General features: G+C 36.1%; 2 protein-coding genes and 1 pseudogene across 18 annotated transcripts; 2 read left to right on the top strand and 1 right to left on the bottom strand.

Annotated features, from left to right (window-relative positions):
* Positions 1-10,612: 10,612 nt before the first annotated feature.
* On the bottom strand, positions 10,613-214,890 carry ZEB1 (zinc finger E-box binding homeobox 1). 17 transcript variants are annotated; one of them, XM_055352996.2, is made up of 15 exons: positions 214,602-214,691; positions 178,412-178,457; positions 175,275-175,463; positions 160,594-160,749; positions 158,809-158,960; positions 146,529-146,671; positions 145,990-146,068; positions 78,886-79,086; positions 44,265-44,327; positions 37,587-37,748; positions 28,894-29,096; positions 25,057-25,162; positions 17,859-19,669; positions 15,685-15,865; positions 10,613-13,122 (listed from the first exon to the last, which is right to left on the bottom strand). In XM_055352996.2, exons 11-15 carry the CDS (start codon positions 28,921-28,923, stop codon positions 12,530-12,532), a joined length of 2,721 nt encoding a protein of 906 aa, XP_055208971.1. In that variant the 5' UTR covers positions 28,924-29,096; positions 37,587-37,748; positions 44,265-44,327; positions 78,886-79,086; positions 145,990-146,068; positions 146,529-146,671; positions 158,809-158,960; positions 160,594-160,749; positions 175,275-175,463; positions 178,412-178,457; positions 214,602-214,691; the 3' UTR covers positions 10,613-12,529. The 17 variants fall into 17 exon arrangements, with proteins under 17 accessions (XP_055208971.1, XP_055208966.1, XP_055208967.1 ...); XM_055352991.2 differs by lacking the exon at positions 158,809-158,960; XM_055352992.2 differs by lacking the exon at positions 158,809-158,960 and having other exon boundaries at positions 178,412-178,460; positions 214,602-214,686.
* LOC101127532 (putative UPF0607 protein FLJ37424) lies at positions 167,631-172,178 on the top strand (annotated as a pseudogene).
* Positions 214,891-214,940: 50 nt separating the features above from the next.
* Positions 214,941-215,255, top strand: LOC109028626 (visual system homeobox 1-like). The gene has a single exon (XM_019035176.4). It carries the CDS (start codon positions 214,941-214,943, stop codon positions 215,253-215,255), a length of 315 nt encoding a protein of 104 aa, XP_018890721.1.
* The last annotated feature ends 46,021 nt before the right edge of the window (positions 215,256-261,276 follow it).

Consider the following 261,276-nt stretch of genomic DNA (forward strand, 5'->3'; position numbering starts at 1 on the left):
GAGGCTGAGGCGGGCAGATCACCTGAGGTCAGGAGTTCAAGACCAGCCTGACCAACATGGTGAAACCCCATCTCTACTAAAAATACAAAAATTAGCCAGGCATGGTGGCGGTCGCCTGTAATCCCACCTACTCAGGAGACTGAGGCAGGAGAGTTGCTGGAACCTGGGAGGCAGAGGTTGCAGTGAGCCAAGATCACACCATTGCACTCCAGCCTGGAGCAAGGCTCTGTCTCAAAAAAAAAAAAAAAAAGCCCAGAAATGAATTCTTGTATAATGGTGAATGAATTTTCGAGATCAGATGAGATCAGGCACGTTCGGGGTGGTATCACCATAAATAAATGGATTTTCCACAAGGGTGCCCAGACTATGCAATGTCTTTTCAATGAATGTTCTGGGAAAAATATCCACATGCAAAGAATGAAGTTGAACCCTTACCGTACACCATATACAAAAAAAAACCTCAAAATTGACTAAAGACCTAAATGTAAGAGCTAAAACTATGAAACTCTTAGATGAAACCGATGAAAAGCTTTATGACATTGTATTTGGCAATGATTTATTGGATATGACACCAAAAGCACAGGCAACAACAACAAAAAGGCATAAGCTGGGGCCTCATCACAATTATAAATTTTGTGTATCAAAGGATACTATCAAGAGTGAAAAGACAACTCACAAAATGAGAGAAAATATTTGCAAATCATATATCTGATAATGGATTCATATTCAGAATACATAAAGAACCCCTACAACTTAACAGCAGAGAAAACTCAGACAACCCTATTCAAACATGGGCAAAGGACCTGAATGGACATTTCTCTAAAGAAGACATACAAATGGTCAATAAGCACATGAAAAGATGTTCAACATCACTAGTCAGAAGAAAAATGCAAATCAAAACTACAATATCACTTCACACCCATTAAAATGGCTGTTATCAACAAAACAAAACAGAAAATAACAAGTGTTGGTGAGGACGTGGAGAAACTGATATTCTTGTGCATTACTGAAGGTCAGTAAAATGGTGCAGCCACTGTGGAAGACAGAAGTTCCTCAGAAAATTGAACTTAGAATTATCATATGATCTAGTAATTCCACTTCTGAGTACACATGCCCCAAAATTGAAAGCAGGGACTCAAACAGGTACTTGCAAACCATGTTCGTAACAGCATTATTCACAGTAGTCAAAATGTGGAAAGAATTCAATGTCCATCAAAAAATAAATAAGGCGGCTCACACCTGTAATCCCAGTATTTTGGGAGGCAGAGTTGGGAGGCTTGCTTGAGGCCAGGAGTTCAAGACCAGCCTTGGCAGCATACAGAGACTCGTACAAAAACAAATAAAAAATTAGCTGGGCACGATGGTGTGTACCTGTAGTCCCAGCTACTCAGGAGGCAGGGGCCAGAGAAGTCTGAAGCTGCAGTGAGCTATATAAATAGGTAAACAAGATGTGGTGTATACAAAATGGATGGAAATTCTGACATATGCTACAATGTAAGTGAAGCTGGAAAATATTATGCTAAGTGAAATAATCTAGAACCAAAAAGATATTGTACCATTTTGATACAATATCCTTTTGGTTCTGTTCATGTGAAACATCTTCTGCTTATGTGAAATATCTGGAATAGGCAAATTCGTGCAACAGAAAGTAAAATAGAGGTTACCAGGGCCTGGGGATAGGAGAGAAGGGGTAGTTAGTATTTCAAGGGTACAGAGCTCCTGGGCGGAATCATGAAAAAGTTCTGGAGATGGATGGGGGTGATGAATGCAGAACGCTGATAATGTACTTAGTGCCAATGAAGTGTATACACTTAAAAATGGTTAACATGGTAAATTTTACCACAATAAAAAAAGAATACACAATCCCAAAGAAGAAATAATGGATTTGAGAATCTTTGATCACCTCTGGCCAGCAAGTCTCTTCTCTTTGTTCTGTTGGAGGGTTAAATCTCTTCTGAACTTAGTGACTACCTCAGCGAAGGGGAAAGACATCTATTAGAACATTGTTTGTTTGTCAGCCTTCCCTCGATGACATATGCCAGTGCAAAGCAATCTTTACATTTAATCATAGTCCCCTCAGTGGCTTCTAGAGAGAGCCTTGCTCAAGCAGTCTGCTTTGTGAGTAGTTACTACCTGTGGAATTTGTGTTCCACTACCCTGTCCACTTCATAGGAATGATGTAACTAATTCCTAACACACAGCGATACCTACAGCATTCCAGTACTAACCTTGATGCCTGATGAGGGCTACGTATTTCCACTTTTTTCAGCTTCTGTTTGTGTAGCTGAATCAAAGCCAAGATACGATTGTCCTCTGGGATGGCTAGATGTCCTTATCACCTGTTAGTAGAGAACAATAAGTTGATGTATACTTGTGTATGTGTAAGCACATGTGTATATGTGTGCATAGAGACACACACAGGCACACACATGGTTTTAGAGTTCTTCGTCTACTTTTCCAAGCGTACTTTCATAGATCTTGCCATGTATTTTAGTATATCTCTGAGAAGTAGGTTGGAGCAGAAAATTTCCCCTCATTTAAGTCCGTGAAAAATAAAATTACTGATGAAAACTTACACAAGTTAATACTGACACAAGCTCTATGATTTGTTTACATTGGGAATCATGTTCGTCAGATGAAATTATTGTGCATAATTCATAGGATTTCTGGTGATTTTATATTGATGACCCTGAACATTTTCTAGTCATAATTCCTTATTTTGAAGATCTGGAAAGCAAAAACTTCTTGAGTTTCTAATATTAAAAATGAGTTATGTGCTATCATCATCTAAAATTAACTATACTCTTGAGGAAAGCATTTTCTAAAAGTCACTGTATTTCTAAAATCCTGTCTTTTTCAAATGCATAAGCATCTCAGGTGAATGTCAAGCCAGTATACATTGCCAGGCCTGCCTCAGTAGTCTGGGTGTTCAGATCTTGGCTTACATTTGGGCCAGTCTAGGGCAGGTCTGGAGAAGCTCCAGGACTTGTAAACTCAGTGAACACCCCACCCCCACCCCAGGAACGTTTGCTGTAGGAAACAGTTCTCGAACACGAGCTGCTGGGTTTGGGCTCTGCCCTGTCTCCTTCTCTTCCACCAGAACAGCTCTGCTTGTACATGCTTCACACATTGGATTTCCATCTCTTTTTCAAAAGTTTGAAAATTATTTCCCTCAAGTAAGCCAGGTTTGGACTAGCTCCAGAACTGACCTAATGCTCTGGACAATCTTTGGATCAGAGATGACATGAGGACAACATCAGAGGTCTAGGTTTCAGCAATAGAAGAACACAGCATTTTCTGAAGATACAGATGATTAAACACATATAACTTGTAATTTGCCTTGAAGATGCCTGTACTGAAGATATTTTCTCCCTTCCCACCTTCTAGTATTCTAAGACTGAAAGAAAAGCAAACCTAATCCAATAACAGAAATATGAGTTACTGAACAAAAAAGGGCAACAAAGCTCAAAATGTATTATTAGAACATAAAAGAGTGCTTACTATTATGCTTAGAATATAAAACAAGTACTTTTGGTCTGTTTTTAATTAATAAAGGAAATGAGGGTTATGTGAGGTTGACATCAAAAAGGATAATCTGTCCTCCAAATTATAAATTATGTACCTCTGTTATTCTGATGCACTATAACATTTTCTATAGTTTAGATATTATATAGAATTAAATCTACTTTAGCCAAAAAAAAAAAAAACCAACATCTAAAAGCAGATGTCATTAGAATGTCTGTCTTAGCCAAAGTAACATCCCAACAAGTTATACTCACAAATGCTTAGCTTTCAGAAAGGATAGTTTTCAAAGGTAAGTTGTGAAATGTACAGCAAAGTCACTAAATGAGATAATTCATTGTATGGAATTATTACTTATAAAACAGATTAAAGTTAAAAATGTTTTTCCAAGACTTAACTTTAGAATGACATACCTACCTTCTTTTGAATAAAATCAGATGATTTTTATGTAAAAGTGCATTTGTATTTCTGTTTGAGCTTGGAACTTTTGCTTTCTTATAGCTTCAGGGATTTAATTCATTTTTTGGTTATCTTAATACATTCTCCTGTGTGTTTAAAAATCAGCCCTATTGAGCTATAACCTGCATGCAAAAAAACATGGTTTTAAACACACTAATTTGTTTAGTTTTGACAAATTTGTATACCTATATAGCCACCACACCATCATGTTATACTTAGCATATCTATTTTTGATATTCATCCATGTCATTTGTTGTTATTTATTGTTGTGGTATTCCATTGCATGGATGTAATACAATTTGTTTATTCATTCACTGGCTGATAGACATTTGAGCTATCTCCAGTTTGGCTATTATGACTAAAACTGCTAAAACTGCTGTGAACATATTAATACAATTCTTCAGGTGGATATATGTTTTCATTTATCTTGGATGAATACCAAGGGGTGAGATTTTTGGGTTGTATGTTAAATATGTGGGTTTTTAATAAGAGACTGACAAACTATTTTACCATTTTAAATTCCTACCAGCCATGTACAAAAGTTCTAGTTGCTCTATATCCTGGCCAACATTTGGTGTTTGTTACTGACAGTCTTTTAAATTTCAGCCATTCTATCGGTTGTGTAGTGATAGCATAGTGTTTTGTTTTTTTTTTTTTGTCTATTGGTTGTGTAGTGATAGCACAGTGTATTTTTTTTTTTTTTTTGAGACGGAGTCTTGCTCTGTTGCCCAGGCTGGAATGCAATGGTGTGATCTCGGCTTACTGCAACCTCTGCCTCCTGGGTTCAAGCAGTTCTCTGCCTCAGCCTCCTGAGTAGCTGGGAATACAGGTACCCGCCACCACGCCCAGCTAATTTTTGTATTTTTAATAGAGACTGGGTTTCACCATATTTGCCAGGCTGGTTTTGAGCTCCTGGCATCGTGATCCACCCGCCTCGGCCTCCCATAGTGTTGGGATTACAGGCGTGAGCCACCGCACCCAGGCCAGCGTGTGTTTTAATTTGTCTTTTCCTAGTGACTAATGGTGTTGATCATCTCTTCATATGCTTACTTCTCTCTTGAATGCTTTCTTTGGTAAAGTGTCTGTTTAAAATTCTGCCCAATTAAAAAATAGTGTTTTCTTCTTTTTATTTAGTTGTAAGAGTTTTTAGATATTCTTTATGTATTCAACATGTATAAACACATATTTTTAACAGCTTTATTAAGATACAGTTCACATACCATAGTTAACCCCTTAAAATATATAATTACATGGATTAGTATCCTCACAGAGTTGTGCAGATATCACCACAATCTAATTTAGAACACTTTCATCACCCCCAAAAGAAACTCATACCCATTAGTAGTCAGCCACTCCCCATTCTCTCACCACCTCGGGCACTACGCAGCCACTCATCTACTTTCTGTCTATATCGATTTGCCTATTTTGGACATTTCATATAAATGAATAATAGAATACGTACTCTTGTGATTGGTTTCTTTCACTTAGCATAATGTTTTCAGGATTTGTCTAGGTTGTAGCATGTACAAGAATTTCATTCCTTTTTAAGGCTGCATAGTATTCCATTGTATGGATATACTACATTTTAACTATTCATCAATTGATGGATTTGGGTTGTTTACATTTTTTGGCTATTATAAGTAGTGCTGCAATGAACATTCATATATAGGTTGTGTAGATGTGCTTTAAACGTCTCTTGGGTATATGCACATATGTTTTGCAAATATTTTCTCCCCATCTGTGTATCCCATTCTGATTTTCTTAATGGCATCTTCTTAACAGATTTACATTTTGATGAAGTCCAATCCAACAATTTTAGATTCATGCTTTTAGTGTCTTATCTAGGAAACCTTTGTCTAACTCAAGATCACAAAGAATTTATTTTCCTCTAGAGGTTTTATAATTTTAGCTCTTACATTTAGGTCTATAATCCATTTTGAAACAATTTTTGTATATGGTATGAGTTAAGAATCAAGTTCATATGGATATCTAATGTCATACAGATATCTAATATCAGCATTGCTTTTAGAAAGGACGATCATGTCACCATTTATACCTTGAAACATTTGGCAAAAATCAATTGATTATATATATGTGGGTGTCTTTTCTACTATTATTTGTTTTCTTGATCTATGTGTCTATTCTCACACCCAATGCAACTTTGTCTTGATTACTGTAGCTTAAAAATGTCTCTAGAAATCAGGTAGTGTAAGTCCTCCAACTTTTTTTTTTCAAAATTGCTCTGCCTAATTGAAGTCCTTTGCATTTCCATGTAAGTGTAGAACCAGCCTGTCAATTTCTACAGATACGTTGCTGAGATTTTTAGTGCAATTGCACTGAGTCAATAAATCCTGGGGAGAAGTGACATCTTAATGATATTGAGTCTTCTGATCCATGAACATAGAGTATCTCTCAATTTTCATTGCATCTTTAATTTCTTCCCAGCAACATTTTGTAGTTTTCAGTGTACAGGCTTTGCCCATATTTTATCAAATATAAGTATTTTATACTTTTGATATTTAAAACATTTCCATTCTTATCGCTAGATAGAATATGATTGACTTTTGCATAATGACTATGTATCTTGGAACTTTACATTCACCTTTTCTAGTTTTTTGCAAATTCCTCTGTTTTCCATTCTTATCACTAGATAGTATATGATTGATTTTTGCATAATGGCTGTGTATCTTGCAACCTTACATTTACTTTTCTAGTTTTTTGCAAATTCCTCTGTTTTCCATTCTTATCACTAGATAGTATATGATTGATTTTTGCATAATGGCTGTGTATCTTGTAACCTTACATTTACTTTTCTAGTTTTTTGCAAATTCCTTGTTTTCTACACAGACAGCCACACTATCTGCAAATAAAGTTTTACTTATTTTTTCCCCAATGTATATTTCTTTCATTTATTTTTGTCATGCTTCCCTGGGTGGGATCTCCAGTACAATGTTCAATAAAGGTGTGAGAGCAGATATTCTTGCCTTGTTCCTAATTTTAGGGGGAGAGCATTAGATCCTACACACTGAGTATGATGTTAACTGTAGGTATTTTGTTGATGCTCTTTATTAGGTTGAGAAAACTCCCTTCAATTCCTGGATTGCTGAGAACATTTATGGCTTGGTGTTTAATTTTGTCAGATGCTTCTTCCACACCTATTGAGATGATTGTTTTTTCTTTTTATGCTATAAATATAGTGAATTACACTACAAACCGTCCCTGCCTTATGACGACTTGACTTTATATCTTTCATCTTTATGATGGTGCAAAAGCAATACACATTCAATAGCAACCATATTTTGATCAAAATATTTTTTGATTAACCATAATTCTGATTTTTTTGGGCCAGCAATATGCAGTACAATACTCTTGTGATGTTGCAAAGCAGCAGTGAGCAGCAGCTTCCACTCAGCCACATGATCATGAGGGTAAACGACTGATATGCCACAGTGTACTATGTTGCCAGCATTCAACACTTTCTTATAAAATAGGATTTGTGTGAAATGATTTTGCCCAACTGTGGGCTAATTAAGTGTTTTGAGCATGTTTAAGCTAGGTTAGGCTAGGCTATGATGTTCAGTAGGCATACTAAATGCATTTTTGACATGGTATTTTAAACTTATGATGGGTTTGTCGGGCTGTAACCCCTGGGAAGAAGCATCTGCAACTGATTTTTGAATGCTTAAAAAGCTTGCACTCCTAGGATAAATCTCACTTGGTCATGATCTATTTTCCTTTTGATATATGGTCCAAGTTGATTTCCTAAATTTTGTTAAAAATTTTTGTATCCATGTTTATGAGCAACATCAATGTGTATGTAGATTTGTTTCTTGTAATGTTATTGATTGGTTTTGGTATTAGGTTAATGCTGGCTTTACAGGTGAAGTGGGAAGTGTTTTCTCCTCTTCAATTTTACAGATGAGTTTGTGTAGAATGGGTACAGTTATGTTCCTTACATGTTTGGTAGAATTCACCAGTGAATTTGTTTGGGCTGGGAATTTTCTTTTTGGGAAGATTTTTAACTAGAAATGTAATTTCCATTGATAATAGAAATTTAGGTTATCTATTTCTTCTTGAGTGGATGTTGGTAGTTTGAGTCAAGAAATATGTCATGTTCATCTAAGTTGCCAAATTTACTGGCATAAAGTTCATTAATATTTCCTTATTATTTCTTTATAGGCTCTGTAATGATGTGCCTCTCTCAGTCCTGGTATTAGTAATTTGTATCTCTTTTCTTCTTTCCTTGATCTATCTTGGTAGAGGTTTATCAATTTTACTAATCTTTAAAAAAATAGATTCTGATTTCATTGATTTACTCTTTTGTTTTCTGTGCTATTGTTATTATTTCCTCTTTCCTGCTTGGTTTCGGTTTAATTTTGTTTTGTTTAATTTCTTAAGATGGAAGCTAAGATTCAATCCTTTATTATTTTCTAATATAAGCATTTAATACTATACATTTTCTTATATTCACTGCTTTTGCTGCAAGCTACAAGTTTTGATATGTTGTATTTACCTTTAGCTCATATTTTATAATTTATTTTTAACCACATCTGGGCTAATGTGTTGTCAATTTTCCAATAATTTGGGGGATTTTTCAGATACATTTGATTTACTGATTTCTAGTTTAATAAATTCTTTTGTAGTCAAATAAAATACTTTATTTGCAATTCTTTTAAATCTGAGAGTTGACTTATGGCCCATAATATGGTCCCTCTTCATGAATGTCCCATGTGTTAGGAAAAAAGTGTGTATTCTGCTACTGTTGAATAGAATGTGAACTAGAGCAGAGGACAATGTTCACATATTGAACGTCCTAATATATTCTCCCACTGATAGGACGAGATGAAATCTGTTCTACATTTTCATGTCAACATAATCACTGCACTTTAATAGTATCCTTTTCAAGGTTCTTTTTAAGTTTGCACACAGATTTGAAAAATCTCTTTCCCCATCCATTCTTTTCCACCAGGCTATGAAATGTATATTGGTCTTCTTACATTTTCCATTCATATACTTCAAGGCGAAGATTGAGATACTGTAAACTATTCTCACATGAGATGTGATACAGGCTAGGTAAGAGCATGGATTTCAGGCTGAACATGGTGGCTAAAGCCTATAATCCCAGCACTTTGGGAGGCCAAGGCAGGAGGATTCCTCCAGCCCAGGAGTTCAAGACCAGCCTGGGAAACAGTGAGACTCCCTGACTCTCCAACAAACAAAAACAAACAAACAAACAAACAGCCAGGTGTGGTGGTGTATGCCTGTTGTCCTAGCTACTCAGGAGGCTGAAGTGGGAGAATCACTTGAGCCCAGGAGGTTTGAGGCTGCAGTGAGCCATGTTCACACCACCATACTTCAGCCCAGGCAATAGAGCAAGACCCTGCCTCAAAAAATAAAAAAGAAGCATGGATTTTGGACTCAGATAAGCCTATGTTCATATCCTCATTCTGCTACTTAAGATGTATGTGTTCATGGGCACATTGTCTTTATTTGTATTTTTTATGAGGCTTTTGTGAACATTTTGATAGTAGTGAAATACCTGTGCATGGCATGAATAAATAATATATGGCCCTGCTATTATTTTTGTTGTATGTCATATGAGGGAATACTGGGAAAGGTCCATGTACGTTTTCTTTCTGAAAAGTTCTGGTAATGCCTAAATTCCTTTATTAGTCATTTATCCATACATATCAAGCACTGCCCTCATTGAACTTTATATTACATTGTGGATACCTCCTAAGAAGAGTTTCTTATTTTTAGTTCCTAATCCTTTTCAGTCAATCTGTTTATTGTTAGCTGCTCTCAGTGACAGGGGAAATCAGGCAACATGGTAACGAGCACCTACGAATATGGGGTCCTAGAAAGGGAAGTGAATTCTACAAAAGGAGAGCTGACTAGGATCGGTCCTATTGCTCCTATTGGAGGTAGTCATGTCCACAAGCCAGCAATACCTGTGCCATATACCATGAGGTTAAGCACCAGGAAGACACCTAGAAATACACTTTCAAAAAATCAAAATAGTAAGGCAATAGAAAAAGAAGGCATAATTTATTGTCTATTATGACTAGTGTTTAATAAGACTTATAAGAAAATAATCAAATTATTAGATCATTTAACATATATTCTGGAATTAGAAGCAAAAAAAGTGAGAACATAGCTGAGCTCCATAAACATGCAAATTATATTTTTATTCAACAAATATCTGTTGTCCCAACTTATGCCAGGCACCCTGTTAGGCAGTGAGGAATGTGAGAGTGACTATGACAAATGTGGTTCCTGTTCCTAGTTGGGAAGGAATATAAATAATAGTATCAGAGGTATGATGACAGAAGTGCAGGAGCTGAGAGTCAGAAAGGCATCTAAACCCAGGCTTCCCTGAAATGACCTGAAGCATGAAATGTGGAGGATTAAGGATTTCAGGAAGAAAGAGCAACCTGTGAAGAGGTTTTGTCAACTCTGACCTCTCCAGAAACATTTAGCCACAAGAAAATCCATAATTTTGTGGAGAATGTCTAAAACATTTAGTGTTACCCAAATTCAGCTCAAGATGAATCAAATGCAGGATGACAATGTACCCCATTTCACAGTTTTCCAAAGAAAATACTGATAATGATGAAAAGAATGACAGCAGTTCAGGCTTGTTGATGCATTTTATTGTGAGATGGGGGGAGTCTGGTAAAAAACTAGAAAATGACCATGATGTAACAAGGAACTTAAAAATGAAGAGTCAGATCTGTAACTTACATACATGAATACAGGAACAAATTGGCACAAAATGTTAAACATTGTTCCCAACACTGTTTATAGAAGTTAATCCTAATTTGGCTTACTAAGGAAATGAGAGTTGTATGGTTAGGCTAATTTCTTAATAAAACTGCAGAGCATCATGCTATTAGTCACACAGTGAATTTCAAAATTTAAGTTTTATATTAAAAACTGGGTAAAGGTAAAATGACTTGATTGTAGTTGTAAAACTAATACATTCCGTTTAAGTTCTGTTCTACAGTCCAAGGCAAGTATAAATGTTAACATAACACTGTTAAATCAAATCTCAATGCAGGAGAACCAATTGCATCTCTACTTTAAATCTTATCAACTTTCCAAATTTTCATACTAAAATATATTATTGTATTAATACAAACTACAGTATTATACACTACACTGTGTAATAAATAAAGAAATATAAAAATAAGACACATAAATATAAAAGTTTTCTAAAACTAAAAGTACATATGTCAGTAAGAAGGGTATTAATACTGCCAGGTTTGAAGACATACAGTACAAAAATGTTGCACAGATCTATAAACTAAAAGAAATAAAATAATACTGATAGGTAAAAATCAGCTAATGTTGTTAATAAATTGGGTCCATAATAACTAACATTTGGAAACAGTTATGAGCCAAATAACAATAGCATGTCCATGTCTGAAATGCAAGTACATGGATAAAGCAGATTAGAAAATTTCCCTTTCGTTTCTGTAGAGAAATTCTGAAAATCAATCAACATAAAATCAATACCGAGGAATTGAAGGATGAAATGTCCCAGTGTTTCAGTTTCTCTGACAGAGTCAGTGGTTTTAAGTTTTATTTGGGAATTTTGATACAAGAGACAAATCAACAAATGCTAGTTATTGTAGGCCACACATTGGATGAAGGCGGGTTAGAGCCTTGAAAATACTGAGAAATGGCACTTACAGCACACAGGTCTTGCTTAAGGCCAAAGGAGATACAAAGCTTCACGTCATATCCTTCATATGTTACCACATATTCAAACACAATCACAAACACTGATTCTGATGATTTTGCTGTCCTTATCAGATTGTTAGTCCCTGCAATCAGAACTCAATGGCAATCTTTTGAACTCCATTTTAAACCACGTAAGAAACTTCAGTTCTTCTATCAGCTGCTTTCTTAAGGCTAACAATACACTTTAAATGATAATACGCTCTACTAAGACATCTAAATATTAGAAATTACTACCTTCTAGACTGAATTTATAAAAGGTAGTTAGCACGGGTTGGAACTACATTATACTTCTCTGTGAAGGGAATTTTGTAGTGCAGAAGTTCTCACATTTTAAAAAACATAATAAAATACTGAAGCGGATTTAGCATATGTTTACCAATAAAAAATTATAAAATTTCTCCCAATTGTACAGCTTAATAAACCAACATAAGAGTGATAATTAATACTGATAAGATAAAACAATGCCAGATGCATATCTAATTAATCAGCTTCCTTTAACCTCTTGTATCGTCGCTCTCTGAGTCATTAAGGTTTTCTAATCTGCTGCATGTTACAAACTTGTTCCTAACTTTGAAAACTGGATGAAAAATTACTAGGTCTGAGGTTCAGGCACACCTGGATTTATTTTTTTCTTGTGTGTGTGTGTGTTTTTTTTTTGTATTTTGTATTTTTTTAGTTTTTACTTTACACAGTAGTGAACAGGAATCACAGCATACAGGTTACTGTGTTTCCATGAAAAGCAAGGATAATATTGAACAAAATTCATTATCAATTAGAATTTATTTTCCTTCTAGAAAAACGATTAGGCTTCATTTGTCTTTTCTTCAGACACTTGCTCACTACTCTCGCCTACTTTTTGTCCTAAGCTGCTTGCTTGACTTTCAGCCCTGTCATCCTTCATCAGACCTTCAGTTTTTGCTTCTTCTCCCTCATTCTCTGCCTCTTCTACCTCTTCTTCTTCCACTTCTTCTTCCTCCTCCTCCTCTTCCTCATCCCCTTGTGGTTTTTCACATTCTTTTTCTTCCTGCAATTCTTCCATCTCTTTATCCTCCTCCTCTTCCTCTTTTTCACTGTCTTCATCCTCTTCCCTTGTCAAACTCTCTCTCTCGTCCGAGTCGCCCTGTGAGGGAGACGCCCTGGCACCCACGTGCTCATTCGAGAGGATTTCAGGCCCTGCCTCTTCCTGCTCTGTGCTGTCACGTTCTTCCGCTTCTCTCTTACAGTAGGAGTAGCGATGATTCATGTGTTGAGAATAAGACCCAGAGTGTGAGAAGCGCTTTCCACATTTGTCACATTGATAGGGCTTTTCTCCAGAATGTAATCGCATGTGTTCAATCAAATGATGTTTGTGTTTAAATGCCTTTTTACAGATTCCACACTCATGAGGTCTTTTACCTGCAAAATAAGAATTCTGTTAAATAAAATGGTGGTATTCAGCAAATAAAATCCTTATACGGTTTTTGGGGTACTTCATGTTGTAGAAAGGGGAGGGTTATTAGTTTCATTTTTAAAACATTTCCAGGTCCCAAACTCTTTGTAATATAATATTGCAATTTGGTTTGTTCTTTACATTAAAAAACGTGGTGCTCTACACTCTGCTGTGCAGATGATTAGGTCAATGGGAGCTACATGAGATTGAAATGCCAAAAATACAAGCATCATGACAGCGAGGTGGAAAATGGGCCAAGTGCAGCTGGGAGGAGATGTCTGGTAGTGAACGAGCACAGTGAGGGCAGGCAGGGACAGACGTGCTGCTCACCTTGTGTTCATTATCACTACAAGGTCCCTTTTTAGTCATTTTGTTTTCCTAGTCACAAGCTCTGCCCCCAATGAAATTTTAATGTTTACTAAATACTTTTTATATACGATAAAACTCATAAATATACAGTGTATATACTGAGCTTCTTTAGAAAACCACAGCCATTGTAGTATCTCAGATTTTTTTGCCCCCTAAGAAACAAGTTTTGGCCCGTGAGGGCAATATTGCCCCTCCTGAGAACGCATGGGCTACAGGAGTGCTGCTGCCCAGACATGAAAAGGACTGGCAACAACTGATCATAGTCAGGATCGATAATGTCCAATTTCAGAGCTATCAAGCAGTTAACACTAACAAATGCAGAAATGATTTTTAATTTTAGAAATAGTGTAGTTTTTCATATATATTTTTCACTTTGATATTTGCTAATATTTAACTTTGCCTGAAGAGGAAGGGGATTTTCTAACTCCTCTTAGATCTCTGAAAACCAGAGGACTGAGTTACAAGGGGCTGATTTTGAGAGGTGTGACTTTCTCTTATGTAATACTAGTTTTTAGCTCCAAGAACCTTCCAAGTGTCACTGTATGAATCCACAGATTGAAGAAGGAAAAACAATTCTATCCTTTCTCACAAGAGTAAAAAATACACTGAAACAGTTAAGAATATGAAAGATAAATATGGATACTGTAGTCATAATGGCTGGTAGTGGGGGCAGGGAAGAGCAGGTAGGGGATTAAAGAGCTCAGGATAAACCCAGCCCCTTCTACAGCAACCCATGTTAGAGAGAGACACAGGAGTGTGCTGGAGCCAGTTTGTACTGGCTGGAGAGAGCATACTGCTAAATTTTCAGGACTTCTGCAAGCTGACATCACATTCAAGCTCGAAATCCACCATGATGGGAGTATTTATGCCACAAAAAGCTGCAAACACTACAAATCAGGGCTTCCCCACCCTTCAGAGAACCAGGTGTTAAAATTTATCAGTACTTCACTGATGGAAGGAATGAAATAGGCCAGGAGTTGGCAACTATTTTCTGTAAAGGGTAGTGAGTATTAAAGGCTTTGCAGGCCAAATGGTCTCTGTAGTAGCTTCTCAATCCTGCCATTGTAGAACAGCATGAAAGCTGACATAGATAAAATGTAAATGAATGGGCGATGCTGTCTTCCAACTAATTTTATTTACGGATGCTGATATTTGACTTTCACATAATTTTCATCAGTCATAAATATTCTTTTCATCTTTTCCAATCATTTAAAAATGTAAAAACAAAATCAAAAACTACCATTCTTACCTCATAGAAAAACATGGGTATGCTCACATTTGGCCTGTGAGCTATAGTTTGCCATCCCTGAGTCAACCTAAGGAGGCATATTTTGTGGCAGAATTACAGGATCTCAGAATTACAGGATCTTAGAATCTTCTAGTCCAACCTCTTAGGCAGAACTTCTTACTTAAAACAAAAGATCTTGACTTGCCAGGACAGCTTGCTGCATGCTTATGAAGCAGCTTTTTCTTTTATGAAGCCAGATCCTGTCTCCCTATGACTTTAGCCCACTGGTCTCATATTTTTTATTAATGGGTACTATGTACCATGTTTTTATTAATATAGCATAAGCTTGCATTAAATGAACACGGACAGAATAAATGCTGTGTCAGCTTAAAGGAAATAAGTCATGAAAAAAACAAAAAAAACAGATGAAGCAAAAAACCAAAAGAAAGGCACAGACCTTAAGTACTAGGTAGAAGTGGGCAAACAGGTGAAAATGGCCAGATCAGAGAAGTAAAAAATAAGAAAACTAATTCTGGGTCAAGCGTGGTGGCTCATGCCTATAATCCCAGCACTTTGGGAGGCCGAGGTGGGTAGATGGCTCGAGCTCATTAGTTCAAGACCAGCCTGGGCAACATGGCAAAACCCGTCTATATCAAAATTGGCCGGGTGTGGTGGTATGTGCCTATAGTCCCAGCTACTCAGGAGGCTGAGATGAAAGGATGGCTTGAGCCCGGGAGGCGGAGGTTGCAGTGAGCCGAGATTGAGATTGCGTGCCACTGCACTCCAGCCTGGGTGACCAGAGCCAGACCTTGTCTCAAAACAAAATAAAAAAAAAAAAAAAGAAAGAAAATTCTAAAACTTTAGTTTTTTAATTTTGCATCTTCCAGTATATCATAGCATGGACACTTTATGTTTGTGTTCACTGACATACCTGTGTGTTCGTATTTATGTCTCAATAATGAACTACTCTTTTGGAATATCTTATCACACAAATCACAAGCATACATTCCATTTTCTGTCTTCCGCATTTTCTTTTTGGGCGGTGTAGAATCAGAGTCATTCTGATCCTCTACATTTGATACTCCTTCTGAGCTAGTATCTTGTCTTTCATCCTAGAGGGAGAAAGGTGTGAGAAAATGTAATTTAACATTAAAAGATAAACAAGAGATATACATAAAAGCATGAAATAAAGAACTACTTTAACTTATACTTTTATACTTTCAAGGACTTGACCAAAGCAAGCACACTGATCTTCACTGCACATGTGCCCCAAGGGTGGGGCCAGATCACAGGTGGAGATGACAAAGACAAGAGTGAGGTTGGGGATAACACAGTCAAAACTATAGCAAAGACATATACTCAACTGGTACTGGAAAGAAAGCAAGGACACCGAAAAGAAAGCATGTAAAATATACAGTAACAGAGTTTACCTAGTTTCATGTGAATCATTACTTTACGAGAAATTTGCAGGTTTTAACTTATTAGTTTGCTAATTAATCACTCATTACTAACTGCATCGTTTGCCTTCATTTTTCTCATTCTGGGTTTCACAAAGCAAAAGCTAACATTCTATTTTTAAAACCTGGTCTTTCAATTGTATCCTCCAGAACTTCAGGGTTCTTTAACCTCCACGGTCTCCTTGAAAAGAGAGAGGTGTGCTCTACCACTTGTCTAAGGAGCAAGATGGAAAAACAATGCAGGAGGGTCTATCTTTTTAACAGAAATAATTGCTAATCAAAATGAACCTTTAGAAACTCCAGGCAGTCTCATGGAGATAATTTTGGGCAGCACGTTCTTATGTAAGCCAAATAACCCTGCAGGGAGCCTGTTGTGGAACTGGGTCCCCTAAGATCTTTCTACCTTATCTAGAGTGTTCCATGCCATTGCCTCAAACCCACACATTTTCTAAAAGTTGAAGGTTTTTCACAACATTTCTTATGGCTTTATGAGGCAAGAGAGGTGCAGCCATTTGTCCCTGTCATTTGTGAGTGGCCCTGGTGCTGAAGTAACTTGATTCTACTTTCACTGCTACTTGATCTAGTCACGTGACACGTGAGTCTATGAAATGCTAAGGATGGCTCTTTTTCTATTCAAAGGCATGCAAAGTGTTCTGTACACTAAAAATTTAGAGGAATTCAATGATCATGTAAGAACTTTTTTTCAAGAGTTATCACAATTACAGGAAACCCAATCAGTAGCAATATTTAAGGGAAAACAAAAGCAGCAAATACAAGTTTGAGCAGGATATTGAAATTATTATACTTATAGAAAATATTTGCATAAAATATCAAATTTGTCTCTAGTATTCATTTGATTCCATCAGAAATTGATGGAAAAAATGGGAAAACATCAACATCAGTGACATGGAAAAAGTCTGGACAATGAGGCATACAATAGCTCTATCCAAAACTATTGTGGATTTTGGGGTAAGACCAGTTCAAGGGTTCTTCCTGGACAGAATAAATATTGTTCTGGTAAACACTGTGATAGTTAAGGAGGAACATGCATATGTATTTTTAGGTTCACAGCCACACTTCCTCATATACATTATGACTGAACACTGTTTATGCACAGTTCATAAAATGATCAGTAAATTCACAAGATGCGTTCTTTGTATACTTCATTCCTGTTTATTTAATTAAAACCTTTTATCAACAGATGTATTAGTATATAAAAGTGATAGATAAGTTTGCCTGGTATGAACCTGTGAATGGGAACATATTTTCATTTATTAATGACCATAATCAAGGCAGAAACTATTACTAATTTTAGGAATTTAGCTATAAAAACAGAAACCCAATTAGAGAGTATTTCAATTTTGTTTTTTGATTTCTAACTTCAAACAGGTTTTTAGCTGGGACTTATAAATCATCTTTCACAGTAGAATAGCATTTCAAACTTTAAGCTGGTAACAATACCCTGGATTAGCAAACAACCAACTGAAGACATCATGCCAGAAAAGTTAAAGCAAATATTGATCCTTTTAAAAATGAGTTTGTAATAATCTAGTTGGCTCTACGGGACTGATATTTATTAGACTAACTTAATTGAAATTAGTCAAATAGCATATTACTAGCCAGGTTCAGGATGGGGGTTATTTTTTACCTGATTTCCATTTGGCTGGATCACTTTCAAGGGTGGTTCCTGGACTGCAGGGCTGACCGTAGTTGAGTAGGTGTATGCCACCTGGGGAATCAGAATCGTTTGCTTATTGGCAGCTAGCGCTCGTAAGCATGGAACACTGTTCTGGTCAGCAATGGCCACAATTGTGGGTAACTGGGCAGTGACTGTAGGTATAGCGATATTTATGGGGTTGGCACTTGGTGGGATTACATTTACAACTGGTTCTGAGTCTGTAACACAACTGTCCTTTTGTGGCTCCTTTTTTGCGCAAGACAAGTTCAAGGGTTCTTCCTGGACAGAATAAACACTGTTCTGGTAAACACTAGTGATAGTTGACCTTTCTAATAATTCTCCCTGTTGCTTTGGTAGTGAAAGATCAAGAGGTTCTACTTGTGGCTCTTCTTGTGCACCCTCAGCTGTGTACAAGTAACCCTGTGTATTTCTGGATGAGGAAAGGTTTAGAGGTGATGGGGATGGTGTACTACTTCTGGAACCATTGGTGGTTGATCCCACTGGTAAAACTGGGGAGTTAGTCATCTTCAAAGGACTTTGTAGATTTACTGTGCTGTCCTGGGGTTCATTTGCATTTGCAGATTGAGGCTGATCATTGTTCTTGGCAGGGATATTTACTTTGCCTGGTTCAGGAGAAGATGGTTCAGAAGACTGCACTGAAATCTGTCCAGCTTGCATCTTTTCAAACCACTTTTTTACTACATCCAGTGGTAGGTTTACTGAATCAGCAATTTTTGAGAGCTCTTCTGCACTTGGTTGTGCATTCAAAGCATAATATGCTTTTAGGAGAGACAAGAGGTTCTTTAAAGGTGGCTGACTGGGAGACAAATTGCCATCTCCAGTAGCTGATGAAACAGAGGACTCAGGCTTCTCAGCTTCTGCTGCAGGGAGTGGAGGAGGCTGAGTAGGCTGCTTTAGGTCATAGTGCTTTAATTCTGGAAGTGCATTAATATCTCCTGGACAATCATCACACAGAAGACAAGTGCTATCATTCACCCCCCCTTCAAAGCTTTTGTCCTTCTCAGACTTAACAGTAAGATCTTCTGGTAACTTTTCACTTTTACAACTGTTTGTAGCGACTGGATTTTCTTTTTTTAAATTTTGAGGAACAACTTGAAGTTGGCTAGGCTGCTCAAGACTGTAGTTGATGATAATTTTGGTTGTTCCATCTTGATCAACCAAAGGAAGACTGATGGCTGAAATAACAGAATGGCCACCTTGTTGTATGGGTGAAGCATTGATTGTTTCTTGTTCTTTGGATGCAAGATTGGCTTGATTATTCTCCAACACTTGCCTTATTACATTACCATCTACCGCCACTTTAAGTACATTCTGAATATCACTTAAATTGATACTTATGGGAGACACCAAACCAACTGTTGGCAGAACAACAGCTTGCACCATGCCCTGAGGAGAACTGGTTGCCTGTAATGGGCCACCACCAGTGAAAACCCCATTTTGTAAAGGGGTTGAACAGTTGATTCCTGAAGCAACCACTATGGGTTTGAATTCATAATCCACAGGTTCAGTTTTAATTTGGTTAACAGAAAGTTGTTCTTGAAGGGGTTTATTCTCTATCTTTTGCCGTATCTGTGGTCGTGTGGGACTGCCTGGTGATGCTGAAAGAGACGGTGAAGAACACTGAGATGTCTTGAGTCCTGTTCTTGGTCGCCCATTCACAGGTATCAAGCTGATACATTTCTTACTGCTTATGTGTGAGCTGTAGGAGCCAGAATGGGAAAAGCGTTTCTTGCAGTTTGGGCATTCATATGGCTTCTCTCCTAAACAAACAAACAAACAAATTATATTCACTGAATTATTACATATAAATTTTTATGTATCCTCATTTCCCTAAAACAAGCGGTATCAATTTTAAAAAGAAGACTGCCATGCATGCTTGTGACAGAATTGTATTTAGAATAAACTTTTTAGCTTCAAAACCTATATAGATGTGATGAACGCTAGTAACTAAGTCTGAGGTACATGTTCTGCTAACCAATCATGGAATCTTCTCAGCATATGTGTATAATATTTCCACCAATCTTTATAACTTCAAATAATTCTCAATTATCAAAAGTAATTACATTCTACTCTTTCAAGTATGTTTTTTCTTATCTCGTTTCACCGACTTATATAATTTTCTATATTTTACTCTACTCAACCATCTGTAGGAGAAATATTAAAGAAAAATAAGTAAAATGTCCCATATGACTTAACAAGTATGAATATCTATCTTTGATTAATAAAAATTCCTGTACCCATAGGGCTTTCTTGAAAATAGTTTTTCCCTAATGGGAGGAAAACTTATATAAGAAATTCTATAAGCATTGGCTTATTAAACTGGAATGTATATACTCCCAGGATAAACACTGTAGTGGGTATCAAAGCACCTTGGAGTTTCAATTTTAGTGACAGTGGATATGATAAAACATTATTTTTATATTAAAACAGAGAAAAACACATTTGTGTGACTTGCTAGGAAAAGCCACGCACTGTCAAAGTAGCCTTTGGCTTGCAGAGGCTTCCCTCAAGCTGCTTCCCTAGACTCTGTGGGGTAAAAGGCATTTATTCTCCTTGGCTATTAGGGATACTTTAGTAGAAAATTTTGAAAGCACCGAGCTAAATGGAATATTTTCCTACAAACCTAATGTTTCCTTTGAGTTTTAAGTTATAGTTCACTAATTTATAATTTAAAGGTTACAGACTATAAGCTTCAGTAAGGCAGGAGCCTCTGAGGCTTGTTTGCCATTTATCCCTTGCACCCATCAAAGTACAGGTTGCAAAGATGCTCATTAAACCTTTTTTGGATGAATGAATAGCTAATTGTTGAATGATGAGATGTAATGACACTGATTTGTCTACTTAGTATCAAAATAAAACTCTCCATCTCCTGCTCTTTTTAAGAATTAAAATGAAAGCAGTGAGGAATCAATTTAAGCCCTACTAAAAATTGCTTAATAGTAACTTCAATGCTATAGTTTAAAAATGTGAGTTATATTTTCTAATAAATATGATTATTTGAATCATATATAAGAATTGGAAGAGATTTAAGAAACCCTTGTAGTACAGCCTCCTTTTCAATGAAGAGTTCATTTCATATCATTCTTGACACCAGCTAATCTCTGCTTGAGCTTCTTTAATAAAAGGGGAGTTAGGACCTGCTGGACAGCCCTGCACAAGAGGGTCCTGTCTGGTTCTGCTGAGGTCCATGGATTTGGGTTCAAATCCTGGCTCCATCACATAGTATTTTCTTAACCTGTCCAAGCCTTAGTTTTTCAATGTGCAAATGCAGATACATTCTCATTGGACTGTTATAGGGTTCATATGAGATTATATAGCAAAACTCTTAGTATGCTCTCAACAAATGCTAGTCACTTTTTAAAAAGGCAATTCTACTAAGAGACAGGCTGAGTTTGAGCCAAAGTTGGCTTGCTATGATGCCTATTTCCCTATCCTAGTTTGTCCTGATGCCACACAGAACAAGTGTAACTTTTCTTCTCAAGTCAAACCTTCAAATGGATCAAGAGCTGCTATATGTATTCTGAAACTTCTCTTATATAGGTTAAATATACCTAGGTCCTTCAAACATTCTGCACAGGATGTGGTTTTTAGAACCCTTACCTGCTTGTTAACCCACCTCTGGAGATTCTCCAATTTATCAATATTTTTCCAATGCGATGCCTGGAATAGGATTCATTTCTCAAAATACATCAGACAAAAGTTTCCAGTGGGGGTAAAACAAGGAATATACTCTAGTATATCTCTATTTTAATACTTTTAATTACTTGATAACATTTTTACATGAACTACATGCTTATTTTCCTTCTAGAGACGCTAGAAAGATAAACATCTATAATACAGACTATTTATTTTTTAAAACAGCGGGACAGAAATGGTAGGTAAGGGAATGACTTTGGGTCAGGATGACTATATCACAGCCCTAGCTTTGCCATGTACTACCTGAGTGACCTTGGACAAGTTAATTAAGCCCTCTGAGCCTCAATTTTCTCATCGGTAAAAAGTAGAAAATAATAAAACCTACTCCATAGGGTTATCCTGAGGACTATATGAATTAATGCATACAAATAACTAACATGTGGCTACACATAGCTAAGGATCCAATAAGTGCTAGTTATCATTATTATTGTTAAAAATTATCTTGATATTTTATCATTGCCAGAAACAAAGTTTACACAACAATTATTCTAAAGCCAAAGTCACTATATTTGTTAATTTAAAACTCCTTGTTTCTAGCTTCATAGCTTTATAGTTTATAGCTTAGGCATATCACTAATTTATCTATCGAGGTTAGGGTTTACAAGTAGTTTAGCCTGAAGGTTACATCAGGAAGTTTCACTACTCAAAGTTTGGTATACTATGTATACTGACTTTTTTTTTTTTAATGGCTAAGGTGGGTGTTTGGCTGCATCTGATACAAAATTTTCCAGGCAAAAATTACTAAGACCATGGAAAATTATTTTTGGGGGTGGACCACAGCCATGTGCAGGTGTTCTTTTGTCTCTAATCTGAGTGCAGGTCTGGTAGCCTTTTCCTCATGATAGCTCAATTCCTACATGTAGAATCAACTAATTATTAACACACATGGTTCTGCATAGGGTCATGATCAAAATTTTTTGGGTACCAGTATTTAGCAACAATATAGGTAATTTTAGAGGGTATAATTTTGGATCCTGATTCTCAACATCTTTTAAAAAGTCATGTGAAAAGAAAGTTATGGAGATTTCCTAAAAGATATTCAGCTCTTCCATTATTAGATACCCTAGGCAGAGCTTTTCAAACTATTTGTGGTGAACGACCAATTGGCTTTGTTTGGTTCTTTTTTAAGTTTCCAATCTACTGTGGACCAATATTTTATAAAATATAGTAAAATGTCACAAAGTCTTGGTATAATAAATGCTAAATGCTTACTCTCAATTTCTGTACTTATCTCAAGAATGAGTAACACACGGTTTGCAGACTGGTAGCAGTCCTGAGATGACACTTTGGGTAGCCTTTGCTCAAAAATCTTCTCTTGGAATCAACCAGACTATCAGAGAGCTGTGTACTTAAACTGTATCTACGTGGCCACCCTGGAGCAATGCTTTTCCTAAATAGCACTTTGGTGAACTATGACTGGCTTCTATTGAATAATCTGATTTAAAAAAGAAACCCTATCAAATTCTCTGCTGTGCTATTTTAAGGATATTTCTGAGGATTATATAACTTCTGTTTTGTTCTTTTTTCTTTATGTTGTTCCAAGGAATAACGTTTTCTATGGACTTGGTATCAGGAAGGAAGAATAGTCCTTTTTCTAGCAACTGATTTTTTTTTTTTTTTTTTACTTACAGACACCCTGGGTCTTAGTTACTGATTGTCATTTTCTTCCTAAACCTTAGAGCTTAATTTGTGGTCCACTTCCAGCATATGTATGGCATTTCACAGCATTCATTTTGTCCCCCCAACAATTTACTTCATGTTAGTGTTTCTTAATTTTTCCTACATATTTTTAAATTAAAATTACTTTCTATGTTAAAGGTATACAAGCCTCACATTAGATGTTTTAAAAACAAGATGGAAATAAGTACATAATAAGTGGACAGTGCAGAGTACAGTGGGAGCTTTGTGTTCCATGATCTGGCCTAAATTTGCATTAGCTTTTGAGCAGTATCAGCATACAGTCAGCTCATATTAAGCTCTGGGCCATTCAAATTTACTACTTGATTGAGACTGATTTTTAAATACCAATGCTTAACTTTCAACTTCTTATTTCTAGACCAGTATTTCAATCCTTGTTCTGATTTATACTTTCCAACTCTGTATTATTTATAGATCTGATAAATCTTCCATGACTGCAATATGACAAAATGAATATGACTCATTATATACATGAATCTTACTGTTAGCTTTATTTTCCTTCCTCTGCCCTGATTTCAGCATTTAAAAATCCCTCTTGAATTAGCTATATCTTTATTAACGACTTTAAATCATCTCTGGTAAGAAGGTAGGTTGTTAAAATATATTATTATTGATAAAAATTGTTCAATAGCATAGAAGCTAAGAAACAGAATATTGTGGCAGGCTGCAAAAGACAACCTCTACTTTTTAGAAACAATAATCAATGTGTGAAAATAAATGTTTTGGTAAGGATCTTGGTTTGAGCATTTTCAAGTGGTAACTTCAGCACGTTTAACATTGAGGGTTAGCCTTAATGAGCAATACAGTAAAACTTTTAGAAATGCAGTTCCAAAATAAAACATAAATATCACCAACTATGCTTCACAAAGCTATCCAACTATACTTTTTTTGTAGGAAGATGTTTGTAAAATGTAAATGTCAATACATAATTTTCACAAAATAAGCAATGTGTGAAAACCCATAATTTCCCATTAATGGTTAATAATTTTTTCATTAAAATGATTTAAATCTAAAATAACATATCAAAATTTATCAGGAGATGAACAGATTTCATAGGGCATTGTGGGATACCAGCAAGTTTTCCTTTTGCGCTTTTGTTCAAGTAGTGTCTCCAAAGAAATGCAAATATAGCTCTCTGTTTACTCTGAGTTCCTAAAATAGACACAACACTTTCATCACATAATAGTATTAACCTTGTAAGTAATAATTTACAGAATGACATGGAATAGACAAGTGAATATGGTGGGTGAGCACATTTTTCTTTTAGATTCTCATTAATGCTGTAATCCTTTCACTCCCTCTCATTGCCTCTATATCATCCTCTCCAATATTTTCTAATCTTGAGTTCCATTTCAACTTTTCTCAAATAAAGGATGTCTTCACTTCCCTATTCTCTTGTGCAAATCGTATCTCTATACTCTTTTCCATTCCCCTGCTAATTGTGCAAAGGAGGCAATGACATTTACATTCATCAGAAAGCTAATATGTTTTCAGGTTGTACTTACTAAAACATGCTATATTATCTTCTGATTAGGAAATCTGGAGTATGTCATACTATATTAATTTGATATACTTTAGTCAAAGGTTAAGACTCTAATAAAACATAAAATAAACATAAAATTTCTCCCAATTAGTGTATGCCAAAAGAAATGCAAGGAGTTTCTGATCATGTACGTAGATTACACGTTATGATATTTATTTATTACCACGTATGCTATGATATTCAGGGTATAGAAAGAAAAAAAATATTTACCACTGTGAATTCTTAAGTGCTCTTTTAGGTGATGTTTGTATTTGAAAGCTTTTCCACACTCAGTGCATTTGAATTTACGATTACACCCAGACTGCGTCACATGTCTCTGTAAGAAAAGAATTGGTATTTTATTTGTAAAGCAAAAGATCTTTAGACTAAAGAACATCCAATCTACTAAGAGTGACATTTTTGTGAGCCTAATGGTTGTTTTGTTTCGTTTCTTAAAGACCTCAAATTGCAGCAGTCACAAAAATCTAACTCCTGAAATTATTAGCAGTTGTAGCAGTCACAAAAATGTAACTCTTGAAATTATTACCAAAAAGGATAGTGATAGTGGGGACAGAATTTGATACAGAAAAATACCAACTTTCTAAAGTATCAGAGTTCATCCTTTATTAAACAATATTCAAAATTAATAAAAATAAAGTAATATATACTTTGCTAGGAACTAGAGGTTAACTTGTTTGCTTTCCGATTTATAGATATAGAAACCGCATCCACAAATACTGAATAACCTGTCTAAAGCTCACTCAATAGAACAAGGTCCTGAATAGAAGAAAAGACAGGATTTTTCCTGTACTTTAATCCTGTCTCTTCTATTTGATATTTCCAAAATGTACTTTAATCTGATGATTAAAAAAATACTTCCAGTTTTTTCAGCCAAACGTGGATTATTATAATAGCTTTCTGTCTGGTTTATCAAATTCCCATTTTGACATATTTCAAATGTATTCTTCATACTTAGATTAATCTTACAAAAGCACTGCTTGAATTGCATTCTATCAACTCCTGCTCATAAACTTCTGAAGGATCCCCATTAACCCCTCAATAAAGATTCCAAGTCTACAGATTCCAAGATTATAGTCCCTGAGTTTCCAAGATGATTCTTCACCAGTTTTTTATGACAAGTCTATGCCTCAGTCATTTAGCGAGCCATGGTTTTCTGCACACATATTGCTCCTCTTTATCTTTTGGCTTTGGTTTACATAATTCCTTACTCCTTCACTGTGTTTTCCCATAATTTTGACTACTAAGATTCTACCCAGACTTTAACGGCTTAACTCAACTACTGCTTCATGCTCTTCCAACTGGAATCTCCCTTCCTTTGCCTTTTATACAGGAAGGAAAGAGAATTAGTACTTACTCTGAATCAGGTCCTACTTCATTAAAACCCATGACTTAAAATACCAAATATATGGTGACGACTCCCACATTTGTATCTCTAAACCTCTCCCCTTAACTCCAGACTTTTACAACCAACTGCTTATTTGATATTGCCAGTTGGAAGGTGATAGAGATCTGAAACTTAACATGATTAACACCAAACTCTTAATTTCCCTCCTGCAAGCCAGCTCCGTCTTTAGTATTTCCTATCTCTGTGAATAGCACTATCATTTATTTGGTTACAGCTTCGGCCTTAAACTTTGGAGTTATTCCTGATTACCCTCTTACTCATGTACCCTCACCCAATCCATCAGCAAGCATATGAGCATATTCTGAAGCCAACAATCTTATTTATCTGTCTGCCACCAAAACCTCTGGCCTAGATTACAGCAAAAGCCTCTAAATGATCTCCCTGCTTCCGTTCTTGTCTCTCTTATCTATCATCCAACAGTCAGTGTTCCCCTAAAAATAAAAATTAAAAATTCCTGGATCCTTGACAGGCATCCCCACTGCACTTTAGAACACAATCCAACGTCTTTATCTTGGCCTATAATATGTAGCCCCCAACACCTCTCTGGCCTTACCTTTCTCCCTTTCACACTGGCCTCTGCTGTTCTCAGTGTGTGCCCAGCAGGTTCTGGCCTCAAGGCTTTCTTATGTTTCACTGTTTCCTCTGACTGGAATGCCCTTCTCCAATATTCCATGACTGGCTCCTTTACTGTATTCAGATATCCCATTCTCAGAGAAGTCTCCCTTCTCTGTGAAACCTAGCAGTTTTCATCACTTTCTATCCTCTTATCCTGCTGTATTTTTCTTCATAGTATGTATTATTTTATTTCTGTTTTATATAATCTACTAATGTATGGTCCCTACTATCAGGGACTTCCTTTTTGACTACTGTGCCTTTAACACCCAGAAGAGGGCCTCACATATAAAAGAAACACAAATGTTTGTTGAATAAACAAGTTAATAAGACTTGAAAATGCTTGTTAGTCACAGTATGATTTTCAAGGGCCAGCAAAATATACATTCTACCTTTTAGTTTGCTGCCTTGCAAACTAAATTGTTTCCAAGACCTCCCAGTTATATTTCCTCACATTACTGGTCCCCATATTTATCACAGCTCCTTCCTGACCTTAGTCTGACCCACGGTTTATATGTAAATCCTACTGCATTTGCACCCACTGGAATAATCATCATAGAATTGGTTTTCATGCTCATCAAAGATTTTGGAGTTTGTTTTTATAATGGCATCTTCTGCTTTCACCACCAGTTCAATCTGTCCTCTCCTTTCACGATGGCCCTTGGAGTAGAGGGAATATGGTGGCAGCAGCTGCAGGATGGGTCTGCTTCCTGAATGTCACGTGAGTAGGATCTTTCCCAAGCCTTGTCTACACTGTGGCCACATCACAGCGCTAAGGTATAAAACATACTCTTCTGCTGGTCTCTCTGATAAGACTCATTAATGGGGCACTTGGAAGGAGACGGCGTTTGCCTTCAGTCGTCCCTTCTCTGTATTAATTTCGTCCTTCTCTTGGAGCTCTCACCTGTTTCAAGTGCTCCTTCATGGGCTTATGGACCATAAACCTATAAAATCTTGGTTCTATTCTCCCTGATTGCCACCCTCTTCTTATTATCTTGTTATTTCATGAGTACTGTTGCCAAAGTACTAAGGAAATAGGTTGACTCTGCTCAGTCATTCTTTTTCTGTTACAATTTTTTGTTGTTGTTTGTTTGGCCTAGCCATCACCTTAGCAAATGGTCTAACTTGTTCTCTATGGGATATGTGACACATATTAGGTACATCCATAGGGCAGAGTTCAGGTATGTAGATATACATCATTCTTTGATGTAAGAAACTGGAAATGTGGCCTAACCCCAACATGTACCCTCACAAACCCTGTGTGGCTGAAAATTTATTTAATTTTTAAAGTTAGAATTAAGGCAATATTAATTTCATTGTTGATGGCTGATAGCTATGAGGACCTTTTAAAAGAAGAACAACTGATAAAAGCTTTTTTGACTTTAATCCTAAATATAGAACCAGCAATTTAAATGTAACTTAAGTTACAAAACAGTCTTGGTTTATACTTCTGAAAACTGGGGCACAGTAACACAGAAGTAGAATAAACCATATAAAAATTGAGTCTTCAGAATAAAAAAATCTAAACTTTAGATTTTTAGAGGAGGCAACTCCCTTTACTATGGGGGAAAAAAACCACGTAGCTTATACTGAGAATAAATAGTAACTGGTTCAAAGAAAATTAAACTTTTTAATTTGACTTTCTTGTCAATTTGGTTAGTATAATGTGGTTTATATAGTCAGTACTTATTTTTCCTACACTGAACATTTTAATAGAATGCAATTTAACATCTTCTAAACTTGAAGAATTAACTGTTATGGCATAAGCAAAATAATTAAGTCAAGATGGAAAGGGTCTTACCTGAACAAAATACTGAGTTACCTCTAAAGTAATGTTCATATGTGGTTTTTAATCTCAGGAATGACCAGATAACTCAAATAAATAATCATTTTCACTTTTATAAGGCTGCAGATATAGCACTGTTTAGTACATTCTTTTAACTTTCAAATATATTAAAATCCTTGCCTTCCATTGAGGGCTGAGTTGTCAAAATCTGGAAAGTTAGTGAACTCTCAGTCATTGCACTTACTTGATCTCTTCCTGATTTATGTGATGTCATGTGACGTTCAAGTTGGGTTCTGTATGCAAAGGTGTAACTGCACAGGGAGCAACTAAAGTTATCTTCATTCTTTTCATGACGATATTTAATGTGTTCTTTCAGAGAGGTAAAGCGTTTATAGCCTCTATCACAATATGGACAGGTGAGTAATTGTGAAAATGCATCTGGTGTTCCTGTAAAAGAAAGATCATATATTTTAAACTTAAAACATTCAGAAAATATTACCAAAGTTTCCACTGAGTCCCTATGCTATGTTCCAGATATTGTGCTACCCACTTTATATTTGATCCTCAAAACAATGCAATGATACTCATCTCTATTTTATAAGAGAGAGAACAGTGGTTTCCAGGAAGGTTAAATAACTTAAAAGAAAAGTCACGCAGCCAGAAAATGATGAAGTCAGGGTTCAGATACGGGCTGTCTGACCTTCAAGTCCCATCTTTTTCCCTAAACCATAATTCTTCCCTTTTGTCATGTGATTAGCTAGAAAAGAAAACAAAAGTAAAATTAGAATGTAGGTTGTCTTTGTAAGTGTATACAGATTAAAGGGGAATTTTGTGCTCTACAACAGAGTCTATTGGTAACAATGGTATGTATCATTATTTATTTAATGTTTATTCCTCTGATTTTGAAAATGAAACTACCAAGTCATCATCATCAAAGAGTAAACAGTACACACACACTATGTTTCCAAGAGTCTCTTGCAGGTAGGTGTGGCCATAGGACTGAGTTCAGACCAAAAAAATAGTGTGTAAGGTGGGGAAGGAAAGACTGATGGGGGCCAGATCTAGGCCTGCTACATAAACACATCCCATGCATGACCCTGCTTGTAATTTCCCCTATTGAAATACACTGGCAAATCTGCTATATAACTGTATATGTATGAATATATATAGCTTTTAGAAAACAAAGGCATTCTGAATAAATTAGTTTACCGAATAAACTTTATTTTTACACTTGGAGCTGTCTAAGCCTGACAATCCTAAAATGTAATATTTTGCCAATTAATATTATTTAACTAAGAGTAGTTTTCCATATTTGACATTTCTTCAATGAAAGAAGTTATTAAGTGATATCTTTTTGTAAACATCATCTCTATTTTCATTTTGAATTCACTATAGAAAAACAAACCACCACAGATAATTTCATAAAATCTCCAAGTGCTTTCTGAACATATATTCCTTTATTCAAGTCCATATAAATCAAATGTCTTGCTCAAGGACCAGACTGCAAATAATAGACTGAGCACCTGAATGTTAAATAGTTGGTCAAATATGTTGAGAGAGGGGCTTCAAGATGGCTGAATAGAGGCATCTGGTACTCACCTCCTCTACAAGGAAAAACCAAAATAATGAGGTGATAATCACACTTCACATAGATCATCTAAGAGAGAACACTGGAATTCAACAGAAAAGTGTCAAGAAACACCTCAAGTAAGGAAGAAGGAAGTAAAGCAACCTGCAAAGGCTCTCCAATGCAGGGAAAGAGTAAGTGAGAGACCCCCAGGGGTCCACATTCCCACCATGGACTCCTGCAATCCTAGCCATGGGAGAACCCCTGGACCATCGTGGGCTCTGAGACTAACACGGGGAGGTATGTGGAGACCACATGACAATGCTGCTCTGGAGAGGGAGCTTATGCTGAATCTGTACACCCCCTGAGTTCTAAGTAGCTACAGCACAGCACTATTTTGAGAGCCCAACCCCCAACAGACTACATCCTGTTGAGCCCCACTGACATACCTCCCTTCCCAGTTACCACTAATGCTGGTTGCGGCTGCTAAGGCTGAAATGCAAGCCATTGGCAGTGACCATACCTCCTCCCAGCAGAGGAGCTGCACACATTTTTACATGCCCCAAGGACAGACTCCCCAACAGACTGCTGCCACTGTGGGCTTCCACCGCTGGGGACAAAGTGCTAGCCACTGGCAGTGACCCTAATTTCCTCAGCAGCTGAGCTGCTAAGCATTTATAAGGGACCTGAGGACAGGCTACCGCATCCACAGCCGCTGTCTGGGGCTAAAGTGCACATTTCCCAGCTCCCTCCCTATGGCTGCTGCCACCGAGAGCAACCTTGCCCTCCCCAGTAAGAAGGCCACAGTGCAACCACTGATGTCCTTACCTGAGCACTCTGCTGGTGGCCTGGGATCATCCTGCCCCTGCCATGATAGCCAATGCCTACACACACCACCAAGGGGCCTGAGGACAGGTCCATCTGGCCCAGCTTACCTCCTCCCCAGTTTCCGAGCATACTATTCAGGGATGTGGGGATGACCCAGCCCAGTCCAACACTGTTGTCACCTGAACACTCCTCCTGGAGGCCTGAGGTTGGGTCCACCCAACCTGCTACTATCACTACAGCTGGCACCCTCCTGCATGCACCACCGGTAGGCCTGGGGACTGACTCACCCAGCCCATTGCAGTCACTGCCAACACCAGCGTGAATCACTAGGGAACCAGAGGGTGTCCTGCCACTGCTACTGCCATTGCCCAAGTGACATCCACTGCCCAGGAGCCTGAGAACCTGCCCACCTGCCCAGCTTACCACTGCCACTACCAGCACCCAAGCAAGCCACCTGGAGTTCCAAGGATCAGCCCAACTAGACCTGCTAACACAAGGTGTCAATGTGCCACCCTGTGGTCTAAGGACAGGTACCGTAAGCCCGTTACTACCACCGCTAGGGCCCAAGGAATGGTCCACCTGGCATCCCTGTCCCAGCCAAACTTCACCTCAGCCTCCACTAACAATTGCACCTAAGCCAACGAGGAAATCACGGACCCTACTCACACTATTTATAACGAAAGATATCATACAGAAATTATACTACCACATGTACCCAGAATCAAAGCCAAAGTGCCCTACTCAACCAATGAAAGCAAATCCAAAAAACCAGAATAATTGACTATTATACCAGATGTGTGGATATCAAGGTAAGAATACAAGAAACATGAAAAACGAAGGAAATATGACACCTCCAAAAAATACAATAATTATCCAGCAACAGATTCCAATCAAAATAAATTTATGAAATCCTGGAAAATGATTAAAAATAATGATCTTATAAAAGCTAAGTGAGCCTGTAATCCCAGCACTTTGGGAGGCCGAGGCGGGCGGATCACGAGATCAGGAGATCGAGACCATCCTGGCTAACACAGTGAAACCCCGTCTCTACTAAAAAATACAAAAAATTAGCCGGGCGTGGTGGCGGGCGCCTGTAGTCCCAGCTACGCGGGAGGCTGAGGCAGGAGAATGGCGTGAACCCAGGAGGCAGAGCTTGCAGTGAGCCGAGATCGCGCCACTGCACTCCAGCCTGGGCGACAGAGCGAGACTCCGTCTCAAAAAAAAAAAAAAAAAAGCTAAGTGAGATAGAAGAAAACAGAAAAGCAACACAAAGGAACCAGAAAAACAAATCAGGATATGAATGAGAAATTTACCAAAGAGGTAAGTATCATAAAAAAGAACTAAACAAATTCTGGAATTGAAGAATTCACTGAATGAAAGACAAAAGACAACTGAAAGCTTCAGCAATAGACTAGGTCAAGCAGAAGAAGAATTTTAGAACTTGAAGACAGGTCTTTTAAAATAACCTAGTAAGAGAAAAAAGAATAAAAAAACAATGAACAAAGCCTGTGTGACATATAAGAAACTATAAAGTAACCAAATATTCGAATTTTTGATGTGTTATAAGGCAAAGAGGAAACAAAAGGGATAGAAAACCTATTTAATGAAATAACCCAAAAATTTCCCAAGTCTAGCAAAGGATTTAGACATCCAGATACAGAAAGCTCAGCGAACCCCCAAATAGATACAATTCAAAAAGATCTTCTCCATGGCACATTATATTCACTGTCAAAAGTAAAAGACAAAGAGATATTCTAAAAACAACACGAGAAAAGTGTCCAATCACTTGTAAGGGAACCTCCATACGACTAATAGCAGTTTATCAGCAGAAACTTTATAGGCAAGGAGAGAAAGAAATGATATATTTATTCAAAGTATTGAAAGAAAAAAACCCTGCCAGCCAAGAATATCATACCCAGCAAAATTATCCTTCATAAATGAAAGAGAAATAAAGTCTTTCCTAAACAAGTAAAAGCTGAGAGAATTCATGACCACTAGACTGGCCCTACAAGAAATGTTTAAGGGAGTCTTATCCCTGGAAGTGACAGGAAGATATCTACCATAATGAAAACACATGAAAATATAAAATCCACTGGTAGAACAAGTACAAATTAGAAAGAGAAAGAACTCAAATGTTACCACTATAGAAAACTACCAAACCACAATAATAATCAGTAAGAAAGAAAGGAACAAATGATACACAAAACAACCAGAAATAAAAATGACAGAAATAGGCTCTAACATATCAATAATAATAACATAAATGGATTAAACTTTCCACTTAAAAGATACAGATTAGCTGAATGGATAAAAACTATGACCCAGCTATGTGCTGCCTACAAGAAATTCATCTCACCTGTAAAGATCCATATAGACTGAAAGTAAAGGGACAGAAAAAGATGTCCATGCAAATGGAAACCACAGTGAGCAGGAGTAGCTATAATGAGATAAACTCTTAAATCCAGTAAACAAAACAGTATAAGGGGACAAAGAAGGTCATTAAAGAATGACAAAGGAATCAATTCAGTAAGAGGATATAACAATTCTTAACATATATGTACCCAAGACTGGAGTACCTGGCTATATAAAGGAAATATTATTAGATCTAAAGGGAGAGACAGATTCTAATACAATAATAGTTAGAGACTTCAACACCCCTATCAGCATTACACAGATCATGTAGAAAGACACTTAACAAAGAAACACTGAATTTAAACTGCATTTTATACCGAATGGATGTGAGACACTTAAAGAACATTTTAACCAACTACTAAAGGATACATATTCTTGTCATCAACACACAGAACATACTCTAGGATAGACTGTATGTTGGGACCCATGACAAGTCTCAAACAAATTTTTAAAAATCAAAATCATATCAAGTAGCTTTTAGACCACAAAGTAATACAACTATAGATTTTAATAATAAGAGGAACTTTGGAAACTCTACACACACATGAAAATTAAACAACATGCTTCTGAATAACCACTGGGTCAAGGAAGAAATAAGGAGGAAAATTTAAAATTTCTTTAAATGAAATTAAAATTAAAATTTCTTTAAATGAAAATGAAAATCAAAACAGAACATATCAAAACTTATGAAATATAGCAAAAGCACTAAGAGGAAGTATATAGCAATAAATACCTAAAACAAAAAATAGAAACATTTCAAATAATCTAACAATGTGCCTCAAGAACTTAGAAAAGCAAGAACAAAGCAAACCCTAAATTAGGATTTAAGAAGGAAAGAAATAATAACAATCAGAACAAAATCAATGAAATGAAGACTAAAAAACAACACAAATAACAAAACAAAAAGTTGGTTTTTTTGAAAAGGTAACAAAACTGATAAACCACTAGCTAGACTAAGAAAAGAACAGAGAAGATGCAAATAAAAAATGAAAAAGAAGACTAACAAATGATACCACAGAAATACAAAAGAGACAATTATGAACAACTACACATGAAAAAACTGAAAAACCTAGAGGATATGCATAAATTCCTGGACACAGCCTACCAAGATTAAATTAGAAAGAAATAGAAAACCTGAACAGACCAATAATGAGTAATGAGATTGAATCCATAATGAATATTTCAAGTCCAGGACTGAAAGGGTTCACTGCTGAATTCTACCAAACTATCAAAGAAGAGCTAACACTAGTTCTCCTCAAACTATTCCAAAAAATTGAAGAGGAGGGAATTCTCCCTACTTCATTCTATAAGTTCATCACTATCTTGATACCAAAACCAGAGAAAGATGAAACAAAAAAAGGAAAACTATCCAGGTCAATATCCCTGATGACAACAGATACAAAATCCTCAAAAAAATATTCACAAACTAAATCTAACAGCACGTCAAAAAGATAATGCAATATGATCAAGTGGGATTTATCCCAGGGATGCAAAGATGGTTCACCTCCAATAAAGGACATATATGACAGAACCACAGCATACTGCATGGAACAAGCGGACAGACTTCCCTCTAAGAAGTGTAATCAGAAAAGGATTTCCACTCCTTCACCACTCCTATTCAACACAGTATTGGAAGTCCTAGCCAGAGCAACTGGGCAAGAGAAAGAAATAAAAGCCATCCAATTTGGAAAAGAATATGATCTAATATCTAGAAAAACCTAAAGACACAACCAAAAAACTGCAATCTGCTAAATAAACTGAAAGTTGCAGGATACAAAACTCAACATAAAAATCAGCAGTGTTTCTGTACACCAATAATGAACTAGACGAGAAATAAATCAAGAAGACCATCTCATTTACAGTAGCTACAAAAAAGTAAAATACCTAGGGATAAATTTACCCAAGGAGGTGAAAGACCTCTCCAAGGAAAACTACAAAATATTGATGAAAGAAATTGAAGAAGACAGAAGTAAATGGAAAGACATCCCATGCTCATGGATCAGAAGAATTAACATCATTAAAATGATCATATTGCCCAGAGCAATCTACAGATTCAATCCAATCCCTATCAAAATATCTATGTCATTTTTCACAGAAGCAGAAAAAACAATCCTAAAACTTTTATGGAACCACAAAAGACCAATATAGCCAAAGCAATCCTGAGCAAAAAGAACAAAGCTGGAGACATCGCACTACCTGACTTCAAAATATAATACAAGGTACAGTAAGGAAAACAGCATGGCATTAGTATAAAACAGACACACAGACCAGTGGAAGAGAACAGAGAACCCAGAATTAAATCCACATTATTAACAGCCAACTGATTTCGACAAGGCACCAAAAACATACACCAGGAAAAGGACACACTCTCCAATAAATGGTGCTGGGAAAACTGAGTATTAACATGTGAAGAATGAAACTGGACTCCTATTTCTCACCACATACAAAAATCAACTCAAGATCAATGAAAGACTTAAACATAAGACACAACACCATAAAACTAGAAGAAAACATACAGAAAACACTCAGGACATTTGGGTAAGCAAAGACTTTATTGCTAAGACCTCCAAAGCACAGGCAGCAAAAACAAAAATAGACAAATGTGAACTATATTAAACTAAAAAGCTTTTGCTCAGCAAAGGAAACAACAGAGTGAATATCTGCAAATTACTCATCTGACAAGGGACTAATATGAAGAATACACAAACTATTCAACAGATTTAAAAAACCCAAATAATCCTATTGAAAAGTGGGCAAAGGATATGAATAAACATTTCTTAAAAGAAGACATACAAATAGCCACAGATATACAAAAAAATGCTCACCACCACTAATCATTAGAGAAATGCAAATCAAAACCACAATAATATATCATTTCATCCCAGTTAGTATTGCTATTAAAGACAAAAAAATGCTGGTGAAGATGTGGAGAAAAGGGAACTCTCATACATTCTTGGTGGGAATGAAAATTAGGACAGCCACTGTGAAAATACTATGGAGATTTCTCCAAAAAAACTAAAAATAGAACTATTATATGATCCAGCAATTCCACTACTGGGTATTTATCCAAAGGAAGTCGGTATATCAAAGATATGCCTGGATCTTCATGCTTATTACAGTACTATTCACAATAGCAAAGATATGGAATCAACCTCAGTGTACATCAATGGATGAAGCAAATGTGGCATATACACACGAATGAATACTATTTGGTTATAAAAAGGGATAAATATGTAAACAAATGTCGCTGATATGACAGAATACTTCAAAATGCTTTATTAGCATTTAATTAAATTACATTAAATATCTGAAAGTAATGAATAACAAAACCAACAACTTATTCTATAATTCAAACTAATTCAAAATGGTAGTTCCTCAATTTTTAGATCGTACTGTATGGACTTGACAAACTTTAAAAGGTTTAACCTTTATTAGAACTACATAATGGATCATTTCTTTAGGTTTCATTGTTTCCTTTCAGTGAGGCTTTTTGAAAGCCTTTTGTCACATAAAAATTTTACATAAATACATATATATTTTTAAATTTTGTATTTCCCTTTCATTTCTTTGATAACCTAGTTTCTTCTGGTGAAACAATAACATAGTCTTTTCCTCCCAAACTGTATCACAGCCTATTTCTTCTCAGGAGAGTCTGAACACATTTTTATTGCATTTTCCACACTCTGTACGCTGACTATTCATATCAGAATGGACTAAGGCAGATTCAGAAAAACCACTGTTTCCAAATTAGTATGTTCTGGTATAAAGCAGACAACCGTATTTTTATTTGTTAAAAGAATGGTGGGAAAGAATCCAAAGGGCAGTAAAGGTATAGTTCTCACTTCTACTGCCTGCTACCATGTAAGTAAATGGAATTTCATGTCCAGACACTGTTCTAAGCATTTCACATGCAGTGGCATTACTACCACAATACATGAGCAGCTAGTAATTTATTACTGCATGGTCATCATAGTGTTCCATTAATAAAACAGATTACTCTCTATTGGCACCTGTAATAAAGTTTGGTCTTCAAGAATGTTCCCTATAGTAGAGCAGGTTCCCATAGTAGAATGGTAGAAACAAGAATCCTTTAAAGAGGGAAAGAAACACAACTGTTAAGATCCATTTACCATTTTCATCATGACCACTGGCTTCTGGTGTGCCCTGCCTCTGGTCCTCTTCAGGTGCCTCAGGAAAAATAACAGCAGTGTCTTGTTGTTGTAGAAACTCTTCAACATTAGGATCATGGTTTTGCTCATTTTCTGCATCTGACTCGCATTCATCATCTTTTACTAAAAAAAATGCATACTTTTAAGACAGCAATCTCACCACTAAGTTATTACAAAGGTTTTCTAAATAAGAAATTATTTATCTTGAGAGAACATATGATTGTTCTTGAATCTGCAGAAAATATTTCTTGAAAATTAAAAATGAATTCCACTCATTTTGTTGTAATGTATTAAGATGTATCTTTGCTTTATAAGTTTAAAGTGTTATGAATGTGTGAAATTCTCACAGTATCCCTTTCAAATGTTAAAGTCATACTTCTATTGCATTTTACTAATAAAACACAGAGAAGGCAATATAGTTGACTGAATTCTTTCTCAATTAATGATAAAGCAAGAAAAAAACTTTAGTTCTCAAAGGTCACCTTCTTAGCAACCTATCATATCATAATATTTATTTAAAGTTGGACAATAGACAGCCCCTTATCTGTGGCTTCATTTTCCATGGTTTCAGTTACCTGTGGTCAACTGCAATATGAAATCAGGTGAACACAGTACAAGAAGAATAATTTGAGAGCGAGCGAGGGAGACCACATTCACATAAATTTATTAAAGCATATTGTTATAACCGTATTTTATTATAGTTCTTGTTGCAACTCTGTATAAAATTTATAAATTAAACTCTATCATTATGTATGTATAGGAAACAATATAGTATATATAAGTATTTATTTAAGACACTCAATGGGGGACTCTTGGAATTTATCCCCCACAGATAATGGAGGGGGGGGCTGTACTTTAAATCTGAATAATTCTCATATAAACCACTCTGACGTTCAGTTCAGTTATATGATTTCTTAGAAAATAGTTTTTAATAATTATCTATAGTAAGAAGGATTTCTAATAAGCATCAAAGGGTATCAAATCTATGAAACTGTTTCTTAGCTACGCTAGTATTCATATAAAACAAGGCTATTCTTTCTCTATTTCTGCCTCAGTAAATGTTTAACTGTGGGACTAAGGCAGAGGCAACTTTTCTTGAATTAGAAAGGCTTATGCTTTGAGACGGTAGCCCAGAGTACTGCCAAGTTTCTAAAGCATTATTGCTGCACTATGGTTTTCCTGCATTTCCTCCACTGGCTCCAGAGGAGGGCCTCTACTCCATGCTGGTAACTGCAATGTCTTAGTATGGCTCCCAAATGCCTCAGGGATGACTTCTTTATAGACTCTGACTGAACTGTCAGGTCTAAATTTGTAAAACAGCACTCCCCAGCAGGCTGAAGTTTGGCCAAATTAAAATGGGGATGTATGGGCATCTGTTTGTTTGATGGTTATTAAAACAATCTTGCTACATCTCCTGCACCGTAGCAGTAACCAAACTCATCAGGGTGACTGCTGTTTAAAACCTGAGAACCAATGACAGTAACAAATGGTGATCCTAATTTTTTTCCCCACTTTTCAATAGCTATCAATTATTTAGCATTTGCTATATACCAAGATCTGCATTATTTAGTTCATGTCAGTAGTTACCAAACTGAGATTATTGGATCCAGAGGTAAGTGAAGACTTTTAAAATGTAAGCTGGACTGCTGGGTTTAAAGGAATCAACTCCCGGATCCTCAACTTCCATGTAAACTCTTTCCTAGCATCCTTGAAAATTCTTCTCCCTGCTCTCCCTTTTATACAGTATACCTTGTTCTCACTTTCTTAAAAGAAAAAAAGAGAAAAGGCGTATTCCTCTATCCATCCATGACATGATTATGGTACACTGCTTGGAGTGTAAAGTCCTCCAGGGTGCCAAAGGAGTAAAGTTCAAAATACCGATTAGGGAAAGCCTTCTTTACTGACAAATCAAGGCAACAGAGAATCACTATAGGTTTTCTGGTCTTTCCTGTTTACATGAATTTCTATTAGGCATAAAGCACAACTGAAATGGGGGTATGCTGGTCCTGGTTGGGAAGCTGCAATTAACTATATAATATGGCCAGAGGGAGTGAGGGTTATTTTCCCTTAATGACCTCCCTATTATTTAAAAATTCATTGCTTTTAGGAGACTGATAAGAGCAAAGCAAATAATATTCTTAAACATCATTCCTAGGATTTGTCATTAGGTAGAACAATAAGCATTTCTGAAGAGCTAAAGCAGAACAAATCAGTGGTATTCTTTTCAAAGCAACTTCAATTTTTCAATTTAAACTAGATAAAAGTAAAAAATGAAATTAATATTTTATGTGATTTTACAGATTCCATGTAGAGTTGCTAAGATAGTTAAAATTATTTTTATCAAATTATATTATAAAATATTTATTTCAATTAAGCAATCTCCATCTTATATTTTCTACATCCTAATAAAAATTATAAGTGTGCTAGCTGTTGGAATAATGAGTTTTTAAATAGTATACACTTTTCAGAACTGCATGATCTGTATTTTATATATGAATTTTGCTACTTCAATAAATTCTAGCTTCCCTATACATTGATTAGGTCTAAATATACACATTTGGAGATAAAGATTTTTTTAACATACAAATTAGATTCGATCTACATAATCTTAATCTTGACTTTACTACTTAGTATTATTATAAGATGTATTTACTTATACTTTATGTTTTCTTCATTATTGATAATTTCTATTTTTTTTTTTTTGAGAATGAGTTTCACTCTTGTCGCCCAGGCTGGAGTGCAATGGCGTGATCTTGGCTCACTGCAACCTCCACCTCCTGGGTCCAAGCGATTCTCCCGCCTCAGCCTCCCGAGTAGCTGGGATTACAAGCGTGCATCACCATGCCTGGTTAACTTTTGTATTTTAAATATATCCTTCATACACTTCCTTATTGATGAGATTTTATAGAATTCCTCAAAATATGTATTGACACACTGAGTTCAAAAAATGAAAAAATGCTTTTTTTCCTGACAGAAAGTAAGTCTGACTTGGCTGGCTGGTGTGATGTTGATAACTGGCTTTGCTGGGTAGGTTATTGGAAATTTTCCAGAAACTGGGTGAACCAATAAGGTACTGCTCAAAATACAGTTCATGTAATAAAAGTGTTTTTCATGAAAAATATACTGATAAAAGATACTGAAATTAACATATTTCAGTTTCCTTAATCATTTCTGAATACATTAAACAAAGTGACTGTGAGAAAAAACATTTTAAAGCCCAAAACAGGTATCATTAGTCCTTTGATAAATAACTATTGGTATAGTCTTTCTGGTATACGTCCCAGAAAATGAGGGAATAGATGATTGTAATGACTGGGAAACAAATCTTTTTGCAAATTAGATGGCTTTAAATTTTTGTTTTCAACAAAACTGAAGAAATACTGACAGGACATTAAAATATTTTCATTGACAAATAACTTTTGACATTATATCTGAAGATGCATAAAAACTGAGCAACTCAGTTATAACATAAAATTTTATTTCATTTTTTTATTTGAGAATAAAGGTACCTCAATGTTAAAAAAAAGAAACTGAATGATGAACACTTTTCCTTCTAGAAGTAATATTAAGCTATTACAATTAATTTTTATGAAGTAATTAATATATGTTTGCATAAAATTCTATAGTGTATATAGAATGGAAATATGAGCTCAAAAAGTAAACATTATGACACAACATTTCTTACTCTTAAAGAGCATTTTCATATTTTTAAAAAAGATAATAGGTATTAATATACTATGGATTTCATATGTAATAGTGATGTTAAAATGTCAATGTTTTACTATGCCAGAAATTAAATTGTAACTACTGACATTTAAAATGAAAAATTTTATATGTCCATTAAGAAATTTGTGAGACAGTATATAATCAGCTTACATCCTATAAAATTTATATAACAGTACCTCTTAGGGTTGTTGTAAGAATTAAATTAATTAATACAGTAATGTACTTATTAGTAGGGTACCTGGTATGTAGTCAGTACTATGTAATTGTTAGCTATTTACACCTTAAAGAAGTCCTGCAAGGTGAACATCATAATTTTACAATTAAAATTTTTCCTCAGTAAAAAAATTAGGGTCAGAAAAGCTCTTCTGAGATCACAGAGAGAAAATGTATTACTATTAGAGCAGACAAATTGGTATTAGGTGTCAGGTATAAAATCTGAGCTCTTTCCATTAAACTACACTCTATATCCATGAACCCACATTTACCAGGCCCAATTTCAAACTGAGACCAGAATTTCTGCAGTTTTTTAAAATTCAAAGTGTTGGGAAATGCACATCTTGAAAAGGTCAATTATAAAGCAAATGTCCTGGTCTTTAGATGATAAACTTATATATTTAAATATTAGGGAGATGAGCAAATATACACAGCATAAAAGGTAATTGGGTTTTCTTTAAATATGACAAAACTCAAAATTGACAAAGTATAGAATTAAATGACTATATACATGTATTTGAGAGAGCAAATATTTAATATAAACACTGAATATTTTTAAATCTATCTATCTATCTATCTATCTATCTATCTATCTATCTATCTATCTATCTATTTTTCCATCCTGAATAAAGTATCCTCAGGCTTCCTCTTATCTTTATCCTCCATGTTTGAAACTTTCTAAAATTATCAACTATATAAACAAAAAAAGGGACGCTCAGAAGGAACAAAGGATGTTTTCAATGAATTTTTTACTCTGATTACTGAGTTCAGACTATAGTTCCTTAACTTCACGAGCTGCAGAAGGAAGTCTGCTATAAAAAAGATCTGACAACATTCTGAACTAATGATGGCGACTGCTGTACAATGCTTTTGCTCATTTTGTCAGCATATTATTCCCTAGAAGTCAAGGAAGTAACAAAAGCAAAGGCAGGACATCATTTTACAGTTTAACTGCTCAAAAGTCTCAAAAATTAAATTTCCTTTTAAAGCTACACTCACTGGAGCTTTAATGGAAGTTTGCTTACTCCTAACTCCCCATGTTCCAGGCGAATAATGCAGCAGGGATCATCATCGTGTACGTGGGGGAGATTTTACATTTCAGCAGCAACTTTTGTTAAACACAAATTTGAGAAGGTTACCCTGCCTTCCAGATGCACCTTTTTTGAGGAAATTTACATACTATTCAGTACTTCAAACTGAAAGAATTCATTTATTTTTACAGTGAAGAACAGCATGACAGATAAAATACTGTAAACCTGTAAGCATCTTTTTGGATAGCATTTTACCTAGAAGGGCAAGTTGTCTTCTGTAATTCTGGTAATATAAGTCATCAAAGTTTAACGATTCTAGGTAAAAGTAAATAGCGTACTCTTATGTTTATTAACACTACTGTATTACTACTAACAAATGTCCAGCTTAAATATTTTACATATTCTATAGCTTAGCATGGCAAATATTTGATAACAAGCATATCTGAATACATTATTCACACAAGTTACACAGAACCAAGTTAGGGGCAAAACATAAAATCGCAGGCTATAAGCACCACAAATTATCACATACTCCATTATTATTTAATTAATTTGGAATTCACTTTTAATAACAGCACAAAGATTTACTCTGTTTTACAGAAATGACTGACGAGTACAGGAGTGCTATTGTTTATATTACAGATAAAAATCTAATCTTGACACTTATTAGCCATGAACCATACCTCATCTTACCTAATGAAAGATAATCTGTAAGCCTTTATGGAATATTCCTAAAATGCACAGCAAAGTAAAAAAACAAATCTATAAATGATAACTCATAGAAGAGAAGGAAAAAGAAAATGTAATTAAAACTATATGACAGAAATATCTAATTTATGGTTGAATATACAAAGTACAATTACACTACGTTTAAGTATAATATTTTGAGGAAACGTTTTAAAAATCTGGAATGCATTTTTGAAGTTTACATTCTAACAGTTCTGGCTCTCTTAGGGAACACAATAAAAAGTGACTGGTATTACTATACATAAGATCTGATTTAATTTTTCCACCTACTCTTTTGCTTCTTAAATCTGATCTGAATCCATTACAGAGGAATAGCCTTAAGTTTCAGGGAATATGTACTTTTTAGTCACCTAAAAGCAAATTTCCTTGTTTATTATAATTCAACTTCATTTTACCCTTTTTCAATCACAGAAAATTTAAGAAAAATTTTTGATTCTCGTTTGCTGTGACATGTTCACTCAATTCATTAATATTCATGATTCTCATCTGATTTATACATAAATCCATGCTTTTTCTATTTTCTTCTGCTTTTTGTCTTGTGGGCAATTCAAAGCAGACCCAGGTAACTAATAATGAAACTCAAAAGTTAGATCTGCATTTCTCTAACTTTGGTCAAAAACTTGATAGAAGTTCAAATCATCATTCAAACACTTATTTTTTGGATTATCTGTAGGTTATACTTGTCATTCTTATAGCATGGAGAAATCTGCTATATCATATGAATCTGTAAGTTACTCTGTATTTAAGGAATATATACTTCTTTTTATGTAGTGCACCGTACGCCTAAGTACTTAAACATTTAAGGAAGGTAAGATAAAAGAGAAGGAAACGGACTAAATTCAGGACTCACAAATGCGAAATCAGTGACACAAAAGACCTTCTTTTAAAGGCTATGGTATGAAAGAAAGTCGCAGCAGAGTACCTGTACATCCTGCTTCATCTGCCTGAGCTTCAGGCCCCAGGATTTCTTGCCCTTCCTTTCCTGCTGAAATCAAAGAAGAAATTAAAATAGATCTATAGTGTTCCTAATACAAACGAAAGACAAATGTTTAAAGTTTTGGATATCCCAATTACTCTGATCTGATCATTACACATTGTATACATGTATCAAAATATCACATGTACTCCCCAAATATATACAGCTATTATATATCAATAAAAGATTAAAAAAACAAATCCAGTTGTCACAAACATTTTAACTTCCCGAAATCTGAAAAGGAAACTTTCAGTACAGATTATATTTAATTTGGATTTTTTCCTTTTATGAATATGGTAATGTGTCCTTGAAAAGTAAAGCTGTTTAAAGAAATAAAGTGGACAGTCTTATCAAACTCACGAAGATATCTTAGAGAAGTAAAAGCAGTACAGATTTAGATATTCTGGAATTATAAATATTTTAGGATTATAAGCAAACTGGAATTTTAGTACTATTTTGGGAAAAGAGCTCTACCTATAGACGGTAGAATTATATATTTTTATTTCTTCTCTAAAGCACAAATTTCTATGTTCCAGGCACTGTGCTAGTAACTTACTTCTTTTAAGCTTTGTAACAACATATTTTATAAGTTAAAAAACTTGAGGCTTGGAGAAATTAAATAACTTGCCCAAAGACATGCAGCTATTAGGTGGTAGAAATGAAATATAAATGCAGGTCTGATTGGCTCCAAAGCCCAGTTTCCATCACACTCTTGCTCATTTAACTTGGGTACCAGAAAACTAGAAAGATGACTGGACCAAATGTTACTGTGCCCAAAGTAAACACCTAAGGCATTATGCTTTTTATTTCACTTTATTCGTTATTCTAATTACTGATATGTAGTAATCAACAATATAGTGCTACTAACAAATATTTTTAGATATCTGTCATCTTCCCTTGCTACCTCTACATTTATAGTGGGCTATCATACAGCATAGGTTCAGAATAAATATTTTGTATTATAAATAAATGCATACTTTTTGGACAAGCAAAAAGTATGTTTTATATTTTCAGGTACATTTTATTTATTATAATAGTGTATTAAGAACATGTGCATACATGAAAGGCATGAAGAAGTTAAAAACTGTTCTTTTTCTAACTAGTAGCAGAGTATATGTCATAATTATGATCAGAATACTTATACAGTCACACCGAAATAGTGTACTTATCTGCACCCTAATCAAATTGCACTATGTTAGTCAAAAGTCTTGACTGAGATTTCTCTTAGGTTTGATTGTTAAATTGAGAAATAGAGCACTAATCAAGTAAAATCTTTGCATCCCATTATAGCATGTATTTCTTTTAAGTGCCTTGGATTATCACGTGGATTTATTCAGCAGATTTTCTTTACTCATTAACTTTCATACTAGTACATAAAGATGATCATATAGGAAAAACAATTAAAATATGCACAAACCTCTTTAGATCAATGTAAAAAACACTGTTTTAAGTAGATGATGAGATTAACTTCTGCTGAAGTCTCATTTTACACTTTCCATCAGCAAAATGACAGTTTAAAAATTCTTGGTAAAGTGTTTACAAAGCTGTAGGATAAACACTAGTGTTTGCTAAGTGTCTGCAAACCTCTAGCACCCCCTTTTTCTCGCTTCAATGTGTCTCCTTAAACTAAAATAATAAACAGTATGCCAACTGGGTAATTATATGATGGTAATATAGTTACTGATTATTGTAAACCTATGTTCCTTATTCTTCTAAAATGAAAATCAAAACAGCCAGAGTTACTACCTCGTAAGATGGAATATGACATTGATATTAAAGGTTAAAATGACATTTTTGGACACTGCTAATTTTTCTACTTATAACTATTTTAGGAACTGCAATTTGATTAATTTATTTGTTTCTTCATTTCTTCATCCCCCCTTGGGATAAATTCAAGGCTCTTTAGATGAGTATTTAACATACTTCAGAATCTACTCCCAGACCTATTTCCCACAATTTAAAAACTAGAAGTATATTTTTTTCCCTCATTATTGAGGCTGGAGTTTTGGTTGAGCAACTAAGACCATGGTGCCTAATGAAAACAGACAACATCCTAATGTTGGCCTTTAGCACTGCAAAAAAATGCTGCCTTGGGATAGGCTCCTTTCTGCATCAGCCGTGGACTAGCATGAGTGTGTCTGCAAACAGGCTGTGCTAAGTATTTTTCAAGCAGCAGTATCTCTCATGAGTTCTGATCTTACTTCTGGATTTAGGAATTAAAAGGGGAGTAAAGTAATAAAATCTACTTGTACATATTTTTTTCCTGTAAGATGTAATAATGTCAACAGATTAACTGGTTAACCTAAATGCAATTTTAAAAAGAACACTAGAATGCTCCTAAGGTTTTTGTTTATAGTATAAATTCTAAAGCAAATATATAAGTGAGAAAAATGCCTGAGTAGTAAGACTTTGTTTTTTCAGAATGAAGAATAATGGAAAAAGGTGGGCTAAAAAATAAGTCATGAAATACTACTCAGCAATAAAAAAGAACAAACTATTGATGATACAAGCAACAGCTCAGATGAATTTCCAAGAATTTATAGAGAATGAAAAATCCAGTCTAAAAGGTTACATACTGTATGATTTCATTTATGTAACTTTCTTCAAATAACACAATTGTAAAGATGGAGATTAGTGGTTGCCAGGGGTAAGGAATGCGGCAAGGTAGAGGGACAGGGGTGAACATGTAACGGGAAACGAGAGCCTGTTAGTGACAGAACTGCTCTGTATCTTGACTGTATCAATGTCAATATGCTTGTTGTGACATTATATTATGTTACCATTGGAGGAAACTGGGTAAAGGGTACACAGGATTTCTCTGTATTATTTGTGAATCTATTATTATGTCAAAATAAAAAGTTTAATTTAAAAATAAGTCAAAGGCAAATATCTCAAATTTAGACCAAAAGAGCTTATGGCTTGTTCTTTTTAGTCATAAGATGAAATTCCTAGTAAATAAAAACAAGGATGGAAAATGTGATTCATTCTAATAAAAATCCAGAAGACTTACTATCATTTGCAGGATAACATAGTTTAAGCTGAAGGACTGATTATTTAGCATATGTGTTAAATTCAAAAACTTGTATTTTTTGAAATTCACACCCATGTGTTTCTAACCATTTCAAATATGTTCATGGGAATATCTTACTGCAACCTCTAAGAAGGCACGGTAAATGCCTAACTGAATCATATTTCCCTTTCCTGGTTTGTCTACTCCTCTTTGACACACATTCACACATGCCATGCACATTTATACCTGTATAGATACTCCTTGACTTATGATGAGGTTAAATATTGATAAACCCCGTTATAAATGGAAAATATCATGTCAAAATGCATTTAATACGCCGGTCCTACTGAACAACACAGTTCAGCCTAGTCTACCCTAATGCTCAGGACAATTACAGTATCCTACAATTGGGCAAAATCATCTAACATGAAGCCCATTTTATAATAAAGTATTAAAATCTCATATAATTTATTGAGCACTATATTGAAAATGAGAAACGATTACATGGGTCCTTGGAGTGTGGTTTCTGTTGAATACATATTTCTTTCACACCACTGTAAAGCTGAAAAGTCTTAAGTCAATGTTGTAAGTTGGGGACCTTCTCTATACCTTTCCTGAAGTTGCTCCCTCTGCCTAGAAAGCCGTTACCCAGTCCAAATGAGTAACTTCCACAGATTTTTAAAAGGCCAATTCACATCCCTCTCATTCTGTAAGTCATCGCTGAGCCAGCTTTCTGCTATTCCTACCCTATTCTCTGCTAAGGGAAAACTATCAAAAAAGCGAATGCCAACAGATTCCTAAATTCAGACCTACATGTGTTCAAACTTTAGAGATGAAATGTTTCACTGTATACTTTTCCAGATAGTTTCATTTTCCTGCTCCTGTATCTTCCAATTTATAATATGTATGTGAATATTTGGGGTATAACTGTATAGCAAAGTTAAAACAAATACAACTCACAACCTCCATGAACACCCATTAACTTAGATAATGATTAAAAATATATACCTGAGGTCAGATCCAGTTAATATGGAGAATCCACAAACTGTTTATATCTGCTACTGAATCTAGCTAATAAAACTTGAGAATGAAGGAAACGGTTATTTAAAGACTCTAAAGGGTAAGTCACAGCAGGTGGACTGGAGAAGATGACATGACAAGAATTCAGAGTAGCACAGGGTGATTCCCCTTACCTTTTTCTTTCTTCTTTTTTTAAAAGGTACCCCTGGCCTGGATTCAAGGGAGCTTAAAACCTGAAAGTGGGCCCTGGGGCATGGCAGTGAAGGTTCTAGGAGAATCCTTATAGTTTAGGCTCAAGGAGCAGGAAAAGTCTTAAAGAAGAGAAAAATTGCCCTTTTCTCCTTTATTCTCTTGCATCCTAGCCTTCAAGGTAGTAGCAGAGATAATGATAACTGCAAGAATTTAAAACTTTGAGGGAGGGAAAACTTCCTCTCCAGTAGGAGGAGCTGTGGCCCTAAGAGTATAATATAAACTCCACTGAGCTCTTTCTCTCCCTGTCTTCTTTCAGCTCTTCTACAGGCATAGATGCAGGAAGCATGTGGCAAAGTAGGGTAAATAAAGTCCCAGAGTTTTGGCTAGAGGACTGAAAAGCAGAGTCTCCAGGAACTCAAAGTACTGAGATCATGAAAGAGAGAGGCTCAGGAAAGTGACCTCATAAGGCTGTTTATGAACTCTTGGGTTTATGCTCAAACTTCTCATGTGTGAATCTGATCACAGACTGTGAGAAACTAAGTATAGACAGACAATTACCCATGTTCTAGATTGGACCCTGGGTGGTACATGAAGGACAGATCTGAACAGCATTTCAAAGGCTTTGAAAAGTGAACCAGTTGTGGAATCACAACCTATATACTGGCTGGAGACTGCATCCCGAATACAACTGGATAAATTGCCTGTTAAGTAAAAAATATCAAAATTCTCAATAGGATTTAAATAAGACGAAGTATTAGTCTTATTTAACTTATTAATCTCACAACATAATACTTGAAATGTCCAGGATATAATCTCAAATTACTTGGCATGTGAAGAATCAGAAAAAGTCTCAAGTCACATAGGAAAAGATGATCAAAAAATGGCAACATTGGGAAAATAAGATGTTAGAATTATTAAACTAAGACATTAAGACAACTATTATAAAAATGCTCCAAGAAGTAAGGGTAAACACTGTTGAAAAGAATGGAAAGATAGAATGTCTCAGCAAATGGAAGATATTTAAATAAAAACTAAAAGAAAATTTTAGAACTAAACATACAGTAACCAAAGTTTAAAAATCACTGGATGGGCTTAATAGTAAAATGGAGATAAGAGAGCAAAGACTGGTGAACTTGACAGTACATCAATGGAAACTATCCACTTTGAATAAGACAGAGTAAAAATATTTATTAAAAAATAAAGAGTCTCAGGATAATGCAGGACAATAATAAAATATCTAACTTTCATGTCACTGGAGTCCCAGAAGGAAAAGAGCTGTAGTGCAGAAAAAAAACTGAATAATGTTTAAAAATTTCCCAAATTTAGTGAAAGACATAAACCAACAGATTTAAGAACTGAACCTCAAATAGTAACCTCCTAACCCCCCAAATCTAGGCTCGAACCCATCAATCAAACACTAGGCTCAAATCCATCAATCAAACTAGTTTAAAAAAATATTAAAAAGAGCCAGAGGAAATAATATATAATTATAGGGGATCAATGGACTACAGAGTTATAATCAGAAATCATAGATTCCATAAGAAAGTGGAACATGTTTAAAACAAAAAATATCTGTCAGCTCAAAATTCTAAATTCAATGAGAATATCCTTTAAAAAATGAAGGTAAAATAAAGACATTCTCAGATTTAAAAGTATAGTTCATTGCTGGCAGATCTGTTCTAAAAGAATTACTAAAGGAAGACTGTCATAAAGAAGGTGAAATGAGGGACACTTGGAATGTCGGGAATAAAAGAAGAAGAGAAATGATGTAGTACATATAAAAACTATAAAATAAAGGAGGGAGAATAACAAGACTTACATGAAAGATTTATACAATCCACTTGGCAGGGTAAAAGATTGATTCTAAATAGACTGTGAAAAGTTAGGATGTACATTCTAATCCATAGAGCAACCACTAAAAGAAATCTATACAAAGATACATAGTCAAAACTAAATTAAAATGGAATACTAAAAAATATTCAAATGATCCAAAGCAAGGCAGAAAAAGAGGACCAGAAGAGTGAAAATACAGAGAGAAAAACAAAAAACAAATAATAAAATGATAAACCCAAATCTAAACATCAAACATTTTATGAAATATAAATGGCCTAAACAAACCAATTAAGGGCAGAGATGATCAGAATAGACCAAAAATAATAAAAACAATCTTCATTAATATCCTATCTACAAAAATTTCTTCAATTATAATTACATAGTTTAAAAGTAAAAGGATAAAAAATTCTATCATGAAAAATTATATCATTAACCAGAAGAAAGCTAGCGTGATTATAGTAATATCAGACAAAGTAGACTTCAGTGATAAGAAAATTATCAGAGATCAAGAAAAACATTGCATAATGATAAGAGGGTCAATTTGCCAAGAGAACAGAGCGATCTTAAATGTGTATGCCTTTAACAACAGAGCTTTAAAATAAAGCAAAAATGAACAGAACAAAAAGTAGAGACAAATCTACAATATTCTTGCAGACTTCTAATACTCCTCTTGCATTAACTGACAGAACAAGTAGACAAAAAATTAGCAAGGATATAGAACCAGGCAACATTAACAACTAGATCCAAATAACACTTATAGATTTATAGAACACACCCCAATGACGGAATTCACATTCTTTTCAAATGTACACAAAATATTCATGTAGACACACCACTTCCAAGATCATAAAACAAAACAAATTTTAAAGGATTGAAATTCTATAAAGTATGTTCTATGATCATAATGACCAGATGTCAATAGGAAAAAGATAAGAAAATCTCCAAACACTGGAAACTAATAAACTGATTTAGAGAGAATCTATGGATCAAAAAGGGAAATAAAAAACATCAAAATCTGTGGAGTGTCCCTAAAACGCTGTATAGAGGGGAATTTATAGCATTAACTGCTTGTGCTAGAAAAGAAGGTCTCAGATCAAAATTCTGAATTGTGTATTAAAACAACAGTAAACGAGGAGCAAAATAAACCCAAAGCAAGCAGAAAGAAGTAATAAAAATCAAAAAGCAATAAAATTTAAAAAAACCAGTGAGACAAAAAGCTGGTTCTTTGTAAAGATCAATGCAATGGACAAAACTTTAGTAGGATTGGTAAGCAAAAAAAGAAGCCACAAATTGCTACTATCAGGAATGAAAAGAGAATACCACTGTAGAACCAGCAGATATTAGAAGGATATAAAGGAATGCTCTGAACAATTGTGTAAACATAAACCTAAAGAAGTGAAATAAGTAAATTCCTTGAAAATCAGACACTAAACACATCCAAGATGAATACAAAACCTGAATATTCCTGTAAATATTTTTAAATTGAATTAGAAAATCTTCCTCCCAAGCAAAACAAAACTCCAGGACCAACTTTCGCTTGCAAATTTTATCAGATATTTAAAGAAGAAATAACACCAATTTAAATATTTTTTTTCAAGGCCAGGATTATTCTAATACCAAAACCATAGGACAATAGTACAAAGAAAATAAAAGAAAAAGAAAAAGAAAAAAAAATTATAGACTAACATCCCTTATGAACATTGACACAAAAATCTTCAACAAAATATTAGCAATATACAAAAAGAAAATGATGAAGTGAGGCTTTTCAGAGAATAAAGCCTCATTCAATATTTGAAATTGATCAGTGCATTCCTCCATATTCACAGATTAAAGAAGTAAAACCATATGATCATTTCAATTGATGCAGAAAAAGCATTTGAAAAAAAGCAACATTTATTCATGATGAAAACTTGCAGCGAACCAGGAATAGAAGGGAAGTTACTCAATTTGATAAAGCGTATCTACAAGAAACCTACAGTTAACATTACACTTAAAGGAGAAAGACTATGCTTTCTTCTCAAGATTAAGAAAAAGCCAAGAATGTCCATTATCACCACTCTTGATGTCTTGCAATAAGTCAATAAAAGAATTACAGGCATACACATTAGAAAGGAAGAAATAAAAATGTCCCTATTTGCAGAAAACAAGACTGTCTACATAGGCAATGAACTGGAAACCAAATTAAAAGAAAAAAACTTCAAGCCATTCACAGTTCTTATCTCCAAAGAAGAAATACATAGGTGTAAATTTAACAAATTATGTACATGATCTGTATTCTGAAATTATGAAACACTGATGTAAGAAAAAGAAAACCTAAATAAATGTAAACACGCACCATGTTCATTAATTGGAAGACTCCTCAACACTTTAAGGAAGAAGTCAGTTCTCTCCAAATTGATCTGCATATTTAACACAAATCAAATCAAAATTTCAGCATGATTATTTTTAATATAAATAGATTATCTAAAATTTATATGAAAAGGCAAAGGAACTATAATAGCCAAAATGATTTTGAAAAATAAAATTAGAGAAATAACATCCTCCAATTTTAAGACTTACTATCAAGCTACAGTAATCAGGATTACGTGGTATTGGCAAAAGGATGGATGTACAGATCAACAGAACAGAACAAAGTCCAGAAACTGACCCGCATAAATATAGACAATTAATTTCTGACAAAAATGCAAATATATTCAATACAGAAAGAATAGTCTTTTCAACAAGCAGTATTGGAACAACTGGACATCCATATTGAAGAAATGAAACTTCACCTCAATCTAACATCTTATAAAAAAATTAGGTCAAAATACAACAAGCCCTAATAAAAAGGTGAAGAAAACAAAGAGAAAATCCTGATGATCTGGAGTTAAGCAGAGTTCCTGCACATGACACCAAGCATGATGAAAATCATGATCCATAAAAAGAAAAAGTGATAAACTAAATCTCAATTAAAACTTTTGTTCTGTGAAAGACTACGATAAGAGAATGAAAAGACAAGCTACAGTAGTCTTTACTACAACTCTAAAGAACTCTCAAAATTTAATAAAATAAGTAACTCAAATAGAAAATACATGTATACATATGTAACAAACCTGCACATTGTGAACATGTACCCTAGAACTTAAAGTATAATTAAAAAAAGAAAAAAAAAACACTACAGAAAAAAAAAGAAAAGAAAATACACAAAAGGTGTTAAGCAGACACTTCACTGAAGAGGACATAATAAACACATGATAAAATGTTTAACTTCATTAGCCATTAGGGGAATGCAAATGAAAACCAAACCTATTATGAAAACACACCTATTAGAATGGTTAAAGTAAAAAATATCTGATAAAACAAAATGCCTGTGGCCATGTAGAGAAAGTGGATCATCTCTTATTTATTACTGGTGGGATGGTACAACCACTCTGGAAAAGTTTGGCAGTTTCTTGAAACATTAAATATATACAACATATTATGCAGCAATCACACTTCTAAATATTTACCCTAGAGAAATGAAAACTTAACTTCACCCCCCAAAACCTGTATACTAATGTTTATAGCAACTTTACTCATAATCTCCGTAAATTGGAAACAACCCAAATGTCCTTCCACTAATGAATGGATAAACTGTGGCACACCCATACAACGAAATACTACTCAATAAAAAGGATCAAACTATTGATACACGCAACAACTTGAATACATCTGAGTGAAATAGAAATGTTTCCTATCGTATGCTGAGTGACACAGATTACGTTTCATGTTGTATGATTTCATTTTTATAACATTCTCAAGAAGAGAAAATGATAGCAAAAGATCACAGTTGCCAGGATTTGTGGTGGAATGAAAATGTGACTAAAAAGGGGTAGCACGATAGTGCTCTGATGATGCAACTGTTCTGTGCCCTGATTGTCATGGCTGCTACATGAATACACTTATGTGTGTGTCTGTTTGTGTGTGTGTGTGTATTAAAGCTCAAATAAATGAATATCAAGTCAATTTTATAGTATGTTAATTAAAAAAATATTTCCTGAGGTCTTAACACTCAGAAAAAAAAAAAGAAACTTACTTTTCTAGTTCTAGGTGCTAATTCTGTAAGTAGAAATCCAGAAGAGTAGGAGTGTTTACAGATTTTTAAAACTATTTTAATGTTTTGGTCTCAGTTATTTGAAAGACCAACTGATAATAATACACAATAATGTTTTTGTATTTAATCAATCCACAAGTAGTACAGAAATCAGATCCAGAAATCTTATGAGTAGTTTTACTTTAGGAATAAAAAGAAATGAGGCAGTAGATAAGGGCAAACGCTTTAGAGTCAATTATTCCTAGGTGAAGACATTGGCTCTACTGGGTCCGTGAGTAGACTTTGGGGAGTGATACAACTCAGTTAGTCCTTAGTTTCCACATGTATACGACTAGAGCATTACATCATAGGATTGTTGTGAATACTGAGCTCTCGTTTAGCCCAATGCTTAGCACAGTGCAAATGACCATTATTAGGGATTCTATAAATATACAAATTGTTTTGAGACTCTTAAAATTATCTTTATTACATGTAGAATTTGAAGATCATCTTGTCTGAAACATTTTCACCTCAAATTAATTCATTAAATTTTAAGAGCAGGGTATAAATGGATTGACAATTATAGGAATGATTTAATTAATTAACTAATCCATTCATCCAATTCACTATTGGAGGATCCATCAGCCAGAAATTCTACAGATGTTGAAATACAAAATTGGAAAGACCACTAACATCAAAGAACAAAGGTTGGGGGAGAGAGAGACAGAGAATTACAACATCATTGCAAGTGCTGCAACAGAGATGTATGTCATTGGATTACATGATAACCTAATTACCATATTTTTCTCTAAGTTGTTCTGAAGGAACTTATTTAACAAACAGTGACATATTCTTATACAATAGTGATAATGAGTAAAATAATCTAAGGAAATAACATTCAATTTCAGTCATCCGTGTACCCTCATTATCATTCCTTTTCTGTCAGCCAGCAAGAAAAAAATATTCATTTACCGTAAAAACTAAGAATTACCAGCCCACATACAGTATAGGCTTGCTAAACATTTTGACCCTAATCAGTTAAGTAAAATATCCGAAGTCCTGAATCATCTGAGTGACTTATGATAGTACAGAAGTTAATGGCATAGTTTACAGACTCAGACCGCCTGGTTGAAATTACAGATAATACTTACTATCAGTGACTCTGGTAAATTACCTAATGTCTTTTGTACTTATTTTTTCTCATCCATAAAATAGGGCTAAGTAACCTGCTTCATTACAGTATTGCAAGGATTAGATTAATATATAAAACACAATTTAGAACATTACTTGACACAAACTGCTCAGTATAGTTATGATTATTAATATTAGCCAGTGGTTTATGAACTTGTGTGACTTTTTTTACATTGTGGTCTGCAGAATAAGGCATCCATGAAGATGTCCACATCCTAGTACTCTGACCCTGTGACTATATTACTTTAAATGGTGAAATGGACTTTGCAGATGTGATTAAAATTATGGACCTCAAGGTGGGGAGATTATCCTGGATTATTTGGATGGGCCAGTTAATCACATGAGCTCTTAAAAGTGAAAGAGAGGGAGGCAGGAGTGGAGATACGATATGAAAGAAACTTGACCTGTTTTCCCGGCTTTAAAGTTAGAGAAAAGAAGTCACAAGCCAAGGAATGCAGGTACCCTCTAGAAGCTGGGAATGGCCTTCAGCCAGCAAGGAAATGGGGTCCTTGTATGCTCAAAAGGATCTGACTATGCCACCATCTGAGGAAGAAAATGAATCTTCCCCATGAATTTACAGAAAGGAATACAACACTTAGATTTTAGCCCAGTGAGACCTGGGATGGACTCACAACCCACAGAGCCAAAAGAAAATAAATTTGTGTTGTTTAAATCGTAAGTGTGTTGTCATTTGTTATGGCAGCAACAGAAAACCAATACAGGTGGTTAAATATTTATAGAACAGAGAGAAGAATGAAGATAACAGCAATCTGCCAGCTAGCTACAGATAAGATTGCCCTGCAGAGGTCAATATTTTTTTCTTTTTGCTGTTTTACTTTCATCAGATACTACGAATCTGAAAATCACCAGTAATGTAGTAATTACCGGATTCTACCTTATTGGAGGCCATGGGAAATTAAAAAGAATATATGATATGGTAACTTCTCTTAAGATGTTTCTATATGGATGGGCATTGATACTGACAGAATTACCTCTGCACTGCTCTATTATATGTATGGATGTCATATTTAATGTATATGTATTTTTCTGTTGGACCTATAAGAAAAAAAGAATAGCATGCTTTAGAATCAAATAGACCTGGGTTTGAATCTTGGCTTTCCATTACTTAATGTACCATCTTGGCAAGATATTTAACCTTTCTGAGCCTCATTTTCCTTATTTTTAAAAAGGAGCCAACATCTACCTCACAGAGCTATTCTAAGTACGAAAATAAATAATATTTGGGAAAGCAATTAGCATTAGGTCTGTACAGGTACACTCAGTATTATTTTTCTTACCAAATATATGAAATGTGGGATTGCCACTGATTGTTAATTTATTGTGTCAGCCTTCCCAGTCCTCCAGTGTTTTAGAGAAGAGGCATATTCTCTCAAACCCCAACCAGGCCTGAACAGAAAAGCCTAATGAAAGCAGAATTAGCCTGATTTATCCTTGCCCCTGAAGTTCAAGGTATCGCGACCAGGTCTGAAATGTGCGGAAGTAAGCTGGCACTCTGCAACATGGAGGCAGATCAGGAAAAGTACAAAAAACTTTCCTTTGGGGCAAGATATCTGACATTCTTTTAGGCTAACAGAATGGGACAAGAGTCAGAGATCTAGGAATGATCCTCTGACCTACTATGCATTTTGTAAACTGAATTATTATTATATTCCAATATTTTTCCTTTTGTTTTATTACTGCTTATTAAAATATTTTTGAAAATTCCAACTTTTTTCAGATAATACATACTAACAAAGCCCAAGGAAAGGATTTTGCTTCATTTTGATCAGAAATTTTCAAAGTATCTCAATTTGAAAAATTTCAGACTTACAGAAAAGCTGTAAAAAATCAACATTCTTGTATACCCTTTAACCAGTATCCCCTAAAGAGAACATGACATAATCACAGCAGTGTTACGAAAGATATAAAATTAACATTATACAATGCTATTAACTTATCTAGGGACCTTATTTGCCCTTTTCCAGTTTCCCCGCTAATAATCCTTTTTTTTTTTTTTCTGGCCCAGGAGCCAATTTAGTATGCCACACTGTATCATGTGTCCATAACCTCCTGTAACTTCTACCAAAATTTGATAATCCAATCTGTTTGCCTTTGACAAGTTGCTTCTGTCTTTATTTGTATTTTATGACCTTGACACTTTTGAAGAGTACTGGGCACTGATTTTGTCGTATGCCCCTCAACTTGGATTCCTCTGATGTTTTCTAATTATTAGATTGAGGTGATGCATTTTGAGCAAAAATAGAACTAAAGCAATAGGTGCCCTTGTCAATATACCACACTAGTGGCACATGGTATGTCACTATGTCTTATTACTGGTGATATTATCATCTGTAATTGATCATCTGGTTAAGGTGGTGCCTGCCAGGTTTATTTTTCCACACCAGTTGTGATGTTTCTCTTAGCAATTATTAATTATCTTCTGGGAAAATACTTCAAAATTATGCAAAAAATCTTTTTTCTCATGACACTTTCACCCACTTATTTTAATATCCATTGATAGTTCTTTTAAACAATTATTACCATGATATTTGCCTAATGGTGAGTCTCCATTTCCATATTTACTTATTAATTTATAATTGGATTTCTACTGTAAGGAAGACCTGTCCTTTCCCTCCCAGGTGTTTAAGTATTTATGTCAATACAGATGGATGGATATTTCTTTTATTTTCTGGATTATAATAATGCTATCATTATTTATTTTGCTGCTAAAATTGTTCCAGAATTGGCTATTGGGAACTCCTTCAAGTTGGCTCCTGTGTTTTTTTGACATGCTCTCATCATTCATTCATTTAGTCATTCATTTTTTGAGATGGAGTCTTGCTAAGTTGCCCAGGTTGGTCTCAAACTCTTGGTCTCAAGCGATCCTCCTGCCTCAGCCTCCCAAGTAGTTGGGATTACAAAGCCTCCTGAGTAGCAGGGATTGCAGGTGCATGCCGCTGCACCTGAAATTTATTTATTTTTTTACTTATTTATGTGCACTTACTATTCTAGGCTCATCTTCCATTTTCCCTGCCCTAGATATAGAATCAGCCATCTCTCCAAGGAGGCATAGTACCTTCTACTGGAGAATGGTATTTAAATCCTAGATCTGGGTATTATCTATGTTCACTACTACTGGGTGTCACTGCTTTCATGTCTTGTTAGTAGGCAGGGCTTGGAAATACATGTATGTACACTAACATACCCCATCTATATTTTCATATTTATCTGTTTTTATATATATTCAGAACCATAAGTTCATACTGATACTTCCAATTCCAAGTGAACACCATAGCCCTGAACACACTAGCCTTTTATCTTACGGTGAGAAATCTGGGTCTTATTATCTGAAACATATTTACTTACTTGTTATATCCCAGTATACACTTAAGTAGTTTCAGAACAACCCAAATCTCTATGACAAATTTAATAACTGGAAGGGGAATGGAAACAAGGTAGTAGGCATAGGGGGAGGATTGACATTTCCCTGAGTACACCTTTTTGTAGAGCTTATTTATATAACTATGGCAATGTTTCCTATTCCCTCAAAAAATAAATAATTTAAATCATCCAGCAGATAGGGAGAATGAAAAATACAATACCAACAGTAATAAAACTATTATGAATGAGGTATGGAAAACAAGAAATTACCTAAGTAACTTTGGAAAATATTTTAAATGACTATTATAAGGCTAATGACCAAAAGACCTATGCACACTGTACTCTAGGTAGCAAATTTGTTTGATTGGTTTTTTAAGAGGACAGAATGTACACCAAGGTTCAACATTGCAGGGAAAGCCTACACTCCTTCATTAGTGCCACCTCTGAATACTCAAGATACCCAGAAATACTTAAATATTCATACAGTATATTTAGTGCAAATGGGTGTTCCCTTATAAGTAGAGCTAAAAAATAAAACAACACTCAGGGATCATCTGGCCCATTGCTTTCATTTTACATATGTACAAGTGGAACTCAAGAGACGGTACAGCGAAGACTAGAAGCCATGCGCTCAACCTTTTCTAAATCATACACCACCTCTGGTTGAAACTGATTCCAAAGAGTAGGTTCAACTGAATCTTGAAGGATGAATACAATTTGCTTCAAGGCTTAGATAGTGACTGATACATTCTTTACATGTATTACTTATAGTATTTTATTATAATTTATGCCCAAGAAAGCATTATTACTATGTGCTATATGATCAGAGTTTTAAACATTTTTAACATAAAAAGTTTAATTGTCTTGGCAGTTTTGTAAACATGTCAATTTCTAGAGAGCTTTAAAAACTACATGTGAGAAAAATGTTTTTAAATCGCTGTTAACTTGGGACAGTTTTAAAACTCACCAATTGCAAAATATTAAGAAATAGCTAACATGTTGAACAATATTTCACATTATCAGATCAGTTTTATATATGTTTTAAAAACTGAAAGCATAAGGACGCCTTTAAGACAGGTGTTTCAAAAGTTATACTTAAAAAGTTTAACTGACACAAGCATGAGAGTTTTTGGCTGAACCACAAGATCTTGTAAGATTAATACAGACATGTTGGAACATTGCCAACTTATACTTTCTTCTCTACAGAGAATAAAGTTGATAGTATTTTAAGTCAATAGCACTTACTGTATAAATTTTATTTTTAATAACAAACATGTCCTAGTTTAATATTTACAATAAAATACTCCTTTTTCCATATAATTCTTTTAAGAACTTAATCCTAATTTGGAGTTTCATTCACAGATAATAGCTTTTTAAAGGTACTTATTACATACTTAACAATTTCAATAGCATATTATATTTCCCAATATAATTTAGATCTTTGACATTATGTTGCAGATCTGTGAATATCAGAATATTGATGTCTTATGTCACATTTTTTATCTGCATAGGTTAAACCATTCTTGCATCCCAGGAGTAAGTCCCAGTTGTTCATGGTGTATGATATTTTAAATTTCCTACTGAATTCAATTTGCTATTATCTTGTTGAGGATTTTTGCATTTACCTTCACCAGAGATGCTGGCCTATAATTTTCTTGTGTTCTTATTTGAATTTGATATCATAACAATGCTGGTCTTACAGAATGAGTTTGGCAGTATTCCTTTATCTTCAAATTTCTAGAAGAATTTGAGAAGAACTGATTCTACAAGTTGACCACTTGTCATTAATTCTTCCTTAAATGATTAGTACAATTAACCAATGAAGCCATCTCATCTTGAGTTTTCTTTGTTGGGAGATTTTTGATTACAGCTTCAATCTCCTTCCTTGGTCTGTTATATTTTCTGTTTCTTCATGGTATATCTTGGTAGGTTGTACGTTTCTATTTATTTATCCATATCTTCAGGATTATCCAATCTGTTAGTGTATAACTGTTCATAACAGTCTCCTATCATCCTGTCTTTGTTTAGTATCAGTTGTAGTGTACCCTTTTCCTTATGAATATCTTTTTTTAAGATTTTAGATTTGGGGGGCACATGTGCAGGTTTATCACATGGATATATTACATAATAGTGAGGTTTGGGCTTCTAATGTACCCATAATCCAAACAGTGAACAAGCTGTACCCAATTGTAAAATTGTAAATTCGAATTGTAAAAATCCGAATTCCCCTTTTACCTTCCCCCTTTTTGGAGTCTCCAGCGTCTGATATTTACATCTTTACATCTATATGTACCCACTGTTTAGCTTCCACTTACAAGTGAGAATGTGCAGTATTCGCTTTTCTGTTACTGAGTTATTTCACTTAGTATAATGGCCTCCAGCTCCATCCATGTAGAAACTTCTAAAAAGGACATAATTTCATTTGTTTTTATGACTGCATAGTATTTCATGGTATATATGGACCACATTTTCTTTATCCAATTATCCACTGATACACACTTAGGTTGATTCCATGACTCTGCTATTGTGAGTAGTTCTGCGATAAACATACATAAAGGTGTCTTTCTTATATAATGATTTCTTCTCCTTTGGGTAGAAGCCCAGTAGTGGCATTGCTGAATTGAATGGTAATTCCATTTTTAGTTCTTTCAGGAATCTCCAAACTGTTTTCCATAGCGGTTGTACTAATTTGCATTCCCACCAACAGTGTATAAGAATACCCTTCTCTCTGCATCCATGCCAACATCTGTTGTTTTCTGACTTTTAATCATAGCCATTCTGACTGGTATAAGATAATATCTCATTGAGGCTTCAATTTGCACTTCTCTGATGATTAGTGATATTAAGCATTTTTAAAATGTTTGTTGGAAACTTTATGTCTTCTTTTAAGAAATGTCTGTCCATGTCCTTTGACCAATATTTAATGGGGTTGTTTTTCTCTTGCTGAGTTATTTGGGTTCATTGTAGATTCTGGATATTAGTTCTTTGTCGGAGGTATGACTTGCAAATGTTTTCTCTCATTCTGTAGGTTGTCTGCTTACTCTGTTATTTCTTTTGCTGTGAACAGGCTTTTTGGTTTAATTAAGTCCCACCTGTGTACTTTTGTTCTTGTTTTATTTTCTTTTGGGGTCTTAGTCATAAATTCTTTGCCTAAGCCAAAGTCCAGAATAGTTTTTCCTAGGTTTTCTTTCAGGATTTTAAGTTTCACATCTTACATTTATGGGTCTTTAATCTATCTTGAGTTAATTTTTGAATATGATGAGACACAGAGGTCCAGTTTCATTTTTCTGCATGTGGTTGGCCAATTTCCCAGCACCACTTACTGAATAGGATGTCCTTTCCCCATTGTTTATTTTTGTTGAATCTGCTGAAAGTCAGTTGGTTGTAGGTATGTCACTTTATTTATGAGTTCTTTGTTCTATTCCTCTGATCTATGTGTCCATCTTTATCATGGTATCATGATATCAGTATCATGCTGTTCAGCCTTGTAGTATAATCTGAAGTTAGGTAATCTGATGTCTCTGGCTTTGTTCTTTTTGCTTAAGATTTCTTTGGCAATTCAGGCTCTTTTTTTGGTCCATATGGACTTCAGATTGTTTTTTCTAATTCTGTGAAGAATGACATTGGTAATTAGGGATTGCTTTGAATCTGCAGATTCCTTTGGGCATTATGGTCATTTTTAACAATATTGAGTCTTCCAATCCATGAGCATGAGATATTTTTCCATTTGTGTAATCTTCCTGTAGAGATCTTTCACCTCTTTGGTTCAATGTATTCCTAGTTATTTTATTTTTGTGTGTGACTACTGTAAATGGGATGGAGTTCGTGATTTGGTTCTCAGATTCAGTAACAGTATACAGAAATGCTACTGGTTTATGTACATTCATTCTATATCCTAAAACTTTACTGAAGTTGTTTATCAAGTCTAGGAGTCTTTAGGATTTTCTAGGTATGGGGGCATGTCATCAGTGACCAAGAGATAATTTGATTTCCTCTTTTCCAATCTGGATGCCTTTTGTTTCTTTCTCTTGCCCAACTGTTCTGTCTAGGACTTCCAGTACTATGTTGAATAGAAGTGGTGTGAGTAGGCATCCTTGTCTTGTTCCAGTTCTTAGGGTGAATGCTTTCAACGTTTCCCCATTCAATATGATGTTGGCTGTGACTTTGTCATATATGATTCTTATTATTTTTAGGTATGTTCCTTCAATGCCTAGTTTTTGAGGGTTTTTAACATAAAGTGACGTTGAATTTTACCAACAGCCTCTTCTGCATCTATTGATTGACATGATCATATCGTTTTTCTTTTTAATTCTGCATATATGGTGAATCACATTTACTGACTTGCAAATGTTGAACCATCTTTGCATCCCTGGAATAAAACACACTTGATTGTGATACATTTTGTTTTTGATGTGCTGATAAATCTGGTTTGCTAGTATTTTGTTGAGGATTGATACATTTATATTCATCAGGGAGATAACAAGTATCACAGAAAGAGTTAGGGAGGTATCCTTCCTGCCTTGGTATTTTGGAATAGTTTCTGTAAGACTGGTACCTGCTCTCCTTTGTAGATATGGCAAAACTGTCCTGTAAATCTCTCTGGTCCTGGGCTTTTTTGTTGTTGGAAAGTTTTTTTTACTATTGATTCAATTTCCTTACTCATAATTTGTCTGTTCAGGATTTCTATTTCTTCCTGATTCAATCTCAGGAAGTTGTGTGTTCCAGGAATTCACATATTTCTTCTAGGTTATCTAGTTTGTGCACATAGAGATGCTCATAGTAACCCCTGATGAGCTTTCGCATTTTTGTTGTATCAGCAATACTGTCACCTTTATCATTTCTGATTGTGCTTACTTGAATTTTCTCTCTTTTTTCTTCATTAAACTAGTTAGTGGTCTACCAATTTTGTTTATCCATTCAAAGAACAAACTCTTCATTATGTTGATCCTTTTCATCATTTTTTTTGGGTCTCAATCTCATTTAGTTCTGCTCTTTGTTATTTCTCTTCTTCTGCTAGTCCCTTTACTTTGAGTCTGTAGTTGTCTTTTGCCATTAGGTGGGTCTCTGGTAGGCAGCAGATGGTTAAGTCCTGCTTCTTTTATCCAATTTGCTAGTGTTTATTTTTTAAATGGAATATTTAGGCCATTTATGTTCAAGGTTAATATTAATATGTATGTTTTTTTCCCATCGTAGTTTTGTTAGCTAGGTGCCTTGGAGTCTCAGTTGTGTAACTGCTTTATTGGATCTCTGAGGTTTCTACTTACCTGTGCTTTTTATGATGGTGTGAGTATTATCCTTTCATTGCCATGTTCAGAACTCCTTTGAGCATTTCTTGTAAGATGGTGTAGTGGTGATGAATTCTCTCTATGTGTGCTTATCTGGGAAAGACTATTTCTCCTTCAATTATGAAGCTTAGTTTGGCAGGATATAAAATTCTTGGCTGACATTTTTTCAAGGTGGTTAAAAATAGGCCTCTAATCTCTTATGTTTTACAAGGTTGCTGCTGAGACATCTACCATTAGGTTGATGAGCTTCCTTCATAGGTGATTTGACACTTCTCTCTAGCTGCCTTTAAGATTTTTCTTTCATATTGACTTTGAATAGCCTAATGACTATATGCCTTGGTCATGTTAATGTTGTACAGTATTTTTCAGGTGCTCTCTGAATTTCTTGTCTCTTGATGTCTACATCTCTAGAAGATTGGGAGATTTTCCTAAATTATCCCCTCAAATATTTTTCCAAGCTTTTTACTTTTTCCTCTTCTCCATCCAGAATGCCTGTAAGTCATAGTTTTGGTAGCTTTACATAATCCCGTATTTCTTGAAGACTTTGTTCATTTACAAAACTTATTTCTTGTCTGATTGGGTTAATTTGTTTTTTTTTTCTTTTATTATTATACTTTAAGTTTTAGGGTACATGTGCACATTGTGCAGGTTAGTTACATATGTACACATGTGCCACGCTGGTGCACTGCACCCACTAACTCGTCATCTAGCATTAGGTATATCTCCCAATGCTATCCCTCCCCCCTCCCCCCACCGCACAACAGTCCCCAGAGTGTGATGTTCCCCTTCCTGTGTCCATGTGATCTCATTGTTCAATTCCCACCTATGAGTGAGAATATGCGGTGTTTGATTTTTTGTTCTTGCGACAGTTTACTGAGAATGATGATTTCCAATTTCATCCATGTCCCTACAAAGGACATGGACTCATCATTTTTTTATGGCTGCATAGTATTCCATGGTGTATATGTGCCACATTTTCTTAATCCAGTCTATCATTGTTGGACATTTGGGTTGGTTCCAAGTCTTTGCTATTGTGAATAGTGCCGCAATAAACATACGTGTGCATGTGTCTTTATAGCAGCATGATTTATAGTCCTTTGGGTATATACCCAGTAATGGGATGGCTGGGTCAAATGGTATTTCTAGTTCTAGATCCTTGAGGAATCGCCATACTGACTTCCACAATGGTTGAACTAGTTTACAGTCCCACCAACAGTGTAAAAGTGTTCCTATTTCTCCACATCCTCTCCAGTACCTGTTGTTTCCTGACTTTTTAATGATTGCCATTCTAACTGGTGTGAGATGGTATCTCATTGTGGTTTTGATTTGCATTTCTCTGATGGCCAGTGATGATGAGCATTTTTTCATGTGCTTTTTGGCTGCATAAATGTCTTCTTTTGAGAAGTGTCTGTTCATGTCCTTTGCCCATTTTTTGATGGGGTTGTTTGTTTTTTTCTTGTAAATTTGTTTGAGTTCATTGTAGATTCTGGATATTAGCCCTTTGTCAGATGAGTAGGTTGAGAAAATTTTCTCCCATTTTGTAGGTTGCCTGTTCACTCTGATGGTAGTTTCTTTTGCTGTACAGAAGCTCTTTAGTTTAATTAGATCGCATTTGTCAATTTTGGCTTTTGTTGCCATTGCTTTTGGTGTTTTAGACATGAAGTCCTTGCCCATGCCTATGTCCTGAATGGTATTGCCTAGGTTTTCTTCTAGGGTTTTTATGGTTTTAGGTCTAACGTTTAAGTCTTTAATCCATCTTGAATTGATTTTTGTATAAGGTGTAAGGAAGGGATCCAGTTTCAGCTTTCTACATATGGCTAGCCAGTTTTCCCAGCACCATTTATTAAATAGGGAATCCTTTCCCCATTGCTTGTTTTTCTCAGGTTTGTCAAAGATCAGATAGTTGTAGATACGCGGCGTTATTTCTGAGGGCTCTGTTCAGTTCCATTGATCTATATCTCTGTTTTGGTACCAGTACCATGCTGTTTTGGTTACTGTAGCCTTGTAGTATAGTTTGAAGTCAGGTAGTGTGATGCCTCCAGCTTTGTTCTTTTGGCTTAGGATTGACTTGGCGATGCGGGCTCTTTTTTGGTGCCATATGAACTTTAAAGTAGTTTTTTCCAATTCTGTGAAGAAAGGCATTGGTAGCTTGATGGGGATGGCATTGAATCTGTAAATTACCTTGGGCAGTATGGCCATTTTCATGATATTGATTCTTCCTACCCATGAGCATGGAATGTTCTTCCATTTGTTTGTATCCTCTTTTATTTCCTTGAGCAGTAGTTTGTAGTTCTCCTTGAAGAGGTCCTTCACGTCCCTTGTAAGTTGGATTCCTAGGTATTTTATTCTCTTTGAAGCAATTGTGAACGGGAGTTCACTCATGATTTGGCTCTCTGTTTGTCTGTTACTGGTGTATAAGAATGCTTGTGATTTTTGTACATTGATTTTGTATCCTGAGACTTTGCTGAAGTTGCTTATCAGCTTAAGGAGATTTGGGGCTGAGACAATGGGGTTTTCTAGATATACAATCATGTCGTCTGCAAACAGGGACAATTTGACTTCCTCTTTTCCTAATTGAATACCCTTTATTTCCTTCTCCTGCCTAATTGCCCTGGCCAGAACTTCCAACACTATGTTCAATAGGAGTGGTGAGAGAGGGCATCCCTGTCTTGTGCCAGTTTTCAAAGGGAATGCTTCCAGTTTTTGCCCATTCAGTATGATATTGGCTGTGGTTTATCATAGATAGCTCTTATTATTTTGAAATACGTCCCATCAATACCTAACTTATTGAGAGTTTTTAGCATGAAGGGTTGTTGAATTTTGTCAAAGGCCTTTTCTGCATCTATTGAGATAATCATGTGGTTTTTGTCTTTGGCTCTGTTTATATGCTGGATTACATTTATTGATTTGCGTATATTGAACCAGCCTTGCATCCCAGGGATGAAGCCCACTTGATCATGGTGGATAAGCTTTTTGATGTGCTGCTGGATTCGTTTTGCCAGTATTTTATTGAGGATTTTTGCATTAATGTTCATCAAGGATATTGGTCTAAAATTCTCTTTTTTGGTTGTGTCTCTGCCAGGCTTTGGTATCAGAATGATGCTGGCCTCATAAAATGAGTTAGGGAGGATTCCCTCTTTTGCTATTGATTGGAATAGTTTCAGAAGCAATGGTACCAGTTCCTCCTTGTACCTCTGGTAGAATTCGGCTGTGAATCCATCGGTCCTGGACTCTTTTTGGTTGGTAAGCTATTGATTATTGCCACAATTTCAGATCCTGTTATCGGTCTATTCAGAGATTCAACTTCTTCCTGGTTTAGTCTTGGGAGAGTGTATGTGTCCAGGAATTTATCCATTTCTTCTAGATTTTCTAGTTTATTTGCATAGAGGTGTTTGTAATATTCTCTGATGGTAGTTTGTATTTCTGTGGGATTGGTGGTGATATCCCCTTTATCATTTTTTATTGCGTCTATTTGATTCTTCTTTTTTTCTTTATTAGTCTTGCTAGTGGTCTATCTATTTTGTTGATCCTTTCAAAAAACCAGCTCCTGGATTCATTAATTTTTTGGAGGGTTTTTTGTGTCTCTATTTCCTTCAGTTCTGCTCTGATTTTAGTTATTTCTTGCCTTCTGCTAGCTTTTGAATGTGTTTGCTCTTGCTTTTCTAGTTCTTTTAATTGTGATGTTAGGGTGTCAATTTTGGATCTTTCCGGCTTTCTCTTGTGGGCATTTAGTGCTATAAATTTCCTTCTACACACTGCTTCGAATGTGTCCCAGAGATTCTGGTATGTTGTGTCTTTGTTCTCGTTGGTTTCAAAGAACATCTTTATTTCTGCCTTCATTTCGTTATGTACCCAGTAGTCGCTCAGGAGCAGGTTGTTCAGTTTCCATGTAGTTGAGCAGTTTTGAGTGAGATTCTTAATCCTGAGTTCTAGTTTGATTGCACTGTGGTCTGAGAGATAGTTTGTTATAATTTCTGTTCTTTTACATTTGCTGAGGAGAGCTTTACTTCCAAGTATTTGGTCAATTTTGGAATAGGTGTGGTGTGGTGCTGAAAAAAATGTATATTCTTTTGATTTGGGGTGGAGAGTTCTGTAGATGTCTATTAGGTCAGCTTGGTGCGGAGCTGAGTTCAATTCCTGGGTATCCTTGTTGACTTTCTGTCTCGTTGATCTGTCTAATGTTGACAGTGGGGTGTTAAAGTCTCCCATTATTAATGTGTGGGAGTGTAAGTCTCTTTGAAGGTCACTCAGGACTTGCTTTATGAATCTGGGTGCTCCTGTATTGGGCGCATATATATTTAGGATAGTTAGCTCTTCTTGTTGAATTGATCCCTTTACCATTATGTAATGGCCTTCTTTGTCTCTTTTGATCTTTATTGGTTTAAAGTCTGTTTTATCAGAGACTAGGATTGCAACCCCTGCCTTTTTTTGTTTTCCATTTGCTTGGTAGATCTTCCTCCATCCTTTTATTTTGAGCCTATGTGTGTCTCTGCACATGAGATGGGTTTCCTGAATACAGCACACTGATGGGTCTTGACTCTTTATCCAATTTGCCAGTCTGTGTCTTTTAATTGGAGCATTTAGTCCATTTACATTTAAAGTTAGTATTGTTATGTGTGAATTTGATCCTGTCATTATGATGTTAGCTGGTGATTTTGCTCGTTAGTTGATGCAGTTTCTTCCTAGTCTCGATGGTCTTTACATTTTGGCATGATTTTGCAGCGGCTGGTATCGGTTGTTCCTTTCCATGTTTAGCGCTTCCTTCAGGAGCTCTTTTAGGGCAGGCCTGGTGGTGACAAAATCTCTCAGCATTTGCTTGTCTGTAAAGGATTTTATTTCTCCTTCACTTATGAAGCTTACTTTGGCTGGATATGAAATTCTGGGTTGAAAATTCTTTTCTTTAAGAATGTTGAATATTGGCCCCCACTCTCTTCTGGCTTGTAGGGTTTCTGCCGAGAGATCCGCTGTTAGTCTGATGGGCTTCCCTTTGAGGGTAATCCGACCTTTCTCTCTGGCTGCCCTTAACATTTTTTCCTTCATTTCAACTTTGGTGAATCTGACAATTATGTGTCTTGGAGTTGCTTTTCTCGAGGAGTATCTTTGTGGCATTCTCTGTATTTCCTGAATCTGAACGTTGGCCTGCCTTGCTAGATTGGGGAAGTTCTCCTGGATAATATCCTGCAGAGTGTTTTCCAACTTGGTTCCATTCTCCCCGTCACTTTCAGGTATACCAATCAGACGTAGATTTGGTCTTTTCACATAGTCCCATATTTCTTGGAGGCTTTGCTCATTTCTTTTTATTCTTTTTTCTCTAAACTTTCCTTCTCGCTTCATTTCATTCATCTTCCATCGCAGATATCCTTTCTTCCAGTTGATCGCATCGGCTCCTGAGGCTTCTGCATTCTTCACGTAGTTCTCGAGCCTTGGTTTTCAGCTCCATCAGCTCCTTTAAGCACTTCTCTGTATTGGTTATTCTAGTTATACATTCTTCTAAATTTTTTTCAGTTTTCAACTTCTTTGCCTTTGGTTTGAATGTCCTCCCGTAGCTCAGAGTAATTTGGTAGTCTGAAGCCTTCTTCTCTCAGCTTGTCAAAGTCGTTCTCCGTGCAGCTTTGTTCCATTGCTGGTGAGGAATTGCGTTCCTTTGGAGGAGGAGAGGCGCTCTGCTTTTTAGAGTTTCCACTTTTTCTGTTCTGTTTTTTCCCCATCTTTGTGGTTTTATCTACTTTTGGTCTTTGATGATGGTGATGTACAGATGGGTTTTTGGTGTGGATGTCCTTTCTGTTTGTTAGTTTTCCTTCTAACAGACAGGACCCTCAGCTGTAGGTCTGTTGGAGTACCCTGCCGTGTGAGGTGTCAGTGTGCCCCTGCTGGGGCTTGCCTCCCAGTAGGCTGCTCGGGGGTTAGGGGTCACTGACCCACTTGAGGAGGCACTCTGCCCGTTCTCAGATCTCCAGCTGCGTACTGGGAGAACCACTGCTCTCTTCAAAGCTGTCAGACAGGGACATTTAAGTCTGCAGAGGTTACTGCTGTGTTTTTGTTTGTCTGTGCCCTGCCCCCAGAGGTGGAGCCTACAGAGGCAGGCAGGCCTCCTTGAGCTGTGGTGGGCTCCACCCAGTTCGAGCTTCCGGGCTGCTTTGTTTACCTAAGCAAGCCTGGGCAATGGCGGGCGCCCCTCCCCCAGCCTCGCTGCCGCCTTGCAGTTTGATCTCAGACTGCAGTAATAGCAATCAGCGAGACTCCATGGGCGTAGGACCCTCCGAGCCACGTGTGGGATATAATCTCGTGGTGCACCCTTTTTTAAGCCCGTTGGAAAAGCGCAGTATTCGGGTGGGAGTGACCCGATTTTCCAGATGCTGTCCGTCACCCCTTTCTTTGACTAGGAAAGGGAACTCCCTGACCCCTTGCGCTTCCCAAGTAAGGCAATGCCTCACCCTGCTTTGGCTCGCGCACGGTGCGCGCACCCACTGACCTGCGCCCACTCTCTGGCACTCCCTAGTGAGATGAACCCAGTACCTCAGATGGAAATGCAGAAATCACCCGTCTTCTGCGTCGCTCACGCTGGGAGCTGTAGACCGGAGCTGTTCCTATTCGGCCATTTTCTGATTGGGTTAATTTGAAAGACTAGTCGTCAAGCTCTGAAATCTTTCTTCTGGTTTGTCTAGTCTATTGTTAAGGCTTTCAACAGTGTTTTGACGTTCCTTCAGCAAATTTATCATTTTCAGATATTCCATTTGTTTTTTAAGAAATATATCTATGTTGTCTTTCATCTCTTAGATTGTTTCTCTAGTTGCTTTGGTTTTCAACTTTCTCTTGGATCTCACTAGGCTTCTTTACGGTCCATATCTTAAATTCTTTATCTGTCATTTCAAAGTTTTCATTTTCATTAGGATTCATTGCTAGAGAGCTAATGTGGTCCTTTAGGGGTGTCACAACATTCTATTTCTTCCTGGTGTTGGAGCTGTTGTGCTGGTTCCTTCTCATGTGTAGAAGCTGGCACTTATTATTTTTGGATTTATCTTAATTTGGGTGGGATTATTTTTCATTGCCCCTTGAGGGTGTGACTCTTGCATACGTTGGGTTGTGTCCTTTGGCTTTGCTTCTACGTGCTTTTAGGGGGCCAAGGCTCTGTATAAATTCCTTGGTTACAGATAGCCTTAGTGTAGTTGTTTTCTCAAATGTTAATTGTTTGTAGTTTGTAGTAGTGGTATGCTGTATATGCGGTAAGGCTCACTGTCTCCTATAGAGATGCAAAGTTGGAGGTCTTTTGGGGGAAACTTACCTCATTCCTTAGCGCTGTGTACTTGTCAGCAAGAATTATATTGGGTTGTGCAGTTCACCCTACAGGCCAGCAGGTGATGCCTGCAGGTAAGAGCTGTCTGAGTGCTGTGCGATGATATCAACAGTTGCTGCGCGATGATATCAACAGTTGCTGCAACAGGACATGCAGTTTGACCTCCTGGCCAGTAGGTGATGCTGGCAGGTGAGAGGCAGCTGCAGTGATGACAGTGGGATTTTTACTTGGCCTTTGTTGATAAGGAATACAAGAGTGTTCTTGGTGATGGGTGGGGGGTGTGGAGCTCTCAGTGGTCCCATCCCATGCTCTGCTCCTAAGGCTGGCTAGAGGGGGCAAAGCTGGGTGGGATTGGGTCTGGTGAACCCGTGATCAGGCTGAGGCAGATGTGACCTTGGTAGGGCTGTAGGGGCAGTTCTCAGGCAGCTGGAACAACACTCTAGGGAGGGGTGGAGGCACCTCTTCTGTGCCACAAGAGCTGGTTCAGGGTAAGAGGGCTAGCCCCGGGTTTTCATTCCAGCAGATGGCCATGAGGCCCACCCAGCTTCTACACCCCTGACTGGTGGGTCTCCCTCCAGTGTCCACCCTGGCAGCCGGCCCAATTAGTTATGCAAATCCCAAACCACCTGTGCCCAGACTGCCATGCCATCCCAGGCATTCCAGAATGCAAGACTCCCTGCAGCAGAAAGCAAGGCTATGAGGCTACACCCTTCCTAGTCTATTCTCATGAAGGGAGGGGTGCCCAGCTTCTGTACCACCTGAAAAACCCGCACCACACTCTTCCCTGTGTTCTGACAGTGGGGGTTCCTCCCCTGCTTGAGATCAGGCCACAGATCTCATCCCCATATTCCTGGGTGGTATGCTTGAGTCCTGGCAAACTGAGACCAGGCCAGTGGATTTGTCCTCTGGCTCCTTAGGATCAACCACTGGCAGTGATAGGAGGAGTAAAGTGTTCCCAGGTAGCCAATAAACCACTCAGGTGGGGCAATGGAGGCTATGCTGTGGGTCCCACTCCACAGCAATGGCCAGGCAGGCAATCTTAGGAGGGACTGGCAGGCATGGTTGTGTGTGGTTTAGATTCACCTCAGTCCTGCAGGAATGGTGGTGGATCCTGAATTGGTCATGTGAGCATGCATGGGCCCCACTCTATCCTGGTGTGGCAGACAGCAGATGTAGCCGCTCGGATGCAGGGCACTGGGGGGTGGGTGCCCAGAGTCATGTTTTGCTGCAGCTGCCTAGCACACTGAAGCCTTTTGGGCTCCTTGTGGCTTCAAGTAGTGCCTCTGTATGGTCTCCAGGCAGCTTCTCCTACCAATCCAAACGTATTCAGGGGTTGTGGGAACTCCTCTAGAATTTCAGAGGTCGACAGTGGGAAAGTGGTGTTCCCGGGTTTCTTCACTCACACCTTCCTTGGGTCCATTCTGGTCCTAAGGTGCCTGGCAATACTGAGCCAGCAGTGTTGCTTCCTACTTCTTCAATCATGTCTGTCATGGCCTATATATTAAATTTCAGTGTTTTCTCTCAAAAGATCTGTTCAAAGTGTGAAGGTTTACTCAATATTTTGGTTCCTCTCTGTAGAAGAGGTGCATCCCAGATCCATCTAGTTGGCCATCTTTAATCCCTCTCCTCATTTTTCATTTATTATTCTATTTGGATATTCCCTCCTTTTTTAAATTCTAGCTAAATGTTTGTTGATTTTATCTTCTCAAAAAACTAACTCAGTTTTGTTGATCTTTTGTATTGTTTTTCTACTCTTTATTTCATTTATTTGTGCTCTAATCTTTATTATTTCATTCCTTCTTCTAACTTTGGTTTTACTTTGTTCTTATTTTTCTAGTTCCATGAGGTGCAATATTAAGTTGTTTATTTAAGATCATTCCTTAGTCTTAATGTAGGCATTTATTGCTATAAAATTCTCTTTTAGAACTGCTTTTGCTGCATTCCATGTTTTGGTATGTTATGTTTCCATTTTTGTTTGTTTCAAGATATTTTTTACTTCCCCTTTCATTTCTTCTTTGACCTTTGGTTGTTCAGGAGTGTGTTGCTTAATTTCCACATATTTGTGAATTTTCCAATTTTCCTCCTGTTACGGATTTATGGTTTCATGCCACTGTTGACAGAAAACATACTTGATATAATTTTAATCTTAAATTTGTTAAAACTTATTTTGTGGCCTAACAAATGATCTGTCCTGGAGAATGTTACATGTTTGAGTGAGAAGAATATGCATATTCTGCTACTGTTGAATGGAATGTTCTGTATATCAGGTCCATTTTGTCTAGTGTTGTTCAAATCCACTGTTTCTTTATTGATTTTCTGTCTAGATGATTTCTCCATTATTGAAAGCACTGAAGACCCCTATGATTACTGTACTGCTATCTGTTTCTCCCTTCAGTTATATTAATATTTTCTTTACATATTTATGTGCTCCAAAATTGGTGGCAAATATATTTAGAATTGTATCATCTTGATAAATTGACCTCTTTATCATTATACAATGACCTTCATTGCCTCTTGTGACAATTTTTTACTTAAAATTTATTTTGCCTGGTGTAAATATGGCCACCACTGCTCTCTTTTGGTTCCACTTACATGGAACATATTTTTCCAACCTTCCTCTTTCATCTTATCTGTATCTTTAAAGGTAAAATAAGTCTCCTGTAGGCAGCTTGTAGTTGGGTCAGTTTTAAAAAATGCATTTATAGCCTGAGCAACATAGCAAGACCCCATCTTTCCATAAAAGTTTTTTTTTTTTTTTTAAATTAGCCACATGTGGTGGCATATGCCTGTAGTCCTAGCTACTTAGGAGACTAAAGCAAGAAGACTGCTTGAGTCCAGGAGGCTGAAGTTACAGTGGGCTGTGACTGCATCATTGCACTCTACCCTGGTGACACAGCAAGGCCCTATCTCTGTATTAAAAATATGCATAGTAACAATGTATTTTGATTACTGAGTTTAATCCATTTGCATTTAAAGTAATTATTGATAAGTCAAAACTACTGCCATTTTATTGTTTTCTGAAAAGTTTTAAGTGCCTTTGTTCCTTCTGCTGCTTCCATTGATATTTTATATACATATATATTTTTTGCAATCGCATGGTTTGATTTATCTTTTGTGTATCTAACACAGTTTTTTTCTTTTAATTATCAAGAGGCTTACAAAAGCCATTTTATAGTCATAACAATCTATTTTAAACGGATAAGAACTTAATTTCCATCACATATAAAAACTACACTTTTACCTCTCCCCTCCCACATTCTGTGTTAATTTATACCACAATTTACATACTTGTATATTGTATATCTATTAAAATTATTGTAGCTATATTTTAATACCTTGTTTTTTATTTTTATATTAGAGTTACAAGACATTTACACAACATCATTATAGTATCACAGCATTCTGAATTTATTTCTTTTTTAACTATCCCCTCAGGTATTTATCCTTTGAGTTACAAACAATCCAATTATACTCTTTTATTTTAAAATGTAAAATTAAGTTATTATTGACTGCAGTCACCCTATTGTGCTATCAAATAGTAGGTCTTATTCATTCTTTCTCACTATATAGAATAGTATTTATAGTTTGGAACTTCTTTACTAGTGAGTTTTATTCTTCCATGTTTTCATGTTGATAATTAGTGTTCTTTTGTTTCAACTTGAAAAACTGCCTTCAGTTTTTCTTACGAAGCAGGTTTAACAGTGACAAAATCCCTCAGCTTTTGTTTTTGGGAAAGTATTTCTTCTTCATTTCTGAAGTATAACTTTGCTGGGTATAGTATGCTTGGTCAGCAGTGTTTTTCTTTCGGCACTTTGAATATATCATCCCACTTTCTCCTTGCTTGACAGGTTTCTGCACAGAAATCTGCCTACAGTCTTATGGAGTCTGCAACTTTTCTTTTGCTGCTTTCAAAACTGTCGTTGACTTTTCATAATTTGATTGTAATGTGCCTTAGTGAAGACCTTTTTATGTTCAATCTATTGGACTTCTTTGATCTTTACAGATCTGAATGTCCATTTGGGCTTTTTGAATCTGTAGTATGGTGTTTTTCACTGATTATAAATAAAAACCTCAGCCATTATTTCTTCAACTATGGCTGCTGCCCTAGTATCTTTTCTCCTGGCATAAGATGTATTGAATCTTCATGTATCTTAACCTGTTTTTCATATCTTTTCTTTTTTCTTTTTTTTCTGAGATAGAGTCTTGCTCTGTCGCCCAGGCTGGAGTGCAGTGGCGTCATCTCGGCTCACTGCAAGCTCTGCCTCCCGGGTTCACGCCATTCTCCTGCCTCAGCCTCCTGAGTAGCTGGGACTACAGGCACCTGTTTTTCATATTTTTTCTATGTGTCTCTCTGAGTTCCATTTAGTGTAATTTTTCTATCTTCCAAATTATTAATTTTTCTTTAACCCTGTTTAATTTGTTGTTAAATGTATCCTCTGAATTTCAAATTCCTACTATTCAATTTTTTATTTTTAGTTCTATTAAATTATTCTTAAAACACACTGGTTTTATTTTATCATATCATAGCAGATAACCATCTGATTTTTCTTTAAACAAGACAGTAGTCATTTTATAAATCTGTATGACATAACTCTAGTAATTAGCCTTTATGGGTCAGTTTCTGCTTCCTTTTGTTTCTGGTAATTCTCACTCATGTTTCTACCTTCTTGCTAAATTATTTGGGAGACTTCTATAGTACTAGGATGAAGGTATATTTCTCCAAAAGACTTGTGTTTACTTCTGCCTGGTGCCAATAGATATTTGTAGCAGTTCCACTTTAAACTCAAATATGGCTTGAGATTTTTCAGGCTACACAGCAATGTAAACTTGGACTTCAAATCAGTGCGAGACAGCTTGTGGTTACTACTTCTCAAAGACAATCCTCCATTCTCTGAATACCTAACCAGGGAAACTTTGCTTGTTCACTCTCAAGGATGGTAGAGATGGAAAATGGTTTGCTTTTACTTCATCCTCACAGTCGAGACATAATCCATACTGCTATTAAACTATCTTTGGTGGTCTTGGGCTTTGTTTCCTCTCAGAAGCCTGAAAATCACCTTACATTTCACTGGCTAGGCAAATGTATTCAGGACCAAAGTGTCTTCTATGATCTGCTCTGTTTACTTCTATGGGTTCCTTTTTTCACTTAGATTTTGACAAGGTAATGTCTTACTTAGCTCTTTAGAAGTGCTAAGAAGTTTTTTGTTTTTGTTTTTAATCTAGCACCATTAGTTGTTTTCAGTAGAAAGGGTTAGTTCAAATAATCGAACCCAACATATTCTCAGAAGCAGAACCTGTTCACTGATTTTTTCACCTTCCTTTCTCCCTTCATCTACCTTATTCTTCTTATTGCCCCCTTTTTTCCCCAGACAGATCATTTCCTTCTTGATTACCTATTAAGACTCTGGATCAACTATGTAATTCAGGCCACAGATAAGAAATACATAAGAAACCCTTGCTCCAAAAATGTTTGAGCTTAGTATTAACATTAACAGGTTCATAGCTCTACAATTAACCAGCTGTCATAAGTCAGCAAGTCAACTTCTCTGAGTCTCACTTTCTAGAAACCTGGGACTGTATCTAAAAACAGCCCTTTCCAATTCTTATATATTCTATCTCCTTTCTGTCTTTCAATTATCTCCCTTCTATTCCCATCCCATGGGCAACTACTTTAACTCAAAAACCCTTAACACTGCCTGATTATTAGAGTCTCCTCGTTGAAGACACTACCTCAGCCTCCCTCCCTCTAAAATTCTTTTTCCATATTACACCAGCCTTATTTATAAATTACTTTAATGATGTTCTTCTCATAGCTTCCATGATAAGGTTCAAATTCCTTGACATAGTACACAAATCACTTCATATTTTTTCCCTTGTTTACTTCTCTGATCTCATTTTCTGTGAACACTTTGCTCAAGCCTCTGTGGCTTCATGTATGTTGCCTCTTTTGCCTGAAAACCTTATATTCACTCTACTCTGTCTAATTAAACTCCATCGGTCCTTAAGAACTAAAGACCAACTCTGTTTCACTCAGAACTCTTCTACGACTTCTTCCTTCCTTCTCTAATTCGGATGCTCCTCCTTGATGCTGCCACATAATGTATACCTAAATAAAACTATAATGTATTTGTGACTTATTTATCTCTCTTCTCCATTAAGCCATATAAACATCATTCATGCAGAGAGTCTTATCCACAGTTGCAACCAATTTCTACAGAGGTTGCTGAACGGACAAATGAACAACACTATAAAATGAGAGGGCTGATTACATTATTTCAAAAGTCCCTTGTTAACCATTAGATTTGTCATATTGTAGAAATCTTAACTTCTGCCAATCTGTGCCTATTATCTGAGCTTTTATCTACACTTCCATATTTCATTATCCAGATAATATCCTGACCTGAATGCCTGACCCACTTTTCCAGATTTTAGTTTTGATATCTTGTCTAGACGACCTCTTTGAACTTGAACTCTTGCTGGGAAGCTTCTCCTTTGACTGGTCTTGGATTCGATTTATTGCATGTACTTGTTTACCTTTTCTGATGCCCTTGTTCCTGATCCCCAACCTCTCTAATTAATACTATGCCACTTCCATATCCTATTTTTATATCATTGGTGCTTAACCTGGCAAGACAGGCTAAATAATTTAATTAGTTTATTAGGAAAAGTAGAAAGAAGAAATTTTAGAGCTAGAATAAAAGACTAGGTCCAATTTCTCCATTTGACAGATGAGGAAGAAGATTAAACTTTCAGTGTTTACTCACTGAAAGTGCAGCAAGTAGAGGGTCTCTTTACTTTCACTGCTCCTTCCACTCAGCCATGCTTTGAGTAAAAGTAAAAATTTAAAGTGAAAAAACCACCTTACTTAAAGGATTCTGATGTATGTATAGAGAGGTTTACAAGCACTAAAAATACCTCCATGATTTATATGTGTTTGGGATTTTTGCATATTGAATTATAATTTCACTATATCTATATGATATTTATTGGTTTCTAAGTAGAGTATTCATTCGGGGTTACAATAAAAAATTAAAGGTAGGTTCAATTATATCAACAATATTTGGAAAGCTTGATCCTGGTTAATAAATTCTACTAAATTTCAATACATTATATGCATTGTAAATATGGTCAAAATAACTTGCTTATTCTGCTTCATAATCTACTTTTTAGTAAGTAGGACACCTAATATTTATTGATAGCCAAATTTACTATTGATTTCAAACTTTTCATCCAATTTATCTTTTCAGTTAATATATATCTTAAAAAACGAATCATGAGAATACAATATTACAAAAAAAAATCAGACTTACTGTCATCCTCCCAGCAGTTCTTAGCATTCCCTTCTCTTTCACTGCTCCTCCCTGGTAACACTGTCTGGTCTGTTGGCAGGTCATCCTCTGGTACACCTTCACAGTCAGCTGCATCTGTAACACTTTCTTCTTCCACAATATGCAGTTTGTCTTCATCATCTGAATCTGAATTTGTTTCTACCACAGTATTATAATTTGTAACTGTAATACAAACAAGAAACAAATAATCAAAACCAACTAGTAAAAAAATCAGTTTTTACATCTCAGAAAAATAAAAAAGATGCTTAAAACAGATTGTAATTCAATGTTTTCTTTTAAATAATATGTAAACAACTAATTTATTTGACAACACACATATGTAACACTAGATATTACATGACCAAAATGACAAATAGTAGCTACCCTTATTGAACACTTACTATATATAGACCTGCTTTATAAATATTAACCCATTAAATTCTTACAACAATCTTATAACAGCCTTATGAAATAAGAGTTCTACCACTTACTACTTATATCCTTGTTTTATATGTAAGAAAATCAAGGCAGAGAGAGAGTAACTTGTCTAAGATCACAGCTAGGAAGTGGCAGAGCCAGGATTTTAACAGCAACAGTGTGATTCCATATTTTGTGCTCTTAAACTCTATATTAAACCTCCCCTCCAATGATAATGAGCCTAACAGCATACGATATTGCTTATGTACAATTAGGGCTTTGAATCCTTAAAGGATTGCAACTTAAGAAAAGAGGCCATCTTTCCTAACAAAATAGCATTACATCATCAAGTTTACCACAAGTATTTTTAAGCTGTCAATGATCCATGCATTACATTATTAATCCCACACTGACTTTAGAAAGAATCAACCAAATTAGTCAATTTCTATATAATTAAGTTTGTCATTCTGAATAACTGACATTTGGAAGTTTTCAAATGAGCACCTTTTTCTATAATTTTTAATGAATTTCAATAAAATATAACATCAGCATTTTATTATTCTGAGTGAGTTCTATAGTTCATAGAACCAGGAGTATAAGCTGAGAATAAAATTCTATAAAATAAATAATCTAGTATAATCAATGTTTTCCTTTAGAGTCCTTGTAATAATCACTCTAACAGGATGAATATTTAGTACTTCATTGGGTATGGTCACTAGAATATCTCTTTTAAACTACTTTCAGAGTGATTCTTATTTGCTAAGAAAAGATTCGGAAGAAGGGAGAAAAAGAAGCTTCACTTTTATTTAGATAACTAGGCAGTAATTACTATCAGTTATTCTTTCCATTGCTTCCTTAAATTTTCCAACAATTCTTGAAAAATAATCACCTAAATGCTTAAATAATATGTATATATATCCCTCTACACACACACACACACACACACACACACACACACACTCCTGAGAACACGAAGGAAGAAATACAATTGAAAATATGGGTAGATATTTAAAGGTGAAAACAAATAACCAAAACTCCAAAACAGCTTTTATAGACTTTAGGAAGACTCCTTGTCCAAAAGAGTACCAGAGGTCACCACTGTGCTCACATATTAGGAGTTCTTCAATATCTTGTGTCAGAAGAAAAACGTCAAGTTTTGTTATGCCATTAATATTTTAGTATGAATATGCTTTTCCAGATCTTTTCCCAAGAATAAATGGTTTTCTCTCTTATTTTATTATAAAAGTAATGCATGTAAAATCAGTCAATGCAAAACATGTAAAGTTAGTAAAGGCAGCCCTATTTTTCCTTCCTCAATCCACTCCATAAAGATAAAAATAATGGCAAATTTTATTAATTATTTCAATGCACTAAGTAGGCATGATGTAACTCATTTTATATACCTTTTCTTACTTAGTTGTAACACAAACCTCACCTTATCTTATATTTAATATAAATCAAGCATCACCTATATACAAATGTGTGTATATATAATTCAAAATACACATGATCACATCATACTGCTTTGCCACTTATATTATGCGACTTTATAACATGTCTTGGAAGCCTTTCTATGTCAGTACAGACAGTCCCTGACTAATTATGGCTTGATTTACAATGTTTTGACTTTATGATGGTGCAACACCATTCTGTTTTTCACCCTCGGTACAGTATTCAATAAATGACAAGAGATATTCAACATCATATTAAAACATAGGCTTCATGTTATGATTTGCCCAACTGTAAGCTATAAGTGTTGCAGGCATATTTAAGGCAGGCTAAGCTCAGCTATGATGTTTGATAGGTTAAGTATATTAAATGCATTTTCGATTTCACAGTGTTTTCAACTTACGATGAATTTATCAGGACATAACACCATCATAATTCATAAGTCGAGGGGCATCTGTATACATAAAGCTTTCTTATTTCCCTCTGGATAGCTACACAGCATTCTATCATACAGATATACTTCAACCTATGATCTATTGATAATTTTTTTGCCTGTGTTAAGCACTAGCAACAATGCCATAATTTTTCTTGTAAATATGCATAATTTTGGCCATTCCTTATATATACTTATCAGATTAGTAGGGGTGAAACTTTTGAATAAAAGGGAAGACTTATGAAGTAGATACTGTTAAACTGCCTTCCAGAATGGTTTTATGTTTCCATAAATATTATCTGAGGAGGTCTATTCAGTATATCAATACAATAAAGAAAAAAGTCACTTTAATATAGTAATGAGAAAATACGTGTCAAGATGGAAAAACAGCCACACTATGAGCAGCCACACTATAAGCAGAGTGAAGTCCGTGTGTGGGTAAGGGGAACGATTTTTAAAAGGCGGTTTCACAGCTGACTATAAGCTTAAGTTTCCTGACAGTAAGAGTTTCCTGATGGGCCTTTAACTCATAGTAAGAGGCAAATACACACACACACACACACACACACACACACACACACACACTTGGAATGGAGATGCTTACTGGCAAATGATGCACAATGCTATTAACTTTCATTTTTACTTTCACTACTTATTAGCAACCTACTTGTTAAAGTCATTTTAAGTTGGCATTTATATATGACAAGCTAAAATTAGAACATGGTAAGTATTTGCTGAGGATTAATCAATTCTATACTCCACTAAGATCTGGCTATCATGTAAGGTCTGGCTCACTGCAAGGCTCTCAAATATGCTTGACCAGTGAAACTGCATGCCTAGATAGCTGACATTCCTGCTGTTTTGCGAAGGGAGGCTTCTGGACATCTTTGGTATCTTGAGTTGGCCATGGTTTTATGCTGGTGCCATTCTTACCTTTTAATGATGCAATATTGCAGCCTAGCATTATATTATCAATTTTGTTAGCTGTAGGTTCTCTGGTTGACCTTGGATTGCACATTTAACACATTTATATCTAGAGTATTTTGGGCTTGAAAACTTCCCCCAAATTAGGCTTTAAAACATATATGCATTCTGGTTCAAAAGCTTGCTTGCATGGTTCATATTTTTTTACTGAGTTCTTTTTAACCAGAGATACTGGGTGTTCTATTCTGCCCAAGTCAATCATAGCTCAAAGCACTCTTAAAGACTGCCTATCACTTTCTGGGACTCTAGCAAAACTCCTTCCTGTCCCCTGTATAAGCTGCCATTGTAAGGTAGATTATGTCATAAATCCAAAACACAGAGATTGTATATATTTTTTAACTATCTTGTGAAATTTCCCAGAGCATGTTTGATATGTGTCATAAAATGGGAAAAATCCAAAAAATCAATGTATTTTATCTGCTGAGATGGAAAAAAAGACCAATAACTATTTTCCAAGATTTTTACTGTCTTTTGCTTCTGTCACTTAGCTGAGAGAAAAAAACAGTGAAAACTGCTGATATTAATGACTGAAACTTAATAGTCAAGCTTACTTGTATTTCTGAATCTATCATTTTGTTTGTGGATCTACACAGCTTATTTAAAAGATGGCCCACCACCAAAAGCATACAGAGTAATGCAGGCCCTTGATAAATTCTAGTAGCCAATGAGGGCTTCAGTTATCTAAATGTTCTGTCCAAAGATCTCTATACCCCTGAACTGTTTAGCCTGTGGCTGAAAATATAGTATAATTTATCTGAAAATAGCAATCATAGGTGATCATCACATCTTGATTCTGATTTTAATTAAAATATCAAGAAAGGGTAAAAAATATAGTAAACAGTTTTAAAAATCTTTAAACATGACTTAAGATAGATAATATGAATTTAAACTTCAATAGAAGATGGTAACATTTTCAATGCATGCTTATTGTCATCAGAATGTAGTTAAAGACATGTTGACTTCTTGATGGTGGTAGTTGTTGGTATTATTTGCTAATATTTAATGCCAGACACAGCAGTAACCACTGCATACAGTGGTTGTGAAGATATAATGATTTTTAAATGTATGGTGCTTAGATCAGTGTCTGGTACACAGTAAGGACTAGATAAGTGTTTTCTGCTACTACTATTAGCTTTGTAAATCTTTACAGCAGCTCCAAAGAAGTAGGTATTATTATATATCCCTCTGACAGACAAAGAAAAATAGAGTACCTAAGTAGCCTGTCTGAGGTTATGTAGCTACTAAGTAGAAGAGTAAAAGCCAGGTTGGCTAGATTCCACAGCCTACATACTTCATTATGTGCAAAGGCTCCTGACTGAAAATCGTTACACTGATGAAAAATATTCTTAAACTTTTGTGTGTATACTTATTTTGGGGTGCTGAAATTCCATACTTAACAATTTACCACTGCAGATATTTTCAAATGACTAAACAATTTTAACCATTAGAATCTCATAATATGTGAACAGTGTATTACAGCATAATATCATCCTTATAGTCAATAAATCTTTTTATTATTATACTTTAAGTTCTGGGGTACATCGCAGAACGTGCAGGTTACATAGGTATACACATGCCACGGTGATGTGCTGCTCCATCAACCCATCACCTACATTAGGTATTTCTTCTAATGCTATTCTCCCCTACACCCCCACCCTGCCAACAGGCCCTGGTGTGTGATGCTGCCCTTCCTATGTCCATGTGTTCTTATTGTTCACCTCCCACCTATGAGTGAGAACATGCGGTGTTTGGTTTTCTGTTCTTGTGATAGTTTGCTGAGAATGATGGTTTCTGGCTTCATCCATGTCCCTGCAAAGGAGAGGAACTCATCCTGTTTTAGGGCTGCATAGTATTTCATGGTGCATATGTGCCACATTTTCTTTATCCAGTCTATTATTGATGGACATTTAGGGTTGGTTCCAAGTCTTTGCTATTGCAAATAGTGCCGCAATAAACATACGTGTGCATGTGTCTTTATAGCAGCATGATTTATAATCCTTTGGGTATATACCCAGTAATGGGATGGCTGGGTCAAACGGTATTTCTAGTTCTAGATCCTTGAGGAATCGCCACATTGTCTTCCACAATGGTTGAACTAATTTACAAACTAATTTACACTCCCACAACAGTGTAAAAGTGTTCCTATTTCTCCACATCCTCTCCAGCACCTGTTGTTTCCTGACTTTTTAATGACCACCATTCTAACTGGCGTGAGATGGTATCTCATTGTGGTTTTGATTTGCATTTCTCTAACGACCAGTGATGATGAGCATTTTTTCATATGTCTGTTGGCTGCATAAATGTCTTCTTTTGAGAAGTGTCTGTTCATATCCTTTGCCCACTTTTTGATGGGGTTTTTTCTTGTAAATTTGTTTAAGTTCTTTGTAGATTCTGGATATTAGCCCTTTGTCAGATGGACAGATTGCAAAAATTTTCTCCCATTCTGTAGGTTGCCTATTCACTCTGATGATAGTTTCTTTTGCTGTGCAGAAGCTCTTTAGTTTAATTAGATCCCATTTGTCAATTTTGGCTTTTGTTGCCATTGCTTTTGGTGTTTTAGATATGAAGTCTTTGCCCACGCCTATGACCTGAATGGATTACTCAGGTTTTCTTCTAGGGTTTTCATGGTTTTAGGTCTTACGTTTCAGTCTTTGATCCGTCTTGAGTTGATTTTTGTATAAAGTGTAAGGAAGGGGTCCAGTTTCAGTTTTCTGCATATGGCTAGCCAGTTTTCCCAACACCATTTATTAAACAGGGACTCTTTTCCCCATTTCTTGTTTGTGTCAGGTTTGTCAAAGATCAGATGGTTGTAGATGTGTGGTGTTATTTCTGAGGCCTCTGTTCTGTTCCATTGGTCTATATATCTATTTTGATACCAGTACCATGCTGTTTTGGTTACTGTAGCCGGGTAGTATAGTTTGAAGTCAGGTAGTGTGATGCCTCCAGCTTTGTTCTTCTTGCCCAGGATTGTCTTGGCTATGTGGGCTCTTTTTTGGTTCCACATGATGTTTAAAGTAGTTTTTTCCAATTCTGTGAAGAAAGTCAGTGGTCGCTTGATGGGGATGGCATTGAATCTGTAAATTACTTTCGGCAGTATGGCCATTTTCACTATATTGTGATTCTTCTTATCCATGAGCATGGAATGTTCTTCCATTTGTTGTGTCCTCTCTTATTTCCTTGAGAAGTGGTTTGTAGTTCTCCTTGAAGAGGTCCTTCACATCCCTTGTAAGCTGTATTCCTAGGTACTTTATTCTCTTAATAGTAATTGTGAATGGGAGTTCACTCATGATTTGGTTCTCTGTTATTGGTGTACAGGAATGCTTGTGATTTTTGCACATTGATTTTGTATCCTGAGACTGCTGAAGTTGTTTATCAGCTTAAGGAGATTTGGGGCTGAGACAAAGGGGTTTTCTAAATATACAATCATATCATCTGCAAACAGAGACAATTTGACTTCCTCTCTTCCTATCTGAATACCCTTTCGTTCTCTTGCCTGATTGCCCTGGCCAGAACTTCCAATACTATGTTGAATAGGAGTGGTGAGAGAGGACATCCTTGTCTTGTGCTAGTTTTCAAAGGGAATGCTTGCAGTTTTCACCCATTCAGTAAGATATTGGCTGTGGGTTTGTCATAAATAGCTTTTATTATTTTGAGATACATTCCATCAATACCTAGAGCTCGTGGAGAGTTTCTAGCATGAAGGGGTGTTGAATTTTATCAAAGGCTTTTTCTGCATCTATTGAGATAATAATGTGGTTTTTGTGATTGGTTCTGTTTATACAATGGATTACGTTTGTTGATTTGTGTATGTTGAGCCAGCCTTGCATCCCAGGTATGAAGCTGATTTGATCGTGGTAGATAAGCTTTTTGATGTCCTGCTAGATTTAGTTTGCCAGTATTTTATTGAGGATTTTCACATAGATGTTCATCAGGGATACTGGCCTGAAATTTTCCTTTTTTGTTGTGTCTCTGCCAGGTTTTGGTATCAGGATGATGCTGGCCTCATAAAATGAGTTCGGGAGGATTCCCTCTTTTTCTATTATTTGGAATAGTTTCAGAAGGAATGGTACCAGCTCCTCTTTGTACCTCTGGTAGAATTCGGCTGTGAATCCGTCTGATCCTGGACATTTTTTTTTTATTGGGAGGCTATTAATTACTGCCTCAATTTCAGAACTTGTTATTGGTCTATTCAGGGATTCGACTTCTTCTGGGTTTAGACTTGGGAGGGTGTATGTGTCCAGGAATTTATCCATTTCTTCTAGATTTTCTAGTTTATTTGCGAGGTCAATAAATCTTTACAAGAACTTTCACATATTATTTTTAGCACATGATTGCATGCAGCACTGTATCAACTATAGTAATTAAAGTCTCATGTAAATATCTGTTTCTTAAGTAATGTACAATCATAAAAAAGCATTAGATAACTTATATGAGTATGGTTCCAAAACCAATACATTCTCAATTTTTTATTCATTGGTATGAAAGCAAGATCACCTAAATGCTTCATAAAGAATCTCACTATCATCATTTATTGTGACTTGGAATAGCAGGATAGGGCCATGTAGAGGAAGAAACTTAGGGAAGTGGGGAAGAAGGATGGAAAAGATTAACTTTGAGGGCTTCAATTCTTGTCCGATGGTAACTGTGGCATGTATTGATTAAAGCCACAGGCGAAGGCCACATTTTTTACCTATTTTGGGTTGTGTAAAGGCTTTTCTTTCCAGAGGACACCCTTTACCTTATTATGTTATGCCTTTAATATGTGCTTAACTATATCCCACTCATTGCCATCAAACCCCTAAGCATGCACTCATTTGCATGTTAGAAAAGAAAGAGAAAATCTTTCTTAGAAAAGAAGACTAATCCTTAAAAACTAACAGACTACTTTTAACAAACTGGTTCCACATATATCAGATAAGCATATTGTCATAATTTAAGAAATACCTAGAAAAATACATACACTTTGAGTTGTGTTCTACAGAGCCAACAGACTGTACTCATATTAAGTATTAGAATATTTTACACATTAACACAATGCTGAGAACACCACAAATTTAGGCATGAATGCTGAGTGATGCAAAGATCGGTGGAAACACTGACCAAGTGTTTCCATCCATTATTCTTTAACATCAATTGGGACTACAATAACATCTCTCTCTCTCTCTCACACACACACACACACACACACACATTTTATCCTAAATACAGTCACTGGCATACTGCCTTCTACATAGTAGGTATAGAATTATTTGCTGAATTGAATATGGGACCACACTTTTTTCTTTTCTCAGTGAAGAAACAAGTCAATATACTTAAGTGTTAGCAACAATTCAGGAAAATGAAAACAAAACTGCAGTCATAACCAGACCAGGCAAATAGGCACACAAAATGGAAAGGAGAGGTCATGTGGTAATTCATAGGATCAGAGAAAACTTCTGCATATAATATTACTCCAGGAAAGACGAGCTTAAGTTGTCTATAAATACTAAGCATGTACTGTAAATTTTTGTTAATCTGACTTTTGACCGAACTGATAATGTTAGCTTACTGTCTATATATATTTTACTGTATAATGAAGGATATAATGTAATATACACATGTAATGTTATATAATAATGTACAATGTGTATATTATCTAATTTTAATTTAAATAATCTGAAAATAGGTATCATAATGGTTTTAGAGTACCCCAAGTACCATGAACATGTTAGATTTTAGTAATTCTAATGATTCAGTAAATTTTGGGTGAAATTTTTAAATCCTTCTCTAGGTAAAATCTTCATAAACTCTTTTTATATTTTCAAAATATATTTTAAAACGTAACTCCAATAAAAGTCAATCATTCTAAATTTTAGCCCTGCAAAAGGGTTGGTGGTTTTTAATATCTTCAGATACATGCTATTAATAGAATGAAAACTGATACGCAAACGCAGGGAAAGGGTTGTCATTGCTCACAGAATGCTAGTTCTTATTTTCTCCTGTCTCTCATTACATGAAAGTTACTAAGGATTCGTAGGATTTCTTTGTTACTCTCTCAGTTCTTGTTCTGGCCTTTCTCTCTTCCTCCACAGATCCTGTATCTATCTGCCCCCAACAAGAGCCATCCTCCCAAATTACCTTCCCCTTTTCCTGCTTTATCTAAACTCCCATCCACTCAATGAGCTAATTTCAGCCAGTGTTCGTACAACTCACAGATAGATGAAACAGTGAAAAAGCAAAGTCCTCAAGAGATTAAATTAAATTCAGTCCCAAAAAAGATGATTCCTTTTTGTGTTGAGGAAAGTATTTGGAGTAAAATAATTCACACTAAATTACCTATAACTAATATTTCCTTCATAAGTAAAGTCTGCATTTATAAAAGGATGCTTTTTAATTCATAGAAACTGTTACTTATGGAAGATAGGTAGTATGACAAAATCTAAGTGTGAAGACAAAATCAAAAATACAAATGCGGAAAGTACTTAGTCAAAAAATAGAGAAGCCATGTAATTGATGTATCAGTCCAAAAGCCCAAACTTTAAAGAATCAAGAAAAAAGATAAATTACCAGCCTACTTAATCCTAGAGAAAAAAATTAAGCAGCATGAATGTTCAATATTAAAATGCAAATGGAGTTAACTACAACTATAAAGAAATTTAGGAAACTTACTTTTTAAATATTTTGTCCAAACCTAAGCAAATAAATTTGAAAACCTAGATGAAAACCCTTTCTAGGAAAATGTAAATAATTGTCACTATATTATAGAACTTGGAAAATTATTTAAGAGACATAGACAGACACATCATAGAATAAATTTAGGAAGATAGTAGTTAACCACCCAAAACTGCCAGGTGTTTTCACAGGTAAATTTCTTCAGATCTTTAAAGGACTGATAATTTTGTAACTTTTTAAAGAGAGAGGAAAATGAAAAGTCTGAATTCTAGGAAGTCAACATAATAATTAAAATCTGAGGAAGGATATACATGCATGTGCACACACACACAGGCACATGCGCGCGCGCACACGCACACACACACGCTCAGTCCTAAATAAAATATGCAATGGTCCTAAATAAAATATTAAATTCAAAGAATGAAGCAAACATTACTTAACATTAGAAAATATATGAGCTTTTACTATATTAACATAAAGGACAAACGACATCTATAGATACAGAAAGGCATTTGAAAAAAATTCACCATTCCCTTGCTGATACTTTTGCATGAAAAGAAAACTGAAGTTAGTATCATAATAAATGATTATGAATGACAGGCATTTGTAAGATAAAGATGCTTACTTTCATCATTAGTTAACAATGTTTTAAAAGAATAAACCAATTTTTAAAAAGAATAAAAGAGAAAGTATAAATATTAGAAAGGAGAAGCAAAATTATTTGCAGAATAACATTTATAGAAAATTCAGGAAAAATCAATAAAAAAACTATTAGCAGTAAGGACATTTGGTAAATGGTTAATTACAAATTTAAAAGAAAAAATCAATATCTTTCCAACAGAAAAAAATCAACAGCTTTCCAATAATCAACAATAACCAGCTAAAAACATGAAAGAGGAAAAAAATTCTATTACTAGCAACACAAATGAAATACATGAAGGAAAAAGCTTAAAATAAAACATGGAGGACCTACATGAAGAAAACTAGCATTCTATGTAAAAGTCATCAAATATTTGAATAAATGAAAAGCTATATCTTGGTTTTGAATAGAATGATTTTGTGTCATAAATATGTCAATTCTACCTAAATTTTTCTATAAATTCAATGCAATTTTGATCCAAATGCTACACATGGTATCTTGGACTCTAAATCTAAATGACTTAGATCAATATGTCTACAGTTTATATAGAGAAGTAGGAGCATGGTCTCTGGAACCTAACTGCCTGGCTCAAATCACAGCTTCACTGCTTACTAGCCTTGTCACCTTGAGCATGTTATATATTCTTCTAATGTCTCAGTTTCCTCATTGCCAAGATTGAAATAATAATAGTATACCCCTGACATGGTTATCACAATGATGAAAATAGGTATATATGCAAAACACTTGGTAATACTGCACATATATTCTTGATACATACTGTTGGTATTATTATCTGAGAAAATAAACACATTAAAATATTCAGGAAAATTCAGAAAAATAATAGTAATGGTGGTGGTAGGAGAACATAAACTAGATATACCAGAAAGTAAACTTTATCTTGAAGCTACAGAAATGGAAATACATTTGTACTATTACAGGGATGGGCAATCAATGGACTTGAACATAATACAAAATAGACCCTAAACAAATAGGAGTCTTGCAAATTAGTGGGGGGAAAAATGCATTATTTAATAAAAATCATTTGGAAAAAAATCAGATCCCCACCCCATGGCTTTCACCAAAATGAAACCCACACGAATCAAAGACTTTAACTTAGAAAAAAAACTGAAACCATAAAAGTATTAGAAGAAAATGTAGGCAAATCCTTTTACAAACCTGGAATAAGAAGGCCGTTATAAGCATGAAATGAAACCCATAACTATACACAGAAAAAAATCAAGTCAAAAGACAAACGACAAATTGTGAAAAATATGTGCAACACATATGACTAAAGGCTGACATCTTTATTATACAGAGAATTCTTAAACACTCCTAAGATGAACCACCCAGTAAGAATATGCACAAGCAATTCGCACACACAGAAATGAATGCCCAATAAACATGTAAAAAGATGCTCAACCTCAGTAACAGAAGAAATATCCATTTTAATCTTATATTTTTATAATCACTTCTCACATACACTCTCAACTTTCTTGCTCTCTCTGGCTTCAAAATCTCTATTCTGGCTAACCTCTTACCTTGATTAAACTCCAGCACTCCTAATTCTATAATCTCAGTCCCTCTATACTTCAAAGCTTTTTGGAAAAGTTGCCTACATGTGTCTCCAATTTGTTTCTTCCTATTTTATCTTAAATTACTCCAATTACAACACTCCACCAACACTGTTCTTGTCATGACTGTGAGCACTGCTAAATGCAATGACAATTATCAGTCCTCATTTGACTTGATCTTTTAGCAGCATTTGACATAATTCATTACTCTCTCCTTTTCAAAACAATCTCTTCTCTTGACTATCAGTTTTCCTCTTAACTCACCAACTGCTTCTTTTTCGTTTCTTTCCTCCACTTCCTCAATCTGTCTCATGGCTCTAAATACCATTTGTTGACTCCCAGTTTTATATTCCAGGTGACTTCTCCTATGAATCACAGACTTACATAGCGAAGTCTGTCTACTTGATAGCTCCACTTGGATTTCTTTTTTTTATTATTATTATACTTTTAAGTTCTAGGGTACATGTGCACAACGTGCAACTTTGTTACATATGTATACATGTGCCATGCTGGTATGCTGCACCCATTAACTCGTCATTTACATTAGGTATATCTCCTAACGCTATCCCTCCCCCCTACCCCCATGCCACGACAGACCCCGGTGTGTGATGTTCCCCACCCTGTGTCCAAGTGTTCTCATTGTTCAATTCCCACCTATGAGTGAGAACGTACAGTGTTTGGTTTTTTGTCCTTGCGATAGTTTGCTGAGAACGATGGTTTCCAGCTTCATCCATGTCCCTACAAAGGACATGAATTCATCATTTCTTATGGCTGCATAGTATTCCATGGTGTATATGTGCCACCTTTTCTTAATCCAGTCTATCACTGATGGACATTTGGGTTGGTTCCAAGTCTTTGATATTGTGAATAGTGCCGCAATAAACATACATGTGCATGTGTCTTTATAGCAGCATGATTTATAATCCTTTGGGTATATACCCAGTAATGGGATGGCTGGGTCAAATGGTATTTCTAGTTCTAGATCCTTGAGGAATCACCACACTGTCTTCCACAATGGTTGAACTAGTTTACAGTCCCACCAACAGTGTAAAAGTGTTCCTATTTCTCCACATCCTCTCCAGTACCTGTTGTTTCCTGACATTTTAATGATTGCCATTCTAACTGGTGTGAAATGGTATCTCATTGTGGTTTTGATTTGCATTTCTCTGATGGCCAGTGATAATGAGCATTTTTTCATGTGTCTTTCGGCTGCATAAATAAATGTCTTCTTTTGAGAAGTGTCTGTTCATATCCTTCACCTACTTTTTGATGGGGTTGTTTTTTTCTTGTAAATTTGTTTGAGTTCATTGTAGATTCTGGATATTAGCCCTTTGTCAGATGAGTAGGTTGAGAAAATTTTCTCCCATTTTGTAGGTTGCCTGTTCACTCTGATGGTAGTTTATTTTGCTGTGCAGAAGGTCTTTAGTTTAATTAGATCCCATTTGTCAATTTTGGCTTTTGTTGCCATTGCTTTTGCTGTTTTAGACATGAAGTCCTTGCCCGTGCCTATGTCCTGAATGGTATTGCCTAGGTTTTCTTCTAGGTTTTTTATGGTTTCAGGTCTAACATTTAAATCTTTAATCCATCTTGAATTAATTTTTGTATAAGGTGTAAGGAAGGGATCCAGTTTCAGCTTTCTACATATGGCTAGCCAGTTTTCCCAGCACCATTTATTAAACAGGGAATCCTTTCCCCATTTCTTCTTTTTGTCAGGTTTGTCAAACATCAGATGGTTGTAGATGTGTGGCATTATTTCTGAGGGCTCTGTTCTGTTCCATTGGTCTGTATCTCTGTTTTGGTACCAGTACCATGCTGTTTTGGTTACTGTAGCCTTGTAGTATAGTTTGAAGTCAGGTAGTGTGATGCCTCCAGCTTTGTTCTTTTGGTTTAGGATTGTCTTGGCAATGTGGGCTCTTTTTTGGTTCCATATGAACTTTAAAGTAGTTTTTTCCAATTCTGTGAAGAAAGTCACTGGTAGCTTGATGGGGATGGCATTGAATCTATAAATTGCCTTGGGCAGTATGGCCATTTTCACGATATTGATTCTTCCTATCCATGAGCATGGAATGTTCTTCCATTTGTTTGTATCCTCTTTTATTTCCTTGAGCAGTGGTTTGTAGTTCTCCTTGAAGAGGTCCTTCACGTCCCTTTTAAGTTGGATTTCTAGGTATTTTATTCTCTTTGAAGCAATTGTGAATGGGAGTTCACTCATGATTTGGCTTTCTGTTTGTCTGTTATTGGTGTATAAGAAAGCTTGTGATTTTGCACATAGATTTTGTATCCTGAGACTTTGCTGAAGTTGCTTATCAGCTTAAGGAGATTTTGGGCTGAGAAAATGGGGTTTTCTAAATATACAATCATGTCATCTGCAAACAGGGACAATTTGACTCCCTCTTTTCCTAACTGAATACACTTTATTTCTTTCTCCTGCCTGATTGTCCTGGCCAGAATTTTCAACAATATGTTGAATAGGAGTGGTGAGAAAGGGCACCCCTGTCTTGCGCCAGTTTTCAAAGGGAATGCTTCCAATTTTTGCCCATTCAGTATGATATTGGTTGTGGATTTGTCATAAATAGCTCTTATTATTTTGAGATACGTCCCATCAATACCTAATTTATTGAGTTTTTTAGCATGAAGGGTTGTTGAATTTTGTCAAAGGCCTTTTCTGCATCTATTGAGATAATCATGTGGCTTTTGTCTTTGGTGATATCACCACTTGGATTTCTAATGGGAAATTTTTTACCATAGCCAAATACAATCCCTGGTCTCTCAGTCTTCTCTATTTCAGTAAACGGCAATTCCATTCCTCCAGTTGTTCAGGCCAAAAGTCTCAGTGATAGTTTTGACTCCTCTTTTTCTCTCATATCCCATGCATCTAATCTGGAAGGAAATACCTATAAAAATATATTCAAGATCTGACCACTCACTACCAATTCCCTGCCACTAACTACCTGGTGGTACCATCATCTCTCACTTCGAGTACTGTCACTGGTTCCTATCTGGTCTCCGTGTTGCCACCTTTGTCTTCCTGTAGTCAGTTCTCAACACAGCAGACAAAGAAAACCTTCTAAAGCATCAGTGGAATCTTGTCAAACCATCTAATGACTTCCCATCCTATTCACTGTAATCCAAGGCCCTTCATGGGCTGACTCTCCTCACCTGTCTCTCTCAGACTTTGTCTTCTACTTTACCCCGGCTCACTGCATTCCAGGTATACTGGCCTCTTGCTTCATATCACTCTACCTGTAATATTCTTTATGAACTGCCCAATTCCACCTCCTCAGGGAGGTCTCCTATGACTGCTCTATTTAAATACCACCCCCCAACCCCATTGCACTCCCTACTCTCCCTCAATTTATTTCTTTTAAAAATACTTGTCACTATAATATCTTATTGATTGATTATCTACTACACTACAATGCAAGTTCCATTCGGACAGGAATTTTTTCTGTTTTGATCACCACTGTTCCCCTCATCTAGAACACTGGCTGTAGATACTAATCCCTAGATAAATGATGTTTAGTAAATTGGCAAAAAAGTCCCAGTAACGCCTGACATATGCAAGGTTTAAATAAAAGAGTACACTCTTATATGCTGTGTTACTTTGGCAATATTTATCAAAATTTAAAATGCCGACCTGTCGATCTAACAATTTCTTGGCACCCTGCAAATTAACACATGTATGCAAATATGCATACGTATGTTTATCTGAAAACTTGTTTTTAATTATAAAAAAACTTAATAGTCATCTAAGATATACTGTTTGGTACTGATATAGAAAGTCTTCCAAAATAGTTTGATTCCATCCTTGCAGAAAATACAGTAGATGCAGTATAGTATCCATACTATACATGTGCCTTAACATTAATTCATGATGTCTAGGACACACAAATGAGGAAATCAGGTACCAAAGGAGTGACTTGTTTTTCTGGCTTATTCCTTTGATATTATTTTAATGTTTATATTACTTTAAAAAATTTTAAAGATATATTTTAAATGTGCAAAGAAAAAGCCAAATAACTTTCAGCATAATGTTGCTAGTGGCAAACTTTAGAAAACTGAACTGGGATTGGGCAAAATATTTGCTGGCTCTCTATGTATGCATGTATGTACGTATGTATATGTGTATATTTCTATAGATGTATGTATATTTTAGACACGAGGTCTCACTCTGTCACCCAGGCTGGAGCGCAGTGGCATGATCGTAGCTCACTGCACCTGTGTACTGCTAGGCTCAAGCGATCCTCTGTGCCTTAGTCTCTCTCAAGTAGCTGGGACTAAAGGCCTGTGCCACCACACCCAGGTAATTTAAATAATTTTTTTTTTTTTATAGAGACAGGGTCTCACTATGTTGCCTATGGTGGTCTTGAGCCCCTGGCCTCAAGCAATCCTCCGGCCTGGGCTTCCAAAGTGTTAGGATTACTGGTATGTGCCACTGCACCCAGCTCTCTTCCTTAACATTTTTATGTTATTTGAATTTGTTATCACGGTGAATAGGAGGTATAATTAAAAACACTAATCAGGATACTGAAATAAAATCTAAAGAATAATGAAAGGTAAAAAGGACATTTATTAGTTGATGAATACTATGTTGTAAATAAATATCTGTGGATTTTGAAATAAAACAATTTTTATTTTATGGTTTTATGAGACAATAATAAGATCTGTTTTCTTATTTTTGAAAGATAGTAGTCTATTTAAAGTATGAAAAACATTTACCTTTCCTATTCATGGCTACATAACATTATATAAAATGAAAAGGAAGGTAATACTTGCTGAACACCAGCACAAGTGACTTCTCCTTCCAGCTAGTGCTGAGGGAAGCTGCTCTCTTACTGCACAGACGCCAGGAGGGAGGCCTCGTGGAGAGCGCACACTTTCACTTGTCAAGGGCAATGAGCATCCCCAAAGTACAGGTTATAGTATCTCACATACACCCAAACACACAGTCAATTATTTAAATAGTTTCAACCACAGGAGTTGGCATAATTTTCAGCTTTTCTCATCTTATGAAAAAATTTTAAGAAATATTTTGACATTTACTAATCCCAGAAGGTAATTCTCCTTTGATTGGCTTTGAGGCTTATCGATTAGTAGCAGAACTGGTTGTGAAAAATAAGATGAAGGAAGAGGACAAGAATTATATTCTAATTCATTTTATTTGGTTCTCCAAGATTCCTTCAAACTAGTAATGCTGTATGTGTAATTTAAAACTCCTGACCATGGGAAGAGAAATCATAGGAAAAGTGAAAAGAAAAAGATCATGAACCCTAAGGATGTAGTTTGAGGATGGATCCTCCCTTACTTCCATGGGAATGACAACATATAGTAATCTAAGTAAGGCTTATTGGTTGCCAACTAGGAGACTTCCTTTCTGGGAGCTTTCCTGAGAGCCAAATTTCAACATGGGGTACTAATTCCCTGAGCCTAGTTTTGTAAAGAAAGTCTTTCTACTCCTTCATTGGAAAGACATGAAAGAACAAGGGGGATAATTAACGAAATTTTAATTGGAATTTATTTCCTGATGAAGTATTAAAAACAAACAATTTATAGGTAACTAGAGTTTAGTTTTACTGAGCTTTTCTAAGCATTATAATATGTTACAAGCTTGTGAGTTGTCAAATTAGAATGAATAATTTAGTTCCTCTGACTTAAGTGCTTCAGAAGATAGGAGAATGAAGACATTTAATATCTAGTCTCCACCTCTGAGATATATGTAATCTTTGCAAATATGAGTAATATACATAAAGTATTATATAGAGAAATGTCATAGTACATAATTAAATGCTAAATTAAAAGTGATGCAGAAAATAAATACTATAAGAATCCTTACCTAATTATATTAATCTCTCTTTTATGCCTTGCTAATGTGCAACAGAGGTAAAATCGAGTATTTTGTTTCTTTTTTATTTGAAATATATTGTTGGGAAGTTAAATAAATTTGAACTGTAGTACCAAAAAATCCTGATGTTTTGTTTTACCTAAGTTACCTGAGTAGCAGTGTGAATTAAAATCATCTGTGGACATAACTTATTCCAGAAAATAAATAATATCCAATAAAGCAGAAGATCATGCAAACTAACTACCCATTTTCTTATATAAACTTTTTGGAGAATAAGTGGGCTTTGTGATGAAAGAAGTGGACATTCTTGGAAAACACATACAAATAGCAAATTTAATACCATATATAAAAATGAAGTGGGAAATAGGTATTTTAAATGTACTTTAAAGAAATTATGACCTGTCACATTTCTACTACTGATATATAGAAAAGCTTACAACCAATGCTCCTCGTGTACTTCTGCACCCTGCTCCAACCCTGCTCCACAAAGTGCTTATTACATATTCAGTGCTTTATATGCACTGAATCCATTAATCCTTACAGAAGCCACTTGAAGTAAGAATTTTTATTATCCTTATTTTATAGAAAATGAAACTAAGACTTAGATTACATAACTTGCCAAAGGTTGACCAGTTAGTACTGGTAACCAGGATTGCACCCTAGGCCATGTGGCTCCGGACATGCTCTGAACAGGTTACTGTGCTGTCTCTCCAAAGACAGCAGAAGAGTAGAGCCCATAAATGAAAAAAAGTCCTTACAAAAAAACAAAACAGAATAAAAGTGTGGTTCCCAATGAATTATTAAAGACTTCATTGACAAGTACTTAATCAAATCTTTCTGAACTTCTCAGAATCTAAGATGATAAAACTTAAAGCACCCTTATTATTCTCCTTTACTTCAGAATGAAAATGAAGGACATACATAATAATCACAAAACTTCAGGTCAAGAGATTGTTTTGTTCTCTTGATTCGAAATTTCAGATGGCTCTCCACTGCATATGCCATAAATTCCAAACTCCCATACACGGCAAATAAGGGTCTCCCGACTGCATACATTATCGCTTAAACAATCTCTTCATCGTCACTTGCTACTGTTCTGCAAAGTATATTCAATTTCCCAGACATCCTGAACTTTCATGCTTCTGCTATGTATTCTTCCTCTTCTCCAGGGGCAAATTCCTACTCATCTTTTGGAGCTCATATCCCGTCTATCATCAACAATCCTCTCCAGGCACCAATGCCACTAGTTTGCTTCCGCCTGTGAACTTCCTCCTCAGGACTACAATACCATGTCATTGGTCCCTTGTTTCCATTTACCACACAGCAGCCGGGGTGATCTTTCAAAAATGTAAAGCAAAATGTATCACTCTCCTTCTTAAAACCTTTCAATGGCTTTCCATTGTTCCATCATTCCTGCAAGGCTCCACATTTTTGGGCCTGCACCTTTTCCACTATTCTATTCATTCTCGCTAAATGACCTGTTTTCGTTCTTTCTAAATGGCAAGCCTTCTCTACTCCATGCCCCTGCACTTGCCTTTCCCTCGGCCTGAGATTCTGTTTCCAACTCCACACAGCTGGGTCTTTCTTTTCCACTCCAGTGTCATAGTTCCAAAGAAGACTTCCATGATCACCTAAACTAACATGCTTTATCCTTTACTCTTTCACATCATCCTATTTATTTCCTTCAAAGCATCCATCGCAGTCTGTAATTATCTTGTTTAGTTACTTGTTTACTTTCTTTTACTCTGTATTAGTTTTCTATTGTTGATGTAACAAACTGACATATCCCTAAGAGGCTTAAAATAGCATACATTTATTATTTCACAATTAGATGCCCAATATGGGTCTCACTGGACTAAAATCAAGATGTTGGCAGAACTGTGTTCTTTCTGGAGACTCTAGGGGAGAATCCACTTTCCTGCCTTTTCCAGCTTGTAGAGGCTGCTGCATTCCTTGGCACATGGCCCCTTCCATCTTCAAAGCCAGAAATGGCCAGCTGAAACTTTCTTATGTCGCATCATTCTGCCACTGACCCTTCTTCAAACTCCAGCTTCCACTTTTAACACTGCATTTTGCCTAGCCACATAACCCGAAGTAATCTCCCTATTCCTTTGCTACTTAATAATATTTTGTTAAGTAATGTAACATATTCACAGGTTTTAGGGATTAGGACATGGACATATTTGGGAGGCCACTATCCTACCTACCACACTCGCCCACTAAAATGTAAGCTCCATGAGGGCAAGGACATCATTTTGTTCCCTCCAGTAGTCTAAATTCCAAGCTTTACAGGGCATAACAAAGGCATATAAGACATCTGTTGAACTAATGAACAAACTAAAACACTGCTGCTTTATTGATGCTCTTCTTGACCTTTCCTGACTCTTGTTCTTTGCGCTTTTGTATTATTTTTTATTCCGCTACAATAGTGACTATATCCCTTCATGTTTACATTATGTTCACATCTATCATTAGGTCTTTGGTCAAGCATTCAGTGTTCTGATCATGTGTCAGTAAAGGATTAAGTGTCATGAAAAATGTATTGACTCAATGAATTTTAAAATGAAAGGGACATAAAGTTTCAAAACGTTTATGTTAATTATTTGGTAATTGTTTTTATGGCTTCCTAATAAAATTCAGAGTATTCTGATAATGTGTCAATAAAGGGTTATCCTGCTGTGAAATATATGTTTATTTAATGAATTTTAAGCCTGGTAAGCATCTGAAGATATGTCTTAGCTTCGTATTTTATACTTGAGAAAACTGAAATCCAAAGAAGCTAAGTAATTTATCTAGTTATATAAAAATTGTGAGCTGGCACTAATTCCAGTTAACTTTCTATAAAACCTACCTCCTAAGGTTACCATGAAGATTCCATGAATGCATTTAAAAGCACATAAACACAGTGCCCAGCACATAGCAGTGCTTTATAGTGGGGGCACAGATGCTTTATTGGCATGATCATTATTCTAAACATTACATATTGCCCACTTATCAACAACAAAAATAACTTATGCAAAATAGTTAATAAATAATTGCTGAATCAAAGAATGATTTTAAAAGTAACATGGTTAAATAATTTTTAACATGCTAATTGCTTTCCTACTTTTATTTTTATAGAAAAAAGCAGGTAAAGAAAAATAAAGTCGGGCATGCATATTACATTGATCTTTATCATGGAGTCTTCTTTAACTTATTCGAACTAAAAGCAATTTCTTGCCTCCATTATTGTCTTTTCAGCAAGGTCAAAACCATTTTTATAATAATACTAAGGCAGTACTTGTCCTTTTCACTTCTTTGGCATTTGCACTGATGATACAAAGACAATGGTAGGTAAAACTGTTGGCATCTTAGCACTTACCAAGGCAGCAGCAGCAAACTATATCCTTGCAGCCCTCACTGCCACTCATTTCCAGATAAAAAATTTGCCAGTTTCACTTAAGTACATCCTTGATGAAGTAGTAAAAATTACTTTAATAAGTTTTGACCCTGTAGTGTATGTCTTTTTAGTGTTCTGTACAACAAAATGGGATGTATACACAAAACACTTCTGCTGGACATCAAAGTATAACAGATGTCTTATGGAAAATCACTCCTGGAATTAAGTTGCTACCGAAGTAGCTGCTTTTTTTTTATGGTACATCTATTTAACTTGAAAGAATAAGCAACTGACAAACAATGGTTATTCAGGTTTGAGTATTTGGCAGATATTTTCTCAAAAATAAGCCAAATAAGCCTGTCATTTAAAGGAAAACAAATTGGCCAAATTTGTTGCCAATAAAATTTGAGCTTTCAGATGTAAATGAGAATTTTGGAAAACATGTTAACTGCAGCTGAGTTGAATTTTGCAATTTCCTAATTTTGAAGACCCTTCTGAAGAGATTGGTGCTGCTATTAGCGATTTTTTGATTGAGTAAAATGGAATGTGTCAACATTTGGAAGATCTGGACAATTCAGTGAACCAATATCTTCCAAATAACTAATGCATGATGTTGCAAATTAATAAGTGGGTAAAAGGCCCACTCAAAGTTCAAGAGAGCAGTGATTTTTTAATGTAACTATAAAATTCATTGATATGGTTTTATATTTTACATCACAACTAAACTTTAAGAAACTGCTACTTCGTGAGTTTTGGTATAGTAATCAAAGAATATCCACAATTATCTAAAAAGGCTAATTCCAACTAAGTATCTATGTGAGGTTAGGTTTTAATACAGTTCAACACATTGCAACAGCTAGAATATAGAAGCAGATATGAGAATTCAACTGCCTTCTATTAACCCACACATTGAAGAGATTTGTAAACATGTAAAACAATGCCACTCTTTTTTAAAAATAGCTTTTCCTCAAAGATATTTTATGTTAACATGTAGTAACTATTATTAAGAATGAATAAATATTTAAAATTTTTCTATTTTTAATGCTGTAAATATCAGTAAATATAACCCACATAGTCAAAAGCACTCTGGGGCCATAAATCACTTTTAAATGAAGGGTTCCTGAGACAAGCATCTTTTGAGAATTGTAGAATTTAATAAGGTTAGCCACTAATCAAATGTATCTATTCACACTGAATTAAAAAAAAATTGAGACAGGGTATTGCACTCTGTTGCTCACTCTGGAGTGCAGTGGCATGATCACAGCTCATTGCAGCCTCAACCTTCCAGGCTCAAGACATCCTCCTTCCTCAGCCTCCTGAGTAGCTGGGACCACAGGCACACAATACCACACCTGGCTAATTTTTAAATTTTCTGTAGAGACAGGGTTTTGCCATATTGCCAAGGCTAGTCTCAAACTCCTGGGCTTAAGCAATCCACCTGCCTTGGCCTCCCAAACTGCTAGGATTACAGGTGTGAGCCACCATGTCTATCCTTAAATTAGTTAATTAAATTTCTAAATAAAATATAAAATTAAATTCCTCATTCATACAGCATACATTTCAAGTGCTCAAATAACCACAGGTAGCCAGTGGCTATTAGATAAAACAGAGAACATTTCTTTCATCCAAGAAAGTTCTACCGGACAGTGTTGGTCTATACTATATTCTGAAGGTAGTTATTAGCACTTACTAAGTATCACTGGTATTATTCTTTCAGTATTTTATCATATCTTTGTTAACTCCTTAAAAAGAACATATGCTTTTTGAGGGCAGGAACCAGAATACTGATATCTGTATCCACATACACATGATATTTCAATATATTCCTGTCCAAATTTACAACCACCGAGTCTCCACCTTTTCTGTTCTTATGTGTTTAAAATAAACTATTTTGTCAATGAATTAATGTTTATGTTGCTTCATTTCACGTTTTCATAAAGATTTAAAGACAATCCTTTTATCTGTTAGTTATATTACGTAGGTCTTACAGTTATAATTAAGAATTTTCAAGTTTTCCTATGAGTTCTGTACATCTGATTGAAAGTAATGTTTTCATTAAAGTATTAAAATTATTCCATTAGATTATATCCATAAATAATAAAATGATTAAATTTATCTTGAGTGAATTAGTAGCACCTAGGTTCAGAGGATTTTATTTTCTGTATGGCCTTTGTAGGGTTTCTAACTTTTTGAAGTGTGATTTAATAACCCTTATATCCCACTAAAAGTAGGATGTGGAGTTTAAAAAAGCTTATTAAAACTAAAATTTAAAATAAATTTTGTTTATGCTTCTGAGATTTTTACATACTAGGATCCCTGCAACATACTCTGGGATGTCAAAATACTAGGCATGTCCTGTAGTGATATATCTGCCCTCTATTACTCCTCATACAATAGAGATTTATAGTATAATGAATGATTGCTTCTTGGCCTTTTGGCTAAGATCAAGTGTATAGTATAATGAATGCTGCTTCTTATTTCCAGTTTAGTTTAAGGCAATGCTCCCTGGCAGGCAAGGCCACATTTATAGGAAAGAAAATAACAGGAGAGGTATGTGGACTTCTGGTCATGCACTTTTCTGGTCAACAACAAAGATATGTACCTGGAACTAGGTGAGAGATTAGCTGCTTATATATACACCCAAGCTCTCTGCCAGTTTAGGGTTGTGGATCAACCCCTCCACATACCCCAATAGTTCCTTTTGGAAACAGAAGAAAATTTTTCCTTTTAAAGTTTTATTCTGGGTGAAAAAACCAGAAACATGATCCATAAAACAAATACACTCTTTGTACTGATTTAAGCAGTACTGATTTGGGCCTTACAAAATCATCCCTCCATGCAAAAAGACTGTATACTGTAAGTTGAATCACAGGATTTTATTTCTTCAATGAAAGTAAGTAAAAATAACTGCTATTTAAATGAATTTTTGTAAATTGTAAACTTTATATTACACTAGCTTCTAAAGCCTCTGTTTTCAATTTTGTCTTGCTATGTAAGTTCATTCTAAACAATTTTGTTTCTGTAGCTAAAAAGGCTTATAATCTAAATATATTTCCATAGACTGATTTATTTCCTATATAAATTATGTGTGTAAATGTGTAGCAATTTATTTCCAAAGTAACATTAATCTTAAGCTAAGCTTAAAAATTTTATATTGTATTAGCAGTGGTAGAAATTATTTTTATTAAAGTAAATTCAAAGTTCATAGTTCAAATAGGTTTACATTTTAACATGGCAAAATTAGGAAATTTAGATAAAGGCCATATTACTAAGTAACTATTAAACTGAAAAAAGACAATATTTAATAAGTTCTAGTCATGTCTGCAGGTAGTGGCAGTCTAAGATGCTAAGTTTAAAGGCAGTGTTTGGTTTGCAAAAGGAAGCAGTTTCTTGTATTTTCCTCACATATAATGGGAGAATAATAACTACTTATAAGATTTTTTAAGGACTGAATGAGCAATTTATATAAACTGCCTATCTCAGTAACTAATTAACAGATGACCCTATAAGCCACCACTACACACAGTTTCCCCAGTACACAAACACACACAGTTTACCCTGAATTCATTCTAACAGTCTATACCTTAACTAGTATGAAATCTTAAATTGCCTACGATTACAAACATCATTTAGAAGTTTAATAAGAAATTTAAAAGATTTATATTTCAAAATCATATGCAATTATATACAAAGAACATAAAAAACAGAATGTCAGAAACTTATATCAATCCTTCCCTCAAGTAAAAGTTCTGCCTATGGCTGGGCGTGGTGGCTCATGCCTGTAATCTCAGCACTTTGGGAGGCCAAGGCGGGTGGATCACCTGACGTCAGGAGTTCGAGACCAGCCTGTCCAACATGGTGAAACCCTGTCTCTGCTAGAAATACAAAAATTAGCCAGGCATGGTGGCAGGCTGTAATCCCAGCTACTCAGGAGGCTGAGGCAGGAGAATCACTTGAACCCGGGAGGTGGAGGTTGCAGTGAGCCGAGATTATGCCATTGCACTCCAGCCTGGGGGACAAGAGTGAGACCTCGTCTCAAAAAAAAAAAAAAAAAAAAAAAGTTCTGCCTGTAGGTATTCACAACAGATTCACTGGCTTTTTTTTTTTTTTTAACTTTTAAATTCAGGGGTACAAGTGCAGGTTTGTTACATAGTTAAACTTGTGTCATGAGGGTTTGTTGTGCAGATTATTTCATCACCCACGTATTAGGCCCAGTACCCATTAGTTATTTTTTCTGATCCTCTCCTTCCACCCTCCACCACTGGTAGGCCCCAGTGTCTGTTGTTCCCCTCTGTGTGCCCATGTGTTCTCATCATTTAGTTCCTACTTACATGTGAGAACATGCAGTATGGCTGTGTTAGTTTGCTAAGGATAATGGCCTCCGAAACCCTACAAGCCAGAAGAGATTGGGAGTCAATATTCAACATTCTTAAATAAATTCTAACCCAGAATTTCATATTTAGCCAAACTAAGCTTCATAAGTGAAGGAAAAATAAGATCCTTTTCAGACAAGCAAATGCTGAATTTGTTACCACCACATCTGCCTTACAAGAGCCCCTAAAGGAAACATTAAATAGGGAAAGGAAAGACCGTTACCAGATCCTACAAAACCATACTGAAGTACACAGACCAGTGGCACTATAAAGTCAACCACATAAACAAGTCTGCAAAGTAACTAGCTAACATCATTATGACAGCATCAAATCCACACATATCACTATTAACCTTAAATGTAAATGGGCTCAATGCCCCAATTAAAAGACACAGGATGGCAAACTGGATTAAAAAACCAAGATCCATTGGTATGCTGTATTCAAGAGATCCATCTCACATGCAGTGACACACATAGGCTCAAAATAAAGGGAATGAGGAAAATCTACTAAGCAAACGGAAAACAAAACAAAAAGCAGGGGTTGCAATTCTAGTTTCTGACAAAACAGACTTTAAACCAAACAAAGATTTAAAAAAGGCAAAGAAGGGCATTATACAATGGTAAAGGTTTACATTCAACAAGATTAAACTATCCTAAATATGTATGTGCCCAACACAGGAGCACCCAGATTCATAAAGTAACTTCTTAAGAGACCTTCAAAGAGACTGAGACTCTCACACAGTAATACTGGGAAACTTAACACTCTACTCACAATATGATCACTGAGACAGAAAATTAACAAAGATATTCAGGACCTGAACTCAGCACTGGATCAAATGGACCTGATAGATATTTACAGAACTCTCCACCCAAAAACAACAGAATGTACATTCTTTTCATTGCCACATGGCACTTTCTCTCTAAAACTGCTCACATAATTGGAAGTAAAACCCTCCTCAGCAAATGTAAAAGAACTGAAATCTTAACAGTCTCTTGGACCACAGTGCAATCAAATTCAAAATCAAGACTAAGAAATTCACTCACTCATACAATTACATGGAAACTGAATAACCTACTCCTGAATGACTTTTGGGTAAATAATGAAATTAAGGATGTAATCAAAAAGTTCTTTAAAACTAATGGGAACAAAGAGACAATGTACCAGAATCTCTGGGACACAGCTAAGGCAGTGTTAAGAGGGAGATTTATAGCACCAAATGCCCACATCGAAAAGATAGATCTCGAGTTAACAACCTGACATCACAACTAAAATAACTAGATAATCAAGAGCACACAAATCCCAAAGCTAGCAAAAGACAAGAAATAACCAAAATCAGAGCTGAACTGAAGGAGACAGAGACAAGAAAAACCATTCAAAAGATCAACGAATCCAGGAGCTAGTTTTTTTGAAAAAAATTAATGAAACAGACTGCTAGCTAGACAAATAAAGACCAAAAATTCAAATAAACACAATCAGAAACAACAAAGGGGGATATTACCACTGACCCCACAGAAATACAGTCAACCATTAGAGATTCGTTGCCTTTTTTTTTTTTTTTTTTGAGATGGAGTCTTGCTCAGTTGCCCAGGCTGGAGTGCAGTGGCGCAATCTCGGCTCACTGCAAGCTCCACCTCCTGGGTTCACGCCATTCTCCTGCCTCAGCCTCTCGAGTAGCTGGGACTACAGGGGCCCGCCACCATGCCCGGCTAATTTTTTTTTGTTTGTATTTTTAGTAGAGATGGGGTTTCACCATGTTAGAAAGGATGGTCTGGATCTCCTGACCTCGTGATCCACCCGCCTTGGCCTCCCAAAGTGCTGGGATTACAGGCGTTGAGCCACTGCGCCCGGCCAAGATTCATTGCCTTTTAAAGCAATCAGTTCAAGCCCTATGTCTCAGACAGAGGAAAGGGAGGAAGAAATACAAGGGAGGTGGAGGGAGAGAAAGAGAGTGAGTCATAATATAATTTGAGCCCTGGTATCAACCAGGGCTCACTGAAGCTATCACTTTTTATACTTTTCAGTCCTTCCCTTTTTTGGCTTATACCTACTAACTGAGTTGGGGTTCCAAAACAAATTATTAATTTTGAAGAATTCACAAATTATGGCTAAGAATATGGCAATTAGAAGAAAGGTTTTATTTTTGCCATGCCTGGTAGAATTCTTCAGTAAGTGGTGGATTTAGCATTTATATCCAGGATACTGACTCTAGAGCTTGTGCCCTTTATCACAGTGCTGTAGTAAATGCTAGCACTATTACACGTCTTTGAAATTTAACAATGGATTTTTTTTCTGAATTACGACAAGCTTGCACACACCTATATGCATCCGGGTTTTTTTTTTTAAACATATTTTGATATTTTGTAAAGAGACCCCAAGAAGTAAGAGAGACTACAATGATGCAAATGGTATTTTCCTATTCTTAATAATTTAGATAAAAAAGATAATTTAAGAAGAAATTATTTCTTTTCCTACAAAGCTGTCTTCTATATTCATGGGAAGAGGTATACAACTCAAAATCTACTGCTTCAGTTATACAGAAAAACAACACCCTGAAATTGTATTTTACATATGTCTCTGATCCAGATCAATGGGAGTACCATCCAAAGCATGACTATGGAAACAAGAACTAGGGATCTATGTTATATAATCTTGCCTTTTTGAGAATAGAGGCTCACCTATGAGAGGTGTTTGTTTAGGCAGAGGGTAAATCAATTCAAACTACAGATTTCTGTTGTAAAGGCACTATACAGTCTGGCACTAGATTTTCCAGGCATCCATCCAATTACTCACAAACAGGATATGGGTGGGATTAGCTTGTGCACTAGGAACAGTCAGATCACAGGATGTCCCCAGTTGGAAAACCTAAACAACATGAGAGTTCTCTGTACTACTCTAGCGTTATAAAGTTAGACTGACTCTATAATCAGAATGTGCTATTATTCTACAGACTTTAGAGTGAGGTTACCGATATAAAACTGTCTTTTAAGAAAAGTGTCTGAGAAGACCAAAAGGAACTACGAGTCAATGAATACCTACAGGAAGTTCTCTAAACTGTCCTCTTTTCCCCAAGTATCTCTTAACTAAGAATAGCTGTCCACCTGAGTCATGGGGGTGGGATGAGGGTAGGGGGCAGAGTAATGTTTTCTCTAGGTCACATACTTTGTATTCAACTTATAGCTTGAATCTTCAGATTGGCAACAAGTGCAACATTAGCAAATCTTACAATTCCCTTGCAATTCACAAGTTACAAAGCACTTTAACCAGAACATCCTTAGAACAATATACCGTAACATTGGTAGAGTTGGTATTATCATCACTTTTTAAGGAAAAGATATAGGAAGCTTAGTAAAGCTAAGCAAACTATTCAAATTCACACAGAGAGTAATCAGAAGAAAAGGATTAAAAACAGGTCTCTAGAGTTCTCTCCAAAGTACCATGGTACTCCAAAAATAAATTATTGCAGCGTTCTTTGAATATATCATCACACTTCATTTTTATAAAACATCTGGGCTATTTATTTGTATGCATATACAACTGATACTTTCAAACAATTATACCATCCTTTCATAAACACTTGTATTCCAACTTTTTAACAAATGAAGTCAGGTCTAGAAAAATATACCCTTAAGTTCCACCAAAATATAGACTGCTACACAATAATTTCTCAGACTTGAAAAATAAAACAAGAGGAAATCAAGAGAAAAATTAGGTTTCAAGCCAGATAGTTCAAAAACTTTAAAATGGGTGTAATTTACATAATTCAAAATTTGTGTGTGACTAACGCTAAAATCACAACTGAGTAAATGGGTCCAGTGATGAATTAGTCTAGGAAGTTTTTCATGTTGAGAAATGTGGTTAATTTTGGATTTTTTAATAAAGAATTTCTCAGGTTTATTGTAGAATATATACACAGTAATTTTTACTTTTATTTCTCTAACCTTTGTTGTATATGAGGCCTGATTTTCTCTGTCACAGTTTTCCCAACCACATTCTTTTTAGAAACATTACCTCCTGGCTGGTTAGGGAAAACTGAATTGTGATTATTAAAATGCATTTTAGTAAATCTTGAGAATACTTGAGAGTACTACCAAATGACAATGCTCTGAATCCATGAGAACAGTGGAAACTCATTAAGTAATGGTTTCAAAATTTTAAAAATGCTTTCCTAGATTTCTTTTTATTCTAAATAAAAAGGCTGTCTAACTCAAATTCAATTGATTCAAATTCGTGGTTTTCTGGTCTTTGTATTTAAAATTAGTAAAGATTTAATGAAATACCAAATACGCACCTCTTCTTTTTATGGATATATTGGCTATCCCAAATTTCTTCAGGAGTTCTAACATTCCTCCCAGAGTAACAACTGCTGAATATTAACCTACCAAATGTTTTCAAATTTTCTGTAAGAAAAGAGTTTTTTTCCCATTAAAAAAAAATTTGATTGTATTTATTTTATAGGATAGCTTGAAATGGAAGGCTGATGCTCCACTTAAGGACCGTACTCTGTCTATACTGACTGTTTTGTTTATAGCCTGTACCAAGGTTATTCTTATTAAGCATAAAATGTTGATTCATGAAGCTGAAAATGTAAAATAAGGCAATAAAATATCAAGATTTGGTAAACCACTTAAAAGAGAAAAACCTATGCAATATATTATATCAACAAACCACATGTCAAAACAGAAATTCTCACCTAAGGAAAATAAGGTACATCTGAGCAGCATAAATGTTCTAACACTAGTTTAGCAAACTATCAGCTGTCAAGTTCCAATAACCTATTATTCACACCTCTTTAATCACTTCCAGAGTTGATTATAAATAGCCTCATACACTTTTAAATAAGGTCATTCTGAAATGAAACAAAGAAGGTAGTAAATATTTTTGTATATAAGGGACTCAAATCCTAACGTACAACAGAACTGTGTATTACTCAAATATTCAATATAAGAAAAGTAACAAAACCTTTTCTTAACTATGTCAAGTATGCACTATATGTAGATTCAATGGAATACCTAAATTGCAGCACCATTTAAATATAGCAGCTTAAATAAAATATCATCCCCAGTAAGTTTCACTCATATTACTAAGCCTTTGGGCATTATTCATGATATAGTAAAATATAATAATCAATTTGTTGATCTAGCTGGAACAATGTTATGCAAAGTCATGATGAAAAGACTAGTCTGCAAAAAAAAATTTATAGTCTCACTGATGATGGCACTGGTTTGCAATAACTCCATAAAGCTGATGGTATAAATGCATTTCTTCAAAGTGAATTTACATAAACACATATTAGAGAAAATGTAAAATGTTGTAATGAAATGGAAGAACATTTTTCAAAACAAATTAAAATTGAGTATAATGGGGTAAATGGGGTTGGCTGAAATCAACCAAACAAAAGAAAAACAACAACAACAAAAAAACAAAAGCAAATATTTGGCTTTGTATGAAGTGTACTTTCTAAACATTGATCATTACAGAATCTCTAAGAAACATATAAACTATCCTTATTATTCTGGAGTTGTTTTCTATCATGACAGCATCTTAAATGATTATCTGTTGAAATTAGAGTAGCATACTCCTAAAATTTCTCTTTTAAGAACTAGGCCTGAAGAACAACTGATAACAAGTAGCTACAATTACAGTTGCTTTTAACTATTTAAAAATTTCTAATGAAGGTTTCAAACTAAAAACCCTGAAGTTTTCTGGATGAACAAACTTGCTATATAGCCAGCTTTTCTCATTTTTTCCTACAACTAGCCGCTTATAGATAACTCAAGAGATAATACATTACGTTTGGGAAGAGGTAAATTAGAGGTTTTGACTAATTGCTTAAACACTGATCCTCATGCATTTGCATTATATAGTAACACAACCTTTTGGGAGTATACCTATTGCATAAACCTTTGTTACTGGAATAATTTGAAAATAGAAAAGAAGTTGGACACATGCATAATATTAACAAGTTTCACAATCTTTTAAAAAATTACATGCAAGTCCCAATTTCTACTTGATCATTTCCTTCACCTGGTTGTAGAAATGTTTACTTAAAAACATTTACTGCACACAAAAAATTAGTCACCTCTGTTCTGTTTTCCATAAGACATACTTTTTAAACAAAAGCTTTCAGTTAATTGTGGTAAATTAAATATCTTCTGACAAGGTGAGTATAATAGAAAATGGTTGACCATAGAGAAAACCATGAGACTAATTTGCCCACATTCCAGAAGAGCTGCATGAAGATTTCTGAAATGTAGGCATTGTATCCATATGAAGCACTTCTAATTTTACACTCCTATGCCACAGTCATCAATATTTTATTGGAAGAATTCTCACATGAAAAAGTACATTTATATATACATTTATATATATACATGTATATATATATATACACACACACCATGAAATGCTACGCAGCCATTAAAAAGAATGATATCATGTCCTTTGCGGCAGCATGGATGCAGCTGGAGTCTGTCATCCTAAACAAATTAACACTGGCACAGAAAACCAAATACTACATGTTTTCACTTCTAAGTGGGAGCTAAGCATTGGGCACACATAGACATAAAGATTGGAACAGACACTGGGGACAACCAAAGGGGGAGCAAAAGAAAAGGAGTAAGGTCTGGAAAGGTACCTATTGGGCACTATGCTCAGTATTTGAGTGACAGGATCATTTGCACCCAAAACCTTAGCATCACACAATATATCCACATAGCAAACCTACACATGTACCCCCAACTCTAAAATGAAAGCTGAGATTATAAAATTATTTAAAAGCAAATATATATTTTTTGAAAAGTACATTTCTGATATGAAAGCTATGTTCTTCCAAGGCCATACATCTAATGATGCTACTGCACCATCTTTAATGCTGTTTAACTCAACAGTTTAATTTTACTGTTTAATTCAACAGTAAAACCAGGTAAGGGTCTTTGGGGGAAACAATAATCTGAAGATACTGTCTCTAACTTAGTTCTCTTTTAAGAATGAATATAAAATTCTCCTTAGAGCCAATATTCTACAACCTTAAACATGTACTGCACATTTCACAATATGAAGATTCCTGAACATTTTCTTTGGTCCACACATCAAAACTAAGGTAACTGAGATGATAATTCCTACTTTCTATTTCATAGCTTCAGAACTTCACTCAAATGTGAAGAACTATAATTAAGATCCTCTGCTACTACCGTACCCTATGCCAAGCACTTTGCTTTTCCCACACTCTCTGGAGTGACTTACAGGGCTTCAAGATGAAAAGGCTTTGCCCCACTCAAAACATCTATTTGAAAGACTGGTCTTGTGACTTTAATACATGCTGGTCAGTGGGGAGAAAAAGAATAAAGAACTGTAGGCCAGAGTAACAAAACCCCCTCCAGAAAGGATGGCCTGTAGTTCAAATGTGTATCTATGGATCAAAGCAAACACAGGTTTAATCAGGGTCAATGTTTGTGTCTAAGGGGATCAGAGGTGGTCACTTGAAATCAGCGGGGAGGGGAGGAATACTGTGATTTGAGTTGGTGCAGTGATTGATTTACTCAAAACATGTATTGAGCTTTTGTCACATGTCAGGCACTTTATAGTTAAGAAAATTAATAAATCAGTTTCTATCCCCAAGGATCTCACTAGTAGAGGAGACTGGCATGTAAATAAATTATAATAAAATGTGGTAGTTTTAATTGACAGAAACAACTTCAATCCAGGTAGAGAACAAAGAGAGAAAAGAAGGATTGACTTTCTCAAGGATGGACACTGGAGATAGGTTTCTAGAAATGGAAAGGCTTTAGCAGGGAGGCAATGTCTAAGCTTTTTTTTTTCCTAAGCTGGGTTTTAATGGATAAACCAATCAGATAAAAAGAGAGATGAAGGTCATTTCAGAAAGAGAAAAGAGAACTGCTCCCTCCATGCAAATTCCACCAAGCTATCCTTAAATTGGCAGCAGACGCCTGACAGCCTTAAGTTTGCAAGATACTGAATTTTGCTAGATAGCAGATGGTTGAATTCAGGTGTAAAGGCTACACTTGAATTGTAAGAATGTATTTGTTTTATCAATATAACTTGAAACCATTGGTAGATTAATACCACATGGTTGTCCCAACCCATGCATGTGTAGCCCCTCTCATAAGTCACATCCCACACCCATACTCTTCTAAGGTACCCTGGCATAAAAGGACAATACTCCTCCATGCCATGGAGGGTGCATCTGCTAGAACTCACAGACACAACTGCCTGTCCCCCATCTAGTAAGGTTCTCCCAATCATCCATGCACAGTTTTCCCTACCTGGAGTGGCTGGAGCTAAAACCAGTCATTCTCCCCTAGGCTTCTCCCTAAATTGGTACAAGGCAGGCAAGAAACAGCATTTGTTTTATTATCTGATGAGTTTATGTTTTTCAGCAAATGACTGGAGAAAAAAGTGCCTGCTCTTAGCTTTATTTTTAGAACAAGAAAATTGGTCCTCAGCCAATGAAAAATAAGAGGTACAGGGTCAAGAAACAGGCTGGACTGTTGATGAGATGTTTTGAGAAATCTCGATATCTACGGAATGAAGGAAGAGAAAGAATGGTGAAGAAGTCATCAAAGATATGATGAGACTGAGACAAGCATCACTTGTTGGAAACTAAAAGATGTGAGAGTTTTTACTAAAAAGCAAGTGAGGTGGCCACAATTCTAAGATGACTGACCTCCACTGATCCATGGTCTTCTATCATCCCCTTCCCTTGAGTATAAGTAGGACCTGAGAATATGATGGAATATTACTGTTGTGATTATGTTATCTGGCAAATGTGAAGTGATTCTGCATATGTAATTAAGGTACCCAAACAGCTATTTGTGTTTATCAAAGGAGATTATCCTGGGAGAGCCTGATTTAATCAAGTGAACCCTTAAAAGAGGAGTTAGGCCTTCCCTGAATTCAGAGAGGCAAAGCAGTAGACTCTCTCTATTCTGCCACTTGTGAAAAGGTGAAGAGCCATATTGTGAACTGCCTGTGGAGAGAAGCAACCTTCCTACAAGTGCAAGGGAACAAATTCTGTCAAGAACCTGAATGATCTTGGAAGAGGACCCTGAGCTAGATATGAGAATGTAGCCTGGCTGGTACCTTGATTGCTGCCTTAAGCAGAGGAGCCAGCTAAGCAGTGCCTGGACTCCTGACCCACGGAAGCACGAGACAATAAATACGTGTTGCTTAAATCACTAAATTTCTTGTCATTTGTTATGCAGCAGTAGAAGGTTAATCCATTAAGGAAGGTCCCAGCTTTTCTAAGAGTAAAGAAGAATCAGGATTTAATTTTTAGGTTGTCCGGTCCTGGGCACATGTGTTATAGGACTTAAGAGTGGCTGTATTTTCAGCAAAGGTCATAAAAGTAGAAATTTAGTAGTATACATTAGAACAAAGAGGAGGTAGGAGAAAATGTAATTAAATTGTTAAGAGATCTCATCTTCACCTAGGATATTCCAGATACTGAGGCTGGGACTACAGACAGGCTAATTCCAGACATACTACTTCGGAGGTATGAGGCCAACATACCGCCTGCTCTACTCAGCTCTGGTTACCCAGACTACAAGCCACTTGATGGCAGATATCATGCCTAACTTATTCATTCAGTCTGTATCCTCAGCTCTCATCCAGTACCTGGCACAGCTTAAGCACTTCTCGAATGAATGAATAAATGCTTTGTTTTCACCCTTGGCAAGATGAAGCAGCAGTTCAAAATATCTAAAGTTTTATGAGGAAAAATTAGTACAAATCAGCAACACTTCATGATTCCTCAAAAATATCCAACTTAACTCATGGTTAAAGTGCAAATAATTTGAGATGTTACAACAGAGGCAGTGATCTAGTCATCATTCAGCTAACCACAAAATGGTGAATGAGTGCCCACTATGTGGCGGATATGAGAATATGACTCCTGTAACTGATGTCCCCGTACTCACTCATTCTACCTGTTCTCTTAGCCAATCTCCACACATTAGCCATAGTATAATTAATATTTTAATAAAAAAGTCATATTATTCCACTATTCAAAACCTTTCGATGATTTTTTCATTACACTGAGGATAAAATCGAAATCCCTAACTTGGCTGTCCATAATCTGGGTTCTACCTCCCTCTCCAGCTTTACTGCTGCCACAAACCTTATCCCCCCAGGGCATTCATGCATATTACAGCCTCTGCCTACACCACTGTCTACCACCAGCTCATTGTTCAGATCTCCACTTAAGTTTCTATCTAAATGTCATTTCTTTACAGATCTCTCAATGTAAGTGACTTCTTCTGTACAGCATTTATCTCTCAGCTTATAGTTACAGGATTACTTTTTAATATCCATCTCTGGCATTATACTGGAAACTCCATGAGGTCAGGGATTGTGTCTATTTTGCTCAGAGAAACATTACTAATACTAAGAATACAGGATGAGCATACCTTATCCAAAATCCTTGAGAAAAGAAGTGTTTGGATATCAGATTTTTTTTTGAATATGTACATTATACTTACTGGTTCAGCATCCCTAGTCTGAAAATCTGAAATCTAAAAATGTTCCACTGAGCATTTCCTTTGAGCATCATATTGGCACTCAAAAAGTTTCAGATTTTGGAGCATTTCAGATTTGGGACGCTCGACCTGTATACACATTTTTGTTGAATAGATGAAAGTAAATTCCTAGGAGACTACTCAATCACAAAGGGTGAAACCTATTGCTACTACCAGTCAGAACACAGAGCCCCAGTTAGTAACATGATGTGACTCTAGAACACAATTCCTAACCTCAGTAGAGTACAGAGAGAAGCAAGCAACCAAGGAAACTAACACTTCTACCACCCCACCAAAACACGCAACAAAATAAACCTTAAACAACATCAAAACCAAACTAGTTCTGTTTTTATTATTTTTTAAATATTGAGCTAAAGTTAAAATTTTCAAATTCTTAAGAATTCTGTTAAGAAAATAAAGGTTTTAAAAAATCACTGATTTAAAATCCTTTAAGACCTGGCTCCTGCCTTCTTCTGCAGCTCAAAGACTGTGCCTATATCCCCCCATCCACTCCGTCCAACCAAATCTACATTCTGGCCTTGGAAAATGACTTCTTCCAACTCCCCTTGGTGTTTTGTTTTGTTTTTGCCACCGGGCATTTGTTCATATTCCCCTTGCAGGAATCCTCCTGCTCTTGTCTGCTGCTTGCCTCTGTTTAGCCATCCCTTCCTCTCAGAGGTGGCGCTGGCATTCCTACATGGGAAGGTTTAGGGTGGCACTCTTTAGGGAGTGCATGCTGGATATTTGACTTCCAGGTGTATTCCCATAGCAAACACACACTGTTACTTTGTTTCATTTGGTGTAATTTAGGAGACTGAAGGAGATTATCAGGCACTAAAATTTCCTAATTCCCTCCTTGGTGCAGAGGCTGCTTCTACTAAAAAAGTTTGCTTGACACTCCTAGAAGAGACTAGGTACCCTATACTCTTGTATTTACCTGTATTCAAGAACTTATACTATATTAGGGCTGTCTGTCAACCTATCTTTCCCACTAGACTATAAGCAGGCTGAGAGAATAGACTGTCTTTTCATGATTGTAGTCCAGAAATCCAGCAAAATGTCTGGAACATAGTAGATGTTCAATTTTTTTTTGACTGAATCAAGAACTTTATAAAACCCTATTATGTTCAAAGTACCATATTAGGTGTTCAGAATGAGGAATAGAGATACTGCCTGGTTAAAAATATGAAATGCAAAATATTTAAAATAGCTTAAAATAAACAAAACATCAGGAAATATGGAAGACAGTAAATATTAGAAACTTCTATTAACCAGCATTCCTACAAATCTAAATTTCTAAGTAGAACACCTTATATATCACTGAAGAAGCACTAAATACATTACAATATATTTTCTTATGGTGTGAACTTTTACTGAATAAAGGCTTAGTGTTGTTAAGACAGTATGTGATAAGCCACTCATTAACCAGAATACGCAATTTCCTCTAGATACTCTCAGGATCCAGAATAAAAAGAATGATCCAAGTCAGATGACTACACCAACCTAAACCTCACACCTCACAGGGTAGTTTTAGCTATGATTTTTAAAATTTTAAGGAGGAGAAGGAGTACATCCTTGAAGAGGAAAGATGATGCACTAGGACAAGAAGTGGGAACAGACACACATTGTGCTAAGAATGAATGTTACCATAAGGAGACTGGCATGAAAGAACAAGAATAAGTGAGATTTGGAGAACTCTAAATTTTTAGGCTGTGTTTAGTTTAGATTTGATAACCAACTGGGGACTATAAGTCCTAGCCTGGGGATGGAAAATATACAAATATTGTTTAAATAAATTGTTGGCACATTGTAGGTCCTCAAAGGTCTGCTGAATAAATAAGTTCATGACTAAATGTATTTGAGCAGTGCAAGACTGAGGCATGGTTCTCAGCATGGATGCTGATGTGGTAAACCAGGTATAAAAAAGATGAGAGCCAGGGACTAGGGTAGCAGCTATAGAACTGGACAATAATGGTTTTGTAAGTATTCTAACAGCCCAAGTTTTTGCCCTGAAGCTCATTTCATTAATCAGAGCAATGCTACCAATAAAAACTTTGGGGGCTTTTATGGTATAATCAAGAAGATGTTTGATGAAAGCGTTTAATTTGGTAAATATGTGCCCATGTTGTTGAGTCATTGGATTAAATACAAAATGTGCAACTGAATTTATTCCTTCTATGCGCTTCTATTTTTCTCTCTGGTGCTCTAAAACAGGACTTAGGTACATTGTAATATCTTTATAAAGCACTTTGATATCTTTAGTCAAATGGCATATTTTAAAATTTGCTTCAATATCTAATAGGAAGAATGACTAAAGAGTTGAGGATTCACATTCCACATTTTACACAAAAACCTACATAATAGTCTTGCACCACACTAATTAAAATGGAAGACCAGAAATGTTGTCTTCCATTTAATTGTTTGGTTCAAGACCATTATGTAGGTAATTGTGAGCTTATGACAAGACTGGAAAATATACATCAGCACAACATCATCTGAGGGTAAGAAATAAATTAGTATTTTATTCCGCTTTGCACTAAAGTAGTAAGCCATAAAAAATGAAAATGCTTAACATTCAATTATATCAATTTTAGCTTAGAAGTCTACAGCACACAAAAAATTAGGAACTCACTTATAAATATATTTAGAACTAAATCGTCTTTCCTAAAATATGAAGTATTAAATCATAATCAAGAACACCAAAAATAGTCACGATAGTCTTTGTAACTATATGTTAGTATTAAACAATACTTCATATTTGAAATCTGAAAAAAAATCACTTCTTAGATAATCACACTTCTACACAGGGCATAACTGTAACTGAGAAAATAATTTCAAATGTTTCAACCATTTTTATACCAGCAAAGATAAGAAGACTAATAAGACATTAGTATTTACTTCTAAGATTATTAGAAATAATTCCAGTCTCAATTAACAATTAGATATCCCATGTTCTAACGCTCTCTTAAATTTCTGGATGTCAACCTGGACAGCTCTTAAAACACTGGAGAAATTCTGAGTAACTTTTTTATTATTGTATTACAATGAAAGAGAAATCAACCATTTTCGCCAAGAATCAGCTATAAAGTATTATGAAACAAAATAACCAATCAATATTAGTGTTTCTAGATTGCCCTTTAGAAGGCAAAAAAGACAACAAATATCCCAAATACAGATTTTGCTTTCAAACGAAGTTTTCCCTTTATATATATTTAGAACAATCCTTTCGAACTGTATTTATAAAACTGATAAACGTATGTTAAAGCAGAGCAAATGATAAAAGTCTATGTATGCCAGAAACCAATTACATAACTGAAAAATATCTGATAATTTAAACAAGTCCAATAAGATTTTTTTTAAATTATAATTTTTTTAAAAGTATAGAAGAATCTTTTACTTGAGAAAAATTAGAAAACGAACATGGTCGAAAAGACTTTAAAATATATGTGATTCCACCACCCATAGATAATGGCTTCTCCCAAAACCTTACCACCACACACACAGGATCAAAGAGATATTTTTCTATACTCGTGATTAGTAGAAGTAGTAGTAGCAATAGTTGCAGCAGCATCAACAGCAGCAGCTAGAATTCTTAGGGTATCATCCTTGCTTAATGTATACAGTAAAGGGGCTATATATTTTACTAGCACCGCACCATCTTTGCACAGAAATCCTGTTCTCTCTCTGTCGAACAGTTAATTCTATTGAAAACATAGACTTTATATTCCAAAGGGAAACCTTAAAGGCATGGCATTCTACCATCAGCAGTGCCTAGCAGATGAAAGTTCTTTGTAATGTAAGGAAGATGGAGGTGGGCAAAGTGGATTGTAAAATGATTTTGAACAAGCAACAATGTACAACTGATAATTTGAATTGAATGAAATCTATGATTCCTGGTTCTCAATAACCTTCTGTGAGTGAGTCTGATCCCTTCATGTTGTTTCAGTTTTAATCTATAATCAATGATTAAGTTTTACAAAGTATGAACAATGCTTTTATCATTCTTTGAGATTTGTGTCCTTTATTTAAATCAAAAATATGGTTTATAATGCTATTTATAACCAAGTGAGGACTGAATTTGACTTTGCTGAGGGAATTTGCAAAACAGAAAGGAGACAGTTATGACAGGTAAAGGGTTTAGCAGAAATATCATGAAGTGTCCACTATGATGCTACACAGAACAGGATATCACGATCAGACATTCTGTAATGAGTTACCATAGGTAGAAATGTGAAAATATCAACTCACAACCTCTAAAATCACTGAGTCATCAATGCAGATACAGAATTAGAGATTGTGCCTTAGTTGAGAAGTAAATTTCATAACTAAAATTAGAACTATAACCAGTTGCATGTAGTAGCCCCTCTAATTTTCAAATTTATTTTAAAGTATTTATGTTTTTATAGGAGCTACATAAGATAGTGATGCATTTGTTATGCTCCAGTTAACCTTTTAACAAAACAACTAAAGAGAAAACACCTGACAATCAATTTCATGAGGACAAATTTATAAAACTGTAATCCAGTGTATACATACAAACCAAAAATTTTGGCAAACACCACAATGTATTTAATTTTTTTCATTAAATTACTACCTTTTCAGTAGAGTTATTATTACCAGTTGAGAAGATAGAAAAAACAAGTAACATATACAATTAAAGCTCAACTATTATGTGCCATGCACTATGTTGTGTGCTTTTACACATTAACTTATTGAATTCTGAAAATGGCAATATTGTTTTATTAACTCCATGTTATATATGAAAAAACTAAGGTCAGAGAGATAAAGCAACTTGCAAAAGATTGTACCTACGATTAAAAAGGGTAAAAGGAAACGATAAGTCAAAAATGATTCCGAATTTGCTAGTGCTTGGATGTGCCATCAAGAGGAGAAGGCAATTTGGAAGGGGCGGTCTTTGCAGGGCTGACAGGAAAAGAGGGGCTTGTGGCTATGGACAAGCTCTAATGCATGAGCAGGAAACCAACAGAGCTGTTTAGGGTCAGTTAGAAACACAGATTGGCAGAAAGACCAAGAAATTTTCCCTTTTTTGTTTATCAAGTTAATAGCTATGAAATTATAAAAATGTTTAGCCTATAAACAAAATTAAATTGTACTAAATTGCAGTCTTAAACATACAGACTGTTTCTATATTCTTAATAGTCAACATTTTTTATGAGTAGCCCTATTTAGAGATCATATTTTTCTCTTTCAAACTTTTTGCCCTGAAGGAAAACCACTAAATGCCTCTTGGTGGACTCTGCTATCAGTGAGCTCACCAGCCTGTATCAGCTTACTCCTTATCTTTCATATCTGTTTGTCTCATTCCTTTTTGACAAATCTGTTCAGTTCCTTTGTCCAATAGGTTTTGCTTTCTATTTCTACACCACTACCAGTCTACGACCAACTACCAGCGTTTCTCTCCCTCTCTATCTGCAATGACACATTCCCTTCCTTTTTCACTGAAGCTTATCAAAAGCAATTTCTCCCATCATCTACACAATACCTAAAACTCCATCTCCTGTGAAAAGTTTCCCTAGGCTAAAGAAAAAAATGCATTTTTTGCTAGACTATTCTGGCAGATACAAGGGCTTATTACCTAAGAAGCCCAAAAGGCACTTACCACTTTATCAGTATAATCTTTGATTTACGCTACTTGTTTAGTTGCTTGCAGGTCCTTCTACATGTCTATACTAATGTTGTATGTTTTAGGCATCTGGTGAACAGATATTATATTTACTTCATTTTTACAGTTAATATCTTGTAATAATGTCACGCAAATAAGGTGTAGAACTAATGCTTCTAATGCTGATTTTCCATATAACCTAAGTATATAATCAATGTTGTGATTTTGGATTAAGATAAATGAAAATCATTTTGTCCATCGATTCTATGGCATTTAAAAATTCCTAAATATATGAGTCTTTAAAAATTGTCTGTTTGCCAGACAAGCAATTGCAGGGTAAGTCAGCTGGCTTTATATAGGGCCTCTCTCTCTCAGTTAGTTATACTTCGAGGATACAGGAGAGTTTTACCACCTTCGCTGGATGAATAACAATACTCCCTGCTTAAACTTTCAGCCAGATGCTTTCTGATATCTGTTGGTATTCTTTACACATCCAGGAGAAACTTTCTGAAAAGCTTATTACACTTTGGACTGAAACCAAGGAAATAAAAAACCAAGCCAATGAGTCCATAGCATTCTATAAGCAGTCTTAAAGAGGTGTGTTTTATCCCATCAATGATAGGCTGGATTAAGAAAATGTGGCACATATACACCATGGAATACTATGCAGCCATAAAAAAGGATGAATTGACATCCTCTGTAGGGACATGGATGAAGCTGGACACCATCATTCTCAGCAAACTATCGCAAGGACAGAAAACCAAACACCGCACGTTCTCATTCATAGGTAGGAATTGAACAATGAGAACACTTGGACACAGAAAGGGGAACATCACACACCAGGGCCTGTCATGGGGTAGGGGGAGTGGGGAGGGATAGCATCAGGAAATATACCTAATGTAAATGATGAGTTAATGGGTGCAGCACACCAACATGGCCATTTATATATATGTAACAAACCTGCATGTTGTGCACATGTAGCCTAGAACTTAAAGTATAATAATAAAAAAAGAGGTGTATTTTATCAATTTTAAAACAAATTCTACAAGTGACATCATAATTTAAAAATTAGTATTCCCTTCTCATTTAGTTTATAAAAGTTAGTTCTCTATTATATGTGTAAAAAAGAGAGGAAAATAAGACATTTTGTAAAAGTAGGACATACTTTCACTAAATCTGCAAAGAAATAAGTAATGTTGTAAATATTTCTCTGCATCCTTTTTACAATTGTGCTCCTGAAAAAATGTTTTAGTCTATATCAGGTGGTTTAAACATAATGAATTCTGGTTGAGATCGTGAAATGGGATTACAAATTTTCAAAAAAAACTTGTATCGACACATTCAAGTTTGCAAGAATCCTTACGAACTTAAGCAATTCCCTCCCCAACCCCAGTTATTCCACAGTTTATTAGAATAAAAGGTAACTCTCAAATGAAATGATGTAAAAAATTTGGTTTTAGTTGGATTGTGCTGTAAATAAAATAAGCAAAACTTTAGCAAGAAAGAGACCTAGAAAAAGAGCCTAGGTTAGGGTGTCGATTTTAGTTATTTCCTGCTTTCTCTTGTGGGCATTTAGTGCTATAAATTTCTCTCCTAACGCTGCTTTAACTGTGTCCCAGAGATTCTGGTATGGTGTGTCTTTGTTCTCATTGGTTTCAAAGAACTTATTTATTTCTGCCTTAATTTAATTATTTACCCAGTAGTCATTCAGGAGCAGGTTGTTCAGTTTCCATGCAGTTGTGAGGTTGTGAGTGAGTTTCTTAATCCTGAGTTCTAATTTGATTGCACTGTGGTCTGATATACTGTTATGATTTCCGTTCTTTTGCATTTGCTGAGGAGTGTTTTACTTCCAACTATGTGGTTGATTTTAGAATAAGTGCATCACAATTAAAAGAACTAGAGAAGCAAGAGCAAACAAATTCAAAAGCTAGCAGAGGACAAGAAATAACTAAGATCAGAGCAGAACTGAAAAAGATAGAGACACGAAAAACCCTTTAAAATAATCAATGAATCCAGAAGCTGGTTTTTTGAAAAGATTAACAAAATAGATAGACTGCTAGCCAGACTAATAGAGAAGAATCAAACAGACACAATAAAAAATGATAAAGGGGATATCACCACTGATCCCACAGAAATACAAACTACCATCAGAGAATACTATAAACACCTCTATGCAAATAAACTAGAAAATCTAGAAAAAAATGAATAAATTCCTGGACACATATACCCTCCCAAGACTAAACCAGGAAGATGTCAAATCCCTGAATAGATCAATAACAAGTTCTGAAACTGAGGCAGTAATTAATAGCCTACCAACCAAAAAAAGCCCAGGACCAAATGGATTCACAGCTGAATTCTACCAGAGATACAAAAAGGAGCTGCTACCATTCCTTCTGAAACTATCTCAAACAACAGAAAAAGAGGGACTCCTCCCTAACTCATTTTATGAGGCCAGCATCATCCTGATACCAAAACCTGGTAGATACACAACAAAAAAAGAGAATTTCAGGCCAATATCCCTCATGAACATTGGGGCAAAAATCCTCAATAAAATATTGGCAAACTGAATCCGGCAGCATATCAAAAAGCTTATCCACCACGATTAGGTCAGCTTCATACCTGGGATGCAAGGCTGGTTCAACACATGCAAATCAATCAACATAATCCATCACATAAACAGAACCAATGACAAAAACGACATAATTATCTCAATAGATGCAGAAAAGGCCTTTGATAAAATTCAACACCCTTCATGCCAAAAACTCTCCACAAACTAGGTATTGATGGAATGTAACTCAAAATAGTAACAGCCATTTATGACAAACCCACAGCCAATATCATGCTGAATGGGCAAAAGCTAGAAGCATTCCCTTTGAAAACCGGCACAAGACAAGGATGCCCTCTCTCACCACTCCTATTCAACATAGTATTGGAAGTCTGGCTTGGGCAATCACGCAAGAGAAAGAAATAAAAGGTATTCAAATAGGAAGAGGGGAAGTCAAATTGTCTCTGTTTGCAGATGACATGATTGCATATTTAGAAAACCTCATTGTCTCAGCCCCAAATCTCCTTAAGCTGATAAGCAACTTCAGCAAAGTCTCAGGATACAAAATCAATGTGCAAAAATCACAAGCATTCCTATACACTAATAATAAACAAACAGAGCCAAATCATGAGTGAACTCCCATTTAGAACTGCTACAAAGAGAATAAAGTACTTAGGAATACAACTTACAAGGGATGTGAACGACCTCTTCAAGGAGAACTAAAAACCACTATTTAAGGAAATAAGAGAGGACACAAACAAATGGAAAAACATTCCATGCTCATGGATAGGAAAAATCAATATCGTGAAAATGGCCATACTGCCCAAAGTAATTTACAAATTGAACGTTATCCCCATCAAGCTACCAGTGACTCTCTTCACAGAATTAGAAAAAACCACTTTAAACTTCATACGGAACCAAAAAAGAGCCCGTATAGCCAAGACAATCCTAAGCCAAAAGAACAAAGCTGAAGGCATCATGCTACCAGACTTCAAACTATACTACAAGGCTACAGTAACCAAAACAGCATGGTACTGGTATCAAAACATACAGACCATTTCTAGTTCTAGATCCCTGAGGAATCGCCACACTGACTTCCACAATGGTTGAACTAGTTTACAGTCCCACCAAAAGTGTAAAAGTGTTCCTATTTCTCCACATCCTCTCCAGTACCTGTTGTTTCCTGACTTTTTAATGATTGCCATTCTAACTGGTGTGAAATGGTATCTCATTGTGGTTTTGATTTGCATTTCTCTGATGGCCAGTGATGGTGAGCATTTTTTCATGTGTTTGCTGGCTGCATAAATGTCTTCTTTTCAGAAGTGTCTGTTCATGTCCTTTGCCCACTTTTTGATGGGGTTGTATGTTTTTTTCTTGTAAATTTGTTTGAGTTCATTGTAGATTCTGGATATTAGCCCTTTGTCAGATGAGTAGGTTGCAAAAATTTTCTCCCATTTTGTAGGTTGCCTGTTCACTCTGATGGTAGTTTCTTTTGCTGTACAGAAGTTCTTTAGTTTAATTAGATCCCATTTGTCAATTTTGTCTTTTGTTGCCATTGCTTTTGGTGTTTTAGACATGAAGTCCTTGCCCATGCCTATGTCCTGAATGTTATTGCTTAGGTTTTCTTCTAGGGTTTTTATGGTTTTAGGTCTAACGTTTAAGTCTTTAATCCATCTTAATTGATTTTTGTATAAGGTGTAAGGAAGGGATCCAGTTTCAGCTTTCTACATATGGCTAGCCAGTTTTCCCAGCACCATTTATTAAATAGGGAATCCTTTCTCCATTGCTTGTTTTTCTCAGGTTTTTCAAAGATCAGATAGTTGTAGATATGCGGTGTTATTTCTGAGGGCTCTGTTCAGTTCCATTGATCTATATCTCTGTTTTGGTACCAGTACCATGCTGTTTTGGTTACTGTAGCCTTGTAGTATAGTTTGAAGTCAGGTAGTGTGATGCCTCCAGCTTTGTTCTTTTGGCTCAGGATTGACTTGGCGATGAGGGCTCTTTTCTGGTTCCATATGAACTTTAAAGTAGTTTTTTCCAATTCTGTGAAGAAAGGCATCGGTAGCTTGATGGGGATGGCATTGAATCTGTAAATTACCTTGGGCAGTATGGCCATTTTCACGATATTGATTCTTCCTACCCAGGAGCATGGAATGTTCTTCCATTTGTTTGTATCCTCTTTTATTTCCTTGAGCAGTGGTTTGTAGTTCTCCTTGAAGAGGTCCTTCACACCCCTTGTAAGTTGGATTCATAGGTATTTTATTCTCTTTGAAGCAATTGTGAATGGGAGTTCACTCATGATTTGGCTCTCTGTCTGTCTGTTGTTGGCGTGTAAGAATGCTTGTGATTTTTGTACATTGATTTTGTATCCTGAGACTTTGCTGAAGTTGCTTATCAGCTTAAGGAGATTTGGGGCTGAGACAATGGGGTTTTCTAGATATACAATCATGTCGTCTGCAAACAGGGACAATTTGACTTCCTCTTTTCCTAATTGAATACCCTTTATTTCCTTCTCCTGCCTAATTGCCCTGGCCAGAACTTCCAACACTATGTTGAATAGGAGTGGTGAGAGAGGGCATCCCTGTCTTGTGCCAGTTTTCAAAGGGAATGCTTCCAGTTTTTGCCCATTCAGTATGATACTGGCTGTGGGTTTGTCATAGATAGCTCTTATTATTTTGAGATATGTCCCAGCAATACCTAATTTATTGAGAATTTTTAGCATGAAGCGTTGTTGAATTTTGTCAAAGGCCTTTTCTGCATCTATTGAGATAATCATGTGGTTTTTGTCTTTGTCCCAGCCATCCCATTACTGGGTATATACCCAAAGGACTATAAATCATGCTGCTATAAAGACACATGCACATGTATGTTTATTGCAGCACTATTCACAATAGCAAAGACTTGGAACCAACCCAAATGTCCAACAATGAAAGACTGGATTAAGAAAATGTGGCACATATACACCATGGAATACTATGCAGCCATAAAAAATGATGAGGTCATGTCCTTTGTAGGGACATGGATGAAATTGGAAATCATCATTCTCAGTAAACTATTGCAATAACAAAAAACCAAACACCGCATGTTCTCACTCATAGGTGGGAATTGAACAATGAGAACACATGGACACAGGAAGGGGAACATCACACTCTGGGGACTGTTGTGGGGTGGGGGGAGGGGGGAGGGATAGCATTGGGAGATATACCTAATGCTAGATGACGAGTTAGTGGGTGCAGCGCACCAGCATGGCACATGTATACATATGTAACTAACCTGCACATTGTGCACATGTACCCTAAAACTTAAAGTATAATAATAATAAATAAATAAATAAATAAAAAGCTAAAAAAAAACAAAACATATAGACCAATGGAACAGAACAGAGGCCTCGGAAATAACACCACACATCTACAACCATCTGATCTTTGACAAACCTGACAAAAAACAAGCAATGGGGAAAGGATTCCCTATTTAATAAATGGTGTTCGGAAAACTGGCTAGCCATATGCAGAAAACTGAAACTGGACCCCTTCCTTACACCTCATACAAAAATTAACTCAATATGGATTAAACACTTAAACATAAGACCTAAAACCATAAAAAACTCCAGAAGAAAAACTAGGCAATACCATTCAGGACACAGACATGAGCAAACACTTCATAAACAAAACACCAAAAGCAATGGCAACAAAAGCCAAAATTGACAAATGAATCTAATTAAACTAAAGAGCTTCTGCACAGCAAAAGAAACTATTATCAGAGTGAACAGGCAACTGAGAGAATGGGAGAAGATTTTTGCAACCTATCCATCTGACAAAAGGCTAATATCCAGAATCTACAAGGAACTTAAACAAATTTACAAGAAAAAACAACTCCATCAAAAAGTGGGCAAAGGATATGAACAGACACTTCTCAAAAGACGACATTTATGCGGCCAACAAATATATGAAAAAAAAAACTCATCATCACTGGTCATTAGAGAAATGCAAATCAAAGCCACAATGAGAGATCATCATGCTAGTTAGAATGGCGATCATTAAAAAGTCAGGAAACAACAGATGCTGGAGAGGATGTACAGAACTAAGAATGCTTTTACACTGTTGGTGGGAGTGTAAATTAGTTCAACCATTATGGAAGACAGTGTGGCGATTCTTCAAGGATCTACAACTAGAAATACCATTTGACCCAGCAATCCCATTATTGAGTATATACCCAAAGGATTATAAATCATTCTACTTATAAAGACACACGCCTATGTATGTTTACTGCAGCACTGTTCACAATAGCAAAAACTTGGAACCAATCCAAATGTCCATCAATGATAGACAGGATAAAGAAAATGTGGCACATATACAGCATGGAATACTATGCAGCCATAAAAAGGATGAGTTCATGTCCTGTGCAGGGACATGGATGAAGTTGGAAACCATCATTCTCAGCAAACTAACACAGGAACAGAAAACCAGACACCGCATGTTCTCACTCATAAGTGGGAGCTGAACAATGAGAACACATGGACACAGGGAGGGGAACATCACACACTGGGGCCTGTTGAGGTGTGGGAGGCTAGGTGTGGGATAGCATTAGGAGAAATACCTAATGTAGATGACGGGTTGATGGGTGCAACAAACCACCATGACACATGTATACCTATGTAACAAACTGCAGATGTATCCCAGAACTTAAATTAAAAAAAAAAAAAAAAGAGCCTAGGTGTAATAGAAACACGTTCCACTTTAAACAGGTGCGTATTAGATAGCTATCAAATAAAACTAGTAAACTGACAGGACTGTGTAAAAATAACAATGTTTGGGCTTATAAATTTCTAAATTTTAACTTCCAAAATCTTTAAAAAATAAAGTTTACAAGCACTGTAAAGGCAAGAAACAATTACCACTTTAGAAATAATACTAGGAAGGAATAATTACTAAATAATAAAGTACTGTACTGAATATAAAGCATCAGGCTTTATGGGTAAAGAAACACTTTTCTGGGTAAAGCCCAGCACGTAGTAGGTAATTCAGACATACAATTCTGTAATACCAATTGTTTTTACTTCTCAAACTATGTATATTACATATTGACTTGGTAAAGTCTATTGGAAGTTTGACCACCTTTGACACTTCCATAAGAAAATTTAACAAGCTCCTTTTTCCCCTCTCCAATACTTGGGTAAATTACTAAATAACATACATACACACACAACTGCTTTCAAATTAATTTTCCACATTTTTTTTAATGTCCGTAAGTCATCATTTAAAAAATAATTCCCATTTTGGCTAATCTGGGAAAAGGAATTAATAACCAAAAAGACAAGAAATTTCTGCTTCCTGTTATTTCTCATCTGCAGAACAGGCTAGATAATTTGTGAGACTCAGTGCAAAATAAAAATTCAGGGCCTCTTGTGTGAAATTGATTAAGAATTTCAACATAGCAGTAGCAGAACATTTAAAAAGCTGAGCCTTGTGTAACTGTACAGGTTGCACACCCATGAAGCCAGCCTGCTCTTTTTCTCCCTGTGACCTTGACTTTGGTTCACACCATCACCCAGTCCAGTCTCCTGTCAAACACTTACTTCCTCTGAAGTCATCCATCTCTGCCTTCTCTATCTTAGCTACCACATGGCTTACATTCATGCTCTAAGCATGCTACTATCTTCAGATTGAAAAAAATAAAAGGAGAGGTGCAGTTTGAACAAGACAAAAGGCAAGATCCAACCCACAGTTTAATGCAGTACCTCCCAATGATCTTTGAATTATTTTAATTGTAACCTAATCTTTACAAGAAAAGAATAGGAGATATAAAATGCATACAAAGATGAACTTGCTAGAAAACTATAAAGTGATTACTATGTCAAAATAAGTAGTGTTTAAAATACAACTAAATATGTATTTTTTTCAGTAAAGGTGAAAACAAATTCCTTCAAGTAGAAGGTATGCATTTTGCTTCTAACCAGAGTATTCAAGTCAGTTAACATATTTTTTAAATGATTTCAAGGCTACAAAGTTGGTAACTTTTTCAGTAAATGAACACTTGCATAGGCAAGTGCTACGTACAGGCAGGTAAACAATGTATAAAGCAGGTAAGCAGAGGCCTACATTAATTATTAACAAAAAACTATTCATTTATTCTTTTAGAAACAAGAAAAAGAATCACTGTAATAGAGCACAGACTTTAAGAGTTAAAAAAAAAACGGCTGCGGAAAAGGGTACACAGCAATCAGAAAAGCAAGGATTATACTGATATATAATCTTCAATCATAAATTTGTTGCTTCAAGTACATTGTTCCTGCTCTTAAAAAGAATGTGTTTTACTATTTTTTAAATTTCCAAAAGGATAATATACTGAATCTTTATAACTTGGTGAAAATTTAATATAGTAAATATACACTAGTCTGTTCATAGCCAACACGTACATAGTTTATTCCTTAAAGACTATGTGAATTTCCAGCAGCAATCTACCTTTCACATTTTCTGCATCTGTTTTAAAATGTATTTTTATTATTTCAGAAATAAAATATGACTTCTGCAGACCTAACAGTTTTACCATATAATTAGCATTATCAATGTGTTTTTATTTAAGGCAAAAGTATAAGAGATGTTAAGAAGTACCTAGTTTGAAACTATTTCTTGGAAATGTTTAAAATCAATTTACAAAAGGAAAGCTGAATATATAATATACATAATATACTAGTAATCACTCTTTAATATCCACAGTATTGGGCATCTTTTAAAGGAGGCAGTGTAAACCAAAATCTGTAAGAATGTTGATTCTATTATTTTGTGTTAGCTAGCAGATAATTAGGATGAAGATTCTTACTTTTAAAAATGAACTTTTTACATACTAGTCTCATCTCTTTAAAGATCATTATTCCATCTAAGAATTGAATATGTTGACACTCTAAATATTTTTAAAATAATTCTTTAGTTTTGTCAGATGTTTTAATCTGCCAGAAAACTGAATATTAGAGAACCCATCATTACACACATGCACACGAGATTCTGATTACAAGAGGAGAATGTAGGGTAAGTGTTTAATACAGGTAAGAATTTGAAAAAGTTTTAACCAAGTCCTCATACTGCAACAATAACTATTACCTGGTAACTGATAAAGGTTACTCTTTATTAAGTATCAGGTTATATACTCAGTTCTTTACAAACATTCTCTCTAATCCTTACAACAATTCTGAAACTTAGTATTACTATTTCCATTTTACACAGAAAGAAATAAAATCATCCTCCAAAATAAAGCTTTTCATTTCTGTTTACCTAAGGTTACACAGCTAGTAGAGTAATAAAACTAATATTCGAATTCAAGCTAATTCCAAAGCCTGCACCTTTTCTATGGTAAGCCTCTCCTAGATTATATTTACTATATACATATACTTCTATAACATTATTATATTTGTACTGAATTTCTTTCTAAATAATTTATTGGGATTTCTGACAGCTAACAACAAATAGAGCCCCAAAAGATTGTATTAAGAAAAATTGCAGAATGCTTTTCCCAAGTTTGGCTTTATACATCCAATTCTCCTTGCTCCCAATTTTGATCTGCAAGAAGCTTCCTTTGGCAGAAAAAAGATAAACTGAGATGGCAGTTGTGGCACTTCCGGTGTCAAGTCAAGCATTTCAGGAGCCAGGAAAGTTTAATCTCCAACAGACTCAAGACTGAGCACTTTATCCTTGTTTCATTATAAACCAAAGTCTTCATAAAAGGTCACTAGACAGCAATCATGAAGAAACAGTAATAAAGTTCAAATAAAAAAAAACACACAGCAATTGTTTCAAAGCTGGAAGAAACTTCAGCAGTCACTAGTAGTTCAATACTTATTTTACAGGTGAGAAAACTGAAAGCCAGAGAAGTATACTACTGTCCAGGGCCCCATCAGTAATTAATCAAAAATTTTCTTAATGCTCAATCAGGGGCTGTGTCCACTCAGTCAGGCTTCCTTTCAAACTAAACTCATCATTTCAGGAATACCTTCTCCTCCCACTCATACAGCTCTTCTTCCTGATCATCAATTTTTTTTTTTCTAGGATCGCTATTCTTTAGCCACTCAGGATAATACTTTGGAGTAATCTTAGACAAACATTTATTTTACATCTTCTTTATCATTTAATCAGGAGGCAAATACTACTGCTAACAAAACCCTTACATTTATACTTTCTTTTCTGTTCTTATTGGATGGTAACCATACCATCTCCAACCTACACTTTTCCTATGTCCTCCTCCTTGGCCTTTCTTCCTTATCTGGTCTTTCATCTTTCCTGTTAACAACAACAACAACAACAACAACAACGGCAACAACAACAACAACAAAATACTGACTTTTGGTTGCCTTCCGGAAGTTGAAACTTTAATCTGGTATTCAAGGCACTGCTCTACCTAGGTACAAACTCCCTTTGCAGGTTTTAGGGTTTTTTTTTCTTCTTCTTCTTCTTCTATTTTCTCTAACCTCTATTCTGGCTTCAGTCATTCTTGGAAGAAACCTGTCCTCCATTTTTTCTTGTCTCTGTGCAATTAACCAAGCTTTATTATTATTTTAAAATAACATCTCCACTGCCTATTATGGTTGGAGTTATATCTGTAAGACTGCACCAAACTGTATTCTAAAGGCATTTGGTTAAAAATATATCAGAAAAATTACCATATAAAAGCTCAAAAACCTAGCACGATGTTAAAATTGCAGTAAAATTGGTGGGATAACAAATTAGTGGAGTCTCTTCTGCCATAACACTTATTTTGAAAATGCAAATTTGTTTCAGTGCAGTTGGTTTATTAGAGAACTACATGAGCATAAAGAGAATGTCACCTTTGCTTATGCATGATTTTATCTGCGAGAAACACTAAGCGAACACAGAAAATTGCTGCCAGCTTAACTAAGTCACATAAGAATAAACAAAAAGCACACCTGCACACATCTCAAGTTACCAGCCACTTCAGTTCACTGTGCTTCTGTTACGAGCCACACCCATCACATGCAATGTTACAACTTTCCTTCTGATTTCAGATAATCCTCCTTCTACCACTTCACATTAACTTGGAGATCACAATTCCATACCTACTTCCACAAGCAAACATCAGGGTTTGTTCAAGGTAAAAAGTGTCACATGTATAATAGTAATTATGTATTTCTTAACCATTTAACATATGTAAAACTGTGCTGCACTTGTTATTAGTTTTCTGTCTTTTTAAAAATTTGTCACTGACAAAATTATTGTGGGCTGTACTCCAACCCCATTTTCCTCATAAGCCCTATGGTTTTTATTGCCCAATCTAATTCTGGGTAATTAGCTAAAGGAAATAATTTAGGCAAATGCAAGAAGTTATATGCACAAATATATCACCTACCATATTATTAATAACAGTAAAACAAAACAGCCTTAAGATGTCCAACAGGAAGAAAACAATTTATTAATAATGATACATCAGCAAGATGGTCTATTATTAGTCATTTAAAAAGACTATAATGAAACATGAAGAAATGTATGTCATAATTGAGAGAATTTGGATTATGACTCTATTTAAATCAGTTATGCATATAGTCAAGAAAAAATTCATATGAAATTTGAAAATAATTATTTGGTAGCTTTATGTATTTAAAAATTATTTTAAAAAGCAGTTACTTTAGCAAAAGCTATGTTGGTAGGCTGAATTAGTATTTGTTCCATGCTTTTTGAAGATGTAAACTTATAAGACACAGAACAAGGATCCTGAAAAGTTCAGTCTCTGTACTGCCTTTGAAACTCTTCTGGAAATTTAAATTATTTTATAAGTTTTTTTGTAAAAAAATTCCTACTGTACTAAATGACTACTTTTAATGATAAAAGATTCTTTTAAAAAGTATTCACATCATAGCATACTCAAATCGTAATCATATTTAAGTTCAAATAATATTTTTTTTTAGTATTCCACACTTTAAAAATAGAATAAATGGTCAAAGCTAAGGATCTGTGCAAAAAAGAAAGTTCTACATATATAATGATACCAATGTATACAGTCATATTTCTAATACCTTTAGCTCCATGCATGTCATTTACTGGAATATTTGAATGCTTATTCAATGATCCCAGGAGCTCTCAAAAATCCCTGAACTATGTTAAAATTTTGTGTTGGCTATTTTTAAATTCCACTTATTTATTAATTCATCAATATTAACTAAGTGTATAACGTGGGCCAAACACTATATTTCTATGTGCTGAGGACAGACCAGTGAACAAAGGAAACAAAAAGCCTTTATATTCTAGTGCAAGAAGGCAAAAAATAAATGAAAAAAGTAGGTAAAATTATGGGATGGTAGATGGTAATAGGTCTTCAAGAAAAGAAACATAAAGCAGGAAGGAGAATTGGGGTGAAGTAGGGGAAATCTGCAATTTTAGATCAAGTGGCTAAAAAAAGCTTCATTAAATTGACATTTAAGTAAAAATCTCAAGTAATGAGAGATTGATCCCTGTAGATATACAGGGAAAGAGTATTACAGAGAACAGCCAGTGCAAAGGCTCTAAAAGCAAGAACTTGCCTGGCATGTTCTAAGAACAGCAAAGAAGCCAGTGTGGATGACTAGAGCAAAGTGGGTGTGAGCAGGCAGGAGTGGTTGGCAGTGGTTGTCTGGGAATGACGGCCCAGAGCACAGAGCCTGGTAGGCTATTTTAAGAACTTTAGTTTTTATTCTGGTTGAGATGAAAAGTCAATGGAGGATTTTCATCAAAAGAGTGACATAATATGGCTTATATTTAAATATAACTACTTTACCTGCTATATTAAGAATGGACTGAAGTTAAGTCAACAGGAAAAAACAGGAAGACCAATTACAGGAGGCTTTTTGCATCAATACAGGTAAGAGATGAAGGTGATTTGGATCAGGGTTGTAGGAGTAGAGATGGTAAGCAATAACTGAATCTCAGAAATATTTTTGGGACAGAAGCAAGATAATAGTTTGGTAACAGAAATGTGAAGAATTATCATATGTGGAATGAAAGGAGGACAGGCATGCTTGGTGACACCAAGGCTGATTAAAAGACAGCAGCTGCTGTTACTCAGATGGGAAAAACTGCCGGAGGAGGTTTTGGTGGGGGAAAGATGAGGAATTCAGTTTACTATATTACATTCTAAGAAGACTACAGGGGCCAGGCACGGTGGCTCACACCTGTAATCCCAGCACTTTGGGAGGCCGTGGCAGGCAGATCACCTGAGGTCAGGAGTTCAAAACCAGCCGGGCAGACATGGTGAAACCCCATTTCTACTAAAATTACAAAAATTAGCCAGGTGTGCTGGCACACGCCTGTAATCCCCGCTACACGGGAGGCTAAGGCAGGAGAATCGCTTGAACCCAGGAGGAGGAGGTCGCAGTGAGCTGAGATCGTGCCATTGCACTCACTCCAGCTTGGGAGACAGAGCAAAACTCCATATCAAAAAAAAAAAAAAAAAGACTAAAGGACTTCTGATCATTAGCAAATGGATGATCATATAAAGCCATGGTACTATATGAAGTCACTAAGGGAGTGAACGTGCAGTTTTAAAGGCCTCAAAATTCCAAATGTTGGAGAATTCCCAATTTGGAGATGGGGAGGCAAGAAGAAATCAGCAAGAGATTGAAAAAGCAGCAGCCAGAGGGGTAGGAGAAAAAAAACAGGACAGTGTAGTATAGTATCTAAAAGGCCAAACAAGGAGTGTTAAACACTGTTGCCAGGTCAAATAAGAGGAAGACTGAGATGACCATCTGATTGGCAGCATGGCAGTCATTAAGAAGTACAATTCTGGTGAAATGGCAGGGGTTATAGGAACTGAATTCAGACAGCACAGGCAACTACATACTTCAGAGATAGAGGCTTTAAATGAAAGACATGGGGTAGTAACTAAAGGAGGAACTGGGAGTAAGATTTTTTTTAAGATGGGGGAAAAAACTCAACATTATTTGTATGTTGGTGGAAAAGATCCAGTAGTGAAAGAAAAATAATGATGCAGAGAGAGAAGGCAGAATTGCCCCAATTTTTTGAGACTCACTAATTATGACATATCCCCCATTAAAAATAATTTCAATATTTATCCAAAATTTAGAATCACAGTATCTCATACAATAATATTAATAAAATATAATACAAAGAAGCCAATATATATAATGGTTCTAAAAATAAGTATAAATTTTGAATAAACCAATGAATAGTATAATTTTTAATAGCTGCCCTTCCCAACACATTAACAGGTACACATGTTTTCTTTTGCCTTATTTGCCTTAAGTGGTGTCTTCTAAAACAAAGACTATATTTTAATATTTTTCTTGATCTGAATTGTGGTTGCTGTGTAATATATTCATGAAAAACAAAATTTACTTTCATATTCACATAGTTCTTTGAAGTAGATAGTACTAAGTCCACATTTTGTTCATACACTTTCAAATCCAGACTTTAGAAAGCGAAACTATTAGCTGAATATTCAGTATAGAAAACAGGTTGTCTTATTTAGTCAACTTTGCTAAAATTATATAAATATACTCCCAACTTCAAAACTAATATCTATCCACAAGCATTGTATCTGCTTGTAGAATAACACATGCATCTAGGAGAACTTAAAAACTGTACTTTAAACCACGGATTGGCATTTTAAAAAATGGCCAGTTAGTAAATACCATAGACTTTGAGGGCCACATAAAATCTCTGTTGCATATTCTCCTTTTTATAACCCTAATCCCTTACAATCCTTTTTTAAATTTAACAATTTTAAAATGTAAAAACAATTCTTAGGTCATAGGCCAACAAAAATAGGTTGAGGGCTGGATTTGGCCCATGGGCTATATATAATTTGTTGACTCCTGCTTTAAACAGTTGTGCAAAAGATTAAATATGATCCAGGTAAGTCAAATTTCAGGACTGAAGCTGGACGCATTGAAAATTCTTTGTATTCTGCAGAAAGTAGACATATGCCTGTCCAAAAATAGGAAGGAATTTCTACTTGAAATAGCATATTCAGAAACATTCTGTATCTAAAAAGGCAATTGAGCTGTCCTTTTACTGAAAGCCACGGAATTGATAAAATAGCCACTATCTCTGGTTATATAATCAACCCAACTGATATACTTTTCAGGATTATCTCTTAAATACCGTATCAGTAAATAGTGAAATAAAGGGAAAGTATTTAACATGTTTTAATTTCCCCATTTTAATTTACTGCATTAAAAAAACCCCAAGATGTTGTGCACATGTACCCTAGAACTTAAAGAATAATAATAATAATAATAATAATAATAAACCCAAGATGAAGCTTCTCGGGAGGCTGAGGCAGAACTGCTTGAACCTGGGAGGTGGAGGTTGCAGTGAGTCGAGATCACGCCACTGCACTCCAGCCTGGGTGACAGAGCGAGACTCCATCTTTACAAAAAAAAAAAATAATAATAATAATAAATAAAAAAGTTTTAAGTTAGGAGAGCTCGAGCTATTTTATTAACTTCTTCTGGACTGTTACATACTCATAAAGGCAATGGATCCTTCCTCCAGAAAAAGAAATACATCCAAACTTTTGCTTTAATTTCAAAGAGATCCAGATTCTCTGAAGCCTATCCATGGATACTGAGTGAAGATATTCTTAACTTAAAGGACACTAACTTCATTCCTTCAGGTAATTTCACATTAGGTTTCTAAAAAGATAAAACCCTACATAATTATCACATGGTGGTGAGTAAAGTAAAATTACATTTATAGGTAATCTAAACAGCAAGACAATAATCCATGCTCTTATGACTGGTGAATTTTTCAGTAATTCAAAACTTCCTTAATGAAGCTTTTCTCTCTCTCCTCACACCAGCTTGTGATTTCTGCTACAGTCTGGCCAGTTTCTCACTCTGCCAATATATGCTGTATTTTTTTCTGCATCAATTCTCATGAGATGTTACCCTTGCCTGCAGTGTTCTTGCCATACATGTTCAAATCCTACCTATTTGTCAGGACCCAAATTAAATTCTACCACTTCCATCATTTCTTTTTTGATATTGTAGCCAATAGTTTATTTTCCTGGGATTCACTGCTTTTGTAAACACTATTAAAACAGCAAGTCATATAATAATTTGTGTTATCACACTATTTTTGTTTGTTCTGAGTATCGCCACCATCGTGCCAGTAACAAAAGGTAGGAGTACTTCTCACCATCATCATCTTAGGCTATAGCACTATTATTATACATGACGTATTTCATAAGTAATTATTAAATAAATGAATTAACTTCAATGGTTTCTGAAAATACTGATTTGGTTGCTCAATGTAAACCTGAATTAGAGGCAAAAATTTAAAAGAAAAAACAACTTACTGTATACTTACAATGTTGTGCAACAACAAAAAACCTCAGTGAAATGAAATTGAGCATTTAATTTTTAAAATTGTATTGTCTGTTAAGTGACAATGCCCAAAGCTAGAGAAAACGCTATAAACTGAAGTGCATGATCATGATTACTTAGTTGTTCCTCTCCACCCCATGGACATGATGAGATAAGAATAAACTGCCTTGATTTTAGTTCAAATTTTGTGGTCTAAATATAGCACGGAATCATAACTGGCTGGCATAAAAGTCTATTTAATGTTCCAGTAGGTCTCAGGCATTTGTTTCATTCAGTGCTAGAATTATTAGTTATCTTCACATAAAATTTTCCAGAAGTATAACTAGTCCCAGGCAGCATCGAAAAGAGGTGAAGTCCCTCCTTTACAGCTCCTACGTCACTCTTTTGGCATAATCTTCCTTTAAAATCAGGTGCATTCAACCTGCTCTCTGATGTTCAGGGTTCCCCCCGTGGCACCCTGCCTAGGTTTGTGCTCAGGTCAGACCTCATCCCTATCTTTCTTTTCTTTCCCTGCCCAAATCTCACGAATATTTACTTCAGTCCATTAAAGTCTTACTAAATAAGTAGGTTATTTCCTATAAACAAACTCATTTTAAGGTGTCTTTATTGTGCTAAAGGAAAGACCATAATGTTGGAAAAACAATGCTTTTAAGTATGAAGGCATTTCACCAATGCCTTTCATATCATATACCTACGAAGTGCTACTCTTCTTGCATAAAGTTAGCACTAGTTTAGATGAAGTATATTCTATAAATAAAAAGAAAAAAAAGCATGAGATGCAACAAAACCACTCCTAACACATTTAGGAAAAGAGTAGCTCGTGAGATTCAGAGGTGAAGAACAGTGAGACTAGACAAGATTTGCAGTTTTCCATATGTAGAACTATTTGTTAGCACACTGTTGTTAATGAAGGTAAGGTTATTCATTAATTCAGTTAATAAAACAGTTAGTTGTATAAAGCAGATCTATGCAATGTTTCACAGATGCCTTAACTGTATCAGAAATTGAATTCGTTAATCCCCTGTATCACTAAAGCACAAGCAACAACCCACTTCCTCTCCAGTATTTGGACTTAATGAAGGGCACTGCTATTAACCCCTGCCCAAGTCAGGACCCAGGAGTTATCTCTGGTGTATCTGATTCTTCATCCCCTCATCCAATTAAGTTCTAACTTGTAAATATCTCTCTATATACCCACCTCTCTTCATCCTCATTGTCACCACACTAGCTCAAGCCCCAGTATCTCTTTCCTAGATTTACTGCGAAGCTTACTAAATTCACACCCTCCCATCCTTCATGATGCAGATTCGGCAATCTCAGAAAAATGCAAATCTGTAGTACATGCATACGACGGAACATTATACAGCTATGAGAACAATTAGCAACCATAGTCAACAATATGGATAAATCTCATAATCATAATGCTTCACCCAAGTGAATACACATTGTATGCCCCTATTTATATTAAGTACAATGTAGGCAATACCCTCCATATACAGTGAGAAGTCAGGCAAGAGGTCTCCCTTGGTGGGCAAGAGACAGGACTGACTGGAAGGAAAATGAAGGGGAACTTTTAGGATGCTGATATTGTTATTTTTCTTCATCTAGGTGTTCATCACATAGGTGGGCTAAGTCTGTGAAAATTCACAAAGCAGTATGCTCATGCTTCTATATGTATTAGGCATTAATAAAAAATTTTAGAAAAAAAAAATCTGAGCGTCAATGTCTTCCCACTGTTCTCAAGCTAAAGCCCAAAGGCTAGTATCTAATATTGACTTGCAAGATATTTCACCGTACAGTGTCATCTTTCCCTCTCTCCGTGTCTTTTATCTTGAATGTGTTTTGTTCTTCTTCCTTTATGACTCTCACATCTGCTGTGCCCTCAGCTCAAAACACCACCTTGCCTTCTCATTTGGTTTGATTAAATCTAATGTCCCTCAGATTCAGTTAAAATTTCATTTGTGCAACCTGAAATAGATTGTAGTTTTGTTTTCTGACCTCAGATTGGGTTCTGATCACTTCCACTTTCCCACCACCACTCCTCTTTAGCTGTGAGGGCAGGCAATGTGTTTTGTTTACCACTCTATTCTCACAGTTCTCTATAGATTTGATGACTGAATATATTTACTTATATCCTATACAAGGACGTGGCAGGTAGCTGTGGTAAAGTTTCAAAGTCTAAGTACTCCAGTATAAATGATGAGATTGCTAAGAGTGTTTGAATATGCAAACTTAAAGGAAATAAAAGTTAAACGTTAAATTGTTTATACACAAAAAGATATAAGCCATGCATGTATCTTTCAAGCACAGGGAGAAGTCACTTTTAATGGTTCTAAAATGTATTTGAAAGTTCTATTTTAAACAATATCTATGGTAATAAAACTCTGAAACAAAATCATAAAGTTTTAGTCATTGTCTACACACAGATGTTGAATTATTTTTAATGTCACGAAAACCAGGAACCTAGCACTGTTTTAATGAATTGAGTGAGGTCAACTAATTGCTTCAGTTTCTTTTAAGGAGAAGTCACAAAAATATTTAATATCTGTCTACCTCAACTTTTTTGAAAAAAACTATTTACAAATATTTGCAAATATTCCTAAGAAGAATTTAAGCTTTTCTAAATTAAACATAAAATAATTTGATAAATACAAAGTAAAAATATAACGTTTTATTTGTTAGAAATACCCATGGAAAATAACACAGGTGGCCTATCAAGTCGCATTCACAAACTGTTCTTCCTGGATAAAAAAGCAAAATCTGGTCACTTTTTATAATAGCAGAAAAGCATGAGTGATAACTACCTTAAGTGAAAATGTCCGAAGGAATAAAAACAAAACCAAAACTATAATGTTTCAGAAGTCAATACCATTTTCTATAATGAGATTTATACTATACATTTTAGAATCTTTAAGCACAATTTAATTTAAATAAAAAATATAAATAGTACAGCTGGGCATGGTGGCTCATGCCTGATAGTCCCAGCTCTTTGGGAGACCAAGGTGGGAGGATTGCTTGAGCTCAGGGGTTTGAGACCAGCCTGGGCAACATGATGAGACCCCCGTCTCAACAAAAAACACAGAAAAATTAGCTCAGCATCTTGGTGCACACCTGTGGTTCCAGCTACTCGGGAGGCTGAAACAGGAGGATGGCTTGAGCCTCAGAGGTCGAGGCTCCAGTGAGCTGTGGTTGTGCCACTGCACTCTAGGCTGGGTGACAGAGTGAGACCTTGTCTCAAACAAACAAACAAACAAAAAAATATATATATATGGATATATAATATCATCTGTATAAAAGTATATTAATATATTTTACATTTATATATATGTAGTGTTCCAAGTTGCCTTGTTTTCTACTCCTTTCAGAAAATAATTGTCTTTTATATAACATCCTCTATATTTCTTTTTATTCTAATATTCAGTTTATGGTATAAATGCACTATTTTTATTCTAATATTCAGTTTATGGTATAAATGCATCTTAAACTAGGCAGACTTTACTGGTTAGTACCAAGAAAAAGAAAAAATAATATTTCCTTCATTTTGAGAAAAAGGTATTAGTTTCCCTAATTAATACAGAACTTGCTTACTTACCATTTCTAAAGTCCTACTGTAACATTAAAAGCATCTTATGATCAAAAAGACCTTAAAATGCCCTTATCACTGAAAAACAACAGGAAGTGTATATAGGCTACTGAAGAATTTCTTTAACTAGGGTTCAGAACCTAAAACTGTCCCAATAATGCCCAGTGTAATGTTTATTAAGGCCATTACCTACTTTTTTAATATTCTGGAAATACAAAAATAACATTATTCACCTATTTTCTTGAGTTTTAGTTTTGGAGACAGAATTTGAGAAGAGACAAAGGGATTTAAATTATAATGGATAATTCCTTTTCTTTTTAATCTACCTTCAAGAACTTATCACACAGTCTCATACTTTATTGGAAGGCCATTTTAATGTTAACTAGTAGAGTCCACTCAAAGGGCAGAACAGAAGAAACCATTAGCAAACTAACTGCTCCCATTTAGGCTGGTATTTTCAAGTTTAATTAGTTGAAGTTAAATGTATTTTTCTTTTAAAAATCAGTATGAATTTTAAAGAAATAAACTTTAATTTTCACAAGTATTAAATTTCAAATGAAGATAAGTTAAATTCTTTCAACTTCAGTTTATCAGTAAAATGATCACATTAGACTAGATCACAGTGCTTGTTGACCAAATTTTTTGTTATGAAATCCTCTGAGAATATGATGAAAATTATGGACATTCTCCCCAGTAAAAACACATATATACAAAATATGACTGTAATTTTAGGGGATTCACAGAATCTCTGAAATCCATCCAAGGATCCCCAGGTAAAAAGGGTACTAGATTATATTTCAGGTCTTTCGTAGCTTTAAATTATGGTTTCAGAAATAAGGCAAAAGCCTTTAAACAAAAGGAAGTCAGTCTTGAGAATAAAAGTGAAAATGCAGACACAACTCATTAGTTTACTCATTGCTGTTGAAGACATTAGCTAAGCAAGGCTGAACATCTTACTTATATAGATGTGTTAATCTGACAAAATAATTCATACCTGAGACATTAGAGGTTAGGCAAAATCAGATTCTTACATAAACCCAGGATATTTCTAGACATGAAAATGTGTGACATTCACAGCTTTCAAATGACAGTAAATTGTCTCCCTCATCCCAACTCCACCATCACCACCAACTCCAATACCTTCCTTCTTAGAGTGAGGAAGAAAAATATATACCGAAAGCTATATTTGAGACCTTTCAGGTGACTGTTTTGGGGGAGGGGCAATATTTTCAAATTCTGAAATTTCTTATTTAGAAATAATTATTGGATCACACACACACACACATACAAACTTACCTGTGGTTCTTGTTCTCTGAAGGAAATGCAGTAATTGAAAACATCCCCACACTCTTGGGTACATTCTCCTAAGTGTGAATGGATTTGGAATGCACCATAGCTTAACTTTGGAACTGCTAACTTATGCCACCCTGCACTGGCAGTTGGCATCCACCTGCCTACATAAATAACAATGTAAGCCTGTCATCTTGAGTCATGCACCTTGTGAAGGAAAAGTATTCTCTGGAGAGAGGTGGTGCAATGACTGTCTTTCGAGACAAACAGTCTCTTCTATAGCACTTAAGGAGGGTAGATCCACACTACTAAGGAGGTGATTGTATGCTTCAAAAATGTACTAAAATCAATACATTAAAAATGTTAAAGAATGAAAATGGAAAGATGTTCCTCTGTAAAAGAAGCACTTAGGAGACTGATTGCTGAACTGGTCAGGATCCAATGGTCAACACCAGAGCTAAGAATTACAAGTACTTAAATACTTGTAACGAAGTAAGCCTAATCCTGGCATTCAGTAGCCTTGTATTTTGTGTTCATGCTTGACTACCAGAGGTTTATGTGACCGACGCAATGGAAACCAATGGTAGGAAAATACCTTGAAATGGCCAAGACTCTGAAAACTGCTGTGGTTACTGTCAAAGGAGAATTAGTTTTCAAGAGAAATGATAGCAGCGTTGTGCTGTTAGATGATCTACATTTTATAAATTCAAGTAATCATTCAAATTGTAAAATTTCGTAAACCTTATATCTTAATGTAATAATTTAGATTTAAAATGTTTAAATATGTATGGACTAAATCCTTGCCATTTGAGCCCCTCTTCTGTCTTAAACATACTACGTCATTAGGAAGAAATGGGCTAGAGATATCTTCTAGTTTACAGGCTGATTTTCGGAGGATTATTAAAATCCTGCGCAGAGAAATAGATGCTCTATTTTCTAGTCCTCCAAGATTCCAGGCAGCCTGATGATGTCTTCTTCTCAAGTTAAACCAGAGAAGGGTTGTCAAATAAAATATACGACACCCAGTCAAATTTGAATTTCGAATAAGCAGTAACTTCTTTGGTAAAAGTTTGCCTCAAATATAGCATGGGACATAATTACACTAAACCACTATTTGTTATTTACTTGAAATTCAAATTACACTGGACATCCTGTTTTGTTTTGTTTTTTCCTTCTGCTAAATTTGGAAACTCTAAACAAGGGGAGTTCGCAGGGTCATCCAGTGGATTTTAGCATGTATGAGGCTAAAATGAGAATTCCACTCATCGTCTAGATCTGAACTGTGGAATATGGTACCTACTAGCCACGTGCGGCTATTGAGCACTTGAACTGTGGCTAGTCCAATATAAGATGTGCTGTGAGTATAAAATACACAGATTTTGAATGCTGAGTATGAAAAAAATCTCATAAAACATTCTATTAATTATATGTTGGAATAATATCTTTGTATATATTGGGTTAAATAAAATGTAATGAAAACTAGTTTTCCCTCTTTTTATTTTCTTAATATGGCCATTAAGAACTTAAAATTACATATGTAGCTTCTATTTATGGCTCAAATTATCTTTGTACCATATAGTGCTGGTCTAGATGTCTCCAAAGGCTAGAATTTCTTTGTTGTCCCATCTCTAAAAAAAAATCAGTATGGTAAACACATAAGACTGCTTCTCTCACCTCCCTCCAGCTACCAGAGTAGGTAAAGAGCATGATCATGCCAGGGAAACAAAATTTCTAGTAGGGACTAGCATGAACTGGCTAGGAACACTTCAAAAACAAAAACAAAATGTGGCATACAGATACCAATGCAAGACAAATCAGAAACCTGATCTTTGACAAATTCTTACATGATTAGAAAAAAGAAATAAACACTAATATAGGTATGTGTATATGTACACATGAAAATCAAATCTTCTCCCAGATATTAGTTTCAATGGAAGAAGCCCTCAGTACCATTATTTTGGGGTTTTCCCTCCTACCTATGATCAAAATCATAGAACAATAGTTGATTTTGTCACCTCCTATGAATTGAGATGGATAAGTTATTAATAAGAATTGTTAAGGAAATGATCTTATTTTTGATACTGTAGATACAGACAGCAAGATCTCATAGATCTCATAGGTCCCCATTTTATTTATACATCCTACAAAACTGATCTGAAATTAGAACACGAGTTCTAGGATAGTGAAATAAACTTTTCTTTTCTAAAATATGTTGCTAAAATATGTACTATCATAAAACAAAGCTCACTTTAAAAAAGATGTATGTTTAGGGAGACTTCTTAGATTACAAGTATTTTAGTTAGAATAAACCTTTAGTTTGGTTAAGAAATAATAACCTGTTTAGTTATTTCTATAACCCACATTATAATTTTCATTAGGTTGGAGATTTAATTCAAAGTGTTTTCTCAACTGGCAAAAAGGGATAACACATTTGTCCATTCTATTCTATGCTATTATAAAGGCTAAGATATTTAGCATGCTCTTGCAAATAAAAATTTAAAAAAACTGTACATATATATAGATTATCTCTATACACCCAATAATCTATATTTCTTTTCTAATAAAACCTACATGATATCTGTTTTGAAGATTTAAATCTTTTAAGTTTACCTGCAGTTATAATAACCAAGACTAGTTCTAACTCCTCGACCATTTACATACAAAAAAAGTAAATTCGTTCTCAAGGTTTTTCAAAAAGGTCCAATTTGTATTTTTTCCTCATTCTAACAGCAAACACACAAGTATTTTTCCTCTTTAATATCTTTTATTATACAGCTATAGGAAGAACAACGGTTTTGAAAAGACAAAAAATTCTCCTGCATCAGAGGTAGGGTTGCTAGACAAAAATCAGCAGATTACTCCCCACTTTAATGGTCCATAAGAAGTTCACATTTTGTAGAACTAAAGTCTTCAGGATCACTTTAGGAGCTTTAAGAAAAGATGAATGAAATGAAATGGACAAATTTAATTTCTTCACCAGTACTTTAAGTCTCATTGTTAATACTAAAGAATACTGGGAATTACAATCTAAAATGTTTTACTAGACATTTAGTCTCTTGTTATTCAAAGTATTCTTGTCTAAGACTGACCTAATCCTAATATTAATGACATTTTCGAAATCAGCATGCTTCTGCTCTTCTCCATAGTCAATTAATGATATCCAAATGACATTTTAATTTAAGACTGGTCATTTTGAGAGACATCTATAGATTATATTAGTTAACAATAAGGTTTTCTGATGTCAGAATTTGGAAGTAAAGCACAGACATTAATTTGTTTATCCTTCATAAGGTTTCCCTGATGGAATCAACGTATTTATTCTTCATTTCCTGAAGACAGGAAGAAGTTGTAAGATGAAAAAGAAATTGCCAATTTTAAGTAATTTTTTCAAGTTTTAAGTAATATTTTTCAATTAAGATCTGACATAAAAAATTTTATGATTACATACCTTTTAAAGATTAGATGACCTTTGCTTCCACACTTTCTGAAGTGTAATACAGAATACAAAATGGTTTGAGGGGCTTTCCCTGAAGTAAAGATAAGATACAGCTTCAAAAAGATCATTAAAAGTAATTCTTCACAGCTGGCTCTATCAACTGAAGCTATTATGTCACTAGATTGCCTAAATGGTGTCATTGTTTCAAAATTCTTAATCCATATCTCAAGACATACAAGAAAAATTTTTGATTGACCCCAGCAGTTATTAACTGAATAAATGCAGACTAAACTGGAAGGTTTTATTATGACTGGGATTTTTTTTTAAGTAAAACAAAACAAAAATATCCATACATCCCCAGGACATGCTTCACTTCTAAATAACGAAAAGCACCTCTTGATGAATGTGTGATGTCCTACCCACAAGTAGCTGTCTGGGCCTCCCTTCTGTGAGAACATCTGAAGGTCTCACACCCTCAATGGAGCATTCCAAAACCAGTCTTAGGTTAGGAGCCTGGGCCCACGAGTGTGCACTCACTACACAGTGCTTACCTTTAGAGAACAAGGTGGCTGACACAAACTGATCAAGTTCTCACACCCCACACCTCCAAGAACACTGAAAAAAATCTGCAGATCTTTCTTGGTGCAGGAGGGACCTCTTTATATTCCTCTTGTGGTGGAAGTTTAAGGTTGTCCTAAGGGAGGAGAGAAGAGTAAAAGATTATACTGGGATCAAACTATTTTGATCAAGCTTATCTTCTATATTACAAAATGAAGTTTTGAGAACAGAAATTAGATAAAATCATGAGTATTCTTAAAATCACATTCTCTTCATTCACAAAAATATCTCCTCTAAATACTGCATGCTTCAAATATTACTCCTTAGACCCAAAACCTTAAGTGACTAGTTCAACATCCACCCTCATCACTGGGAAGTTGAGAAGTTGAAAAAATACAGAAAAACTGTAGGTTGCCAAATGATCATAATTATAAATTCCATTTTAAAAAATATATATAGCTAAACTCATTAAAAAGCAATGAGTTAGAGCCAGCGGAAATTCTGTCCTCCCTTTGTATTTCCAAGATAATGGCATATGCTATTTCCTAACAACAGAAAAGTAGCCCTTCGAATTCTGTTAAATGCCACAGAATAATCTACTATAATTAATAAATTATTTTGGTATGAATCAACAGTAGAATCAATCTACTAGAATGTAAAACTCCATGAGGAAAGGAATTTTGGTTTTGTTTTTTGACACACTGATTATCTGTAGTACCTTAAATAGGTCCTGGTACATAGTAAGCATTTAAAAAAAATTGTGATGATTAAGAATATTAACCGATTAGTCAATATTCTCAAGGTGAAACTTACATAAAATTAAACAAAAACCTAAAATGTTCTGACGAGTTTGAAAATATGTTATATAAAATAATACTAATATAGATGTTTAATTATATATTAAATAACTGTTAGGAATACAATATTTTAAGATACCATATCCTAAAATATTAATGACAAAATACTATAAATAAATTATTATAATCCAAATTCCTTGAAAGGAATGGAATGCTTTAAGATCAGGAAATCATGCAGAGTATTTTAAAATATATTATTAAATATCAAATATCAAAAGAAGAATATTAATACAGATGAAAAGCAATATACCTTCTTAATGCTTTAGTATTAACTGTTTTCATCCATAGAGAGTAGATCGATATAAATAAAGTGATAAAATGGTTGTCTACAGCTATAATTCTGCCTAAGTAAATCATTACCATAATATTAAATTGAAATCAGAAGATGCCATTCTATATTTCCTTATGTATTTTAATATGTACATTTTTGTCTGACTGTAATAAACAGAATATTATTCATTTGTTTTCCTTTAACTTTTAAACTATTATTAAAAACACAGAGACTTATTTCCTTTAAATGTTTTCCAACTGTTTCCAAATTTGATAAATTAGAGAGAAAAAGAAGAAACGCTGGCCGGGTGTGGTGGCTCATGCCTGTAATTCCAGCACTTTGAGAGGCTGAGGCTGGCGGATTACGAGGTCAGGAGTTCGAGACCAGATTGGCCAACATGGTGAAACCCCATCTCTACTAAAACTACAAAAATTAGTTGGACGTGGTGGCAAGCGCCTGTAATCCCAGTTACTTGGGGGACTAAGGCAGGAGAACTGCTTGAACCTGGGAGGTGGAAGTTGCAGTGAGCTGAGACTGTGCCACTGCACTCCAGCCTGGGTGACAGAGCTAGACTCCGTCTCAAAAAAAATAAAAAAGAAAAGAAAAGAAAAGAAAAAAGAAAACAAAATGAAGAAATGCTGAAATCAACATTAGATTAATGGTACTGATAAAGGACTGAATGTGTATACTTTAAAAAAATCTAACATGTAAGGCCAGTAGAATCAGAAGAAACAACTATTTATAAAGTACTTGATTCCATCTGACCCCAAAATCTGAAAATATAGAATTAAAACTCAAAACATACTGGACAATGTGTATGGTGCATTTCATTTCAGAGTATAAAATACCATTTGCTGTATGGTCAAAACCACAGTAAGAAAACAGGTAGTAAACTTGGGATGTATGTCCACCCTTCATCACTAAAATAATGCTTTAATGGACAGATTATGCTTTGATTACAGGCAGTAAAAGCCTTTCCACATTTCACAAATAATTCAATTTTATATCTTGTCTCAGGGAATCAGGTTTAAATGTGAAAAAGAGATTTAAAACAAAACTTTAGACTAAAGAAATAAGTGTACACAAAAACTCACTTAATTTAAAAACAATTTTCCTATTTTCAACATGCTGTAAGCCTTTGGAACTAACTTTGGGGGGAAGGGGTGAAAACAGTTTCAAAGTACTAAATGCAGATAATATGACAAAAAGAGCTAAAAAGGGGTAAAGACCAACACAAAGTTGGAAATCTTACTGAAAGGAAAAGACTACTAAGCTGGTTGAATCTCCCAGGCCAACAAGGGCGAAAAGGGAAAACAAACTCCCTAGACAGAGGAACTGACTAGAAACTTACTCATGCTGTGGATAATGGATCCCTTGCCTCATTTCCACCTGCAGAAGATGAAGTCTAAGTTTACCATATTCAGAGATTTAGGGCTGAATTTTTCATTTCACCTGCAAATACAGATTACTAAGCCATACTAACATCTCATTTTAAGTTCCCTACAAAACTTCCCTGAGCAATCTACTTTCCTTCTTTAATGCTGGCCAATGTTTCTCATGCAATCTGTAGTGAAAGACTGTTTTTTCCCTATTGGGGACCCAGGTTCATGGACTACCGTCATGACTATACTCAGCTCACTCTGCATAAAACTCTCCAGGCAACTGCGTTAAAACTACTGGCCTGAACTTCAACCAGGGAGACAGGTGATGTGCCTGAATGACACAAATATCACATGACTATAAGAGTTTCTAAACCAATACAGAAATTGAGAGTAAGCATTTAGTCATGGATTGATTAACAAACCAGCACGAGTTCATAGCCCATTCTTCAAGGAGCACTGGTGTAGGTCATGCGCAGTGGCTCAAGCCTGTAATCCTAGCACTTCGGGAGGCCAAGGCAAGTGAATTATTTGAGATCAGGAATTCCAGACCAGCCTGGGAAACATGGAGAAACCCCGTCTCTACCAAAAGTACAAAAATTAGTCAGGAGTGGTGGAAGATGCCTGTAATTCCAGCTACTTGGGTAGCTGAGGCAGGACAATCACTTGAATACAGGAGGTGGTGAGGCTGCAGTGAGCTGAAATCACACTACTGCTCTCCAGTCTGGGCGACAGAGTAAGACTCTATCTCAAAAAAAAAAAAAAAAAAAAAAAGCACTAATCTAAGTTACAGGAGTAGGATCTTATGTTACTCTTCCTTTATACTTTTTACTGAATCCAATTTCCAGTTTTAATTCTCATGTGCCCTTAGAAACTACTGACAAATAAACTATCAGTGACTGATTCCAGTATATTCCTTTTACCAGTTCTACAACGCTGTACAATAGAACTTTTGGCAATGGCAAAAATGTTCTACAGCTTCATTGTTCGAAAAGGCAAACATTAGCCATATATGACTACTGCTCATTTGGAATGTGGCTAGTGTGATTAAGGTACTGAATTTTTAATTTTACTTAAACAGATGTAAGTTTAAATTGCACATCAGGCTGGTGGCTACCATACTGAACAGTACCAGTACAATGCTGAAGTGTTACATTATTGTCATGTAACCTTTTAAAAATTTAGCATTTTAAAAAAATTACCTATTTCCTTCAATCCTAACACAAATATTTTAATTATGACTATCACTTTCCATACGTACATTTAGTTATGTACATACTTGTAATCATGGCATATAAATTTACTATTTTATTTTCACTTATAGCAAACATTTCTCTTTATTTCTGGAACTACACTATCTAAAATTGTGGCCACTAGCCCCATTTATCTATTTAAATTTAAATAATTAACATTAAATTAAAAATTCAGTTTCTCAGTTGCCCTAGCCACATTTTAAGGGCTCAGCAGCCACATGTGCCAAATGGCTACATATTGGATAGTGCAATCATAGAATATTTCTATCACCACAAAGCTCTCCTGAACAGCGTTGTTCTATAGTCTCCAAAAATAATCATTTAAATGTAATATTTTATGTTGCTGTTCTATAATTAGTTTTTAAGCTGGGCTATATATATATATAAAATAATTAGCATAGTGTTTCCTAATATGTTATTATGAAATTTCTAAACATTATTGTGACTCTCAGCATGTATTACTGCATTATTTCCCAAAAGGGTCTGTTAGCACTGCTTACTTGCAAATATTAGATTTCTCTTTTTAAAAATTTATGTCCTTTAATACAATGAAAAAAACCTCATATTTCTTTATTACTCATGTGTCTTTACTTTCATATTCTTAATCTGTCATATTCATTTCTCACTTATGTATTATAATCTTGATATCTAAACTTGCATATTTACAACAATATACAACTTATACCTATTATCACTTTCCTTATAATTTTTAATGTAGTTTCCACAATTTTCTATTATCCTTTTAATCATAATATTTTGGTCCAACAAAAATTTTTAATATTCAAGTATCTTCTGGGTGAGTTTTACTAATTCTTCAAATATGAGATGTAAAAGTATTCTCTCTGCTACCTTTTCTTTTTTATTCCTATGGTTGTGTAATATACGGATGATTTTTGTCTAATTAGTTTTAAGACATATCACTGAATAGTACTATCCAACACCACTGAACAAATATCCTTTAAGTGCCCCTCTCTTAGGAAAGATTATTTTGTCATACATTTAGTTATTGTATATGATAACAGATGGGACAAATTTTGTATTCCTCATAGTGCTCCAGTAATCTATGTTTTACAAAATGAAAACAAGCTTATTTGTTCAGTATTCCTCTTAAGAAAACAACTGTATTAATTCAGGAAAGTATGAGTAGAAGAAAAGAATGAACATAGATAGCATGTTCCACTCAAAAATTAAGAAAACCATTTGCTGGTCTATCACCTATTCAGGATTTCTTAACTCACAAAATGTTAAATGTTTGAAACTAGTAAAGGGGCTGGTTTCACATATGTATTGACACTGGCAGAAACCAAGGTGGCATGCAAGCAGAGACAGAGAAACTAAGGTCTGAGTCAGCCACAGGGATTTGTGTAAGTCACGGGATGCAGGCCATGTCTCCTGACTCTCACCGGCCATGAAGTCAGGCTTCAAGGGAAATTTACTTCTTTTTTTTTTTTTTTTTTTTTTTTTTGAGACAGTCTCACTGTCACCCAGTCTGGAGTGCAGTGGCACAATCTCATCTCACTGCAACCCCTGCCACCTGGGGTCAAGTGACTCTTCTGCCTTAGCCTCCCGAGTAGCTGAGACTACAGGCATGCACCACCACACCCAGCTAATTTCTCTATTTTTAGTAGAGATGGGGTTTTACCATGTTGGCCAGGCTGGTCTTGAACCCCTGATCTCAAGTGATCTGACCTCCTTGGCCTCCCAAAGTGCTGGGATTACAAGCGTGAGCCACTGGGCCTGGCCAGAAAATGTATACTTAAATCTCCAACAGACAGAGAAGTCTCTTCTGGTATCTGGGTAACACACCTATTCTTACATCATCATCACTGTTTTAGACACTCTTGCTTTAAAACCTTTTGATATTTAGTAGGACGAGACTTCTCATTACAGAATCACTATAAAATAAATCACTAGAAATTTTGGAAGTTAGAGGTTAAACCCAAAAATCTTACTTTTAGTCAAATAATTTGCCAATATTCTTGATTTAGAAACAGTTTCTCTGCTTTTATTTGAATCTTAAAATTGTTTCAAATACACTGGATGTTAATTTATTTTCCAAAGATCTAACATCTCCCTAAAATGTACTGCTAGATATTACATCTTGTTTGTTGCAATTCTGAATGGGATATTTTCCCAGAATGATTTTCACATGGTATAAAGATACAGTATATCTGGTACTTTATTAAATTTTTATTATTTAATAAATGATTTTAGAGCTGATTGCTGTAGATTTTTCTAGATAATTAATCATGTCATCTACAAATGAAATATTTTAGTTTTATTTCTTCTTCAGGTTTTGTTCATTACCAGTATTAAATAAAAATGGGGTTAGTGATGACGGGTGGACAAATTTGTAACAAAAATGGTGATTGTTTCATTCCTGAATTTAAGTTTATCACCATTTATTCTACAGCTTTGGTTAGATGATACTGTTCAGCTTGTTGATTTAATGAAGTATCATGTTCTTTGAGGCTCAACTCATCACTCACAGTTATTTCATCACAAAATAATGTATTTGACCAAATAAAACTGGGAAAAGGTCTCCAACTCCTATAGGACCAACACTGTATATATGTTGACTACATAAAATTATCCTGATACTGACAATGTTCATTAAAATAAGAAATATCTTTATTCTGTGAAAGTCCTCAGAGTCACATGTAAAATAGGTACTCAAGGTGCTATGTGGTCCTTGCAGTATCTCAAGTTACCTTTGGAATGTTACACTAGGTATTAACAGATGATATTTAAGACACCAGGCTTCTTTCCAGTATACATTGTTTCAGATAAATCAAAAAGGTGTAATTTATGAAGGAAACTTCTTCTTATAGAAGAATTTCCACTAATAAATGTGTAAGGGGTGGCAGATTTAAAAATTCATTCTCTTGCAAACCCTAATGACAGAATTGATTTGGAGAACAGTCAGCAACTTTTCCCACGGGAGGAAAGATTGGCAGAAAACTCTCAATAGAGAGATTGGGCTGGCACCACTGCCCAATTTTAGCATTGATAAGAGTATGACAAGCAGACATTATATGCTCCTTGATATGATGCAGTATGAAGAAACAGTTCCATGTGCAAAGTATTCCTGCATGCCTTCCATCCTCAACACCAAAACCAAAGCTGAACCTGAAACTAATTAAGTCCTTCAAGCCAACTTTTAGTTTGCAGGAAATTCAGAGGCTACAGGAACAAGTTAGAAGGCAACAGAGAAATCCAGAATGGAGGATATTCTACAGGATAGTTTACCCAGTTTTTTCATTAACACATTAAAGGGAAAAGGGGAGGGAAGGAGGAAGGACGGGGTTTGGGGGTGAGTGAGGTAAACAAGTGGTGGGAAAGAAAAGAGCTTTTAATTATACAGCAGTCCAAACAACCAAATGCTATACAGATCTTGGTTGGATTCTGAAAGAACAATCTAAACGTAAAAATGACGTTTTTCAGTTAAAAGCAGAGAAATTGAATAGAGAGAGAATATGAGGTGGTTAGTAGTTATTGTTAATTTTGTTGGATGTAATAAAGGTATTGTGGTTATATAAGAAAAATTCCTTCTTTTAAAGAAATGCATATGAAAGAATGCAGGAGTGAAAAGACTTGAAGTCTGGGATCTACTTTAAAAATAGTTGAGGAAAAAGAAGAGAGTAGATGAAGCAAATGTGGCAAAATTTTGCTGATTGTTAAATCTAGGCCATGGGGTTTATTACGCTAGTCTCTCTTAAGTGTATGCCTGAAATTTTTTACACTAAGGTTTTTTTTTTTTTTAATTCAAGCCTTTGGAACACCATCTATTAAGCCAGATATATTCTAGTACAAGTAAATATGGAATTACCTACTCTACTATATAACGAACATTCACGAGCAATACAAAACAAGGATGCAAAAGATACGACAGACTGCCCTGTGTGTGACTGGCACAGATTCACCCACGTTTTAAAAGATTTATTTTAAAATTAAATTTGACTTGCACATACTGTTACTGTGTGTGTGTAGAAAGAATATATGTGTATATATATGTATATATATACACAGAGAGAGAGAGAGACAGACAGACAGAGACAGAAAAAGAGGAGAATTTGTTAAGTTTCAGTCCAACAATACCTTAGGAAAGAGAATATCAGAAAATGAAATAATTTGTACCCTCAAAACAAACAAACAAAACAGATGACAGTTTATGGGGTATACTGAACCAGTACAAAGTAGGTTATTTTATGTTGTTACCTTCCTACCTCCATGTCTCAACAAAAGCATGCTGCCTTCTGATTTTATTAGAGCATATTACTTGGGTCTGCATTCTCACAAATTATCTCATGATTCAAATGAGTCCTTCTGTAACTAACTGATACTCCCTTCTCTAAAAGAGACCAACTGGTCTCAGCTACATAATAGGAGTATAAACTGTTACAACCTCACTGTGCCAAACATAAAATAATGGGGTATTTTATACTTAGTAGGTACTCAGGTATTTAAGTGAATGATAGGTATATATATCAACAGAAATATTTGAAAGATTTATACGCTCCTCTTAAAAATGTAAATGCATTTCTACTGGGTAAAGTACATGGCAGAAATACATTTGAACTAGAAAGACTTTCTTATATCCCTTGTGTATCTACCACCTACACATCCACCACTGTTCTAGTGGTTATCATGTATCCCCTCTTATACAAAGTATGTTACAGCGTAAGATGGGATTGTCTATTTGTCACCTTATTTTCACAACAATTAGGTTATTTTTTGCTGGTCCTTGACTTTACTTTTACCGTGTTAATGATTACTTAATGATATATAAGATTTTTTCCCCAATACACCGCAGTAAGCAAATCCTCCCAAGAAAAAAAATGTTTTTCTTTACGCTAATTGAATTTTCTTATAAACTTCAGTCTTCTTTCATATCATTGCATGTTAATATTTAATATTATATATTTAATGTTATATAATTGTATCCTTTCCCTAAAAATGTTTGCATTCAAAACCCTTGAAAATATTTTAACATTTAAAATACAGTAATTCAAAACATAGGTAGTCTTAAATCTTCTACTAAGCCTATAAAGGGCATCTATTTTAACTCATTTTTTATCTGAAAAATTATTCTAATTATGACTATGTTAGCATCTAGTAGTTCAATAAGCACAGCAACTTCTGATGAGTATGTATGTATGAGTATATACATATACATTTTTTACTCAATGTTCACTTGATGCTAAACCTATCAGAGCATAGACCTCCACGACACTAATAAACAACTGGATAATATAGTGGTGCTTCAATGAGCAGATCACAAATACTCCCCCACCTTTTTAGGAGTAGTGATTCAGTGAGAACATTTGGTAAAGCAGACGTGTGTATACATACATCCAATATATATGTATTATCCATATATTATATAATGTATATATTATATATGGATATTTATATTATCTGTCTATGCATAATATATACATACTATATATATGTATGATATATGTATTGTGCTTGTTTTAGTTCCTTTCCCTTAAAATGCTAGTCTGCTGTTTAATGAATTGGTAAATTATTCTGAGAACTCATGACACTGTCTGAAGAACTAGAAATGCCTTCTAGTGTTGCCAACAGCAGAGTTTGTAATGACTGCTGTCATTATTTAAAATTCATTCATAAAAAGTTAATTCAAAGGTAAACAAATTATTTAGTACATGTTGAAACTTTATTTAAAAAAGGAATTTTAATCAACATGAAAATGTCTGAAAATGAGGCACACTAAAGGAATTTCATGTTTCCCTTGTGAAGTTAAAAAACATTACACTTGACATTAATGAAAAGATCGCAAAGTGATGCAGAAACACTAGATAATTTATGTGGGAATATCTGAGAAGCCTTGAAATAGTACATGTAAAACTCAATTTGAAGGGCATCATACAAAATAATTTTTAGAACAGAATTCTTTTACTCAGTAAATTTGGAAATTAAAACAACCTTAATGAATTCCTCTCATTTCAATTTGGGAAAGAAATATTGGATGGCCATGTGTGTATACACACGATATATATAATAAGGGTACTGAGATGCTAAGATGGCCTCATAATTGTAACAGGTTCATATATCTAAGATACCTCTGTTTATTAGTGGCAGAGCAGGAACTAGTGGCAGAGCAGTCTCACATTTTGTGCTTTAAGTATTCTTTACATGGCTCTTGTCTCCCTAGAGCCTAAGTAGAAGGATAGCATAATTCTTTTAGGCTACCATGATACTATATTAATAGCTAGTGGTTTTCAATAGACAACTGTTGACTGGTTACATTAGAACTAACTGTGGTCATGGGAAACCATACTTGTAGTACTGAAATAATTTTCTCTCATTCAGCATCTTACAATGAAAAAAAAAATTCTGTATTGCAAAAAAAAAAAAAAAAAGACACTAGGTTATAAAGTATCTCTAGATGGCATCTCTAGAAAGCCTTTGAGTGACTGCTGAAATTCAGCTAAAGAGGCCCCAAAGCTTAGATGAGAATTTCACGGACTTTTTTTTTGTTTAGCAGTAATAATAAAAGCTCTTTACATACCACTCTGAAATATATATTGTATGTATTTTAAGCATCATCTGCAATTATTTCCGTTGGCACAACTTTATGAATGAAGCAGGATACTTTTAAGATGAAGAAATTATTATTGTAATTATTAACTAAAACAACATATGGAGCCCTTTCTATGCACTTTCCATATGCTAGATACTCTTCTAGCATTTTCATATATCAAATAATATATTTTTCCACAAGATATATACTCTTATTATCCCCATTTTACAGGTAAGGAAACTGAAGCACAGTAGAGTTATGCAGCTTTCCTAAGATTGCAAAGCTGGTAAGTGTCAGAGTTAATACTCACACCCAACCAGTATGACTCTGGAGCCCAACTTCTTAACTATTACAACTTGGCAGTTTTAAATGTAAAACTGCTTCATATAATTGTCTTAAATGACGTTTATAATGTATATAATATGCATGTGTTTGTTCTGCTCATATTCACGTTTCTTGGTATCTCAGAAACCTGCAGATCTTTCCACAGCAGTTTCTCATTTTAAATAAGTTATACAAATAATAAGACCTTTTTCAGTCTCTACTAACTGTAAAGAACGTCAGTCTAATTTTTATATCAAAATGAACAACCTCATTTCATGAGGAATATGAGCGGATTAAAATTAATATACTACAGATCAATTTCAAGGTATACTTAAGGACTGCTTTGTTTTTATAATATTATAAGCCACTATACTTTATTGTAATTACTTGCTTAATGTCTACATTCCCTGCAAAACCTATGGGATCACATCAGTCTTATGCAATGACTGACATACAGCAGGTTGTTGGTAAGAATATATTGAATGAATAAATGTGATTTGCTATTCTATCTGTTAAATTTATTTAATAATGATCTCACTATAAATAGTAGCTCAGTATTTTTAGTAATAACTATTGCACATAAAGTTTTACATATTTATAATTGTCAATATGATGATTTTACAAGATGTGACATAAATTTCCTTCAAATAATCCTCGTGACTTATATCAGCAGGAACTCCTTCTTTTTAACTTCTTCATAACTTCTGCCAAATTCTTAAGAATGGATGTAGAAAGGCACCCCATTTTATTTCTACATTTAAAAGGTTCTTTCTCATATTGAACTAAAAACATTATTTTCCTTTCCATATCTATAAACAATAACTTTTATTTAAATTTTTCTCATTCGAACTTCCAATTCATTTCTTCTAACACCACTGTAACTCGCAACTCATTTCTTCTGACAGTAGAAACTGCCAAATTCAAAACAAAAGCCATTACACTCCAACATACACAGCCAATCAGACACTGATTATTTCCTATATTGAGAAGTTATATAATTAAAAACTGATGACTACTGGTAGAATTTTGTTTTAGAAAGAAGTCAATTCAAATTCATTTCGATAAAAGAAATGCTATGTATCATCCTCCATCTGCAATATTTACTTAATTATGTGTCTTAAATATCTTTTTGTGGCTAAATACCAAATTCTCCACTGGGCATCATGAACCCATCAAAGCCAACTAAACAGAACCAAAAAGAGCTGTCAAAGAAAAATGAATATCATGTACATTCCAAAGCACGTTACCCAGGAAGGAATATATTTCTTCAAGACACTCTTTCTGGAAGGTATGGGGAGGACATCTTTCTCCTAGCACTGACAAGGGGGACTGCCTGGATCTCTAAGTTGAGATCTTCAAATCAGGATACTTGAACTCAGGTTGGTGACTTTGAGTATATCCAGAAAAAAACTAAATTTAGAAGTCACTGCAGAGATGAAGCATAAACATTCAGACATCCAAATGCTCTTTGGATTTTATTTTCCAAAACTTAATCAACATGTATGCTTCTCTGTGTGTGTGTGTGTGTGTGTGTGTGTGTGTGTGTGTGTGTGTGTGTGTATGAAAAACATAAATGTCACATTCCCTTCTTTGAAAAGATAAAAAGATATAAAGTTGACTTGATTAATGAAAATCATACTACCTTTAAAAATGTCTGCATGTAACAATTTTAAATTCAGTTGAGGAAATCAGTGTCCCTCTCCTTCTTGAAATCCTGTAAGAACTCTCCCATAAGTGAAATTCTCACGTAAGAATGCTGCTTTGACAGGGTTTTGTTGTAAATTCTTAAGAAATCTAAGAAAATAGAATAGCAGCATAAAAAATGTATTTCTCTATGGTTAGAATTTAGTCTTTCTGATGCCTAGCTTAGCAGATATTAATAGAATTAACTTTAAAAGTTCAAAAGCAAGTTATCAATTCAATCTAATAAATAAATGTGTAGGTTCTGTGCTTTATTTATACACTAACTTTATTGTTCCTACCCTTATAGGAACTTATGCCATTTTATAGTATTGGTTCCAGTTGCAGTGTGTAATTATATCTACACTGTAATTACCATTGGCACTGGAAGTTCAATAACAGTTAGGGAATATCTGTTTTTAACCCCACCATTTTATTCTCAGCACCTACCTAAATGGGTGACACATAGTAGACAGACTATACAAGTATGAATTACTAGACAGAGGGACTAAAGTATGAATGTTGCCATCTCAAGTACTTAGTTCACTGTAAACACTGGAATGATTACATAATGACAGATGCTGTGCTGGGTGCTTGTCACAAGAGCTCTTCCTGATATGTTTGTTATTAAGCTCTAGAAAACAGCTAAGAACATGGCCAGATTCAATTAACATAATTTTGACATCTCTAATTGGGCATGAAAAATTACTTAAACTATGTGAATCGCAAAAATCACATATTTGACAATAGAATGGTTAACAGAATTACAATCTATTATTAATATGCTAATCTTCATCAGCCATTACCTTGTTATCACAAAACTACTATGTCCATGGACATGCTGGAATAATCTCAGATAAACATCAATCTTAAAGATTTCAAACTTGCTAAGATCCTACCTCCACTCTTGTCCAAAGCTAACATGACTAATCATGGATCTGATTGGACACAGATGCCCAAAAAAGGGATATGCAGGAATCAAATATATTCAGGAGAAAAATATAAATTTAAGGTCATCTGAAGTATATGAAAATGTAACCAAATTTAGAAATTATTTTCTCAGTGGGAGTATGTGTAAGGCAGGAGAGAGATGTCTGATTTTATCACCAAAATTTGATTCTGCGCCATATTATGAACAGCTACTTCACTTTGTTTTGGGTATACAGTATAAACGTCTTATCCTACAAATTTAATAGTTTCTGCCAAAGTATAGTAGCAATTATACATTTTTAAAGAACTAATGTTAAACTAAATGGATTTTGTCATATGATATTATACTTTTTTCTTTCCTATTTTACAATGAAAGTAAAAAACAAAACAGCATTCAACAGACTACCACAAAATTTATGTCTATTTTAAGAAGCACTTATGAAACTGAACAGAAAAACTCAGTTTAGTACAAATTTTTTAGAAGTTAAACTTCAGTCAAGCAATTTTATAATATACTATTTTAAGTAACTACAATAAAACTACAAAAATTGAATTTTTAAACCAGACATGAACTATATAATTGATTTTCCATACTTTTATACTATTTATCAACATTAAGTATGTAAAATCTCTTATCTATAAAACCATTCTTTGCATATATTTTATTAAAATATAAGTGACAGACATATACAATTCAAACACTTGTCATTATGTCCTAGATTTTAAAAGTTCTAAAATTTTAATTCAAATATAATAAATTGGTAGGCTTTACACACACACACACACACACACACACAATTTAAATGAAAACTCTTACCATTGACTTCCTTTTGATAGTCACTCCATTAGTCTTTCTTGATAGTGCTTTCCTATGTCAAGCAGACAGTAGCCAAATCACAAAATGACATTTGGATGATCATGTCTTCAGATGGGAGTTTTCGGCCAATTGCCAGTTGAGAATTTAAACTGAAAACTAAATTACCCAAACTTTATTAAGTTGTTCCCACACCCACCAACTGATAAGAGCAATAACTCTAAACTGGAAAATAACGTGAATATGATTTACCTCCTGTTCAAGCAGTCCTAATATTATATTTGAGAAGACATGCTATAACAAAAGAATCCCAGAAAATTCTAGTATCTTCTGAAAACACTTTTAAGAAAATTTCAATCCCTCACCAAAAAGTTACCCCAATTATCCTATAACCCAAATTAATACAAGATAAAGATGGTATTAGATGATATAATAAATTATTGAGTCACAAACTTAGGTTCTGTCAAGCACTGCCTTCATCTAAAAGCTAACTGTAATGTCTGGAAACACTCTGACAGTATCATCTATATTTATATTTATTAAATCATCAACTACTTGTAATAGTACATACCACAAGAAGTTAGAGGCTACACTTTAGCGTAATCCTGCCTGATCATGATACTTTTTGTACTGGGAAGACAAAATTTATCATTACCAACTTCTAATTATAATATTAAAATGACTCAGCTCCTTTTCTGTACCAATTTAGGCTCGTTTTCTCTTGATTCTTACAGCTACTCTTCATAGGGCCTGTCATTTATATACGATTTTTGACCATAGGCTTTATGATTATTGGGTTGTACAGTCTGTTTTGATCCTTCTCAAATATTAGACACATTAAATTATTCCCAAATGTTAAGATATATCTCAGTGTCCTAACATACTTTGTGCTCAGCTATAAGTTGGCCCATTTCAATAGTTATTGACAATTTAAGTCTTTAGCAAAAATACAATCAAATAAAGCTAAACTGAAAACATGAAGGAAAGAAAAACACGTCCTTATTTTCCTTAAAAAATGTTTCTGAATTTCAACTATAAAAGGTGCAAAATTAAGTGTACATAACTAGATAGCTATGTAAGACTCAGCTGAGTTATAAACATTACACACACCTCAAATTCTCATATATTCTATGTGTAATCCTTCTCTCTCTCTCTCACATACATGTGCATGTGTACACATGCATGCATATCTATCCAACCTATTTCTGATGTTTACCTATCAATAACCTGATACCAAGGCATTATATAAGAGAATATAAAGTGAATAATCCACTTATGATTAAGAGAAACTGACTTCAGAAACAAAGCCTAGAGCTTAATAAAACTGCTATGTCTTTGAGTTAATAACACTGACCCTCAGTTAGATATACTAGAAATAGCATTATTCTATTCATTCCAATAATTTAAATCCAAAATTCTCAATAGCAATAACACTTATAAACTATTCAGAGACTAACAAAGTTCTTTCCTGGGTGCTATGAGATATAAAGGAAAGGAGCTTATAACCTAAAATATGATGGGGGAGAGTGAGTGGTACATAAAGACACAGAAATGGATAGACTTCCAAGAGAGAAACAAGCACATTGGGGCAGTTTAATAGTTTGAATAGATTTATCACATGTGGGACTGATCTGAGAAGACTTTATATCAATAAGCATTTTTTAAAGCAGAAAATACATAACTATGTTTTTCTTATTTAGCCTAATGAAACCCACAAAGCAAACTGTGATTAATACGGAATATAGCTATGGAAGTATTCATGTCCTCACTCTGGGAGAAGACCAAAGATAAATTCCTTAGTCAAATGAAATTACAGAACACAGAGATATCTCCTCCATCAACCCCCACCAAAAAATAAGGCTTTCTGTATTTCAGAAACAATTCTAAATTGCTCATTTCAACTCTTCCCAATGATTCCAATCATAATGGCTGTGATGTAATTATAAATCAGGAGACATAATGAAAAGTCACTATCAGATTACAAAACCACAGAATGATCCTCTTGGTGTGAATAACATTACTGATAACACATCTACACAAGAAAGCTGGTTTCATGTTCCAGCAGATGATGATCATGAAGTGACTTGTGTTTTTATATAATCTTAAATATATTCTACTCATCCATTATAAGAGTCTTACAATTTGGCCAGGCATGGAGGCTCACGCCTGTAATCCCAGCAGTTTGTGAGGTCAAGGTGGGGAAGACTGCTTGAAACCAGGAGTTCAGACCAGCCTTGGCAACAAAGCAAGACCCAGTCTCCACAAAAATTTTTTTAAAAACAGTCTTAGAATTTAACACCACACACAATTTTACAAATAAAGAAACAGGTCCAGTCATATGACATTATTTACCCAAAGTCACACAACTAGCTGGCAGAAAAATCAAGACCTCTTAAGAACCACAGATGCTCCTTTTACTATAATCAAAGAAAGAAATAGTTACACCTTAGAAAGAGATACAATTTTATTAGGAAAATTTCAACTTTTTAACCTACATACTCAATTTCAGACATTCACCTCATTAGCTCCTGAAATTGCAAAAAGTCAATTCATAAAGTTAGGGAAAGAAAGTTGTATGATTAACTTAAATTTTACACTTCTCTTTTTATACTATTAGCTTTAAGACATACATTCAACCTTATTTCCAACTCTTCAGACTAAGAATATGAGTTTTAAAAATACGTAAAATTTTTATCAAAACTCTCTCTAAAAATGGTAATTCCCTAGAATGTTCCACGGCATCACATCTATTTTTCGATCTCCTGACCTCGTGATCCACCTGACTTGGCCTCCCAAAGTGCTGGGATTACAGGCGTGAACCACTGCGCCCGGCCATCACATCTATTTTTCTTTCACATCCTGGCACCCTTTTTCATTGGATTGGGTAACAAAGTAAGCCTGCCACATGGATAGCAGTAGAAACAGTCTTATCTTGACTGCTTCAGGTGACATAACTCATCCCAATTCTATATAAATGAGCAGCCAGAGAAGTTCAGAAAATTTGTAAACAGGAAATATAAAAAGAAATATCTGCAAATCATACATTTAGTAAGGGGTTAATATCTAAAATATTTAAGTAACTCCAACATCTCAATAACAAAACAACAAATAACCCAATTTTTAAAAATGGGCAAAGAACCTAAACAGGCATTTCTCAGAAGACACACGAATGGCCAACTGGTACAAGAAAAAATGCTCGGCATCACTAATTACCAGAGAATTACAAATTAAAACCACAATGCGTTATTACTTTACACCTGTTAGAGTAGCTTTTATCAAAAAGATCAAAGGTAAATGTTGGACAGTGTGTGAAGAAATGATAACTCTTATACAGTACATTGTTGGTAGGAATGCAAATTAGTTCAGCCATTATGGTAAATAGTATGGAAGTTTCCCCCCAAAAAACTAAAAATAGAACTACTGTATGATCCAGTGATCCCACTTCTGGTTATATAGCCAAAGGAACTGGAGTCAGTATGTCAAAGGGATATCTGCACTCCTATGTTCATTGTTGCATTATTTACAATAGCCAGGATACGGAAACACCTAAGTGTCTATCAATGGATGAATCAAGGAAATGTGGTATATACAGACAATGGAATACTATTCAGCATTTAAAAAGGGGAAAATTCTGTCATTTGCAACAACATGGATCAATCTGGAGGATATTATGCTAAGTGAAATAAGTCAGGCAGAGAAAAACAAATACCATATGATCTCACTTGCATGTGGAATCTAATAAGATTAAATTCATAGAAGTAGAGAATAGAACAATGGTTACCAGAGGCTAGGGTAGGAGGGTGGTGGGGGGAGTTGATCAAGGGGTATGAAGTTTCAGGTAGAGAGGAAGAATAAGTTTGAGATCTATTCCGTAGCAAGTTGACAAGAGTCAATAATAATGTATTAAGTATTTCAAAATAATAAAAGTAAATTTCAAATGTCTCAATATGAAATATTATAGGTGAGGTGACAGATATATTAATTAGCATAAGCACATCACACTGTATACATATATCAAAACATCACATTGTACCCCATAAATGTATGCAATTATGATTGGTCAATCAAAAATATTAATTCTACAAGAAAAATAAACAGGAGATTAAAAAAAGAAATAGTTGAAACACTTTAGATTTAGTTGTAAAGATATGTCCTCCACTAACTCAATTTAGATTCCACTGTCTATTCAAAGTCAGAACTTACAAGATGTTTCTAGTAAAGCACAACATGCTTGTTAGTTCAACTGGTTTCAAAAGTCAGAGCACTTATTAGGCAACACCTAAAATCATTCATCAAAATTATTTTGGACAGGCAGTGATGGTAAACAAATTACTTCCACCATACCACCACCACAGCCACCACTTTCACTCCCTACTCCACTTCCCATAGTCTATGAACTAAAAGGGAACAAAATATTCTTATCATTTATTATTAAAAAGATAAAATATTTTAGCATATAAAACCAAATTTATCTTATGCTACTAAAACAGAAAATAAATGCTTAACGAGTTTTACTTGAATTACATTAAATCACAAAGTAACATCTCAATACACACACACATAATATTCAGGAAAAAAATCAAAAAACAACAAAACAACAAAAAATAATACAAATAAAAATCAATATAACAGCTACTTACATAGCATTTGTATTGTATTAGGTATTATAAGTAAGCTAGAGATGATTTAACGTATACAAGAGGATGGGTGGGTGCAGTGACTTATGCCTGTAATCCCAACACTTTGAGAGGTCAAGGTGGGAGGATCGCTTGAGCCCAGGAGTTTAAGACCAGCCTGGGCGACACAATGAAACTCTATCTCTACAAAAAAGTTCAAAAGTTAGCTGGGCATGGTGGTGTGTGCCTGTGGTCCCAGCTACTTGGGAGGCTGAAGTGGGGGGATCGATTGAGCCCAGGAGGTCGAGGCTGCAGTAAGCCATGATTGTACCAGTGCACTCAAGCCTGCGTGACAGAGCAAGACCATGTCTCAATAAATAAATAAATAAATAAATAAATAAATAAATAAATAAATAAAGTACATGAGAGGATACGCATAGCTTATATGCAAATACTGTGGGACAGTATTTGGATTTTGGTATCTGAGGGTGTCCTGGCACCAACCACCTGAGGATACTGAAGAATGACTATACATATAGACACACATCCATATAGAGTAAATATACATGCATCTACGTGTGTATGTCTATGTATATATATATATATATATAGTATATAATAAAGCACTCTTCCTAAAATCATGTATTTTAGAAAGTGTAATTATTTAAAAATTTTCCTCAATGTTCTAAGTTTTTGGGTGCATGCCTACTTTTTCACCAAGAATTGTGACAGGCTTCCTAAAAGCAAGAGCAAGTATCTATATTTAGGTCTAGTTGTTGAAGTATTCTATATAGAGTCAGCATATTGATAACTTCAATTTATATAAGAACCAGTTTACATGCATATTATTCACATCACTTAAAGCAATCCTTTAGAAAGTGAGTTTAAAAACTATCAACCAAAAAAATATGCCTCATCCTTTTCATGGATTCTTGACCTATTTATAAGAAAGTCGTTTTGGCGACAAGTTACTTAATTTATATCTGCCACAGTTTCTCCATTTGTATAATGAAGATAATAGCGTATTACCACATAGGCTTGCTGTGAACATTAGGTTAATAGCTGCAAACTGCCTAGAAAAGTGCAGTAAGTACATCATAAGCCTTCGAAAGCAGAGCTATTACAATCACCATCATCATCACTACCATTATCACTACTACCACCACCTTCATAAGCATCTCAACTGATTGTTAGTAAAAGTGTAGAGTCCTAGGCCACACTCCCAGAGATTTCAATTCAGTATCACACCAAAGTTCGAGAATATTGTGTTAAACAGAAAGGGGAATAGATAAATAGCCAGGACACTACATATACCAGTATCATCTTATAAATACAGTAACGGGAAGCAAAATACTTTAAAACAGAAAAAGCTTCAGTTTTAAAAGTCCAGTAACACCTTTACTTCCTCCTCTAAAATACACACAACTTATCCCCAAACCCAGTGGTTGCTTTCCAATGACCCTACTACTCAAGAGTAGATAGGATACAGAAATAAGTAAGAGGTCCCGGGCTCAACAAAGAGTTGAAGCTTATATACTTCATTACTTCTTGGATAGAGAATAGCTAGCAATTTCCCACAAAAATATTTGTGAGTAGAGCAAATATCAAATATTTGAGCACTAACTGTATGTGGAATGCTAAAGGGGACTGAACTATAAGACATTAAACTTTCCTGGAATCTCATTGGGAAAATAACCTCCCACTTTCTTCCAAGGATCACTGAAGTCTTGCTCCAGCTCAAGCAGTATAAGCTGGGAACTCAGAGAAGAGATTTTAGTTAGGGTCGATAGGAAGGCTTCATAGAAGAAAAAGATCTTTGCTAGACCTCATAATGACTAAGATTTTTATAGATAGAAATTGCATTTCAGGTCAAAGAAAACAGTGTGAGCGCAAAGCAGAAACTTGGAAGTACTACAGGTATTTCAGGACAGTACGTTGAGTATTTGCCAACACTGGAAAGGATGGTTTTATTCTCTGCTCAAAAATCTAATTAGTACTTCAGGAAGATTGTTTTAGCAATGGTATACATCATGGGGTATGTTATGATAGTGTAACCCTGGCTTTGAAAATGGACAGAGACAGGAATCTAAAGGATTATTTAAATTATGGCCAGGAGCAGTGGCTCACGGCTTCTAATCCTAGCACTTTGAGAGGCTGAGGTGGGAGGATCACTTGAGTCCAGGAGTTTGAGAGGAGCCTGTGTGACACAGCAAGACCCTGTCTTTACAAAATTAAATGAAACAAAAAAAAATTAATTAATTGGCAGTGAGGACAAATTAGGTATCAAAGATGATTTAAGTATTATGTCTGTTTTTTTCTGGAACTTCCCAGTCTGTCCTGGTATATTCAAGATGAAGGAGATGGTAGACAGTGAGAGCTATAAAAAGTAAGTTCAAGGCTAGTCAGAGAGAGTTTATATTGGGGGAAAGGACTAACCTGTGGGAGCAAAGGTAGAGAGCAGTTTGAGCAAAGACTTGGAAGCGGGAAAGTGCAAACATTATCCTCAGGTTGATTAGCTCTGATTTGCTAGAGCCAGCAGCTCGCAACTGCCTTTTCTTTCCAATGCATCAAAAGGCCCTAAACGTGTTACTGAGGAAGAAAGAAGAGGCAAAACGGTTTAATGCACAGAATGCCTGTAAATGATGGTAACCTGGAGTTTAAATTAAATATTAAATTATGTTCCCTATATTCAGTAGAGCATACAAATGTATTTTGATATAGCTGATCACGTAAAATGTTCACAAATTTGGCGTGGCCAACAACAAAAATCAACAATAAAGCTTTGCTATATTCAATCTCACCCCTACTTTTTCAAAAAATTTTAATAGGCAATTTTTGTGGAATTCATTATATTACACATATGGATCTTCTCAATCAAGTGATTCATATGACTGTTAAATAGCTCCTTAAAGATAGAGGCCATGCTTTTCTTCTTTTTTCCCTCTGGTACTATCAAAACTCAACGGTATAAGGTATGGATTTAGTATACTTATTAAATGAAAGATATCCTATAATATGACCTGTGAATGGATTAAATAAAAGGTATGAACAGTTACAAAATTCCATAATAACAGACATGCAATTTATTTATTTTTTATTTTTTAACTTCTTGCCTTTTAATAATATCTTTGAATATAGATGGTTTCAACTCTCCAATAACAAGATGTAGAGTGGCCAAATGGTTTTTCATACATGTTTCCCTAGTCCAGACACCCAAGAGTATGTCCCTCTCTTGGGCATAAGAAAACCTAGAGTTATATTTAGGGCATCATGTGTGGTGAATAGTTGACCAAGCTGGCATGCTCACAACGACCAAATTATGTTTGTCATATTTTAATCCAATACATTGATCTACTATGAACTTGTAAATAATGTATTTGCTTTCTAGACACATTCCAGGAAGACCAGAGAAACTGACTTTTATCCATATGGAATAATCCACTGGCAAATTTCTTTTAGGACAGACCAAAGCTGATCTAGAACATAATCTTTACATACTTGGATCCTTCCCATCAGACGAGAAAGAACATCTGGGGTGAAAGGCTCCATTAGAAGAGCAATGTGGGATGGTGCTGTGCTGACAACTGGTAGTTCCTGCCCTACATCTTTGTAGAGGACTGGAGTCCAGAGCATGCCATGGTCAACTTGTATGTTGAAGTGAAGACCTCCTTCGAGGTGTGCATGTGCTTATTACAGATATGTCACGGTGCTAAGTACCCCAGGACTACATGAAAAAGTAAGAATAGATGCTGTGTCCATGATCATGAGGCACACAGGCCAGAGCGCCAGCTGTGGAATTGCACAGCCCGGGTTCAAAGCCTGGCTGGGCCATGACCACCTGAATGACCTGAGGAATGGTCTCAGGCAAATTTGTAAAAAGTGGAGACCCTGCCTGCCAGGGAGGCATGTGGTAAGAGGTGCATCCAGTCAGGTCAGGGTACCGCGTCCTCTCTTTGGAAACCTGCGGAGCAAGGCTGGTGGCCCTTGAGGCCACGGCAGCCATGGAGAAGGCGGGCCTGGCTCCAGGTGGCACAGAGGCACTGGAGAGGCCCCGGGGGAGCCTGGCAGGATCTGGCTGGTCCTGCGCTCTGCTTCCAGGTTCTGGCCCTGTAACCCGGGGGACAGGCCGGCCAAGACAGGGCCACTGGGTGCTAGCCAGCACCTGGGCCAGGTGCCAGGTGGAAGGGCTCTGGCGGATCAGCCCCGCACCAACAGCCCCACAGGGGGGCCCATCCAGGGCCACACACTTGCCCCCAGGAGCAGGATATCCCTGAGGCTAGAGTCCAGCTGGACCGGTGGAAGGGCTCACCCTTTGCCCTTTGACTCCTCTTGTAGGCACCCTCGCTGGGCTCCTAAGCACTCCTCCACACCTTGGCTCTGTCACCAGCCCCATAGTGATGTCATAAACTCCCAGATGCCCAGTGTGCACCCAGCCACAGAGAAGTGGGTGACTTAGGAGTATCCTCTCCGCTTCTGACCCTTAGTTTCGTCTGTGCACAACTCGCTCAAAATGGGCAACTCGCTAAGCGTATTTTGTTCCTGGTTCCGCCGCAGGTCCTGGCCATGCCATCGGCAACCTGCTCGTCTTGTCCGTGAGGCCTTCCCAGCTGGCCAGGCTCACCCCGCAGCTCCTGCACCTGTGCCTGCCCAGGCAACTGTGGGCCATTTCCCACTCCTCTTCAACCGTCAGCGACATCTTGGGCCTTCTTTTCCAGTCAGGTGGGACGGCGCCCCTATGAGGCTGTCTCTTATCCCTCGGAACACGGGCACCCCACAGAGGGTCCTGCGTCCTGTGGTCTGGAGCCTGCCCTCAAGTAAGAAACCCGTGCTGTCTGCTCACAACTCCATAATGTTTGGACACCTCAGCCCCATAAGGATCCCTTGTCTCAGAGGCAAGTTTAACCTTCAACTTCCTTCATTAGATGACCAGGTGATCCCAGCCAGGCTCCCGAAGACGGAGGTGAGGGCAGAAGAGCCCAAAGAAGCAACGGAGGTGAAAGACCAAGTAGAGACCCAGGGGCAGGAGGACAGTAAAAGGGACCCCTGTAGCAATGGGGAAGCAGCCTCCACCTCTAGGCCCCTGGAGACTCAGGGAAACCTCACTTCCTCCTGGTATAATCCCAGGCCCTTGGAGGGAAATGTCCACCTCAAGAGCTTGACAGAAAAGAATCAGACTGACAAGGCCCAGGTGCATGCAGTGAGTTTCTACTCCAAGGGCCATGGAGTCGCCAGTTCACACGGCCCTGCTGGAGGCATCCTTCCCTTTGGGAAGCCTGACCCACTTCCAACAGTGCTCCCTGCCCTAGTTCCGGGCTGCTCCCTGTGGCCAGAGAAGGCGGCCTTGAAGGTGCTGGGTAAAGACCACCTGCCCAGCTCTCCAGGCTTGCTGATGGTGGGGGAGGACATGCAGCCCAAGGATCCTGCAGCTCTTGGATCAAGTAGGTCTTCTCCACCCACAGCTGCTGGCCACAGGTCCCACAAAAGAAAACTGTCGGGGCCACCGCTGCAGCTGCAACCGACCCCTCCCCTGCAACTGAGGTGGGATAGAGACGAGCAGCCCCCACCGGCAAAGCTTCCATGTCTATCTCCTGAGGCACTGTTGGTGGGTCAGGCTTCCCAAAGAGAAGGACACCTCCAGCAGGGCAACATGCGTAAGAACATGAGGGTGTTAAGTAGAACATCAAAATTCAGGAGACTAAGACAGCTGCTTAGGAGGAGAAAGAAGACACGGCAGGGCAGGCGTGGTGGCTCACGCCTGTAATCCAGCACTTTGGGAGGCCCAGGTGGGCGGATTAGGAGATCAAGAGATTGAGACCTGAGGAGCATCTCTGCCTGCACCATCTGGGAAGCGACGAGCACCTCTGCCCAGCAGCCTCACAGTCTGGGAAGTGAGGAGTGCCTCTGCCCAGGCCCTGCCCCGTCTGGGCAGTGAGGAGTGCCTCCGCCCAGCCACCGTCCCGTCTGCAAAGCGAGGAGTGCCTCTGCCTGGCCCCCCTACACTCTGGGAAGTGAGCAGCGCCTCTGCCCGGCCACCACCCCATCTGGGAAGTGAGGCGCGCCTCTGCCCAGCCGCCCACTATCTGGAAATTGAGGAGGAGCACGGCCTCTGCCTGGCCTCCACCCCATCTGGGAAGTGAGGAGCACCTCTGCCCAGCCGCCTCATGGTATGGGAAGTGAGGAGCGCCTCTGCCCAGCTGCCGCCCCATCTGGGAAACAAGGAGCGCCTCTGCCCCGCCGCCGTCCTGTCTGCGAAGTGAGGAGTGCCCCTGCCCGGCCTCCTCACCGTCTGGGAAATGAGGAGCGCCTCTGCCCGCCGCCGTCCCGTCTAAGAAGTGAGGAGTGCCCCTGCCCGGCCTCCTCACCGTCTGGGAAATGAGGAGCGCCTCTGTCCTGCTGCCGTCCTGTCTGCGAAGCGAGGAGTGCCCCTGCCCGGCCTCCTCACCGTCTGGGAAATGAGGAGCGCCCCTGCCTCGCCGCCGTCCTGTCTGCGAAGCGAGGAGTGCCTCTGCCCCGCCGCCATCCTGTCTGCAAAGCGAGGAGTGCCCCTGCCCAGCCTCCTCACCGTCTGGGAAATGAGGAGCGCCTCTGCCCTGCTGCCGTCCTGTCTGCGAAGCGAGGAGTGCCTCTGCCTGGCCTCCTCACCGTCTGGGAAATGAGGAGCGCCTCTGCCCGGCCACCGTCCCATCTGGGAAGTGAGGAGCACCCCTGCCCAGCCGCCGCCCCCTCTGGAAAGTGAGGAGCACCTCTGCCCAGCCCCCTCACCGTTTGTAAGGGAGGAGTGCCTCTGCCCAGCCCCTGCACCGTCTGGGAAGTAAGGAGTGCCCCCACCCAGCCCCCCTCACCATCTGGGAAGTGAGGAGGGTCTCTGCCTGGCTGCTGTGCAACCTTCCAAGTGTGAAGTGACAGCCTTGTGTGTGATCTTTCTGCCCTCCCCAAGTCTGCATTTTCGACATTAAAGTTTACTTTTTAATTTAAAAAAAGGAGTTCAAGATCATTCTGGCCAACATGGTGAAACTCCGTCTCTACTGAAAATACAAAAATTAGGCGGGCATGGTGGCTTGTGCCTGTAGTCCCAGCTACTCAGGAGGCTGAGGTAGGAGAATGGCTTGAACCTGGGAGGTGGAGGTTGCAGTGAGCCGAGATTGCACCACTGCACTCCAGCCTGGTGACAGAGCAAGACTGCATCCTGAAACGATGTTGTAGTTGAGAGCAGGATGGTCTTTTGGGACAGGAGGAACAAGAGGTTCTGGTTGCCACTCTTCAATCAGTTCTTCTTTTTCCTTGACTGTAAGATCAGATCGTTCTTGTAATTTGTAAGTCTTAGAGAAAAGAAGTCTGATTATCCAGAGTATCAGAATCCCTTCCAAAATAAGATGGTAAGCAGGAGCCTCGTAAAGCGCCTGTACCATCTCCACCAGAACCCACTGCTCCGTGGCGGTCACCATAGTTAGCCGCTTCCTCCAGACATGCAATTTATTAGAGCATCCATGCAGTACTGTTTCAGGTTACTGCAGCTCACTGTAACGCCACTACTGTGGCACTAGTAAATGCAAAATGGCCTTGAGAACTCTGTGAGATTTTACTTTAAGTGTATATATGATTTCTAGGTATTTACCTTTGCATTTAAAAAAATCACTCACTAATTTATGAACTCTCTGGGGATATTCATAAAATATTTCAACATGATTAGACTCGGATAAAAAAACTGTTTTCCATGTTTATTTAAAATATATTTCTTGCATCTAAATTTATATTTTCAGTCTCCAAAATATTTCAGCACATTTTATTCATCTGATCCACTGAATTAACCAATAATATCTTGTCACATACCATTCATTTCTGAATAATTAAAGAGATCTTAACAGCTATCATATTTTATGGATACTGACCCTTTAAACCTTATAGCATCATACTAAAATAGGCAAATACCCTTTCCAAAGTAAGTGGGTCATTTATCTTAAAGTATAAGGAAAGGAACTAGCATTTGTTAAAATACCTCCTAAACTATATCCATTATATTTAATCCTTACAACCGTGAGAGATAGTATATACAAACCCATTTTGCAGTTGTGAACTTGCTTAAGGTCCCACAGCTATTAAATTATCCTGTTTTAATTCCCATCATGTTTGTCTAGCTCCAAGTCTAAGCTCATCCTTCTTACAATAACTACCTGGAACACTGCCAAGTACCATGTTAAAAAAGAGACTAGGGCATAAAGGGGCAGGAGCAGGGGCACAGGGCAGGACTTAGTGAAGTAAAAGCAAACATTGTAAAGTCCAAGTACTTTACTCATTGAAGTGCTCTTCAAATCTATTATGAACATTCTTTCTCTTACTTTATTCACAGACACCCTTCTCTGTACACTAGTAGCTATGAGAATTAATATCAAGCTTTGAAAAAACAGACACTTTATAAAAATGCAAAGCAACAATAGCTACTGAGAATTATTTTTGAAAGGACAAATGGCCCTATGACATACCTCAGTAGCCCTGAGGCAGTGTCTTCCTGAAGACACTGTCTTAAGAAATTTTCACCAACAATCCACAGTCATTATATTTTATAACAAGAGGGGTTGAGATTAACTATTCTAGCAATCAAAGAAGATAGGTGTTTGTTATCTGGAAAATTTACTAACTGAATGTCCAATGATGCTATGAATAAAGATGAATAAAATTTTCATTTTTCTAAAAAAATTCAGGAAGTATCTATGGTATCATTTTGTACTTTCCAAACAGAATAGAGTGTACAAATTATAAATATAGTTAATAACATCAGTTAGTAATAAACATAATTAAAAGCATTGTAAACAGAGAGAAAAATATTAAAAATTCCAAAAGGTATAAGGTTCTTAATTTTAAGAACAGAAAAACCATGGTTCCTGTGTTAACAGAAGCTGGCAGTAAACATACCCCTTTCAAAGTTAAAAGAGTATTTCAGAATGGAGTTTTAGAGCCTATAGCACTTTATAAATGAAGGTGGAATTTTTGTTACTCCAGTGTACTCCTTTCTTCTTTCCCTCTCTTTCCCTGCCCTTACCTCTATATCATAACACGTAAGAGTTCTCATTTTACTTTAAGAAAAATGCTATCTCATCTAGTATAAAAAGGTGAGACAACTTTGCATTTTAAATTAACACAGGGTCTTTAGGAGTTTTGAGGATTTCAATACCAAAATGCATACAGGTTGGATCTTTAAAAACTGTTACAGCAGAAGAGCCAAAACACAGTCTCTCTAGCATTTTGAACAAGGTTTCACAATAATTAGCACTGCAGTAGGTAATGTAACATGTGTGACCTTTTGTATAGTAACAATTCTAAATAACAGCCAAGAGCACAGTCATTTATTTGTTTGTTACCTTGATTTGGGGCAAAACGACACAAGAAGACCAGTTCTACACAAAGAATTAACACAGTACTGTGCTAATATAAGTAAATAAAGTTTAGTTCAAAGAGAAACAAATAATAAAAAGTCAAAGAGAGAACTGAGCTGGCAACTGAGAAGCATAAACCATTTTGGCCTAGATTTGTTTGTAATGACTATGTGACCCAGATACTAAAATATTTGGCTAACATTCAGAAATCTAGCAACTGAAAGAAATAAGATATATGGTTGGCTGGTTAAATATTTTAGCCAAAATAACAGATTCTTAAAATTATGCATTATTATAGTATTTTCTACACAGAAAATTTTTATACTTTAAAAATAAGTATTTCTTTTTTGCTTTGTAAGTTATCCCATAAATTATACTTCACCTTTATAATCAGACAATAAAGATGACACTATTTACTACAGAGGTTATGATACAAAACTCCTTTGGAGAGAAGAGCTGAGAGAAAATATACTTTTTAAAAGTAATTTATTTAAGAAACTGTATTTTCCTAAACTATCTTTGTTCCATTTATGGCCTGCATAGTTTACTCTACAGACAGGTGTCTATTAAATGAGAAGAGAATTTTTGGGAAAAAAAAAATTCTTCAACTCCGAAGCTATATAAGCTCTGCTAATGAGGGTGCTTGAAACACAGGAGTCAGAGAGTAGATTCACTAGGGACTCGACTTCATACTTACAGGCTTGATGGGGGAAGGTGGTGTTTCACGTAAGTAAAAAACGTAATACACAATCCTTAATGCACCTGTGGTGGACCATGCTGAGTGCCTATCCAACGCTTCCTTCTTCCTAATGATCCATGATTGGATTTCTATATCCACATCTCTCCCAGTGGTCAATGCACCTCAGGGTAAGCTGACTGTCCTGAGCTGCAAGGGTAGACCACAATTAATCTAATCCATTATGGTAAGCTCATCCCTTTTGCCAACGATTAGTTTAGGCATATTTAGAATTAAGCTAATTTAGGACAATAAGGAGCAAGTTGGGGGCAGGAGTGCATAAGGACTTCTCAGGGAAAAGAACCTATATTGCCCATGAGAACGCCAAGAGAAGTTTATTTCTCTCTTTGGATCTGAAGGAGGAAACACACAATCCTGATTGCAGCCAGCAGCCATTTGGCAACTACAGTGTTGGGATAAAGGAAATATTGTGGATAAAGAGTAGAGTAGACGACAAACTGAGTCCTTGAAAAAAATCACTGAGCCACTGGCGTTAACTAATCCTAATATATGTACTTTCTTATGTGAGCTAACCAATATTCTTTTTATTTAAGCCAAATTAGACTAATTTGGAAACTAATTAGCTATTAGGAAACTAACAATTGCCAAGTTCTATTTTCATTACTTTTAGAAAACCTTAGAATTTTACCCATTCCTAGCTTTAAAAAAGACCACATGCTACTTTTTGTATATTTTCCTGATTTCCTACAGTGATTGTGTATTACATGTGCTATTGGGAGCAGAGTTATTCAATCTTAGTGTACCAATATGACCTCTTCTTGATCATCAGTATAAAAAATTATGCTTTTAGTCTAGTAATGCTTTCAGGGGCCCATGATGTACTCAGATCGCTATGTTCTTATAGTCTGATTTTGCTCCAATATCAACTGTCTCTTGTTCCTGCTGTACTCTGCTCACGACAGTTTCAGAGAACCACTACACTCTCATCTACAGTTCATTGGTTCTCTACGCCCTGTGCATTCTCATCCTACTCCGAGTTCCCAGTTATACACACGCAGATGGCTGAAGTTGCTAGAAGTATGTTCTGAAGCATATGAAAATTATTCTCAGGACAGTGAATTTCTTTTTGAACTTAGTTTAAAAATATAACCTAGATAACTAGTTTTGTACTTCTTTTAAAAAGTATCTCATTTATGCCTTCCCTTCCTCCCTTCTTTTGGCATTCACTTTTCCTAGAAATACTTTTGACCTCTTACTTTTAAATAGATATTGAAGATTTCTATATGGTCAAGGCTATAAAACAACAGCCTATGGGCCAAATATATTTAACAGGTCGATTTTGCCCTGTAGAGTTATTGTCATAGAGTTATCTTAAAAACACCTAAATTAATTACCAACTAATTTACATAAAAATCTGTATTTTAGGATCCTTTGGAAAAACTGAGATATTGGGTAACAATCAGCCTGAATACTCCCATGATCATCATCAGATGGGGCAGAATATTAGCTGTCCCTCTACTCAGTTAGATGAGCACAAATTCTCTAAAGCCCTAGTCTCATTATTATTTCCGTAAATGGCCTAATTCTTTATAGTTAAGGCCCGTATAGGTAGTTGACTATGGTATCCCTGATACAACAGGCTAGTAACAGCCATAGGTACATGAAAGAAATAAGATTGGTTAAGAAAGTACAGAAGTTCATAAGGAATTCTGTAAAGTCTGTTTCCAAAATGTTTCCTCCGGCATCTTTTAATTTAACCAGCAGTCTATTTCTAGAGCCAATGATCCAGCAATAAATTCTCTGAATAATCATGAAAAAAGTGTTTCTTAATAGAAAGCTATTTGAAACAAAAGGGTTAAATTCTTCATGTAAGTTTCAATCAATCAACCAATAGGAAAATCCTAAAGAGCCACCTTCCAAATCTGATATTCATTAATAAGTGGTGTAAACAAGATGACCTGCACTATATATATACATCATATATGTACAAAATTACTTATGTGTTTTATGTATAAATCAGGAAGTCAAATTATCTTTTAAAACTAAGTTCTCCCTATACTCCCTATATTAGTTAATGAAGTCAAACAATAACAAGAATTAGCACAATTCAAAAATTATTTTTTAAGGAACGATGTTTTCTAAATTGTATTTATAATATAGTCACTTCCTCCTAACGTTAAGTACAAGTTACCTGAAAGTATTTTAGAGATAATCTTATAATCAGATTCTATAGGTGGAACAATAACAATACTATTAATAGTTTTACATTTCTGTCAAATACAAGGCTTTGTCCACATCCCAAATTTCAAATCTATTCCCTTCTCTCCAGCTCCACTGCTGTAACCATCATCTCCAACCTGGCCTACCGAAATAGCATCTAACAACAATGCTTCTATATATACTACAGTCAGACTCATGATTTTCAAATGAAAAATTTAATCATGGCATACCCCGATGCTTAAAACCTTTCCATGGTTTCCCAATATCCCTTAGGATATAGGTCAAAAAATCCTGAAGAATGCATAATCTCTTTCCTACATTCTTCTCTACATTTACTTATCCTTCTTTTCAACGCTCACACTGGAATCTTTTCAGTTCTTCCTTTTACTTTTGTAGATGCTATTTCTGTTGCCTGCAATGTTCCATCCTAACCCTTCTCCTAATTCCTAGGCTTAAGCTAACTCATGCTGATTCTTCCAATCTCAGCCCAAAAGTTGTTTCTCATGTCCTACCCTCAGTTCACATTCAACACTCCCCCACCATCCCAGAGCAGGTTAAGTCGGCCTGTTATATTCTTTCCTATCATCTTACGATTTCTCCCTTAATGCTCATCTTAGTTATAATTATTTGTTTAGTTCCAAAGCTGCTGGTTTCGTGAGGACATGGAAAGATATCTGTCTTGTTTACTGTCTTACACTATCATTTAACACAATGACTGGCAATAATAGCATTTAATAAATATTTGTTGAATAAATGAGTCTCATTAAATTGGATTTAACCCACAGATAAATGAATTATTGTTGAAAATGCAGCATAGTATACAGCACAAATATCTGGAAGTCCTGAAGACCTGGTTCATGATTCCAGGTGGACTACTTGCTGTGTGACTTTAGGGCTCAAACACCCAGATTCTTTACCTTAATAAGAATATTATCCAATGCCTGCTCTGTCTTCCTTAAACAGCTGCTGAGAGAAAAAAAGGAATAATTTACTTTCTCAACTCTTAAAGCACATTTTTTTCACAGTAACATTTTTCAAATCAATAGGAGTCTTACCAAAGATATCAAAAGAACTTTTAATAACAAAAGAGATATTATACAAAATACTATAATGCTTTGTATTACACCCACGTGTATTATTGTATCTCTGTGTGAACTTAGACATGACTAAGAATTTACCTTCTGTCACTTATCAGCATCAACAGAACTATGCACAGCTAAATTTTAACTTAATTTGAAATCCCTAAATTACCTCTTAAAATGTCTTTTAAAGATCACTATAATGCAGCATTGAAACAAAAAGTTACTATACATGCAGAACTTTCTGTGACATGTGGCTGAATTATGTTTAATGAAGGTTTCACAAGTGATAATTCTGAGCAGATACCAAATATCTGGCTGTTAAAGTCTTCTGGATGACTTTCAAGAGAAGTTATTTAACTTCTAGTGAAATGTAATATAATTAGTAAAAAAATTTTAATTAAATAGGAAATGGAAACCTCGCCAAAGTAATTCCTGGACATGGCTCAGAACGACACTATCAATCCTAAAAGTGTTAAAGATCAGGAAGAGCAGCATTTGCTACAGTGCCTATGGCCCAAAGGAATTCAGAATAATCCTTAGAAAAATGCTCCTCCTCCCCCAAGAAAAGTGTTTTATTTTTCCAAAAAGAGACATTAAAAAGTTGTTATGAAATCAAAGAATGTGCCTTACAATTGATGAGCTTTTAGAATCGAGAAAATATAGTAATATGCATGAACATATTCTTTAAATTAACTGCTATACAAACAGGTAATTTTAAAGGTGCCCACTTTGTGCTAAGTACAAAAAAAGTGCTTTATATAAAACTTAAAAGCTTCTCCCAAAGTCACTTATAAAGTCAGTGTTTGAAAATGAAAAGATGAAATGGGATTTCAATATCATTGTTTCAGAAGAAATAAAATGTTCCCCCTAACGCTGAATAGACAGACTTGACAAAACTAAATCCACTTCTTTTGCTCTGTTCCCACTTTAAGCACTGCCCACATAATTCATAACACTGTCATTTGTTAAATTCTTTAAAATATTCTGAGAAACTAATTCTAATATCTAATCACTAGCATCCAAAAGTTCTTCTTTATGTCTATCCTCATTCTTTCAATTGTTATATTCAATGTAACATTTCACTTGATTTTGTATTTTGCTGATACTGTTTTAAGCAATATTCACCTCAGTCTTATCTTCAAGAACAAATCAGGACATGTGCTTTCAGTTAATCTTCTGTAAGTAGTAGTACTGGTTTTCTGTGACTCCTTCTCCTGGTGACCAAAACTATGTATTGCCAATATGACAGGTTGGTGGTGCTGGTGACTAATGAGACTAAAACCAACAAAGCTGACTCATAATCAAACCTTTGACTGTGACTATTCAGTACCTGCTTTAAAATATTTTATCTCTATTCCTTCTTTAGAAATGATCATTGGAAAATTATCTCTTTAGACTTCTTTCTCTGATTCAGTATCTTAATCTCTTTGGCTAGGTACCTGTCAATTTGATCATAAACAAATTCTGGAATTGACCTAAAAAGATGGCTTAGGAAAGCTGTAAGATTTTTCTGCAAAATAGAAGGTAGAATAGAATGTAGAACTATGGCAAATAGCCACTTGTTTCTACCAATTAGTAGCTCATTACATTGTGAGTAGCCTATATACAGTGGTTTATAAAGAATTCTAGCATTAGACAGATGCTTGTATTAGAAGATCTATAAATTATGTTAATGTTATAAACTTTATTCAGATTGGAACTACTGAACTATCTTGGTAAGACAAAGACTTTAGATGAATTATGATTTATCTTTAAAACATACCTTTAAGTATTATAATCACAAATATAAAAATTAAACATGAGGGACATGGGAAAAGAAACAGGATGGGAGTAATGGAATTTCCAGCACTATGCTGTGTACTTCCAAATTATCTCACTTAACTGTCAATCCTGTGAGGTTGATACTACTACTGTCATACAGATGAGAAGATAGTGGCTGATAGCTCTTAAGTGACCCTAGTGTAAATCCAGTGCTCAAATCCATGTGTGCTTGACTATACCAGTTTCTGAAATGTGGTAATGGCAAATACCCATGCTCAGCAAAAACTGCACTTCCTTGTGGTAGTTTGCATTTCCATAGATGGCTGCAACAATATATCCCAAACCATTTGCTCTTCTACAGTGTAATCTTGCTACTCCATCTTTAACAAATGAAGCCTATTTCTCTTCCTGTTGATCTGGGCTGGCCTTGTGACTTGTTTTGATCAACAGAATGGGCAGAAGTAATGCTAAGTAACTTCTAAATATGGCCCTTTAAAAGGCTGCAGCTTCTTTGCCCTTGGAACATTTCTTTTTGGAATCCAGCTACCATGTTGTAAGGAAGCCCGACTAACTTCACAGAGAGGCACACTTAAGGAGAGCTGAGGCACCCAGGTCACCCCCAACTGTGCTCCACGCCAGCAGCCTGCATCCACTGCCAGCTATGTAAGTGAGGCCACTGTGGACTGCCCTCTTTCCTAGCACCCCAGCCAAGACCACACAAAGGAGACTCAGTCAACTCTCAAAATTATGAGAAATAATGAATTACTGTTGTTTTAAGCCATTAAACTTTGGGGTGGCTTGTCATGCAGCTACTAATGAAGTGAAACACTCACCATCTTCCTTAGAAATGTATTTCAACAACGCCAGTGTTGGCACTAAAAGGGCCAATAAGAAGCCAAATTTTTGTTTTTTTGTGACTACCGAAATAGAATTATGGAAAATCACAGTAAAGCTTAAATTTCAATAATTACTAAAAGTTACACTCATTTTACATTGAAAAACAACATGGTTCAGCACTTAAAATCACAATGTTTCATAAAATCACAATGACTTTGGATAAATTTAATACTGAGTGAAACACTAAGTCTTATGAAAATAAGGGCAACACTTAAAGTTTGAAAAAGAAAGGCAAATAGGTAACAGAATAAAGTCTGATTATATCAAAATAAAGCTCATATATTTGATTTGTATCCTATGTATTATGAATTATATGCTTTACATGTATTATATAGCCTATGTATTATGATTATGGGCTATATAAAGAATTAGTATACAGTAAAACATACCACATTGAATTTTACTAAACATAATGTTTTGTCTTATTTAGAAACTTCTTTAAAGATAAACATTGTATTTGGTGAAGTATCAGTATACCAGCAAAATACTACTTCATAAAAATTTCCAGTTGACAGAAGTCTGGATTACAGTCCGTTGCCTTATTTTAAATTTCTGTTATACAACTGTAAAAGTCTTGTTATACCATGAAATATGCTGAATACATGCAGACTTAAAGGAATATTTTTAGATAACCTCTAAAGGATATCAGATAATTTATTACAAAAATAAGGATTAGTTAATTTATGAAGGATAAACACAATTTCCAGTAGTGACATTATCAAAGAAGATTATTGTGCTAGAAAGACAATTGCCCTGACCCAATAAAAGAGTCTCTTATGATTTAAACAGCAGAGAGAAAATAATCTAGCATAATTCCAATTTTGGTGCTATAATAAAAGGTAGGAAAAAAAGGAAGTCCACATAAATACCTAATACAGTCTTCAAAATTCTTAGAAAATAAAGAATTCTAAAATAGCAAGTAAAGAATTTTTAAAATTCTATGCTTATCAGACTGATGCTGAAAAGTTATTTAGTCTAGTAAAAAAGAGTTTCTGAAAAAACTAGAAAAAATTAAATGATTTGCTCAATTTTAAAACTTAATTTTGTTTTGAGGCAGACACTACGAAAGATTCTATATCCAGAAATAAAATCCTATTTTGCTAAAAAGAGATTTCCAGAGCAACTGTACCATAAGAGTAAGGTCTAGCAATTTACAGCTACTATATTTCTTTTCAGTTGCTACTGGAAAATATACATTCAAGACAGATTCTTAATTCTCTTCCATGACTCCAGATACTCAGCTAACACTGAGGTTGAAACTATGCCCAAGTCCCTGCATATTCACACAAGGTTGCTATTTGGCTGTAAAGGAGCCTTTTACAAGAGAGAAAGTGAACATAATGGGGGAGAAGGGAACTGAAGAGAAAGAAAAAGCTGCTTTTGTGCCATATGAATTATTTATTCAGTCAAGCAATGAACTCACTACTTCTAACTCTAACAATTTATCAGAGAACTCTAAATAGTGAACTCAAAGGCTAAGTTTGAAAATTATCATTATTCAGCCAAGCTGTAATTTTTTCCACTTGAAAATGTTTTTAAAACATAAATTGTATTTTATCCAGTAATTTCAATTTCCAATTTATAAATTTTATAATCAGAGCCAAAGTGTTAATTTTTAAAACAGACCCAAAAAAACCCCAGATAATAACTTTCATCACAGGCTATTAGGAATTAACAAACTACTCATTTTTTGTTATTCTTAGTTTAGGAAGCTAATTATAGACATGTCAATTCATGAAACTTTAAATTATTACTATTTGTGTTCAACTGATAACCAAGTATCTTAAACTAGTTCAAGAAAACCTTTATTCATCTGGTGAGTGCTGTTGAGATTTATTTTACCAAAGTCTCCATGAGGTAGTCCTGGTTCTTGATCAGTATAGACAGACTAGAGTCAGATTTCTCTTACAATCAGTAATGATGTTTAGTTGCCTAAATTATTAATAGAGATTAAATCACTTTGGAATAAGAATAGAGATAAGGTACTTGCTTCTTGAAAAGAGAAATAATCAGGTCCAATCTGTGCCCAAATGGTCTTTTCTTACATATCAAAAATGATGCAGAATTTTTGCCACCTTTCTCATCATAAAATAATTTACTTAAAAAATATGAATATAATAGACCACACATTTATGGTCAATTGATTTTCAATAAAGATGCCAAGAACACACAATGGGGAAAAAACAGTCTCCTCAATAAATGGTGTTGGGAAAACTGAATGTCCCCATGCAGAAGAATGAAATTAGACCCTCATCTCACATCATTTACGAAAATCAACTCAAAATTGATTAAATACTTAAACATGAAACCCGACACTATAAAACTCCTACAAGAAAACATAGGGAAAAAGCTCTCTGACACTGGTATGGGCAATGACTTTCTAAATATGACCCTAAAAGTATAGGCAACAAAAACAAAAATAGACAAATAGGATTACATCAAACTAAAAATTTCTGCTCAGCAAATAAAACAATCAAGAGTGAAGAGACAACCTGCAGAATGGGAGAAAATATTTGAAAACACACCATACAGCTGATAAGACATTAGTATCCAAAACATGTAAAAAGCTAAAGCAACTAAATAGCAAGAAAATAAATAAACCTAATAAAAAAACAGGCAAAGGGTGCAGACATTTCATAAGGGATGACATACAAATTGCCAACAGGTATATGAAATAGTGCTCAACATGACTAATCATCAGGGAAATGCAAATTAAAACCCAATGAGAGACTACCTCACACCTGTTAGAATGGTGATTATCAAAAAGATGAAACAGAACAAGTGCTGATGAGGATGTAGACAGAAGGAAACCCCTGTACGCTGTTGCTGGGAATGTAAATTGGTACAGCCACTATGGAAAACAGTATGGAGGGTCCTCAAAAACTAACATTGGAGCTATCATATGATCCACCAGTCTCACCGCTAGTTATAAATACAAAAGAAATGAAATCAGTGTGTTGATGAGGTATCTGTACTCCCCTGTTCATTTCAGCATTATTCATAAGAGCCAGGATATGGAATCAACCTAAGTATCCATCAACAGATGAACTGATAGAGAGAATGTAGTATACACACACAACAGAATACTATTCAGCCTTCAAAGAGAAGATAATCCTGTCAGTTGCAACAACACGGATGAACCTGGAGGACATTATAATAAGTGAAATAAGCTAAGGCACAGAAAGAGAAATGCCAATGATCTCACTTATACGTGGAATCTAAAAAAGTCTAAATCATGGAAGCAGAGAGTAGAATGGTGGTAACCAGAGGCTGGGGTGTAGAAGGGCTGGGGAAATGTTGGTCAAAGGATACAAAATTTCATCTAAACAGGAGGAATAAATTCAAGAGATCCATGGTACATCATAGGCCTACAGTTAATATACTGTACACCTGAAAATTGTGAAGAGTAGATTTTAGGTGTTCTCACAACAAAAAGTATGTGAAGTAATGCATATGTTAATTAGCTTGATTTAGCCATTCCACAATGTGTACATATATCAAAAAATAAAGTTGTACAGCATAAATATAATTTTATCAATTTAAACAAATAACAGAAGATAACGAAAATATTTTGCATTTTGTGTAAATGAATGAATAACATACTTTTTTTTTGGCTTGAGTCATTCTGTAACCTAAAACTGACACAGAACACAACTTCTTTTGGAAAGTTACACACTTGTCTCCTTACACTTTCATTTTCTATTTGAAATGGTTTGAAAATCCCTAAGTCTCAGAAGGAGTGTCTATCTGACATAATTTTATGGGACTCTATTTTTTCTTTTCTCTTTTTATTTTTTGAGACCGAGTCTCACTCTGTCACCCAGGCTGGAATGCAATGGTGCAATCTCAGCTCACTGCAACCTCCACCTCCCAGGTTCAAGCGATTCTCCTGTCTCAGCCTCCTGAGTAGCTGGGATTACAGGAGCCCGCCACCACACCCGGCTAATTTTTGTATTTTTAGTAGAGATGGGGTTTCACTATGTTGGCAAGGCTGGTCTCAGACTCCTGACCTCAAGTGATCCACCCACCTCAGCCTCCCAAAGTGCTGGGATTACAGGTGTGAGCCACTGCGCCCAGCCTAGACTCTATTCTTAAAAAAACCAGAAGAGCAAATCATGTTTTGTGCATTTCCCCTAACTTGCTCCTTTTTCTAGGTACATCTGACATTCCCTGCTTCTGCTTTTTTCCCAGACAAATCACTTGGTAATATATAGGCACTGATTCTCCTTGATTATACTCATATTTTACAGAATGAGAATTAAGGCCAGTAGAGTAGTTAAAATTCACCTGAGTTATGGTGAGGAAAGTAAGGCCCACACAACCTATGTTACTAACCCAGATATCTACAACTAGTATGTGGCACAGCAAAGATTAAAAAACATGTTTCCAGACACCATCTGTTGCTCTTTGCAAAATGTCCCCACTAATTCCCCTGAAGGGCCCTGGAATTCATATCTGGGAGTCTATACAACTGATAAAATCTTTGCAACACACTTTAGTAATAATTTACTGTGAGGCTTAAAAGGGTATGCCCAATAATTCTACTCCTGGGATTCTATCCTATCATAAAAATCCAACTTGTCAGACAAGCTTCATATATAATTATTCCCGTCTAGTATTTACGATAAAAATTGTTTTAATTTTTTTTAATTTTTCAAAATGTCCAATAATAAGGGGAGATGCTATTTCCACTATAATGAAGAAATTTAAAATGTTTATGTTAAAGGTTTATGAAAGTGTTAAAAGAGGCACTTTCCTATGTCTAGTGACCTGTCAGGAGGCAACAAGTTATAAAAATACATGAATGTATGCTAAATAAGTGTTTTCAATCAAATAAATCATTAGATCTTACCCAGGCATGGTGGCTCATGCCTGTAGTCCCAGCTACCTAGGAGGCCAAGACAGGAGGATCACTTGAACCCAGGAGTTCAAGGCCAGCCTGGGCAAAATAGCTAGACCTCATCTCTAAAAACATTAAAATTAAAATAACACAGATGTATGCTAAACAAATGTTTTCAATAAAATAAATCCATAGATCTTCACTGAGTGAGAGTCTATCACATTAAGACGGACAGAGGCAAGACTGGAATCTTATTTTAAACAGGTGGCAGTTACACAGGGAGAGAGAATGATCTACTTTATCTAAGAAATACATTGCTTTAGTTTCTTTAAACCGGCATTGCACAATTCATTTTCTTCCTCATAGGGAAGAAAAACCTGCCTCGATAATCACTTGAAGGTAGTTAAAAAATGAGTTTCCTAACACCTCCCCACCACATAAAAAAACTTCAAGGTCCTCATTATTAAAGCTGAGCTTTATCTTACTTTGGAAAACTGTAATAAATATCTTCCAAGTGTTTTTAAGAGACTAAAGGAAAGTCCTCCTTTAAAGCACCACATCTCACTTATCAAAGCTTTAAACCATCCTCAGTAGTTACAGGCCTTAAACTTAAAAATCTGTAAATCTTGTCTTATCTTAACCCCAAGGAAAAGACTGAATTAGCAAAAGTACAGTCTGAAGACGATAACTGACTTAATTGAGCAGGCATGGTTATACTTTTAAGACAGAAATGGGACTTACAATGTATGTAATTTGACAAGATTTAAGTTCCCTTCACACAATAAGAACAACCAGACTAAAGGCAGTGAAAAAACGGTGGTATTTTTCCTAACAGGATATTTTTCTATTTTAGATGATATTTCATTTTTTTTCATCAAGTGGTCTGCTCTTGACTTATCAAGACATGATAAAGAAGGACATTAGATGGCTTTATCTACCTCAAAAAGAAAAAAAAAACTCTACATGCAAAAGTTTCACTTATATATTTATTTTTTGCTAAAAGCAGTATTTTTACTCCCAAAGCCATCTAATTTAAAATAAATCATTAAGGGCAACTACCAAAACACCTCAAAAAGGTACTATTTCATTCAAATTTGTAAGCACTAAACTCACATCATCCTACCTTTATTTTGGGTCTAAAGTTTCCACGTATCAACAACTCATATTCTTTTACTAGTTTCTGTAACTAGAATTCTGAAAACCAACTATCCAGTTACTTAAAATAACCCTGAAGTAGCTGAAACATCCAAGTTAGCAAGAAATTTCCTATAGTTCTGTTCATAGGGAGGTAAGAGTTTTTCCACACAAGACAGAATTTTTCTTCTGAAACAAAGCAGATGAGCTACAGTGAACAAATTGTAAATTAACTAGTAGTTGTCATAAGCTTCCCTATAAACTCCCTACATTTTAATGACGACTATTCATACTTCTAACCAACTGGACACAGTAAGAAAACTGTAGCTTCTGCTTCAAACTAGCTCTTGTGATGTAAGCCAAATTACATAACTTTTTGAGGTTCTCAGTTCTATCTATAAAATGAACCAGACCAGATGGATTTTTAAGGTCCCTTTCCACTTTAAGAATCTATATTTCATTTTCTCTGAGACTTTTAAAAATCTTTTTCAAAGGTGGTAAGGCATCTTTGGAAGAAGGAAAATAATTTCTTTCTTTTTACAGTAAAAGAAAATATTTTCACCTTTTTCTGACAATCTGCACAGAAAAGTTTTCTAGGCTCTCTCCTAGCATTTTCAATACCCCCTTGGGATGTAGGGAAGCTGATTTCCCTTTTAACAAGATGATCTCTATAAATGAATGAGGCTGTTTCTGCTAATGGCCTCCTGTTCACCATTCTCCTTTTAGAGTATCAGTTACTAATTCCAACTGGGCAGGTTTACCTACATATCCTGCTTAGTCAAGGTGGGCCTCATAACCCACACAAGTTGATCTCCCATAAAAGGTGTTAGCGGTTGATTTGGTTTTGTCTTTAGCTCTTTATGGGAACATCAAGGCTTCTGGGAAGTAGTTTTATACAGGTGGACAACTCATAACACTTAGGATCTACATTCCCCACATAAAATGCCACAAACCTACGGAACAAAATGAATTTTAGTTACCAGTTTACTTTCCTGTCATTAAGAAAATTCTAAAACGTAAAATTAATGTTTCTACTTTAAAAGGTTTAATAGGATTTATTACATTATGTAATACAACCCCCGCCCCCGCCAATCTATTTTTTTCTATCACAGTGTATACTTTAATCTTCAGGTAAATGGAGTAACTGACAAATGGAGTGATTTAAGAGCACTATAAATGAAAAGACTAGTCAACAAAAATGCTAAGTACATAAATGGTTTAGTGAAATGTCTGTGAATCTGGATATTCAACATGCTAATTTGGGCTTGACCACCTCCCCAACTCCCTTCTGCCTCTCCCAAATTGTAAAATCCAAACTAATTCTTCCAGTAGAAAACTTCTAGTCAAACATTAACATCTGGATAAATTTTTAAATGTTTTTATTTTCTGTATTTTCCCATATCAAAATATCAGACATCTCCTCTGGTAATATTTTTCATTAATTTAAATTTCAAGTTAAGATTTCTTTTTCATTAAATCTATTAAAAGAATCTTAAGCTTTAATCACTAAACTGCTGATTCAGAAAAACAAACAAACATGAATTAGTTCTCAACTATTCCAGGAGTCCACCGTAATATGTTCAAAATAACCCAGAACAAGTTAAAATGTCCAGGATAGCAAGAAAATTCCCACAATCGGAGTCTAAAAGGAGGTAAGGATCTTTTCACTCAAGGCACTGAATAGAGCTTTTCTTCTAACACAAAGTGTATGAGGTACAGCGAACAAACTGTAAAGGTAACTAGTTCTTTTGTCATATGGTCCCCTACAACCTTCCTATATTTTAACAATTAATGACTATTGGCAGCTTCTAACCAGTAAGGATACAATAGTTTCTGCTGTGGAAATTGAAGTGAGCCTAAGCATATTACTAATTTTCTAACAGATTATCAGAACTCAAATCAGAAAATTTAAATAAGTAACATTCAAGAATTTTCTATTTCATTACTGTAAAGTTGACATTAAATCTTAAATACTTATTTAAGTATATTTATATGTAAGTATTTTATACTTGAGTTGACAAATTGTCAAAATTACCAAATTAATGTAAAAAATACACAAATAATCTTTTAATATATACTACATATATCCATGAACATATGAAAAACTTAATTACTGGGAGACAATCTAATCTAATTATTGACTTTAAAAAGTGAGATTTTAAAAAGCCCATGGCTATATATTTACTTAATATAATTTGTCAGTTAATGTGCCTATTACATAACCAAAGACACCAGATCAAATGGTAACCAAAAATACCAACCAGCAACCCATCTAGTCTGCTCTGCATTTATGTATGATATCACCAGGATCCAGTGAGGCTGTCAGAAAAAGTATGGAGAAGACAGAAAGTCCACCTACACTTAGCCTGCACCTTTTCCTCGGAAAGAAATGTCACCCCTTCCCCAAGAAACCTCTATAATAGAAAAAGAAAAACGTGGGGATTATGCCAAATTGACCCCAAGCTTTAGTCTCCTCCTCAAGGCACATTCAGTAAAAACATCGAAACACACATCTGATTTGACAGGCATTTGAGTTTACAAAGAACACGGTAAAATGAAATCATACTTGGAGCATTCATGGGTTCTGTGTCAAAGGTCACTTAGTAGTATTTCATCTGCTGCCTACTAAGATTTAAAGCGGGCGGAGAATAGAGAGCAACCAAACCATAGCACACCTGCTCTAAATGGCACCTTCAGAATCATCTCCTCCAATCTTTTCATTATACAAACACATTTTATAACATATTTGATTAACTCTGAATTTCCTAAGAGCTATGACAGAATGATACTAATTTGTGTGAAAGACATACACACACAAAAACAAAGATAAGCAGGCACAACCACAAAATGAAAAATTCTATAAATCAAAGGCCATACTTTAAATGTGTATGATAAAAAATAAAAATAAATAAATAAATGTGTATGATAAATAATGAAATCTTAGGCTTGATACAATACTATAATGGATTACTGGATTTTTATATTTCTCTGAAGAGAAACATTCAGGATACAAATTACAATGCTATGGAAATAGATGAAAAGAAATTAGAGACTTTAAAAGCAAATGAAATATCAGATTGAATCATCTCTAAAAATGAAACAGGATTGCTTATCAAAACATTCTAAAAATGATTAACTTAAAATGTTAACTACAGTTTAGTGCTAAAATGAATAAACTTTTTCCTGTGCGACAATATAACATAGAAAGCTCTCAAGAGCTTCATGAAACAAAACCATTGAAAAAGAAAAATGGGGGAGGGGAAGGGTAAAAGGATTGGCAAGGAAACTGAGAATAAATGCAATCCACTAGCCAGTGGCTAAAGATTTAGAAGAGCAAGTGCATTTTGTTTTTACCGTCCTTGGAATGTGTACCCAACAGCTATGAAACAAAGAGGTGAGATGTGCTGCCACAAACACAAACAAAAATTTTGTTCTGCTACTATATAAAAAGGAGGAGGTAGCTTTTCTTGCAGGGGAGAGATACAAGATTTAGAATTCATACCTTAAGTAGAGCTGGCATGTCAGGTAAAATTTGAAACTTTTGTATTTATATTCTGAATATTTCTGGAGCTTTCCAACAAGCTTATCCATATGGGGGAAATAAATTATATGCAGCAAGCCCAATTTATTCCTGTCTTTTCAGCAAACCAGATCTAACCTCAATCTACGTTTAAAAAGCTAGAATTGAAATAAGAAAGCTTATCTATTCCACTCTCTGCTGCTTCTTATCTATAGATCTCCAATTATACCACTTCATTTATGAGGATGGTATCATAATGTTCCTCTCTATTCAAACTTCTAGTATAACCTTAGGAGCCTTCAACATCTACATAGACGCCTACAGAGATTCAATAATAAACATCCTTTACTCCACTGCTAAGACTTGACCCTTTGTCATAACACTGAACAACCCTATCTCAAAAAATCATAACCTCCACCATTTTACTCTCTGATGATAACTTTCTCCCCTTCTACATCTCTCATGCCTTCATTTCCACTATCCTCAGAGAGATCTCCAGACCTAAAATTTCTCTATTTTCCATCAGCTCCCTAATCCTGGGCTCAATTCCTTTCCTACTGGCTCTACCACTAAATAGTTGTGAATGTAAGTTACTTAATCTCTTCTTACCCAGTTTCCATATCTGTAAAATGGGAATAATAGTATGTATCTCATGTTCTCTCATTTATTCAACAAGTATTTGAGCCTATTCTGTATGTCAGGCACTGAGAATAGCACAGACAACAAAGCATACCCACCTTGCTCTTATGGAACTCACATTCTAGAATCTTCTGTAACAACTATGGTTGTGGTGAAGGTTAAGAGTTAATATATGTAAAGAATAATGTACAGCACATAATTTGCAATATTTGGCACAGCTGATCATCTAAACTGCTCTAACTTCAAACAACTTGGTTTCCCTAAACTCACAACTTTTACTGTACCATCTGGTAAAACCTCAATCCTAGACTAATGTTACATTCTGATCTCCCTCACTAATTTAAGGCTTCTAAGGAAATTATAACGATATAGATTTGTTCCATTAAAAATGTGTGGTTTCTAGTCTTGCTTGGATCTTCAGGTTGGCCCACTGATTATTTCATTTTTTTCAGTTCCTTTTCTTATCTTTGTGGGGCTTCTTTTTCTCTACTTGACTCTGAAACACTTTTGTTCTCCAAGCTCCTGTCTTCTGACCTTTTTTTCTCTTCAGCCCACATACCTTCCCTTGATGGTCTTATGCTTTCAATCACCTCCTGCAAACTGATGAACTCTTCAAGCTGTATTTCCAGCCCAGGACCCCCATCTATATCCCACAGCATCAAGTTCAAAGGTTAAGTGCCTTGTTAGTCCTCCTCCACTAGTGATGTCACAACCATCTTAAACTCAAAATATCCAAAACTGACTTCCGTTTGTCTCCTCAACTGATTATTCATATATTCACTCTGTTTGGTGTCATCACTATCCCTGGAATCACCTCAGCTAGAAACTTTGGAGTTAATCTCGTCTATTTTTTCTCTCCCACTGGTCATTTCCAAGCATCGAGTCCTACTAAATTTACTCTTTATCAACAACAAAAAAAGTACAGACTCTGAAATCTACTCCCTCTTCTCCATTTCTATTAAGTGTCAGTTTAAGCCCTTGTCACCTCTTATCAAGCTAACTACTTCCCAAACGGCCTCTCTGCCTCCAATCTTTTTCCCTTCAAATTTATCCTTCACAACAGCTATCAGAGTACTCTACTCAACCTGAATACAATCAAATTGGGCCCCTACTTAAAACCCTTCAATGACTGTCCAACTCACAAAAAGATGAAGTTCAAGCTCCTAAACATGGCATTTAAAAAGCTTCCATGATTTGGTTTCGTATCTCTCCAGACTCAACTCCAATCACTCCCTTACCCTTATCTCGTACTCCTGCCAACAGAGATCTGCTTGTATGTCCAGAACATTCCATGTTGTTTCTCACCCATGTGCCTTTGCTCCTGTTCTCCTTTAGGCTATTCCTCTCTTCCTATTCCCCTGTGCCCTCTCATTTCAATGCTCATACACCCACAATCAATATCTACCCTTCCTTGTCCTCCCTTTAGTATTCAGTTCAGGCATTATCTTTTCAAGTAAGCTTTCTCTGGCCATTCTTTCCATTCCTCTGTATTATAGTGACCATACTTTATACAAGTGTCTGTTTTGTGACTGTATCCTTCATTTGACTGTGAACTCCCTAAGTACAGACCACAGCTTTACCTACCATTCCATCTCTGGCACTTGGCACAGTGCCTAGAACATGGTAGGCAAACATCACATGTTTGTAACATCACACTCTCCAGTCTCATACCAATACCAAGTCATCAAGTACCAAATTATGACAGTGTACCACCCACATCTCTTATTTGTTTTGCTTCATTTCTCTACTAGTGAGAGGAGGTCATATAATATATGGTATTTTTATGTTATTTTAGATAAATCCATATCAACACAGCACAGGAGAACAAATTATACCCCTGGTAGATTTTGGGGTATAAACTTCATGAAATGTTTCTCAGAAAGTGAGAAATATTTCTTGATTGTATCTTTAAAATTAATGCAAAATTGTTATGTTACTCCATGATTTATTTGTGTGCATTACTGTAAGGTTCATGTGTATTCATATTAAATTTTTTCTTTTACATAAAACTGAAGATCAGAAGCTGGATGATTTGTTTTTCTTTTCTGAATATTAAGTGCTACTACTAAAATGCTATCAATGGGTCTTAAAGATTAGCTGCTACTCCATTCAACAAAAAACAGATTTCTATATTGCTAGAGTTTACCCTCTAAATGATTTCAAGTCTGTCCTAAAAAAGTAAGTTAGTAATTCATAAAATGTATCCCCAGGTGTTTTGACATCTGAAAAAAATATATCCTGTACCAAAAGCAGGATATGCTTGGTATGGAAAGGGAGAAACAACACTTGATGCCACAAACAATGCAATCATCCTAGATAATTCATTGAACCCAATTTTTAAAAGAAAAAATTTAATATGAATACACATGAACCTTACAGTAATGCACACAAATAAATTATGGAGTAACATAACAATTTTGCATTAATTTTAAAGATACAATCAAGAAATATTTCTCACTTTCTGAGAAACATTTCATGAAGTTTATACCCCAAAATCTACCAGGGGTATAATTTGTTCTCCTGTGCTGTGTTGATATGGATTTATCTAAAATAACATAAAAATACCATATATTATATGATCTCCTCTCCCTAGTAGAGAAATGAAGCAAAACAAATAACAGATGTGGGTGGTACACTGTCATAATCACCCAGAGCTCTCTGTGAACATCCCAAATTATCTGACTTGATGGTCACAGCTATAAACTGCTATAAACTATTTTATACAGGTTCTTTTTTTTTTTTAATTTGAGACAGAGTCTCTCTCTGTCGCCGGAGTGAATGGTGCAATCTCAGTTCACTGCAACCTCTGCCTCCCCGGTTCAAGCGATTCTCCTGTCTCAGCCTCCTGAGTAGCTGAGATTACAGGTGTGCACCACCACACCTGTCTAAGTTTTTTGTATTTTTAGTAGAGAAGGGGTTTCACCACATTGGTCAGGCTGGTCTCGAACTCCTGACCTTGTGATCCACCCACCTCAGCCTCCCAAAGTGCTGGGATTACAGATGTGAGCCACGGCGCCTGGCCTTATATAGGTTCTTAACAAAATAAATGTCTACTTCACTGCAAGAGCTTCCTTTTTATTTAAAAGTAAATAAGTCCTTACAATATGCCACACATGTGCAAAGAGACAGGAAATACTCTCTCTCAGAAGAATCTCTAAAAGCGAATTTAGGCCATATAAACCATTTCTGCTCTAAAGAAAAATCATTAACAGTCATGTGTTTTGCCTGTTAAAACCATGTGTCACTGAAAGTTAAGCTATTTAAAGTAGCTAACAAAAAGCACAAAGAGAAGCTGAAATTCTTAGAGATGTTTTATATCTATATATATAGTGAGCATATATGGCTACAGGATGAGATCTTCTCTCAAGAACTTCTACAGTAAATGCTCTAAATGGAGTGTGGGTCTGAATGGGTAAAGAACTATTACACTAAAGGATTTGTCTGATTCTTCTCTCTTTGCCTGGTGCCCCACTTTAGACTACTACTACTAGTTTCTTCACAAATTACTTAGAATTTTCCCTGTTGACAGTCTAACTCTATTTTACTATGAGAATTTCCCAAAGGTATGTCAACATCACTGAATCAAATATCACTCTCCCATAAATGATTTATACATCATTTATGATGTATAAATATCAAATTTATACACGCTACTGTTAAACTCTCTTATTTTAAATCATGACTCCATTAACCCACCTTTGGAAGAAGAAAGTACACTATCACCATTTGTGCATTACGGGTAGATCTGCAATCAGACTAACAGGTACTTTTGCCTATCTATTTTTCTCATCTCATGAACGTATGGACACAAAATTCATTGAAGAGTAAATCTAAGCAATGTCCAGCAGTGTGTAATTTACCAGCACTGCTTTTTACATTCTCAGATCAAACAAAGGGAATAATATAATTATTTCATCATAATCTGACAATATGCTGGCACCGCTCAAAAATAGTACCCTGTTTATTAAAGAACATTGAAATAGATGACACACTCCTCTTAGAGATCTACTTCATATGGTCTCTTACAGCTTAGTGGTTAAGTGCACAGACTGTGGAACCAGACTGCCTAGGTTTGAACACAGGCTCCACTTACTAGCTAAGTGACCTGACCCAACACTTTCTGTGCCTCAGTTTCCCTTGACCTATCAAAGATAGCAGGATCTTTCTCACAGGGTTGCAATGAATACTAAATGAATTAATAGTTTAACAATATTGAGAATAGTGCCTGATACAAAAATGCTATTGTTTGATAAACAAAATAAAATGTAAATATTCTAAAATGAAATGTTATATCCACAAGTGCAATAGTAATACACATATTTTAAGTTAGAAAAAAATATAATAAGGTAATACCTTTCTCAAACTTCCTAAAAGGTGGTCAATAAACAGAAAATATGTAAAGGTAGAAGCCATGTAAATTTAGTGATTAGAAAAATATAAAAGAATTAAAAATGCCTATACCTCTAAAAATAAATGAATACATTTTGGAGTATCACACAACCAGGGTCAGAAATTATTATGCTTAGGCCGGGCGCGGTGTCTCATGCCTGTAATCCCAACACTATGGGATTCAAGACCTGCCTGGCCAAGTTCAAGACCTGCCTGGCCAAGATGGTGAAACCCTGCCTCTACTAAAAATACACAAATTAGCCAGCGTGGTGGTGGGTGCCTGTAATCCCAGCTACTGGGGAGGCTGAGGCAGGAGAATCACTCGACCGGGGAGACGGAGGCAGCAGTGAGCTGAGATTGTGCCACTGCACTCCAGCCTGGGAGACACAGCAAGACTCCATCAAAAAAAAAAAAAAAGAAATAAATTATTATGCTTTATCTGCTATACTAAATACAAAGATAGTATAAAATACTAAAGATACTCAAAAGAAATTGATTACATTTGAGAACTCACAAAAATTAAACATACGTACATAGGAAATACATGGCAAATACTGAGTTCTCCCAAAAATCATTCACTTTTATTTTTTCAGTTACTATTTTAGATTAAATGTTGATTATCAGTATCCATAAATTACTATCAGTAATTATTAATATCAAACATTAAAGAATTCTATAAAATAAATTTAAGGTATAATAAGTAATACAATAAATATCTGAGTTCCACCATCGTTTTTTTCTAAACACACATTATCCTGACCTGTGATATCTACTCTGTGTCCAAATTCACTCACTCCTAAATTTTATGTTTATCATAGACTTGTATTATGTGTATCGGTATCCTTAAACAATATATTACTTAATTTTGCGTGTTCTTTGATTCTATATAAATGGAATCACACTATATTCTTCAGTGATTTGTTTTGTTCGAACATTATTTTCCTAGGATGATCCAAGTTGTTGAGCACAGGTGTAATTCATTCATTTTTCAGTATTGTGTTGCATTCCATTGTATAAATATACTACAATTTACTTATCCTATTATTTTTTTGTTTTGTTATTGTGATCAGTACTGTATAAACAACTACATACATTACCTGGTATGTCTGTATAGAGATTTCTCTAAGACATATACTTAGGAATACTGGGTCATAGTGTTATGTGTATCTTCAACTTTAATAATGTGAAATTATTTCCCAAAGTGAATGTACCTACTTACATTACATCTGCAACGCCTAAGTGTTCAGTTGTTCCATGTCTATACCAACACCAGTATTAGCTGGCTTCTAAGTTTCGAGAATCTAGGAGACGTGAAATGCCTTCTTAATGTGGTTTTAATTTGCATTTCCCTGATTCCTAATGAGGCTGAATATCTTATAATACACTCCTTGGCCAAACGAGTTTATTCTTTTGTGAAGTGCCTATTCAAGCCCAGTTTTCCATCAGATTGTTCGTCTTTATTTCCCTGGGTGGTAGATTTTGATACGTGCTAAATATGGGATTAGGCACTCTACAGTATCTATTAGTGAAACAAAATTCTTAATTTTGATGTAGTCATATTTGCCAATCTTTTGCTCTGTGTTTTATGCCTTTTTATCTTTACTCAAAGTCATAGAGATATTCTAGCCTATCATCTTTAGAAAGTGTTACCATTTTACTTTACCTATACCTTTACCTTACCTACAGATTTAGATCTATAATCCTTCCACTGGTTTCTCTAAATAGTGTGAGGCAGCAGTCCAACCCCAATTTTTTCCATTTAATTAACCAACAACCCCAATTATTGAAAGGGTCATCCTATTTCACTCATTGGCAATCCCAGTGCCATCACAGATCCATTTCATGAATGAGTATCTTGCTATTATCTCTTAGCTCTTCCATATAAGTTTTTGGATTAGCGTGTCAAATTCAACAAAAACCTGTCAATATTTTGATCAGATGGCACAGAACTTACAGATAAAATTGGGGAGAAATGGCACCATTACAATGTTCAAGTCTCCTTTTATAAACATGGTACATTATGCTATTTAATTAGATCTTTATGTCTGCCAGTGTTTTATAATTTCTCCATAAAGATATTGAGCACGTTGTTAGATTTACTCACAGTGTTTTATACTTTTATGATGATATAATGCTACCTTTTAATTGCATTTCTATGCCAGCAAAAACTCTGAAAAATAATTGAATTTGTATAATAATTCTGCATCCAAATTTAAACTTTGAGTAATTCATCTGTGAATTTTTCTGGGTTACACAGATAATCATATAATCTGCAAATAATAATAGCTTTTTCTTTCTAATCATTGTATCTTTGTTTACTGTACTAGCTATACTTGTAATACAATGTTGACCAAAAGTGGCTTTAGCAGGCACACTTGTCCTTTGATATCAAAGGGAACCAATGCCTTCAATACTTTACCATGAAGTGGAAAGAAGGTAGGGCTGGAAATTTTCTTTGGAAAAAAATGCCTTTATCAGGTTAAGAAAGGGGCCTTCTCATTTACTGACTTGCTAAGAGTTTTATCATAGATGGATCTATTGAGATGCTCACATGATTATTTTCCTTTAAACAGATGATGTGGTAAATTCTATTAAGTGACTTTCTAATATAAAACCAACTTTGAAATTCTAGAGTAAACCCAACTTGGTTATGATGGGTTACTTTCTTACACATTATTGGTCAAGTACAGTAATTCCCCTTTATCAACAGGGCATACGTTTCAAGACCCCCTGAGGATGCCTGAAACCATGGATAGCATGGAAGCCCTATAAATACTATGTTTTTTTTTATTATCTGATGACCAAGACGGCTACCAATGGTAACTAATGGGCAGGTAGCATATACAGTGTGGATATGCTGGACAAAGGGAGGATCCACATCCTGGGCGTACAATTTAAAACATATGAATTTTTATTTCTTGAATTTTCCATTTAATATTTTCGGACTGTGATTGAGCATAGGTAACCACCTATAGATGGATAAGGGGGTACTACCATGTGATGATATCTAATCTATGAATTTTTGTACATAGGTCTGAGTTAAAGACAATCATCATTTTTTATACTTAGAGCTTCATAAAAAAAAGTTGGGGACAGTCATTTCTTTTTCCAAACCATGAAATACTCTCTGTAAAACTGGAATTATTGTTCCTTGAATGTTTTGTAGAATTTGCCAGTAAACCTCTCTAGAATTGGTATTTTTTTCTTTGTAAGAATATTTTTCCTTTTTGTTTTAAGGCTATTCCATTTTCTATTACTTCTTGGGCCAGCATGAGCTACATTTTTTTTTAGGAATTGGTCCACTTAGTCTTTCAACTGCATTAAAATAAAGTTGATCATTCAAGAAACACCTGTAGTAACATTCCCATTTTCATTCCAGATACTGCTTTATGACTTCTTTCCCCACCTATTAATCTTGCCAGTGGTTTGCTAAATTTTGTTACTCTTCTCAAATAATCTATTTTTAGTTGCATTGTTTCCTCTTTGAATTACTTTTACTTTCTCTAGTTCATTAATTATTCCCCTGTTATTTCAATCGGGGAGAATGCTTTTTTTCTAATTCTTAAAATTGCATGTTTATTATTCCTCAACCTTTAGTCCCATAATATAAGCATTAAAATCTATAAATTCCCATTTTAGCTATACATAAGTTGTCATGTACAATAATTTACTGCTATCATTACAAGTTTTTCTTTGATCCACAAGTTATTTTGAAATAAACACGTTAATTTCCAAAACACACACACATAAAATTTCTATTTAAGTTAATGGAATTGTAAACAGAAAGTGTAATGTGATGCCAATCCACTGAAATTTGTTAAAACTGGCTGTATTTGACCAGAATGTGATCAGTTTTTCTAAGTGTTCCTCCTCTACTTTAGTTGTGGAATACAATGTTCCATACATGTCCATTACAGCAGGCTTGTAAGTCCTGTTATTAAAATCATCTACATTTTTCTTAATTTTTTTCTGCTTGTTCTCACATTAACAGAGATTTTTTAAATAAGCTATAATAATGATAAATTTACCTATTTCTTCTGCAGTCCTAGTTTCTGCTTAATGTATTTTGAAAGTGTATTATCAGGTAGTCACTTATTTAAAATTATACCTTCCTTTTATAACTATTGAGTGACCCTCACTCTCTCGGACAGGTTTTCTGCCTCAAAGTCAACTTTACATGATATTAATATAGCCATACAACATTTCTATTGGTTAGTAGTGTCAGGAACATCTTTTTAAATCCTTTTCACTTTCAAGCGAGAATATGCTTTTTAAGGTATTGCTTGTAAACAGCATATAAATATATTTTGTTATTTTATCCCATCTAATAACCAGTTTCTGTTAAGTGGAGGATTTTTTCAACTCATAAGCACTGTAATTACTAATATATTTGCACTTATTGCTGCTATGTACTTTTGTGCTTTCTACTTGTCTTCTCTTTTCCATGTTTTCTTTCTTCAGCTTCTTTACCTTTTTTTCAGATTGAATATTTTTTCTTGTTCTACTTCCCTTCTCTACTAGTTTGGAAGGTACACATACCTTCTAGATTTTTATTCCTTATCTTAGAAATTTTAACATGCGTTAACTTACCAAGCCTACCCATAGCTAATCAATAATTTTACCCTCCTCCCAAGTTTTATATAATGTCTGTCTGAAACTAAACATATTTACCACTTCTTGTGTTCTTTATCCTTTTTACATTTCAGACCTTCCATCTACAACTATTTTCCTTATCTGTGAGAATGTGGTGATCAGAAACTCAGAGAATGTAATGGTGGAAGTATGATCCAATACTGTTACTTGCACTGCTGACTTTACATTAAAGATAAATAGCAATTCCCAGGCTCTATACAACTCAGGTGAAAATGAACAAGATGGGAGTGTTGCTGTGAAACCTTAAGATAGCTAACACCTTGCTTTCCTCTCCACATGCTTAATATACTGTCAAAGAATAGACTGTGAAGATCTGCCTTACTGCTTTATACCATTTTTGAAATTAGTACAGTAAAACTCCTTTATCTATTAGCAAGAGGAAGATGATGTTCCCCACCAAAAAAGTCAGCTTAACTTGATAAAATTATATAGCATTTTATAACCATTCAGTTTCATTACTGTCACAGATAATACATAGGCAGGTTAAGCATGTAAACAAGGTATAGTAAAGTATAAACAAATACTAATGAAATGAGGTTAATTTTTAAAGTTTTGGTTAAAAAATACTCTATATAATAACATAGAACACAAAAGTCCCTGAATATACAAAGTAGATCACATGTGAAATGTTTAGAAAATTGATGCATAAATCAAGCACTAATTTTTACATGAGAATTATTAAACTTAAGAGGTTGAAACATGATAAAGGTATTTCCTCAGCAACTGGTCTAAAAAAAGGCACTGGTTTTAATCTATCTTGTAGTATACAGCATAACTTCCAAAAAAACAGTGAACTGTTTCTATTCAAATAAAAACATATACCAGGCCTGAATTACAGCTATTCTGAATGAGAAACATTCAGGTAAATAAAGTTTTATTTTATTTATTAAATATCTACGACACAGAACTGATATCAAAGTACAATAACATGTTCACAAGGTGGAGCTCTATGCAGAACCATTAATAAATGCCAGAAATAATCTAGAAAATTAACTAGTAATAGTGAATGAAGAGTATTTTATGTCTTTGGAGAGCCATACTTGATAGAAGTAAAAACATTTTATTCCATAGGTTTGTAAATCCACAACACATTTGTTTGCACTGATTTACTGATTTGAGAAAAGGAAAAAAAATATACAATTCCCCCTAACAGTGCAGGGACTAGAAATGCACAGCCAAACTTGGTGCATAGATACCAGCCACTGTAACGTAAGGCTGCTTATGCTTCTAGTAGCATAAGTCTTCTACTAATTTATGATGGTGGTAGAAGTGGTAGTGGCAGCACCATTTCGAAGCAATTACTATGCAAATCTATTAGTATTATCAGAATAGATAAGCAAAAACTCAGGAAAGCAGGATACATCAGGTTTTACAACTTTTTTCACTTTTAGTAAAGCAAGCATATATATTCGTAAATTTTTAATCATATTAACACTGAGTATATAAAGAAACATAATATTATAAATTACTGTATATAAATGTAATCATGTCACTCTTTGCTTCAAGACCTGTGGTAATTTCCCATCATGTCCAAGATAAAATCTAAATTCAGGAAAGCAATATAAAGCATTTTTTCTTCATTTGCTTACTATCCAATTCTCCAGCCTCATCTCTAGCCATTCTTCTGCTCACCCTACACAGTTTTACCAAACGTGACTTGAGTCCCACAATATGTGTGTGCATGTGTGTCATGCCTTTGCACATACTATTCCCCCTGTATGGAATATTATTTTCCACTAGGATATTTTACTAGGATAACCCACACACATACTTTAAGACTTGGTTTAAGCACCATCCCCTCTATGCATATAAGACAGAATATCACATCAGTTACCAAACTGTATTCTAAAGGTTTCTTTCCTCATTTTTCTTCCCTACCACACTATAATCTCCTTAGGGCAAGGTACTATATCTCTCATCTTCAGAGTCTCATTACCTTGCATACAATAATCCATCATATTCATCCCACAGATGAACAAACATAGGCCCAGATAAATGGAATTATTTTCTCAATTTCAGAGGCCAAATAATGGCAGATTCAATATTAGAATTTAACACTTCGGGCCAGGCGTAGTGGCTCATGCCTGTAACCCCAGCACTTTGGGAGGCTGAGGCAGGCAGATCACGACGTCAGGAGATGGAGACCATCCTGGCTAACACGGTGAAACCCCATCTCTACTAAAAATACAAAAAATTAGTCGGGCATGGTGGCACGCGCCTGTAATCCCAGCTACTCAGGAGGTTGAGGCAGGAGAATCACTTGAACCCAGGAGGCAGAGGTTGCAGTGAACCGAGATGCCACTGCATTCCAGCCTGGGCAACACAGCAAGACTCCGTCTCAAAAAAAAAAAAAAAAAGAAAGAAAGAAAAAAGAAAAGAAAATGAAATTTAAGACTCCTTCCCAGTTCAATGCTTTTTCTATAAATGCACCTAAGGATACCAGCTCAGAAGGAATTATGCATTAATATACAGAACGTTCAAGACAGACACAGAGCTAAAAGGAGTATTAAAAAGCGAGATCTTTAAAACAAAAATAAGGCACAGGTTACTTATAATGAATTTTCAAGGAATAGGAATAGGTGATAAAATAAAACAGAAAAGTTAAAGTTAAAAAACTATCTTAAAATAAGAATTACATAGGAATAAGTAACATCTATATTTTCTAAGAAATGAAAGAAATAAATATAATAAACCCATCTGTAATCAACTTATCAAAGTTAAAAGTAATTAAAAACTTTTTCTTTAGCTATAACAAAGTGAGGAGGTAAAATATGTAGCGAAAAATCGGTAAGATCAAGCATTTATCTCAAGGAGAAAACTACATCCCTTAAAAACTCAAGATAAATGTTAGGTTTAAACAAACTCCCCATCTAAAGATAAAAGCTACGGAACATGAAAATGAATTGGTATAGTGCTAAATTCCTTAAAACCTTGTAGGAAATAAGAAACCTTGAAGACAACACTCGCATTCCCCTAACTAGGGCCACTCTCCTTAGGCATCTTTCTCTGAAACTGTATCCTCAATAAAGTATATTTCAGTGAATTAAAATGTGTCAAGGACATGAAGAACCTTGAAAACCCCGACTAGGCACAATGTACTCACTCTCAGTCAAAAATGTTCAAAACCAGGGAAGTAGGACTTGTGTTCCTCTATAATCCTGAGCTTTGGGTCTTAGTTGGGCCCTAAGAAACATTTTTAAAAATTTCAAATAAAAATTCTTATGCCAAATTCTGGTGAGTTAAGACCAAACATTAACCTGAAATGGATTACAGACCTAAATGGTAAAGCTATAAGCTTCTAAAAATACATGGGAGAAGTCCTGAAGATCTGGAATAGGCAAAGATTTCTCAGAAAGGACACAAAGCTTAAATGAATAAAATTATGAATTAAACTCCATCAAAATTTAAAGCTTTGGCACTTCAATGGTACCATTAAGAAAACTGATAAGCCAACAGAAAGAGAGAAATATCTTTAATACTTGTATCCAACAAAAAATTTTGGTCCAGAATATACAAAGAACTCTTACAACTGAATAATAAAAAGACAAACAATCCAATTAAAAATGGACAAATTATTTGAACAGACAGTTCACAAAGGAAAATATACAAGTGGCCAATACATACACCAAAAGATCTTCAAACATCATTAGTCACCAGTGAAATCCAGTCAAAACCAAAATGATACTACCACTCATCTACTAGAATGGTTAAAACTAAAAACACGGACAATTGTTTGCAAGGATGTGGAACAACTAGAACTCTCATACATGGATGGTGGAAATGTAAAAATGTTTGTTACAAGCAGTTTGCAATTTTGCAGCTTCTTACCAAGTTAAACATACACTTACTATATGTACTTACAAGTACAGTTACCTGTACTATAACTGTACTCTTAAGTACTGACTCAAGAAAAATGTAAGATATTTTGCATATAAATTTTATGTAAATGTTCACAGTAGCTTTATTCATTAGAGCAAAGAACCAGAAACAACCCAAGTTAATAGTTCCATTGCAGGTGAATGGCGACACAAATTGTGTATTTGGTGATATAATATTCATACAGTGGAATACTACTCAGCAATACAAAAGGAATGAGTTACTGATACTTATTAATTTTGATAATATCCTGTGCAAAAGAAGGTGCACAGAAAGTACATACTGCATGATTCGGTTTATATGAAACTCTAGAAACATTAAATCTAACCTCTAGTGACCAAAAGCAGATCATTGCTAGGGGGCAATAGGTGGGGAAGATTGGCTGAGATTAAGTACACAAGAACTCTTTAGGATGATGGAAATAATGTTCTACTACATCTTGATTGTGGTAGCAGTTACACATGTATGCAAGTATGTCAAAACTCTATCAAAATGTACATGCATAGTGGTATATCTTATTGTATATAAATTATACCTCAATTAAGTTCACACGCACACACACACACACACACCAGGGTATGGTTTTAACTTTTGGCTTAGAATAGTCCTGATCTATACCATAGGAACACAGTAAGACAGCCATCTTCTTAAATACATTCCCAGCCAAATGGATATATGAGAAGGTGCAGACTCCATGTTGCTTAGACTATTCAAATATAGAATGCACAGCTTTTATTCCTTGGACTTGAGTTCTTTGATTTATGTAACAGAATAACAATGGGACATTATCCTTGAAGTTCATGTCAATGTTATACATAAAAGTGATATGATAAGGTCTCTCTCATATAATGGCCCTTAAAAAGAGTCCAAGGAATCCTTCCTAAACCTGAAAGACATACCAAAAGTAGCATTAAGATGAAGCTTCAGTGTCTATTGATCATTTAACAGCTTTGTCCAAGGTCTGAACTAAGCAATGTTAAATGTCAAAGTTACACAAACAATGTACAAATTTTACAGCAACCCCCTTTCAGATGGTAGTTACATTAGCCGGAGTTAATACTGGTCAAAAGGATAAAAAATTGTCAGTTGATCCAAGATATATTTAAAATAAATTAATAAGTAAAATTTTAAATGAACATGTGTTGAAAACTTAAAACATGTATTAGGCACAATGCATCATATGCTTCATTTAAACTTTCCCAATTCTTAGATTGTCATGTCCAATTTACAGGCAGAGAAACTCAAGCATAAAAAGACTAAGTAACCTGGCCAGGGTGATAGGTAGTAAGTTACAGGATCAACCCAAACTCTTAACTGTTATACTTGTTCCTCTTAAGAAAGGGTGTATTCAAAAGGTGAACTCCTGATGCATTAGACATATAAATACAAAAAATACAACTAAGAAACTAATAGAAGAAAATCCAGGAAAATATCTTTATAATCTATAGATTAGGAAGGACTTCTTACTACCCATAAAGTCAAAATTTTGACATTAAAATTAAGGATTCCTGTACCAAAGTCAAATGACTGAAACGTTGGGGATTATCATCTCAAATACACAAGAGAAATGGAAATCTATCCAAAAAGAGGGGTAAAGGGTATGAATAGGCCAGATATGGAAAGGGAAACCCAAACAGCTAGCAAGGATATGAAGAAACGATCAACCTCCCTGATAAACAGAGAAACATAAATTAAAGCAACTATCAGATTATATTTAGCAACTGAAAAATTAGCAAAATGTAGAATGTTGTACGATACCCAAGGCTGGCAAAAACGTGAGAAAATAGTTCTTTTACATTGTTGGTGAGCGTAAAAAATGGTGTTGCTGTTTTTAAAATAATCTGACAGAATTTAGTAATTATTAAATATGTGATTGACCTATACTCAGCAATACTATGTCTGGACAATACCATGTCCCTAGATATGGTAGTGCTGAGAAACTCTTCCACAGCCATTAGCAACACGTAGGAGGATGTTTATTACAGAATTATTGGTATCCAAGAATTGGAGTCAATCTGGGAATCTGCCATTAGGGGAATTGATAGGTAATTTGCGCTTACTACATAAACGAACTACTGCAAGGTTAAAAGCAATGAACTAGCTGTACATATAGCAACATATCTAGCTATCAAACAATGCTAAGTAAAGAAAGTAAATTATATGTCAGGTGCAGTGGCTCACACCTGTAATCCCAGCACTTTGGGAGGCTGAGGCAGGTGGATCAGCTGAGGTCAGGAGTTTGAGACCAGCCTGGCTAACATGGCAAAACCCCATCTTTACTAAAAATACAAAAATCAGCCAGGTATGGCCGTGTGTGCCTGTAATCCCAGCTACTTGGGAGGCTGAAGCGGGAAAATCACTTGAACCTGGGAGACAGAGGTCGCAGTGAGCTGATATCGTGCCATTACACTCCAGCCTGGGTGACAAGAGTCAAACTGTCAAACTGTCTCAAAAAAAAGAAAAAAGAAAGAAAAGAAAAAGTAAATGATAGAGCAAAGTAGCACTTATAGCACTTATGTAAATACAAAACACACAAAAGAGGTACAAAATTTTACAAGGCTAGCTACAAAACCAATAGCATATAAAAAACATATTAGATTGGGTCCAAGGTAGGAAGGATAGAGTGAATGGGAGCTGAAATTGGGAATAATGACCAAAAGTATAATCCAAATGAGAGGATGCCTCTAAATAATACTAACGCTCTGCATCTGAAATATTTTAAGTGATATAACTACATCAACTACTAAATTTGATAGATGTATGCATATGTATTAGAACTTGCCTTTTTTTGAGATGATGAAGCATTCTACACATTTTGGTTTTAACTATAATAAATTTGAAAATTCATGGTAGCTAGTTCTTGCTTGTTACCGTCTTAGATAAATATGCTCAAATGACCTAATGAAAAGAATACCGAACTAGGAACCCAAAAAGCTGTGACCTAGTCCAAGCTAACTAGAAACATAAACTTGGCAAAGTCATCTTATCTCTTTGACTGTCTGCTTTACTGCAAAATGGCTTTGGATGATTCTCCCAAATCTCTCCAGTCCAAAATTATTCCACTTCATTTTCTTAATGAATATTTATTCATATAAAGTTATTGTCTACTCCAATTCCTCCTTCCTTTACTTTCTCCCTCCCAAATAAAGCAAAAGCCAAATGTATCAAAAGAGATTCAGAAAAGTGACATAGCAATAGGAGCAAACAGCAACTTAATTTTAGGGTAGAAAGGAGAAAACATTAAAGAGATACAGTGATTTTGACAGCCTTTTCAAGTATTCAAGGCAGAGCAAGGTTACCCTGAGCCCAGGTTCAGAAAATCTACTCCTTGAAGGATTTCACTACATGTTATTCCATATGTCACTGTATCTGCCTGGCATTACCCCTTCTTAAAACACACATTAAAGTCTCTTCTAGAGTTTCTACTTAAAGACCCTAAATTTCAGTTTATCTGTGTCAGTTTTCAGATAAAAAGTTATTTTGGAAAAGATGAATCTTCCATATTAAAAATATATGATTCCAAGAAAATGAATTTTTTTCATCAGCAAACTAGTTACACTCAGCACTATCTACTTAAAAAAAAAAAAACCAAAACCAAACACTCTGCTAGACCTTAGGAGTAAGGGAAATCAGAGTAAGAGTAAGGAGTAAGAGTAAGGAGTAAGAGTAATGAATACAAAGACCTTAGGAGTAAGGGAAATCAGAATATATTTTAGGCGGTGAGCATGAATAGTAACAGATATATAAATAATGGTGTCACATTTTATTAAAAGAAAACTGAAATCAGAGTACTTAAAATATCTTAAACATTTAAAATTAGAATATTTTAAAAAGAAAACAGAGGACTTTCAATATAGAATAAAACAATAAAAAGAAATTAACATAATTTATAAATTTATCTTCCATTCACATTTAATTTTAAATCTGAATGGAGGAGGGGAAGGGAGAGGGAGGGAATTAAGAGATCACAAAACATCTGTTATGAATAATTTCAGCACAGATGTAGTTGTTACTGCAAAAGAGATGAAGGTTTTCCCAGGTTGCCATACTGTAAGGTTTTCTACAAACATAGTTCATACCTCAACCTCCATGTACCAAGTCTCAATAAATACATAATGTTGATTAGGAGGAGAAATGTGCATATGGACAGATAAATGCAATCCCTATGTATAGAGGGAACATGTATTAAACAACAGGGAGCTGTTTGAAGAAAAAGAAAAGTAACTTTGTAGAGAATGAAAAAAGCTTAAAGTCTCACAGCTATAATACAAATAGACACTTGAATTCAACTTTTTGCTTTTCCTTTCATAATCTTTCCATTTATCTACATCCGTATTATATAATCCAAAAATAATGCTTTAACAAAATTAATGAAGCTCTAAAAATTAAGTTGTTTTCTCTGAAAACAATCATAAAGCAAATTTTACTTATTAGAGAGCATTTTGCTACTTAAGTACTGTATTATATTGCCATCTTTTTAAGCAACCCAGTTTTAAGTTAACAAACAGTGTAACCCACCTCCATCAAGGCTAAAATCCAGACATGCTCATAACATATTGAAATTTTTATTTAGTAAAACTAATGTCCTAAAGATGTTTCCTTTAATGACATAATACTCAAAACACTGCCCCATGCAAAAGAATGATTAGTTTATATGGCAATGCCTACATAATAGATCAAATTTAATTTTAACTAGGGTTGCTACAAAACTTTCTCTACTACATATATTTCTATTTGCTTACTACTTTTAGTTCATACCTAGTTGAATGATTATTTAGCCAGTAATATGTACAACATCTCCCCTTTAAAAAGTAGTTTAAAAAATCATTTTATCATATTTCCTAATCAGGACACTTTTTCTAGTTTAAAATTTTTTGAGTTTTCTTTCAACAATGGACTTTTATTTTAGCTTATATCTCAATTAGAAATAAAGAGCATGCATTTCCACATAAATTAGTGACCGTACTGCAAAGAAACCTTTTTCAATCCTATTTCTACAGCTTCAAGTTTTCTAACCTCTCGTTGTACTCTTGCACACTAATGCATATCTTCTTCCAACATCTGCATGATTTTTCTCCTCCTCTGCTGCAATTCAATACAGGTAGTTAAGAGTAGCTAACAATATAATTCCACGATACTGCATCTGTGTTTACATCTGGCTCTAACCACATGCTTAAAAGTGATTTATACAGGTAAATCCACAAGAGGATAAAGCAAAAGAAAAACACAACTATGAGAAATCATTATGCTCTTATTTTAAAAATATCATTCTCAATTTAACAGAAGTTTCTCAGCACATGCTTCAAAAGCTACTACATAGGAGGTATGCCATTTCAAACATACTAGAGACTAGAGAAAGGAAGAAAACAGTATTAAACAAATATTTCACATGCTTTTTATATCAGGGTCATCTTCATAAATGATTAATACTTTCAATTTATAAGATACTTTAAGTTTTGCTCCATGCTACAATGTATCTCGTGACTTTGTGGCAAAGTTTCTGAGTTCATAAACATTTAAGTGAATCACACCTATTCACTACTGAGCCCTCAGGAATTAGAATACTAAATTTAAGAAATACCTGTCAGGAAATGAAAAACTATTTACACACACACACACACACACACACACACACACACACGAAGAACCATGACATCCTAAAATAAGAAATTAACACAGGCTTACCTGGCAATTCAATACCTACTTAGTTCAAGATAAACAGTATGGCTATTCCATTATGGTACTGATATTGATGCATTTATAGAAACACCACTAAAAATAATTAAGGAAATAAATACTTCTAATGTTCTACCTAATGAGAGGCTTAAAATTTACAGTTATATTAATATACCTATAAGAACACAAAATGAAAAGACATAACTAAATACACTCTCATGCAATTATTTATATGCAATTTATATAGTTTCTTGAAAGGAATTATTTTAATACAAGCATACAGCAACGTACGAACTACAGAGTTTTACTGCATATAAGATCTCAAAGCAAACTTATATTCCTTAATTACAACTGACAAATTTAAAACGTATGCACTCACTGTTTCTTAACTAAAAAGGTGGGGGAGGGCTACCAGTAGGAAAAGATCTGAAGGGGAAGGAAAAGATAAAATCTAAAAATCACTAACATCTAAGTGACTGCTAGTTACCACCTCCGTTAGTAGCTCTCTGCCAACCCATCCATAGACTAAGTCTACATAAATTATATAAAATAATTACACAGTATTATCAATCAATTGTAATTTTCCTTGCTACTCTTAAACTTTGACCATTTTAGATGTATTCTGACATCTAAAATATATATTTTAAGGGATCTTACTATGAATTTTAAAAAGGGGTGATTAAAAAGTATTCTAAATATGCAACATAAATATGGGTCAATTATTACATATTCTTCTCCAAACCTAAGAACATAAAACAAAATCTTTTTAAAATAAGGAGTAATACAACTGCTCTAAAACAAGAATGAATTAATAGCAATCTCAATTAGAGACTTAAAACAACTTAAATTTATAAAATTATTCAAGTTAAAACAGTCCTGCTTCTTTCTAGTTTCGGCAAACTAGAAAATGCTTATGCCTAATTTAACCAAGGCTAGTTTTAAGTAACAATAAGACTTAGAATTATACTGAAGGTCCCAATCAGCACAGTCGATAGAGAGACTTATGATGCTACTACACCAATAATCATTTTTGTTAGCATCCTCTACTGGTGGTTTCCAATGACAGCAAGGGGAAATGGTGCTGATGACAGAAGGATATGTACCTGCTATTCCATCTAAAGAGAATTAATCAGCATGTGGTCATTAGTACAGTACATCTCTCTCGCTCAAAAAAAAAAAAAGGTAGAACAAGAAGAAAACCACATAGAAGAAAGCAGAAAAAGAAAAAGACAGATTTTTAAAAATGCAACAAAGCATGAAATTATAAATGGTAAAAACTAATTCAAGCAATTCTAATGTCACTTCTTTACGGATGACTAACATCATTAAGTTACCACATAAGGTTTGATGCTTTGGCCAAACCTTACTCAATTGGTTTACCCCTGTCAGTTACATTACCTGATACTCCCTTTAATATCCTACCTTCAGACATATTCCAGAAAGGAAATTAAAATATTTTACAGAAGGCTTAGCAGCAAAATCCACGTATCTTATTTCAAAATGAATAAAACATTTACATATATATAACAACATAAACTATCTCTACGACAATCTTCCACTGTATACATCACATATTTCTTCATTAAAAAGATTTGAGAGTTAACATTTTGCCAGGCAATTTTCTCCAATAAACATCTGCAACTTAAATATGACTGCACTGCTAAGAAATATTAACCAGCACATATACTGAGGTTTCACAACACAATGGAATATAACTTCATTTTTAATATGCAAAATATAAGGCTAAATCAAATAGCATGGCTATAATCACCAGCAATGAATGAAATGCATTTGAGAACAAAAAGAAATACAAGGACAGAGCCAAAAGTGATGAAAATGGAAGATACCTGTAGTAGTACAGTGCTATCTTAAACACCTTTTGTTTTCTGAGAGTAATGCATACTGCAGACAAGACGTTTTGTGCTAAACAGACGCAAATCTGTTTTTCTAATATTAAACACAAAGGAAAAACACTGACAGCAAGCGTGGTAAATAAATCCCTCCCTTGAGAATGAAAGCAGCAGACAGGAGGGGGCTGACATACATGCAGGAGAAAACTAAACACCATCTTTTTTTCTACCTGCACAAGTTGCCATTTGCTGCAGCGATCAAGAACCTCTCTTTCCTGTTGATTTCAAGTATCTTTCAGGATCGCTTTTCCCCCCTTAAGTCATCTGTTGATATGCCTTACGAGTGTAATATTCATATCACAGGATCTCAAGGAGAAAAATCCATTCTTTCCTGTTCAGGTAAACATGTTTACAGCAGCTGCACAGACGCTGGGTGGTTCAGACTCACATGTCACACACATGTCGTCAGCAACAAGAAAAGCCCCTTTCTCTGGCGATCAACATTTTAAATAAGGTAAAAAGCGAACAGCTCTTTCCGAACCAACTTACCTTTCATAAAGCCACATCAGCAACAGCGGCAACAGCTCAATATAGAACACACACTATTTGACGCTAAAACAGGAAATTAAAATTGCAATAGCCTATGTTCCACTCCTTGCTATAACAAGTCATCTCTCCACAATGAGAATACCAAAATACCTTTCGATTATAATCAACAGACGTCTTTAAAATGCAAGTGTTTATTTGAATAATTAAAATCACGAAAGCAGTGATTTTAATGATGGCTCGAATATATTAAAAATATAATTATGGATTGGAAGGAAACATCTTGAAACAGCTTAAAAATCTTCGTATCTGCTTCTAGACAGGAAATCCCACACAAAATCTAAAATTGCCAGGAAAGGTTACAAAACCTCGCGTTTCGCATCCCAAAGGGGAGGGAGAAAGGGAGCCCAGGCGCGGGGGGTGGGGCGAGGGGAGCACGAGAGAGTTTTCTCCTAAACACGTATTTCCTCGTTTTCTCGACGCTGCAGCGGTCCCATTATAGACGCATTTATTGCCCCTCTCTTAAAAGTCGTTTTAAAAATAACGCAGGAACCAAAGCGAGCCCCTCGGTCCGAAATGTACGTGTAATTCCTTATATAGCCTGGGCTGCGGCCGGCGGCAGGGCCGTTGCCGCCCATTATTATACAAACAGGTACCGGGGCGGCGCAGGCGGGGGCTGCTCTCCCCGCGCTCCCGCCGCCCCCGGGCGGACAAGTCTCGCCCCTCTCGCCACAGGAACTGTCCAGACAATAACAATCAGCAGACATTTCGCTGCTGCACGAGAGGGAGAGAAAGCACAGCATCGCCCCGAGATAACCAGAAATACAATCAACTTACAACGTCTCTCCAAACTGGAAAAGGCGACTGTGCAACCACCACCACCACATGTTCAGGTCTCGATCCCTCGGGCTGTCTCTCTTTTTTTTAACTCTCACGCCAGGCAGAGAGGTGTGTGTTTCCCTTGGCACAGCAGCACAAATCAATAAACACTGCAGCTGCGGTGCAAGTAGCAGCCCCGCGCGTCCGTCGGTCCGTCCGCCCCCTCCCCCACCCTCCTTCCACCCGAGACCCAGAGCGCCATCCAAGCCCCATTATCCGGCTTCAGCGCTCCGTGCGTCCGGCCCAGGTAACAACTTCCCCAAAAACCGAAAGAGAAAAGCGCGAGGCGCACGCACACCGGCCCATCCCGGCGCAGAGACCGCGTCTGCCCCGGGAGGGGGATCTGTCTGTGGTGCTTCCCGGTCTCTAAGCCCAGGTAACAACTCCGCAAACACACCCGCCGCCCAGCTCGCCCCCATCCGCGCGGCTCCCGGCGGCGTTAAGTGGGTGCCTTTCCTGCCCTGTTCCCCGCGCCGCCCCGCCGCGCCCCGCCAAACGTGGACCCCACTCGCGGGGCTCGCCGCGGAGTCCCCAGGCCGGGGCTCTGGGCCGGGCAGCGGGAGGCGCCAGGGAGGAGGGGCGCTTAGGGACCCGCGCCCCCGCGCCTCTAATCCCCGTTCCGCGAGCGCGCCCGGCCCGCGGGTCCCAACTTTACCGCCGCCGACCGAACCCTGTCCGCCCGCGGCGCGCACAGCCGGCGCCCGCGCACACGCGCGCACAAACCCCACGCAACCCGCGGCCGCCCCGTCCCGCCGCCGCCGCAGCCCGCCCGCCGCGCGCCCACAGCCCGGCCCGAGTCGCGGGGCCCGAGCGACAGTGACGGCGCCGGCCGGGGCCGCGGCGCGCGGAAGCCACTTTGCACGGTCAGCGCCGGGCACAAGTTTGTTCCGCGGCTCCCGGGGGCCTGGGCGCTGAGGGAGAATCGCGCTGAGGGGGCCAGGAGGAGGGGGAGAGGGAGGCGCCGAAGGGCACAAGAGTGGGGAAAAGTGCGGAAAGAAGCAACAGCCGCTCCACCCGGGACCAGAAAAGTGGCCAGCGCGTCCCGGCCGCCCGCCCTGCGCCGGGGATGCGGCGGCGCCGGCGCCGGCTAACGGTCCAGGGAGGCGGCAGGGGCGGCGGGAGCCGCTAGGCGGAGAGAGACCAGGTAAGAGACATAACGGTTCAGGGAGAGCGAGCGGCCGCGGCGCGGCTCCGGCAGCGGCGGCAGCGGAGGGGGGCAGAGAGCACTACTTTCTACTTTCCCACTCCACTTTGCCGTCCCTGCCCCGGCCGCCCCCAGCCCGGCTCGCCCCCCTCACCCCGGGGGCGCCCCGGCTGCCCAGCTCCCCCTGACTCCGCCGCTCCCCGGTCCCGTCCGCCACTCACCGTTATTGCGCCGCGGGTTCGCCTGCTTTCTGCGCTTACACCTGGGGCCATCCGCCATGATCCTCTCGCTTGTGTCTAAATGCTCGAGTCACCTCCTCCCCCTCCCTCCCCCTTCCCCCCCACCCCTCCGCCTCCACCCCTCCCCCCTCCCCACCGCACCTGGTTTACGACACTCCCGGCTTTACGACATCACCTTCCTTACACCTAGAGGCTCTCGCTCTACGGCCGGAACCTTGTTGCTAGGGACCGGGCAGTTTGCGGCAACCGTGGGCACTGCTGAATTTGAATTGAGGGGCGAGAGAAAAGTTTTCCTCAGGTGTGGTGGGGTGAGGGAGGCGGATGCCGGGAAACCGTAGGGACGTGGTCAGAAAGGCGACGGGCTGTCGGAGTTGGAAAGGTAAAGTTGGAGGCTCGTCGGCGTCCTGCCTCCGCGCTGGCCACACCCGCCGCGGCTGCCCGGGGCAGGGAGGGATCTGGCTGATTCTCCCTGTACCCTGTGCCCTCGGAGCTGCCCCTCCGAGCGCCCAGAGGTCCCCGCCTGCCTGCTTCCTGGAGGCAGGGCTACCATCAGTCCCACGCCTCGCGTGTCCGCCCCGCGCACCCCGGGGCCAAGGAAAGGGATCGCGGTCTGGACTCCCCGGGGAGTTCCCTTGATGAGGGGAAGGGCAGGTTTGGGGACGGCGAGGACACGCGGCGACCGGAGAGAGGCTACCTGACCCGCGCAGCCCGGACTCCCTTCCCATCCCTTCCAGGGACGCCTGGTTTCCCCCCAAGCGAACCCGGATGGGAAGTGACTTCAATGAGATTGAACTTCAGCTGGATTGAAAGAGAGGCTAGAAGTTCCGCTTGCCAGCAGCCTCGTTAGTAGAGCGGAATGAGTAATACCCACACGGTGCTTGTCTCACTTCCCCATCCGCACCCGGCCCTCACCTGCTGTCACCTCGGCCTCCCCCACCCGGTCCGCGCTCCCCGCCCTCTTCCTCGCGTAGACCCGTGGGATCCTACGCTGCAGGACTCAGAGCTAAGGTATCCACAGGCCATGAATTCCTTCCTTAAGTGAGCGGTCATCGCCGTGCAGGACCTTAAGGCAAGAAGCATCGGCTGACAGATGTGATCTCTGAACCTGATAGATTGCTGATTGTATCTTCTTTTATCCTTGACTTGGTACAAGTTTTGGGATTTCTGAAAAGACCGTACAGATAACCACAAATATCAAGAAAGTCGTCTTCAGTATTAAGTAGAATTTAGATTTAGGTTTCCTTCCTGCTTCCCACCTCCTTCGAATAAGGAAACGTCTTTGGGACCAACTTTATGGAATAAATAAGCTGAGCTGTATTTCAAGTAATATAGTTATAAATTAACAATGTAGCAGTTATTGATAGAGAAATTGAGAAAACTGAAACGTGACCGGAGTATTGGAAATAACGTAGTACATCACCTAGCACGATGACACATAGTAGGTGCTCAATAAATTTATGCTTATAATTTTTGTCACTTCTATGGCAGGATTTTTTTATTAGGTTAAAATTATCTTTTAAACACCTTCCGGAATTTTAGAATATTCATTAATAATGTCTTCAAACCTTTCAACTGAAATAAATTTACAGCTGAAGTCTGATGATTTAAAGTTAGAAAGTTTAATCTTGAATATAAATGAACATTTTCTCTCCCACATTTTCTTGGGCATTTTGAGAAGTAAATGCGTTATTTATTGGTCCATGAAATGTGACTGTAAATATTCTTTGCTATACATTATGTCTATATATCTGCATTCATCCTCAATGCCAAAACTAAAATCATTAGTCTTAATGATCGTTTTAAGTACAGGCAGTCCTTGCTTTCCTTGATACCATGTTAACCGAAACTTGTCTATGTCAACACGGTGTCCTTGCTTTGCTTGGTTAAGTGTGAGTTCTTCCTCCCTTTTTTAAGAGTTGTACAACGTTTTTCAGTCGCCTACCGAATCAGGTCATAGACTATGGAATTGACCCCACCCCACCAACATTTTTACAGCTACCCTGATTTCTGACCAGAAAGGAAAAAAAAACTTTTCAGCTCTATCACACATTTTACCTACTCTTAAACTTAGGAGGTATTACAAATAGCATTTTCTCATGTTCTCTTTCTGGCCTGTACCTCCCTGCTAAGCTTCCTTCAGTGTTCATCCTCACCTCATAGAGAGATGAAGTGAAGAGACAAACAGAAGTCATTTTCTTCCTTCCTTTAGTGGTTTCTGGTTTAGTTAGTTTGGGACAAACTGTGTGAACAAGTACCTTTTTAGGTAACTTTTTTTTCTTATTTCTATGTCCTCAACACCTAGTGGAGTACGTAGCCAATAGTAGATGCTTAATAAACATTTCTTAAATTAATATTGTTGACCTTTTCTGACCCTGTTCTTGACAGTAAGGTACATAATCTGCCTTCATCCCTTTAGTCCTTAGGAACAGATAAAGTCATGGATATGAAAGTGATCACTGTCATTAATATCCACATTAAAATTGCTCTTGATTTTAGTTTCTCCATAATCATTTTCCCTAAACAATGAACTCTGTTCACCTTTTTTTAAAAAATATGCACAGCGAATATTACTGGTAGCCCAAATCTTCTAACATAAAATTTCCATTTTGTAAAAGCTTCTGATAAGCATATATGTTATGAATTGAATGTTTGATTATTATACTTTAATGTTCTTGAAAATATTGATATCTGGACTGGAAAGAAAACAGACAAAAGTAAATCTCAGAATAAATTACTGCTTTAGACATGATGCATGTGTGACGGTTGCTTCTTATCTCTTAAATACAGCTAAAGAATGGGGGAAAAATCTTTAGAATCAATTTATAAAAGAAGATTATTTAAATTTAGGTTTATTCAAATCAAACGGTAGGGGATACTAATATATGAGTTTAATATGTATCCTGCATTCTTGGTTTTAGTAATTGTAGTGCTGTCATACAGCATACATTCAATATATATGCTTATTTTTAATATGTCAATGAAATGTTAGCACTCTGCTTCTACTGAGCACTGGGATTATATATGCTGAAGGGAAGATATTCTAAAAATGAATTTCTATACTATTCCAAATTTACAGGGAAAAATGTAAATGGATAGAATAGTTCCAATACTGAGTTTTTTCTATAAATTTTTCATAAACCCTTTGTACCTATTTGCTTTTCATATATGATTCATGTATAAATTAGGATAAAATTTGACATAAAATTATCTTAAGTTTAAAATGTAGAGATTTCACGGTGTTCCACATGAAGCATATCATTCCCACATACCTCTTCCAAAACACATTGAGAAGTGCAATGTATAATTCTCTAGTCTTCATCAAAATTTAAAGTTGGTTAATTTCATGGAAGGATAGCATGTAAATGCAACTCTTGAATTCAATACCTAATTTTAATCTTAGAGTTTTTGAAGGAAAAAGAATGTGATACATGTTATCCCTCAAAGTACAGAATGTAGAGGTCCCATAAAGCCGCTACTCAATTCTTGTCTCTGACCATGGCTCCTGACCTACAGTAATTCTGGATTTGCAGTTCACCGTGGAACAAAGGAGGGCAATGGTCATTTCACTGTTGCAGTCTCACCAAATTCTGCAGTCATTGAGTCAGGAAGGAAACATGACTACAGGGTGATGCAGAACCCACAGTTGGCCACAGGACCCATGCCAGCCCTTCGAATACAGCCTCCCAGGAGGTATCACAGGGACAAATGTTTTCTCCATACTTCCATGTGATTTTTGTTACATAGTTTACCACAAAATGGTTCTTACTCCTCTGGGGAATGAGGCTCCTATTTTTAATGTAAGTCAATGAAATGTTAACACGTGTAGTTTCTTATTTACGAGGCGATTTTTCAGGAACGTGTCTAATACAGAGATAGATATAAATATATGGAGAAAGATGTTTGCAGGATGTCGGTGAATATCCAAAAAGTAAAACTAGTATTTTCCATGAAGTCACAATAATTAAAAAGGATTTCTTTCAAAGGCTGCCTCCATAGAAGTTAGATTTTAGTTTCTATTACTAATATTACTTATGAATATGAATAACATTTAATTTTTTCTACACTTGATTATACGTAGGTAACTTGAGAGGAAGCAACACACATATTTTTGATTTAAGTGAATTTTAAGTGTTTACCATGATATCAGTGGTCTGATAACTGGTTTCTACTGCTGTTTTTTCTCTTTTGTATCCACGTATTTCTTTTTTCTGTCATCTTGACTTCTTTTAGCAGCTGATTGATTCTGTTACAGAGTATGGCTGTTTCTTTGACCTACAGTGCTGGTGTTCTGTAAACCACAGATCCTCAGTTACAGTCGTTGCCTCTGTTCAATCCTTGGTGTACATCCATTTAAAATGTTTGCAATCAGTAACAGGTTTTAGATGTTCTACCATTGTATTAAACTCACGTTGAGAAAGGTGGTGATAAATACCCTGTGTCCAATTATATCCACAACTTTAAGATCCCTGGTCACACCCTTCTCATTCTCTTCAGACCTCAGGCCTCTATTTCTTTTCTCTCTCTCTTTATCCTACTTACATAAATAGATCAGACATTGTGCCCCTCCCCACTGTTTTACTTTGTAATCATTCCCTTCCTCTGTCTTTCTTTGTGCCCGCTCTGTTTGGATCATTTCTCTTTCTCTTTTTGTTTAAAATTTTTTGAATCGTTCCAACTCTGTGAAATGCTTTGCTTTTTCATATTATCCTTGTTATGCTCTGTCCTTCAAAGTCCATTCTCTGCCTTTCCATGCTCTGCGAGGCTGACTTCTGTGGAAGTCACATCACCCAGGCTTCTTTGCCCTCTGGTTCCTATTTGGTTTCAGCCAATTTGGAGGCTTTGGCAAATGATCAGAGAAAGGAAAAACAGAGAGGTCAGGATATTTATTCTATTCCCTGCTGCCTGGCTGTGGCTCTAGCTTCGTTCCTCTACCTGAGGTCCCTGGCTCCTGTCCGACACCCTCATCCCATGGCCACAGGTCTTGCCAAGTTCCAGAAACTGCTTCTTCTCTTTGTGTCTTCAGGCCCAGGGTGGTAATGGTTGATTGCTTCATCACTCCTTCCTTTAAAACCTGTCCACACCTCTGTAAATAGTCTCTTCATTAAACTCTCTTCAGAGTATCCTTTGAATGTGCTATATGCTTCCTGCCAGGACCCTGAATAATATGCATATAGAAATAAAGCATTTTAACCTTATTTCTTACCAACCAATAATTCTGCTATTTCCATTAATTACAATACTAATGTTAAATGTGATATAAATGTCTTATGTCATTTGTTGAACAAGTATATACTCACGTTCCAATGTATGTACTTGCAAAATCTGGCAAACACTATCACGTAGTAATTATTCAATAACCTATTTGTGGAATGATGGCCTCTGCCTTAATCTAAAATCTAGGCGAGACAACTTTTACATATTTAAAACAATGAGAGAAAAAAATCATACCACAATATTAAGATAGAGAGAGCTAATTGTCCCTAATATGTTTCTTCCTCTTTTAAAATTATAGAACTGTCCATTTTTATCACACTTGAAATAATTCTTAGCTGGGTGTGGTGGTTCATGCCTATAATCCCAGTGCTTTGGGAAGCCAAGGCAGGAGGATTGCTTAAGGCCAGGTGTTGGAGCCCAGCCTGGGCAACGTAGCAAGATTACTCTCTACAAAAAATTTTAAAATTAGCTAAGCATCGTAAAGCGCACCTACAGTCGCAGCTACTCAAGAAGCTGAGGCAGGAGGATAACTTGAGCCCAGGAGTTCAAGGGTGAAGTGAGCTCTGATCACACAACTGCACTTCAGCCAGGGCAACAGAGTGAGACCTGCCTCTAGGAAAAAAAAAATGGTTCTGTCTCTCTTCTTGTATGTATCTAGGTCTCACTATGCTACTTAGTTCTGGCCAAAGAGATGTAAGTGGTGTGCGCAACATTGACAAAGATCTTCAAAAACATGCTTCACCATCCTTTCCCTTCCTCCTGTGGATTGAAATCCTGCTGGATTTTCTCAACTTGGGCAGAGCTGTCTAGAGCTCCTTAAGTTATGCAGAGCAAAAAGACTGAAGGAGCCTGAGTCCTTGACACTATGGAATACCATTACCAGTCCTGGACTTCCTCCTCCAGATTTCTCTTTCTCTTAGAAAGAAACAAATGTACCTCTTGCTTCAGCTGCCATTCTCTTAGGTTTTCTGTCATATGCAGCCAAAGTTAATCCTGTTCCGTGTGGGAATGTGTATTTGTTTCCTATTGCTGCTGTTAAAAATTACCACAAACTTAGTGGATTAAAACAACATAAATCGGCCAGGCTCAGTGGCTCACACCTTTAATCCCAGCACTTCAGGAGGCTGAGGTTGGCGGATCGCTTGAGCTCAATAGTTCGAGACCAGCCAGGCAACATGGTGAAACCCTATCTCTACAAAAGGTACAAAAATTAGCTGAGCATGGTGGCACAGGCCTGTAATTCCAGCTACCTGGGAGGCTGAGGTGGGAAGATGACTTGAGCCCAAGAGGTGGAGGCTGCAGTGAGCCAGGTTTGCACCACTGCATTCCAGTTTGGGCAACAGAGACCCTGTCTCCAAAAAAAAAAAAAATTGTTTTAATTAAAAGAAAAGTAAATGTATTATCTTACTATTTTGGAAGTGAGAAGTCCAAAGCAGGTCTCACAAGACTCACATCAAGGTTTTGGCAGAATTGAGTTCCTTCAGAAGGGCCTAGGGGAGACTCCATTTCCTGGCCTGTTTCAGCTTCTAGATGCTGCTCACATTCCTTGGTTTTGAGCCTCTTCCTCCGTCCTCAAAGTCAGCAACATCCAACAGAGTCCTTTGCATCTTGCCAGCTCACTCGTTCCTCTATTCTGCCTCCCTCTTCCAGTTATAAGGGCCTTAGTGACTAAACTGGGCCCACCCAGATAATTCAAAATATCTCTTCATTTAAAGGTCAGCTGATTAGCATGCTTAATTCCATCTACAATGTAAATTCCCCTTTGCCATATAACCAAACCTTTTCCCAGGTTTGGGGGATTAGGACGTGGACATCGTTGGGAGCCACTATTCCACCACTCACAGTATGCAAGTTTTGTATTTCATGATTGAGAAATATGTTTTATTTGTTCATCTTTAATTTGCAGATTTATAGCATTATGCTAATTGGTCATTACTCTGTATATAACATTTAGCATTGTGCCATGTAGAAGTTTTAATTGTTCATTAATTCATTTATTCAACTAATATTCTTTTTTTTTTTTTTTTTTTTTGAGACAGAGTCTCCCTCTGTCATCCAGGCTGGAGTGCAGTGGCAGGATCTTGGCTCACTGCAACCTCTGCCTTCCAGGTTCAAGCGATTCTCCTACCTCAGTCTTCTGAGTAGCTGGGATTACAGGCATGCACCACCGTGCTCAGCCAATTTTTTGTATTTTTGGTAGAGACGGGGTTTTACCGTATTGGCCCGGCTGGTCTCGAACTCCTGACCTCAGGTGATCCACCCGCCTTGGCCTCTCAAAGTGCTGGAATTACACGTCTAACATTCTTGAGCATATTATATGTGGCAGACACTGCATGGAACTGTAAATGCCTAATATGGTCCCTGACCTCAAGAAGCTTACAGGTTTGTGGGAGAAACATATATTAAAAGGCTGACACAAATGTCAAGGAAATATGGTTTACCTAAGAGAAAGATCTAAACAAACCCAGAGTCAAGGAAATCTTTCTTGGAGAAGTAATAGTGTTGTCAGAAGAGTAGGAGAAGAGAGTATTAAAGGCAGAAGTTACAGCATATGCAGAAATCTCAAAATGAAAGTATAGTGCTTTGTGGTACAAATCCAATAGCATCAAAGCATTGAATAAAATGGGCTCATAGTTCCAGATGAGGCCTCAGAGGTCAGTAAGCAGGAGCCAACCATACAAAGGTGCCAAGGACGTGGGATGTTGCACTGAAAGCACCTGTAGGCCATGAAGGGCCTTGAAGTTAACAGCGTCTACCGTATAGAAGATGTGAATTAGTGTTCTGTGAGGGAAACGAAAAAGTGAGCAGGACAGCATCAAGAGAACTTAACTTTTTAAAAAATTTCAGTTGTTATTTTAGACACAGGGGATACATGTGCAGGTTTGTTATATGGATATATTGCACCCAGGTAGTCGGCATAGTACCTGGTAGGTAGTTTTTCAACCCACACCCCTCCCTCTCTCTAGTAGTCTGCAGTACCTGTTGTTCCCATGTTTATGTCCACATGTACTCCATGCTTAGCTCCTATTTGTGAGTGAGAATATGTGGTATTTGTATTTTTCTGTCCTTGCATTAATTTTGAATAATCATGTAAGAAGGAATAATTCTGCAAGGAAAAGCAACACAAAAATAAGATGTGACTTTGCAAATTAAGCACACATAAACAATAATATTTGCAGATTATCTTTTTTTTTTTTTTTTTTTTTTGAGACAGGGTCCTGCTCTGTTGCCCAGGCTGGAGTGCAGTGGTGCGATCATGACTCACTGAAGCCTCGACCTCCTAGGCTTAAGCGATCTTCCCATCTCATCCTCCCAAGTACCTGGGACTACAGGCGTGCAGCACCCTGCCTGGCTAATTTTTTGTACTTTTTGTAGATATGGGGTTTCGCCATGTTGCCCAGGCTGGTCTAGAACTCCTGGGCTCAAATGATCCTCACACTTTAGCCTCCCAAACTGCTGAGATTAGAGGAATGGGCCCCCCTACACAGCCTAGATTATTTTAACAAGTAGTGCTGCACTGCTGCTAAAAGTTCAGCAATATAAAGCATAATTAATATTTCCCATGTTTACAATATTAATAAAGTTGTTCCAGGTGATATCTTTTTACAGTGGTCTTTCCAGGTCCTAATACTGCCTTAGTACATGGCATGCCCTCAAAATTATATGATATATGAATTAATATAAAAAGGAGTCCCCAACATATTTTTTAATACTTGCTATTTTTTCATTATTATATTTACTGCAGCCTAACGTATACTAATGTCCTGTCATTCAGATTCTGCATCTTCTAGATTACCTGACATATTTCCGAGAAGGCAAATTAGTTTTTTTTCCCTCGATTTCAAATTACCTCAGCATTTCTCCAGGTGTATCAGAATTCTTGGGGATTAGACAACCACATCCTGGTATGGACTTAGAATACCCAAGAATACCCAGAATAGCTAGTAATTCCCTCACATACATCTGGGTACTTTGTACATATCACTACTGTGGTGTTTATCACTTTTGTTTTTTCATTTTATTTTTATTTTTGTTTGTTTTTGTTTTTAGACAGAGTTTTGCTCTTATTGCCCAGGCTGGAGTGCAATGGCACGATCTCAGCTCACTGCAACCTCTGCCTCCCAGGTTCAAGCGATTCTCCTGCCTCAGCCTCCCGAGTAGCTGGGATTACAGGTGCGTGCCACCATGCCTGGCTAATTTTTGTATTTTTAGTAGAGACGGGGTTTCACCATGTTGGCCAGGCTGGTCTCGAACTCCTGACCTCATGATCCGCCTGCCTCGGCCTCCCAAAGTGCTGGGATTACAGGCGTGAGTCACCGCGCCCAGCCACATTTATCACTTTTAGTACTTTTTTTTTTAACATCTGTCTCCTAGTCTGAGCTTTCATTTTTGCATTTCTGATACGGAAAGCATTGTCTGATGGGAAGTACACTCAATAATTGTAGAAAAGAGGGAAAGTTTCTGCAGTTGGTAAAACATTCTGGTCCAGAAGTTTTATGAAGGGCAAATGGGACAGTGTATGTGAAGTGTTTTATGTAGGATCTGGCACATGGTAAACAGTATATGAAAGGTAACAAAAACAGCAAAGCAGACTCTCAGGAAAGATTAGAGTCAGATAGTAAGGGCATAATCCACTAGATTTCTACACAGTGACTTTCTGTTCAAGGCTTAAAGGTAAGATCATTTGTATCCCTAAAAATGTCACTTCAGGCATAGTTGGATTAATTCTAACCTAAAGAGCAAAAAGAAGAGATATTTCACTCATAGGTGGGATTGAACAATGAGAACACTTGGTCACAGGAAGGGGAACATCACACACCAGGGCCTGTTGTGTGGGGTGGGGGAGGGGGGAGGGATAGCATTAGGAGATACACCTAATGTAAATGATGAGTTAATGGGTGCAGCACAGCAACATGGCACATGTATACATATGTAACAAACCTGCACGTTGTGCACATGTACCCTGGAACTTAAAGTATAATAAAAAAAGGAGATATTAACATGCTGTTTGTTTAACATTAGTTGGAATATTATGTTGTCTAGAATAACTGTTAGCTTACATTAGCTCTATTATTTAAGGAACTGTCTACACAATAAGTAAACTTCCAATTTGAATGGTTCTAGCATAAAGAAAAGACAGATAATTAAGGTGATGGATGTCCCAAGTACACTGATTTGATCTTTACAAATTATATGAATGTATTAAATTATCACGTTCCTCAAAACTGTGCACATCTATTCTGCATCAATAAAAAAATAAGTAAACTTTTTACCTTAGGATAAATTAACAGTATTTGCAATGCAGTTAGATGGCATAGGATTCTTACCATTCTTACACACTTCTTTTTAAAAATACAAGTTGTTGGCCATGGTGGCTCATGCCTGTAATCCCAGCACTTTGGGAAGTCAAGCCAGGAGGATTTCATGAGTCCGGGAGTTTGAGACCAGCCTGGGCAACATAGTGAAACCTTGTCTCTACAAAAAATAAAATTAGCCAGGCATGGTGGTACATACCTGTAGTCCCAGCTACTCGGCAGGCTGAAGCAGGGGGATCCCTTGAACACAGGAGGTCGAGGCTGCAGTGAGCTGAGATTGTGCCATTGCGCTCCAACCTGGACAACAAGTGAGGCCCTGTCTCAAAAAAAAAAAAAAAAAAAAAGCGCAAGTTAAAGACTATAACAGAAATATTAAAACTTAGTCTTGTTTCTTGGTTTGTACCAGTTCAAACTGGTCCAAGCCAAATGATAGGAATTTATAATAAGGATATGAGTTTTTGTTTTTGTTTTTTCACAGACCCTGAGAGTAGACATGTAGGCAGGTCACACAAGTGAAGAATCGGAACACCTTTAGATAGGCAAGCAGCACCCCTCCATTTCTTGCCTCTGAGTCTGTCTGTGCTTCTGTTTTGTTTTCTTTCAGGGCCTACTGCAGTGCATGAAGGTGGTATGGACTCAGAACTCTGAAGTCTGAGGAGACAAATACGTGCCCACCATAACAACATCACACAATACCTAGAGTCAAAACAGTTATCCCTATTCCTACCCCCAACTGAGTTATTCAATAAAGCCTGCCTTATGGAATCTGTTTTCCCATGTATAGTTTATATAGTTACATAACAATTAGTTTTTTCCATATACTTAGGATAACTACATGTAATTTAGTATTCTGCTGTTTTCACTTACATATCACATACATTTTCCTGATACAGGTACATAGTCTTTATATTTGTCCTTTTTCACTTGACTGCTATGTTTCTCAAATTGATATACTGTTGTTTCCTAAGCCAGTTATATATTGTTGAACATTTAAATTACTCCCTTTTTTGGTTTGTAAATAAACATTGTTATGATATAGTTTTTGTTTGGTTGGTTTATGATCATTTCCTGGGAAAGTATTCTCAAAACTGAAATTACTGAATCAGTGGGAGTGAACACAGGTGTGTCTTTTAAAATATTTTATCTCACTGTGGTTTTGATTTGCATTTCTCTGATGGCCAGTGATGATAAGCATTTTTTCATGTGTTTTTTGGCTGCATAAATGCCTTCTTTTGAGAAGTGTCTGTTCCTGTCCTTTGCCCACTTTTTGATGGGGTTGTTTGTTTTTTTCTTGTTAATTTGTTTGAGTTCATTGTAGATTCTGGATATTAGCCCTTTGTCAGGTGAGTAGGTTGCAAAAATTTTCTCCCATTTTGTAGGTTGCCTGTTCACTCTGATGGTAGTTTCTTTTGCTGTACAGAAGCTCTTTAGTTTAATTAGATCCCATTTGTCAATTTTGTCTTTTGTTGCCATTGCTTTTGGTGTTTTAGACATGAAGTCCTTGCCCATGCCTATGTCCTGAATGTTATTGCTTAGGTTTTCTTCTAGGGTTTTTATGGTTTTAGGTCTAACGTTTAAGTCTTTAATCCATCTTGAATTGATTTTTGTATAAGGTGTAAGGAAGGGATCCAGTTTCAGCTTTCTACATATGGCTAGCCAGTTTTCCCAGCACCATTTATTAAATAGGGAATCCTTTCCCCATTGCTTGTTTTTCTCAGGTTTGTCAAAGATCAGATAGTTGTAGATATGCGGCGTTATTTCTGAGGGCTCTGTTCAGTTCCACTGATCTATATCTCTGTTTTTGTACCAGTACCATGCTGTTTTGGTTACTGTAGTCTTGTAGTATAGTTTGAAGTCAGGTAGTGTGATGCCTCCAGCTTTGTTCTTTTGGCTTAGGATTGACTTGGCGATGCGGGCTCTTTTTTGGTTGCATATGAACTTTAAAGTAGAGAAATGCAAATCAAAACCACAATGAGATACCATCTCACACCAGTTAGAATGGCAATCATTAAAAAGTCAGGAAACAACAGGTGCTGGAGAGGATGTGGAGAAATAGGAACACTTTTACACTGTTGGTGGGACTGTAAACTAGTTCAACCATTGTGGAAGTCAGTGTGGCGATTCCTCGGGGATCTAGAACTAGAAATACCATTTGACCCAGCCATCCCATTACTGGGTATATACCCAAAGGACTATAAATCATGCTGCTATAAAGACACATGCACATGTATGTTTATTGCAGCACTATTCACAATAGCAAAGACTTGGAACCAACCCAAATATCCAAGAATGATAGACTGCATTAAGAAAATGTGGCACATATACACCATGGAATACTATGCATCCATAAAAAATGATGAGTTCATGTCGTTTGTAGGGATATGGATGAAATTGGAAATCATCATTCTCAGTAAACTATCGCAAGAACAAAAAACTAAACACCACTTATTCTCACTGACAGGTGGGAATTGAACAATGAGATCACATGGACACAGGAAGGAGAACATCACACTCTGGGGACTGTTGTGGGGTGGGGGGAGGGGGGAGGGATAGCATTGGGAGATATACCTAATGCTAGATGACGAATTAGTGGGTGCAGTGCACCAGCGTGGCACATGTATACATATGTAACTAACCTGCACAATGTGCACATGTACCCTAAAACTTAAAGTATAATAATAAAAGAAAAAAAAAGTCTCCAAAAAAATATATATATATATTTTATCAGCTTCCTCTCAAGAAGGATTGTACCAACGTGTGTTGCCACTAGAAGTATATGAGTTTGTCTCACCGTGCTTCAAAATTTTTCAAAACTGGTAGCTTATTCACACTGGAACATATGAATTGTTCAACATTTTAGAAAATATATATATGAAAACACTTAAATGGACTAATCACAAGCATATGTAAATATGTAATAAGTTCCACCACTGATTAAGCCAGTGATCCTGCTAGCTCAGTATCTTGAGACCTAGTTAAGGTCTTTTGTGTTAAATTCACCAATAGCGTTTCAAAAAAAAATGTTACTTTTTATTTCTGAAGGCTTTTGCAAAGGAATGGCTTTGGTTTTATGACCAGTTTTGTCTTTGAAATTATCTGTCTAGACTTTGGCCAAGGTGTTCTATTAATTGTCAAATGTGATTGAATTTAATCACATGTGTCTTTCTAGTTTACTTTATAAGGTGTTCCTGCACATCATAAAAAAATGCCCACAAGGAGTCAAATTACGTTATTCCTAGATTTGATACTGTTTTATATTATTGTTATATAGGCTTAGATAAGTATGTTGTTGTACCTTCAGAAGCCATATTTTAGCTACAGGTAAAGCCATTCTTAATTAGAATAGTATATAAAGCATACACATGGGAAACCAACATTATTCAGCATGTTTTGCTATTACTAACAACAATTTATGTTATTTTAATATTGTAAATAGTTCTGGAATTTTATTTTCTATATATTGAATTACATTAAATAAGTAAATTTTCTCTTTAGTAGCTTATTTCCTGAATCTGCGCATTTGATATCATGCTATTGATTGGTAAGCACCAATAAATATCTATGTTAATTTCTAAAAAATAATGTCATAAAAATATGGAAGATTTTCTGGCAGAGATTTTCATTAGCCAACTGGTGGCATTTTTAGTAAATGCCAAAAAGTAATATGTGAATATATAAAACATCAAATGTTTAGCATAAACTTTATAAATAACAGAAATGCCTAGTAGAAGAAAGTATACAGATATTGTCTGCTAAAATAAAGATTTATAAATTGACTATATGAAAAAATATAATTAGTCTCTTGAACTGAACAAATTGATTATAGTTCTGGTTTTGTTTTCTGTGTCTGTGGAAGTCATAGTAAATCAAGAAAACGTACAGCTTGAATTCTGCTGTTTTTTTCCTTACTACCTAGTTTGCTTACATTTTTTTGTCCTCCCTTGAACTCACTTTCTCCAGACTTTGGGTATGTCATGGGCATAAATCAAACCACTCAGATCCACTTTTGGAGGTTGGTGTTGCTTTTAAAGCACATCCTTGTATCTGTTCTCCTTCCACTACTAGTCATTACAGAACTGACCAAAAGCTATCAACCACACAAAAGCTTCTGATGCAAAGAATTTGACAACCCATTAGCTAGAAAACTATTCCCTGAATAATCCAAAATCGATTGAAGCCTTTCCCCCACATATAACATTATTCTGCCATTCCATTCATTTCTGCATTCCTCTTTTGTATAGTCTTGGGAAACATAGATCAGTGATGTAGTTGCAAAAGACATCATGATACCAAATAGGAAACAAGGATTTGGAAGACACTTTGGACCTCTTAATTTCCAGGCCACTTGATAGCAGATACAGTTCATTACACAAGAAAATTGCTTGATCTTGGGAAAAGAGGGTGTGGAGGTGAGGGAAAATGTGTTAGTCACCAAGACGGTTCACCTTGCAATTCAATCATTTAGATCTAACTGGAGAACGATTGCTGCCATGTTCCAGAAAAAGAATGAAAGCCTCATTTCACAATAAGATGGTGAATGATACATCTTCTGTGTTTAGATTCTAGAAGAAAGGAAGGTTCTTTATTCCCCACTCTCCTCCCCTCCCCATCTACCCATTATTCTTCATAACTACAAATCCCATGGTTAAATTCTGTTGTACTCAATAAACATAAACTCAGAGCTCTGCCAGCACAATATTCTAAAGCATAAAGTGTAAATATTTAGAAAAAATATGAGAAGTATTTTAGTGGATATTTTGTTATATGTTCAGTATTTATATAAATGTTTCCATAATATAAACAATTTTGAATGACATAATTCTTTCTCTACTTCCTCTTCTCTAGTTGGGCAGTTCTGTGAACACAAAACATCTCCTTCTCTGACGTTTCACTTGTCAGGAAGATCCTCTCATTTCCCACCCTTTACCCCTCCCCATCTGTCGTTTATTCTTTTTTGATTCCTCTAGTCTCTGACCACCCACCTCAAATATCTACCATATTTGTGTTATAATCAATTGTTCCATGCCTTATGCTATAAACACTTTTATGATAGACACCATTACTAATAACTTCTGTTATAGTGATGATCACATCTGAAAAACATTTTTAAAATAGATATACCATGGATATACCATCTATGGCTGGTATGGGGCAAGGGTTCTAATTGGAAACTGATATAGAAGGAGATCACAGTTTGTCTCAGAGGAGTAAATAACCTGAACCTAACCCAATAAGAAGCACAAAGGCTGAAAAAGTGATAACTCTTTTTAAATGAGCTACCGAGGATTAACCATTGCATATGGTATTTGTATATTGTATATCTGAGTCCTGTGAGCTAAGGAAAAAAAGATTGATTTTTGGAGCAGGCATCTTTACCATGACTAGGCAAAATCAAAAAGGGAAATAGCAGTCAGAAGTTGATAGATGTCCACTATCAAAAACAACTTAAACTCTGATTTAGAGTTTAATAGCTCTGGAATAAAAATGGATCTAGATTGCCCATGAATGTAAGGACACATAATAATACATCTCTGGAGTTATGGAAACAGAAAAGGTCAAGAGTATATCTTCTCGAGAGTATACCTTTCATGGAGACAACTAAGCTGGGAGAAAAGCTAATATTGCATTGCTGGTAGCATAACCCACAAATATCATTAAAAATTCTTTTGGAACATAAAAAATTTATGTTAATGTAGTATATGGAACCAAGAGGTAATAACTATAGTAGTTCCTTTTGGACCAAAATAAATTGCCAACCACATATATAATTAATTTTCAGAACTCTCAAGGTATTATGTCTTCAATATGCACCTTCTAAATTAGTTAAATAGAGGAATCAAGAAATGGTAGAAAGAGGGGTGAAGGAAAGAAAATTTTTTAAAGATATCACAAGACATAGTTGTCATAGGAAGAAATTTAAACAGCAGGGCAACCTTTCTCAAAAAGATGTATCACAAGATTACCTCTAGTCAAAAATGACTGCAGAGTAGAAAGAAATCTCAGAAGCCTACCAAAAAGGTAATTTAGGCAAAGGGAAGGAAGGAAGGGAGGGAGGGAAGAAGGGAGGATGGGAGGGAGGGAGGGAGGGAGAAAAAAGAAAAGAATTCCCTACCACCACATTAAAAAAAAATGTTTTAGGACACTTTAGAGTCATTGTGTCTCAGACCCCCAAAATTGATTTCCATAAGAATAAAGATAGTTTTACACAGAGACACATACACATACACACGGTGTAGTGACTGAGAATCTTAAAAGAGTAAAATGAAACAAAATGTGTATTAACTGAATATCTCAGAAAAATGATTATGATAAAAAGATAAGGGCCTAGCAACACTATCCAAAGGGGAAAAATAAACTGGAAAGAATGTAAACATAAATACAACTAATACAATTTTTCCAGAAGGAAATGTCAACAGAGAATACCTTTTAAAAGTTGTTCCAGTGCTGGGAAACCTAGATACCCACTTGCAGAATGAAATTAGAACCTTATCTCATATCATACAAAAATCAACTCAAAATGGGTTAAAAACTTAAACATAAGATCTGAAACTGTGAAACTACTCAAAGAAAACATAGGGAAACAGCTCTATGACATTGGTCTGGGCAATGATTGTTTTGGATATGATGACAAAAACACAGGCAACAAAAGCAAACATATAATAGACAAATAGGATTACATCAAAAGAAAAAGCTCTGCATAGCAAAGGAAACAATCCGCAGAGTAAAGAGACAACCAATGGAATGGGAGAAATATTTGCAAAGTATTCATCTGATAAGGGGTTAATATCCAAAATACATAAGGTACTCAAACAACTCAGTAGGAAGAAAACAACTCAAATAAAAAATGAACAAAGTACCTGAATAAATAAACATTTCTCTAAAGATGACATACAATGGCCAATAGATACGTGAAAAAATGCTCAACATCTCCAATCACAAAACCACAATGAATTATTACCTCCTACTTGTTAGAATGGTGATTAACAAAAATGAAAGAGAACAAGTGCTGGCAAGAATGTGGAGAAAAGGGAACGCTTGTAGACTGTTGGTGGGAACGTAAATTAGTACAGCCTCTATGAGAAACAATATGGAAGTTTCTCAAAAATAGAACTGCCGTATGATCCAGCAATCCTGCCACTGCCATATATATCTGAAGGAAATGAAATCAATGTGTTGAAGAGAGATCTGCACTACCATGTTCACTTCAACATTATTCACAATAGCCAAGATATTGAACCAACCTGAGTTTCCATCAGAGGATGAATAGATAAGGAAAATGTGGTATATGCACACAATAGAGTACTATTCAGCCCTAAAGCAGGAAATCCTGTCATTTGTGACAGTGTCCTGAAGGGCATTATATTAAGTGAAATAAGTCAGGCACAGAAAGAGAAATAACGCATGATTTCACTTACATATGGAATCTAAAATGTTGAACTCATAGATGCAGGGAGTAGAATGGTGGTCACCAGTGGCTAGAGGGTGGAGGAGTTGGAGAAATGTTGCTCAGAGGATACAAAATTTCTGTTAGGAGGAATAAATTCAAGAGATCTGTTGTACATCATGGTGCCTATAGTTAATAACAATATGGTATATATTTGAAAATTGCTAGAAGAGTAGACTTTAAGTTTTGTCAACACAAAAATTATATGAGGTGATGCATATGTTAATTAGCTTGACAGGCTATTCGTAATGTATTTATTTATCAAAAGATGTTCTACATCATAATTATATACAATTTTGTCAATTTAAAAAAAGTCATCCAAGTCATTAACAATGGTGTTAGAAAAAAGAAATCACGGTGAAATAAAATGATTATTTAAGGGATTCTGAGTAGAGCTAACTATTGGTTTCAGGCATAGTAATTATTGTTCTTTCAGTCGAGAGGGAGGTCAATGTAGTAGGTCATTACAGAAAATACTGCTAGAATGTTTTTAGAAAACTGGATAGATCTGCATACCTATGTAGGATAAAATATTAAGAGACCAAATATTAAGCCAAATATGTCAAAACGTGCCGTTTAACCTTCTAACCCTAGTTTGGATCCAAGGGAAAGTGCCAAATCTTTTTTAAAGAGAGATACTTAAGAATTCCTTTATTCATTTTTCTGACAAATATTTATTGACCTGCTTCTACGTACCCAGGCACCACTCTAAGTTCTTAAGATACATTAAGGAATCAGATAGACAAAAATCTCTGCCTAGCAGAATTTATATTATAGTAAATGAGACACATAACATGCAACAAATGCAATAAATAGGTAAATTACATAATGTGTTTGAAGAGGATTAAATGCTATGAAAAAATAGAGCCGGGTAAGAGTGATTGGAGTTGCAGAGGAATTGTGATTTCCTCTTTTAAGTTACAAGACATGAAAACTTGAGTGCCTCTACAACATGTTTTCAGAAAGGTGCACACCAGGTATATCAAGGGGGATGTCTGTGGAGCCAGGCATATCGAGGGCAGGGGGTGTCCAGTAAATGAGTGTTTGATTTTTAACTACTTAATAATTATTGAATGGTTCAAAGCAGTTGTTATAGCAGAAAGTAAGGTGTAGAATTCTCAAAATAGAAATACACAGTTTTTCATGAGTTCTATAATAAACAAAATCTGTGGTGTCTCCCATTAGCTGAATCTCTAACACCTGTTCTCTTTATTTACCTTACTTTTGTTTTTCGTTTTGTCAAATACCATTTCACTACTGTTTTAAAACAAAATAATTGAACGTATGTGCAGTTTTAGTCACAAAACATTTACATTTTTTCCATCAATGTTAATGATAATATAATCATCTGTTTGTATGTTTATGAAAAGAGGAATGATTTATTTAACTACCACAGATAAATATGTGCAGCTCCTGCGTTTGAGCAGGGACCGAAGAATATGAAGAGATTTACTAACTTAGGGATAGGCTAGGGCCCTTTGGCTTGGCTTCATGTATCTTTTGCTTAGCTTTTTTAACTTTATGCACCTATGTTACTGCAGTAATAGTCTCAGTAGGGGTTATTGTTAATAACACTCAAATTCAAGACCATATAGATATTGGAACCTCTGCTTTTTTTTTCTCAACCCTTGAAAAAAACATTAGAATTAAGAAAGTAATGTATTATTATTAAGCTACAGTAATAATAGCTCTAAAGAGCTTTATGCTCTTTACCAGTTAAAATCTCACTTAATCCTATAATAACATTATGATGTCAGGATGTCAGTGTTCCTTGGAACCTGAGAAAGAGGTGACTTTATCAAGGTCACCAAACTAATGGGGTTAGTTATGGGTTGGGTCAAGAAGAATACTACACAGTAACAAACAAACAGCAACACCTAAGTTATTTCTGTTTAAGGGACTTGGTTTTGTTGTAAAACCTGGAAAAGTATTTAATAGAGTTTACCAAATCTAGATTTAGCATTGTTTAAGTCAGTGCCCGTCATTACATGACTAAGCATCTTTCCTTTCACTCCACTGTTCTGTTTCCTGCCCCAGCCAGCAGCTCTGCTCACCTCATCTCACCTTTCCTTTTCATCTCAGGAGGGTAGGAACAGAACTGTTATAATCTCCAGCAAGGGAAGCAACCAAGTATGTAAAAAGAATTGTAATTGGCTTATTTTTAATCTTATGCTCACTTAGTGTATGAACTGTAAACTTTTTAAAAGGTGAAATACAACCCTTACCCAGCTCTATTTTTTCATAGCATTTAATCCTCTTCACATACATTATATAATTTGTCTATTTATTCCATTTGTTGCACGTTACATGTCTCATTTACTATAATATAAATTCTGCTAGGCAGAGATTTTTGTCTCTTCTATATCATCTCTTCTATAATAATTCTTAATCATAATTTTTAAGCCTGAAAAATTCTCAAATGATACTGTAAAAATTAATATTTCAAAGCCAGTTTTTAAACACTCTCTCTATAATTTATGAGTGAAACCAAAATTTTAGAGTTGAAATTTTTGAACTATTCCAGTCCCAATTATTACAGATGTAGAATTGCTAAACACTGGGTCATTTTAGTCTTCTATCAATTAATGAGTTTCTAGAACATTAATTGCCATAGGCTTTGCTTCAGGTCTCTCTTTCCTAAGTCTGGTCATTAACTAGACTTGCAAAAGAATAACCTACGGCATTTTGTTTTATGAAACAGCAGCAACAAAAATTACTATTCTTGAAATCTAAAGGATTTTTTTCTTGCAGTTCAAAAATTTTAGAGTCTTTTAAGACTCTTTTTTTTTGCATTCTAAGACATTGGTAGACAAATTTAATTGCATATTGAATAATGAGATGAAATTTAGCATTATCGAACAGGAATGACCCACCCACCCACTCCCAGATGAAAGCATCGTATTATTTATTGAGTGTGTCTAAAGATTAAAATAACTTCCCAGGTAAGGAGACTTAGCCTCATTCCAGATCTTTACAGGATTATTAGGATAGTCTTCCTTATTGTTCAAATAGGTACTACTTTTGGGTTTGGGGATTTTCTGCCTGGTTTTCTTCTTAACTAGAAAGAAGGGAAGTCCCTCTCCTTGAATATGGAATTCCGTAGCCTCTCATCTACTCAAGGACTTTTATCCTGAAGTTAACCTTCTTTCTTCTCCATCAGTATCCCCCTCAGTAATACAACGTGCTGTAATATTGTTACAGCCAGTGGTAGGTTCTCTGTCCTCGTGCTCCTTCCTGTGGCAAATCCTCACGATTGGTCCTCTATCCTCCTTGAAATACTTCCTGCACTTGGCCTGTAGGACACCATGCTGTACTCGCCTGGTTTCCCTAATGCTTTTCTAGCTACTCCTTTCAGGCTCCCTTACTTGTTGATCCTCCTCTCCCCGAACTATCAACATTAGACTGCCAGGGCCCAGTCCTTGCATGTCTTTCCTTCTCTGTCCACGTACCTTCTCTAAGCGATAAATATTCTTAGCTTTATGCCAATCATCTATATGCCAGTGGCTCCCAAATAAATATCTCCAGTCTGAATCAATTAACTCCAGGCTTAATTGGCCTTTTTATTTGGATGGCTAATAGACACTGCAAACTTAAAACTTCCCCAAACTGAGCTTCGGATACCAACCCCACTCACCAAATCTGTTCCTTCTGCAATCTCAATCTTTTATTTCACACAGTAGTAATTCCATCCTTTGAAAGGCTTGGGCCAAAACCTTGGGGTTAAACTTGACTATTCTTTTTCTTAAACCCCTTGTTCAATTCTTAAGAAAATTCATACGTTCTTTTTTCAAAATACATCCAGAATTTGACTATTTTAAATCAGTTCCCCTCCCACTACCTGGGCTTAGCCACCATCATCACTCACCTGCTGGCAGGTGAGTGTGATCACCTCCCCCGCTGGCATTTCTTGTTTCTACCTTTGTCATCTTTCAGCCTGTTTCAATAGAGCAGCCAAAGTAATTCTGTGAAAACATAAGTAGATCATGGTTTTGTTCAAAACTTCCAATGACTTCACCTCTTAGTAAATTATAGCCAACATTCTTACAATGGTCTTCAAGGTCTGCATGGTCTGTCCACACTCAACTCTCCAACGTTATGTCCTGCACTCTCCATCCTTCACTATTCTAGCCACATCCACCTCCTCAATGCTCCTTGAATATACCAGGTACGTTCCTACCTTAGAGCAGGGGTTAGAACCAAGGCTTTTCACATTCCAAAGACTATTCTAAATCTAAATAATTTAATAGAGACTCTCCAGAAATCCTAATGAGAATATTCTCATAAAATGTACTACTACCTTAATCACATACTCGTTTTTAAATGCCCTTATTCAAAGGAATTCTAAACAGAGTACTTCATTCTCCTGGGTTATTTCCAAAAATCTGGTATAAACAATTATGAGACTAACTAGAAAAATATCTAACAGTTATTTGACATCTGATATGTACATACTAACTATGAGTGATTCAACTAAAAGCATCTAAATACAGTCAGCAAATGTTTATTTAGTATCTATTAAGTGCTACCATCTACTCTAAACTCATAGGTTTCAGGTCCTGTGTTTGGGGGATACAGTGGTAAAAGATACATACACATATACACACATGCATGTACATGCACACACATATATACACATGCCTAATAAAAAACGTACACCTCTATACAGAACACCGTAAAACATATATACACATATAGTGTGTGCATGTACATGCATGTGTGTATATGTATATATATAGAGAGAGAGAGAGAGGGAGAGAGAAAGAGAATAAGAGAGAAACTGGAGAAGGCCCAAGTGATTCTGAAAAAGGGACTATTAAGTGCCTTTGTCCAAAAGGAAATATAACATATGGTTATTAAATGAATCCAAGAATGCAAGTTTTGTTCAACATCATAATATCAGTTAATGAATTCATCATATTAACAAAATAAAAATTATCTCAATTTTGATAATTTTAAGATCACCTTGATTATCTCTATCTCAAATTTGCATAAAACACCTCTGATATATTCAACATTCATTAATGATGTAAAGAAAGCTCTTTAAAAACTAGGAATAGAAGGAAATTTACTTAATCTGATGAAGAGTACCTGAAAAAACCTTATATCAAACATAGTATCTCTCACTAGGTTCCAAGTGAAATAATGATGTCTAATCAGTATTATAATGGATAGTCTAGCCAGTGCAATAAGGCAAGAAAAAGACATAAAATGCATAAGGATCAGAATGTAAGAAATAAAATTAATCATTCAGTGGTGATATGATTGGGTCACAGAAAACCCAAAAGAATCTTCTGATAAAGTTTTAGAATGAATAAGAACATTTAGCAAGAATGCTAAGTACAAAATCAATACACAAAAATTGGTTGTAATTCTCCATACCAGAAATAAACATCATCTAGAAAAAAATTAAAGACATCATAAAGAACAGTTCTTCAAAGCATCAAATACCTAGGAGTAAGCCTAATAAAAAATGTACACCTCTATACAGAACACCATAAAACATTTTCAAAAGCATAGAAGACCTTAATAAATATGTATGCATTGGACGATGTTAGTTCTCCCTACATTCATTGGGTTTAATGTAATGAATATATTCAAACATATTCAATAAAAGTTCCAGTAGGTTTTTATGAAAACTGACAAGCTGATTCTAAAATTTACATGGAAATGCATAGGGCCCAAAATAGCTAAGAGTCTTGAAGAAGAAAAGGAATTACAGAGAAATTATAAAACAAAGTAATTAAGAGTTTGGATTTTAAAAAAAAGGCTAATGAACCAGAAAGGAGAGTTCAAAAACTGATTTATATATATTTAGACTCTTGATTTGTGACAGGTGGCATCTTTTCGATAAATGGTGTTGAGTCAATTGGCTATCCATATGGTAAAAATGAAACTTGACCCTGAATTAATACCATACACAAAAATCCATACAAGCAAATTGTAGTGATTGTATATAAATATGAAATTTCAAACATTAAGCCTTCCAGAAAATAAAATACAAGATTATTTTCAGGTTCTTAGGCGAGGCCAAGTTTTGTTAGAATTAAAAAAGCATTATCTAAAAAGAAAAAGATTGATAAATTAGACTGTGTTAAAATTAATAACTTCCATCATTTAAAGACATCAAGAAAGTAAAATTGAAAACCACAAAGTAAAAGACCCATACATTTGCAGCCTGTATAACCAAAAAAGAGCTCATACCAAGACTATGGAAGAACTACAGATGAGTAAGAAATATACAGATAACCAAATAGAAAAGCAAGCAGAAGACTTCAACAGAGCTCCACAAAGCAGGATATCCAAATGGCCAATAAAGCTATGGAAAAGGGCATCATTACTCTTCAGGGGAACGGAAGACAGAACCATAAAAGAGATGTCACTTCAAATCCACCAGAATGGATAAAACAGAAAAGCCTGGCAGGGCTCTGTGGAGAGGATATAGAGCAGTGGACACACATATATTGCTGGTAGGAATGTAAATTGGTACTGGCAGTTTAGAAAACTATTCTGTATTATATACTAAAGCTGGCCAGACTCAAGCCTTATGACCCAGCAAAATTCCACTCCTAGGTGTAACTGCATACATATGTGCACCTGCATACGTAAGTGCAAAGACATGTACACACATGTCCACAGCAGCACATATATAAATAGCAGTGTGAAATGTCCATTCAAACAATGGGCATTCAAAACACTGACCATTGTGTTTCCATTTATATAAAGTTCAAAAATAGACAAAACTAATCTATGGTGATAAAAATCAGAATATTGGTTACTTCTCAGAAAGTGAGAGGGTTTAGATATGGAGAGGGACCAAGAGGAGGATTTTGGCATGTTAGTGTTACTGACATTCTATTTTATGACCTGGGTGGTGGTTATAAAAATGTTCACTTTGTGTTAATTTGCTGAGATAGACACTTACGATTTATACTTTAATGTGTCTCTATTATACTACAATATTTCTTAAAAGATTTCTTAAAATCCCCATTGCAATATAGGAACTAAATAGATACCATGTTTACCTGTTTTCCCAATTGATTTGTTTCTGTTTCAGTGTGCTACAATTGTTGGAAAAGGCATTATGTGAACTAATAAATATAGTAGAAACTCAGGAAAACATACCCTTGGCCATACCTATTACTGTATGTTTTACTGGATATTTTGGGTTCACAAGCATGGGAAAACAATGTTTTAAGAGGTACTTAATCAAATAAATGCTTTTTAAAATAATATTTTTATTCCAAATGAATACATTCTTCTGTGGTCCAGACATTAGTCTATGCCTGCATTTTCAATACATGTAAAATATATTTTTTTAAAAAATGAAGTGTGATAATACCTTACATATTATTTTGTGGCTTATTTTACATCTCAAATATGTTTGAAATCTATTTATAAAAACAAATGTCTGTCTACCTAATATATATATTTTTTCTTTTTTTATTATTTTTATACTTTAAGTTTTAGGGTACATGTGCACAATGTGCAGGTCAGTTACATATGTATACATGTGCCATGCTGGTGTGCTGCACCCATTAACTCGTCATTTAGCATTAGGTATATCTCCTAATGCTATCCCTCCCCCCTCCCCCCACCCCACAACAGTCCCCAGAGTGTGATGTTCCCCTTCCTGTGACCATGTGTTCTCATTGTTCAATTCCCATCCATGAGTGAGAACATGTGGTGTTTGGTTTTTTGTCCTTGAGATAGTTTACTGAGAATGATGATTTGCAATTTCATCCATGTCCCTACAAAGGACATGAACTCATCATTCTTTATGGCTGCATAGTATTCCATGGTGTATATGTGCCACATTTTCTTAACGCAGTCTATCATTGTTGGACATTTGGGTTGGTTCCAAGTCTTTGCTATTGTGAATAGTGCTGCAATAAACATACGTGTGCATGTGTCTTTATAGCAGCATGATTTATAGTCCTTTGGGTATATATCCAGTAATGGGATGGCTGGGTCAAGTGATATTTCTAGTTCTAGATCCCTGAGGAATCGCCACACTGACTTCCACAATGGTTGAACTAGTTTACAGTCCCACCAACAGTGTAAAAGTGTTCCTATTTCTCCACATCCTCTCCAGCACCTGTTGTTTCCTGACTTTTTAATGATTGCCATTTAACTGATGTGAGATGGTATCTCATTGTGGTTTTGATTTGCATTTCTCTGATGGCCAGTGATGATGAGCATTTTTTCATGTGTCTTTTGGCTGCATAAATGTCTTCTTTTGAGAAGTGTCTGTCATATCCTTTGCCCACTTTTTGATGGGGTTGTTTTTTTCTTGTAAATTTGTTTGAGTTCATTGTAGATTCTGGATATTAGCCCTTTGTCAGATGAGTAGGTTGAGAAAATTTTCTCCCATTTTGTAGGTTGCCTGTTCACTCTGATGGTAGTTTCTTTTGCTGTGCAGAAGCTCTTTAGTTCAATTAGATCCCATTTGTCAATTTTGTCTTTTGTTGCCATTGCTTTTGGTGTTTTAGACATGAAGTCCTTGCCCATGCCTATGTCCTGAATGGTAATGCCTAGGTTTTCTTCTGGGGTTTTTATGGTTTTAGGTCTGACGTTTAAGTCTTTAATCCATCTTGAATTATATTTTTATAAAATGTTAAGATATTAAAACTCATAAGATGATAGAAAATAAACTCCCTTTTACCTTTGCCCTCCCACATTACTAATTCCCAGAATCAAGCATGTTAAAAGATTCTCCATGTGTATGCCATTGTGGGTTTTTGTTTTCATTTTTGTGTGTTTTTTTTTTTTTTACAGAGTTTGAGATCATACTCTTCCAACTTTTTTTCACAAATATAGTTTCAGCACTTTACCTATCAGTGCATAAATATCTACATCCATTCTATATCAGTCCTTTAAATGTAGATAATATCTGTATCATTCTTTTTAATGATATAATATTATCATTTTAATGATAATAATGATATAATTTAATTTTTAATTATAATTAATTTTTAATGATATAATATTCCAACATAGAGAAATTTCATAATTTATTTAGCCTTTCTTCTACTAAGTCTTCTTCCAGTTTTTTCTTTACAAAAATGATACAACAAACATCTGTGTACTTACACGTGTGTGTGCATACATATGTGTGTATCTTCATGTATTTCAGAAAATACAAGAACTGCTGGGTTAAGAGTAGAAATATTTTTAAATACTAAAAATAACTCAAACCATACTTCTGTGAGTAGTCATTGCTATTGGATACAACATCACAGCAGAACAAATGTAATCAAGAATTTAAGTAAGGCACCGACATGGAAACCAAAGTGTCTCTTAAGGCAAGAAGACTATTAAAGGTTGATGTGAGATTTAGTGGAAAGGAATACATATGGGAGATAATTTACTGCTGCCCCAAGCTTATAGCCATATCACCCATTTTTTCCTTAGTAGTTAATAAAAACTAATGTCAAATATAAAATGGACAAACAAAACTATAAGCCAACATTGATAGATAGAAATTATAATACAATATAATTAAATGATCAATTTATAATACTTATAGTCAAGTGAAATATTTCACTTAGATTCCTTAAAATTAGAAATTGTCTTCTCAGGATTAAGCCACATTTTCTCTGAAAATCCATCATCCTTGAGTCATGCTGTTCTAAGGATGAGTTTTTCTTCTAATGGACAATTGTTGATGGTTTAAATCTGTACCTACCGCTGACATTGGGTTTTAGTTTAACCCCAGGACATGAAGACATCAGAATCTCTTAGCGATAAAGCAGTGGATATTATATGTATTAATGTGCTCTAAAAATAGTTAAATTTAGATGGGAGCGAATAAAATTTTTTCTTTACAGCCAGCAAATTAGTACTGTGGCTCCTTGTCATTTACCTCCTCCATGCGTCAGAATAAAATCTTTCCTTGACATAACACAAGATCACTAATAGTAAGGGAACAGGAGATGTAGTGGAAATCTAGATCACTGAATGACTTTGAGCCTTTCTGCATAATAGTGGCAGGTATTTTAGTGCTTGTTATGTGCAAGGTGCACTTGTAAGTGCCTAATTTGTATTATTCCATTTACTCATTATAACAACCCTATGAGGTAGATGGAAAATAAGCACTATCTAACAGACTGGTAATAGATGCATAGAAAAGCTAAGCCAAGTCAACAACTGGTATGTAGCAGAGCCAGTATTCATATCCAGGTACTGTGGCTACAGAGCCCGTACCCTTAACAATGTCACTAAAGCTGTTGGTTTAAACTTGTGAACCCCTAGGCTCAACCTCTTTTCCCCTGTACCTCACTTTGAAGCCCACAGAATCTCAGTGGGTCATAAAATATCCCTTTGCCATTGGGAAGAGGAGCTAGGCAGGGCAGATGTCTCTACAGATGTGTTATTGGGAAGTTGGGTGTCATAACCTTGTCTTGCCATTTAACTTTGTGATTTTTTGCTGAAAGCCACATGTGATGTATCTGGCAATAGGAACTAAGGTAATCAGGCTTTTAGTGTGAGATATTATGTTAATCTGGCTAGGAGCTGAGCTATGTTTAATTTGTTGTAGCTGTGCCAGAGGCTTATGTTTCCTCTAGGTTTTGGTTTTTGGTTTTTGGTTTTTGGTGTGTTTTCTTTTTCCTTCCCTGTTATCTTTGAGCTTCCCTAAGAACTCCTTCTCAAATAGAGTCTGTAATGAGCTCCCTCAACCGTAGTCCACTGCTATTATTGTGAAGCCCTGTTGATGCAATGGTAATGTATTGGGGAGGGGAAGTGTGTTCTAAGCTTGTGATTCAATCTCGGGGGTTGTTTTAGTGGGCCTTAGTCTCTGGACTGTGACTTTCAAAAGCATTTGTTAGCCTTTTTAACACTTCTCATTGTGTGAGAAGGTTAGGAAGAGCTCGATTTGTCTAATTGCCCTTACTTAGGTCAGATAAGGCTCTGGTAAAGGAGTTTTCCTTGAAGTCAGGTCTTTGCTGAAGAGAACAGAACATTCTGGATGTATCTAAAAATGGTCACTTATCCCCTGGATGTACTGAAAAATTCTTACTTTTCCCCTCTCCCTGCTTAAAGAAGAAAGGAATTTTCCTCTGATCTTCACGGTGAGAACCTGATGAAGCTTCTGGAGTTAAATTCAGGAAAGTGTGGGCCCCAGGGGTTTTAAACTCTCAAGCTAGTTCACCCTTAGCCTCTGGACATTTATCAATTACTATTTAAGTGTTCCTGCTAGTTACTTATTTCAGTAACTTCTGCTTCTGATAAGCTGTGATTCTTTGTATTTATCTGCCTTTCCATTTTCGGAGGCAGCAGTTTGCCCTGTGACTTCAATTTTCTGATGGATCTAAGAAGAGTTGTTGATTTTCAGTTTATTTAGCTTTTTTCTTATAAGGAAGCTAGGTGACAACTTCCAAGCTCTTCACATGTTGGAGTGTGGTGAGGGAGAACAAATAATCTCACAAAACTTAGCGTCTTAATTCATTTGGCCCACTGTAACAAAATACTGCATAATTTAAGAATAATAGAAATTTATTTCCCACAGTTCTAGAGGCTGAGAAGTCCAAGATCAAGGCACCAGCATATCTGGTGTCTGGTGAGGGCTCACTCTATGCTTTGTAGATGGTATCTCTTGCTGTGTCCTCACACGGCAGATGGGCCGGGAAGCTCCCTTCAACTTCTTCTATCAGGGCATTAATTCCATTCATGAAGACAGAGCCCTCATGACTTAATCACATCCCAAAAGGCTCCACCTATTAATACCATCACAATGGGGATAGGTTTCAGCATCAATTTTGGGGGGACACATTTAGACCATAACACATAGTATCTCTAAACTTCTCCTAATTTTTTTAAAATGTAAAATGTAAGTCTTCCCATTTCAATGACAATACACAGGAAATGTCACCATTAAATTGTAGTTCTTAATTTTGCCAGCACATTTGGAGGTTTTATTTTGTTTTACTTTTAATACCAGTGCTTGGGCCCTTCTCCAGGCCAACTGAGTCAGAATTTTTAGGGTTAGGCTTGAATATCCACTCCCTGCCCCCACCCAGCCTTTTAGAGCAATGGTTCTCAAACTTAAAGTGTGCATCTCAGAATCACCTTGAAGATTTGAAATTCAGATTGCAGGGCCGCACCCCCCAGAATTTCTGACTCAGTGGGTCTGGGGTGGAGCCCAAGAATTTGCATGTCTAACAAGTTACAGATGATGCTGGTGTCACTGGCACTGGACCACATTTAGCAAACCACTACCACAGCAGATCCTAAAAAGAAATCACAACATTTGACATCCATGATCTGCTTATTCCTCTTGCAAAATGAGACACCATGACTTTGCATTTTTCCTGTGAATTCTCTGGTTGATTAGGTAAAAATGCTCAATTTGGGTTCTTTTTTTTTTTTTTACTTTTGGTATATTAAATTTTTCTATTTTTCAGGGTTTTGTCTATGGCCAGCTTCTCTTTACATGTCACCTAACTTTGCTTCTGGGTGATCTTATAGATTTACATAGTTTATTTCATCTAAATGCTGATTATTCAAAAATCTATCTGTCCAGTTGGATTTCTGTCCCGAGCTTCACATCTGTATGTTCAATTGGTTACTTGACATATCCATGAAGATGTTCCCCAAAAAGCTACAGTCAGCGTGTCTACATCTGAGATGTATTTCAGCCTCAAGGTCCCCTTTCTTTGTGAATAACACCAAGATGTATCCTATTTTTTCAAGCCATAAACCTGCATGTCGACTTTGCTTTCTCTTCCTTATCCCTCTTTCAAAATGGTCCCCAAAGCCTACAAATACTATCTCCTTAATATCTCTCAAGTCCATTTCACTCCATTTATGCCACTGTGTATTTTATATTATTTGATTGGTACAAAAGTAATTGCGGGTTTTGCCACTACTTTCAATGGCAAACCCGCAATTACTTTTGCACCAACCTAAACCTCTGACTGAATGCTCCAATGAGATGATCTCATTTTATAAAATCTAAAGCTGGAACTGTATCATTGGTGAGAAGGAATACAAACTAATTTATTATGGATACCTCTTATACCACCCATGAACCAGCACTCTCCAGCATGCTAGTGTGAGAGAGATTCCTAATTTGAGCTAGTGTGTCCTGCACTGGAATGCTGGCTCTTTGGGGAAAGGCTGGAGTAGGTCCAACAGAGGTCTGTTTGCATGAATGGCCAAGGAAGCTTCTGGGAAAGAATTCATTGGAAGAGAAGAGAATCTGAAAGAGAGAGTCATGTAGGGAAGTTGCCTGAGCAACCAAAACTCAGTTATTGAGAAAAGGAAACTATTAAATATAGCAGATGATTTTTTTTTATTTCATTATTATTATCCTTTAAGTTTTAGGGTACATGTGCACAATGTGCAGGTTAGTTACATATGTATACATGTGCCATGCTGGTGTGCTGCACCCATTAACTCGTCGTTTAGCATTAGCTATATCTCCTAATGCTATCCCTCCTCCCTCCCCCCACCCCACAACAGTCCCCAGAGTGTGATGTTCCCCTTCCTGTGACCATGTGTTCTCATTGTTCAATTCCCACCTATGAGTGAGAACATGTGGTGTTTGGTTTTTTGTCCTTGCAATAGTTTACTGAGAATGATGATTTCCAGTTTCATCCATGTCCCTGCAAAGGACATGAACTTATCATTCTTTATGGCTGCATAGTATTCCATGGTGTATATGTGCCACATTTTCTTAATGCAGTCTATCATTGTTGGACATTTGGGTTGGTTCCAAATCTTTGCTATTGAGAATAGTGCCGCAATAAACATACGTGTGCATGTGTCTTTATAGCAGCATGATTTATAGTCCTTTGGGTATATACCCAGTAATGGGATGGCTGGGTCAAATGGTATTTCTAGTTCTAGATCCCCGAGGAATCGCCACACTGACTTCCACAATGGTTGAACTAGTTTACAGTCCCACCAACAGTGTAAAAGTGTTCCTATTTCTCCACATCCTCTCCAGCACCTGTTGTTTCCTGACTTTTTAATGATTGCCATTCTAACTGGTGTGAGATGGTATCTCATTGTGGTTTTGATTTGCATTTCTCTGATGGCCAGTGATGATGAGCATTTTTTCATGTGTTTTTTGGCTGCATAAATGTCTTCTTTTGAGAAGTGTCTGTTCATATCCTTCACCCACTTTTTGATGGGGTTATTTGTTTTTTCCTTGTAAGTTTGTTTGAGTTCATTGTAGATTCTGGATATTAGCCCTTTGTCAGATGAGTAGGTTGCGAAAATTTTCTCCCATTTTGTAGGTTGCCTGTTCACTCTGATGGTAGTTTCTTTTGCTGTGCAGAAGCTCTTTAGTTCAATTAGATCCCATTTGTCAATTTTGTCTTTTGTTGCCATTGCTTTTGGTGTTTTAGACATGAAGTCCTTGCCCATGCCTATGTCCTGAATGGTATTGCCTAGGTTTTCTTCTAGGGTTTTTATGGTTTTAGGTCTGACGTTTAAGTCTTTAATCCATCTTGAATTAATTTTTGTATAATATGTAAGGAAGGGATCCAGTTTCAGCTTTCTACATATGGCTAGCCAGTTTTCCCAGCACCATTTATTAAATAGGGAATCCTTTCCCCATTGCTTGTTTTTCTCAGGTTTGTCAAAGATCAGGTAGTTGTAGATATGTGGCGTTATTTCTGAGGGCTCTGTTCAGTTCCATTGATCTATATCTCTGTTTTGGTACCAGTACCATGCTGTTTTGGTTACTGTAGCCTTGTAGTATAGTTTGAAGTCAGGTAGTGTGATGCCTCCAGCTTTGTTCTTTTGGCTTAGGATTGACTTGGCGATGTGGGCTCTTTTTTGGTTCCATATGAACTTTAAAGTAGTTTTTTCCAATTCTGTGAAGAAAGTCACTGGTAGCTTGATGGGGATGGCATTGAATCTATAAATTACCTTGGGCAGTATGGCCATTTTCATGATATTGATTCTTCCTACCCATGAGCATGGAATGTCCTTCCATTTGTTTGTATCCTCTTTTATTTCCTTGAGCAGTGGTTTGTAGTTCTCCTTGAAGAGGTCCTTCACGTCCCTTGTAAGTTGGATTCCTAGGTATTTTATTCTCTTTGAAGCAATTGTGAATGGGAGTTCACTCATAATTTGGCTCTCTGTTTGTCTGTTATTGGTGTATAAGAATGCTTGTGATTTTTGTACTTTGATTTTGTATCCTGAGACTTTGCTGAAGTTGCTTATCAGCTTAAGGAGATTTGGGGCTGAGACAATGGGGTTTTCTAGATATACAATCATGTCATCTGCAAACAGGGACAATTTGACTTCCTCTTTTCCTAATTGAATACCCTTTATTTCCTTTTCCTGCCTAATTGCCCTGGCCAGAACTTCCAACACTATTTTGAATAGGAGTGGTGAGAGAGGGCATCCCTGTCTTGTGCCAGTTTTCAAAGGGAATGCTTCCAGTTTTTGCCCATTCAGTATGATACTGGCTATGGGTTTGTCATAGATAGCTCTTATTATTTTGAGATACGTCCCATCAATACCTAATTTATTGAGAGTTTTTAGCATGAAGCGTTGTTGAATTTTGTCAAAGGCCTTTTCAGCATCTGTTGAGATAATCATGTGGTTTTTGTCTTTGGTTCTGTTTATATGCTGGATTACATTTATTGATTTGCATATATTGAACCAGCCTTGCATACCAGGGATGAAGCCCACTTGATCATGGTGGATAAGCTTTTTTGATGTGCTGCTGGATTCGGTTTACCAGTATTTTATTGAGGATTTTTGCATCAATGTTCATCAAGGATATTGGTCTAAAATTCTCTTTTTTGGTTGTGTCTCTGCCCAGCTTTGGTATCAGGATGATGCTGGCCTCATAAAATGAGTTAGGGAGGATTCCCTCTTTTTCTATTGATTGGAATAGTATCAGAAGGAATGGTAGCAGTTCCTCCTTGTACCTCTGTTAGAATTCGGCTGTGAATCCATCTGGTCCTGGACTCTTTTTGGTTGGTAAGCTATTGATTATTGCCACAATTTCAGAGCCTGTTATTGGTCTATTCAGAGATTCAACTTCTTCCTGGTTTGGTCTTGGGACGGTGTATGTGTTGAGGAATTTATCCATTTCTCCTAGATTTTCTAGTTTATTTGCATAGAGGTGTTTGTAGTATTCTCTGATGGTAGTTTGTATTTCTGTGGGATCGGTGGTGATATCCCCTTTATCATTTTTTATTGCGTCTATTTGATTCTTCTCTCTTTTCTTCTTTATTAGTCTTGCTAGCAGTCTATCAATTTTGTTGATCCTTTCAAAAAACCAGCTCCTGGATTCATTAATTTTTTGGAGGGTTTTTTTTGTCTTTATTTCCTTCAGTTCTGCTCTGATTTTAGTTATTTCTTGCCTTCTGCTAGCTTTTGAATGTGTTTGCTCTTGCTTTTCTAGTTCTTTTAATTGTGATGTTAGGGTGTCAATTTTGGATCTTTCCTGCTTTCTCTTGTGGGCATTTAGTGCTATAAATTTCCCTCTACACACTGCTTTGAATGTGTCCCAGAGATTCTGTTATGTTGTGTCTTTGTTCTCGTTGGTTTCAAAGAACATCTTTATTTCTGCCTTCATTTCGTTATGTACCCAGTAGTCATTCAGGAACAGGTTGTTGTTCAGCTTCCATGTAGTTGAGCAGTTTTGAGTGAGTTTCTTAATCCTGAGTTCTAGTTTGATTGCACTGTGGTCTGAGAGACAGTTTGTTATAATTTCTGTTCTTTTACATTTGCTGAGGAGAGATTTACTTCCAAATATGTGGTCAATTTTGGAATAGGTGTGGTGTGGTGCTGAAAAAAAATGTATATTCTTTTGATTTGGGGTGGAGAGTTCTGTAGATGTCTATTAGGTCAGCTTGGTGCAGAGCTGAGTTCAATTCCTGGGTATCCTTGTTAACTTTCTGTCTGGTTGATCTGTCTAATGTTGACAGTGGGGTGTTAAAGTCTCCCATTATTATTGTGTAGGAGTCTAAGTCTCCTTGTAGGTCACTCAGGACTTGTTTTATGAATCTGGGTGTTCCTGTATTGGGTGCATATATATTTAGGATAGTTAGCTCTTCTTGTTGAATAGCAGATGATTTGTTACTCTCCACCTCACGCCTCTGTGAACTTAAGTCCTCTGTAGGTGTTAGATCTGCAAGTAAATAAACCATATGCCAGTTGTTAAGCACCAAAGCCTCTTCTAGCCTCTGCTCTGTGATGCTGTGGCCGGGACCCTGCAGACCTCAGTTCTGCTTTGCCAGCTGGCATCCTTCTAGGCTCTGCCAGTACAGGGAGCGGAGCTGCTATAGGGAACCTGGAAGGGTAGAAGGCTGGTATAATAAAATACCATAAACTAGATACCTTACAACAACAGACATCTATTTTTCACAGTTCTGGAGGCTGAGAAGTCCATGATCAAGGGACCAGCAGATTCATTGTCTGGGGAGGACCTGCCTTCTCGTTCACAGATGGCAAGTTCTCACTGTGTTTCACATGGCAGAAGGGACGCAGCAGCTCTCTGGGGCTTCTTTCATAAAAGGGCCTTAATCCCATACATAAGGGCTTTGCCCTGATGACCAAATCATCTCCCAGTGGCCCACCTCCTAATACCATCACATTGGTGATTAGCTTTAATATATAACTCTTGAGGGGAAGCAGACATTCCAACCATAGCAGCAGCCCTTTATGTTAAATTCTCTTTGTTCAAATAACTGGAACAGGTGTTGTCTCCTGATTGGACCCCAACTGACTCAAAGCGTTTCACTAACATTACTGTAAAATATTGGGACACAAAAAGTACTTATTTGGTTCCCTTCAATGATACTGTAATACACAACAGGACAAAGGCATTCTGTATCTCATCTCATGGAAAACCATGCAGCTGTATTCTGTAGATGAAATGGTACCTGAGTGAAGAGACAGTAGTGTCCAGCTGTGCACATACAATGTGCTGCCTTATGAGCCTGGCGGGCCTGGCCTGGATATGCCCAGGGGACACAGCAGTGCCTCCTGGATGTGGTAATAAGCAGTGGAGGGACACACAGAACAAAAAGGGATTAAAACCATTTATGATGGTGAATTCTCTTCTTCTACTCTGACTTTCTTGGTGAAAAGTAACCAGATTTGTTAGTGAGCTCATATAAGACAGCCTTTGGGAACTCCTAGAAACACTTGGGGCAGGTTCGTAGAAAACTAGGAAACAGTATTAGCAAGTGACAGAAGGACTCCTGAAATCAGGATTACTCTAGTTAGCTATACATATGTTTTAAATTTTAGTATTGAAAACCATAGCCTTTAAAATAGGAGCTATTAAATGTTCTTATTTTTGTCTCTCTAGTTTTGCCATTTTAATATCCTTATTTGCCATTAATCTAGTTCTTTGACTAATACACAAATCTACAAAGTGGTTTAGTTATATTGATTCAGAGCTCTGATCTGCATATGAGCCAGTGTAGAAGAGAACCAAGGACGTGGAGTTTCAAATGCAAGCACAGGAACTTTCAGCATCTTTCAAAGCTCTTGGCTCAGAGGGTAGCAAGCAAGATTGAGTGCTTATCATCTCTTTTCTGCCCCTTCCCTGAGCCCCATTCTTCTTCCACATTCTATGGTCTTGTTAGAGATTATGGATGTTCAAGATGAAATATTGACAAATGGTGTCTGCAACTATACTTTCTTAGCTTCTCCTTTATGAAAGTTTATATCCTTTCTTCCTGAATAATTGGTTTGATTTTTTTTTATGGTTGTTGACTTGGGAAGTCTGTGGATATGTGTGCCTGCCTCCCATTCAGCCATTACCCTTACACTTCCCAAATTATGCACTGAAGTGTTCTGGGGCACCACAGAGAATTCAGAGAAGGACTGTGGAATACTTTTAAATTTTAAGAGAAATATTGTGACATTCATTGGACACTGCATGAACTACTATTAATGAGTTGTTTGCATGTTACTACTTAATAAAAGGAAGAAGAAAGGAACTGTTTGATGTTTCTTTTGATTCATGGGCACTATGAAAAAATCATTGAGGCACTAAGGGCACTGGGAAGAAAGTAAGTTTGGGAACCTCCGCATTACCCTCTTCCCAACAACTCATGTCTCTTTAGGGGTTCCATATAGATATGGGACCTTTTTTGCCCCCAGATTCAGGAGATGGAGCATAGGATCAAACTAAATTAATCAGTTCAATCTACCCTCCTGGCTTTGTTAAGAAGTGAACTAATTAAGAAGTGAACATGTGATCCAAGTCAGCCAGATTAGAGTAAAACTCAGGTTACTTGCTTGAAATGCTATAACAATCTCAGTATCTCTTTGTTCTTCTTTTCTCTCAACGCCTAGCCTGTTAAGACATTTTTAATGACCCATAATATTGTTGAATTTGGTAAATACTTCATGTACATTTGAAAATAATATGAATTCTCCTTTTTAGATATGTTATTTAAACCAAGTTGTTAATTGTGTTGTTTAGATTTTTATAATCTTAACAAAGTTTGATTTACTTGCTCTGTCACTATTTAGACAAGTGTGTTAAAATTCCTCTGTAACTGGCCAGGTGTGGTGGCTCACGCCTGTAATCCCAGCACTTTGGGAGGCAGAGGCGGGTGGATCACGAGGTCAGGAGATCGAGACCATCCTGGCTAACACCATGAAACCGCGTCTCTACTAAAAATACAAAAAATTAGCTGGGCATGGTGGCGGGCACCTGTAGTCCCAGTTACTTGGGAGGCTGAGGCAGGAGAATGGTGTGAACCCAGGAGGGGGAGCTTGCAGTGAGCCAAGATCGTGCCACTGCACTCTAGCCTGGATGACAGAGCGAAACTCTGTCTCAAAAAAAAAAAAAATTCCTCTGTAATTATAATTTGGTTGATTTATTCTTTTGGTACTATTAATTTCTGATGTATACATTTTGAATCTTTGAGTGCATACATATTTAAAATTTTTATATTTCCTGGTGGATTGAATCTTTTATCATTATGAAAAGTTCTTCATTATCTCTTATAATGCCTCTTATCTTAGTATAACTAAAACAACTATTTTTTCATACTTATACATTTAACCTGTGTCCTTATATTTAAATATGTCTCTTGTAAAAGGAATATAGTTAGAATTTTTTGTTTGTTTGTTTTGTTTTTCTTTGTTTTCCTCTAGTCTGAAAATCTTAGTCTTTTACTTGGAATATTTTATTCAGTTACATTTATTGTAATTATTGACATTGTTGGGTTTAAATGTTCCGTCTTTCTTTTTTTTCCTATTTAACTCACTTGTTTTGTTTTTTCTTCTCCTTTCTTGTCCACTTTTGTATTAATCATTTGATTATTTTGTTTCAACTGTTATCTTGTTGTTCATCTTTAACTTTTCTTTAGTAACTACCCTAGAGATTACAATTCACATTTTTGACTTATTATAAGCTAATATAGATTATTACTTTTAATACTTCCCAGATAATGCTAAAACCTAAAAACTTTTAGATTCAGTTTATCCCTGCCCACTTTTAAACTTATTCTTTTTTGCCTTTTAATTCCTTATGTAGTTTAAACTCCATAAAGACTCAGCATTATCATTATCATCATCTTATACAGACAATATTCAATTATTAATATATTTATCAAAAATTTTTATTTTTTCTCTTGCTTTTTGTAACTTATTGATATTTTTGTCTATGATCATTTTCTTTCTCTCTGAAGAACTCATGTATTTCTTGAACTGCTTGTCTATTGGCAACAAATTATCTAAGTGTCAGTTTTTGTATTCCTGGAACGTCTTTACGTCACTAAATTTTTGAAGGACTTTGGGGATTACAGTTTTTGATCAGCAGTTACGATCTTTAAGCACTCTTAGCTCTGTCATACTATTGATTTTTGTTTTCCATTATTACTGTTGAGAAGTCATCAATTAATCAGTTCTGATGCTTTGAAAGTAAAGTTTCTCTCTGGCTGCTTTTAAAATTTTCTTTTTGTCTATGTGTTTTTTAAAGCAGTTTTATTCTAGTGTGCCAGGAATATTTATCCTTTTCTGTATTTTTCCTTTTAAGGCTTTCAGAGCTTAATGATTTGTGTTTGATGTCTTTCATCTTCTGGAATAGTCATTTTTATCTCTTCAAATATTGCTTTAGTTACATTCTCTCTTCCAGTTCCTTCTGAGACTTTAATTACATGTTTCTTGGACATTTTCACTATGTTTCACATGTATTATTTCATACTCTTTTCTGTATCTTACACTTTTTTTTTTTTAGCTCTGTTCTTGAGTGTTGAATTGGCCTCACTTTGGGTTTCCTTATGCTTTTAATCTCACATATATAATATGTTGTTAAATCCATATGCTGAGTTTCTAATTTCAATTCTTGCCCTTTTTAGTATCTTAGTATATTTTTGTCCTTTTCTTCTATTTCATTGAACATATTAATCATAATTATTTCAAAGTCCTTGTCTGCTAAATCCCATCACCAAATCATATAAGGATCTTTTTTATCTACTGATTTTTGATTTTATGATCTTTTTCTTGGCATGTTAAGTAATTTTAAAAAGTGAATTCTGGACACTATACATTAAAAAATCATAGAGGTTCCGGATCACATAATCTTCTCCAGAGAAGTTTCATCTTTCCTTTCTGGGTAGATAGAATGAAGACTGATAACAAATACAACCAGGGACTAAGCTTTATTCACACACGTGAAAACTCTATTTACCTCGCTAGAGTGTGGCTCTCTAAGGCTTCCGCATGGAAACCTGTACTGTACACTGGAGCTTCTCTTGGCTAGTTCTTAACTTTATTATTATTGTTGTCCTGAATCAGAAACGCAGACCTTTTCTGGGGATTTGTTCTTAGTTTCTTATTTTTCCATCTCATGCAGCTTCAGAATTCAGCACATATTGTGGGGGAAACTTTCTTGTGCCAACTCTAGTGCTTCACTCATTCCTTTCAATCAAACACTAGCCCTTCATATCTTTAGTTTTCTAGCCCCAGTACTGCAAGACCACCAAAAACTCTGCTGGTCTCCTTCTTTCCCAGTAGCCCTCTGTCCAGGCAATTCTCAGATTTTAGAATCCAAAACTGGCAAATTTACCCATGGTTAAAGGCAGCTGCAGATTCCAAGCTAGTCTCCCCACTGTTGTCTCTTCTCCAGAATCTTCACAATCTTGGGCTCTCTTCTTCCTGGTTGCTTCAGGAAGCAAACCACTGATGCACTGGAACAGATATTTTGTGTATCTCATTAGCTTTTTCTGTGTTTTCTCCATGGGTGCATTGGTGTATGCTAAGCTCCTCCATCATATCCTAAAATGGAAGTTGATTTTTCACATTAAACTTTGCAATTAAGCCATGTTTTATGACAGCCCAGTTTTCCACGTATTGCTGAGTAAGGTCAGTAACACTAGTAAATACTGAGTTACTGTCAGATACGTTATATGTAATTTAGAAGAATTCTAGAAGTGATGCTTAGAGAGAGATTATAATATTTTTAATGTTTGCAATTGTAACAAGGCCTTTCGAGAAAAGTCTGTGAAATTATAAACAAGGTAAGAAAATCTATGTTACAGGAAGGAGGTGCTACTCAACATACAGAAAACACATTATCTCTTTTCCTCCATGTGATACTTCCTAGGATTAGGGACAGGGAAACATCTGACCAGTTCCAGAAAGATAAGGAATTCTGCTGACTCATAGAGATAGCCATATTTCTAATGACCAGCATAGGAAAAGCAGTATGAGAATTTGCTGTCCTTAGAAAAGGAAAGCCAAGGAAATAAAAATCCCCTCTCAATGAACACCAAATTGGCAGTGAAGATAAGCTACTGGGATATAGATACCACATTAAATTTATGTAAGTGATAAAGTTATGATAAGCTGTTTTTAGTACACATAAACAGCAAGAGAAATACAGAGGAGATTTCCAATTTGCCATGAAGGTTATCTTTCTAAGTACAATGGAGTCCTGTGCCTCATATCACTGCTATTTTTTTTTTTTTTTTTTTTGAGATGGAGTTTCGCTATTGTGGCCCAGGCTGGAGTGCAATGGCTCCATCTCGGCTCACTGCAACCTCCACCTCCCGGGTTCAAACAATTCTTCTGCCACAGCCTCCCAAGTAGCTGGGATTACAGACATGCACAACCACATCTGACTAATTTTGTATTTTTAGTCAAGACGGGGTTTCTCCATGTTGGTCATGCTGGTCTCAAACTCCCGACCTCAGGTGATCCACCGGCCTCAGCCTCCCAAAGTGCTGGGATTACAGGTGTGAGCCACTGTGCCCGGTCCATCGCTGCTATTCTTAATATTCCCAAACACACATGTATAAAGTGAAGGTACTGGCTGGGCGCTGTGGCTCACGCCTGTAATCCCAGCACTTTGTGAGTCCAAGGTGCGTGGATCACCTGAGGTCAGGAGTTCGAGACCAGCCTGGCCAACATGGTAAAACATCGTCTCTACTAAAAACACAAAAATTAGCCGGGTGTGGTGACACATGACTGTAATTCCAGCTACTTGGGAGGCTGAGGCAGGAGAATCATCTGAACCTGGGAGGCAAAGCTTACAGTGAGCCGAGACTGTGCTGCTGCACTCCAACCTGGGCCACAGAGCGAGACTCTGTTTCAAAAAATAAAAATAAATAAATAAATAAAGTCAAGGCACTATAAGGCTCTAGGAGCAATCCTGGACCTGTTAGCAGAAAAGAAGGATTTGAGTTTGGTAAATCATCAACTTAATGTCCAGTCAGTGAATTCTAGTCCCGCTAACTTCTATGGATGGGCCCCATCACCCACTCCTGCTTGCTTCTCCCGAACACTGATCCTCTCTTAACATTTAGAAACCCTTACTAGTGACTTTTCTGGTCCTATCCTCCTCCTGCTCCACCACTGGTTTTGGTACTGTAGCCATACTAGACTACTTGCAATTCCACAAATACGCTCTGTATTTTTCATACCTGCAAGCCTTAGTCTATTTGATCTCTCTCTCTAGAATATATGATCCCGTTTTATCCAACCCCTCTGCTCTTCTCTTTCCTATCTCTCTGCCTATGGTAATCTTATTTTTTAATACTTTCTCCCATGCCTCTTTATTAAATATTTCCATTCCCAGCCAGATGTGACCTGTTCTTCCTTAAAATGTTATAACACTTTGCGTATGTCTCTCCTAGGACTTTTAGTGTAATTTGCCTTGAAAAAAAATTGTTTGTGTTCTTATGTTATCCTTCTTAGTAGATAGTCAGCTTTTTGAGGAAAAGAACTGTGACCTTTTTTTAACTCCACAGCTGGGCCCAACAGAATCTTGCAAACACTAGTCGGTTAATAAATACTTGGTCAGTTAAATATAGGTGACATATGGCTCCCCAAGGCAGTTCACAACATTTTCTTCCAAAACAGCTGGATTGGCGTCTGACTTGTCACCCTTCTTTAAAGGCTCACGTAATTAGGTAGGACCCAACCAGGATAATCTCTCTTTTGATTTTACAAAGTCAACTTATTATTAACCTAATTGTGGTAGTGATATGCCATCATGTTTACAGGTTCCCCTGTGCTCAAGGGGAAGGACACGCAGATAACAGGGATCATCATAGAATTCTGCCTATCACCTCCTCCTCCCTTTTTTTGCATCTTTTTTTGTATATCTACTCACCCAAATGGTTGTCAAAATATGATGCCTCGACTATCAGTACCAGCATCACCTGGAAATTGTTAGAAAAACATTCTCAGGCCCCACACCCAATCTACTGCATCAGAAACTCTGGGGGCCCAACCATCTGTGTTTTAACAAGCCCTCTGGGTGATTCTGATGCACACCAGAATTTAAAAGCCACTGCCTCACCCGTGGGTCTTTTATTTTAGTACCATACTATAAGTAACTTTCTCTATTCTCTGCCTTGATTAAAACAAAACACACAAAAAATAGCCTAACCATATTCCACTAGCTGTTTTAATCCTTAGTTGATGAGCAACTCAGGAGGAACATAGATTCCGAAACTTGTCATGCTGGGGGCTCTTCCATATTGACTGTGCCTCCCTGGCAGCCCCTGCTTCCACCTTCTTATCCTGGTTGCCATTTGCCTTACAAGAAGAGGCACAGTAGTAATGCTGTGTATAACAAGTCAGCTGAATTAATTGGGTAGTTTTTCACCCATCTTTTCCCACATCTTTGCCCCATTTAAAAAATTGGAATATTATTCTGACTCTGGGTTTATTGTTCTATTTCTTGCTATTATCACTGCTGCTGTGTGGGGAAAGTAGAGGATTTTCATGTAGTAAGTATAACACCTCCTTAGACTGATAGTAGTTGATTAATCTCAGACATTAGCACTGAAATTATATAAAACCCATGTTACAGAAACAGAGATCTTGCTACGTCTAAGTAGAACCATATTACAATATAAGAATTGGGGTACAGCACTTTATTTGTAGGTTCTCCATGGTGTAAGAAGTTAAATGTAAACACTGCATGTGTTTGCACCAGAATCAAATCTATAGTATAGTTGAGTTGCTGAATAACAGGATTTTATTATACTTCAATAAAATTTTAACCGTAAAAGTTAACCAATCTCTAACCAGAAGTTTTCTAAATCAAGAAATATTTTACTTAGCAAATATCTGTATACATTTTTGACATTTTATGAGAAGCATCTTACAAATTGGCTCGCTGGGACATTTCTGTAAAAGGAAATCTGCTTTTCCAACGACTCTCCTTCTCATGTCGTCTTCCACCCCAAGGTAGGTTTCAGGAGGGTAGCGCTTTCTGTACATTTTGGCTTCTTACTGAATCCTCAGCACCTCGAAGATGGTGCTCACAAATATTTGTGGAATGAATATGCTTTTTCTATCATTTTATTAGTGAAGTCTTCCTATGTATAAATGATAAAATGGACCAAATTGCCTGAGCATCCTCTACGACAAGTGAGGACCACTGCCTGTTTTCGTAAAAACCAGTTCTCTGTTAGAACATGGCCTGGGTCTTATTCATGACTCAGCCATGTAGATTACATGCTAAACTGAATCTACAAAATTTAATCCAAGCTTCTTTACTCGGAACCAGAGGTTTTCTAATGCAGAAGTGTATACCACAGAGTATGTGCATGTATGGGTGTGTATATAAAGGAAATACATTTTATACACTTTCTGTGTTCATGTTTATTTTCAACCACATTAAACTAAAATTAGTGGTCAGATGTGGTGGCTCATCCCTGTATTCCCAGCACACTGGGAGGCCAAGGAGGGGAGGATTACTTGAGGCTGGAAGTTCAAGATCAGCCTGGACAACATAGCAAGACCCTAAATGTAAAAAAATTTTTTTTAACTGGGCATAGTGGTGAATGCCTGTAGTCCCAGCTACTCAGGAAGCTAAGACAAGAGGATCCCTTGAGCCCAGGAGATTAAGGCTGCAGTAAGCTATGATCGCACCACTGTGCTCCAGCTTGGGTCACGGAGCAAGACCCTGTCTTTTACAAAAAATAGTTAATTTATGTGGTACCCTTTGCAGTGGTTAGCCCCAGCAGGACATTGGAAGAGATGAGCCAACAGAGCCAGCTGGCTGGTAAAAAGCAATGGTAAAACAAGCTGGGTGAGGAGAACTTTAGGAAAGACTCATGCCTTGCTCTTCCACTTCAGAGGACAGAAGCTGAAACCCAGACTTAGAACTTAAGAGAAAATAATACTCTAGAGCAGGGCTCCTTTATTCCTAGAATTCTTGTTAATATAATTAGAAATGATTAAACAATAAATGGCTGTATAAATTGTGGAATAAACAGTCAGTGTCTGTATTTGTCTTACAGAAAAGCTAGTGTATTGTTCTTCTTTTCTCATAGTTGAAGGGACATCAAACTTCTGGTACCATAAATAATGGTGATATTAAAATGGCAACCATTGCTTCAGAACAATCTACCCGTGACTCATGGTTTCCATAGTGGTGCACAAGCCTTCAAATTTCACAATGCACTGGACAAATGGAAATAAGGCTTTAAATATCATTTTATCCAGAAACTCAGAACACTCGGAAACATATGTAGCACAAATAGTTATTAAAGTATAGAAGAAGGAAAGGAGTATTAATTCAGAGACAAACCTGTCTCCAATTAAGAAAGAAGGAACCCTACATTTTTCTTTCTCCATGTTCTTCATTTGCCCTAAATCCTCTCCTGTCCCAAAGAAGACGACAGACCCCCAGCCTGTGAGTCCCTGTTATGCACACCAGGAAGAGCTTTCAGCCTGTTTGGAAATGTTCTGTTTCCTCCTCAAAACATATTAGTTCTTTCCTCTCTTTTAGGCACATGTTTTCATGGGTTTCCTTTCTAAGGCTCAAAGAGAAAGAATAAATCTTTTTAGAAACTCATTTCAAATCAGTAACCCGTAATTTTTTAAAAAATGATTTGTTATTTGCTGCCTTAAATATTTCCCTTCCCATTGCTTTATTTATTTATTTATTTATGAGACAGAGTCTCACTCTGTCACCCAGGATAGAGTACAGTGGCTCCATCTCAGCCCACTGCAACCTCTGCCTCTGGGTTCAAGCAATTCTGACTCTATAGTCCTCAGCCTCCCCAGTAGCTGGGATTATAAGTGCATGCCACCATGCCAGGCTAATTTGTGTATTTTTAGTAGAAATGGGATTTCACCATATTGGCCAGGCTAGTCTTGAACTCCTGATCTCAAGTGATCCTCCAACCTTGGCTTCCCAAAGCGCTGGGATTACAGGCATGAGCTACTGCATCTGGCCTGTACATATTTTAAAATTAAAAAATCTAAAAGCCTTATTGTTGAAAACCAACAGTCCTCCTCCCATCCCTCTTTACTTCCCAAACAGACTACGCAGCAGCAGCCATGTTCAGTTATTTCAGCTGTTTCTCCACATTTTAGGTAATACTTAATGGTATAGTCTCTTAGTTTATGAATTTTAGACAATGTAAGCTTCATATTATGGTAGGTGAGGCTGCCATTGTCTTATGCCCTACCTTCCACTTCCACATCCCATCTGCCCAATAGAGTTAGATTTTAGTTTTTGGCAAAAACAGCAGTCATTGTTTATGTTAGGAAGGCTAGGTAAATATTTTTTATTCTCCTTCAGTTAGTATACTTCGATTGTTTACTTTTTGTACAATTTTTATTCTTCCTAGAGTTAATAATTGCTTTCTTTATATTTTTATTTGCTTAGTTTCTTTGTATCTATCAGTATATATTTTTTCTAATGCTATAACATTAAACAACTGTCAAACAGCTAAAAATAACTTTCCCCAAACCTAAAGACAGCAGATCAATCAGTTCCATTTTCCCCCTCTCCAGAGATTTCTTTCCTACAGCTTTTGCCCCACTTGGTCAAATATGAATGTGCTATCTAGGGCGGCTGCACAGCTGTCATTCTGGAACATTCCTTCATGATCTCCTGGGAATTTTCTTAGTTTGCTACATATTCTATTTCCTGTATCTCAAGTATTCCTGTTTCTTCATTTACTTCCTCTTTTTTTCTGGAGCACATTCTCCAGTATTTTTCTAAGAGAGAGTATAGGAGGTAAAATTTTGAGCCTTTGAATATCCTATAACAATCAAGATTAACTGATAGTTTATCCAGTTTTAATATTGTAAGTTGGAAATAATTTTGCCTCAAAAATTCAAAGACATTTCTCCATTTTCTTTTAATTTCCTTTTGGGGAGTTTAATGCTATTTGACATCTCTTTGTATGTAAGCAGCTTTTCTTGGCTTGTTTATCCATTTTGGGAAGACTCTGGGATCTTGTCTGCTTTTTGGTGTACCTAACTTTCCTTGATGCTG

This window comes from Gorilla gorilla, chromosome 8, assembly GCF_029281585.2.
Source record: "Gorilla gorilla gorilla isolate KB3781 chromosome 8, NHGRI_mGorGor1-v2.1_pri, whole genome shotgun sequence".
NCBI classification, from domain to species: Eukaryota; Metazoa; Chordata; class Mammalia; order Primates; family Hominidae; genus Gorilla; species Gorilla gorilla.

Coding starts and splice junctions, on each gene's coding strand:
- ZEB1 (XM_031015269.3), bottom strand. CDS start 214,659: ATGGCGGATGGCCCCAGGTGTAAGCGCAGAAAGCAGGCGAACCCGCGG. Junction 25,163..28,893: donor ATAAATCAGGAAGAGATCAA/GTAAGTGCAATG, acceptor CTTTTCTTACAG/AGACATGTGACGCAGTCTGG. Junction 13,123..15,684: donor ACATAAATACGAACACACAG/GTATGTCAGTGA, acceptor CTTATTTTGCAG/GTAAAAGACCTCATGAGTGT.
- LOC109028626 (XM_019035176.4), top strand. CDS start 214,941: ATGCCGGGAAACCGTAGGGACGTGGTCAGAAAGGCGACGGGCTGTCGG.